The 265,054-nt window shown below is 36.0% G+C and overlaps 28 protein-coding genes, 1 long non-coding RNA gene, 1 other non-coding gene and 3 pseudogenes across 46 annotated transcripts; 21 read left to right on the top strand and 12 right to left on the bottom strand.

Annotated features, from left to right (window-relative positions):
* The first annotated feature begins 18,851 nt into the window (after nt 1-18,851).
* LOC147564680 (uncharacterized) lies at nt 18,852-19,722 on the top strand. The gene is made up of 2 exons (XM_086666088.1): nt 18,852-19,442; nt 19,530-19,722. The coding sequence occupies exons 1-2, from the start codon at nt 18,863-18,865 to the stop codon at nt 19,544-19,546; spliced, it is 597 nt and encodes a 198-aa protein (XP_086522214.1). The 5' UTR covers nt 18,852-18,862; the 3' UTR covers nt 19,547-19,722.
* A 6,004-nt stretch (nt 19,723-25,726) lies between these two features.
* LOC147564679 (uncharacterized) lies at nt 25,727-26,825 on the top strand. The gene is made up of 2 exons (XM_086666078.1): nt 25,727-26,545; nt 26,633-26,825. Exons 1-2 carry the CDS (start codon nt 25,729-25,731, stop codon nt 26,647-26,649), a joined length of 834 nt encoding a protein of 277 aa, XP_086522204.1. The 5' UTR covers nt 25,727-25,728; the 3' UTR covers nt 26,650-26,825.
* A 6,437-nt stretch (nt 26,826-33,262) lies between these two features.
* On the top strand, nt 33,263-36,181 carry LOC147564678 (uncharacterized). The gene is made up of 3 exons (XR_015227900.1): nt 33,263-35,169; nt 35,487-35,627; nt 35,769-36,181. It is a non-coding gene; the product is annotated as an uncharacterized LOC147564678 (long non-coding RNA).
* A 31-nt stretch (nt 36,182-36,212) lies between these two features.
* On the top strand, nt 36,213-40,465 carry LOC147564677 (splicing factor Cactin-like). The gene is made up of 6 exons (XM_086635935.1): nt 36,213-36,281; nt 38,722-38,860; nt 38,943-39,157; nt 39,555-39,758; nt 39,847-40,113; nt 40,204-40,465. The coding sequence occupies exons 1-6, from the start codon at nt 36,213-36,215 to the stop codon at nt 40,321-40,323; spliced, it is 1,014 nt and encodes a 337-aa protein (XP_086492061.1). The 3' UTR covers nt 40,324-40,465.
* LOC147564676 (protein argonaute MEL1-like) lies at nt 40,450-46,543 on the bottom strand. The gene is made up of 22 exons (XM_086649077.1): nt 45,762-46,543; nt 45,408-45,670; nt 44,908-45,057; nt 44,632-44,765; nt 44,426-44,535; nt 44,209-44,312; nt 43,940-44,078; nt 43,720-43,836; nt 43,521-43,631; nt 43,366-43,437; nt 42,999-43,118; nt 42,762-42,918; nt 42,543-42,664; nt 42,297-42,431; nt 42,066-42,208; nt 41,909-41,971; nt 41,764-41,827; nt 41,544-41,679; nt 41,340-41,413; nt 41,158-41,252; nt 41,041-41,072; nt 40,450-40,915 (listed from the first exon to the last, which is right to left on the bottom strand). Exons 1-22 carry the CDS (start codon nt 46,293-46,295, stop codon nt 40,737-40,739), a joined length of 3,054 nt encoding a protein of 1,017 aa, XP_086505203.1. The 5' UTR covers nt 46,296-46,543; the 3' UTR covers nt 40,450-40,736.
* A 25,877-nt stretch (nt 46,544-72,420) lies between these two features.
* On the top strand, nt 72,421-77,932 carry LOC147564675 (sulfite exporter TauE/SafE family protein 4-like). The gene is made up of 12 exons (XM_086648775.1): nt 72,421-73,461; nt 73,558-73,717; nt 74,069-74,269; nt 74,367-74,428; nt 74,527-74,560; nt 74,911-74,966; nt 75,058-75,144; nt 75,522-75,572; nt 75,655-75,894; nt 76,811-76,904; nt 77,222-77,362; nt 77,504-77,932. The coding sequence occupies exons 1-12, from the start codon at nt 73,252-73,254 to the stop codon at nt 77,581-77,583; spliced, it is 1,416 nt and encodes a 471-aa protein (XP_086504901.1). The 5' UTR covers nt 72,421-73,251; the 3' UTR covers nt 77,584-77,932.
* Nucleotides 77,933-77,993: 61 nt separating this feature from the next.
* TRNAR-UCU (transfer RNA arginine (anticodon UCU)) lies at nt 77,994-78,066 on the top strand. The gene has a single exon. It is a non-coding gene; the product is annotated as a tRNA-Arg (tRNA).
* Nucleotides 78,067-78,516: 450 nt separating this feature from the next.
* Nucleotides 78,517-82,169, bottom strand: LOC147564673 (UDP-D-apiose/UDP-D-xylose synthase 2-like). Its single transcript, XM_086648791.1, has 9 exons — nt 81,190-82,169; nt 81,011-81,103; nt 80,807-80,914; nt 80,163-80,277; nt 79,933-80,066; nt 79,739-79,840; nt 79,419-79,511; nt 79,196-79,331; nt 78,517-79,106 (listed from the first exon to the last, which is right to left on the bottom strand). The coding sequence occupies exons 1-9, from the start codon at nt 81,454-81,456 to the stop codon at nt 78,988-78,990; spliced, it is 1,167 nt and encodes a 388-aa protein (XP_086504917.1). The 5' UTR covers nt 81,457-82,169; the 3' UTR covers nt 78,517-78,987.
* Nucleotides 82,170-88,554: 6,385 nt separating this feature from the next.
* Nucleotides 88,555-93,825, top strand: LOC147564672 (Lecithin:cholesterol acyltransferase family protein). Of its 2 annotated transcripts, XM_086649058.1 has the most exons (7): nt 88,555-88,895; nt 88,950-90,456; nt 90,574-90,796; nt 91,132-91,415; nt 92,109-92,454; nt 92,651-92,916; nt 93,020-93,825. In XM_086649058.1, the coding sequence occupies exons 2-7, from the start codon at nt 89,993-89,995 to the stop codon at nt 93,498-93,500; spliced, it is 2,064 nt and encodes a 687-aa protein (XP_086505184.1). In that variant the 5' UTR covers nt 88,555-88,895; nt 88,950-89,992; the 3' UTR covers nt 93,501-93,825. The 2 variants fall into 2 exon arrangements, with proteins under 2 accessions (XP_086505184.1, XP_086505177.1); XM_086649051.1 differs by lacking the exon at nt 88,555-88,895 and having other exon boundaries at nt 88,929-90,456.
* An 832-nt stretch (nt 93,826-94,657) lies between these two features.
* LOC147564671 (uncharacterized) lies at nt 94,658-97,081 on the top strand. Its single transcript, XM_086649067.1, has 2 exons — nt 94,658-95,072; nt 96,808-97,081. The coding sequence occupies exons 1-2, from the start codon at nt 94,812-94,814 to the stop codon at nt 96,931-96,933; spliced, it is 387 nt and encodes a 128-aa protein (XP_086505193.1). The 5' UTR covers nt 94,658-94,811; the 3' UTR covers nt 96,934-97,081.
* Nucleotides 97,082-97,701: 620 nt separating this feature from the next.
* Nucleotides 97,702-101,369, top strand: LOC147564670 (aspartate/glutamate/uridylate kinase family protein). Its single transcript, XM_086649044.1, has 7 exons — nt 97,702-98,820; nt 99,263-99,407; nt 99,540-99,593; nt 99,712-99,803; nt 100,368-100,603; nt 100,711-100,884; nt 100,974-101,369. Exons 1-7 carry the CDS (start codon nt 98,030-98,032, stop codon nt 101,069-101,071), a joined length of 1,590 nt encoding a protein of 529 aa, XP_086505170.1. The 5' UTR covers nt 97,702-98,029; the 3' UTR covers nt 101,072-101,369.
* A 1,106-nt stretch (nt 101,370-102,475) lies between these two features.
* On the top strand, nt 102,476-111,677 carry LOC147564669 (serine/threonine-protein kinase CTR1-like). The gene is made up of 16 exons (XM_086649032.1): nt 102,476-103,460; nt 103,922-104,217; nt 104,321-104,465; nt 104,975-105,078; nt 105,704-105,912; nt 107,038-107,394; nt 107,551-107,591; nt 108,278-108,346; nt 108,531-108,631; nt 108,731-108,815; nt 108,943-109,041; nt 109,552-109,620; nt 109,742-109,873; nt 110,585-110,679; nt 110,807-111,013; nt 111,349-111,677. The coding sequence occupies exons 1-15, from the start codon at nt 102,867-102,869 to the stop codon at nt 110,913-110,915; spliced, it is 2,505 nt and encodes an 834-aa protein (XP_086505158.1). The 5' UTR covers nt 102,476-102,866; the 3' UTR covers nt 110,916-111,013; nt 111,349-111,677.
* A 986-nt stretch (nt 111,678-112,663) lies between these two features.
* LOC147564668 (polyadenylation and cleavage factor homolog 4-like) lies at nt 112,664-118,129 on the top strand. Its single transcript, XM_086648761.1, has 6 exons — nt 112,664-113,835; nt 114,809-114,910; nt 114,989-115,249; nt 115,365-115,718; nt 115,926-117,569; nt 117,675-118,129. The coding sequence occupies exons 1-6, from the start codon at nt 113,392-113,394 to the stop codon at nt 117,705-117,707; spliced, it is 2,838 nt and encodes a 945-aa protein (XP_086504887.1). The 5' UTR covers nt 112,664-113,391; the 3' UTR covers nt 117,708-118,129.
* A 4,608-nt stretch (nt 118,130-122,737) lies between these two features.
* LOC147564667 (arogenate dehydratase 3 pseudogene) lies at nt 122,738-124,640 on the bottom strand (annotated as a pseudogene). The gene has a single exon (XR_015227877.1). The product of XR_015227877.1 is annotated as an arogenate dehydratase 3 pseudogene (transcript).
* Nucleotides 124,641-129,638: 4,998 nt separating this feature from the next.
* Nucleotides 129,639-130,573, bottom strand: LOC147564666 (dehydration-responsive element-binding protein 1B pseudogene; annotated as a pseudogene). Its single transcript, XR_015227880.1, has one exon. The product of XR_015227880.1 is annotated as a dehydration-responsive element-binding protein 1B pseudogene (transcript).
* A 4,937-nt stretch (nt 130,574-135,510) lies between these two features.
* Nucleotides 135,511-136,245, top strand: LOC147564665 (uncharacterized). Its single transcript, XM_086635875.1, has one exon. It carries the CDS (start codon nt 135,511-135,513, stop codon nt 136,243-136,245), a length of 735 nt encoding a protein of 244 aa, XP_086492001.1.
* A 5,942-nt stretch (nt 136,246-142,187) lies between these two features.
* On the bottom strand, nt 142,188-145,982 carry LOC147564664 (transcriptional regulator ATRX). Its single transcript, XM_086649006.1, has 5 exons — nt 145,781-145,982; nt 144,938-145,057; nt 144,276-144,709; nt 143,512-143,845; nt 142,188-143,351 (listed from the first exon to the last, which is right to left on the bottom strand). Exons 1-5 carry the CDS (start codon nt 145,796-145,798, stop codon nt 142,332-142,334), a joined length of 1,926 nt encoding a protein of 641 aa, XP_086505132.1. The 5' UTR covers nt 145,799-145,982; the 3' UTR covers nt 142,188-142,331.
* An 8,553-nt stretch (nt 145,983-154,535) lies between these two features.
* LOC147564663 (uncharacterized) lies at nt 154,536-158,429 on the top strand. Its single transcript, XM_086648981.1, has 4 exons — nt 154,536-155,878; nt 155,994-157,292; nt 157,609-157,762; nt 157,964-158,429. The coding sequence occupies exons 1-4, from the start codon at nt 155,189-155,191 to the stop codon at nt 158,287-158,289; spliced, it is 2,469 nt and encodes an 822-aa protein (XP_086505107.1). The 5' UTR covers nt 154,536-155,188; the 3' UTR covers nt 158,290-158,429.
* LOC147564662 (large ribosomal subunit protein uL23-like) lies at nt 156,254-161,429 on the bottom strand. Of its 2 annotated transcripts, XR_015227868.1 has the most exons (6): nt 161,382-161,429; nt 161,202-161,258; nt 160,095-160,461; nt 159,674-159,791; nt 158,926-159,009; nt 156,254-158,836 (listed from the first exon to the last, which is right to left on the bottom strand). XR_015227868.1 is itself a non-coding variant. In XM_086648993.1 (5 exons), exons 2-4 carry the CDS (start codon nt 161,215-161,217, stop codon nt 159,707-159,709), a joined length of 468 nt encoding a protein of 155 aa, XP_086505119.1. In that variant the 5' UTR covers nt 161,218-161,258; nt 161,382-161,429; the 3' UTR covers nt 158,613-159,009; nt 159,674-159,706. The 2 variants fall into 2 exon arrangements, 1 of the variants encoding a protein (XP_086505119.1); XM_086648993.1 differs by having other exon boundaries at nt 158,613-159,009.
* Nucleotides 161,430-165,340: 3,911 nt separating this feature from the next.
* LOC147564661 (sulfate transporter 4.1, chloroplastic-like) lies at nt 165,341-171,053 on the top strand. 2 transcript variants are annotated; one of them, XM_086648960.1, is made up of 17 exons: nt 165,341-165,957; nt 166,331-166,379; nt 166,521-166,722; nt 166,867-167,035; nt 167,217-167,282; nt 167,394-167,501; nt 168,211-168,318; nt 168,412-168,477; nt 168,615-168,675; nt 168,862-168,989; nt 169,075-169,116; nt 169,347-169,463; nt 169,723-169,774; nt 169,877-170,015; nt 170,119-170,207; nt 170,379-170,455; nt 170,530-171,053. In XM_086648960.1, exons 1-17 carry the CDS (start codon nt 165,640-165,642, stop codon nt 170,788-170,790), a joined length of 2,052 nt encoding a protein of 683 aa, XP_086505086.1. In that variant the 5' UTR covers nt 165,341-165,639; the 3' UTR covers nt 170,791-171,053. The 2 variants fall into 2 exon arrangements, with proteins under 2 accessions (XP_086505086.1, XP_086505093.1); XM_086648967.1 differs by lacking the exons at nt 170,119-170,207; nt 170,379-170,455; nt 170,530-171,053 and having other exon boundaries at nt 169,877-170,019.
* Nucleotides 171,054-175,174: 4,121 nt separating this feature from the next.
* Nucleotides 175,175-175,639, top strand: LOC147564660 (histone H4). The gene has a single exon (XM_086666070.1). It carries the CDS (start codon nt 175,243-175,245, stop codon nt 175,552-175,554), a length of 312 nt encoding a protein of 103 aa, XP_086522196.1. The 5' UTR covers nt 175,175-175,242; the 3' UTR covers nt 175,555-175,639.
* A 593-nt stretch (nt 175,640-176,232) lies between these two features.
* Nucleotides 176,233-180,397, top strand: LOC147564659 (ankyrin repeat-containing protein ITN1-like). 2 transcript variants are annotated; one of them, XM_086648727.1, is made up of 4 exons: nt 176,233-176,740; nt 176,843-177,340; nt 178,364-178,773; nt 179,338-180,397. In XM_086648727.1, the coding sequence occupies exons 1-4, from the start codon at nt 176,713-176,715 to the stop codon at nt 180,166-180,168; spliced, it is 1,767 nt and encodes a 588-aa protein (XP_086504853.1). In that variant the 5' UTR covers nt 176,233-176,712; the 3' UTR covers nt 180,169-180,397. The 2 variants fall into 2 exon arrangements, with proteins under 2 accessions (XP_086504853.1, XP_086504862.1); XM_086648736.1 differs by having other exon boundaries at nt 176,255-176,740; nt 176,846-177,340.
* A 4,594-nt stretch (nt 180,398-184,991) lies between these two features.
* LOC147564658 (protein CANDIDATE G PROTEIN-COUPLED RECEPTOR 7-like) lies at nt 184,992-186,660 on the bottom strand. Its single transcript, XM_086648748.1, has one exon. The coding sequence runs from the start codon at nt 186,520-186,522 to the stop codon at nt 185,203-185,205; it is 1,320 nt and encodes a 439-aa protein (XP_086504874.1). The 5' UTR covers nt 186,523-186,660; the 3' UTR covers nt 184,992-185,202.
* A 3,390-nt stretch (nt 186,661-190,050) lies between these two features.
* LOC147564657 (uncharacterized) lies at nt 190,051-201,785 on the top strand. Of its 4 annotated transcripts, XM_086648716.1 has the most exons (19): nt 190,051-190,162; nt 192,356-192,825; nt 193,471-193,689; nt 194,292-194,387; nt 194,673-194,725; nt 195,037-195,133; nt 195,384-195,457; nt 196,186-196,291; nt 196,884-196,994; nt 197,751-197,827; nt 198,644-198,710; nt 198,968-199,033; nt 199,431-199,538; nt 199,669-199,799; nt 200,325-200,391; nt 200,497-200,567; nt 200,674-200,767; nt 200,987-201,057; nt 201,162-201,785. In XM_086648716.1, exons 2-19 carry the CDS (start codon nt 192,676-192,678, stop codon nt 201,553-201,555), a joined length of 2,052 nt encoding a protein of 683 aa, XP_086504842.1. In that variant the 5' UTR covers nt 190,051-190,162; nt 192,356-192,675; the 3' UTR covers nt 201,556-201,785. The 4 variants fall into 4 exon arrangements, with proteins under 4 accessions (XP_086504842.1, XP_086504828.1, XP_086504835.1 ...); XM_086648702.1 differs by lacking the exon at nt 190,051-190,162 and having other exon boundaries at nt 192,301-192,825; nt 200,671-200,767; XM_086648709.1 differs by lacking the exon at nt 190,051-190,162 and having other exon boundaries at nt 192,350-192,825; nt 201,159-201,785.
* Nucleotides 201,786-203,841: 2,056 nt separating this feature from the next.
* On the bottom strand, nt 203,842-211,474 carry LOC147564655 (ankyrin repeat-containing protein At5g02620-like). Of its 3 annotated transcripts, XR_015227809.1 has the most exons (6): nt 210,825-211,399; nt 210,066-210,567; nt 208,425-208,834; nt 207,328-208,203; nt 206,974-207,097; nt 203,842-204,472 (listed from the first exon to the last, which is right to left on the bottom strand). XR_015227809.1 is itself a non-coding variant. In XM_086648662.1 (5 exons), the coding sequence occupies exons 2-4, from the start codon at nt 210,397-210,399 to the stop codon at nt 207,328-207,330; spliced, it is 1,620 nt and encodes a 539-aa protein (XP_086504788.1). In that variant the 5' UTR covers nt 210,400-210,567; nt 210,825-211,395; the 3' UTR covers nt 203,842-204,472. The 3 variants fall into 3 exon arrangements, 2 of the variants coding, with proteins under 2 accessions (XP_086504788.1, XP_086504797.1); XM_086648662.1 differs by lacking the exon at nt 206,974-207,097 and having other exon boundaries at nt 210,825-211,395; XM_086648671.1 differs by lacking the exons at nt 203,842-204,472; nt 206,974-207,097 and having other exon boundaries at nt 207,199-208,203; nt 210,825-211,474.
* On the top strand, nt 204,073-205,400 carry LOC147564656 (putative membrane-associated kinase regulator 4 pseudogene; annotated as a pseudogene). Its single transcript, XR_015227811.1, has one exon. The product of XR_015227811.1 is annotated as a putative membrane-associated kinase regulator 4 pseudogene (transcript).
* A 564-nt stretch (nt 211,475-212,038) lies between the features above and the next one.
* LOC147564654 (putative NOT transcription complex subunit VIP2) lies at nt 212,039-218,513 on the bottom strand. 5 transcript variants are annotated; one of them, XM_086648626.1, is made up of 14 exons: nt 218,123-218,513; nt 217,606-217,738; nt 217,332-217,428; nt 217,124-217,248; nt 216,729-217,029; nt 215,549-215,758; nt 215,370-215,471; nt 213,926-214,014; nt 213,684-213,827; nt 213,179-213,580; nt 213,028-213,080; nt 212,897-212,938; nt 212,391-212,529; nt 212,039-212,289 (listed from the first exon to the last, which is right to left on the bottom strand). In XM_086648626.1, exons 2-14 carry the CDS (start codon nt 217,621-217,623, stop codon nt 212,236-212,238), a joined length of 1,776 nt encoding a protein of 591 aa, XP_086504752.1. In that variant the 5' UTR covers nt 217,624-217,738; nt 218,123-218,513; the 3' UTR covers nt 212,039-212,235. The 5 variants fall into 5 exon arrangements, with proteins under 5 accessions (XP_086504752.1, XP_086504760.1, XP_086504763.1 ...); XM_086648634.1 differs by having other exon boundaries at nt 218,134-218,255; XM_086648637.1 differs by lacking the exon at nt 217,606-217,738 and having other exon boundaries at nt 218,134-218,241.
* A 6,071-nt stretch (nt 218,514-224,584) lies between these two features.
* LOC147564653 (CEN-like protein 2) lies at nt 224,585-226,226 on the bottom strand. The gene is made up of 4 exons (XM_086666060.1): nt 225,913-226,226; nt 225,733-225,794; nt 225,193-225,233; nt 224,585-225,092 (listed from the first exon to the last, which is right to left on the bottom strand). Exons 1-4 carry the CDS (start codon nt 226,105-226,107, stop codon nt 224,875-224,877), a joined length of 516 nt encoding a protein of 171 aa, XP_086522186.1. The 5' UTR covers nt 226,108-226,226; the 3' UTR covers nt 224,585-224,874.
* Nucleotides 226,227-233,424: 7,198 nt separating this feature from the next.
* On the bottom strand, nt 233,425-234,617 carry LOC147564652 (Integral membrane Yip1 family protein). The gene has a single exon (XM_086666050.1). It carries the CDS (start codon nt 234,566-234,568, stop codon nt 233,813-233,815), a length of 756 nt encoding a protein of 251 aa, XP_086522176.1. The 5' UTR covers nt 234,569-234,617; the 3' UTR covers nt 233,425-233,812.
* Nucleotides 234,618-236,555: 1,938 nt separating this feature from the next.
* FACE2 (farnesylated protein-converting enzyme 2) lies at nt 236,556-241,114 on the top strand. Its single transcript, XM_086648616.1, has 8 exons — nt 236,556-237,101; nt 238,372-238,431; nt 238,660-238,866; nt 239,057-239,168; nt 239,803-239,874; nt 240,491-240,553; nt 240,693-240,770; nt 240,874-241,114. The coding sequence occupies exons 1-8, from the start codon at nt 236,829-236,831 to the stop codon at nt 241,005-241,007; spliced, it is 999 nt and encodes a 332-aa protein (XP_086504742.1). The 5' UTR covers nt 236,556-236,828; the 3' UTR covers nt 241,008-241,114.
* Nucleotides 241,115-242,733: 1,619 nt separating this feature from the next.
* LOC147564650 (Zn-dependent exopeptidases superfamily protein) lies at nt 242,734-249,293 on the top strand. Its single transcript, XM_086648605.1, has 10 exons — nt 242,734-243,153; nt 243,266-243,353; nt 244,272-244,407; nt 244,557-244,829; nt 244,915-245,047; nt 245,470-245,709; nt 246,286-246,418; nt 246,568-246,749; nt 247,022-247,134; nt 247,229-249,293. The coding sequence occupies exons 1-10, from the start codon at nt 242,959-242,961 to the stop codon at nt 247,332-247,334; spliced, it is 1,599 nt and encodes a 532-aa protein (XP_086504731.1). The 5' UTR covers nt 242,734-242,958; the 3' UTR covers nt 247,335-249,293.
* Nucleotides 247,381-250,438, bottom strand: LOC147564649 (putative pentatricopeptide repeat-containing protein At5g52630). Its single transcript, XM_086648590.1, has one exon. The coding sequence runs from the start codon at nt 250,436-250,438 to the stop codon at nt 247,532-247,534; it is 2,907 nt and encodes a 968-aa protein (XP_086504716.1). The 3' UTR covers nt 247,381-247,531.
* A 2,945-nt stretch (nt 250,439-253,383) lies between these two features.
* On the top strand, nt 253,384-264,219 carry LOC147564648 (ABC transporter B family member 20-like). The gene is made up of 11 exons (XM_086648578.1): nt 253,384-254,240; nt 257,403-257,457; nt 257,547-257,722; nt 257,867-258,067; nt 258,689-258,948; nt 259,036-259,346; nt 259,446-259,669; nt 259,761-260,101; nt 260,315-261,105; nt 261,210-261,451; nt 262,361-264,219. The coding sequence occupies exons 1-11, from the start codon at nt 253,863-253,865 to the stop codon at nt 263,585-263,587; spliced, it is 4,206 nt and encodes a 1,401-aa protein (XP_086504704.1). The 5' UTR covers nt 253,384-253,862; the 3' UTR covers nt 263,588-264,219.
* The last annotated feature ends 835 nt before the right edge of the window (nt 264,220-265,054 follow it).

The following is a 265,054-nucleotide window of genomic DNA, read 5'->3' as shown; positions in this document are numbered from 1 at the left end:
TAAAGATATTTATGATTTTCATTATAATCGATTTCATCTATGTATCATCTTTTAAAACATTCATCATTATTCATGATTTTTTCTCTCTAAAATCTTCATAACCGATTTATGATGTTAATGTTAAATCCTTATTTACCAATTCATTATCTTTAATTATGTTATGTTTTTATTCATCTATTATTTTATTTTTCATTAGATTTAGGTTACAGATCTTGATGTTTATAACATTCTTGATATCTGATCCGGTAACGATACCATTTATGATCCAGAGAAGATTTTGTACGCTTTTTTGTAACAGAACGTAAACGATATATTTATACGAAATTGTGTGTACTTTATTGAACGTGACACATTTAACCACAGAACATTCCGTACAATGTTATTGTAACAGAATGTAAACGATGCATAATTTTACATGAAAGTATGTGCTTTTATTGAACATCACACATTTGAACCACTAAAGATTCTGTACAATGTTACTGGAACAAAATGTAAACAATGTGTATTGTACAAAAATTATAGATAATTTATTGCACGTATACATTTGATAAATTACGTTGTATACATGACAAATGATGGTTTTCTCGTCATAAATAACACATAATTTACGAATTTATTTTATAATTTGTATTCGATGTATGGTTATGTATGAGTAAATACGAAAACAAATGTTGTTGTAATGTTCCCCAAAAAATATACTTTTTCCATGTCTGAAAGTTAAGTGAGAGAAAGTGATATATACGTTTGTATATTAACCCCCAAATCACGCTAAATTGATTTCAGAAAATATACTCTTTCCATATCTGAAAGTTGAGTGAGAGAAAGTGATATATATGTTTTGTATAGTAACCCCAATCACGCTAAGTGATCCGAGAAAAGATACTTTTTCCAAATCTGAAAGTTAAGTGAGAGAAAATGATATATATGTTTTGTATATTGACCCCGAAATCACGCTAAATTGATCCCAGAAAAATTTAGTTCTTGATCTGATTCAGAAAGAGGGAGATTCGATTTGGTTTCCAAATCTGAAAGGATGGGAGAGAAATTCTGTTTTAGAAAATATCTGTTTTTCCTATTGAATTCTCCAAAATCACGCTAAAATATTGTTGTTCCAAATTTGATTCGGTCCCAATTTTAAATTAGCGGGAAATCTGTTGGGCACATGGACGGAAATGTTTATTATATAGTAGGGGTTTTCGGGTCCAAAGTGCAAAAGGACTAAAAACCTATTTTCTTGGGAAGATTGGATCCTAAACCCTTTTTTTAACATTATTTTGGGCCTTATACCCATAGACTCAATGAAGTATAACCTTCCTAATTAGTAGCAAAAATGATTAATGACAAGTCTTTGAGAGACCCCAGACGAATACCCGCACTTTTTATAGGTTCTGGATCCTTATATCAAAGAAACGGAACCAAAACTGCTAAGAACCGAAACTGTAATTTTTAATAGGTTCCGGTTCCAGGTAGTGAGATACTCGAACCGGAACCAACCCATTGACACCCTTACATAGTACACATGATCTTTCAAATACTCTAAAACACTACACTGAAGATCGCAAGTTAGATTTTTATAAGAAGTGGAATCTATTTTTTTATGGGTTATTCCCAAAATAGGCTCCAACTTTGTGACCGGTTTCCTGCCTAACCCCCTACTTTATCAAAAACACCCAGACGACCCCCTTTTTAAGATTCCGTTATAACACCGTTAACTAGTCATCATTTCTCTCTCCTCCATCCCATCACCTCTCTCTGCCACCTCATCGTCTTCTCCGGCAAAAGTCATCGGCCGACCGGCGACCTCAAACTTTTTAAAAAAAATTAATACTTTTTCTCTCTCCTCTATCTCTCTCAAAAAAAAAGTTTTTTTTTTCTATTCTCTCTCTAGAACAAATCTAGAGAGAGGATCTACTGAAGGTCCCGAACAGACCTTCAGCAGATCCTCTCTTTCTCTACCTGGCCTTCCACTTAAACAGAAAGATCAGTTCCCTCCCATCAACAAAGAATGAATCCCCCCTCCACCAAACATGATTAAATGCAATTTGATGTGTCTTTCGTAAAGACAAATGACGATGCAACAACAAGAATTGTGTTTTATGATTCGTTATCTAATTGTATTGCAGGAAAGGCATCCATCATCAGGTGCAGAACAGTTAGGGCTGGGAAAACGGTCCGGGACCCCGGGATCCGGCCCGGACCGTTAGAGACCGCTACCCGTAGCCAACCCGAGCCGGGCTTACCCGGCCCGATGGCTCGGGCTTATAGGGCCGGGCTCGGACAGGGACTCCAATCCGAGTCCCGGCCCGATAAGTCCGCCCGATACCCGAGCCCGATTACGCCCGCTACCCGAGCCCGCGTGTAATAGTAACCCTAAGATCTAAACCTAATATAAAAGCAATCACAACCAGAAACCTACCCTAAACTCTTCCGCCTCTTTCTCTCTAACTCGCCTCTTTCTCTCTAACCCAAACACCAACCTGGAATCAACCATGAACTAACCTTAAATGATGATGATGATGTATATTTTTTATTTTGTTATAGTAGTGTTGTAATCTTTTGCTCACTGTAATCTTGTGTTTATTTCTTTGATTTATTATGAAGATTTAGGAACTAAATCAGTCGGGTAGGTGATAATCTAGGGTTTAATCTATTTTTGAATAGGGTTATTTCCCTAATGGCCCCCTACTTTGTGACCAGCTTCCCGCCTGGCCCCCCACTTTACCAAAAATACCCATATGGCCCCCTTCCGTTATAACACCGTTACTCTCTCTCTTCCATTTCTTTTCTCTCTCCTCCAACATGTTTTCTCTCTCTGCCACCTCGTTAAAACCAGCCAACTCATCATCTTCTCCGGGAAGGTCGCCGGCCGACCAATATTCCGGCCGGCGACCTTCAAACCTAAAAAAAAATAAATTTTTTTTTTATTTCTTCTCTCTCTTTAAAAAAAAAAAAACATTTTTTTTTTTTGACTTCCTCTCTCTCTCTCTAAACTCCGGCGAAGGGGGGTTACCCTTCGCCGGAGTTCGGGAGACCTTAAATGTCTGCCGGAGCAGACCTTCATGGTCTGCTCGAACAGACCATGAAGGTCTGTTCCGGCAGATCTGGAAGGTCTGCCGGAACAGACCTTCAAGGTCTGCTCGAGCAGACCTTTGAGATCTGCCCGAGCAGACCTTGAAGGTCTGTTCCGGCAGACCATCCAGATCTGCCGGAACAGACCTTCATGGTCTGTTCGAGCAGACCATGAAGGTCTGCTCGGGACCATGAAGGTCTGTTCCGGCAGACCTTTAAGGTCTCCCGAACTCCGGCGAAGGGTAACCCCCCTTCGCCGGAGTTTAGAGAGAGAGAGAGAGGAAGTCAAAAAAAAAAAAAATTTTTTTTTTTGAGAGAGAGAGGAGAGATGAAATAAAAAAATTATTTTTTTTTTTAGTTTGAAGGTCGCCGGCCGGAAATTTGGCCGGCCGGCGACCTCTGCCGGAGAAGGTGATGAGGTGGCTAACAGATGATGTGGCGTGACATGGCAGAGAGAGAAAAAGAGATGGAAGAGAGAGAGAGTAACGGTGTTATAACGGAAGGGGGCCATATGGGTATTTTTGGTAAAGTGGGGGGGCAGGCGGGAAGCTGGTCATAAAGTAGGGGGCCATTAGGGAAATAACCCTTTTGAATATTATTAATTTGTTGTTAGATTTGTTATTATGAAGATTTAGAGTTTAACAAATCAGATTTGTTTTCTTTTTTTTGTTAAGATGTAAATCAGATTTGTTTTCAATTTATCTTCTTAGGGCTTGATCAACAGTAAGTTTATTCATACACCATTTTGGAAGTATAACTTTAGGGTTTTATGTTTTATGTTTTTTGTTTTCTATCATCTCTGTTGTTTCTTTTTCGAAGTACTTTATCTTGTATCATCAGGGATAACCTTGATTTGTGATCATCTTGATTATTGAATACATTTATGGCTTTTGTTTTTTCAGGGGATGATGAATTTTTCACTATACAAATCTCATGGAGAAGAAGATAAGGAACTAATGAGAATAAACCATTGATTGATCTGATATTAGATATGGTGTAATTTATTCTTTCACTTATACTTTTTTTTTTTCTTAAAATTCTTTGAATTACTTGATGCAATATTGTTTTTGTGTATATTTTTGTAATTTTTGTTTATAAATGAAATTTCAATTTTTCTTTCCTGATAGAGTATATAATAGATGATGATGAAAATTTGTTTTTTTATATCTTTTTAAATCACAAAAACCCGAGCCCGTCCGGCCCGAGCCCGTTGGAACCCGCTCGGGCAGCCGGGCTCGGACGGGCTATGGGCTCTTATAGTTAGTGTTTGGTCCGGCCCGATCCGCCCGACTCTTTGTCGCGGGCTCGGCTTATCCAAGCCCGATCCGCCCGAGCCCGTCCGAACCCGCCCGATTCCCACCCCTAAGAACAGTAGATGAAGTTGAAGCTTTGGCTGTTTTTCAAGCTCTATCAATGGTCAAAGACTTAAATTTTGTGAACTTAATTCTGGAAGGAGACTCAAGCAACATAATAAGAGCAATTAACATCGAATATGGGGCTACTCGTTTGATATGCTAAAGTCTAATACACTCCATCAGAGCTCCCCGACCCTCTTCTGATACCTTTTCTTGTAATTATGTAAATAAGTTAGCTAATCGCGAAGTCGGCGAGCTCGCGAAGCAAACTAGAAGATCCAAATGCTCTCAAGATTGCCGAGTGAATAGCCCAAACTTGTTGATGAACTATTAATGCGTAATGGCTGGTTGAATGGAACAATTCTCTTTTTTAAAAAAATACTATTTTTGATCAAGGTATCATCTTTAGAGAAGAATTTAGGAAACCACTCAAGGTAGGACTTTCCTTTTTCCAAATTATATCAAATCAACTTCAATTATTGAACCAAATGACCCTACATATGTATGAGAGCCCACAAACTTGTTGGTCCATAACAAATAGAGGAGCTTTACTAATGGGTTTTAAAATAAAAGTTGTTGTAAAGAGAGAGGTTCATTTTTACGATAGAAAATAGCTGGGAAGGAGTTCTGATCTTACAAGCTAATTTATCTTATCTCTTTGTGAACTTAATTCTGGAAGGAGACTCAAGCAACATAATAAGAGCAATTAACACCGAATATGGGGCTACTCGCTCGATATGCTGAAGTCTAATACACTCCATCAGAGCTCCCCGACCCTCTTCTGATACCTTTTCTTGTAATTATGTAAATAGGTTAGCTAATCGCGAAGTCGGCGAGCTCGCGAAGCAAACTAGAAGATCCAAATGCTCTCAAGATTGTCGAGTGAATAGCCCAAACTTGTTGATGAACTGTTAATGTGTAATGGCTGGTTGAATGGAACAATTCTCTTTTTTTTAAAAAAATACTATTTTTGATCAAGGTATCATCTATAGAGAAGAATTTAGGAAACCACTCAAGGTAGGACTTTCCTTTTTCCAAATTATATCAAATCAAGTTCAATTATTGAACCAGATGACCCTACATATGTATGAGAGCCCACAAACTTGTTGCTCCATAACAAATAGAGGAGCTTTACTAATGGGTTTTAAAATAAAAGTTGTTGTAAAGAGAGAGGTTCATTTTTACGATAGAAAATAGCTGGGAAGGAGTTCTGATCTTACAAGCTAATTTATCTTATCTCTTTGCCTAAGAAAAAATTTGAAGTAGAGTTAGGTCATCCTGACAATGATTATTTCTTTTGTTGAAACAAAAAATGTCATATATATATTCACAAAATATTTGTTACAAAAATAATTTACTTCAATTTTTTTAATTTACGAATTTCTTGAAATTTATGTACTTCAGATATAACTTGGTATCTTTATGAAAAAAAATTGACTTTTTTTTACTACCAGTTTCATTACGTTCCACTTATATATCAATTTTGTTAGGAAGTATGTTTACTAGTGGTAGACAAATGTAATTAGACACAAAAGTCTTCAAACCAACTCAAGCCTATTTTGGGACAAAGAACTGTGACATTTCTTTTTTGTGGTCAATAAGTGGACAAATCAAGTTCTTACGTGGACAAATAATATTGGGTGTGCAAATAATCGATAAAGGGAAACAAATTTTTGTATGCGGACAAACAGATAAATGGACAAACGACTAATAAATCTCCTTAGGTTCTGATGTCAACATTTCTTTAGGTTTTAGAACCTTTTTCTTCTTCTTCGTCATCGTAGATGTATTTTCAATCGCCATTTCATGAAGATTAACTGGAGGAGTTGATTGGAGCTAAGATTCCATCTTCACCCCGAACAATGCACGCTGTAATGAATGGAACCAACGAGTGATGAAGATTTAGTAACAAATCTATTTGTCATTCTTTTTGCAAAGAAATCGGTTTGAAGGATGATGAGGATGCCATTGAAGCAATTGCTAAGGTTGACGCTATTGAAACACTTTCTCAAGCCTTCCTTGTATGTTTGTGCTTCTTTCAGCAAAATTATTTATTGTAACAAATCTATTTGTCATTCTTTCTTCTAAGAAATCGATTTGTGTGTATGTTAATAAGCTAAATCAAAATTCTTCCATCAGATTTACAAAATTATGAAGGAATTTTTAGGAGCCCCGAGACTTTTTTCAATTCCAACGTCGGGCTCCTAACAGGGGCTCCCAAATCTAAATTATGTACGTGTGTAATGTATGTGTGCGGACTTTTAATTTCAATTTTCAACTATAAATTATTAATTTTAAATATAAAATTTAATATTATGTTGGAGAGAGAGAAGGAATTTTGAAAAGATAAAAAAAATTAAAAAAAGAAAAAATTAGAGAAATGATTGGAAAAACAAATTTAAAAATAAAAAGAAGTGGGGTGGACCAAATATGGCCGTTGGGAGACCCCCAACGACCATATTTGGGGCTGGGAGCCCCCCAGCCCGGGCTCCCATTTGGGAACCAGGGAGCATGGGGCTCCCAGCCCCACCGGGAGCCCAGCCTCGGGGATCCCGGGTTGGACTCCGTGGGCTGGGGCTCCCAAATTTTGAATCTGGGAGCCCCAACCCCCCACATTGGAGTTGCTCTAAACGATCAAGCCGTGTTATTCGTTTGAGACATTTCAAATGTCCTGAAATGTCTGTGGTATTCGTTAGAGACACGAAATTAAGGACATTTCAAGACAAATTGGTTTTGGAGACATGTGAGGACATTTTAGTGTAAATTTGGAGAGCTTTTGGAGAGAAAATGTCTCTCAAAATATGGAAGACACTTGTGGACATTTCATTAAGAAATATAAAAATAATTATTATTATCAAATTAGATTAAATAATTTATAATAAATAATATATAAAAATATTAATTATTATAATACTTTATTATAGTAATAATGATATTATTGCCATTACTATATTATACTATTATTATATTATTATAATATTATCTTATTATTATATTATTATACTATATTATTATTATCTTATTATATGTTACTATATTATTGTATTATTATTATATTATATTATTACTATATTATATTATTATATTATAGTAATAATGATATTATTATCATATTACTATATTATATTATTATTATCATATTACTATATTATATTATTATTATCCTATTATTATTACATTATTTTCTTATATTACTATATTATTGTATTATTATTATTATATTATTATATTATTGTATTATTATTATTATATTTTATAATATTATCTTATTATATTACTATGTTATATTATTATTATCTTATTATATGTTACTATATTATTATATTATTATATTATATTATAGTAATAATGATATTATTATCATATTACTATATTATATTATTATTATATTATATATATATATATATATATATATATATATATATATATATATATATATATATATATATATTAGTATACTATATAAAATAATACATATTTACCAATTGTCCATTAATGTTAACAGATATCTACGGATGGCTACCAAAGTCGAAAAATATATTTTCGAAATAATGGTACAATTATTTTTATTTAATATGATTAAATGATAATGATAAAATTAAATAAATAAATGTCCACCAATTGTCCATAAATGTCCTCAGATATCCACAGACGTCCACAAAACTCGAAAAATATATTTTTAAAATATGAGTACAAATATATTATTTTGTATGGTTAGACAATAATGATAATACTAAAATAATAAATGCCTACCAATTGTCATCCATGATGAGATAATAATAATAATAATAATAATAATAATAATAATAATAATAATATAATAATAATAATAATAATAATATCCACTACACATTTTGTCCATGGATTCAATATGTTGAAATATCTCCAAAACATTTTGTCCATAAACCAAATGTCTTGAAATGTCCATAAAGACTTTTTGTCCATGAATCAAATGTCTTAAAATGTCTATAAAGACATTTTGTCCATGAATGTCCTCCTAAATCCCTATCCCCCCCTATTGTCTATACGAGACTTTTGTTTGTCCATAGGTCAATATATTTATTTTTTTTGTGTGTGATTCCTACTCTACCTTTTGGATGTTAGAGGTGGAACCGATGGGCCCAAATAGGTTTGGTTGTACTAGGTCGTCACGGTACCCAAGACCAGAGGACGTAATCGTCCGATGAAATTTTGGACTTTTAGCCTTGTGGGTCCATTTTGTTGACGGAATTTTTTACTTAGTAGAGAAGAAATGAGCGTCTACCTAAAGACTGAACTTGGTTCCCAAGGTATCACTACTTTTGTGAAAAGGAACTTTGGGTCCATTTTGTTGACGAAAATTTTTTACTTAGTAGAGAAGAAATGGGGTCTACCTAATGACTGAACTTTTTTTTTTTTTGTTGAACTACCTAATGACTGAACTTGGTTCCCAAGGTATCACTACTTTTGTGAAAAGGGACTTTGGGTCCCCCTCCCCTCATATCATATCACATGCCTTTATTTACAGTTTATAGTAGTAGTATTTCTTTTCACATTCCTAGCTAAAGTTATGATTTAGTTCAACAAAAAAAAAAAAAAAAAAAAAAAAAATTATGATTTGATTTTCCTGGTCCAAGGTCTCAACCGCGTTGATGAAGACATAAGAAGCTTCCTTCCTTCCCTAAAGCATTTTTTTTTTTTTTTGATGAAGGTTCCCTAAAGCATTTACTTCTCTACTTATTCCTTTTTTTTTCTTTAAACAATAAATCATTGTGATTTTACTCTTTACCCAAACATGGTGAATAAATCTTACAAAAAAATAGAAAACCATGATCAACAAAAACGAATTGCGGAGTTACATTATGATCGATGTTGGGTTGGTGAGATGTAGTACTGTTGTTTTATCTAATGTTACAGTCTCGACTTTCTTGTTCATCCAAACTACAATGACACTCTCTTGGAATGGCTTTTGACAAAACTAAAGTTCTTTGCAAAATTATAAGGGTTTCAATATTCAATTCCAAAATTGATTAGGAAGCCAAGCTACCAACTATTGTTTGGAGTCAGAGCAGGTCTCACTATGGGGGCCTTAGGTCCAAAATCAATTTTTTTTAATTATATTTAAATGAAATGACTTTACCTCAAAACTCAACACTACCCATGAAGGGTCTTGAGTTAAAAAAATTGTGCACGTGCGAAACAAGTGTAAGGTATTTCGTGGGCGTGCGAAGAATATGTGGGATCTTGTGCATATGCGAAAAACGTGTGTGAATTTTTTTTAATTTTTTTTGAAATTCGAATAAATGTTGTGGATTATGTATCCAACTGACAGATATGTTCCAGCATATGACCGTTGAGAGCAACATAAAATCGTTAGGGCTCCCAACGGTCATACGCAAAGTGGTCTAAAATGGGCTCAGTCGACTCTAAGAATAGAGTGGGTTGAGCTTCTCTTTGGGCACGAGCCTAAGCTCAACCCAAAGAGAAGTCGGTTGGATTAGAGCATCTCTAATGGGACACTCAATCTCTAACACTTAGAGTGCCACGTATGACTTTTTGGAGTTTTTGATAAAAAATCATCTCCAATGGAACACTTTGTTAGACACTCTAATATGAGGTAGACACATTTATTGTAGAGTGTCTAGAGAGAGAAACTCTGAAATGAGAGTGTCTACTTGAGACTCTTTTAAATGTTACTTTATAATTCCAACCAATAGAAAACCTTACTTTTCAACTATTTTTATCTATTAGATTGAAGAGAGACATGTGTATTAAGTATAGAGACTTTAGAGATCTCCATTGAAGACCAACAAAAATTAGAATGTGTCTGTATTGACATTTAGGAAAGAGAATCTCTATTGACCCTTGACAATTATGATTTATAGAGTGTGTTGTTAGAGTGTCTCATTAGAGATGCTCTACTATGTATTTTTAGGGTTTTGATAGGGATTTTGTAATCAAACCGAACCGGCTTCCTAAAATTTGCTTTTGTTTGGCTTCCAAACCAATGGACACTCCTTGTTTGTACCCTTTATGTCTCCGACTTCGAGAGGTTACCAAAGAAAATTGAAATTTTGTAGGCATTTCTTTTTTGGGTTATAGACATCTACAGGTGTTGTATCTTAATCCCAGTCTTAGCAATGTTAACTTGGATGCAGCCTGGACTCCATCCAATGAAGTGGGCACCCATCTCACTCGGATGTTGACGTGGGCCTAAGCGAAAGGAGGTTGGGGTGCCTTCAACCAAAGGGAAGTTTGATATGCACCCTGTGTTTTTCTTATTGGCACCGCAACAATATCTAACCTGATCAGTTTATCATGACCCCCACCACCTTCTACCCAGTTCTGTTCGAATTTTTGTCATCAGTAAAGCGCTCATTTTCACTGTCCTCTTCCCAAGACATGGATGGCTTTGTAAAACCGAGTAGGAATGTAGGATCGTACTAGTCCTGGTCATACAGTTGGGGTCAAGTCCGTTGGCAAAGTTTACAAACTTTGCGAGTTTCCGATGCACAATGAAGCCTCTCTAATTTTGTGCTTAAGGTAAACCGAGCAATTTGACCTGGGCCAATGGGGCGCTGGAGTGAAATAGTCGCCCGGTTCATGAAGCTCAGTCCAGATACACAATTTTTTTTTTTTTGAGAAATCGACTACGATCTACGTTAGTCGTTACAAGGCATTGCTACATCATGAAGATGTGATAAACACAATAACCGCCTAAGATAAGCCATTAATGAAAGAGGCGTAAAGCCCAACAACATGAAAGAGGCCTAAAGCTCGACAAATTTGTTACATTATTTATACCTTTAATAATCTAAGTTCAATAAACTATAGAATCCACCTCATCTGGAGCTGAACCTGGGACCTCTAGGTTTTTGGAGTTTATGTCAATACTTTCAACCACTTGAACAAGCAAGTGTGGACTCCAGACACACAATTTAATAGACGCAAATCAACAGGGTGCCTTTAACCAAACTGGGACGGTCTATATATTTTCCGTGTAGGTCGATATAAGCTTACTACGGTTCATCAAAAAAAAAATATAAGCTTACTACTCTACTTTTTTTTTTTTGTTGAAAGGGATTTTTTTTTTTTTGTTGAAAGGGATCTTACTACTCTACTTGCCAACACTACATGCATATATTTCATCAAAAAAAAAAAAACAATACATGCATATACATGCATATCCAACCCCTAATCTAGCACCCCAATTCTTGAATATGAAAACAAACTAACGGCAAACAGTGATCCGCTAAGCATGAAAACTCTACATTTTCTCCGTATACTTAAAAGGTTGTTTCGTGTACAATACAAACACGAAACAAAATCATAATTTGGACATCCAAATGTTGTAGCAAAACCTAAAAGTTTTAGTTTAAAAATACAGGTAACACAAGTTCAATAGACGATTAATCATACATTACAAATCAATTGGTTTGGATATATAATAAAAATGAAAGATAATTTAACAAAATTTTCGTACAGACACTCGTACACCCTAAAGATTATCGAAACTACTATAAAACCATAATTTAAATCTATAAATGATAGATTTTTATCTCCATCGAGTATCAGCCATATGACCTCTAATTTTTCGAGTGAATGTTGTAAAGCTGGAAGAAGACGTCGTAAACAAGAGGTGAAGAGGGAGAAATTTATAGACAGAGTGTGATGGTCCCACTGTTGGGATTTACACCCTTCTACTAGTGTTTATAGCGTAAATATGACATCTAATGTCTACACTAGTATTCCCAGGATCACATGCAAAACTAGTAATTAATCTAATGGAGATAGTAGATTACCTTAATCGCTTTTCCCTCGAACTAGTTGAATTGATTGAAGAAGACCAAGAGCTTCAAGTGTAGCTCCTCTACTTGGGACACGAGCAATCAATTTGATCTCCCACCTTGTTGTATAGCTAGCACACCAATGGTGGTTGGAAAAGAAGAACTCCTTTCTTCTTGACTAGATAGATAGTTAATGGGAATTAGCTCACTTTCTCCTCTCTACTTGATGTGGTAGAGTAAGAAAGCTTAGAGAGAAATTCCACACCTTATTCTCTGCCCTAAGAGTGTTTATATAGAACCCTAATAAGAATCCACCTCCTTTTAGGTTTCCTAAAACACCCTTTAGAATAAGATTTAGGGAAATAGTCGAAAATAGCAACTATTGGTATTTTCTCAATTCCCTAAGGAGGAGGTGCCCAAACACCACGAAAATTGGTAGATATAATGTTTATTATATCAGCAACTAACCCTCCAAAATTCAGCCCAATCCGAGTCCTAGAAGTACCCGAACCGGTCTAGGCCCAAAAACCCTGTTTTTGGCCTTTTTGTACTATCTTTGCCTAATTCCTTTTTAGGCCTATGAGATATGTTTATGGGACACTCCCATGATTATATCTCACTCCCACTAGTCATATCCTAGATCAATTTGTCACTCTTATGTGTAACCCGTTGTAGGATCCGATCGAAGTTAGCCGCGAATTACTCCGTAATTCGACGATCGTAGTTGGTCTCTAGCTACAACTCTACGATCCCTAAATCAATCGGACTTGATGATCTTCCACATCAATTATCCTATCCGACATATTGCTCGCATTGCCATCTTGGTCGAAGGACATCTCCTTCAACTCCTTCAGACTCCCACTTGGACTTAGAACAAGTGCAATGCCTCGATTCCCGTGTCAATTTAGTATCCCATCTGATACGTCACATCATTCAGACTTTCTTGATATCCGAGTACAACTGTAAAAGACAAACGATTAACTTTAATCCGTTTGAGCGCGACCACGCATTTTCAGTTGCTACTCATCAAGTGGCCTTGAGACACTTTGTACCTAATGTGATTAGGGTGACACAATCCATTCTTGCGCTCCCACTTAACTTCATGTCTATCCTGTCCTTCCCAGTATCCGTCTTTATAACCTCCTTTTACGGCGCGGCGTTTAACGGAACCAAAGTCGGGCATTCCTTACGTAAGATGAGTGGAGCACACATGTTTTGAGGAATCTCTCCAATTGTCTTTATGAGAAGTATTGACGTTCATCACGAGTGATGTACTTCTCATTTGAGGGTTATCCAGTGTATAAACCTTTTATACACCCACGTAGTCGAATAGAATATACTATTCATATAGCCCATGAAACTGCGCTATCCCATCGACTCCCGTGCTAGTCTTCGTGAGTCATTGTTGTCCATGCAATGACCTGGACCAGGGATTTTTGATAATAATTATTCCAAGTTCACATAATAGGGTTTCATTCATCAGATCACGTATCTGACAAACCTATTCGGAACGTTTTATTATCGATGGACTGTCGTTTAAACACTAAACCAAGTTTAGACGACTGGTGAAATAATTCTTATTATTTCTGATAACGAGAGTTGTAAATCTGAGCCTCTTCCGTAAAACTCCTTTTACCCACTCAGTTTTACTTGTCGAGGTTTAAAATTTATACCTCATGCCTTAGACTGTGTATGAATCTCATACTATGTCTTAGGTGACAGTTTAGTTTGACTACCGTGGTAGTCGGTTTTATACTTTGCTTATTATCAATTAATTTGAAGATTACTATCTTCAACCTTGATAATATCTAGTAATCTTTACTAGGGTTAAGGCCTTTAATTCTTTGTGTAGTATTTGCAACAGTTCCGGCTTAAAACACTTTTAGCCTACTTTCCTTCCATGTCTGGAAGTTTGCTACGATGACATGTTCAATTTTGTACTACTTCATCCTTTAGCCTTCTAGGATGTACTAAGTAGTGTTTCGGTTTTCCAATCCGAATTCGGATGTTTAAATGCTAATCATGTCCAACATGATTGACTTTATGTTTTCGAACATAAATGTCTCTCTCATGCGTGCTAGCTCATCGGTGTCTTTTAGACTCCGAGTTTTGCAACGCCCTCTGTCATGAGTTTTTGGGTCGAAATTCTTTTAGACTTTCCGAGTCTTAGATTTTCTGTTTCGGATCTCAAGCATCTCAGCGTACTGAGTCTCTCTAATCCTATCATCCTTTTGATCTATGCTTATAGATCTTCAGATGCCCAAAATGGCATTTTATCCTTTTGTGTGTGGTCCTTTATTGAGTCAGTTCGTTACTGTTATACAACACCTTATGTCGTACTCAATCTTTTGTATGTACTCTGCATACGGACCCGGAAGGTTTGTTTACTCCCACTTACCTTCTTGAAACTCGTGATTCAAGATTTTCTTCATTCTCCAGGAATCAAATTTCTCTGATTGCCTTTTGAATCGAAGATTCTAACTCTTGCGTGCTTTTAATCCATCGATAGATTTCTGAAGCATGCTTGTGGACATAACTTGATTGGAAGAATCTTTATTCTTCTTGTCTCGTTTCGGTAAACACGAATGTTTCCATCCTTCTCAGTTTTCTATTTTGGAAAACCAATTTAGGTCTTTTGTTGACTTAAATTATCAAGCTTCATGTCTTGACGAGATATGGATTCCACGATGATTTTGGCTTCTAGCCAAAATCTAGAGTCAGTTTCCGTTTCTGCGCAGGTCTTTTATCTCTTCAGAAATAACCTTTATTTTCTGTGTCTTTGAGATTTGACCTTTTAGGGCTTTTGAACAACAATTTGGAATTTTCTCAACTACTTTGAGATATTCCTTTAGAGACACTTTCACTTGTTTTGAGAGTTCTCCGGCAAATGACATTCGCTTTTGTGCGGTGGGTTTATTAGATCATGTCTTTAACCTTTCCTTTTCCGAGGAGCCGCAGTTTGTTGCTCTTGGTCGAATTTAATCGACTTGTACAAGTTTCATGATTGTTCTTCATGACCCTCCATGATTTTTCTCATGATCGAATTAAATCGACTTGTACTTTTCTCCCACTTATTCTTTTAATAATTAGTGTTTTCTCCCAGACTACTAGGTGTGCTAATTATTAGAAGAATACTATCATGAGCAACAAACACTTTGTTCTCTTGATTAGTTATGGAAGAAGCCCAAATTTCTTTTAAAAGAAATTGCGTCAGATATTAGCTAGTTTTGTAATGCTTTTACAAGCTTAGCTGTTAGACGGAATTTTGGTAGTTTTGTGAGAAGCTATGTCTAGACTAAATGGATTTTGGAGGATAGAGTTTGATTCGTGTTCTTCATCTTAATCTTTTTGGACACTCCAAATATGGATAGGTTAGAAGTACGTTTGAAGATCAATCTCTGTTTTTGACTCAAGGCTTTCTTTCTTGTCAGTTTGATTCATGTTTTGGTTGTAGTGGACTTGTTGTCCTCATCCCTTTCGATTGGGATGAACCTATCTTATAGGTTTTTGACCAAGTTTAGAATCTTTTGGTATAGTTTGTTAAACTTAGCACTTATTAACATCTCAATTTAGAAATAAAATTCTTTATTGATTCTCCATAATACTTAGTACAGAGATGATGTTAAAAAACTAGAAAAACGATTAATCTAGAATAGTGCCTAAAGTAGACTTCGATCCCTTTCAGCATCCTTAGCAGTCGAGGCTTCTGCTCCCTCTTGGATCTTGTCTTCCGTATCCAAATACTCAGTTCCCAACTGTGCCTGTACATTCACAATGAAAGGGCAATTTTAGGTATTACATACCATAATTTGGGAATTTTACAGTATTTGATAAGTTAACTGTTTATACCTGAATTGGAAGCTACTGTTCCATTCTTTTGTCCTCCAAGAACTTAGGGCAGTTTCTTTTCCAGTGGCCTATGCTACTGCAGTAGAAACATCTTGACGTAGATTGAATACCTTTGTTTTGAGGTTTAGCAATACGTTTGCCTTTTCCTTTTAACGCGGGTTTCTTCTTCTGCCTCTTGTTCTCTTGAGCCACAAGAATCTTATTCTTTGGCTCCAAGTCCATTGTTAGTCGTTCTGCTGCCTGAAGCATTGCATCAAGTTCCTCTAAAGGCATGTTCCATCCATTCATCGCATATTCCATCTTAAATAGATTGAACCCTTCATGAAGTGAATAGAGGATCATGTCATTAGCCGCCGATTGGCTAACAGGAGAACCCATCTCTTCTAGTTTAGCAAAGAGTTCTATCATTTGCCGAACATGAGGACCTACTGGTTTTCCTTTCTCGAGGCGCAGACGCAATAATTTACTGGTTGCATCAAACCTCTCCACTCTCGCTTTGCTTCGGATTGAATCCTCAGTTTTCGGAGTGATGGAGGGGACTTCCATGTTCAGAGGTTTCTCGTTAAGAGTAGCCTCCATGGCTGATAACAACCGAGAAGTCATTGATTCTGGTTCTGCCCTCTTTTGATCATCCTCTTGATGCTCTGTTTCTTTAGCAGTCAGAAAATCCAATTTTGAAAATGGATAGTCTGAGACATTTAGCTTGTTTTTAAACTCTCCATCCAATATTTGAAGTATTTCCCGATTCCTTCCTTCATGGATGTTTTCGTTTAACACCTTCCTTAGGTATGTTCCAAGGTCGAACTTGTTTCCTTGTGTCATCTTTAAAACTACATAAAGTAATGGCAAAGTTTTAAAACTCGTTATCGTTTTTGAAAAACATTAGTTTTCCCACATTATTCAATATAAAATCGTCCCCGATTGAATAAGTGATTCCAAGACCCCAGTTCTTCGAAGTAAAGCGGACGAAGGCCCTACCCTTTGACTCCGTCGTTCCGGGTGAGCGAACTACTTCACTGATCATACCTTATGACTCTTGGTTGATAGATTTCATTAATGAATGACTAATCTATCCTTTTGCCTCGAGTATCCAAGACTCTCTTGCTGATCTCGTTGAGTAGAACCATTTAGACGTGTAGGCCTCTTCTATAGACCTACCCGCATTGTCCCAAGGTAGAGGAGGTACTCTGCGAAGGCCGACCCACCTTCCTCGAACAAGGGCGCAACGAGTGTCTTAATCTGGATAGGCGATTACTCAAGATTACTTTTGGGGACTTTTACGCTAGTCTGGCGTTTGTTATAGTGAACTATTTAGCCTAAGTAACATCCACGACATAAAGCGTAAATAAGTAAGTAAATGCGCGAGAGAAAGTAAATCAAGCAGACATGGATCCTAGTATGGCCCCTAACCTAGAAGATCTAATCACCCTTGGTTTTCTTCTTGTTTCGCCTTTTGGTTCGTCTTAGATCGCCATCTTTGAACCTCCATTGATTTCTCCCACTCGCCTTTGGATTTCATCCTCGAGTTTCTTCAATGGACTCATAGACCCTAAACTCTAATTACAAGACTCTAACGATTCGCAGATCGTATAAACTTGAAATTAAAATTAATTACAAAGCATGCACCCATCCGTGCTTAAAACAAGAATAAAGAAATAAATCTATGGCCATACTAGTTTCCCGCATTCACATCACATGCAATCATATAATATATCAAGGCTAAGAATTATATATGCATGATTATCTTGGGAGATACTTTTGTTGACATCACATGTCACATTACGGACCTTAAGTCTAAATTCGAAGAATTCAAGTTTATACGATCTGCGAATCGTTAGAGTCTTGTAATTAGAGTTTAGGGTCTATGAGTCCATTGAAGAAACTCGAGGATGAAATCCATAGGCGAGTGGGAGAAATCAATGGAGGTTCAAAGATGGCGATCTAAGACGAACCAAAAGGCGAAACAAGAAGAAAACCAAGGGTGATTAGATCTTCTAGGTTAGGGGCCATACTAGGATCCATGTCTGCTTGATTTACTTTCTCGCGCGCATTTACTTACTTATTTACGCTTTATGTCGTGGATGTTAGTTAGGCTAAATAGTTCACTATAACAAACGCCAGACTAGCGTAAAAGTCCCCAAAAGTAATCTTGAGTAATCGCCTATCCAGATTAAGACACTCGTTGCGCCCTTGTTCGAGGAAGGTGGGTCGGCCTTCGCAGAGTACCTCCTCTACCCTGGGACAATGCGGGTAGGTCTATAGAAGAGGCCTACACGTCTAAATGGTTCTACTCAACGAGATCAGCAAGAGAGTCTTGGATACTCGAGGCAAAAGGATAGATTAGTCATTCATTAATGAAATCTATCAACCAAGAGTCATAAGGTATGATCAGTGAAGTAGTTCGCTCACCCGGAACGACGGAGTCAAAGGGTAGGGCCTTCGTCCGCTTTACTTCGAAGAACTGGGGTCTTGGAATCACTTATTCAATCGGGGACGATTTTATATTGAATAATGTGGGAAAACTAATGTTTTTCAAAAACGATAACGAGTTTTAAAACTTTGCCATTACTTTATGTAGTTTTAAAGATGACACAAGGAAACAAGTTCGACCTTGGAACATACCTAAGGAAGGTGTTAAACGAAAACATCCATGAAGGAAGGAATCGGGAGATACTTCAAATATTGGATGGAGAGTTTAAAAACAAGCTAAATGTCTCAGACTATCCATTTTTGGATTTTTTGACTGCTAAGGAAATAGAGCATCAAGAGGATGATCAAAAGAGGGCAGAACCAGAATCAATGACTTCTCGATTGTTATCAGCCATGGAGGCTACTCTTAACGAGAAACCTCTGAACATGGAAGTCCCCTCCATCACTCCGAAAACTGAGGATTCAATCCGAAGCAAAGCGAGAGTGGAGAGGTTTGATACAACCAGTAAATTATTGCGTCTGCGCCTCGAGAAAGGAAAACCAGTAGGTCCTCATGTTCGGCAAATGATAGAACTCTTTGCTAAACTAGAAGAGCTGGGTTCTCCTGTTAGCCAATCGGCGGCTAATGACATGATCCTCTATTCACTTCATGAAGGGTTCAATCTATTTAAGATGGAATATGCGATGAATGGATGGAACAAGCCTTTAGAGGAACTTGATGCAATGCTTCAGGCAGCAGAACGACTAACAATGGACTTGGAGCCAAAGAATAAGATTCTTGTGGCTCAAGAGAACAAGAGGCAGAAGAAGAAACCCGCGTTAAAAGGAAAAGGCAAACGTATTGCTAAACCTCAAAACAAAGGTATTCAATCTACGTCAAGATGTTTCTACTGCAGTGGCATAGGCCACTGGAAAAGAAACTGCCCTAAGTTCTTGGAGGACAAAAAGAATGGAACAGTGGCTTCCAATTCAGGTATAAACAGTTAACTTATCAAATACTGAAAATTCCCAAACCTTGGTATATGATACCTAAAATTGCCCTTTCATTGTGAATGTACAGGCGCAGCTGGGAACTGAGTATTTGGCTAAGGAAGACAAGATCCAAGAGGGAGCAGAAGCCTCGACTGCTAAGGATGCTGAAAGGGATCGAAGTCTACTTTAGGCACTATTCTAGATTAATCGTTTTTCTAGTTTTTTAACATCATCTCTGTACTAAGTATTATGGAGAATCAATAAAGAACTTTATTTCTAAATTGAGATGTTAATAAGTGCTAAATTTAACAAACTATACCAAAAGATTCTAAAATTGGTCAAAAACCTATAAGATAGGTTCATCCCAATCGGAAAGGGATGAGGACAACAAGTCCACTATAACCAAAACATGAATCAAACTGACAAGAAAGAAAGCCTTGAGTCAAAAACAGAGATTGATCTTCAAACGTACTTCTAACCTATCCATATTTGGAGTGTCCAAAAGGATTAAGATGAAGAACACGAATCAAACTCTATCCTCCAAAATCCATTTAGTCTAGACATAGCTTCTCACAAAACTACCAAAATTCCGTCTAACAGCTAAGCTTGTAAAAGCATTACAAAACTAGCTAATATCTGACGCAATTTCTTTTGAAAGAAATTTGGGCTTCTTCCACAACCAATCAAGAGAACAAAGTGTTTGTTGCTCATGATAGTATTCTTCTAATAATTAGCACACCTGGTCGTCTGGGAGAAAAACACTAATTATTACAAGAATAAGTGGGAGAAAAGTACAAGTCGATTTAATTCGATCATGAGAAAAATCATGGAGGGTCATGAAGAACAATCATGAAACTTGTACAAGACGATTAAAGTCGACCAAGAGCAACAAACTGCGGCTCCTCGGAAAAGGAAAGGTTAAAGACATGATCTTATAAACCCACCGCACAAAAGCGAATGTCATTCGCCGGAGAACTCTCAAAACAAGTGAAAGTGTCTCTAAAGGAATATCTTAAAGTAATTGAGAAAATTCCAAATTGTTGTTCAAAAGCCCTAAAAGGTCAAATCTCAAAGACACAGAAAATAAAGGTTATTTCTGAAGAGATAAAAGACCTGCGCAGAAACGGAAACTGACTCTAGATTTTGGCTAGAACCCAAAATCATCGTGGAATCCATATCTCGTCAAGACATGAAGCTTGATAATTTAAGTCAACAAAAGACCTAAATTGGTTTTCCAAAATAGAAAACTGAGAAGGATGGAAACATTCGTGTTTCCCGAAACGAGACAAGAAGAATAAAGATTCTTCCAATCAAGTTATGTCCACAAGCATGCTTCAGAAATCTATCGACGGATTAAAAGCACGCAAGAGTTAGAATCTTCGATTCAAAAGGCAATCAGAGAAATTTTGATTCCTGGAGAATGAAGAAAATCTTGAATCACGAGTTTCAAGAAGGTAAGTGGGAGTAAACAAACCTTCCGGGTCCGTATGCAGAGTACATACAAAAGATTGAGTACGACATAAGGTGTTGTATAACAGTAACGAACTGACTCAATAAAGGACCACACACAAAAGGATAAAATGCCATTTTGGGCATCTGAAGATCTATAAGCATAGATCAAAAGGATGATAGGATTAGAAAGACTCAGTACGCTGAGATGTTTGAGATCCGAAACAGAAAATCTAAGACTCGGAAAGTCTAAAAGAATTTCGACCCAAAAACTCATGACAGAGGGCGTTGCAAAACTCGGAGTCTAAAAGACACCGATGAGCTAGCACGCATGAGAGAGACATTTATGTTCGAAAACATAAAGTCAATCATGTTGGACATGATTAGCATTTAAACATCCGAATTCGGATTGGAAAACCGAAACACTACTTAGTACATCCTAGAAGGCTAAAGGATGAAGTAGTACAAAGTTGAACATGTCATCGTAGCAAACTTCCAGACATGGAAGGAAAGTAGGCTAAAAGTGTTTTAAGCCGGGAACTGTTGCAAATACTACACAAAGAATTAAAGGCCTTAACTCTAGTAAAGATTACTAGATATTATCAAGGTTGAAGATAGTAATCTTCAAATTAATTGATAATAAGCAAAGTTTAAAACCAACTACCACGGTAGTCAAACTAAACTGTCACCTAAGACATAGTATGAGATTCATACACAGTCTAAGGCATGAGGTATAAATTTTAAACCTCGACAAGTAAAACTGAGTGGGTAAAAGGAGTTTTACGGAAGAGGCTCAGATTTACAACTCTCGTTATCAGAAATAATAAGAATTATTTCACCAGTCGTCTAAACTTGGTTTAGTGTTTAAACGACAGTCCATCGATAATAAAACGTTCCGAATAGGTTTGTCAGATACGTGATCTGATGAATGAAACCCTATTAAGTGAACTTGGAATATATATTATCAAAAATCCCTGGTCCAGGTCATTGCATGGACAACAATGACTCACGAAGACTAGCACGGGAGTCGATGGGTTAGCGCAGTTTCATGGGCTATAGGAATAGTATATTCTATTCGACTACGTGGGTGTATAAAAGGTTTATACATTGGATAACCCTCAAATGAGAAGTACATCATTCGTGATGAACGTCAATACTTCTCATAAAGACAATTGGAGAGATTCCTCAAAACATGAGTGCTCCACTCATCTTATGTAAGGAATGCCCGACTTTGGTTCCGTTAAACGCCGCGCCGTAAAAGGAGGTTATAAAGACGGATACTGGGAAGGACAGGATAGACATGAAGTTAAGTGGGAGCGCAAGAATGGATTGTGTCACCCTAATCACATTAGGTACAAAGTGTCTCAAGGCCACTTGATGAGTAGCAACTGAAAATGCGTGGCCGCGCTCAAACGGATTAAAAGTTAATCATTTGTCTTTTACAGTTGTACTCGGATATCAAGAAAGTCTGAATGATGTGACGTATCAGATGGGATACTAAATTGACACGGGAATCGAGGCATTGCACTTGTTCTAAGTCCAAGTGGGAGTCTGAAGGAGTTGAAGGAGATGTCCTTCGACCAAGGTGACAATGCGAACAATTTGTCGGATAGGAGAATTGATGTGGAAGATCATCAAGTCCGATTGATTTAGGGATCGTAGAGTTGTAGCTAGAGACCAACTACGATCGTCGAATTACGAAGTAATTCGCGGCTAACTTCGATCGGATCCTACAACGGGTTACACATAAGAGTGACAAATTGATCTAGGATATGACTAGTGGGAGTGAGATATAATCATGGGAGTGTCCCATAAACATATCTCATAGGCCTAAAAAGGAATTAGGCAAAGATAGTACAAAAAGGCCAAAAACAGGGTTTTTGGGCCTAGACCGGTTCGGGTACTTCTAGGACTCGGATTGGGCTGATTTTTGGAGAGACGTTTCCTTATGTTATGAACATTAAATCTGCCAATTTTGGCTGGGTTTGGACGTCATATCCTTAGGGAATTGAGAAAATACCAATAGTTGCTATTTTCGACTATTTCCCTAAATCTTATTCTAAAGGGTGTTTTAGGAAACCTAAAAGGAGGTGGATTCTTATTAGGGTTCTATATAAATACTCTTAGGGCAGAGAATAAGGTGTGGAATTTCTCTCTAAGCTTTCTTACTCTACCACATCAAGTAGAGAGGAGAAAGTGAGCTAATTCCCATTAACTATCAATCTAGTCAAAGAAGAAGGTGTTCTTCTTTTCCAACCACCATTGGTGTGCTAGCTATACAACAAGGTGGGAGATCAAATTGATTGCTCGTGTCCCAAGTAGAGGAGCTACACTTGAAGCTCTTGGTCTTCTTCAATCAATTCAACTAGTTCGAGGGAAAAGCGATTAAGGTAATCTACTATCTCCATTAGATTAATTACTAGTTTTGCATGTGATCCTGGGAATACTAGTGTAGACGTTAGATGTCATATTTCCGCTATAAACACTAGTAGAAGGGTGTAAATCCCTACAGTGGCGTCAGAGCCTCTTGCTATTAACTAGTTTTTGCTAAGAATCGAACTAATTCATATGCTTGATAGTTTGAAAATTGAGTTTATAAAAGTATTTTAAAAGGTGTTTTAAAAGGTATTTTTAACTCATAATTTGATAGGATTCAATAAATTTTCAAATTGAGAATCACATTGATGATTAAAAGTGTTTTAAAAGTCTCAATTTGATTGAATTTCAAACTAATCCATGCTTGATTAAATTGATAGTTATGTTTAAAAAGATTTTAAAACATAAAATTTGATTAATTTTGAATTGGATTCAAAGATTTTTCAAAATTGATTTCAAAATTGTTCTTTGAAAAATTTCAAAAACCTAGATTTTGATCCAAAATTGGTTTGATTAAGAGTTGTTTTTAAGTTTTGGAAACTTTTGAAAAACAAAATTTTGGAATTTTAGAAGTGTTCTAAAAAGAGTAGTTTTGACTTTAGGAAGCTCTCAAAACAAATTTGGAAAAATTTAAAAGTTTCAAAAAGTTTTAAAATTTTTTTTAGAAGTGTTCTAAAAGGAATTTCAAAAATTTAAGAAAAGTTTTAAAATTGGAAAATAGCAACTTAGAGTTGCATAAGAAAATTTTTTTTTTTTTTTTTCTTTTTGGAAACTAGGGTTTTGAAAAACCCTAGTGTCCGGCCAGGAAGCTTCCTGGCCGGACCAGAAGCTTCTGGACGCGTCTTTGAGACGCGTCCAGAGCAGCTACTAAGGACGCGTCTAAGACGCGACCAGCAGCTGCGAAGGAGCTTCCTGGACGCGTCCAGAGCACTCGACCAGACGCGTCTTGGATACGCGTCTGGGAGGTTCTGGGTGTCTCGGACTAGTCCGAGACACCTAGTGCTGGTCCGGTCCAGTACCAGACACGTCTAGGACGCGTCTGGTACATGGACTAGCGTCCTGGCTCCTGCCAGGACGAGACCAGGCCTTGATAGGCCTCGGCCAGGACATGCCGGCCCTATGGGCCGTGCTATGTCCGGACCTTGTCCGAGCCCTTTTTGGGCTTGGGCCGGGACTTGTCTAGGACTTGTCCCGGGCTTTTTTCGAGGCTTTTCGGACCACGAAAAGGGACCATCATTCGAGTGGGAGTTTTTGCCAAAAATTTTTCCGATTCCAACCAAATAATTCCAAAATCAATCCGGGCCATCCAATAGCCCAAAACGGATTTCTCTTTAAATTGATTTATGAAATCATTAAGAATCGAACCAATATTTTTTCCGAAATTGACCCGGGCTTTCTCGAGCCCAAAACGGAGTTTTTCTTAAAGATGATTTTAAAAATCATAAAAGATAAAACCGGAAAGCACCACTAGTAGAATTCTTCGAATTTAGACTTAAGGTCCGTAATGTGACATGTGATGTCAACAAAAGTATCTCCCAAGATAATCATGCATATATAATTCTTAGCCTTGATATATTATATGATTGCATGTGATGTGAATGCGGGAAACTAGTATGGCCATAGATTTATTTCTTTATTCTTGTTTTAAGCACGGATGGGTGCATGCTTTGTAATTAATTTTAATTTCAAGTTTATACGATCTGCGAATCGTTAGAGTCTTGTAATTAGAGTTTAGGGTCTATGAGTCCATTGAAGAAACTCGAGGATGAAATCCAAAGGCGAGTGGGAGAAATCAATGGAGGATCAAAGATGGCGATCTAAGACGAACCAAAAGGCGAAACAAGAAGAAAACCAAGGGTGATTAGATCTTCTAGGTTAGGGGCCATACTAGGATCCATGTCTGCTTGATTTACTTTCTCGCGCGCATTTACTTACTTATTTACGCTTTATGTCGTGGATGTTAGTTAGGCTAAATAGTTCACTATAACAAACGCCAGACTAGCGTAAAAGTCCCCAAAAGTAATCTTGAGTAATCGCCTATCCAGATTAAGACACTCGTTGCGCCCTTGTTCGAGGAAGGTGGGTCGGCCTTCGCAGAGTACCTCCTCTACCTTGGGACAATGCGGGTAGGTCTATAGAAGAGGCCTACACGTCTAAATGGTTCTACTCAACGAGATCAGCAAGAGAGTCTTGGATACTCGAGGCAAAAGGATAGATTAGTCATTCATTAATGAAATCTATCAACCAAGAGTCATAAGGTATGATCAGTGAAGTAGTTCGCTCACCCGGAACGACGGAGTCAAAGGGTAGGGCCTTCGTCCGCTTTACTTCGAAGAACTGGGGTCTTGGAATCACTTATTCAATCGGGGACGATTTTATATTGAATAATGTGGGAAAACTAATGTTTTTCAAAAACGATAACGAGTTTTAAAACTTTGCCATTACTTTATGTAGTTTTAAAGATGACACAAGGAAACAAGTTCGACCTTGGAACATACCTAAGGAAGGTGTTAAACGAAAACATCCATGAAGGAAGGAATCGGGAGATACTTCAAATATTGGATGGAGAGTTTAAAAACAAGCTAAATGTCTCAGACTATCCATTTTTGGATTTTTTGACTGCTAAGGAAATAGAGCATCAAGAGGATGATCAAAAGAGGGCAGAACCAGAATCAATGACTTCTCGATTGTTATCAGCCATGGAGGCTACTCTTAACGAGAAACCTCTGAACATGGAAGTCCCCTCCATCACTCCGAAAACTGAGGATTCAATCCGAAGCAAAGCGAGAGTGGAGAGGTTTGATACAACCAGTAAATTATTGCGTCTGCGCCTCGAGAAAGAAAAACCAGTAGGTCCTCATGTTCGGCAAATGATAGAACTCTTTGCTAAACTAGAAGAGCTGGGTTCTCCTGTTAGCCAATCGGCGGCTAATGACATGATCCTCTATTCACTTCATGAAGGGTTCAATCTATTTAAGATGGAATATGCGATGAATGGATGGAACAAGCCTTTAGAGGAACTTGATGCAATGCTTCAGGCAGCAGAACGACTAACAATGGACTTGGAGCCAAAGAATAAGATTCTTGTGGCTCAAGAGAACAAGAGGCAGAAGAAGAAACCCGCGTTAAAAGGAAAAGGCAAACGTATTGCTAAACCTCAAAACAAAGGTATTCAATCTACGTCAAGATGTTTCTACTGCAGTGGCATAGGCCACTGGAAAAGAAACTGCCCTAAGTTCTTGGAGGACAAAAAGAATGGAACAGTGGCTTCCAATTCAGGTATAAACAGTTAACTTATCAAATACTGAAAATTCCCAAACCTTGGTATATGATACCTAAAATTGCCCTTTCATTGTGAATGTACAGGCGCAGCTGGGAACTGAGTATTTGGCTAAGGAAGACAAGATCCAAGAGGGAGCAGAAGCCTCGACTGCTAAGGATGCTGAAAGGGATCGAAGTCTACTTTAGGCACTATTCTAGATTAATCGTTTTTCTAGTTTTTTAACATCATCTCTGTACTAAGTATTATGGAGAATCAATAAAGAACTTTATTTCTAAATTGAGATGTTAATAAGTGCTAAATTTAACAAACTATACCAAAAGATTCTAAAATTGGTCAAAAACCTATAAGATAGGTTCATCCCAATCGGAAAGGGATGAGGACAACAAGTCCACTATAACCAAAACATGAATCAAACTGACAAGAAAGAAAGCCTTGAGTCAAAAACAGAGATTGATCTTCAAACGTACTTCTAACCTATCCATATTTGGAGTGTCCAAAAGGATTAAGATGAAGAACACGAATCAAACTCTATCCTCCAAAATCCATTTAGTCTAGACATAGCTTCTCACAAAACTACCAAAATTCCGTCTAACAGCTAAGCTTGTAAAAGCATTACAAAACTAGCTAATATCTGACGCAATTTCTTTTGAAAGAAATTTGGGCTTCTTCCACAACCAATCAAGAGAACAAAGTGTTTGTTGCTCATGATAGTATTCTTCTAATAATTAGCACACCTGGTCGTCTGGGAGAAAAACACTAATTATTACAAGAATAAGTGGGAGAAAAGTACAAGTCGATTTAATTCGATCATGAGAAAAATCATGGAGGGTCATGAAGAACAATCATGAAACTTGTACAAGACGATTAAAGTCGACCAAGAGCAACAAACTGCGGCTCCTCGGAAAAGGAAAGGTTAAAGACATGATCTTATAAACCCACCGCACAAAAGCGAATGTCATTCGCCGGAGAACTCTCAAAACAAGTGAAAGTGTCTCTAAAGGAATATCTTAAAGTAATTGAGAAAATTCCAAATTGTTGTTCAAAAGCCCTAAAAGGTCAAATCTCAAAGACACAGAAAATAAAGGTTATTTCTGAAGAGATAAAAGACCTGCGCAGAAACGGAAACTGACTCTAGATTTTGGCTAGAACCCAAAATCATCGTGGAATCCATATCTCGTCAAGACATGAAGCTTGATAATTTAAGTCAACAAAAGACCTAAATTGGTTTTCCAAAATAGAAAACTGAGAAGGATGGAAACATTCGTGTTTCCCGAAACGAGACAAGAAGAATAAAGATTCTTCCAATCAAGTTATGTCCACAAGCATGCTTCAGAAATCTATCGACGGATTAAAAGCACGCAAGAGTTAGAATCTTCGATTCAAAAGGCAATCAGAGAAATTTTGATTCCTGGAGAATGAAGAAAATCTTGAATCACGAGTTTCAAGAAGGTAAGTGGGAGTAAACAAACCTTCCGGGTCCGTATGCAGAGTACATACAAAAGATTGAGTACGACATAAGGTGTTGTATAACAGTAACGAACTGACTCAATAAAGGACCACACACAAAAGGATAAAATGCCATTTTGGGCATCTGAAGATCTATAAGCATAGATCAAAAGGATGATAGGATTAGAAAGACTCAGTACGCTGAGATGTTTGAGATCCGAAACAGAAAATCTAAGACTCGGAAAGTCTAAAAGAATTTCGACCCAAAAACTCATGACAGAGGGCGTTGCAAAACTCGGAGTCTAAAAGACACCGATGAGCTAGCACGCATGAGAGAGACATTTATGTTCGAAAACATAAAGTCAATCATGTTGGACATGATTAGCATTTAAACATCCGAATTCGGATTGGAAAACCGAAACACTACTTAGTACATCCTAGAAGGCTAAAGGATGAAGTAGTACAAAGTTGAACATGTCATCGTAGCAAACTTCCAGACATGGAAGGAAAGTAGGCTAAAAGTGTTTTAAGCCGGGAACTGTTGCAAATACTACACAAAGAATTAAAGGCCTTAACTCTAGTAAAGATTACTAGATATTATCAAGGTTGAAGATAGTAATCTTCAAATTAATTGATAATAAGCAAAGTTTAAAACCAACTACCACGGTAGTCAAACTAAACTGTCACCTAAGACATAGTATGAGATTCATACACAGTCTAAGGCATGAGGTATAAATTTTAAACCTCGACAAGTAAAACTGAGTGGGTAAAAGGAGTTTTACGGAAGAGGCTCAGATTTACAACTCTCGTTATCAGAAATAATAAGAATTATTTCACCAGTCGTCTAAACTTGGTTTAGTGTTTAAACGACAGTCCATCGATAATAAAACGTTCCGAATAGGTTTGTCAGATACGTGATCTGATGAATGAAACCCTATTAAGTGAACTTGGAATATTTATTATCAAAAATCCCTGGTCCAGGTCATTGCATGGACAACAATGACTCACGAAGACTAGCACGGGAGTCGATGGGTTAGCGCAGTTTCATGGGCTATAGGAATAGTATATTCTATTCGACTACGTGGGTGTATAAAAGGTTTATACACTGGATAACCCTCAAATGAGAAGTACATCATTCGTGATGAACGTCAATACTTCTCATAAAGACAATTGGAGAGATTCCTCAAAACATGAGTGCTCCACTCATCTTATGTAAGGAATGCCCGACTTTGGTTCCGTTAAACGCCGCGCCGTAAAAGGAGGTTATAAAGACGGATACTGGGAAGGACAGGATAGACATGAAGTTAAGTGGGAGCGCAAGAATGGATTGTGTCACCCTAATCACATTAGGTACAAAGTGTCTCAAGGCCACTTGATGAGTAGCAACTGAAAATGCGTGGCCGCGCTCAAACGGATTAAAAGTTAATCATTTGTCTTTTACAGTTGTACTCGGATATCAAGAAAGTCTGAATGATGTGACGTATCAGATGGGATACTAAATTGACACGGGAATCGAGGCATTGCACTTGTTCTAAGTCCAAGTGGGAGTCTGAAGGAGTTGAAGGAGATGTCCTTCGACCAAGGTGACAATGCGAACAATTTGTCAGATAGGACAATTGATGTGGAAGATCATCAAGTCCGATTGATTTAGGGATCGTAGAGTTGTAGCTAGAGACCAACTACGATCGTCGAATTACGAAGTAATTCGCGGCTAACTTCGATCGGATCCTACAACGGGTTACACATAAGAGTGACAAATTGATCTAGGATATGACTAGTGGGAGTGAGATATAATCATGGGAGTGTCCCATAAACATATCTCATAGGCCTAAAAAGGAATTAGGCAAAGATAGTACAAAAAGGCCAAAAACAGGGTTTTTGGGCCTAGACCGGTTCGGGTACTTCTAGGACTCGGATTGGGCTGATTTTTGGAGAGACGTTTCCTTATGTTATGAACATTAAATCTGCCAATTTTGGCTGGGTTTGGACGTCATCTCCTTAGGGAATTGAGAAAATACCAATAGTTGCTATTTTCGACTATTTCCCTAAATCTTATTCTAAAGGGTGTTTTAGGAAACCTAAAAGGAGGTGGATTCTTATTAGGGTTCTATATAAATACTCTTAGGGCAGAGAATAAGGTGTGGAATTTCTCTCTAAGCTTTCTTACTCTACCACATCAAGTAGAGAGGAGAAAGTGAGCTAATTCCCATTAACTATCAATCTAGTCAAAGAAGGTGTTCTTCTTTTCCAACCACCATTGGTGTGCTAGCTATACAACAAGGTGGGAGATCAAATTGATTGCTCGTGTCCCAAGTAGAGGAGCTACACTTGAAGCTCTTGGTCTTCTTCAATCAATTCAACTAGTTCGAGGGAAAAGCGATTAAGGTAATCTACTATCTCCATTAGATTAATTACTAGTTTTGCATGTGATCCTGGGAATACTAGTGTAGACGTTAGATGTCATATTTCCGCTATAAACACTAGTAGAAGGGTGTAAATCCCTACAATTCTCTGCCCTAAGAGTGTTTATATAGAACCCTAATAAGAATCCACCTCCTTTTAGGTTTCCTAAAACACCCTTTAGAATAAGATTTAGGGAAATAGTCGAAAATAGCAACTATTGGTATTTTCTCAATTCCCTAAGGAGGAGGTGCCCAAACACCACGAAAATTGGCAGATATAATGTTTATTATATCAGCAACTAACCCTCCAAAATTCAGCCCAATCCGAGTCCTAGAAGTACCCGAACCGGTCTAGGCCCAAAAACCCTGTTTTTGGCCTTTTTGTACTATCTTTGCCTAATTCCTTTTTAGGCCTATGAGATATGTTTATGGGACACTCCCATGATTATATCTCACTCCCACTAGTCATATCCTAGATCAATTTGTCACTCTTATGTGTAACCCGTTGTAGGATCCGATCGAAGTTAGCCGCGAATTACTCCGTAATTCGACGATCGTAGTTGGTCTCTAGCTACAACTCTACGATCCCTAAATCAATCGGACTTGATGATCTTCCACATCAATTATCTTATCCGACATATTGCTCGCATTGCCATCTTGGTCGAAGGACATCTCCTTCAACTCCTTCACCCACATCGCTCACGAGAGTGTCCGGAGCCTGAACTATAGGTGTATGTTCAAACTTGGTAAGTGCGGAGGCTTTTTGGAGGAGCTGGGAGTGCTCTCCCCAAGAACAAAATCTCATACCATCCGCGCGAGGGTGATGCAGAAAGGGAGGATAATATCGGTACCTGCTGGGCTTGGGACGTCACACAGAGTCCCGTAGACGAGAGATTAGAAAACAAGAGAAAACTTCCAAAAATGTCATAAAGGTAATACCCCTGGACTGCTAAAAGAGATTTGAGATCCATCATTTAACCTTTTTAATCTACATCCAGTGTATACCTCCACCAATTGATAAAATATGAAAAACTAGGAAACCACCTCTCCACCTTGTGTTTCTTATCATGTTTTTTGTTTCCTTTTCTGTCCATTGTCATTTATGTTTTCTAGTGATTTTTTAAGTCCCATCCCATTTTACCTTTATTTTCTTTTCTTTTTTTTGTCGAAATACCATTTTACCATTTTACCTTTACTTGTAAATCAACTTTTATATCTGTGCAATTATTAACCCTTTTGTGTAATTTGTCTATTTGTAGTTAAAGTGAAGCAACTTGCTCCCCTGCTGCATAATGATAAGGCATCAGCTATTAAATTGATGGGGACTAGACTACTAGTAGTGGAGGGGTGGGAATCGGGCGGGTTCGGTCGGGCTCGGACTTTAATTTCCCGGACTCGGGCGGATCGGGTTCAATAATCATGTGACCGATCGGGCTATCGGACACTTCGGGCCGGACAATTACAAATATATCAGTGCCTGCGGCCCGGTTCTGCCCGAGAACCCGCTCGGGCTCTAACGGGCTCGGACGGACGGGTCCCGGGCGTTTAGAGCAGAACCACGTGGGTGCAAATATACCCCACTAGCTGCGTCATCGCCCAAAGCACCAAGGTACTTGGACCAGAATTCCTAACTCCTATCTTATATCTCATTCTTCCTTGTTCCGCCTTCTCCTTCTTCAATGTGGGACTAAAAAATCACACAACCCTCTTATTTTTTTTTATACTTTCTAAAATCCTTGTAGTAGTAGTAAACAATCTAGAGAGAGAGAGGGAAAATGAGATCAATTTGACAATAGACTTCTTTTGTTCGTCTGAATTGTTAATTAAGATCAATTTGGACCAACATAGTGAACAAAACTAAAGATTTTGAGATTGGGTTTTGTGAAGAACTAGTTAGTTTTTGGGAGTTTGGAGGTTGTGGCTTGTGGGTAGTGATCCAAATTGGGTTGTTTTAATTTAGGGTTTAGAATGTGATGAATTTTTACTTCTTATTTCAATGGTGGGAGTTTTTTTTTTTTTTTTTTTTTTTTTTTTTTTTTTTTTTTATGGATTAATCATCAACCTTTTAATCATAAACCCTATACTTTTACCCCAATTTGTTTCTTGTTCAAAAGAAGAAGATTATTCTGTGATTCAGTATTCTGATTTTGAGTAGGAATTCATCAATCTATTCGGGTGGGTTCATTTTGAGTTTGATTCTGATTTTGATGAGGAAGTTTTATTATACTTCCTGGTGTTTTGATGAGACATGAAAATGTCCCATCTGAATCTCTTAACTCGGGTTAGGTAGTCCATTTCGAGCAGTTACTCTGATGAATTACTTGTTTTTCTTTCCCAAGGTGTCTTTACAGGGTTCAGTGTGAAAAACTGATGAAATCGGGAGAAATTGATGTTAGGGGCATTTTGGTCATTTGGTGACAAGGGTATCATGGTAATTTTGGATAATGTTGATGCTCGGATGAGAAGAGGGGTCCATGACGAGTCCGTAGGAGAAAACGGGAGTCAAATCGGAGTCCGGATGAGAGAATTATAGTGTGTCAAAGTTTGGGTCAAAACCAGTTGACCAAAGATCAACATTAATCTTCATGTGACAAGTGGCGCAAATCCAGAACCTTGATATAAAATTGTGGTACACTGGTGGGCGTGCGCGGGTTGGTGCTCGGGAATTGTTTTGAAGTCTGATTTGGTGCAACATAAGGTCGTTTACTACTGTGAGACGAACTAATCTAACGGAATAAACATAAAGATACAGATCCGACGGCTATTGTCACTCCGTAGCACTTTAACTCGGTATTTTCTGTTACACTAAATCTTCCGCCTTAACCAACTCAGCATATACGTGATTGATTCCCAAAATTTAGGGTTGTTTAATTAATTCCATCCCTATCTTTATCTCTTTAATATTAAAAGGGGAAGAAATATTAAAGAGATAAAGAACTGAAAGAGAAAGAAATCCAAAGACTAAATCCCATGGCTGCAGCTCACTGGGTGGATAGAAGATTCGAAAATCTAAAGAGAGAAAGAGGTGTTGAAGTTATATCAAATATATTGAAAGATATTTGATTCAAAGATATTGAAAGATATTTGATTCAAAGATATCTTGGAGAGAGGGAGTTTTTCTCTTTTCTTCTTCTATAAAAGCAGAGCAAACAGGAAGGTTGACACATCTCGGATTGGAAGGGGATCATCTCCTCTTTATGAGCTCAACCAAAACCGACTATATTAGAGAGAGAGAGAGTGATGTAAAGAGCTCTCGACTGGGGATGATGAAATAGAGTTAGAGAGAGACAACCGAGATCATCATCCACTCATCATCATCATCTATTTTTCTTCTTCTTCTTCTGTTTGTAATTCTTTTTAGTGAGAGAAAAGATTATTAAGAGAGAAAGAGAGATTGTAGAGAGAGAGAGACAGGAAGATTCGGTTTAGAAAAAAATAGAAAGTGATTTTAATTCTTTCATCCTTTTTGTGTATCTCTTTTAGTGAGAGAGGGAGATTAACAGAGAGTTAAAGAGAGAAAGAGGTTAAGAGAAAAGAAACAGAAAGTTAGAGAGAGAAAGAGAATCGGAGAAGGTGAGAAAATAATTTTCCCACAGGGACTCCGTTTCTGGGAAGACGAGAAAATCGTTTTCCCTGAGGGTGCGTTTGGCAGAATTTTGGGAAAAACAGAAGGAAATCATTTCCCTAAGGCCCTGTTTGGTTTGGAAATAGCGAAAAAGTTAAGTTTTCTTCCATTCTCCTTTATTATTCATATTTATTTAAATCTCGATCATGATTAGCTAAGACTCTCCATCTAGGGTTTTACGATGAAACCCATTTTTGATCTTTTAGAGATATAATTTTTATTGATTAACTCTTGATTAATGCTTCATAGTTTAATTCGTTTTAGTTTGATAAATAGATTTTCTTTTCACTATTTATACTTTTCGATTTGATGCATCGTGCTTATGTTAAATCATTTGACGGTTCATACTTATTAATTGATAAATAGTAGTTTAGAGATTTATTTATTTAAAATAAAATGATTACATTGTTATGTTTCATTCGGTTTTAACGAAAACATCTCCCGGAATTAGGATAGTTCATTATCCGAAATTCTGAGTTATAAAAAAAGAAGAGAATTAACCATTTTAAGTATTTGTTTCTAAAGGTGATTTTTTGTGGTGAATTTCTAAAATCCTAGGTCCTCTCCCCCATTTAAGTTCGTTGTATCATAATTTGTTTTATTAATTTGTTCGTTATTATTTTATCACCAAAACCAAAACCATTTTCACAACCGTCTTACTTCCAAGTCTTAGAATAGGTTTCACTTAGTCTCTGAGGAACGAACTGGTCTTACTGGAATTTTACAACTTGACACCCGTGCACTTGCGGGTGTAGACCTATTTAGGGTAACCTTTCTAGGCCCATCAAGTTTTTGGCGCCGCTGCCGGGGAACTAAGTTCAAAATTTGTTCTAATCTTGAAAAGTTTTTATTTTTGGTAAGTTTTGATTTTTGGCCACTTTGACTTGCTTCTCTATTTTTGGTGTGAAGGTGATTAAGGAGCGAAAGAGAAGGCGCAAACAAGGAGGAGGAGTCGAAAAGAAGAAATTTACAGTTTTATTTTTTTATTTTATTTTTTTTTGTGGGAGAGAGACTTTAGACTTTCTTAATTTTATTTTTTTGTATTGTGACCAGGTTGCTAGTGCCACAACAACATTTGTAATGTCATTTTCATCATCCATTTCTGTGGTAGAATTCTACTTCCTCAACAGATTTCCTATTCCTTATGGTATGTATAATTATGCCTTCCCCTTGTCATTTACTTTTAATGCCAATGCCTATACGTCTTTTTTCGTGTTGGTTTTAGTTAAAAGGACGTATCGATGTTTTCTTGTTAAATTTGAGTTCTTTCTGCAATCATATGGAACATATGTTTGTCTAGCAAAACGCGTGTGAGTTTGGACACTTTACTCGTACAAACGAATACCGACGTTTCACGAAAGAAAATTTAACCCGGGGAGTTTTTAGCCGATTTCCCTTTTATCATTTTTGTACACAAGAAAACACCCAAGTGACAAGATTGTAACTTTCTTCCTCACTATGCAGCTTTATATCTAATAGCAGTATCAATAGCAGCTGGATTCTGAGGCCAATGTCTTATCAGGAAGATAATTGCAATCCTTAAAAGAGCTTCCATTATAGTTTTTATTCTCTCAGCTGTCATTTTCGCTAGCGCACTAGTAATGGGTATACTTTTCCGAACTCAATTCAGATTTCAACAGTTTCATACTACAAAAACAAATATTGTTTTGATCTGAATTGCTTAACATTTGAATTCTTTCGTGAACTGAAGAAAATAAAATAAACTTCTTCAATCTTGTTTGACAGGTGTTGTAGGTATTGGGAAAAGCATTGACATGATTCATCGTCATGAATACATGGGGTTTCTGAACTTTTGTGACAATTAAAGACTTCGGTGACATGGATCGACGACCCTATATATATGTGAAGTTTGGATTTGGGTTTGGGTTGTGGAACGAGCAGTGCTAATTGGTAGGTGTTGGTCAATACCTCATTGACTAACCCTGTCACTTGTGCATTGCTTCAAAACAATAAAAATCTGTATTATCTATTTATTCGATCAGTCTCAGATATACATTTGTGATACGTCGTGTATTGTTTCACCGATTCAGTTCTCTTGGAACAAAAATGTTAACAGATCATGTATTTGATTGTTGAATGAACATATTTATGATGAATTGGTTAGATTTTACTAAATAAAGTTCAGCTTGTTTTGGTGAGCGAGTGTGTAATTTGTGAAACAATGAAATAATGAAAGAGATTATGATGTTGGATATTACTACTTACAATAACAACCATTATTTGTCTCCATTTATAAAGGTTGGTCGACGGAAGCTGGATCAATTATTGCCAGCCGTTGGTGGGATAAGGAGTCCCTTTGTTGTATAACCCACTCCAATCAGGTTCCTAGTCTAAATCAAAGTTTTGTATTTTTTTAGAAGATACCTTTCGTAGCTAAACCAACGAAAGTTTTGAATTAGGTCCATGTTAGTATTTTTTTTATAAATATACCTTTCTTCATCTTCAATTTTCTGCAAATATTTTCTGTTCATTTTGGCTACTATGTGAAAACAACTTCGCAGATTACAAACTGAAAGTTGGAGATTGGCTCTCGAGGGTAACAACCAAGAAGAAGGTGAAGGATTCTACTTTCGTTTTGAAGAAATAAAGAGCAAAAGAACGAGAAAATAAAGAGGACTAAAAGATTCAATTTACTTGTTATTAGAGTACAAGTGTCAAAATAAACATTGAGGGAATTATTTAGACCGGAAAAAAAAATTCTAACTTGTAAAACAATTCAGCTAGTTCTGATTCAACGACAACTAACTCAGATTTAGACACTAAAGAGAAAACAAAGGACACCGTTAATTAGAAACTTAAGGGTTACTTCTACATTCTTATGGAAATTTCTGTAGGCGCCCAACTACTACTAAATGCAACTACACACGCAGAATTTGTGGGTGCTTTATGTGAAAAATAGGCGCCTCTAGCCGTGATGTGGGCGCTATAGAGTTTCAAGAAATGCTAAATGCACTCACTTTTTTTGTTATATGCACTCATATCTAAGGTATTTTTTATTCGAGTCAAATCAGATAGAAGTGTGACAAGTAGAATGGTAAGTGTATATAACATTTCCTAGAGTTTCTCTCCCATCAATAGGTGAGCCTCAAACAAAGGTAAAGCCAGCTAAGTGGTCACCTAATGGAAGCTATAGGCGCCTAAAGTCCCCAGAATATCTGCACTAGGGGTGAGCAAAAACCGAACCAATCGACCAAACCAAACCAAGTCGAACCGCATCGATCGGTTGTTGAGCCGAACCAATCACCGTTCGACTTGGTTTAGTCGAAAAACCGAACAATCCAAATCGGTTTAGTTTGACCTCAGTTTAGGTTTCTAGAAACCGCCCAAACCGAACCACCAGAATTTTAAGGAAAAAAGAAATTATATTTTGTAAAGTCAATAACAATTGTAAATTTAGAAATTGTTAAACTAAAAAGGAAAAAAAATTAGAAAAATCCTAATTAAGTCTTCCAACTCTACTGTCCGTCCTCCTAAGAAAAAGGAAATAATAATTGTGTAAAGTTACAATAATTGTAAAGTTAGAAAGTGTTAAACTAAAAAGAAAAAAATTTAGAAAATCCTTATCAAGCCTTCCAAGTCTACTGTCCGTCCTCCTTCCTAGTTGGTGTTGTCGGCTTCATCACAACTTATTCAACTTGATTGAAAGGTTTTAGAGGTAAGTCTTCACTGATTTTCTATGTACCACAACCTATTTTTAACTTCAAATTTTAGATTTTGCATTTGCACTTCTCTCTTTTTTTGTGTTATGGTGGAAAAGTAAGATGGATTTTTTATTTTTATTTTCGGTATATGTAATGGTGGAAAAGTACGATGGGTTCTTAATTTTTATTTGGGTTATTTCCGTAATGGCCCCCAAATTTGTGACCAGCTTCCCGCCTAGCCCCCTACTTTACGAGAAATACCCATATGGCCCCCTTCCGTTATAACACTGTTACTCTCTTTCTTCCATTTCTTTTCTCTCTCCTCCAACATGTTTTCTCTCTCTGCCACCTCGATAAAACCAACCACATCATCGTCTTCACCGGCAGGGTCGCCGGCCGGCCAAATTTTTGGCCGGCGACCTTCAAACATAGGTTTGGAAAGCTTGAAACAAGTAATTTGATGAACGAGAAAAGAGCCAGGTAAAAAATTGAAAAATCTATCTAATTTTTAGTGAAGGAGTTTGAATCAAAACATAGGTTTGGAAAGCTTGAAACAAGTAATATCCTAGATGCAAATACATCTTAATATTTTGCACAATATTGACAAAAATTGGGTTATTTTAACAACATTTTGTATTATGTTGCAAGTGAAACTAATGTTGTATAATCGATAACAACAAAAATGGCCATGGTCGCCGTATAGTATAGCATATGCTTTCACTCGGTCAGACCTACTCTCTCCAATCTACACCGCGATCCCTCAACCCATTTATGCTTCCAACCAAGGCCATGATGCAAATAGATCTTAATATTACTTAAACTTTTTGTGTAATTTCTGGTGTGTATCCTCATTTTCACGTCATTCTCGCATTTTTATCTGACAATAATATTTTGCACAATATTGACAAAAATTGGGTTATTTTGACAACATTTTGTATTATGTTGTAAGTGAAACTAATGTTGTAAAATTGACAACAATGAAAATGGTGAAAAGACGTTAATTTCCTGCATTTACTTTTGTATTAAAATAATCACAGGCCTGCTTGAAGGAAATTCATGCCAGCCTCTTACGTAAGAATCTTCAGCGTTTGGAAAACCGCGCCGAGAGTGAAGAGAAATCAGAAGCAGACCATGACTTGGAGCCTCTACTGGAGGAAAGCAACTATGGTGTGGAAGGTATGGGTGATCTCGCGTTCACTTTTATGCTATCATGTTGGATATTTGCTTCCTTTTGCTAACATTTATATCCTCAAATTAGATCTCCAACCTTACTCTCCTGAACCTGTTAAACAAGAGGAAGTTGAGGAGCTAGAAGACGAGCCTGGTTCATTTTCTCCAGAATTGCTACATGGTGATGACAATGAAGAAGCAATCGACCCTGAAGACGACAGGGCTGAACTGGCAAGCTATCTTGTTGCTGTGGTGTTGTTCCTCATAGCAACCAATCACAATGAAACTTTGGTCTTAGCATGTGTATTTTAATTACTACCTAGAAGGACATATTTAAAATCAACATATGCTTATTGTTTCCCATTTCTCCATTAGGTGACCCATCTTTTATTATGATAAAAGACTCGTAAAGATTATTAAATGAACTTCTATGAATCTATGTCCAAATTCTCTAAGGTCTAGAATTATTTCTAAATCATGTGGCTAAAGTGTCTGGTAATCCATCTAGAAGTACAGATTACGGGTGAAAAGTAGCTTTTGTTTCTCCTCATATTCGGTCTGGCGAGTTTGGACCTGGGAAGAATGGAAACAAATGAGGGTTGTTTCCCTTCGCGAATTCCTGAATCCTGGTTCCTGAGCTAGTCGGAGAATGACCTCCAATCTCGTCTTGTAGCACTTACCATTGCTAAACTGTTGTCAGACTAATCGCTGTACTCTTACCAAACAGGAACTTAAGCGTATCGCTGTCAAAGAAGAACATCAAAGGCGTCTGAAGGAAGCAATGGCATCAAAACCGGCTCCTCCGGAAGATAATTTGGAGTTTAAGGCCATGAAATCCATGGGGGCTATGGAAGACGGAGATGCAGTATTTGGCTCTGGTGCTGAAGTAAACCTAGATTCACAGGTGGTTTATAACTCTGCGTTCACTTCTCATTATTTGCGTTCTTGTTAATAAATCTTCTGTCTTTCTAAATACTTTATGGTGGTTAAAGGTTTACTGGTGGCACGACAAATATCGTCCAAGAAAACCTAAATACTTCAATCGTGTTCATACTGGGTACGAGTGGAACAAGTATAACCAGACCCACTACGACCATGACAATCCACCCCCTAAAGTCGTTCAAGGTTACAAATTTAACATCTTTTATCCAGATCTAGTAGACAAAATCAAGGCTCCTACTTACACCATAGAAAAAGATGGCAGCAGTGGTGAGACATGTCTTATACGGTTCCACGCTGGACCTCCTTACGAGGACATAGTAAGTCTATCATTTTTCTTACCCATCCGAATGAGTTTTAAAACAATGGATCTTGAAATACTAAAATCTTTTCTTGTGCTGGAAATGCAGGCATTTAAGATTGTGAACAAAGAGTGGGAATACTCGCACAAGAAGGGTTTCAAATGTACCTTCGAACGAGGAATCTTGCACGTTTACTTCAACTTCAAGCGGTACAGTTACCGTAGATAGTTCAAGCTGCCTTGTCGACCTGATTTGGGTCCTAGAGGTCAGAAAATTACCAGTGGTTCACTACTGTTAAAACTGAGGGATTCACTACTGTTAAATTTGTACGTGGAGAATAATAGGATGCAGAAATCAGAGGAACATGGGATGAAATTACTTCAAACCAGATTTACAAAAAACATGTCATCCCGACATAGTAATTACAGAAGCGACATCACATATAGTTCGAGCCCAAAGCCCAAAACACTACTCTTATACGAACACCAAAAAAGTACAAACATCAAAATAGGCTCAAGCTTTTTAAGCCACAAAAAGTACCACCTAACTAAGCCAAAATCCCCAACTCCATTTAACAAAAACATACCACTGGTTTTTTCGGTCAATAAGACACATTCCTAAGCAAGCTGCATTAGAAAGTATTAACAGTAAAACATAACATCTTTAACCGAGTCCAGGATCTTGGGTAGAGGTCGTACAACTGAACTTCTCTCCCCCTTGCTCTTACTACCTCCTACAGATGATCCACTGTCCGATATATCACCCTCGATATAATGCCGAGCTCTGAATGCACCTAAATGTGCATAATACGCCGGAGGAACTGCAAATGTAGAAATTATCCCAATTACCAACTTGAACACATACACGCCAATAAGTGGTTCACAACTTAAATTTTGGCACTCAAAACAAGGTTTTGAACTAAAGTAGCAAAGGATAAGGATTTACCTATTGAGACAGATCTCGTGCATCTTGCATATCTGATTTCAAAATCAAAGCATTTGTTATCAATCAAAATCTAACAAAAGTCACAAACAAAAAACAAGAACAGGATCGATTACTTACGTATAGGTAAGATTGTTCGTAAGAGTTTGCAAGGCATCTGAAGAGAACTTGTTTTCATCCCAAAGAACATGATAGTGAGTTGGCCTACTAGTACCCTACATTGCAAGTTAGAAAACAAAATAAGAACGTAAAAAATTATATGTTTTATTTAGAGCAGGTTTAGGGTTCATAATGTGAATTACCTGAATGCCAGCATGGCTGCATAGATAGAAGTCAAACTCAGTTGGATGGCATATCATTGTATCCACTACCGTCCCTACGAACAAACCAAGAAATAAATTAAGAACTACAGAGAAAACATAAAACACCCACAACACATCGGAGGAAAACAAGAACGGGAATTCGGGTAAAAAAAAGTATTAAAAGTACGAGGTTTAATGTATAACCTGGTAAAATGTTTCCGCTTCTATCAGTAGAGTTTCTGTCATTGTGGTTATTAGGGAAGAGACGAGTATGGTGTCTCTTTTGCACAACGACAAAGGTAATGGGAGGTAGATATCCATCCTCCAAAGAAGCACATGCCTGAGAGTGAAAAAATGGTGATGAGGTAAGCTCGTGAAAACCTGTTTAAAAAGTTACTTTTAGCAACTTTAAATTGATTATTACCTTTCGAATTGCATCGATTTCATATAGTAAAACCTCAGAAAATTGACCTTCACTCACGCCGTCTCTGCAATATTTTAGATATAAGCATCAAGATAATAACAATTACGAAACTCGTCAAACTAAAAGTTCAGAGAATGTAGTTCACCTGTAGAATATGATCCTGTGAGGCTTGAACCCTGTTGATTTTCTAAATGCTATAAGGTGCTCACTGAATCACATATCAAATAATCATACCGTAAGTCAATGAAAACAAAAATTAAACAAGATTATGGTATTAATTTACTATATAGATTTCTGATTACCGGATCATGCCCCCATGGACTGGACCCCTTTGAGGATCGTTCTCAAGTTTATAAAGATCATCGATCATTTCTCTCCTTGATGGTTGCGCAGAAACTAGGCAACGGTATCTCGTAACTTCAGGCCAGTCCATTGATGCAACAACCTGTTACGTGATTTCAATTTTATACATGATATACGGTTATGAATTGTTAATATTTAACATGATATAATAGAGTAGAAGTATAACAAACCGCTGCGATGGAAGGAGAATCTTCCCTACGACCAGGGTGTGTTACATCAGCCCCAAATATAATAGTAGGTCGATCAGAGACGAGAGGAATTTTTCTCAACAAAGCATCTTCTAAAACAGTGTTTCTTCCACCGACCTGTTTGTTTCCGATCACCATACAAGGCACCATTCAGCACCAACTCCCAAACAAAACATATCTTTATGTATATAGATACATTGATATTATACCAAAAGTTAGTAGACAAACCTTAACATTGATTTTCAGAGAGACATTTTCTAGATACTGCTTATTAAGCTTGTAAGCCTGCTTGGGTTGACAGCACTGTGAAACGATGCCAAGCTCAGTCTCGCAGATCCGCTTAATTTTTCCTGTAGAAGGAAAATCTGAGTGAAATATCACAAGAATTTAAGCTAATTAGCTACAAAAGAATTAAAGCTATATCTACATTTTAAGATTTCAACTCACCATACGATCCAGAGTAATCAGGTAAAATAATAATGAGAAGCTGAAGTTGCTTCCCTTTTGAATTCACTGCAGCTTCCTTGTGAAGAGCTCGAAGAGAAGATTCAATTTGGTTTGGCCGGACCGAGCGAATTGGAATTATAGGGTTTGGACTGAAAACCTGATAACATAGACTATTTTCAAGTTAAAACCTAAACAAGGGAGTAAGCAAAAAAGAGAAAGTGTAAACAGCAACTTTACCATTCCTTTACTACAACACATGGCAACGAGTTCTTCGAAAAAACGTATGGCGCCGTCCGGCTTTAAGTTGGAAAAGTTTATGCATGCCCAAGTTTCAACCTTCCCACCGTTCACCATTTTCTGCACACATAAATGAAAGCCATCATTTTGATGTTATGCACATAGATTACCAAACTAACCAAAAGCAAACCAATGTACTAGTATAACGATCTTAAGTTTCCTAGTTAACCACCACGCAATTCTTTATTGTCATTATGTTTTTCAATCGAAGCAAAATGAAATTGAACCACACCACAAACTATAATAAATCTTACAAGGAGGATTTACACCACAAACATCTATAACGAGCCTTGGGGAGTTAACTTACTGCATTAATCATGTTCCATTGTCCAACTCGAGGTTGAACTTTTACCTCCCGACCAGAATCATGGTACTTCAGCTGAAGTAAGAAACAAGAAGAATTACAATAACAGAAGTCCATAATTACAAGTACAAACACTTCGATCCAATAGAGGTACTTACCATAGGCGCGGGCAAAACACGAGCATTGGGTATAGTTGTAAGCCGGTCAGTTATACTGATCCCAAATTCAGCTGCAAAATTATCTTGTTTGTAATTATTGTATGCAACCATCTGCAGCCACATTAGATTATACAGACTTTCAATTACCATACAGAGGCAGCAACTTATGTAACAAAATAGACGAACAATAGTACAACACCTCTCTAATACTTGCTTCCCTGTCAGGGGGGCGTTTGCAAGCAGCTTTTAAGAGTCCAGTAACTTGCTTTTCACTCAATTTCTCTGAATATCTTTGTCCTTCAACTATTCGGCAGACCTGCACTTAAAACGGTTCAAAATCCAGAACAAGGTAAAAGCAGCTACTGTTAAGCTAAAAAAATAAGAGCAATTGATATTAGGATCAATAGAGAAGAGATTACCTCCATTGGTAAATACACAGGTTTTGAATCACTGCCGTATTTAAGGCATGGCAAATGAGGATATTTCAGCACAACCCCATACTTCTGGTTAAAGTAATGCAACACGGACTCAGTCGCCCCCGTGTCATCATTAGGAAACCTATTTATGCATATAAAACAATAACGTTGTCATAATTGTTATGGAGAAGGTAATTTGTCTAGGAAATTATAACGTCTTCCAATCCCGAGTAATTATTCTGATTATTCACATCTTGATTCTATAAACTCACATCAATTGGCTAACAGGCTGAGAAGTTATTCCAGAAATTTTTTTGCGCACTATATTCTCCCTGTGTGTCAACTGAACCTTAACGTCTTTCAAAGCCCCCTCTATCTGATATGATAGAAAAGTAAGCAAATGAGAAAAGCAAAGATACACCAATTCTAGACAAAAACAACATATGCGAAAACAATTACAAGAATCAAAACAGAAAAATAATGGATAACCTTCACACGGTCAGTGTCAGATAGAGGCCTCGACAAATCTCTAATATTCAAAAAACTACAGACATATTCAGTTACAATCAGCGGTTCGTAGAACGACGTAAGGGACACATCTGCAAAAGTTAAGCATGATAATACGATATAAGAATAAAAATTCTAATCTAAAATACCATGTAAATATTTAAGTTTAAATCATGTCGAGCAAAAACCTATATTCAATGACAATCCCATCTGAGTTGCTCGAATACTCTGATAGTATCCGGTCCAATATTCTAACCCATCACCTATCCTGCCTGTCGGACCAAGATTAGGTGAGAAAAACGATCGGCCCACCACAGTATACCTAAAGCCATTAGTAAGCCAATTAGTATTTAATTCATGCACCATATTATACAATATCACTTGAATGTTCTTTACATTCATAAGAGTCATTCTCACCAATATATATATAATCCTTAAGCGCGACATATATACATATAACTTACATTCTTGTTGGTGATTCTCTCAAAACAATATCAAGGGCTTGAATAGTTTCATATGGTGCATCATTTTGCCTTCCACTTAAAAACTGACGCAGTTGATGAAGATCGGGTTGCGAAACAAGCTTAATCACCACATGAAATTTTCGTTCCCTCCTACACTCCAGAAACAAATTATTAATAAGGACGTATCTGTTTCTCCCTTGTCTGAATCATCTGTAAATCAAATGGATCTAAAACCACCACCCAGCATAAGTCATGCATCATAGTGTCTGAAAGATCAACAATCATATGGTTCCAGTCAGTTCAGAACTCTGAGTCAGATCTGACTCAGAGGTCTGACTTGACCCCACTCAAATTTCACCTGTTTGATTGTGTTCTAGTTAACATGAGTCAAAACAACCACTACAAAAGATCATTTTTTTTGATGAAATACAAAAAATCAATATCAAATAATAGAGAAAAAATAAAGTGAAATGGGTAAATGAGTAGATGAGAAACAAAACCTTTTTGATTTGCTCTGATCTTCCTTTTCATTTAAATCAATAACAAACTCTTCTGAGATAAATGGCAAAGGGCCGGCAGTGAATAAGCTTTTCCTTCCATCATAAACAGGTTGTCGATTCCCCAAATGTGACTTACTATACAGCTCTATTAGTTGACTCATAATCTTCCTGTTTACTCCTCTTGATGTCACCTCAGGCTTGATTAGTTGACTCATAATCACCCTGTTTACTCCTCTTGATGTCCCCTCAGGCTTGATTAAAACCTAAATAATCAAGTGAAGAAGATGAATATATTTGAAACAAATTCAAAGAACAAAACTAAGGAAGGGGGTGAATGAAGATTAAACTACTCACATCGTAGTGATGAATATTTTTATCAGCAACGCTAACAAGAAAGTGATTTGCTCTCACAACGCAAACTTTTCCGACAGTACCAGGTCCAGGACGCCTCGGAAGGTTCTGAGATTTTGAAGAAACTGGTGGAGGAAGAGCCGATCCAGAAGATATCTGAGAGGAAATAGCCGGTTGTTGTAATGTGAGAGACTGTTCCATCTTTTTGCCTAAATCGGTTGCAGTAGATGAAGAAGAAGCTCCGATCTCATGTACGGAGGGAGAAGAAGAAGATGGAGGTTGAGCAGTAGGGACTCCGATCACGTGACCTGAAGAAGCCGGAGGTTGAGCAGTAGGGACTCCGATCGCCTGACCTGAAGCAGCCGGAGGTGGAGCAATAGTCGAAATGTTTCCACGGCCACTACCACCACCACCACCAGAACGGCCGCCGCGACCGCGAGTACCTCTTCCTCCTCGAGGTGAAGGATCAGTGTCTGCTGAAACTCTACCTCTTCCCCTGCCACCGGGACCACCACCGCGACCACCACGATGAGACATTATTGGAATGAGAAGACTTAGAGAGAGAGAGAGAAACAAAAAAGAAAAAGACAGAAGAGAAGATAAGCGAATGAGAAGAGGATGACGAGATTTTTATAGTGGTGTGAGTACGGAAGAGAAAAAGGAGCGGGAACAGTTTTAGGATTAAAAGACGATAGTAGCCCTTACTGGATTAGATAGGAGATAACATTTATGGGGACGAAATTTATGCGGACGACATGGGGGTTGAAATTTAATGAAGACAGGTCAGTTGGGTTTTCGAAGGTGGCGGGTGATGATTGCGGTTTCCAAACGGGTGTAGTAGGTGGAGGAAGATTACTCCTACGAGGAGATCACATTTAGGGGGGGGAATGGCTCTGAACCCATTGACCCAAAACCCAAGTGGAACTGGAATTAGTGATGTCAGTTTTGGATCTTCATTTTCATACTCAGGTAATGATTTTATACCCGATGGATATTACCGACTGAACCTGACGGTATATTTGACACGGACCCAATGGACACTCGATACCCGACATTAATATGTGATTAATTGTTGTTTTTGAAAGGTTTAAGGTCTGAAATACTTATTATTTGATAATTATATACTCTCTCGCTGTCTCATTTTTGTTTAGTTGTTATTCCTTTTATAGATATCTCAAAAGGTTTGTTAACGTTCCTTTAATAACAATCATTTAATTATTAACATGATGAAACTTCCAAAACTACTTTTTAATTTGGACATCATTTAAAGGTTCTAATTGGTTCTACACTTCTATCAATATTGTATTTAATGAAATACTCTATATTAAATTAAAGTAGTTTTGGAAAAGTTCTTATATTTTTCAACAGTAAATGTCATTCCTTAATAAGTTGGATTCCCTAAACTATAAACAAAATGGGACAGAGGGAGTACTAATTTCGCCATTTGAATGTCCCACTGAATACAATATTCTTAATTGATGATCAAAATATATTGGGAAATTTTATAGCAACTTTCAAGCATTTAATAATAAAAAAGATTGTAAATTTTAATAATTTGATCATTTATGTCTTACTAAAGGAGTGCGTTTTAGTAACAATAATTAGAATCTTAAATGAAGTATAATTTTTGGGCTAATGATCCAAAAACCTACCCTTAAACGCCCATTTAGTCCTCTCTAATCTTACAATGGGTTTGTAAACCAAAATCTTAATGTAAATAGATATCTAGTCCATTTGTATTCATCTCGAGAGAAAACACAAACCCTATAATACATATTAAATCATAATACCTAAACTAACCTTCTTTATCTATAAAAATTGATTTTCCTTCAAAATTTTCAAATATCCGTTTCTATTTTTATCTAACACCTTATCTCTCCAATCACGATTCTATTAAAAGCAACCATTATCTTCATTCTTCTCCAAAACGGAAACCATTAATATTCTCTCACTAAAACCGAATCCTCGTTTCAACATCAATTATTGAGTCTCGAAATCTGCTTCATCTTCATTAGACCAGTTGAAAACTCCATTGTTTATTTCGATTTCCATAATCAAATATTCATGTTCGTACCTTTGTTAAGATTTACTGTTGCTTATGAGGTTAAAATAACAAGTTTAATCTTTCTTTGTAATGAATTTCATCATCATCTTTAAAGATATTTATGATTTTCATTATAATCGATTTCATCTATGTATCATCTTTTAAAACATTCATCATTATTCATGATTTTTTCTCTCTAAAATCTTCATAACCGATTTATGATGTTAATGTTAAATCCTTATTTACCAATTCATTATCTTTAATTATGTTATGTTTTTATTCATCTATTATTTTATTTTTTATTAGATTTAGGTTACAGATCTTGATGTTTATAACATTCTTGATATCTGATCCGGTAACGATACCATTTATGATCCAGAGAAGATTTTGTACGCTTTTTTGTAACAGAACGTAAATGATATATTTATACGAAATTGTGTGTACTTTATTGAACGTGACACATTTAACCACAGAACATTCAGTACAATGTTATTGTAACAGAATGTAAACGATGCATAATTTTACATGAAAGTATGTGCTTTTATTGAACATCACACATTTGAACCACTAAAGATTCTGTACAATGTTACTGGAACAGAATGTAAACAATTTGTATTGTGCAAAAATTATAGATAATTTATTGCACGTATACATTTGATAAATTACGTTGTATACATGACAAATGATGGTTTTCTCGTCATAAATAACACATAATTTAGGAATTTATTTTATAATTTGTATTCGATCTGTGGTTATGTATGAGTAAATACGAAAACAAATGTTGTTGTAATGTTCCCCATAAAATATACTTTTTCCATGTCTGAAAGTTAAGTGAGAGAAAGTGATATATACGTTTGTATATTAACCCCCAAATCACGCTAAATTGATTTCAGAAAATATACTCTTTCCATATCTGAAAGTTGAGTGAGAGAAAGTGATATATATGTTTTGTATAGTAACCCCAATCACGCTAAGTGATCCGAGAAAAGATACTCTTTCCAAATCTGAAAGTTAAGTGAGAGAAAATGATATATATGTTTTGTATATTGACCCCGAAATCACGCTAAATTGATCCCAGAAAAATTCAGTTCTTGATCTGATTCAGAAAGAGGGAGATTCGATTTGGTTTCCAAATCTGAAAGGATGAGAGAGAAATTCTGTTTTAGAAAATATTTGTTTTTCCTATTGAATTCTCCAAAATCACGCTAAAATATTGTTGTTCCAAATTTGGTTCGGTCCCAATTTTAAATAGTAGGGGTTTTCGGGTCCAAAGTGCAAAAGGACTAAAAACCTATTTTCTTGGGAAGATTTGATCCTAAACCCTTTTTTAACATTATTTTGGGCCTTATACCCATAGACTCAATGAAGTATAACCTTCCTAATTAGTAGCAAAAATGATTAATGACAAGTCTTTGAGAGACCCCAGACGAATACCCGCACTTTTTATAGGTTCTGGATCCTTATATCAAAGAAACGGAACCAAAACTGCTAAGAACCGAAACTGTAATTTTTAATAGGTTCCGGTTCCAGGTAGTGAGATACTCGAACCGGAACCAACCCATTGACACCCTTACATAGTACACATGATCTTTCAAATACTCTAAAACACTACACTGAAGATCGCAAGTTAGATTTTTATAAGAAGTGGAATCTATTTTTTTTATGGGTTATTCCCAAAATAGGCTCCAACTTTGTGACCGGTTTCCTGCCTAACCCCCTACTTTATCAAAAACACCCAGACGGCCCCCTTTTTAAGATTCCGTTATAACACCGTTAACTAGTCATCATTTCTCTCTCCTCCATCTCATCACCTCTCTCTGCCACCTCATCGTCTTCTCCGGCAAAAGTCATCGGCCGACCGGCGACCTCAAACTTTTTAAAAAAAATTAATACTTTTTCTCTCTCCTCTATCTCTCTCAAAAAAAAGTTTTTTTTTTCTATTCTCTCTCTAGAACAAATCTAGAGAGAGGATCTGCTGAAGGTCCCGAACAGACCTTCAGCAGATCCTCTCTTTCTCTACCTGGCCTTCCACTTAAACAGAAAGATCAGTTTCCTCCCATCAACAAAGAATGAATCCCCCCTACACCAAACATGATTAAATGCAATTTGATGTGTCTTTCGTAAAGACAGATGACGATGCAACAACAAGAATTGTGTTTTATGATTCGTTATCTAATTGTATTGCAGGAAAGGCATCCATCATCAGGTGCAGAACAGTTAGGGCTGGGAAAACGGTCCGGGACCCCGGGATCCGGCCCGTTCGGCCCGGACCATTAGAGACCGCTACCCGTAGGCAACCCGAGCCGGGCTTACCCGGCCCGATGGCTCAAGCTTATAGGGCCGGGCTCGGACAGGGACTCCAATCCGAGTCCCGACCCGATAAGTCCGCCCGATACCCGAGCCCGATTACGCCCGCTACCCGAGCCCGCGTGTAATAGTAACCCTAAGATCTAAACCTAATATAAAAGCAATCACAACCAGAAACCTACCCTAAACTCTTCCGCCTCTTTCTCTCTAACTCGCCTCTTTCTATCTAACCCAAACACCAACCTGGAATCAACCATGAACTAACCTTAAATGATGATGATGATGTATATTTTTTATTTTGTTATAGTAGTGTTGTAATCTTTTGCTCACTGTAATCTTGTGTTTATTTTTTTGATTTATTATGAAGATTTAGGAACTAAATCAGTCGGGTAGGTGATAATCTAGGGTTTAATCGATTTTTGAATATTATTAATTTGTTGTTAGATTTGTTATTATGAAGATTTAGGGTTTAACAAATCAGATTTGTTTTCTTTTTTTTTGTTAAGATGTAAATCAGATTTGTTTTCAATTTATCTTCTTAGGGCTTGATCAACAGTAAGTTTATTCATACACCATTTTGGAAGTATAACTTTAGGGTTTTATGTTTTTTGTTTTTTGTTTTCTATCATCTCTGTTGTTTCTTTTTCGAAGTACTTTATCTTGTATCATCAGGGATAACCTTGATTTGTGATCATCTTGATTATTGAATACATTTATGGCTTTTGTTTTTTCAGGGGATGATGAATTTTTCACTATACAGATCTCATGGAGAAGAAGATAAGGAACTAATGAGAATAAACCATTGATTGATCTGATATTAGATATGCCTTGTGTAATTTATTCTTTCACTTATACTTTTTTTTTTCTTAAAATTCTTTGAATTACTTGATGCAATATTGTTTTTGTGTATATTTTTGTAATTTTTGTTTATAAATGAAATTTCAATTTTTCTTTCCTGATAGAGTATATAATAGATGATGATGAAATTTTTTTTTTATATCTTTTTAAATCACAAAAACCCGAGCCCGTCCGGCCTGAGCCCGTTGGAACCCGCTCGGGCTATGGGCTCTTATAGTTAGTGTTTGGTCCGGCCCGATCCGCCCGACTCTTTGTCGCGGGCTCGGCTTATCCAAGCCCGATCCGCCCGAGCCCGACTCATATTTGCCCGAGCCCGTCCGAACCCGCCCGATTCCCACCCCTAAGAACAGTAGATGAAGTTGAAGCTTTGGCTGTTTTTCAAGCTCTATCAATGGTCAAAGACTTAAATTTTGTGAACTTAATTCTGGAAGGAGACTCGAGCAACATAATAAGAGCAATTAACACCGAATATGGGGCTACTCGTTTGATATGCTGAAGTCTAATACACTCCATCAGAGCTCCCTGACCCTCTTCTGATACCTTTTCTTGTAATTATGTAAATAGGTTAGCTAATCGCGAAGTCGGCGAGCTCGCGAAGCAAACTAGAAGATCCAAATGCTCTCAAGATTGCCGAGTGAATAGCCCAAACTTGTTGATGAACTGTTAATGTGTAATGGCTGGTTGAATGGAACAATTCTCTTTTTTTAAAAAATATTATTTTTGATCAAGGTATCATCTTTAGAGAAGAATTTAGGAAACCACTCAAGGTAGGACTTTCCTTTTTCCAAATTATATCAAATCAAGTTCAATTATTGAACCAGATGACCCTACATATGTATGAGAGCCCACAAACTTGTTGCTCCATAACAAATAGAGGAGCTTTACTAATGGGTTTTAAAATAAAAGTTGTTGTAAAGAGAGAGGTTCATTTTTACGATAGAAAATAGCTGGGAAGGAGTTCTGATCTTACAAGCTAATTTATCTTATCTCTTTGTGAACTTAATTCTGGAAGGAGACTCAAGCAACATAATAAGAGCAATTAACACCGAATATGGGGCTACTCGCTTGATATGCTGAAGTCTAATACACTCCATCAGAGCTCCCCGACCCTCTTCTGATACCTTTTCTTGTAATTATGTAAATAGGTTAGCTAATCGCGAAGTCGGCGAGCTCGCGAAGCAAACTAGAAGATCCAAATGCTCTCAAGATTGTCAAGTGAATAGCCCAAACTTGTTGATGAACTGTTAATGTGTAATGGCTGGTTGAATGGAACAATTCTCTTTTTTAAAAAAAATACTATTTTTGATCAAGGTATCATCTTTAGAGAAGAATTTAGGAAACCACTCAAGGTAGGACTTTCCTTTTTCCAAATTATATCAAATCAAGTTCAATTATTGAACCAGATGACCCTCCATATGTATGAGAGCCCACAAACTTGTTGCTCCATAACAAATAGAGGAGCTTTACTAATGGGTTTTAAAATAAAAGTTGTTGTAAAGAGAGAGGTTCATTTTTACGATAGAAAATAGCTGGGAAGGAGTTCTGATCTTACAAGCTAATTTATCTTATCTCTTTGCCTAAGAACAAATTTGAAGTAGAGTTAGGTCATCCTGACAATGATTATTTCTTTTGTTGAAACAAAAAATGTCATATATATATTCACAAAATATTTGTTACAAAAATAATTTACTTCAATTTTTTCAATTTACGAATTTCTTGAAATTTATGTACTTCAGATATAACTTGGTATCTTTATGAAAAAAAATTGACTTTTTTTTACTACCAGTTTCATTACGTTCCACTTATATATCAATTTTGTTAGGAAGTATGTTTACTAGTGGTAGACAAATGTAATTAGACACAAAAGTCTTCAAACCAACTCAAGCCTATTTCAGGACAAAGAACTGCGACATTTCTTTTTTGTGGTCAATAAGTGGACAAATCAAGTTCTTACGTGGACAAATAATATTGGGTGTGCAAATAATCGATAAAGGGAAACAAATTTTTGTATGCGGACAAACGACTAATAAATCTCCTTAGGTTCTGATGTCAACATTTCTTTAGGTTTTAGAACCTTTTTATTCTTCTTCGTCATCGTAGATGTATTTTCAATCGCCATTTCATGAAGATTAACTGGAGGAGTTGATTGGAACTAAGATTCCATCTTCACCCCGAACAATGCACGCTGTAATGAATGGAACCAACGAGTGATGAAGATTTAGTAACAAATCTATTTGTCATTCTTTTTGCAAAGAAATCGGTTTGAAGGATGATGAGGATGCCATTGAAGCAATTGCTAAGGTTGACGCTATTGAAACACTTTCTCAAGCCTTCCTTGTATGTTTGTGCTTCTTTCAGCAAAATTATTTATTGTAACAAATCTATTTGTCATTCTTTCTTCTAAGAAATCGATTTGTGTGTATGTTAATAAGCTAAATCAAAATTCTTCCATCAGATTTACAAAATCCTAATTTTCCATTTCACCTAATATCTCCCTGAAGTTTTACACTCTATTCTTAGGGCAAGTCCAATGTGGGGCTCGGGCTCCCAATTTTGGGAGCCCTTGATTTTTAGGAGCCCCAGGACTTTTTTCAATTCCAACGTCGGGCTCCTAACAGGGGCTCCCAAATCTAAATTATGTGCGTGTGTAATGTATGTGTGCGGACTTTTAATTTCAATTTTCAACTATAAATTATTAATTTTAAATATAAAATTTAATATTATGTTGGAGAGAGAGAAGGAATTTTGAAAAGATAAAGAAAATTAAAAAAAGAAAAAATTAGAGAAATGATTGGAAAAACAAATTTAAAACAATTTATATTTTTTGAAAAAAAAAAGGATCCACCCCAAATATGGCCGTTGGGAGACCCCCAACGGCCATATTTGGGGCTGGGAGCCCCCCAGCCCGGGCTCCCATTTGGGAGCCAGGGAGCATGGGGCTCCCAGCCCCACCGGGAGCCCAGCCCCGGGGATCCCGGGTTGGACTCCGTGGGCTGGGGCTCCCAAATTTTGAATCTGGGAGCCCCAACCCCCCACATTGGAGTTGCTCTAAACGATCAAGCCGTGTTATTCGTTTGAGACATTTCAAATGTCCTGAAATGTCTGTGGTATTCGTTAGAGACACGAAATTAAGGACATTTCAAGACAAATTGGTTTTCGAGACATGTGAGGTCATTTTAGTGTAAATTTGGAGAGCTTTTGGAGAGAAAATGTCTCTCAAAATATGGAAGACACTTGTGGACATTTCATTAAGAAATATAAAAATATTTATTATTATCAAATTAGATTAAATAATTTATAATAAATAATATATAAAAATATTAATTATTATAATACTTTATTATAGTAATAATGATATTATTGCCATTACTATATTATACTATTATTATATTATTATAATATTATCTTATTATTATATTATTATACTATATTATTATTATCTTATTATATGTTACTATATTATTGTATTATTATTATATTATATTATTACTATATTATATAATTATTATTATATTATAGTAATAATGATATTATTATCATATTACTATATTATATTATTATTATCCTATTATTATTACATTATTTTCTTATATTACTATATTATTGTATTATTATTATTATATTATTGTATTATTATTATTATATTTTATAATATTATCTTATTATATTACTATGTTATATTATTATTATCTTATTATATGTTACTATATTATTGTATTATTATATTATAGTAATAATGATATTATTATCATATTACTATATTATATTATTATTATATTATATATATATATATATATATATATATATATTAGTATACTATATAAAATAATACATATTTACCAATTGTCCATCAATGTTCACAGATATCTACGGATGGCTACCAAAGTCGAAAAATATATTTTCGAAATAATGGTACAATTATTTTTATTTCATATGATTAAACGATAATGATAAAATTAAATAAATAAATGTCCACCAATTGTCCATAAATGTCCTCAGATATCCACAGACGTCCACAAAACTCGAAAAATATATTTTTAAAATATGAGTACAAATATATTATTTTGTATGGTTAGACAATAATGATAATACTAAAATAATAAATGCCTACCAATTGTCATCCATGATGAGATAATAATAATAATAATAATAATAATAATATAATAATAATAATAATAATATAATAATAATAATAATAATATCCACTACACATTTTGTCCATGGATTCAATATGTTGAAATGTCTCCAAAACATTTTGTCTATAAACCAAATGTCTTGAAATGTCCATAAAGACTTTTTGTCTATAAATCAAATGTCTTAAAATGTCTATAAAGACATTTTGTCTCCCTATTGTCTATATGAGACTTTTGTTTGTCCATAGGTCAATATATTTATTTTTTTTGCGTGTGATTCCTACTCTACCTTTTGGATGTTAGAGGTGCAGAGGTGGAACCGATGGGCCCAAATAGGTTTGGTTGTACTAGGTCGTCACGGTACCCAAGACCAGAGGACGTAATCGTCCGATGAAATTTTGGAATAAAAGTGACGACCCGTCGCTTTTAGCCTTGTGGGTCCATTTTGTTGACGGAATTTTTTACTTAGTAGAGAAGAAATGAGCGTCTACCTAAAGACTGAAGTTCCCAAGGTATCAGAGCCATGATAGCTTAAATCCGAATTAGGGGAGAGTATGTAGATATAGACTAAATCCGAATTATGATAGTTAGAAATTTCCTTTTAGAAATTTGTACTTAAAAATAATTTATTATAATCCTTGAATTATGGTACGTCACCCAAGTCGCGTATGGGTTTAGATCCGTTGTTGCCGGGTAGGCGTTGAGGATCGTTTGATACCCTTTAAACCGTTGACAGACGTGTAATTTAATGATTATATATAAATATTTTTAAGAATATAATTTTAAAGGAAATCACTAAAAATCATAATCTGCTATTTATGCTATGTCTATATGATTTCCTCTAATTTAATTCAATGAATCAATTGGATTCTCGAGACTTAACTGAAAGTTCTATAAAGAACTCCGTAATTGAAGAGTTTGACCAAACTCAACAATTAAATCAATGGACCATACCCGCAATAAAATCAAATAAAATCTATAAAAAAGGATTTTTTGATTTCATTAGTCAAAATAATATCAAGACTCTTGAACAGTCAATCGGACTTGACCAAGAAGTCAAAACCCTTAGACTTTTGAGTCTTAAAGATATTGAAAAGTATTTAAAATCTAAATACAACTACCTGCACATTGGATGCATTCAAATAGCATTCAAACCTTTGACTTTGGCCGGATTAAATGCCAGTATCTTATCCTATTTGCGAGATGCTAGGTGTTTGGATTTCTTACCATCTTTAATGGGAATAATCCAAACTAGTTTATGCCATGGACCGGTTTATTTTAATGTTTACCCGAATTTGACCTTATCTTTGACAGATAGAAATCTGTTTGAGGCCGTGTCCCTGCATATTCAAACACAGGGATATAATTTTCTCCCTGGATCTGAGACAATATCAGTAATATATAGGATTCATTATAAGGTAATGAATACCTTGACTCCTAACGCAATACTGCGTAGTGAACCAGGCAAGACTATAGTAATAGATAGTAATTGCTTGACTACTAATATTGCAATTCCGAAGTTAATTAAATGGGAAGAAATTGACTTTCCACATGAATGGGTTGTACAGGATGCTGTACCACCTGTCAATATTATGAACAGGAATTTAAATCAAATAACCCAAACACCTGAGGGAGATGTTGAAATAACATTTGCCCCTAATAAAATCAGTAAACTAAGCTTAACTAGAAGCTCTTCCGCCAAAAGGATAGAAGACTATAAAGTCTCATATCCTAGTAGTTTATCTAGATACTCTGTATCAAATGATGAACTTAAAGAGCAGATCATCCGAGGATTAAAGATTTCTGATCAACAAATTCCACATGGAGTATATGTTGAACAGACAACTGAACAGGAGAAAGAACAAAGGACTTCTCCGACTCAATCTGAAATGAGTTTCCATTTATAAAATTTTATGGATTATAGTCCAGGATCAATACCTAGACAGTGGCTTAATCAGGAGCTCATGATGACAAAACATGAAGCTTTCCGAAATTGGTTTTTTGCAGCCTTTAATAGTAGGACTCTTGAAAATATTAAAAATATTTATTATCAAGAGTTAGAAAGGGATCAAAAAATGACAACCTTTACTATTTGGTTTCATAATTGGTACCCTAATCAGAAAACTATCCATGTTATAGAAGATTATACAAAAATGTGGACTAAGAGTGATGGAACTAAGATTAATTCTATTCATCCTCCACCTGAAGCCTTGACTCTTAAAAATGACAATGAAAGTAAAGCACTAGAAGCAGTTCCATATGCTATACCTAGTGAATCAGTAACTACCGTCATAAAACAGCACAATCATACCAATCTAAGTCTTCAGACTATTGGTAGTCAATTAATCAGAATTGAAAATACTATTCATAATCAATTGAGTAGTATTGAAGAAAAACTTAAGGATACACCTAAAGTTTTATCTACCAAGGTTGAATCCACTTCAAAAAATAAAGACAAAGAAATTGTTGAAGTAGATGTTAAACCTAGTCCAGAAATCAAAGACTTTAAACTGTCTGATAAACAGGATATAGACTTTGCTAATTTAATCATTGAAAGAATGAGAAATTTAAAGATTAATATTATTAGCCAAGATTCTAGTACTGAAAACTCTGATCTTGAGTCTGGACCAGATATCAGTAAAATTCAAACCATGTTATATAAACTTGGTAATGAACCTAATACAGGTTTTAAGACCTATTATAAAAGACCTACTCCTCAAGATCTCCTCTTTGAGGAAGACTTTTATCAAAATCAAAATTCTTATAATGGTCGTTCCATTTATGAATGGAATATTGATGGTCTTTCAGAATATCAAATTTATGAAGTTGTTCATAAAATGTTAATGTATGCCAGCATTTGCAAAGCTAGTGGTAACGATGATTCGGCTGTGGCTAAATTCATTGTTACTGGTTTTGTTGGTGCCTTAAAAGGATGGTGGGATAATGTTCTCACTGTTGCCCAGCAGACTGAAATTTTCACAGCTACAAAACCTGAACCAAATACTGCACAAGTTAAACCTGATGCAGTTTATACTTTACTTCAGACTATTCTTTTGCATTTTGTGGGGAGTCATCCTCAAAGGCAAGAGAAAAGTCGAGAACTTTTACAGAACCTTAGATGTCCATCTTTAACCCATTTTAGATGGTATAAAGATGTCTTTATCTGTAAAGTTATGCAACGCAATGATGCTAATTCTGAATATTGGAAGGCTAAGTTCATTGATGGACTTCCTCCTCTTTTTGCTGAAAAAGTTAGACAAAGACTAAGAGATCAAAATAATGAAAACATCATCTCTTATAGTTATCTAACTTATGGACATATAATTACTACTTGTGTTCAAACTGGATTAGAAATTTGTAATGATATGAAATTACAATACCAATTGAAAAAACAGAATTTGCATGGGAAAAAAGAAATTGGTGAATTCTGTAGTCAATTTGCATATGATATGAAAATTGATTATCCAAAATCTCATAAAAGGAATTCTAGAGATTCGAAAGAGTATTCTCGAAAATCTTATTATAAGAAAAGAAGAAAATACAAACAGAATAAAGAAATTTATTATCAGAAGCCTCGACATAAGAAAAGATTTAAAGGAAATTATATTCCTAATAAATCTGAAACAAAATCAGGACAAAAAACAAGTAATAGAACTTGTTTTAAATGCGGAAAAATAGGGCATTATGCTAATAAATGTTCTACCAAAAGAAAACTGAATGAATTAAAAATCGATGACAATCTAAAAGCTGAATTAAGCAAAGTTTTCCTGACCTCTAATACTGAAGAAGAATCTTCATCTTCTAGTGACTCTGAGGATGTCAATGAAATTGACTTTCTATCTTCTAGCCAATCAGAAGATATATCTGAAAAGGAACCTTGTTCAGGACAATGTTCTAAAAACCAAGACTATTGGAAAGCCATTGTAGAAATGAATGGCTTGAGTATTAATGTTTTAACGGATACTCAATCAGATATAATATCTATGATAGATAAAGTAACAGACCCTCTGCTAAAAAGTAAAATATTACAATTTTGCTTAGAACAGACAAAAAACTCTCCTAGTTCCTTTGAGAAACCGAATATTACTAAACATTACAGTATGAAAGAAGTACTTCAAAGACTTGAAGGAAAACCAGAAACTTCTTTAAAACCTTCTACTTCTCAAGATTTAAGAAGTGAGGTAAATATAGTTAAATCTGAAATAAAACTCATCAGAGAAGAGTTAGCTAACCAGAATATCAGACTTACTCAATTAGAAAGTCTAGCTGAAAAACATCAATCAAAAGAAAAATCGATTGCTATTCTAAACACAGAACCATCTAGTATTATAGATAATAATCTTATCTTTTTAAATACTATGCAGAAAATTACCTATCAAAAATGGTATATAAGTATTAATATTGTTATCAACAAAGAATATACCATTACTAATGCAGTAGCATTGGTGGATAGCGGAGCTGACATGAACTGTATTAGAGAAGGTTTAGTTCCGACTAAATACTTCGAAAAAACCGTACAATCTCTACATTCTGCAAGTGGAGATAGAATGCCAATTAATTATAAGCTACCTGAAGCTTATATTTGTAATAAAGGAATCTGTATTCCACAAACCTTTATTTTAATCCGAAATTTATCTCAAGAAGTTATTCTGGGAACTCCATTTATTAATTTATTTTTCCCTTATGACAAGATAGATGAAACAGGATTATATGCTAGTTTTCAGAATCATAAAATACATTTTGAATTTATTACTAGCCCTGAAACCAGAACTTTAAATGAGTTAGAATATTTAATTAATTCTAAAACTGCTCATTTAAACTTCTTACAAGAAGAAATACATAATTTGAATATTTCCGAGAAATTGAACTCCCCAGAAATAAAACTAAAAATCAAAGAAATTGAAAATCAATTTCTAACCGAAGTTTGTAGCAATATTCCCAATGCTTTTTGGGAAAGGAAAAAATATATTGTATCTTTACCTTATAAACCTGAATTTGATGAAAAAACTCAGATTCCGACTAAGGCTCGTCCTAGTCAAATGAATGCTGAATATCTTGAACTTTGTAAGAAAGAAATTCAAGATTTATTAGAAAAGAAGCTTATCAGAAAAAGTTATTCACCATGGAGTTGTACCGCTTTCTATGTGAATAAAGCAGCTGAAAAGGAAAGAGGTGTTCCAAGGCTTGTAGTAAATTACAAACCTTTGAATGATGCTCTGAAATGGATTAGATATCCTATTCCAAACAAAAAAGATCTTTTAGATAGATTGCATTCTGCAAAAATATTTTCTAAATTTGATCTTAAATCTGGATATTATCAGATTCAACTAACTGAAGAAGATAGATATAAAACGGCATTTACTGTACCCTTTGGGCATTATGAATGGAATGTTATGCCATTCGGTTTAAAAAATGCCCCTTCAGAATTTCAAAATATTATGAACGATATTTTTATTCCGTATTCAAATTTTACTATTGTCTATATAGATGATATATTAGTATTTTCATCTAATATAGATCAACATTTTAGACATCTTAGAATTACAAAAGATGTTATCAGAAAAAATGGTTTAGTCATATCTGCACCTAAAATGAAACTCTTTCAAACTGAAGTTAGATTTCTAGGACAGAATATTAGTCAAGGGACAATAATCCCTATTGACAGAAGCATTGAATTTGCCTCTAAATTTCCTGATGAAATTAGAGACAAAAATCAATTGCAAAGATTTTTAGGAAGTCTTAATTATATAGCAGACTACTACCAGAATATAGCAATGGATAGTGCTATTTTATATGATAGGCTTAAAAAGAATCCATTACCTTGGGATGATCAGCATACCCAAGCAGTCCGAAAAATCAAACTTAGAGTAAAACAATTACCATGTCTAGGGTTAGCAAACCCTCAATGGTTCAAAATTGTTGAAACGGATGCCTCTGATATTGGTTATGGAGGTATTCTAAAACAGAAAAACCCTTCTACTAATAAAGAAGAATTACTTAGATTCGCATCTGGAATGTGGAAGAATGCTCAGAAAAACTATTCCACCATCAAAAAAGAAATGTTATCAATAGTCAAATGCATTTCTAAATTTCAAGATGATTTATTAAATCAATCTTTTCTACTCCGTATTGACTGTAGTGCTGCAAAAGATATTTTGCAAAAGGATGTTAAAAATTTAGTTTCTAAACAAATTTTTGCAAGATGGCAATCTGAATTATCTGCATTCGATTTTAAAATTGAATATATTAAAGGAAATCAGAACTCTCTTCCTGATTTTTTAACCCGTGAATTTTTGCAGGATAAAGATGGAACCACCTGATAAAGGAGCAGGAGGATCTAGATATCCGAAGAAAGTAAATCAGAAAAAAGGGAAGTTTTATTCTCTATCAGAATTCCCTGTAGTAGGATCATCCTCTCAGGATAAACCCAATCCGAAACTAACTGCTAAAGATATCCTAAAAAAGGAAATCATTTATGCTAAAAAGTTAATAACTGAAAAAATTCTATCTGTATCCTTAGAAGATGTCCAGTGGAGACATGATCCATGGCACATCAAAGAACGGTACTTAGGAGTACAAAACTATCCTATCCAAGACGGCAAGCATAGATATATCTATGAAGCCATTCTGAATGAAACAGAATCTGTACAAATGGTACACCACCATCTCAATCTGAAAGACAGTAAGTCTCCTATAACACATTCTAAGTGTTATATAGTAAAAGTCTTACATATAACAGAATGGGCTCTTGACCCCTCAAGACCCAGAAGCCTGAAATTGAATGGTCAAAACTATAATTATTGGGATTATGTTTTGGCATGGTCATTCATGTTCTATTATCAGAATCCGATCAGGAAACACTCCTGGTTTATCAGTATTAACCCTGAAATTGTTAAAGGAAAAGGTTTCCCTCTCTGGTTTCTGCATTGGTGGGAGAAATTCGGTCCAGAATTGAGTTTCTTACCAGATACACTGAAAGATCCTTGGCTAAAATGGTATGAGTATCATCCAAAGCTCAAGGGAAAAACTGCAGAAAAAACCCCAAAAGGATTATCAGCACTCTGTTATATGGCAGAATTCAAAATACCATGGATATGGAGATGGGATCTAGAATTTCACTTTGATGATCTCTTAATTCCATGTATTAGCAGAACTTTTCATTACAAATGGTGGGATGGATTTCCTATTACAGATACCCATAAACTCATTTGTCAAACTGTAATTGAGTATGAAAATGCCTATAAGGCTACTCAAAAATCCGTATCTATTTCACCTTCTGATAATATTTTCCAATTTTTATTGGATGATATTCAGAAAAAATATCCGAACCTTTCATATGTAGATCAACAGATTAAAGCTATGGAAATAATTAAAAATCAATTCCTAGCTCATCATCAGAAGCAAGATATGGAGACTGAAATTTTAGATGGCTCATCATCTCAAGAAAATCAGTATGCGGTATTGGCTGGAGAAAGCCAAGATCCGAATGAGGATTTCGATGACTCAAAATCAGCAAAATCGGATACCTCAATGGCAGATTACTGGGATGCTATCATCGAAGTGCATTCTCAGAAGTTACTAAAATCTGCAAAAGGCAAACAAAAAGATCAGTAGTTTGCTACAGTTACTGTACAATTATACAGTAAATCCGTATTTCAGTATTATTCGACAGTATCAGCATCTAGAAGACACTATTCAAAATATTGATTGTCAGCTTAAATAGTAAAGGTCAAGACTGTTTCGACAGGAAGAGTCAAGAACTATTTTAACAGGAAGAGCCAAGGACTATTTCGACAGGAAGAGTCAAGAACTATTCTCAACAGTAGATGGCGGCTTACTGTGACAAATAGTAAAAGGCAAATAGTAAAAAAAGTCAATTTTACTATTCACTATTCATCAGAAGACGACGAAGTAGACCTGGAAACCGGAACTGTTCCGGTCATCTAAAAATTATTATAAATTCCGAATGTTGGTTCATTCTGAACCCAAGTTTCTCTCTTCTAAGTTATTTTCTTCTAAGTTTTTCCCTTTCAAGTTTTTTCTTCTCTCTGTAATAGTAGTCTGTAAAATAAGCTACATCTATAATAAAGACGAGGTTTCTGCTTTCCATCTTTGTAAGTTTTCTCTTGATCGGTATCTCTCCCATCTCTGTAAGTTTTCTCTTGATCGGTATCTCTCCCATCTTTGTAAGGAAATTATATCACTACTTTTGTGAAAAGGAACTTTGGGTCCATTTTGTTGACGAAAATTTTTTACTTAGTAGAGAAGAAATGGGGTCTACCTAATGACTGAACTTGGTTCCCAAGGTATCACTACTTTTGTGAAAAGGGACTTTTGGTCCCCCTCCCCTCATATCATATCACATGCCTTTATTTATAGTTTATAGTAGTAGTATTTCTTTTCACATTCCTAGCTAAAGTTATGATTCCTTCAACAAAAAAAAAAAAAAGCTAAAGTTATGATTTGATTTTCCTGGTCCAAGGTCTCAACCGCGTTGATGAAGACATAAGAAGCTTCCTTCCTTCCCTAAAGCATTTACTTCTCTACTTATTCCTTTTTTTTTCTTTAAACAATAAATCATTGTGATTTTACTCTTTACCCAAACATGATGAATAAATCTTACAAAAAAATAGAAAACCATGATCAACAAAAACGAATTGCGGAGTTACATTATGATCGATGTTGGGTTGGTGAGATGTAGTACTGTTGTTTTATCTAATGTTACAGTCTCGACTTTCTTTTCATCCAAACTACAATGACACTCTCTTGGAATGGCTTTTGACAAAACTAAAGTTCTTTGCAAAATTATAAGGGTTTCAATATTCAATTCCAAAATTGATCAGGAAGCCAAGCTAACAACTATTGATTGGAGTCAGAGCAGGTCTCACTATGGGGGCCTTAGGTCCAAAATCAATTTTTTTTAATTATATTTAAATGAAATGACTTTACCTCAAAACTCAACACTAACCATGAAGGGTCTTGAGTTAAAAAAATTGTGTACGTGCGAAACAAGTGTAAGGTATTTCGTGGGCGTGCGAAAAATATGTGGAATCTTGTGCATATGCGAAAAACGTGTGTGAATTTTTTTTAATTTTTTTTGAAATTCGGATAAATGTTGTGGATTATGTACCCAACTGACAGATATGTTCCAGCATATGACCGTTGAGAGCAACATAAAATCGTTAGGGCTCCCAACGGTCATACGCAAAGTGGTCTAAAATGGGCTCAGTCGACTCTAAGAATAGAGTGGGCTGAGCTTCTCTTTGGGCACGAGCCTAAGCTCAACCCAAAGAGAAGTCGGTTGGATTAGAGCATCTCTAATGGGACACTCAATCTCTAACACTTAGAGTGCCACGTATGACTTTTTGGAGTTTTTGATAAAAAATCATCTCCAATGGAACACTTTGTTAGACACTCTAATATGAGGTAGACACATTTATTGTAGAGTGTCTAGAGAGAGAAACTCTGAAATGAGAGTGTCTACTTGAGACTCTTTTAAATGTTACTTTATAATTCCAAACAATAGAAAACCTTACTTTTCAACTATTTTTATCTATTAGATTGAAGAGAGACATGTGTATTAAGTATAGAGACTTTAGAGATCTCCATTGGAGACCAACAAAAATTAGAATGTGTCTGTATTGACATTTTGGAAAGAGAATCTCTATTGACCCTTGACAATTATGATTTATAGAGTGTGTTGTTAGAGTGTCTCATTAGAGATGCTCTACTATGTATTTTTAGGGTTTTGATAGGGATTTTGTAATCAAACCGAACCGGCTTCCTAAAATTTGCTTTTGTTTGGCTTCCAAACCAATGGACACTCCTTGTTTGTACCCTTTATGTCTCCGACTTCGAGAGGTTACCAAAGAAATTGAAATTTTGTAGGCATTTCTTTTTTGGGTTATAGACATCTACAGGTGTTGTATCTTAATCCCAGTCTTAGCAATGTTAACTCGGATGCAGCGTGGACTCCATCCAATGAAGTGGGCGCCCATCTCACTCGGATGTTGACGTGGGCCTAAGCGAAAGGGGTTGGGGTGCCTTCAACCAAAGGGAAGTTTGATATGCACCCTGTGTTTTTCTTATTGGCACCGCAACAATATCTAACATGATTAGTTTATCATGACCCCCACCACCTTCTACCCAGTTCTGTTCGAATTTTTGTCATCAGTAAAGCGCTCATTTTCACTGTCCTCTTCCCAAGACATGGATGGCTTTGTAAAACCGAGTAGGAATGTAGGATCGTACTAGTCCTGGTCATACAGTTGGGGTCAAGTCCGTTGGCAAAGTTTACAAACTTTGCGAGTTTCCGATGCACAATGAAGCCTCTCTAATTTTGTGCTTAAGGTAAACCGAGCAATTTGACCTGGGCCAATGGGGCGCTGGAGTGAAATAGTCGCCCGGTACATGAAGCTCAGTCCAGATACACAATTTTTTTTTTTTGAGAAATCGACTACGATCTACGTTAGTCGTTACAAGGCATTGCTACATCATGAAGATGTGATAAACACAATAACCGCCTAAGATAAGCCATTAGTGAAAGAGGCGTAAAGCCCAACAACATGAAAGAGGCCTAAAGCTCGACAAATTTGTTATATTATTTATACCTTTAATAATCTAAGTTCAATAAACCATAGAATCCACCTCATCTGGAACTGAACCTGGGACCTCTAGGTTTTTGGAGTTTATGTCAATACTTTCAACCACTTGAACAAGCAAGTGTGGACTCCAGACACACAATTTAATAGACGCAAATCAACAGGGTGCCTTTAACCAAACTGGGACTGTCTATATATTTTCCGTGTAGGTCGATATAAGCTTACTACGGTTCATCAAAAAAAAAAAAAAATATAAGCTTACTACTCTACTTTTTTTTTTTGTTGAAAGGGATTTTTTTTTTTTTTGTTGAAAGGGATCTTACTACTCTACTTGCCAACACTACATGCATATATTTCATCAAAAAAAAAAAACAATACATGCATATACATGCATATCCAACCCCTAATCTAGCACCCCAATTCTTGAATATGAAAACAAACTAACGGCAAACAGTGATCCGCTAAGCATGAAAACTCTACATTTTCTCCGTATACTTAAAAGGTTGTTTCGTGTACAATACAAACACGAAACAAAATCATAATTTGGACATCCAAATGTTGTAGCAAAACCTAAAAGTTTTAGTTTAAAAATACAGGTAACACGAGTTCAATAGACGATTAATCATACATTACAAATCAATTGGTTTGGATATATAATAAAAATGAAAGATAATTTAACAAAATTTTCGTACAGACACTCGTACACCCTAAAGATTATATCGAAACTACTATAAAACCATAATTTAAATCTATAAATGATAGATTTTTATCTCCATCGAGTATCAGCCATATGACCTCTAATTTTTCGAGTGAATGTTGTAAAGCTGGAAGAAGACGTCGTAAACAAGAGGTGAAGAGGGAGAAATTTATAGACAGAGTGTGATGGTCCCACATCGCTCACGAGAGTGTCCGGAGCCTGAACTATAAGTGTATGTTCAAACTTGGTAAGTGCGGAGGCTTTTTGGAGGAGCTGGGAGTGCTCTCCCCAAAAACAAAATCTCATACCATCCGCGCGAGGGTGATGCAGAAAGAGAGGATAATATCGGTACCTGCTGGGCTTGGGACGTCACACAGAGTCCCGTACACGAGAGATTAGAAAACAAGAGAAAACTTCCAAAAATGTCAAAAAGGTAATACCCCTGGACTGCTAAAAGAGATTTGAGATCCATCATTTAACCTTTTTAATCTACATCCAGTGTATACCTCCACCAATTGATAAAATATGAAAAACTAGGAAACCACCTCTCCACCTTGTGTTTCTTATCATGTTTTTTGTTTCCTTTTCTGTCCATTATCATTTATGTTTTCTAGTGATTTTTTAAGGGTCCATGGGTATATAGACCAAAATAATGTTCATAAAAGGTATATGATCCAATCTTCCCAAAATATGGATATTTAGTCCTTTTACATTATGGACAGAAATAATACACACTTTATGAAATTATACCGTCCATGTCCCTCCCAAAAAAATCGCGGGATTTTTAATTTTCTGGGTGAATCCGGAAAGTTTCTAATGTGAGCGGGCATGATTTGGGGGATTTAAAGCTGGCAACGGTAGCAAGAGCAAAATTGATTTTTCTCTCTCTTCTAAACCGTTTTGGAAATCAAATATTTTCCCAAATCATAATTTCTCTCTCCTCTAAACAGATTTGGAAATCAAATTTTCTCTTTCCTATTATCTTTTTCTCTCACTTAACTTTCAGATTTGGAAAGAGTATATTTTCTTGGACCAATTTAGCGTGATTTGGGATTTAATATACAACGTATATATCACTTTCTCTCACTTAACTTTTAGATTTGAAAATATTATATTTTTCTGAGAACATTACAGCAGTATTTATTTCGTTTTTACTCATACATAAATACACATCGAATACAAATAATGAAACAAATACGTAAATTATGTGTTATTTATGACGAGAAAACCATCATTTGTCATGTATACAACGTAATTTATCAAATGTATGTGGGTCATGTTCAATAAGTTACACATAAATAAATTCTTTTACATTACACATCGTTTACATTCCGTTACAAAAAAACGTACAAAATCTTCTCTGATTCAAAAATGGTGCCCATCCATGTACTCTCCATTTGTAGTCTTGAGCAGGACAAACAACGGTTACACTATATTGTCGAAGAGCATATCTAAATGCTTTTGCACCACCAAGAAACAACTGACCAACTTCAGTAAATATTTTGTCTCAGCCATCAGAGTTTAGTTTCGTTGACTTACTTTGATTTGATGATTCTGTTTGAAATTCCATCTGTTATATCAAATCTACACACATAAATACACATACATTAAACAAAAAAATCATATATTGTATTATAAACTACATGTACAGTTCCGTAAATTATGTATAATGTTTGTCAAATTTTGACAATATTTGAAGGTTTTGAGTAATTTGTTAAGCTTAACAAGGCTACTGTTTTGGGTGAAAAGTACGCGTAATGGTAAATAAATAATACATAATTTATGTGCACTTATACGATGTTTTAGAATTTATTATAAATTATATATAATGTATAACAAATTACGCGTATTTTACATTCTCTTATAAAAACATGGTACGGAAGATGTTTGCGTAATGTACTAGAAAGTATGAAAATTTACAGTAAATTACCTATATTGTATATTCTATTATGATAAACGTACGGAATAACACCTGGTTCATAAAATTGTACGAAATCAAAGATCAGAGGTGAAGAAAATCAAGAAGCTTATACCTAAACCTAATGAAAAATGATATGATAATCTGATGAAAACAAAACATAATCGACTTGAAGGAATCAGTAAAGAAGGATTAAACATCAAGATCATAAACAATTATGAATATCTTAGAGAGAGAAAATAAACCTCACAAATACGAAGTTAATAAATTAGTAAACAAACATTTGAAAACAAAATCAAAATCTGATATGTTTAATGTTAGAGAGATAGAGAGAATATGATTCTTTAACCTGAGAAGCAATATTAGATCTTATCAATGGTTTGAACAAAGAGTTTCACAGTTTAAAACCTGATAAACAATGGAGGTTTTTACTGTTGTTGTAATGAAGATGAAACAATGGAGGTTTGTACTGCTGCTGGTGAGATTAATGGAGGTTTGTTGGAGCTTCCGTTTTTAGAGAGAGAGAGAGAATATTTCCAGATTTCAGTTACGGAAGATATTAAAGATAATGGTAACTTTGAATTTAAACGTGATTGAAGAGAGAATGTGGAGATAAAAATGGAAAAAAGATATTTGAGATTTTAGAATGTAAATCAGATTTTATATATAAAGAAGTTACGGAAGATATTAAAGATAATGGTAACTTTGAATTTAAACGTGATTGGAGAGAGAATGTGGAGATAAAAATGGAAAAAAGATATTTTAGATTTTGGAATGTAAATCAGATTTTATATATAAAGAAGGTTAGTATAGGTATTATAAATTAATATGTTTTCTAGGGATTTGTGTTTTCTCTCTAGATGAGACCAAATGGACTAGATATCCATTTATATTATTTTTTTGGTTTTGAATCCCTTTATAGGATTAGAGAGGATTATATCTGCTATTAGGACCCGTTTTTTGGACTATAAGCCCAAAAAATAATTTTTTAAGTCCCATCCCATTTTACCTTTATTTTTTTTTTTTTTGTTGAAATACCATTTTACTGTTCAACAAAAAAAAAGAAATACCATTTTACCTTTACTTGTAAATCAACTTTTATATCTGTGCAATTATTAACCCTTTTGTGTAATTTGTCTATTTGTAGTTAAAGGGAAGCAACTTGCTCCCCTGCTGCATAATGATAAGGCATTAGCTATTAAATTGATGGGGACTAGACTACTAGTAGTGGAGGGGTGGGAATCGGGCGGGTTCGGACGGGCTCGGACTTTAATTTCTCGGACTCGGGCAGATCGGGTTCAATAATCATGTGACCGATCGGGCTATCGGACACTTCGGGCCGGACAATTACAAATATATCAGTGCCTACGGCCCGGTTCTGCCCGAGAACCCGCTCGGGCTCTAACGGGCTCGGACGGACGGGTCCCGGGCGTTTAGAGCAGAACCACGTGGGTGCAAATATACCCCACTAGCTGCGTCATCGCCCAAAGCACCAAGGTACTTGGACCAGAATTCCTAACTCCTATCTTATATCTCATTCTTCCTTTTTCCGCCTTCTCCTTCTTCAATGTGGGACTAAAAAATCACACAACCCTCTTATTTTTTTTTATACTTTCTAAAATCCTTGTAGTAGTAGTAAACAATCTAGAGAGAGAGAGGGAAAATGAGATCAATTTGACAATAGACTTCTTTTGTTCGTCTGAATTGTTAATTAAGATCAATTTGGACCAACATAGTGAACAGAACTAAAGATTTCGAGATTGGGTTTTGTGAAGAACTAGTTAGTTTTTGGGAGTTTGGAGGTTGTGGCTTGTGGGTAGTGATCCAAATTGGGTTGTTTTAATTTAGGGTTTAGAATGTGATGAATTTTTGGGTTATAGACATCTACAGGTGTTGTATCTTAATCCCAGTCTTAGCAATGTTAACTTGGATGCAGCCTGGACTCCATCCAATGAAGTGGGCACCCATCTCACTCGGATGTTGACGTGGGCCTAAGCGAAAGGAGGTTGGGGTGCCTTCAACCAAAGGGAAGTTTGATATGCACCCTGTGTTTTTCTTATTGGCACCGCAACAATATCTAACCTGATCAGTTTATCATGACCCCCACCACCTTCTACCTAGTTCTGTTCGAACTTTGGTCATCAGTAAAGCGCTCATTTTCACTGTCCTCTTCCCAAGACATGGATGGCTTTGTAAAACCGAGTAGGAATGTAGGATCGTACTAGTCCGGGTCATACAGTTGGTGTCAAGTCCGTTGGCAAAGTCTACATACTTTGCGAGTTTCCCATGCACAATGAAGCCTCTCTAATTTTTTGCTTAAGGTAAACCGAGCAATTTGACCTGGGCCAATGGGGCACGGGAGTGAAATAGTTGCCCGGTTCATGAAGCTCAACCCAGATACACAATTTTTTTTTGAGAAATCGACTACGATCTACGTTAGTCGTTACAAGACATTGCTACATCATGAAGATGTGATAAACACAATAACCGCCTAAGATAAGCCATTAATGAAAGAGGCGTAAAGCCCAACAACATGAAAGAGGCCTAAAGCTCGACAAATTTGTTACATTATTTATACCTTTAATAACCCAAGTTCAATAAACCATAGAATCCACCTCATCTGGAACCGAACCTGGGACCTTTAGGGTTTTGAAGTTTATGTCAATACTTTCAACCACTTGAGCAAGCAAGTGTTGACTCCAGACACACAATTTAATAGACGCAAAATCACCAGCGGTGCCTTTAACCAAACTGGGACTGTCTATATATTTTCGGTGTAGGTCAATATAAGCTTACTACTGTTGATCAAAAAAAAAATATAAGCTTACTACTTTACCTTCTTTTTTTTTTGTTGAAAGAGATCTTACTATTCTACTTGCCAACAATATATGCATATACTTTAACAAAAAAAAAAACAATATATGCATATATTTCATCAAAAGAGAAAAACAATATATGTATATCCAACCCCTAATCTAGCATCTTTCATAAAAAAAAAACCCCTAATCTAGCACCCCAATTCTTGAATATGAAAACAAAGTAACGGTAAACAGTGATCCGCTAAGCATGAAAACTCTTTCTCCGTACACTTGAAAGGGTTGTTACGTATACAATACAGACACGAAACAAAATCATAATTTGGACATCCAAATGTTGTAGCAAAACCTAAAAGTTTTAGTTTAAAAATACAGGTAACACAAGTTCAGTAGACGATTAATCACACATTACAAATTAATTGGTTTGGATATATAATAAAAATGAAAGATAATTCAACAAAATTTTGTAGAGACACTCGTACACCCTAAAGATTATCGAAACTACTATAAAAACCATAATTTATACTCTTCGTAACACAAAATTTATAAATGATACATTTTTATCTCCATCGAGTATCGACCATATGACCTCTAAATTTTCGAGTGAATGTTGTAAAACTGGAAGAAGACGTCGTAAACAAGAGGTGAAGAGGGAGAAATTAATAGACAGAGTGTGATAGTCCCACATCGCTCCCGAGAGTGTCTGGAGTCTGGACTATAGGTGTATGCTCAAGCTTGGTAAGTGCTGAGGCCTTTTGTAGGAGCTGGGAGTGCTCTCGAACAAAACCTCCTACCATCCGTGTGAGGGTGATGCAGAAAGGGAGGACAATATCGGTAACTGCTGAGCTTGGGGTGTCAGACAAAGTCACATAGACGAGAGACTAGAAAAGAAGAAAAAACTTCCAAAAATGTCAAAAAGGTAATACCCCTGGACTGCTTAAAAGAGATTTGAGATCCATCATTTAACCTTTTTAATCTACATCCAGTGTATACCTCCACCAATTGATAAAATATGAAAAACTAGGAAACCACCTCTCCACCTTGTGTTTCTTATCATGTTTTTTGTTTCCTTTTCTGTCCATTGTCATTTGTGTTTTCTAGTGATTTTTTTAAGTCCCATCCCATTTTACCTTTATTTGTAAATCAACTTTTATATCTGTGCAATTATTAACCCTGTTGTGTAATTTGTCTATTTGTAGTTAAAGTGAAGCAACTTGCTCCCCTGCTGCATAATGATAAGGCATCAGCTATAAGCTATTAAATTGATGGGTACTAGACTACTAGTAGTGGTAGGTGGTGGTAGTTTTGTTCTTAAAGGAAATTAAAATGTGAAGCACGTTAATAAATCGTGTATATTTGAACTTTTATTCGAGAAAACTCCTCTCTCTGGCCTCTGGCCTCTCTCACTTCGTACTTACACCTTCTCTTCGCTTTTATTCCTCAACTTCGGTCATCATGAATCTTGTCTACCTCAACCCCCCCAGGAACGTGTTCCACGACCGCTCGTGTAGCCCAATCTTGTTTACATATCTGCCTGGCCGAGCCCTAATCTGTTTATGGGCACTACCAAATTGGGAAAGAAAATGGAGCTCCAATGAGCTTAATTGAAAGAATTGGGTAGTGAAACTCAATTGTGAATTTGTACAAGGAGGAACTAATAGCAGCAATAGGGTGACACATAAATTACAGAGAGAGAAAGTTACTAGAGTAGTTATGTTGTGAGGTGGGATAGGTTGAGTTGAACAAATGACGATTCAGATAATTTATGAGTCGGCAACCGAGTGATAATCTTGTGGCGACTTTAACTGCTGATTTTGACACCTTTTTAATAAAGTTTGCCAAATCGAATTCAAACTCTTCTCTCTCTCTCTCTCTGTCTGTCACGAGCTGAATATCCTGAAAACCTAAAGACATGTGGTTATTGGCAGATTGACAGTTTCATCCACACTCTCACTTAAGGTCCTTCCTCCTCCTTCTCTATAAACGACAATAAAACATTCACCTTCGCAGAAACCCTCATTTCTACTCCTATCTCTCTCTCTCTCTCTATCTCTGTGGGTTTTTGCAGTATAATTGTTCATTCCTGTGGTTTGAATTGAACAGAGCAGTGGAAGTAGCAATGGGAACCAAAGGGTTTGTTTTGTATCTTGTCTCTGGTTTCTCTGTTGCTATTCTATCATCAATTTTCTTCATCAATACTTCAAATTATCAACATAATCTTTCCAACCCACCTCTGTTTTCTTCATTAAATTCAAGTCTAACTTATACCCAAGATGAATTTAAGCCTACCCATACTGATTTGTTCATCCGTGATGTTAAAGTTTGGCCGGTAAACTTTCTCTCTCTCTTTCTCTGTTTTTTTTCTTCAATATTTTGACCACCATGCGAAAAGATTTGATTTGGTTTTTTTTTTTTTGTTTTACAGGAATTGAAGTTTAATTGGAGAAGTGTTTTGGCTGCTTTAATTGGATTTGTGGGCTCAGGTTTTGGTACTGTTGGTGGTGTTGGTGGTGGTGGGATCTTTGTTCCTATGTTGAATTTGATTGTTGGATTTGATACTAAATCTGCTGCTGCTCTTTCTAAATGTAAACCCAATATTACCCAAATCTAGCACAAGTGTCATTTTGTTTTTCTAAGTAAGATTTGAAATGTGACTCGAGTTCTAAATAGGCTCGAGTCACACTCTAAGATGTTTGTTTTTATCTAATTCAGGATGTCTAACTCGTCTGAATGACTATTTATGACCAACAAGTACGGATTTTGTTCATAGTGAAAGCTCTACGATCCCATAGAAAAGTCCGAGCTTAAAAAATACTTATGGACTATTCAGATTTAGACGAGTCAGGTTCACAAAATGAGAAAAAAATAAACACTCCCAGAGCTCTCTATACTACTCTCCCTAGAAATGATGACTAAGTTGTGTGTTGTTATTGCAGGTATGATCATGGGTGCATCAGCATCCTCAGTTTGGTACAATTTAGGAGTATCTCATCCATCAAAAGATGTGCCAATAATCGATTACGATCTAGCAATGGTGTTTCAACCCATGCTAATGCTTGGAATCACCATTGGTGTTTCTCTTAGTGTTGTATTTCCTTATTGGTTAATCACTATTCTCATAATCATTCTTTTCTTAGGTAAGCTTCTTGGTTTTCATTACCAAATCTACTTAGATACTCTCTTTTTTTTCCTCTCAAAAGTGAAAAGCCATAATTGTGTACAAATCTAAATTAGGAACATCTTCAAGATCATTTTTCAAAGGAATCCAGATGTGGAAGCAAGAAACCATTTTCAATGTATGATTTTTGAAACATTAAACTAATTTTGTTTAAGAGAACTAAATTGAAACCTTTGTTCTTCACTAACTTTTTTTACTATAAATAATTGTTTGCAGGCAGAAGAAGAAAACAAACAAAATTCGGGCTCAAGTAAGATTCTAATTTCTAGGTGGTTTTCGTGTATTTGTTTGAATCTAACTTGTTTTAGTTAGGTGTAATGATAGTTATTTCTGAATATAGAATTTTAATTCATACTTGTTTTACGTCTGAGTCAAAAGTCTCAAAATCAGCATGACTCGACAATTCATACAAGTCAAACACAATAGTCATAGAGAAAAAAATATACTAAAATCAATTTAAGTTAGACCATTCATGGGAATTAGGTCTAAATTAAAAAGAAAAACACCAACTAAGAGAGACATTTCTACTTTATTGTCCATTTGGGGTTCCCTAATAACCAATCGAAATTTTTCATAATTTATATGTGTTTGTGTTTGCAGTTTATATTGATGCAGAATATGAATCTTTGGTTCCTCAAGTAGAGAAAACAACACTAGTAAGTCGAAAAAAAGAAAAGAATTATTACTACATTCTCTCTCAAAATATAATATAGACCCATATTCTTCCTAAACTTGTTTAACTTGCAGGAAACATTTATGTTCAACATTAAATGGAAGAACACAATGGTACTTGTGGCTGTTTGGGTTTCTTTTCTTCTTCTTCAAACAATCAAGGCAAGTAATTTTTAACAAAATTAAAATGTTACCTTCCCCACAAAAATAATAATTTTAACAAAATTGATAATGATGGATCTAAGTTTTAAGGACTCCAAATTATATTAATTCTTTGTTTTATATGTAATCAAGAGTCATTACATGACTGAGTGACATGATACGTGATAAATATATTACATTATGAATTGATAAGCTCTAATAACTACTATCGTGAAGACATTTCCGGCTCTAAAAGCTATATAAAGACCTTCATCTTATGGGACCTGAACTACATCTACCTTATTTACACATCACTTAATAAGTATGAATTTACTATTTTGCCCCTTTAGGTCATTTTACACCATGGCTAATTCTTCCTATATTTTTTTTTTTGGCAGAATGATACAGTGGTTTGCAGTCCATGGTATTGGGTACTTAACATCCTACAAGTAAGTGATGAATGGTTGAGATTGATTTTAGTAGTTGTTTAAAGATGTGATTTTTGACAGAAATTTTGTTGTAAATTGAAAGTTACCAATAGCATTAGGGGTGTTTGGATATGGAGCAGTGAAGTTGTATAGAGAGAGTAAGAGGAGAAGAATGTGTGGAAATTATGAACCAGTTTGTGAAGCTACAATTCAGTGGAGCCCATTTCAGATTGCTTTTTGTGCTCTATGTGGAATACTTGGTGGGACAGTTGGTGGGCTCCTGGGCTCAGGTGGTGGATTCATATTGGGCCCACTTTTACTTGAACTTGGTGTCATCCCTCAGGTACTTAGATTCCTCAATAATTGATCAATTATTTACTATTATTTTTATTTATTTATTTTTATTAATCTATATCTTGTAAAGAAATAGTTATTGAATGTATAATACGACTCCTACAGAACATAATAGATCTCCGTAATAGTTAATATCAACCAGGTAAGAAATTAGAGGTAAAAACAATTGTAATCGTGTTTGGAATGTGTCTCCATGTTTCCTTCTGAACTAGGTTGTAAGTTGGTTTTTTGTTATTTAAGGTGCTTTTCAACTGAAAAAAAGGATAAGAAATAAGATTAAATGATAATAATAATAGTATAGCGAGTATCTCATGTACAACTGAAAATAAATGTTATGACGACATTTGAAAAAGATACTGTAACGAGATGAGGGTCGAGTCACATCCATATGTCAAACGTGAGGTGGATACGTATAACATTGTGCATGACAAAATCTTGTTTAATAGTGGAGGACGTTAGTGTTATTATTTGAGGTGGATTTTTTTAAAATAAATAGTTATTTTAAATAACGATGGAACACTGCAGTTATTTTAAAGCATAAAAGCGATGTAATAACATTTAAAAAAAAACGACGTCATAACTACTTGACAACTTTCAAAATGGTCATATTTGTAAATTTTCAAAAGGTCTACAATAATTACTTCAGATCATTGGTATGGTGGAACCTGTATTGATGAAATATTCCAAACAAAATTAGATAAAAAAAAAAGTTTAGAAATTATTCTCACGTACTTCAAATTAGAATTACAATCTACTTCAAAAAAAAATTTACATAATCATAATAAAATGTTTTATGTGGAATATTTGATTAATATATTGAATAATGGAAGTCTTGATATAGAATTGAAGTTTGGATGATGATAATTGGATGGAGATTTTAGTAATGGTGTTTGTATTGTGACCAGGTTGCTAGTGCCACAGCAACATTTGTAATGTCATTTTCATCATCCATTTCTGTGGTAGAATTCTACTTCCTCAACAGATTTCCTATTCCTTATGGTATGTATAATTATGCCTTCCCCTTGTCATTTACTTTTAATGCCAATGCCTATACGTCTTTTTTCGTGTTGGTTTTAGTTAAAAGGACGTATCGATGTTTTCTTGTTAAATTTGAGTTCTTTCTGCAATCATATGGAACATATGTTTGTCTAGCAAAACGCGTGTGAGTTTGGACACTTTACTCGTACAAACGAATACCGACGTTTCACGAAAGAAAATTTAACCCGGGGAGTTTTTAGCCGATTTCCCTTTTATCATTTTTGTACACAAGAAAACACCCAAGTGACAAGATTGTAACTTTCTTCCTCACTATGCAGCTTTATATCTAATAGCAGTATCAATAGCAGCTGGATTCTGGGGCCAATGTCTTATCAGGAAGATAATTGCAATCCTTAAAAGAGCTTCCATTATAGTTTTTATTCTCTCAGCTGTCATTTTCGCTAGCGCACTAGTAATGGGTATACTTTTCCGAACTCAATTCAGATTTCAACAGTTTCATACTACAAAAACAAATATTGTTTTGATCTGAATTGCTTAACATTTGAATTCTTTCGTGAACTGAAGAAAATAAAATAAACTTCTTCAATCTTGTTTGACAGGTGTTGTAGGTATTGGGAAAAGCATTGACATGATTCATCGTCATGAATACATGGGGTTTCTGAACTTTTGTGACAATTAAAGACTTCGGTGACATGGATCGACGACCCTATATATATGTGAAGTTTGGATTTGGGTTTGGGTTGTGGAAAGAGCAGTGCTAATTGGTAGGTGTTGGTCAATACCTCATTGACTAACCCTGTCACTTGTGCATTGCTTCAAAACAATAAAAATCTGTATTATCTAGGTGGGCCATTATCTATTTATTCGATCAGTCTCAGATATACATTTGTGATACGTCGTGTATTGTTTCACCGATTCAGTTCTCTTGGAACAAAAATGTTAACAGATCATGTATTTGATTGTTGAATGAACATATTTATGATGAATTGGTTAGATTTTACTAAATAAAGTTCAGCTTGTTTTGGTGAGCCAGTGTGTAATTTGTTCTCTTAGATTTATGTCTGAAACCATGAACATCTACAAACGGAAGCACCCGTGGCCTAATGGATAAGGCGTCTGACTTCTAATCAGGCGATTGTGGGTTCGAGTCCCACCGGGTGTGTTTCACTTTTAATTTTTACCACTTTTAATTTTTACCTTGCGACCTTTCTTCCTTTTCTCTTCAATATTTGATTTACCTGCTCGTGAACGGGGAACGAAGCTTCTCCCATGGCGTTGTTTTGTCTAAGTGAGATGTCCATAATCTTGATATCCTAATCTTCCTATGTGTGAAGTATGGTTGTATCGAAAGATTTAGTCCCTCATTTGATATTTGTCGTCTCACTATCTCCAGATACAGTGGCCTACTACTACAGCCCCACCACCAACCACCACTCTTTTTTAGTTTCACCGCCTAATGACCCTCAAGACCTCAACCCAACCCCCATTCCTTTATCTTAACATTGTTGTGAAGAAACATAAAATCGTTTGCCATCATAGCTATTAGCCAATTAATAGTCCGTTTCTACTCACCCAAAGTAACGAATAGTACAAAGTCATAAAAGAAAATTGATGGCTTACAAAAAATATTACTCTGTTAAGACCAAAAAAATTACAAAGACGTGATCTGAAAGTGTTTAATAGAAAAACAATAACCAGGAAAGAAGAGATACAACCCATCCCATATAACCTTCAGGGAGAGAATGAACAAATACAAAAAGAAGGAAAAGACTAGCAAACCGACCCTTCGAGAAGACAAGGAGAGAAGCTTCAGCTCCTGCAGTAGCAGTAATCATCACTAATAACTTCTAGTTGCAACAAATACCAGTAATACAATAGAGGATCATATCCCTTTCATATGAAGGAACTATAAAAGTTCCCGATATAATACTTACTACTAGTACTACTAGACCTATCTCCCCGTGGATTTGAAAAAAATAAACGAAAGAAAGATCTTACTAATATACGAAGCATTTAAATATACCCATGGTTTCCTTCAAAAGAATCGGTCACCCACACAAACATCACCAGATTGATTATTTGTTTAGCTGGATGAAACTGATGGTTTTGAAGTGACTTGTTTCACAGCTTCTGCGTATGTCCTGTGTTGGTATGTAAGGGTTGATTCGAGTAAATCCCATAATGACGTCTTGGGGTTCCAACCTGCAATTCAGCATTCATAGTCTCCTTAGCAAACATTCTTTTCTATCAACGGAGGGAGAGAGAGAGAGAGAGAATGGATAAATAAATACCAAGTTGTCTGTTGATTATGGTCATGTCTGGAATTCGCTTATCACTGTCATCGTATCCTTCACCGTAGAACTCTTTAGAGCTAATATCAATGGTGGGTACCTCTAGACTTGGTTCACCACTTACCCTAGAATATACCTGAAAACAAATATGAAAGGTAAGTTTAAGATTTCAAACCAATCGAAATGCAAAATCTTAATAAAACCATAGCATGTATATACGAACCTCTGACATCATCTCTGCAAGTTGCTTCACAGTAACTTCATTATGAGGGTTGCCCACATTAAAAATTTGGCCATTGGCTCTAGCAGGATTTTCCTGAAAAAGAACACTTTCTATCAGCTGGTTTGTTTTTACAACAAATAAACAGAACAGTTCATTTCTAGATTAGACCCTCTAGTCTGAGTTTGGTTACTTAGGTGCAACCACCATATGAAGCAATTAGGACTAAATCTGTGACTTAAGTAAAAGTGAATTGGCAAACTAACTGCAGCCACTCACAACCTAAATTGATACCAAAGAAGAGAGGGAGTATGTTCACATACAATCATCAAGTGAACAGCTTCAATGGCATCCTTTATGTAAATGAAGGTCCTTTGTGATTGACCGCCATCGACAAGCTTGAGTGGCTCACCGCGTAGGAGATTCTGGGGAAGAGAGAAAGATGTGGGGTTATTCGAAAGAAATACGAAACAAAATCTAATTAACTTGGTATTGATCTGGAAAAGTTAAATCTTACGTTACTGAAACATGCCAGAACCCGAGGTACACCCTCACTTGGACCATCAACACCGGGAATGAAGTCCATTCTCGGGCCTATCCAGTTGAAAGGTCTAACAATTGTGAAATCAAGGCCATTTTCTGCTCCCTCGGCTGTAATAAAATGTAATTACGTGTTAGGAGTAAGAATGAGTAAGAATCACAGACTGGGGTAGTCCTTAGCTTGCTAAGCAAATGCAATTAACTCACCATATATCAACCTCTCAACCAACTGTTTTGCACATGCATAAGACCATCTCTGCTTCTCAATAGGTCCAAAAATGCATGGGGATGCATCTTCTTTGAGGACATAGAATTCAGGATCCTGTGACATTTAGACAAATACCCATTACAAGGGAAAACAAATGCTTAAATAGGTTAAAATGTAAAGTAAATCTAACTTCAACGTCAAACCATGAAAAACTTGGCCTAAGAAATAAATAATCTCCCGTGAATACATGCCCAAATACCCCGACCTTCACATACAAGACAACCACTCTAACTCCCATAAAATCACAACAATATTCATTAATGGTCGCTACTCCTCAATGACTCTACGCTATTATCCCCAATTTCCTCGGGCAATCAGATCACAAATTGATCTGTGCTGGACTACCTGATAACTCGTGCTTTCTGATTTCAAGTAAAATGGTTATGGTCTGATCGATCCAAACTTGTACATTGCTTAGGACCTTTTAGGAAGACCATATAAGGAAATTGTGACCCACATACAACAAGGACTTGTACATCGCTTAGGATCCAAACTTGCCCAACACTAAAAGTACAGATGATAATTTAAAAAAACATGGGGAAATCGATCAATGTCAACATGAAAAGCAAGACCAAAAAGTTACCTCACGTAAAGGATGATCCTTTGGAAGAAAGCTTCCAATCGTTTTCCCATATATTTCACAAGTAGAGAAATGAATGAGACGCTTGTTGTTTTCTGAACAATACTTCACCTATAAATAAAACCCTCAAAATTTTCAAAATCCAAGAACAAAAATTATACTACTAGAAAAGGAATCAAAACTTAAAGATCATAAATCAAAACTTACCACAGGAAGAGCATCAATGAAATTGCTGTAAATTGTATCAAGAGGACGAGTATTGTAATCCGCCGGAGTACAGATCGCGGCAAGATTAATCGTCTACAAAAATTCAAACACAAACTACATTAACAAGACCTAAAATCAAGATCTATGAATTAAGAGAGCGAGAAAGAAAGAGGAATTACCAGATCTGCCATTTTGATGAGTCCTTCAAGTCTAGAATCGTGTTTAATATTAATCCGATGGAATTGAATTCTTCCAGACCAAGGTAAAGTATCAGGTTCAAGAAGATGTTTAATCTTGTCATTATAAACATCAACAGCCAAAACTGTATGAGAAGTTTCCGACATTAACTTCTCACATAGGTGAGAACCAATGAATCCTCCGGCACCGATCATACAGATCGTTATTGGCTTGATCGGATTTCCATCAAGATCTACTCTCGCCGTCATTTTCACAGTAAAGAAGAAATCACAGAAGGAAGATGAAGAAGAAGAAGAAGCAGAGAAATTGGGAAGAGAAAATTGTAAGGGTTATATTTAAAGAAATGAGCGGTTTGCGCGTTTGTTCACCGTCACTCGCCTCAGCCCCTCAACCTTTTCTTATATTTAGGGTAATTTAATTTTTGCCCTCAATTTGTGACTAACTAAAAAATTTAACCCTCATATTCGTTTAGAGGTCAAATTTGGCCCCATAATTTTCTAAGAACATCTTTTCACATCTTTCTTATTACTAACTAAATTTCTCTCTTACTATTCTCTCTACACACTATATCAAAACACTCATTGGAAGGAAGATGTTTATTGGAGTAAATGAATTTGTCTGATGGGAAAATCCCCCTACACATTATAGTCAAAATACTCATCGGACGGAAGAGGTTTATTAGATTAAATGAAGTTGTCGGATAGAGAAATCTCCCTACTCTGAAAAATAATATAAAATTAGAAGTTGAATGTATATGAACGTTTAGAAGAGATTGAAAGAAGATCCATGGATACAATTAAGGATTTAAGAAAAATAGGTTGAATTGATTTAACGTTAGTAGTGATTGTAAACATGATTTGAAGAAGAAGTTAACGAAGAAGGTTTTAGGAGGTTAAATTTAACCTCCGCATACATTTAGGAGCTAAACTTGCTAATTACTCACAAATTGGGAGTTAAAGTTGAATTAACCTTATATTTCTTTGTCTTCTTAAACATATGGTACTATTAATCTCTGATCGTCTAAATTGTTCCTCGAGATTTGGAACAGTTTCATGATCTAATTTTGTTGTGTTTTAGTGCATGTGAGTGAATTGATGGAATGAGCTGTGGACGTCCATGTCGTCACGTGGTTTATACCAGAAACATTTGTCTTAATAAGAATTTGACCTCGATGCTCTCATTTATTTACGTAGTATTGCCACAGGCCCAGTAGGGAAGAAGATGATATGAGTGTAACTTTTGTAATTATCTTATGAACCCATACTTCAAAGGCTTCCCAGCCATATAGGTCCCAAGTGGGTTGCCGTCTGATAGCATCTCTGATGCAAAACTCAAAAAAAAAAAAAAAATATTAGGAGGTGTTGCCAATTAAGATTTTGATTGATATCTGTATACTTTATGTCCATATACATTTTCATTGATAATGGAGAGCCCAGAGACTTTCATAGATTTTTGTTATTGGATTCTCATTGATAATTTTTATTGACAACGTATGGACTTTCACGGAATTCATGTCGATGAAAGTATAATATATTGTGATAGTTAGATTAATAACCAATATGACGATAATTATATATTATATAAAATAAATTAGTATAATAGTTTTTTTACCTTTTAACATTGACTACAAGAGTCATTACATTCAACATAGTTTGGATATATCACGAATAAATGCATTACATTTATTATAGTGTGGAATCCGAAAGTAAGGTTAGTCACCTTATGAACCCTGCAAGGGTATAACAAAAAAAAAATAAAACAAAAGAGAAAAAAATGGTTTCCTTACATTATTTGACTTTTTAGATCTCAGTCATATTTCCGGTCTACGCTGGGGCATGCGTATTATGGGGGATGATTTTGGGCCTTTGCCAAATTTTTGGTTATTTTCTTCAACACAAGTCAATAAATGGCAGATTCTATTTCCACCGTGAATCCAATTCGCGACCTCCAGATTTTTATGCTATGCGCAACCAACTGGCGAAAAAGTTGTTGGCATATCACTATAATATCAATAATATATTATTATATTACAATATAATAATACATATTATTGTTACAGTGATGGTGTAACTTGTGTCAACTGGATTCCATTGGCATAAACAAGACTGGTTAGAAAACATGTCATATATCTTTGAAATATCAAAATAGCGTTGAAATATCATAAAAAAATGTGTCATTCCAGGTGATAATTATCATTATTAGGCACCGTTATTGGCATTAACTATTAGTTAAAGTAGAATCTACCAAAAAGTCCATGAAAGTCATTCATTTTTTGGTTGACAAATTTGAATCTATTTTATTACACTAGAATCCATCAAAATGTCAATGAAAGTCAAAATCCACCAAAGTCCATAGTTTTGCGAATATCACCGACAATTGCGGACTTTGAAATGTATGTGATTGAATGTCGCAGACATTCGCGAATTTTAAAATGTCCATGATTGTATGTCTTTTTTATATGATCAAATTGAGTGTCTCTAATTCAAGTCATTCTCTAATGCAACACTCAAAAGAATCGCTCTGTAATAGTTATACTGAAGGGAATTATACCCTTATACTAGTGTTTATAGCGGATAACGACATCTAATGTCTAACACTAGTATCCCCAAGATCATCATGCAAAACTAGTAATTAACCAATAAGAAGATAGTAGATTACCTTAATCGCTATTTCCCTCGAACTAGTTGTATAGATTAAAGAATACCAAGAGTTTCAAACGTAGTTCCTCTACTTGGGACACCGAATAGTGTATTTAATCTCCCTCCTTGAAAGCTCGCTAGCACTCCAATGGTGGTTTGATAATAAGAAGGCCTTCTTCTTGCTTGACTAGAAGATAGCTTGGGAATTAGCTCACTTTCTCCTCTCTACTTGATGTGGTAGAGTAAGAAAGCTTAGAGAGAAATTCCACACCTTATTCTCTGTCCTAAGAGTGCTTATATAGAACCCTAGTAAGAATCCACCTCCTTTTAGGTTTCCTAAAACACCCTTTAGAATAAGATTTAGGGAAATAGTCGAAAATAGCAACTAGTTGATATTTTCTCAATTCCCTAAGGAGATTACGTCCAAACCCAGCCAAAATTGGCAGATTTAATGTTCATCACATAAGGAAACGTCCCTCAAAAAATCAGCCAAATCCGAGCCCTAAAAGTGAAACCCTTATTTCGGGTCTTTTTGCTATCTTTTGCCCAAATTCTATTTAGGCCCGTGAGATATGTTTATGGGACATTCTCAATGTTATATCACACTCTCACTAGTCATATCATCCGATTAAATACCCATTCTTATGTGTAACCCGATGTAGGATCCGATCGAAGTTAGCTGCGAATTACTTCGTAATTCGACGATCGTAGTTAGTTTCTAGCTAAACGCTACGACCCCTAAATCAATCGGACTTGATGATCTTCTTCATCAATTTTCCTAGCCGACATATTGCTCGCATTGCCATCTTGGTCGAAGGACATCTCCTTCAACTCCTTCAGACTCCCACTTGGACTTAGAACAAGTGCAATGCCTCGATTCCCGTGTCAATTTAGTATCCCATCTGATACGTCACGTCATTCAGACTTTCTTGATATCCGAGTCCAATTGTAAAATACAAACGATTAACTCCTAATCCGTTTGAGCGTGACCACGCATTTTCAGTTGCTACTCATCAAGTGGCCTTGAGACACTTTGTACCTAATGTGATTAGGTTGACACAATCCATTCTTGCGCTCCCACTTAACTTTATGTCTATCCTGTCCTTCCCAGTATCCGTCTTTATAACCTCCTTTTACGGCGCGGCGTTTGACGGAACCAAAGTCGGACATTCCTTTCATAAGATGAGTGGAGCACTCATGTTTTGAGGAATTTCTCCAATTGTCTTTATGAGAAGTATTGACGTTCATCATGAGTGATGTACTTCTCATTTGAGGGTTATCCAGTGTATAAACCTTTTACACACCCACGTAGTCGAATAGAATATACTATTCCTATAGCCCATGAAACTGCGCTATCCCATCGACTCCCGTGCTAGTCTTCGTGAGTCATTGTTGTCCATGCAATGACCTGGACCAGGGATTTGATAATAAATATTTCAAGTTCACTTAATAGGGTTTCATTTATCAGATCACGTATCTGACAAACCTATTCGGAATGTTTTATCATCAATGGACTGTCGTTTAAACACTAAACTAAATTTAGACGACTTGTGAAATAACTCTATTATTTCTGATAACGAGAGTTGTAAATCTGAGCCTCTTCCGTAAAACTCTTTTTACCCACTCAGTTTTACTTGTCGAGGTTTAAAACTATACCTCATGCCTTTAGACTCGTGTATGACTCTCATACTTTGTCTTAGGTGACAGTTTAGTTTGACTACGGATGTAATCCGTTTAAACTTTGCTAATTATCAATTAATTTGAAGACCGTTATCTTCAACCTTGATAATTTTTAGTAACTTTTACTAGAGTTAAGGCTTTTAATTCTTTATTTAGTATTTGCAACAGTTCCCTGCTTAAAACACTTTTAACCTACTTTCCTTCCATGTCTGGAAGTTTGCTACGATGACATGTTCAACTTTTGTATTACTTTATTCTTTAGCCTTTTAGGATGTTTCTAAGTAGTGTTTCGGTTTTCAAATCCGAATTTGGATATTCAAATGTTAATCATATCCAATATGATTGACTTTATGTATTCGAACATAAATCTCTCTCTCATGCTTGTTTGCTACATCGGTGTCTTTTCAAACTCCGATTTAGCAACGCTCTTAGTCATGAGTTTTGGGTAGAAATTCTTTTAGACTTTCCGAGTCTTAGATTTTCTGTTTCGGATCTCAAGCATCTCAACGTACTGAGTCTCTCCAATCCTATCATCCTTTTAATCTATGCTTATAGATCTTCAGATGCCCAAAATGGCATTTCATCCTTGTGTGTGGTCCTTTTATTGAGTCAGTGTGTTCACTGTTACACAACATCTTATATCGTACTCAATCTTTTGTATGTACTCAGCATACGGACCCGGAAGGTTTGTTTCTCCCACTTACCTTCTTGAAACTCGTGATTCAAGATTTTCTTCATTCATCATGAATCAAACTTCTTTGATTGCCTTTTTGAATCGAAGATTCTAACTCTTGCGTGCTTTTAATCCGTCGATAGATTTCTGAAGCATGCTTATGGACATAACTTGATTGGAAGAATCTTATTCTTCTTGTCTAGTTTCGGGAAACATGAATGTTTCCATCCTTCTCAGTTTTCTACTTTGGAAAACCAATTTAGGTCTTCTGTTGACTTAAATTATCAAGCTTCATGTCTTGACGAGATATGGATTCCACGATGATCTTGACTTCTAACCAAAATCTAGAGTCAGTTTCCGTTTCTGCGAAGGTCTTTTATCTCTTCAGAAATAACCTTTATTTTCCGAGTCTTTAAGATTTTATTTTGAACTTTCAGGGCTTTTGAACAACAATTTGGAATTTTCTCAACTACTTTGAGATATTCCTTTAGAGACACTTTCATTCGCTTTGAGAGTTCTCCTGCGAATGACATTCGCTTTTGTGCGGTGGGTTTACAAGATCATATCTTTAACCTTTCCTTTTCCGAGGAGCCGCAGTTTGTTGCTCTTGGTCGAATTTAATCGTCTTGTACAAGTTTCATGATTGTTCTTCATGACCCTCCATGATTTTTCTCATGATCGAATTAAATCGAATTCTACTTTTCTCCCACTTATTCTTGTAATAATTAGTACTTTTCTCCCAGACTACTAGGTGTGCTAATTACTAGAAGAATACTATCATGAGCAACAAACACTTTGTTCTCTTGATTGGTTGTGGAAGAAGCCCAAATTTCTTTCAAAAGAAATCGCGTCAGATATTATGTAGTTTTGTAACGCTTTTTACAAGTGTAACGCTGTTTACAAGTTCTAGCTTTAGACGGAATTTTGGTAGTTTTGTGGGAAGCTATGTCTAAACTTAATGGATTTTGGAGGATAAAGTTTGATTCGTGTTCTTCATCTTAATCCTTTTGGATACTCCAAATATGGATAGGTTAGAAGTACGTTTGACGATCAATCTCTGTTTCTGACTCAAGACTTTCTTTCTTGTCAGTTGATTCATGTTTTGGTTATTTGAACCTATCTTGTACGTGTTTAACCAAGTTTAGAATCCTTAGGTATAGTTTGTTTAATTTAGCACTTTTAATAACATCTCAATTTTAGAAATAAAGTTCTTTATTGATTCTCCATAATACCTAGTACAGAGATGATGTTAAAAACTAGAAAAACGTTTAATCTAGATTAGTGCCTAAAGTAGACTTCGATCCCTTTCAGCATCCTTAGCAGTCGAGGCTTCTGCTCCCTCTTGGATCTTGTCTTCCTTAGCCAAATACTCAGTTCCCAATTGCACCTGTCCATTCACAATGATAGGGCAATTTTAGGTATCACATACCAAAGTTTGGGAATTTTACAGTATTTGATGAGTTAACTGTTTATACCTGAATTGGAAGCCACTGTTCCATTCTTCTTGTCCTCCAAGAATTTAGGGCAGTTTCTGAAATTGACGAGTTGGATGTAACCAAAACCGGACTCCTTGAGGTTCTCAAGAGGAATCTCAAATATTAAATTTGTTATTGATACGTTAGAATTAAATGTTACGACATTATCTTAGGGCTAAAGTTGAATTTTCCATCAGACAAGGTTTTTTTTGAAAAGCTCAAGAATCTAAGGTGCCACTTAAGTTTTTCAATTTGAGTCTTGCACGTGAGATGTTCTAAGTTTAAAGTAGCTGGAGGGACGACTCTCTATCTCAAAAAATTTACGCCTCATTTTACGACCAGTTTACGATGACTATTCTTTGTTGTAATAAACTATATCCGATGGCTTATTCTATATTTCCGACGGAACTGTACCGTCAAATATAGTCTTCATTTTTGTGGTGCATTCACTAAAAGATTGTTGAATATATCTAATAGATCTTCAAATATCTTCAAAGAAAAAAATTATTGCCCCGATACTAAGTTATTCGATCCTCCATATAATCTTACCACTGTGGTATTTTATAGACATTCACTAGTAATGGATTTACCAACAAAATACAACATTTGTATACAAATTCCTAACACATGTTATGTCAATAATATTTTTTTTACTCGCTGGAAGTCTTCCTTAGGTCCAATCGTAAAAAATAATTGAACTAACACAAATTAGTTTATTTACTATCGTAACTGTAGTTCGTGTTTAGTCGACTTTATTAATCATATTGATTTATGTCATGTCAAAAAAAAAGTTAGATGTTTGATCCATGAAAGTGATGTCAACTACTATATACTAGTGTATGTCATTGTTGAACAATAACTAATTGCAATGAAGTAACAGAACCAGCTCCAACAACTTGATGCTATAGGCGGCTAAACTTTGATCCCACATAGTAGATTGTTTGGTTGCAAAATTCAAAGTCCAAATTGGCTCATGATAAATTACTATTTCTTTCCATTAGTAATAATAATGGTGTGGGGATTCAGCTGGTTCTAATACTTTTTTTAGAATTGGGTTATAAATGATTTCTTCCCATTTTTAACAAAATCAAAATTCAAATCACTTGGCTCATTATACCAATTATAAAGTTTCTTAATTAAAAGGTGAGAGAATCATTTTCAAATGGGCAGTTTCTCTTTATTCTATCATCTTTCCTCACTTAAGACAAACCTAAAACAGAGCAATTAAAGCAAAAAAGGTTCATCCAATTTATACAGACGAAACAAACTAAAAGAAGTAACGGATACTAATCAAAGTTTCAGAGACTTTGAAACCCCAATTTCTTCATCCCTCAAAGCCTCAAAGGTAATATCAAATTAACACAAATTGGGTGCTTGCAAGCCTGTTTTCTCTGGTTTTTTTTCATTGAACAGTATAGAACAATCAAAAAGACAAATTGGGTACATCATCAATTTGGATTTATTCAATCCCCAATCTCAAAAACTGTGCCAAAAAATCAACACCATTTTCTTATCAGAAATTTACCGGACACGGCGGAGGAAGAGGAAGAACTTGGGTATCTGTGATTCATAGAAATGTGTGATTTTTTTCCGATGATTGAGGGACACCCCACTCTCTGCAGAATTTCTAATCTTTTTATCTTCTGCTTCACTCTCTCTCTCTCTCTAAATTCTTGGGACTTAGAATTTTCAGATAAAAACACCAGAAAAGATTTTTGATACCCCACTACAAAACCCACTCTTCTTTCTCAGTCGTCTGTCTCTCTCTTGTTTTTGTCTCAAACAGAAAAAAGCCATAGTTTTAGAGAGAAAAGAGAGAAGGGTTTGGCCTTTTTTAGAGAGAGAAAGAACAGTTTTTTTCAGAAAAACTTTTGTGGGTTTTAGAGAGAGAAAGTAAAAAAGAAAAGGGTTTGCATGTAAATGGAAAGACAAGTGTAAAATTGGAGGTAATTTTTCAGGTTCAGCCCTTGGTTTCATTGCAATTTGGTTCTTTGTTACAGAGAAGTCATGATGGTGAAGGAGATAAGATGCTTTTTCTCTATGTACTGTACCTACCAACACATCCTCCTACAACCTCATCTTGTTCTTCACCACGTTTCCCTTTCAGTGTAACGTCTCTGTATCCCATCAAATAACACCTATAAGAATCCATCTTCTCTTCTCTTTCCATTCTCTCTCTACCCACCCACCCTCTCTTAACTTTCTCTCTCTCTCTCTCTCTCTCTCTCTCTCTCTCTAACTTTGATTTTTATTTAATGGGTTTTTATTTTTAATAGGGGGGGTTTCAGTTCAATTTCTAAACTAGGGTTGAGGGTTGATGATGGCTTCAATTCTTAGGTTTAGGAAACTTTGTTATGTTGAACCAGCTGTGGGTTATACCATTAAATCTCTTGATACTACTAGTTCAAAACCTCCTAGCAATGTTATTGTTCCTACCCAAACAACAACAAGAAATGATGAAAAATTTCCAGATAAGAGAAGGAGAAGATCAAAGAAGGAATCAAAAGAATGGAGGTGTTTAGATTGGTGTTGTTGGATGATTGGGTATTTATGTACTACTTGGTGGTTACTATTAGTTATTTATAATTCATTACCTAGATTTCAAGTTCAAGAATCACCAGGGACTAAATTGAAAAGAGAAGGTTTAATAGCTTTACATCCAGTTGTTTTAGTTCCTGGCATTGTTACTGGTGGATTAGAACTTTGGGAAGGAAAACCTTGTGCTGAAGGTCTATTTAGAAAGAGACTTTGGGGTGGTAGTTTTTCTGAACTATTTAAGAGGTCTGAAATTCTCATCCCCCATTCAACTTTAGATGATTACTCTATATTTCATTCATTTTGAACTGTTTATGGTTCAGTTTTTTTGATTCATTTATTGTGAATTTATTGATCATTTAGGCCTTTGTGTTGGTTGGAACATATGTCTTTGGATAATGAAACTGGGTTAGACCCACCTGGTATTCGGGTTCGAGCCGTACCCGGGTTAGTTGCCGCTGACTATTTTGCCCCTGGTTACTTTGTTTGGGCTGTTCTTATTGAGAATTTGGCTAAAATTGGGTATGAAGGGAAGAATTTGCATATGGCTGCTTATGACTGGAGACTATCTTTCCAAAATACTGAGGTAATACACCTGCATTGCCATTTTAGCTCAATTGCTCAACGTAGGTGGTGTTTGTTTTTTCTCATTGTCTGAATCCGAATAGTCTGTCGTCTCATGTACATTTACTCAACGTAGGTGGTGTTTGTTTCTTCGGATAGTCAAGACAAAAGAACCAAATCTTGAGTGAGATATCAGATCTGACTTAAAAAACAAACAAACACTACCTTAGTGCACCCCACTAGGGATAGTAGCTTGTTAGTTTTTTGTAGATTACCAAACTTGAATTGTTGTCTGAACTTTGATTTAGATGTTAATATGATCAATGAATTAAAACTTATTCCGGAATGATTGACCAGGTTCGAGACCAATCTTTGAGTAGATTAAAGAGTAAGATCGAACTTATGTATGTAAGCAATGGATATAAGAAGGTGGTAGTGGTGCCTCACTCAATGGGGGTTATCTACTTCTTGCATTTCATGAAATGGGTCGAAGCGCCTCCTCCTATGGGAGCTGGTGCTGGACCAGGCTGGTGCGCGAAACATATTAAAGCAGTCATGAACATTGGTCCAGCATTCCTCGGTGTTCCGAAGGCAGTTAGTAGCTTGTTTTCATCTGAAGGCAAAGATATTGCTTTTGCTAGGTTAGTGTTTTAATCTTTTCTCTGCATTTACCCAACACTATATAAATGAAAGAATAATGATATGAAATTGTAGTTAGTTACCAACTTCTGTACTATTTAATGGAAGATGCTTCTTTCACTCGGTAAGTAAGATTTACTTTCCAATCTACTATTTTGTGAGTCAGATTCAAATGCTCGAGATGTGGTATGAGAACGTGATCATTGAGCATGTGGCTTAGTGGAGTGTGATTTCATTGTGTCATCGACATACAAGGGGAAAGTAGCATTCCCAATTTTAATAGTCTAGTAGGATTTCCGCTTCGCGATTATGCTTAGAATGGCTATTTATGAAAATCACATTCTACAGCGGATCATGCTCTCTCACTAGGCATGTCATAAAAACGGGTTCATTGTAAAAACAAGATTTTGGGACTGTGGCATTTATAACCTAGTCAATAGTGCTAAATCAACTCCTATCTTGACTGCCACTTAACCTTCGTTTGTTTGGAGAGACAAATTAAATCTAATAAATGTTTTGATCAATTGAAATGAGTCCCGACGGTCGAGTAGAGAGTTATTATAAGTTCCGACAATGAGTTCCTGTAAAATGACGAGGAGGTTATGTGTTTTTTGTAACTATACATGCATCTTTAACTTCTCTGGGGTCTGCCTGGTTCACTAACTAATTAGTCAGCTTCCTACTCGTTTCTGCAGAGCAATGGATCCTGGCGTTTTAGATTCTGAGTTACTAGGTCTTCAAACACTAGAGCACATGTTGAGGGTATCTCGTACCTGGGACTCGGTCACATCCTTGATCCCGAAAGGAGGAGAGACGATTTGGGGTAACTTAGATTGGTCTCCGGAAGAAGGTTATATTTGTGATTCAACAAAGAAGAAATATGTGCAAACTACTCTAGTCGATCAATCAAAGAAAACCAACGAGACTGACGGAAAGCTAGGTTTCATGGTAGAGGATCCCGAACGATACGGAAGGATAATATCATTTGGTAAGGCAACCTCACAGGTTCCCTCTTCTGAGCTACCGGCATTTGATTCAAAGGTACAAAACTTTTATTCTATATGTATTCACATTTCACAGGCGGCCATTTGTGGGCTAGCCTGTCTAATGGTTTTCATTTAGAAGGGCTTGCGGGCTTCAAAATGTTTAGGGTTTTTAAGTTGCCTGAAGCTCATCCGCTGTCTAGGCCCGCCTGTAAAGTTACTCACTTGGCCACTGTACCTGCCTATATAAACAGGAATTATCTCGAGGTCGTGCACAGCAAAAACCAAACTCATCATGTGGAGATATTTGGACTGAATACGACGAGATGAGTAGGGAAAGCTTCCGGTCTCTTGCTGAAAATAAAGCTTACACAGCTAAAAGCCTAATTGATCTACTACGATTCGTAGCTCCAAAGTTGATGAATCGTGCTGAGGCTCACTTCTCGCATGGAATAGCAGATAATCTAGATGATCCTAAGTACTCACATTACAAGTACTGGTCTAATCCGCTCGAAACCAAGTACGAAATTATCTCACTCAAACAAATTAGACTTAAAGTAACCAGTCTTGATCAAACTAACCACTCAAAAGAAACTATATTATGTTTATGTGAATTTGAACAGGTTGCCCGATGCCCCAGACATGGAAATTCATTGTCTTTATGGGGTGGGTATCCCGACGGAAAGATCGTATGTTTACAAGCTTTCACCTACTGATAGATGCAAGAGTATTCCATTCAGGATCGATAGCTCTGCAGATGGTAGTGATAACGGGTGCTTAAGGAATGGTGTGTACTTCGTAGATGGCGACGAAAGTGTACCTGTTTTAAGTGCAGGATTTATGTGTGCAAAAGGTTGGCGAGGAAAGAACAGGTTTAACCCATCCGGTATTTCAACCTACATAAGAGAATATAAGCACAAACCACCGGCTTTACTTGAAGGGCGCGGTTTAGAGAGTGGTGGCCATGTCGACATCATGGGAAATTTTGGCTTAATTGAAGATGTAATGAGAGTTGCTGCAGGTGCTACTGGCAGTGAAATAGGCGGTGATCGGATTTATTCAGACATCTTGAAAATGTCGGAACGTATAAATCTTCGGCTTTGAAATCATAAACTTCAGTGTGATTTTCTTCTAGTGGAGAGTAATTCCCAATGGTGTTTCTTTGTTGCAACAAGGAAATAGGACATCAGAAAATGAAAGCAGGGAAAAGAAAAAGAAAAGTGAACTCAAGATGACTCAATTGAAGTGAAGTGAAATGAAATGTCAAATGTGGGTTGAGAGTTTAGAGAGAGAGAGATGAGTTGTTGTAAGGATGATGAAGATAAATCAGTTTGTTAGTGTGAAGGGGGGATGAGTGTAGATGAATGGGGGAGAGCAAGTTTAATAGGTTTCTGAAATATATATTAACTAACATGAGCTTAAATATGCATTCTCAAGTGTTAGTTACCCATACTCAGGGTATCAGGAGTTGCATGTGTCTATATGAAAACATGATAAACGAGCTCAATGCAATTTTAGTTACAAAAACATCACCTATTATAAAAATGAGAGAGAGAGAGATGTCAAATTCACTTATGTTGGAGTGTATAGCTCTGTTGAATCGACTAGAGTTTGAGCATTACTGTTTGAAAAGAGAGACATCTAAAGTTGTGAGTGTCCAAGCAAGGAATGACACTACCAACCTAAAGTTCTACTTTTCTTAGTGGTGTCTTCGAAGGCGCACCAACACGATCCAACGCCAACCACCACATAGCTAAGTCGAGACGGTCTTGAGCCAACTTGGGTTGGTCTGAAAAACGAAAGCCAAATTTGGCGAGACCTACTAGTTGTTGTAATGATGCAGTCATGACGAATTTCTCTTTTTGTAAGAGATATAACAATACCTCAACTCAAAATCAACTGTGATAGTCTGTCCGTCAGACATCAGAGCTCAAAATCAACCCTGATACTCTGTCCATCAGATATCGGAGCTCAAAATCAACTGTGATACTCTGTCCGTCAACTATCGGAGCTCAAAACCAACCCTGATACTCTGCCCGTCAGATGTCCGATCAGATATCCTAGGAAGTGTAGTCTGGATTTAGAGTTTTTTGTTCCACACCTCAAACGTGACGCATACTCCATACACTTAAAAAGAGTCGCCCAGTTGATAAACCCAATCCACGCCGTTGTTTATGGGAACTTTTCTACGTGTATTTTAAAAATCAACCGTCCAGATTAGTCTCAGTGATTTATAATGGTACCTTGAGTATTTTACAAGTATCTCTCTTCGATAAGAAAAAAGAAAGGAGATTCCTCTCCTCGAGATAAAACTTTCACTGTGAGGTTGTGGTCTTCGTCACTGCTCCAAGTAGAGAGAGAGAGAGAGAGAGAGAGAGAGAGAGAGAGAGTTGTTTAGAGAGAGAAAATCTGAAAATGGCAGAGAAGAGATTAGAATTAGTTGAAGTAAAAGAAGAAAAGAAAAATCATTTCCTTGAATTTTTTCAAAATCTTCAATCGAACATCTTTCAATTCTTTTTCAAGAGAGAGAGTAACGGAAGTGGTGTTGAAGGAAGTAAGCAAGAGAATTGTAAGTCAGTTGAAGTTTCAAATCCTCGTCAAGATTTCTCTTCTTTGAAACTGTCTGTGGATAATACTGGAGGAGAACAAGAGAAGAGCTCTACTCTCTTATGGCAGGTTATGTTTTTCTTTTTTAAACTTTAACCCTAATTAACTAGCCTAAGATTTTGATTTGAATTTTTTGTTATAGGTTATTGAATTTGATGAGAGAGTTGTAATTTAGAAGCACAAATGCTTAGTTTGAAACCCTAGAAAATGATTGTGTTTCTTTAGTAGTGTATATACTTCCCTTTTAAAGTGTTGAAAAAGTTCCTTTAGATTTTCTATTTATGGATGAAAAAGAAGTTATAAAGTAGAATGAAATTGTACTTCACATTATTGAGCACTTTATATCTTTTTGTAGATTTAACATATGGTGCTTGTTGTGATGTGATATGGATATGAAAGTGAGAGAGACGGAGAGTCTTGACAATTATTTCATGTTTGGTCGAATATTTGTCTCTAAATATACTATATGCCCTAGATATACCAATATGCTGATATCTCGTCGAGTATTTGTCATTTTTGAGGAACATGTCAATGCTCTAGAATACTATATGCCATGAGTTAAAGAGTTTGAGGTTAAGCTAATAAACTGTAGATTTTTGTGCTCGCTTTTTTATGTTAAGCTCTTCGTTTTTTTCACATAATAATAATATTGTAGAATGATCCACAACCATCTTTGCTACGTAAAAATCTACTGCTATGAGTTTGAGCTCGAGCTTAGCATATCATTTGTCGTTCATGTGCTTGTGATTGCTTTTTTATGTTAAGCTCTTCGCTTAAGCCCTTCTGTTCTTCACTTACTATGAGGGGGCAAAATCGTTGTAACGGTGTCCTATTCAGGTATGAGTATGAATGTGGGATTGCTTAACTCACTATAGATAATGGTGTCAATACTTGAGAATTATATATTTTCATGCATTTTACTTGTCAGTATTAGTAAAGTATGGGTAAGGAGCTACATTTTCTTTGTTTTACTTGAGGTTTGATGTTTGGGTTTACAAACACTTACTAGTCGAATCCAGAAATTATTTCGTCTACTTGTTCGTAATTAGAAGTGAGTAAACATGATGTGGTAATTCTTGCTTCTGCTGCTGCTGAAAGTTGCTCATAGCTAACTTGTTCAGACTGCGACCACAAATATATATATGGCCGATGGAAGAACTTAGAATGGTCAAGTGGGTTGGATTACTGATTCAGACTACGGTTTGAGTACTTCTTCTGCACTTTAGAAACTAGCCCAGAACATATCCAGGCTAGCCATCGTGATCACTCGTAGTGAAAAGAAAATTCACCAGTATGTTTTTTTCTCGTGTAGAGAGGACCAGCTAGCAAGAATTAGTTAGACCCTCAACGATCAACATACTAGTGATACAGTGATAAAATAGTAATGATGATAAAGAAGGAGCAAATCGAGTTGCTTCTTATATCTCCTAAAAGTTTCCAGAACTTGTTCTTTCTACTCTATATAGTTGTTTCTGTATTTATATATAGTTCTAGTCCTCCGGAGATTCTGGTATAACTGAATGATTGGTGAAATTACATCTTCTTTGGTTAATTGATCTATATGTTTGTTACTCTGGTACGGGAAAATCATCTATAATCGACTTGACATGAAGAAATACACTGTTCGATAAAATGGGTGTCATTTGACCAGGGTTCTAAATTCAAGTCGAATGAGGCAAAATTGATCCAGCTCCATAAAATTTTAGTCTATTGCCTCTCTGGCACTGTTCTTCTTTACAATATATATCTAGGTTGTGTTTAGAGCATTTATGTGACTTTTCTTTTTCTTATTTTTTTCTTGAAGGTGTATGCTCTTGGAGGCTTCATGATAGCTAGTTGGATGTGGGCTAGATGGAAGGAATCACAGGCGAACAACACCGATGATAAACCAGTGACTGGAGACGAGGAACCAACTCTCAAAGATGACTAGTAATTTAGTCATGAAGACATCAAAAGAAACAGATGATTATATGCTAAATATTTCTACTGTGAAGCCTAAACTAACATACTGAGCTCTATATTGTTATTGCTATTGTTCTTTTCTTTCATTAATCAAATAGAAGGTTATTTACCCCTTCCCTCATTTATCTCCCTCTCTACTTACCTTCGATCTGTCTAAATATACTGCAGTGAGCATGACTAGGGTCCCTAGGTACCCACTTTAGGTGGGCATGGCGGAGGCACTAGTCAGTTGAAGTTACTAATGGATTACTTGGCCGAGGACTTGCGCTAAGCAAATTTTATTTAAGATAGTTATACTATACATATTACTATTTCAAGTATAAAGAGTTCAAAAGATAGGTTTGTTTTGTTCACACTACATAAATAGTTGGTTCTTGTGCTGTGTTACAGTATGGGTATGTCACTGTGGGGTTAATGTTCGAGTTTAGTAATTGTTGAGCTCCCTTGAACGACTTGTGGAGCTTTCGTCAAGAGGAGTCTTTTATATTTGTTGGATTTGAACTTTGAGGGACAAAAGCTGATACAGTATTAGCGTCTGACTTTTGTAAGATTTTGGGACGTCTGACTCTAGTAAGATTTCGGAACAGAAAATGCTACTATGACTAGCTATGTCGATTTATGACTCAAAACTATGTGTTCCTAGTGACATACTTTTGTCACTTACTTTTCTAAAATCTCAGACTCACAAATTGAATTATAAATAGAGTGCCTGAATGACCTCCGAATTAGAAATTTTGTTTATATTCGCCTTGTACATCTAATTCAGTGAGTGACTTGATTTATAAGGATTTCGGTTACATTTGGATCAGATCTCAAACAATTCAGATTGGAGGAGTTGATTATGAAATGTGAATACAGGCACCTAATGATTAACGGTGCCGTCACGGCTCGTTACTTCACCCTCTACAGAATCTTAACTTCGCTTACGCACCGACGGCACCGTTAGTAATTTAATTAGATTTTCCTCCTCAATTCGTCTACCTTGTTTAACGTCGTTCTCTTCCCGTTCCGTCTCCTTCGTTTGGAAGCCCTAACTTTCACCAAAAACGCAAACTCTTCCTTCCATGGCCTCGTGTGACGATGATTTCTCACTCCTCAGTGACGAACCCCAAAACCCTAACCACCACCATCACCATCAAACCTTCAATCCTGTTAACAACCTCAGTGGTAGCGGAAGAAGCCCTAAGAAAGGTGGTGGCGCCACCGTAGTAGACGGTGAAGAAGAATTTAACAGTGAGAATCCCTTTCAGAATGTGAACTCATTTGGTGCAGATGGTGATGCGGATCCTTTTGTTGCTTCTGCTGCCGACGATGACGAAGATTCAGATCCTAATAAATCTAGGGCAAATTCTCAATCCGAAAAGAGAAAAGATCGTGAAGAACTCAGTGACGAAGGATTTTCTTATTACAAGAAATCTAGGTCAGATGGAACAACTTCAATTGATCGTATGCCTGTTGTAGGTTACTATAAAGTTGATTGCAGAAAGGATAGAGAAGAATGGAGTGATTCTGCCATTAATTGTTTATTAGATGTTTATACAGAAAAGTTTCTTCAATTAAATAGGGGAAATCTTAGGGGAAGAGATTGGGAAGAAGTTGCTTCAATTGTTAGTGAAAGGAGCGAGAAACAAAAATCAGGGAAAAGTGTAGAACAATGTAAGAACAAAGTTGACAACTTGAAGAAGAGATATAAAGTTGAATTACAGAGAATGAATAATAATGGAACTACTGTTACTCATTGGCCTTGGTTTACAAAAATGGAACAGATTGTTGTTAATTCAAACTCTTTAAAGACTGTTTCTGATGAAGATAAAATTGTAGATCATCCTGTAAATATGATTAGACAGTCAAAGAGGTATTCTTTTTCTTGAATTTCTTCTCTCTTACCTGAATTTTGTTTGTTTTATCACTACCCATTGTTTCAATCTTAAACATGATTTTGTTTTCTGGTAGCTTGATTAGAATAGAGAATCATAGATGTTTTGGTATGTTCTTTGGAGAACAATATTGGGGATGTTACTATTTTATGAGTCTATGATGAACATTAATGGTGACATTATCTACGACGTGGATGATAAGTTAGCCATCATATTTTGCTTGTTTTTGTTCTTCATTTTTGATATTTTTCGGTTATAGGTAGAAAGATGGTGTATGTACCATGATACATCATTTTGTATTATGTATATCATTGGTTTGTAGTTTATATCTGTAAGTTCTAGTTAATCTTTTGTACGATGAGAATGACGAATTAAAGTTTGCATGGATTTTAGAATAATAAATTGATTTTGTATATGCAGATACTCAATCTCCAGTCCTGTTACTGGTGGCTTCGTACCTATTAAGCCGAAAGTATCATTGCCAAACCCTAGATGGCGAAGAGTTGTTTTCAAAATTAGTGGTGCTTCACTAGTTGGACCAAGCCCTCTGAGAATTGATCCCAAGGTACTTTTCGAGAAAATATATTAATTGACATTTTCATAGGTTCAACTTGCCTCTGTACGAGAATGTTTATTGGATTGCCACTTATTCAATTCATTTTGTGAGTATATGTTGATTTCCTGCTCTTAATTTTAGGTCACTACGCTGATTGCCAGAGAAGTTGCAATGGCTTGCCGACTGGGTGTAGAGGTATGCCCAAGATGTCCTATGAACTCAAGCAGGAGGACTAGTGCCTGTTACTTTATGCAACTTCATTGTTTTTTCTTAATCTAACGTGGCTTTTTTTACTTCGATTTTCCCTGTGCAGGTGGCAATTGTTGTTGGAGGTCGTAATTTCTTTTGTGGAGATACATTGGTAGATGCAAGTGACCTTGATAGATCAACAGCATACCAAATTGGGTAATGTGGTTTTCCTTCAATAACTCCTGGAACTATATTCTTGCTCTTGTTTGTCTTGGTTTTCCTTTCCCCAGCCTTCATCTTTGAAGTTTAGATAGAATGGTTGAATAATAATATGAGTAGGGGCTTGGATTGCTGTACTTAGTTTAGTAACTTCGTGTAGCCTGTAAGAAAGGACCTGAAAAGAGAGAATATGGGATGTCATGTAATTGTAATCTTGACATGAGTTCCTCTCTTGGTTGAATTATTATGGTTTACTCGCTGCATTATTATGTTCAACACATATCGAGCATCTAAACCAATCTGTATCCAACTTATCTGAGTCGTTAATACAAAAAAAACTTATCTGAGTCGATCCCAATCCACTGTTACGATTCATAATGGCTGACAATGTGGTGTTATAGAGTGTGAGATGACTCTAGGCAGACTTTTATCCTCCCGAAACAACCCTGCTCTCTGTAGTGGAGAGATACCCATGTCACCGCCCAACCAAGTTGGGCTCTCCGCAATTAGACTTGTTTTCAGCAGATAGTAACCTAGTGTATTGCATCTCTAATATACCAGGATGATGGCAACAGCAATGAATTCTACACTGCTTCAATCTGCATTAGAAAAGCTGAATGTTCAGGCACGTGTACAATCGGCATTTCCTACTCAAGATATCTCTGAGCCATACAGCAGAAAACGGGCTATCCGACATCTTGAGAAAGGAAGAGTCGTCATATTCGGTGGCATAGGTGCTGGCTCGGGAAATCCACTCTTCACCACCGATACTTCAGCAGCTCTCAGAGCCTCAGAGAGTATGCCGCCTCGCTCCCTTACATTTATTTCATTGTTTGTATCATCATTTTGGACTCTTTATTTTTCCATTACTGGAAGTTAGTTTTGATCGTATTAATCGCACCAGTAAAAGCTGAAGTTGTGCTGAAGGGCACAAATGCTGAAGGTGTCTATGATTGTCAAGGCGGAAACAATAATAATTTGGCATTCGAACACATCTCCTACAGGGAGTTGAGCTCGAGAGGCGTGACCTCCGTGGATATGATGGCAATAACATTCTGTGAAGAGAACAGAATTCCTGGTTGGTTTTATTTCTCATTTTCGGTTTAGTTTTTCCATAACCATATCGATAGTACGTATGCTGAATTACATGTATTTCTGCTCTTCTAGTTGTGGTTTTCAATCTTCTCGAGCCTGGAAACATCTCACGAGCATTATGTGGTGACCAAGTTGGTACTTTGATAGATCAAACAGGAAGGATTAGCTGATTTCGAACATCTTCAATGTTCAGGTTAAAAGTCTGAGAAAGGCTGATCTCTAGGATAGTCAAATACATGAATTGTAGTATAATTATGTATTGTGAAATCGGATAGATGAACCCCTTAAGGGAATATGATCATATTTTAGGTTAGCTCTAGTTAGGAGAGCCAATGGCAGTAAAAGGTTGTGAATCTTCTCTTCCTAGAGTTTCTAGTTTGTAATTTTACTTTGTTATTGTAAATTATGGAGTACAATATTACAAATCATTTATTAAATAAAAATTCATGGCTTTCAACAAAAAAAAAATCATGGTAGTCTGTTCCAAGCTCTAGATTTGTGCGTTTTTTTGGGGGACTTCACATTTTTGTTGTTGTTGAAGAGGGGACTACAGCAATAGGCTAATAAAATTCTGATAGGGCATAAAAAGCTCCTACAATTTCAAAAAGATGAAAATGTCATTAGGGGTAAAATTACCAGAGATCCTTGGAATTTGATGAATTCAATTGTTTGTGTTTGGTATGGCAAGAGAAATTACGAGGAGAATTTCTACCCACACCTGACCAATTATCGTAGGCGTCCCCACTACAATACGTACGGGTGCCTGCACGTCCTCAAATATGACTCTCCCTAAATCCACCGGCATTATCTCTCTAGTCCTTCCAATTAGGGTTTCTTGATAGTTTGAGTTTCCCTGACAAATCTTCGTAGGATCCCTTGCTAGATCATTTTCCTTTTATATATACCTTTAATTTGTTGTCATCTAATGTAAGTCATAAATAATGAATTTCTAGTTTCACGGAGAATAAAATCTGTAGCCTTCAGATTTTCAAATAGACCAATTACCGTCAGGCCAAGACCCTAAGTGCAACATACATCCTTATTTGTATGTGCTACTACTCCATCTATTTCTATAGACAAGCCATTGCCTTCGTTACTTATTTGCACATTCTTTTCTCTCATTACTAACTTTTTTTTCTAAGTTCAACAAAAAAAAAACTTATTTTTCTTCAATTCGTAAACAAGTGAAATTATGAATTCAATAGTATATCATCTGGGTAGCTTGTGTTTCTTGTTGATGCAAAGTAGCCTCTACCCAATACAAGACATTTTATCTTTGTGAATAGTGTCCTCAACACAATTAAGAGAGTTGTCTCTATGTTGTCTCTATGCAGTTAGTTACGTACATTATGGTTGAATGAGACTTTCGCTATGTTATGTCCGAATGCTTAGTCTTGGGGCATGTAATTGTTGTTATTCTCGATTATTGACCAAATAAAATTAGAGCTCTGACTTTTATTTCTTATTGTAAACAATGGTAACCAACAAATTCTTTTTGATAAAAATCAGAAGATTACAAATATTATCAAAGTGAATTATAATCAAAATGAATTCACTTAACGAATGATGAATTTGAAGAAGACGAAGAAAAAGAATGGGGCAGAGAGAAGAGAGAGAAAAGTAGCGGTGATCGGAAGTTGTGGAGGTGAAATGAAAATTAAGATTAGGTGCAAAGTTCAATCAAGTAAATTATTGGACTAAAGAATAAATGTTGTACGACTTAGACCACCGTAGTCCGCGAACTGTTGACAGTATAAAGTTGATGAGTATTTCACACTTTCAACTTTCCCTTACTTCAGTTGAGTCAAGAACTAAAACTGACGAAATTCAACAACTGATAAACAAATCCGAAATCTTCGTCACTGTAAACAATCGAAACCCTAATCTTGTTAATAGACTGAAGAAGAAGAAGGTCGTCTTCTAGGGTTTCCAATTCGTCTTTCAAATTTCATTTGAGGGGTTTTGATGGAAATACCTACGAGACGATCAAATTATACTTTAGTAAGTCAATTTCCTCAAGAACAACAAGACCTTGAGCAAAATTTCTCTGGTGGTGTAGATCAAGTGTCATCTCCTTTTTACGAGTCTGTTTCCGTTGAGATGAATAAAGGGAAGAATCTTGATTGGGATAGAGGTGATCTTCGAGTTCAACAACAACAACAACAACAACAACAAGGGGGAAGGATGGGAAGTTTGTTTCCATCCTTGGTAAAGGGACAATCTAGTGGGAGTAGTTTTGGGGGAAGTTCTTTATCAGGAGAATATTATCTTCCAACTATATCAATGGCCGCAAATGATCAAGAGATATATGGTCATTTACAGGAAGATGGGTTTAATGGTGGTATTGGTGATACAAGAGTGGAGAAATCTGAATCTTCTTCTTTTAAGACTTGGGCTCAACAAACAGAAGAGAGTTATCAATTGCAGTTAGCTTTGGCTTTAAGGCTTTCTTCTGAAGCTACTTGTGCTGATGATCCAAATTTCTTAGAACCAGTGGCTGATGAATCTGTAATTAGGTCTTCTACTTCTTCTGCCGAGGCTATGTCTCATCGATTTTGGGTAACTTTTCGATATCTTTCTCCTGTTCAATCTGTTTTAGGGTTAGGGTTTTATGTTTCTCATAAGATTATTTACAAGAACTGTAAATGACTGATTCACTTCAGATGTTCCATACTGAACTCTAGGTAAATATTACTCCCCCTCTATTCTTGGGGTTGTTTGGTAGATTAAGGTTTTTCTTCTGTTTTGAGATGATTTGAAACTGTGGTTACATGATAAGTCATAAATTATTTTTCTTCTTAATTTTGAAATCCTGGAATGGATAGAATAAGTAAGGAGAGTTAAGTTTGACTTGTTAAAAATGGAAACAGTTCATTGCTAATGATAGAAGGATCCTTTAACTAAAACTGAATGCGATTCTTTCATCTGTGATTACCTAAATAAACCAAATTGACGAGAGTCAATGTTGGTCTTTTAACAGTTCATACGTTTAATGCTTACATAATATATCCTACGTCTAGGTGAATGGCTGTTTATCTTATTTCGACAAGATTCCAGACGGGTTTTATCTGATCAGCGGGGTGGACCCATACATATGGGCAATGTCCACTGATATACAAGAACATGGTAGGGTTCCGTCGCTTGAATCACTGAAGGCCCTTGACAATGATTCCCCTATAGAGGTTGTTTTGATTGACAAAAGTAGCGATCCCAGTTTAATAGAGCTACAAAACAGAGTGATCGACCTTTCTCCTAGCTCTATTACCTCACAAGAGATAGTTGTTCAGCTTGCGAAACTCGTTTGCATGCATTTGGGGTGAGTTATCTCTAACTATCTTCTTACTACTTGGCGACTAGTAAATTCGATGTTCTTCTGTTATGCTTCAAGTAACTTAGTTTTCCCCACCTGCTATCACAAGGGATGCAGCTACTACTGGAGAAGATATTTTGGTTTCTCGATGGAAGGAGTATAGTCAACTTTTGAAAGATTGCTTGGGCTGTGCGGTTATCCCTATGGGAAGCCTACCAGTTGGTGTCTGCCGACATCGCGCTCTACTATTTAAAGTAAATTATGTACTTCCTCTCTTTCTTATTGAGTATACACTTTTATAATCTCAAAAGAGTGATCCATTGTTAGTTGTTACAAGCAACATTTATAATCTTGAACCGAGTCAATGCTTTGTTTAGTTATGTTTTCGAACAAAATGTTTTGCTGAGTTGAACGACACCTGAGACATTCCGAAGGAAACATCTTATATCTTGCTTCATTTACTGAAACATACTTAGTTGATTAGCTCTCTCTCTCTCTCTCTCTCTCTCTCTCTCATGAAAACACCTTCTGATACTGATAAGCATCCAGATGAAACCAGACCAGCTGATTTTCTGAACCAGGGTTTCTGACAATATTTCGCTGGATGAAAGTAGTTCTTGTTCAATTGCAATAAATCCTTCTTCTCTTCATGTTAAACAACAAAATTTCTTGTGCAAATATTATTTGTAGCATTGATATCTATTTTGAGTTTAGTAACTCTAGTTCAAGAGATGGGCCCCTAATTTTGTTATACACATTTCAGATTTTAGCAGATGCAATTGATTTACCTTGCCGAATCGCTAAGGGCTGCAAGCATTGTAGGAGAGACGATGCTGCCTCCTGTCTAGTGCGCTTTAGTCTTGACCGGTATGCTGCTATCAATTATCCTTGGACTTCTACTAGACGAACTGTTTCAATCAAAATCCATTATCTATAGGTCAAAAGTAAATTCCTTAGAATTGCCGTTATATCGTTTTGGATGCATTTCCTGGCAATTCTGTTCATTAACAAAGATTTTTGACCTATATATTTTCACTCAACTATTTCTTCCCATTCTCCTCTCACCACTGTGAGAAGTGCAAACTCCAAGAGACGAGGGCTGGAAGTCGTCCAGCTTGATTTATTGTGAATTATGGATTTACGTATTCACTGGAGTTTGACTTTTGCAATAGATAATTGAACCAACAGCCGGAGTTTGTGAATCACAGGATAGCTGAAATTCCTGCCGTATCTAACTGTATAGCTGATCCTTAATGCTATTGATTGATGTGGTAGTTTTCCTCAAGATTCATGTCTTTGCTCATTGTATCCTTATCATACCTCTATTTTCCAATCAAATGAATTTTAATGCATCTGTTTTTGTAGGTTTCTCTTTATTACTTTACTTACTGCAGATTTGCAGTTGCTGTAATAGAATAATAAGTTCTAGTCTTTGCACTATCCGTAAATTCTTGTGTTGTGCAATTCTTTTTGATACACTTTGTGATGACAGGGAATATTTAGTTGATCTGATCGGTGAGCCAGGATCATTATTGGAACCTGATTCTTTATTCAATGGTCCATCTACCATTTCAATACCTTCACCTTTGCGTCTTCCAAAATTTAAACCAATTACAACAACAGAGCGTGTTGGGTCATTGGCCAAACAGTATTTCCAGGACTGTGAATCACTTAATCTAATTTTCAACGATGCTCATACAGGTAATTCCCTTGCTTCCTTATGCAACATTGTTGAAGGTAGATTTTACATGTTCTTTATTTGAATGATCTGCTTTACTTAAAACTAAATCCAGTTGTTATATATGGAGTTTCATTTGTTGAACAAATGACTAGTTGAAGTCGATTTATTGCAATTGAATGAATAAATATATTGATAAAAGAATCATAGTTTACAAGCTAGAGGAACACGAGACTATGATGAAAATGACCAAGCGCAAGGAAATCAAGAAAAGTTGAACTTTTTTACAACGATAGAGTCATAGCTTCCCTGTTGTAGGTGAAACCCAAGAGGGAGAAATCTTTGTACCACGCTTTTCCCTGGCTCAAAATAGTGAAGGAACAGGAAAAGCCCAATGAGTGATGTTGCAACACTGGTTGTTCATTGTGCTGTACTTTGTTTATGTTTATCATGGTGTTCTGACTTTTGAGAAATACTCCTTATGTTTCTCTTTGGCCTTTTACTCTATTTCTCTTTGTGGTGAGTTCAACCTTACTCCTCGATGAAGTCATAGGACTGGACACACGGACTCTACTCCTCAAGTCCTCAGGTGCAAGGGGAACTCAAATGTCACTGTAAAATTGAGGCATAACTTGATTTGTAGTCCCGGTTCTGCAAGTATTCTTGTTTGCCCAAGCTCTATATAAAGGACCATCATAGGGCTACATTCTAATTGACATAATATTTGGGAGTTTCGGAGTAGAAACTTCATGAAGTCCTTTCAACCATGATAGCCACTTAGGTCTGTTCTTTTTGTTGATTGTCCTGTTACTCTTCAGCTCCTCTTCATGTAATAACCAGATCAAACCTAAAACACACCAGGGTGGCGGTCCAGGCAATGGTTTTTTGACACGTCTACTTGTACTCCATGGGCAATATATAATTTTTTTCTACTAATTACAACCTAGCACATATTATGTTCAATCCTTGTTTGTAGTTCGCTGTCCTTGTTTTGGGTCTGGTCTGGTATTTGGGGTTCAATTGTGAAGGCAATTGTGCCCATCATATAGGTAGTCTTTAAGTCAACCCTCTGACCTACTCAGACTGGTATATATAGTGTTCGCTGTTTTTGTAAATAAGTGACCTGGCAAAATTCATCTATGTTTCAGGTGAAAATGGTGAAATTCCGTCGCTGCCTCTGCCTCTGCCTGAAGATTCTGCTCAACCTAGTGATCTTGATAGAGATTCCTTGAAACCAATTTCATGTGATCCTACTCAGACTGCTGTAAGCCCGTTAGCCTTGGCCAGAGATCGTATTGAATTAAACCATATCCCACCAAATGGGCACACCGACGTTCAAGCAATTGTACCTGTCTCTAATCCGTGGCCCGAGAATACTAGAGATCTAAGGTTCATTCAGGGAAGTCAACTTGTTCCAAATAGACCCAGTAATGAATTTTCTTTTGATGTGGAAGATCTCGACATTCCATGGAGTCATCTTGTTATAAAGGAGAAAATTGGGGCAGGTATGGTCTACGGCTAGAAACATTATTATAGATTTGAAGGATGGCTGTAAATGTTATTTTTTGTTAGTTACGCATCCACTTGTTATCCCAAAATGCAAACTGTGTTGTGATGATTTACTTGGATTTTGAACTAACTAAATGGCTAAATGCATTCAGGCTCTTTTGGAACTGTCCATCGTGCCGATTGGAACGACTCTGTAAGCAAAATTATCATTTTAATTTTTACTGTTCAAGTGCTAAGATGAAGTATAACATAGCAATAGAATTGTGTAAGGGCAATGTGGAAATTAATGCATGTTCTGAATTAAACTGAGGCGACAAACAGACTGTGTTTAGTTGGTTCAGCAGTAACTGTCTGGCCCCTGCCCTCTTCTTCTTTTGAGAATATCCGTTTCATAACATGTTTTTTTAATTTAAGTTAATTTAAATTTGAAACTAGTAGACAATGGAGTAGTAAAAGATCTGGTGCAGCACAAAGAATTGAGTCACTTAACGTGAACATTTTCATTTCACTGCTACTCATTGGCAATCTTGGACTTCTATATGACAAATTTGACCTAATTTGACAGAAGACTTGTAGGTTTCATGTCACTGTTACTCATTTGCAATCTTGTGTAGATGCTAGCTACTGCCCCACGCAAGTTACATTATAAGATGATATAGCAGTAGGCGTATTAGGCTGATGACACTAGGTGAGATTATTTCTCAAAATAAAAACTTAGGTGAGATTAGCTCTGCCATAGTTGAAATGTCAGCTTAGGGCTAAAGTGCATCTACATTACTCCTATAAACTATATGGCAGAACCCTGTGGTTAGCCAATCATGAGATTAGCTTGGTCATTTCAGTTTATTTGATCTTAATTATGAGAAATGTGACTGCCAGGACGTTGCTGTGAAAATTCTAATGGAGCAAGACTTTCAAGCAGAGCGCTTTAAGGAATTTTTAAGAGAGGTATAATCTAGACAAAACTTTCTGTTATATGTGAAAAGGATCATGGTTCATATATAGATGATGGTTAGATCTACTTGAAAACTAAAAGATGTTGGTTGGTCTTAGTCCGCGTTTCAGGTGCAGATTTGTCCTCTTTTGGAATGATGCTCTCTTAGTTGCTATCTCACAGTTTTTTTTTATTTAGGTTGCGATAATGAAAAGATTACGACATCCAAATATTGTGCTATTTATGGGTGCTGTTACCCGGCCTCCACATTTATCCATTGTCACAGAATATTTATCAAGGTTTCTCTCTCTCTCTCTCTCTCTGTATATATATAGTGACATAAAATCTGTACGAATCTAGTTCATCTAAATAATTACACATTTGCCGTTGAGTTGCAGAGGAAGCTTATATAGGCTTTTGCATAAATCGGCCGCTAGGGAAGCATTAGATGAAAAACGTAGGTTAAGCATGGCTTACGACGTGGTAAACAATCAAAACACCTTACGGTTTATGCTATTTTTTTCATGTTATTCTTGTTTCATAATATTTTGTGTGAAGGAGTAATAATAGTAATGATAATATAAATCTCTACTCCGATTGTTTTATGAAGGCGAAGGGAATGAATTATCTTCACAGACACAATCCTCCCATTGTTCATCGTGATTTGAAATCTCCAAATCTTTTGGTGGACACTAAATACACAGTGAAGGTAATTTTTATGAACATCAGAACAAATTTTTAGATTAACATTAGCTTAGTGAGTTGTTAAGTTGATAGAACTGAAGTTACTGGGTAATTGAATTGCAGGGTAATCATTTTTGCTTATCAAACATAAGAATTCACTAGGGATTTAGTTATGGGAACTTATATTGTACGCAGAATAGCCTTAAATTTCATTGTCTCACTCAGAGCGGAATAAATTTCTGGGAATGAAGATATGAGTTGTATATCTACAATTAATTACAAGAATTGATCTCAAACACCCTAAAGAAATGATCTTTGAGATTTTTAACATCTCTATGCTCCAGAGTTTTCTTATTCTTCCTTGTATATCTTTCTTTATTCTTTATTAGTAATATTCTTGTTCAAGAAAAAGTTCTTCTATTCGTGATCTTGTAGTAACCTCCAACTGTTTCAAGGTTTTCTATTTTTCTTCCAATAATTGTAATTGTACCAACCCGTTTCATTTGTTTCTGTACAATTGTAATTGTTCATCCAGGTTTGCGACTTTGGCCTTTCTCGCTTCAAGGCCAATACATTTCTTTCATCTAAGTCAGTGGCAGGCACGGTAAGTTTCGTTAGTCCAAGGATACAATCTTTCTCTTGATGATTTTATTACAAGACCACGGTAAATTGCCATTGGTTTTAGTCTCAGATCTTTTTTCTTGCTTTTGCTTTTATGTCATTAGCCTGAGTGGATGGCACCAGAAGTTCTCCGCGATGAACCATCAAATGAAAAGTCCGATGTTTATAGTTTTGGCGTTATCTTATGGGAGCTTGTTACTCTACAACCACCTTGGGTTAATCTAAACGCAGCTCAGGTTTGTTCAAGAGTGAATACATGGAATATACTTCATCTTTTCATTTGATAAAAACAATTTAGCCTTGCCAGGTGACATCTGTAATTATCTTTATTTGAGAAATCAATAGTGGTAATAGAAAGAGTAAATAGCCGAAAGAAAATTCATAAATCAGTAGTATGGAACAACTACTTCAGATAAAACAAATAGCCTTGCCAGGTGACATCTGTAATTATCTTCACTTGAGAAATGACTGGGTAACAGAAAAAGTAAATAGCCGAAAGATAATTCATAAATCAGTAAATGAAGCAACTGCTTCAGATAAAGAAAAAAAAGAGAAGCATATTTTGGTTGATGCATCCTATTATACAAATATTTCTCAAACTACCTCTCTTCTTGCAAGAGATTCTGCTTCCTTTCTGGCACTCGAATGATCAACCTTAAGTTCCTAACAACTAGCTTCTTCTGAGAATAATCCTTGTTTCTACACAAATCAGTTCTTTTATGCTAAATTTTCTAAACACTAGCTTGTCGGTAACGTGAATAGTATATTAATTAGATATGAGCTCCCTCAACGGATGCCATATTTTGTTATAGTTTTTCTTTTGGGACTTCAACTTGAAACTACAAGCTGTCGGGTGATCGAGTGAACATTTTGGTCGTAAATCATCATTCATTTGTAACATGTTAATTTGTTCCTTGATATTGCTTTAAATATCTCTCTTCTTGCAGGTGGTAGCTGCTGTTGGTTTTAAACACAGAAGGCTTGATATTCCACCCGAGGTGAATCCTGAGGTGGCTACACTAATTGAGGCTTGTTGGGCACAGTGAGTAGATTTTACCTCTATCTTTTTGTGGGAGGATCCTTCGTCTTATGGGTTTCTTGCATTTCCCTTCTCTTTCAAATTTGGATTTGTTTCATATTTACTAACGATAAACTTGATTAAACTGCAGTGAGCCATGGAAGCGTCCTTCCTTTTCAAGTATCATGGACACCTTGAGGGAAATGCTCAAACCTCTAACACCTGGATCAGTTCGTAGAGATGTTCTTCGGCTTAACTGAAGGCTGGAAATGATCTATTAAGATTTTTTTTGCTTACTCATTTGACTGTCTTTTGATTATGTCAAGTCGAAGGACCTCCATTGCTTAGAACACACCAGGTACGCCGTTTTTCTGTCATACACACAAGTAACAACAACCTAGAAATATTTTACCCTTATAGTATCATCAGATTTAACGTACCAGACAATATCTTGGTTAGACACCCCAAGCGAGCCTAGGAGTACGACCAATCTTCCCTCAACAGAACCTATCGCGGAAGGAATTGGATAGAGGTCGCAATCGAACCCAGACCTCAGATAGCCACTTAACTTCGTCGAGTGGGATATAGCCACTTGACTAGACAACTGTTGTTCTCTAATCGACATCTGCTTAAGAGTAAGCATTTAGGACTATGTTCAATATAATAACCTAAGTTATATTTGATTGGTTGCAGGTGAAAATGTGTATATATTACCTTCTGTTGCCAGTCACATAAATATCGATGAATGTTACAATTCCATGGTTCCCACCACAATAAGACATGAATGTCCAAATTTGCTGTCTTCTGTAAGGAGAAATTTCTGCTGTTTGTACAAATGGTTTCTATGTAGTATTTGTTGTGCAAGTAAAACAAGTAAGCTGAAAGGAAGACATAAATAATCAGCAACTGAGCTTTGCTAACCCGAAACTGGGTTCTGTTTGTAGCAGTTTCTGGCTGGTAATGGTTATGTCATAGTGCTTTGGTTCCTAATATATGCATAAATGATGAGTTAGTTGGGGTCATATTAGTAGTTCTAGTATACAATCTTGGTTTTTTTTGGTAGTTAGGCTGCTATTATAAATTATTAACTCGATCTTCAGTGTTAAGAGGGTGGATATATTCTGAAGCTTTCTACTGGGGAAGTCTTCTCCAAAATCTCCAAAAACAGAGTTGCTATTCTGGCGTATGTGTACTTGTAATCATTTTCTTTTTGTCGCATCGATAGTGCAGAGTGAACTCCGATGCAGATCAGGTTTGTGAAGGGGAAAGGGTTTGTATCACACTAACAAGTTGCCACATGGTTTTGTGGGTAACTGCCGTGATGCTTTTTTTAGGGACCTGATTTTAACTTCCTCCACAGTATCTATCAGTCTTTTCGGCTTTGGGGTTTGCTTTTAAGCTGGTACCAAAAAAGCTAAGGGGAAGTATATTTGGAACTGCATCAAAATATTGTCAAATGTGTAAATGGTTTACCAAAGGCATGCGTGCAAACATATAACATAGAAATAAAGAAAAGTCAAGAGTGCACTTGTAGGTGTAAAATTTAGTAAGTGTTGCAGTGAGTACGCGGATGTAGCCAAAACCATGTGATGTTGGGAAAGTACAAATGAAGTGTGCTTGTCAAATGTGAGCGCGAGATGTAGAAAACTTTCCACAGAGAAGTGTCACTGTATCAAAAAGGTGTTTTCATCCATATAGTAACTGACAAAAGTTCCCATAGAGTTCAGGCAAATAGACGTGAACTGTTGCGAAAAGCGTGTAATAAAACGTTACAAGAATACAAGTGAAGCTGTGGACACTAAATTGTCGTCAATAGTTTTGCCAAAATTGTGGGCAGAAAGCATAAGCATGAAGACATACTAGTCATTGAGAAAAAATGCACAACAAAATGTTGCCCAAGGGATCGCATAAAATTGTTGTGAATGGTGTTGTCAAAAGTGTTTTTTGTTTTTAGTAAAATCATGAAATCGATCACATTATTACATGGTATGAGAATTCTTATTCCTCTGAAAACTACATGAGAGTTATAACGTAAAGTCCTACACAGAACCTTCGAATGTAAAGTGTCTCCTCAAGAAAAAAGAATTAAACGAGATACAGACTTAAAGAAAAGACCCTAAAGGTCGAAAAAAAAAGATTCACAAGATCGAGAATGAAAAGACCCTAAAGGCCGGTGTTGTCAAAAGTGTTGTCACAAAGCTTAGCCCAGAATACATACGGGTCAATGGGTCGCTAAGAAAAATTTGCAGTGTATCGTGGCAAAAGGTCGTGTTAGACTGTTACGAAAAATACACGCAAAACCGTCGCGGGTAGTTCAATTTTCCTAGAACGCCCTCAGAATACTATTCTAAGGGCGCCTTCTTCCCTGGTTACTTATTGCCTCGTGATCTTCTCCTATTCCAAGATCGCATGGACACCGAGCCGCTCTCTCTCTCTCTAGATTTCTCTCTTTCGCTCTCTCCAAATCCAATTAGCAGAGAGTTCTTCTCTCTTACTGAATACTCACTCCTGTTTGAAACCCCCGCAAAAGCAATCTCTTTTATCGAAACAACTAAGTTTATTACTAAAGAAGTGATATTTAGCGATTATTCCTTTGTTCTTCTCTTTTCTAGGGTTTTTGATTCTCGCTCTATTTTACTTTAGGTTTTTTTTTTTACAATTTTGAATTTTGTAACGTATAAATTAAAATTAGGGTTAGTTCTTCATTCTTCCTTTTTTTTCTGTTTTGGGATTAGAATGGAAATGGAGAGTTCTCGTAGATCCATAGCTAGATCAAAAGAACCTGGTTTAAAAAAACCTAAATTGATTGATGAATTAGAACGAGATCGGAGTTCAAACGGACTTAATGATCATCGTGTTCGATCTTTTCCTCAGCGAGTTTCTGCTGTTGCTACACCTCCATCATCTACTCCCCCTCTTCTTTCTAGGGTTAGAGCTAACGAAAGGGATAAAGAAGCTGAAAAGAACGATTCTTCTCATGGAAATGGCAACATCCGTCACCAACAACAACAGCAGCTGCTTCAACATAGTAGTCAAGAAATCGTTAGTGAGTATAAAACTGCTTTGGGAGAGTTAATCTTGAATTCGAAGCCGATTATCACTAACTTGACTATAATCGCCGGTGAGAATCTTCAAGCAGCTAAATGGATTGCTGCCATTATTTGTGCAAATATCCTTGAGGTGAATTCGGTTTACGACATTTCTCTTTCTTACTACTACTGTATAAATTGTATTCTCTTTTAGGTGACAGCATTTTTTTTTCCTGTGTTTATTCAAGTTTCCAAGTTGTAATTGAAAAGAGGGAAGAAGATAAGAAAATAAAAGAAGCATCTTTTTTTCGGTTTTGGATGTCTTGAATCAAGCTTCATATTTTCTTGAAGTAATTTTTGTTTGTTGGTTCTAATTTGAACTTTTTATTGGCTAACCAACAGTAATCCTAAGTAGTTGATCTACCTAAAATGAGAACGATCGGATTTTATGGTGAAATGCTTTGTTTTTATAAGTTCCAGTTCAACACAAGTAACATCAACTGTAAAGTATAAACGGGGTAAACCTTGGGGTTTGGCTCAAGTCCTAGCCATGTTAGAAAATATGACTTCCCCTTTCTCTTAAAATTTGTTCTTTTTAGTTCGATCATTATGAGTTGAATTGCAGTCCAAGGTCTTGGGGAATCATCATAGAGGTTTTGTTGTCTTTGCGGAGAGATATTCAAGAGACTCTGTTACTATGAGCCAGATGGGTTACTATACCTTCCCCTTTCCATGGTTCTTGTAGCTTTATGCTTGTAGTATAAGATACTAAAATTTTGCTTGCTGGCTTGCTCGCTCGCTTGCTCAAGTTCCATTCTCATGGTTGTTGTAGTTTTAACTTAGGCTTGTATCATCAATGTCTTTTGACTCGGCATTGTTCCATTTCTTAACGTCTTCAGTAGCATTTGCAAGTAATCATCCAAAATAAATAGTATTTGTACCTCTTATCAGTTTTAGTTATGGAGAGTTTCAAATAATTCTTCTGTGAAGAAGCACCGCAACTCTTAGAACATCCGATAGAAACGCTAACTTCTTTCTTCTGCAATGGACCTCCAGTCGTTTTTATTTGAATCTTAGTTTGCCCATAGAAATTCATGTGTTTTTAATTGTGAATTGTTTTTCAGGTTCCAAGTGATCGAAAGCTGCCATCTCTTTATCTTTTGGATAGTATCGTAAAGAATATTGGGAAAGATTATGTCAGATATTTCGCAGCCAAACTGCCTGAGGTTTGGTTTCTTTGGTCAAGTATAACCGTTATGACAGATAAATTGGTATTACATATATTAATTAGAATTATTTTACAGGTATTCATCAAAACATATAGACAGGTTGACTCTTCGATGCGTAACAGTATGCAACATCTCTTTGCGACATGGAAAAAGGTATTCCCTCCTGCCGCTCTTCAGATGATTGAGAAGGAGCTTGGTTTTTCACCTGCTATTAGCGTTCCATCTTCTGGAGCCCCAACATCTAAACCTGAGTCTAAATCACAACCCGTATCACATGCCATTCATGTAAATCCCAAGTATTTAGAGGCAAGGCAGCGGAATCAACAGTCAGGCAGGGTAAGTTCCTGCTACAGAAAACTATCAAAATTGGATAACCTCTTATTTAGATTTTCTCAAATACTTGTTTTCCTTGCTTTTCTCTCACTGCCTATTTGTGATTTCAATTATGCAGGAAATGAGTAATCCTGTTCATAAGGAATATGGTGGTTCTGGTCGTTTGAGGAACTCTGATGCAGAGTTTGGAAGAGCTGATGAAATGGTTATAGAACGAGATGCACCTGTTAGTCAAAGGAATAATCATAGTAGAGAGCATGGATTTGGAGAGCACCAAATGCCCAAAACTTTACAACCCGTTGCTCATCTACAACCAACACAGAGTAAAAGCAACGGAGGGGCGCCTAGGGATTGGAAATATATTGAGGAAGAGGAGTACACGTGGGATGAGATGAACTCCAAGGTGGATGATCATGGAGTACCTGATAGTTCAAGGAAAGATGGCTGGGCTCCTGATAATGCTAGAACGCTGGTAAGTGTTTATACAAAAAATTTAATTCTTGAATGAAGTAGTTCTGGAAATGGGAGAAATCCTAAAAGGCTTACACTTGGGTAGTGTCTCACTTATGACTCATCTATTGGGTTTGCAAGCAAGGTTGTTTACTCCTTCATCCATTTTTTATTTAATATACATGAAAATTCTGGCTTTTCTCACTTTCCTTTTTTTGGGGGTATGCAGGTATTGGAGGGCAAACTCTCTCACCTTCATGGTGAACATAATATTGGATCAAGAAGGAAAAGAGAAACTGCGACTGATTCATTATTCATGGAACATAAAAGGCAAGCTGGGTCTCTGCAAGACCCTCGCAGAGTAAATGGCTTTGGCCAGAAGGCGGTATCTGCAAGTCCCTCGGTACCTTCAGTTGGTGCAGCATCTACCTTTGTGTCGTTGGAGAATGCAGTATCAGGATTTGTTGGGTTTCTTGAACAGCACAAACATCTGCCTCGGCAACCTCCATCACCATCTGGGCAGTCATCCTTGCACCAGCATCCATACTTAACTTCTTTACCTTCGGTACTTAATCAACCACAAAATATGCACAATTCATCTCCTCCAATCCCCTTTCCTCAGGTGAACAAGCATAGTCCCTTTCCGCAGACGTTGCATCGAGAGCTAACAGGGTCTGAAACATCTGGTGGTCAAACCCAGAAGCTATTGCCTCGTACTTCAGTTTTTGGAACTCATGGTGGAACAAGACCTTCTTCTTTGGCCCATTCAAATAATACTTCTGGAGATGCAGGAAAGTTGACAGGAGGTTTGTTGGCTGCAAAATTGAAGAGCAGGGTACTCGACAAACCAGTATCTGTTCAGGGGTCTAATACAATCACACATCTACCTCTTCCAAGTGATCCTCCTACCCTATCTACATCCATAGTCCCACCAGTTTCTACAGTAGATATTGTTTCTCATGGTAGCATAGTGTCTCCATCTCTCACCACAAACCCTAACTTACCTCCTCCACTGCCATTTGGCCCTCCGCCTGCTTCTTCCATTGTTGACAGTACACCAACAGAAACATCAAAGCCGGCTCCTGCTGTTCCAAATCCACTTTCAAGTCTTTTAAATACCTTAGTCGGGAAAGGGTTGATATCAGCTCCAGCCAAAGAGTCTGCTGCCGAGGTGCCAAGTCAGCTTCAGAATCAGAGCTCTGACATCGTTACCGTTGATTCTGTGCGAGTTTCATCTGGCCTTTTGTCTAACATCCCGTCGTCATCCTCAGGCAAGGAATTGACTTCTGGATCTGCAGCTAAGAGCATCACTACCTTGTCTACAGCGAAGGTGGCGAAGATTAAGGACCTCATAGGTTTTGAGTTTAAGCCAGAAATTCTTCGAGAATTACATCCGTCAGTTATAAATGACCTTTTTGATGACCTTCCTCATACTTGCAGCATATGTGGTCTTCGGCTTAAACTTCAAGAACAACTTGAAAAGCACTTGGAGTGGCACACCTCAAAGATGCATGAACCTATCAGTCATAAAAATGTTTCTAGTAGGTGGTATATGAGTTCGTATGAGTGGGTCTCAGGAATGCCAGGACCGACGGCTGAACCCAAGTCAGTGAAGACAATGGAGTGTAGTCACCCCGCTGTCCCAGCAGATGAAAATCAGAGTATATGCTTGTTATGTGGAGACCTTTTTGAAGATTTTTACAGTTTTGAAAAAGATACGTGGATGTTCAAAGGAGCAGTATATATGCGAATTCCCTCTTCTAAAGCTATAGTAATTACCCATGAAAGTTCTGCTGAGGGTCCAATTGTGCACGCGAGCTGCTTAACTCCATCTTCAGTTTATGATTTGGGACTAGCCAAGAATACTGAACTGGTAAGAAACTTGTGGATTGGTGGCAGAGTTAGAAAATGCTTAAACTTAAACATGCTATCTAAATGAAGTTCATCTGGGTTCTTTCTTTTTCTTCTTTTTTTGCAGGATCAGACAGGGTTACCCGCAAACGCATTGTAACGGAAGCAAGTACGGCTAAAAGTCGATTGTCATTCTGCTCGCTCGTACCATATAATGGTGCATATCAAGATGGTATTCTTGGGTTTTGCCTGAAGATGGAGCTGGTGGTAACTGAGCCTTTCTGTTGATTCTGATTTCAGCTTTTCACATCCGGAAGAAGCAGATGCTTATCCATGTAAACATTAGATCTTCACCTATAATCTTTACTCATCGGTTTGAAAAAAAAAATTATGACTTTTTTGTTCAGTGATTCGGACTTGGACATCAGAAAAAACAATAAAGACAGCGCCTCTGAAGTCCCACCCTAGACGAACCTTGGGTATATATAATATCTTGAATAGGAAAGCATACCATTGTATTACATTAAAAAGAAAGTTGTTATGTTGTGTTAATTACCATTAATTTGAACAGGATTTACTATCTTTCTTTTTTCTTCCCCATCTGCATCATTTTTGGTTTCTTTGCTGACGTAAGAAGGTTTTGATAATAGTTCAAGATGTATTAATAGAATCGGCAAGATGCATAATAGAATTGGCAAGATGGGTCGTGATAGTTGGGGTGTACTGGTGTAGGTTAGGGTTTCAAAAGTGCCTGGAGAGAGAGAGATTAAACATGTATAAATGGGCGAGATGGGTGATAGTTCAAGTGGTCATTTACTCTGTTCTTGGTTTGTTTGTTTTTTTTGTAGTGCTATAACGACAAAATCTTTGACTTAATGAATCATTTTCACTAAAGACAGTTTTTTCATTTGTCAAAAATATTGTGTACACTTAGTATTTGCCTATTCTTTTCTTTTTGTTCTGTTGAATGGTAAATCGGCCTTTTCAACAAAAAAAAAAAAAAAAAAAGAATGGTAAATGGGTAATTAATGATAGACAATACAGGAGAAAAAAGGAAATCACATTGCCTATGGGTTATATAACCAGTGAGAGAGTACACAAGTAAAATTTCCACATTCAAAATGGGCTTTGTAAATCCAATAAATGGTGTTAAAAGGAAAAGATAAACCCTAAAATGCATTTTGGTGGTGGTGGTGGTGGTGGTGGTGGTGGTGGGTTGGGGTTAATAGGAATTTTTGTTAAAAAAAACAACAAAATATCAACATGGTTATAGTAAATAATAATCTAGGGTTCATGGTGTTGGGTGTAAATGTAATCCAAGTGAGCCTCTGATATCATCCTCCTCTTTAAACACTCTTCATCTCCATTGACACATTCTTTCCCACCCATCAACTGTAAATTTAAACAAAATTAATGATCAAAAGAATGAAGAGAATATTAAAATGAACTTAGAGACAGAGAGAGAGAGAGTCAGACCTTCCATGATTCTCCTTCTAACTCTGATAATACTGAACTATTTTGATCATGAGACCCATTAAGCTTCAGCTTCACTTCACCTGAAAACAAAGAAAGACAAAAGCTGATCATAAAGAAGGAATAAGACGAAGAAATAAACAAGTTACAAGAAGAAGAAATTGTTGTAACCTTGTTTAAGGAATAAGGGGCGACCTTCAGTAGTTGAAAAGAAACAATGTGAGAAAATTAAAAGGAGAAGAAGTCCATGAAAATGAAGGGTTTGCTTCATTTCTTCTTCTTCAATTTCTAATGAACAACTGATAGATAGATAGATAGATAGATAGATAGATAGATAATGTTTAAAGAACAAAACAAGAGAGAGAAAGGAAACAGAGTTAAAAAAAGTAGTCCTAGCTAGTGTTGAAGTGTGATGATCAGGGGAAGCTGTTTTTTATCTAATACAGATAAATACAAGTGTTGAAGCAGTAACAAGTTCAAATCTATGAAAACGCCAAACTTTCTGGTAGGACCACTTCACTTTGATTCTCCCCATGAATATGTTGTATCTGCACTCTATTTTATATACTGTATATATATAGAGAGAGAGAGAGAGGGTTTTAGTCTTTTAGAGGGTCGTCTGCTAGTTCAACCTGTGGCCAGCCAATCTTCTCAAAATGGGTCGTCTGTTGTATCAAAATGGGTTGGTTAAAATATGGACTCAAAGATTAGATTGCAAAGTTAAGTTGAGAGTTGTTTTTGCAGTAACTAAACACCCAGATCTAACGGCTTCGATCAAACTCAAACGAAACAATTCTAAGGGTCTCTTGTTTTTTTTTTATCTTCGGGACACTTTGGAGCATACGCTAGGATCCTATGGATCACGTTGTTCCTTGTCGTTTGCTTTTTGATCCAACAGTCAGAGATTATCCATCTTCCGAATACTTTCGGGATCACCTCTAGGTCCAACGAATCATGTTCATTATGCTAGTTTTCTGCATATCTATCTGTCCTAATTGCTTCTGCCACTTGCTCTGCCCAATAGCCAACAAATGCACCTTATTATTTTATACCTATTCAAAACCTATAAATAAGACCAAAATGAACTTCAAATCTTATTAGGTTTTCTCCTGTGCATTTAGCACTAAGAGTGATATAGTTTGTGTTCAAGGAATATCAACCTCTACGGAGAGGATCAAGAGCGTTCTAGTTTGTCTAGAATAGCACCTCAGTGGTAATGTTAGAAAGATTTCATTCAGTCTCTCATTCTTTTTCATAATATGATAAACATTCCATATGTTTCTGGAATATAAGCCTTAATTAAGAAGATAGAATCAAGAGTATCGAATGTCTAGGATACGGATTCAAGGGCATTCAAGTGTATCAAAAATCTAGAATCAAGAGCTTCTAGTATATCTAGAATCAAGAGTCTCTAGTATATCTAGAATCAACAGCATTCTATTGAATCTATAACTTGGAGTCCGGAGTATCCTATTTGGCCTATAAAACAAATCATAGTCAGGATTAATCTCGAAACAAAATTTGAAGTCAGGAGTTATGTAAAAATCAAATCAGAAGTTAAGAAAGTCAAGACAGAAGAAGTTTAAGAGTTCATATTGCTTACGAAAGTTCGACCGCTTTCAGAACTGTAAAGGAAGTAGTTGAATTCCGAGAGCATACCCCCAACCGTTGATATTGTTATGTGGGTGCAAAATGTTAAGGAAAAATAATCACTCACCTCCACTTAACCCACTTTAGGTATACCTCAGTTCTGCCTTATTGTTAGGTAGCAAATCTCTCCAAAAAGGATATTCTTGTCTGAGTACTATGAGAAACTCTATTTTCATTTGAAGAAATAGATAGGGTGACAACTCAACATATAACTAGAGCTAAGAACAAAAACTTGGTTTTCATTAATATTCAAGAAAGAGTATGAACTCGAATCAAACCATGGAAACAATACATACCACATATGTGTTGTGAACTCGAAACACTGGCCTTTAACGTCTAACCTCTATGATCCGACTGATTGATACCAGATGTATCAACAATCTAAATACTTGGAAAATTCTCATATATATGAAGAATTACCCAAATTGAAACCAATTCAATTACCACTAATTGTTATAGTCAAACCATATTAAAGAAACCAATTCATTACAAAATGGAAAGAGAAAATGTAGAAGTAATTAACTGTTAAAATTCCATGAAAGTGGAGACACAAATGGTTTCCAACACAGGATTTCATATCTATCTAATTTAAAAAGTACTGCACTTATATAATCAAACACCCAAACAAGGATTGGATTAATTATTAATGAAGATATTGTTTTATAGGAAAAAAGAATCAAGGTTTGATTAATAATGTTTTGTCCCCTTTCTTGATGCTTGAATTATAAGTTACTCTTGTTGCAAAAATGTGATCAATTTTTGGGGATCTGTTTATTTATTTAAAGACATTCATTCGTCCCACAAACTTTGTTATGAGAAACAAAATTCTTGAGAAGTGGGATTTAAATACATACAAAACTATGTCTGCCTATCCTAGACAGATCTCTATTAAAATGATTAGGGATTAAAGCTTAGTTAAGTAGCATTTCATCCATTTAGTTCCATGTTTATGTATGATCTAAGCTAGTCAATTTGTTTAGATCATGTTCCTTATCACTTTGGCTTTCTTTTTTCCTATCTTTCTTTTAGTACCTATTTACTAGACTATAATGTGATTATGATTGTTCCAACTTGTTTTGCTTAAAGGTGTCCCATTTAATTGTCTCATCTAAGTATAAAAAAAAGTTTAATAGAATATATAAAGTTTAAAAACTCCTTTATGTCCATTCTACATAACATTTTCATTAAACAATTGAAGTGATTGCAATAAGATGTATATTTCTGTCAGAATTGTGAAACAAATAAGCCCGTTGTATCATTTTTATTCCATAGTTTGTTAGTGGAGAAAGATTAGTGTTGTTCCAGCCCTCCACTAAAAAAAATGTATCTTCATTTTTGCTCGATTGAAGTAAATTTCTATGTGCAACTCTAAAGGATTATGCTGCTCGATAACCAAGTCTTAAATAAGTTAGTAAATTAAAATGGGTAGGAAGAAAACACAAAAAGCTGTGGAAGTAGAAGAAACTCGCTCTCCTTAAATAGAAGGAAGTATTAAGGGATCTCGTTTTTGTTAGAGGCGCCACTTTTCTTCGTGACCCTCCCCTACAATTACCTTGAAGAAGGTGTCCTTAATACTTCGAGGAGATGTAACACTGTCCTTAGATAAATTGAAGTTAAGAAGCCCATTAGTTGCATGGTTAGTGAGCGTTGATAATGATACTCAATACACAAGTTGGGTCTTGCTACTCCTCCCTTTCAATTGATACGGCAACTCACATCTCCTTCTCCATATATCTCCAAATGCTGAGGCTCATGTGACATGAGACTTAGGAAAACGTTAAGAGAACATTGTATCGAAGAAGATACAACTACATGACAATATCGTCTGCGTCCAAACATAACCCTAAATATGTACATTCTGTAATCCATTATGAGTACAACGTGATAATGGTTGTCGTAAGAATGTCCTTCAATAACCGACAGATGACAATGAAACAAATAATATCGTTAATAACTTAGAATAATGTTGAGATATATCAAAAACAAACAAAACAATATTAAATTTTATTGCATGCGATGAGCATACAATCAGATACAAAGGAGAACAAATAATATCATTAGCAATTCGGAAAGATAATCGGGCATAATCATATAACAATCTTGAACATACTTTTACTTATTGAACATACAAGAATCTTAATGCCACAAATCCACAACAATCAAAATTCAATGATACAAAATTTAACAAACTCTCTCTCTTCTCTTTCCTTTCTGATTCTCTTTCAACCACCAAGCAAACCAAACCCTCTCTTCTTACTCCCCTATCAAATTGCTTTTAGAAACCTAAACTTTCCATCCAACCAATCAATGGTGAAGTCTTCTTCACCCACATTTAATTCCCCACATTTATTCTTTCAGATACTAATTTCATTTCTTTAAGAAATTCAATGAATTATAACAAGTAAAAAAGGTGAACTACTTTCTTTCTTTTCTTCTTTTGCTGAATTTCGTTTTTTTGATCTCAAATATCTGAAATTGAAGGCGTAAATGGAGTCATGTCCATCGGGTAACTTCCTAAAACCCTAAGAAACGAAGTAAATTCTTGAACTTCAGAAAGAGCATTTTGAGCTTTTTGATCCGCCATTGAAGCTTCAAAATCAACATAAAACATATACTCAAAATGTTTTGCCGTTCCAACATTCGGGTCACCTACAACCCGAATCGGCCGATTCCTGTACGGTCTCGACTCAATTTTTGTCAAACTTATATTCCTAAATGCAAATGCTGATAATACTTTAAACAAAACTGACGTCCCTTTATCATGAGCAAAAACTATACTAGTTTTAAACGGCCGATCCGTTCTTGGAATAATCGGTTCACGAGCTAACATCACAAACCGAGTCACATTACTTAAATCGTCTTGAATTCCGTCGGCTAAAATCTGTAATCCGTAAAGCTCCGCCGCTCGTGAGCTAGCAATCGCCGCCGTGTCACGGAGGTTATTGACGGCGATGAAATTAGCAGCACCGGCTGTATCATCAACCGATTCACGAATAACATTCAAACCGAGTTTGGTAAGAGTTAACTCACATTGAGAAAGAGCTTGAGGATGACTTAAAACCCTAGTTAATTGAACTTTTCGAACACCAGGTAAAGCTAGAAGACAATGATGAACTGGTAATTGAACTTCACCAACAATATGAAGATGATGACGAAGAAGAAGATCATAATTTCGATGAATACTTCCTCCTAATGAATTTTCAACTGGTAAAACAGCTCGATCGGCTAACCAGAGTTCAACAGCTTGAAAAGCAACTTCAAATTGATCACAAGGAATCGCTTCACAGTTTGGATAAGCTTTACCGGCGGCGGCTTCACTATAAGCACCGGGAACACCTTGATAAGCAACACGAAGTTGAGATCCATGCATTGGAGCTGGAGATAGATCTGAGATTGATAATGGTTTACGAAGATGATTAAGAGGGACTAGATCTAGGGTTTTATGATGACCGTTAATGGGGATTATATCTGTGTTTTCTGTTTTCTCGGTGGATTGTTGGGAGACAACATTACTAGCTAAAATTGCACAAGAACTTTGCCAGTCAGATCGACTATGGCTAACTACGCCGGAATTAAGATTTCGAGAGTCACCGGCGTATATGGAGTTAATGAAACGGGTTGAGGAACGATGAGGATTGATTAATATGGTCCGGAGTAATAATGATGAAGTATCTGAAATTGGGGATTTTAGGGTTTTGGTTGGGGTTGATAGAGGGTGCATAATTGATTGGGCCATTCTTGTAGAATGTTAATCCAATAGAGGTAGAGCCTTTTAGGCTTGTGGTTCTGTCGAGAGTTCTCTAGCTGAGACTGAGAGAAGAGGAAAGGTGGATTGGGGTTTTATATTGGAGAATTTTTGGGAGAGTTGGTTGATTCTCAACCACACCAAGTCACCAACCCTCCCTCTCTCTCTCTCTCTCTCTCTCTCTCTCTCTCTCTCTAAAGAGAACCACCATGAGACGTATACCATTTCTCTAAAGAATTGGTACTCTATGGGATTAATGGTCCAACTACATCAAAGAAACATAAATTAATGGTAAAGTGTGTCAAAGATAATTGATAATGTAAATCATTGCTTTGAAACCAAGAGTCCAACCCGATTAAAAATATAAGAAAATCTAATGACAGGTTCTCGACAGAGAGAACGTCGTCTTAAAACAATATAATTCCATACTTTGCACATTGACCATTCAACCAAAAGATATTTATAGAATGATCTATTAGTTTTGTCTTTATAATAACAAGGTTTAATCATCTCTAATATCATTTACCGGAAGAGTTATTATGAATTTGAAATCTCCAAAGAAAAAATAATTATTTATTTTTTGAGTTTGAACATACATCATATTGTTTGCATGTTGTCTATCTGTAACTTCAATTAGTAGTAAAAGCAATATCTGTAAGCTCCTATTAATGTATCGTTTCATGACAACTTATTTTTAAATTTTGATTCGTTCTTGGGCTTTTATTATAAGCCCATTTGGGAAACAATCCAAGTGGTTATTGTCAAAAAGAGTAAGCTAAGGACATCCAATGCACAAAAGGGAGATAGTGCCATCTCAACACACATTTATTGTGTGTGTTATTTCTTTTTTGTATGGCACTTTATAACACTAAAGGGGTTGTTATTGATACTTGTCATGTCTTGGTCCATCAAGTGGACATGCCAACTAGTCACTTTACACCATCTTTGCTTTCTTGATGGTCCCTTGCCTCTTTTTGGATTTGGCTACTTATCATGGACTTTATCTTTTTCTTTAATATATTCTTAAGTTGGAAATAAACTTGTGCATCTTATTTTAGAGATTGGTTGTAATCTTTGTTTTAGTGGTTCTACAATTGGATTCAAATTAAAAAGACATAATATTATATGTTCATAAAGTTGCAATATACTTAAACACGGCCAAAACGTTTTAATATTCAGATATATTGATCAATACCGAAGAGTTTTGGTCAAGTGATCTTAACCAACCCGATTTGGAAGGATTATGAACATTATGATCTCCACATAACTTTTGAAATGTAGAAAAATCCATTGTCACAAAATAATTTGACTAAATAATGTGATCCAATTAGTAGCTTAACTTAACCAAACAATCCATTGATATTTTAGTTCTTAGCTTAGACCTAATTGTCTCTTTCTATAGTATAATAAATGAAAAAGAAATAGGTTTCATATGCGGCTCAAGTTTGTCCATCACTTTCACAATACGTGGACTAACATTTTCCTCATCTTCCCACCAACAACATATTGAACTTTTTACAAATAAAAATAAAATATTATAATTGCAGCCTTAGAATTACGTTTTCTAAGAGCATCTCCAATGGGACACTCTAATAAACACTCTAAAAATCTAATTGTCAAGTGTCAAATAAAGATTCTCTTTCCTAGTGTCAATATAGAGACACTCTACATTTGTTTGGTCTCCAATGGAGATCTCTAAAATCTCTTACTTAATACACATGTCCCTCTTCAATTCAATAGATAAAAAGTAGTTGAAAAGCAAAGTTTTCTATTGATTGAAATAATAAAGTAACACTTAGAGAGTCTCAAGTAGACACTCTCATTTTAGAGATTCTCTCTCTAGACACGCTATAATAAATGTGTCCAACTCATAATAGAGTGTGTAACAAAGTGTTCCATTGGAGATGATTTTTTAACAAAAACTCCAAAGAGTCATATGTGACACTCTAAGTGTTAGAGATTGAGTGTCCCATTGGAGATGCTCTAACTCCAGACCAAACTCAATTTGAATCTGCTTTAAATTGACACTAAGAAATTTCTATTCATTCTAACATTATATCGAGACCCACGTAAGTCATAACTATCTATGGGACCCACATAACTATCTATGGGAGTAAGTGATACATAAATACCACTTTCGTTTCACTTTTTTGTGAATGTGAATGTTATCATTCTTACCGAAAATCAAATCATTCTCAATTCGATAAACCTGTCATTCAGAAGTGTTATCTTTAACAATCTTGGATTCTCAGTGAAACAGGATTCAGAGTAAAGTGATTGATGATCTAACAAACAACATTGATGGGAAGAAGACCAGGAAGGAGGAGAAGGAAGTATAGGGCTTATAATGCACTTTACAGGAAAAAGCTGGTGAAAGTCGAAAGTACCACATCGATGTCCTATCAGAGATTAAAGATGTAAATATATAACGAAAAACTTATCTATTTCGCTAACTAAGAACTAAAGAATGAGCTTGCAGCCAAATATTCCTCCCAACACCCTTAGTATAAGGAGACAAGTTTAACACCAACTTAAAGTCCCTGCAATGAAAATCCTTCATTTTCGTTCTACTGTTCACAGGATTACCAAGCTCTTTAGAGAAACTAAAGGTAGACTTCACTCCATTTATCGGGTAAAGTCCCTGCAGCGAAAATCCTTCATTTATCCTGTCTTAGAAACGAGTAAGCAACTATTATCGGGAAGGAAGAAAGCCTTAGAAGGGAATAAGTTTGTGTATGAACTATGAACTGTGAAGCCACAACGAGAGTGATATCTTAGCGTAAGTCTAGTGTTAGAGACAGTGGCAACTTAACACCGGAAACTAGCATTTTGCATGAAAGAACGAAAGGTTGAGAATGAAAGTCACGGTCCTAATTTCTCGATATACACACGCGCTTTTAAAGTAGTTACTAAGATGTTATCATAATCAAAAGCCCTCAGAGTTAATTTCTTTGAGTTTCCACAACATAATAAAGGGTTGCTGTAAGTCAAACTCTTGTTAGATCAAGAGACCCTGATTACATTTATCGTATCCTATCTCTCTAACTATTTGAGTTTTTAGAGTCAAGTTGTTCACAACACTTCACAACTCTCATAATGTTGTTCTTCGAACTATTATAACATGATCTAGCACCCGTCTCTATATTATCTTAATTTAGGCACCACCCAGACCCATTGTCGTAGTTCCACATGGTACAAGGTCTTTCCTTGGCATGGGGCCTGCCCTAGACCACCACTAGCTTCTCGGCGTAACAAATCAAGGCGTCAAAGTGTCAAACCACCGAAAATGCCTAGCCGGACACGCAAGACAACTATTATCTATACCCAGAGTCAGGGATGTCTTCCTAAAGCAATGTGGGAGTGGGACTAAGTGCCTTTCCATTCTTACAAACTATAATAACAAAAGTCCTCAAATTTTACAATCATTCAAGTTTGATGATAAAAACTAGTTACAAGATCAGAATTTGGTACCAAAAAGATATGAGATTTCACAGACAATACAAATGAACACATTTACAAAGTGATCAAACAAGTATTGATCTATCAGATATTGGAAAAACAATATGCAAATTGTATAGAATAAGAATCAAATCAAAGAAGGGTAATGAGTATAAAAATAAGAAGAGCAGCTATAAATGAGTACTTGAGAGCAGCTACAAGGATTGCAATTGATATAAGAAGAAGTTGCCACAGAACTTGAACACTTGCCCAAGTTAGAAGCCCGGTTAATCCAACTGCTACGAAGTTTTCCGGATCTGGGGTGAGCACATTTTTCCATTTCAAGTTGAAGAATGCCCGTTTATCACTTTTGGGGGGGCTACCATTTTCTCTTCTCTCCTTTGAGTTTTTATTATTGTTCACGCCATTGTTGGCGAAAACCACAATTCTTCTTCGATTTCTAGGGTTTTGATTGGGGATTCCTCGGATGAAGATAGAAGGAGGAATTTGAGAATTACTCAAAGGTCTTGGAATTGAGGGGACTGGTTTAGGGTATACCGTAGCAAAACCTATCATGTTCATTTCCCAATCCAGAATTGGGATTTTTAGAGAGAGAGAGAGAGAAGAAAAGAGAAACCAGATCATAGGCCAGGCCACTAGACAATAGAAAAAAGGATACGTGCTTTTTCATAGAGATAAAGCCCATTAAAATAGGCCCAATGTGTATGCAGAGGGAGTTTTATAGGCAGCACCAAAATTGCTTTCTTAAAATTGGTTCTCGTCTTGGCAATTGGCATCTCTCATTCTTTTTATTATTTTTAGAAATTCTCTAATATTTAATTACTAATATCACACATTTTCAATTTTTTACGGCTATTTTTTTAATTTGATTTCCAAACAATTTGAAAAATTATAAATAACTTAGAATAAACGCAAAAAAGAAAACGTAAATTATCTTGATTAACAAATAAATATAGCAAATTTTTCAACAAAAAGAAAATATATCAGAAATGTCAAATTACTTATTTTAATCGGAATATTAACTTCTCAAAACAATTGTAATGAATTGATGAAAAGAAATGGCTAGAAGGAGGGTGAACTCTGATGTAGATTGCTCAATTTCACCTACTTTGTTACTTTTGCAAAATAAGGTAGCAAAATCAAGCTGCCACTTACACAATTTGGCCTGATCTCGACCCCTTTCTTGCTAGTTCCTTCAACATAAATCCTTTTTTTTGTTTAAAAAAAAATGCCTCAAGAATTAAGATCTTGGGGAGATGATGCTCTTTTTTTTTTTTTTTTTTTGTTGAAAGGGGAGATGATGCTCTTAGGTATCTTTATGAACTAGGGGAATCCGCGAGTTGTACACGGGTAAAGAAAGAGGCACGTGTAGAATAGGTATTTCTTTATTAAGTAATAATGCTATTTTTGGCAGTTTTATAGATTTGAGTGGAAATCATTAGAAATTGGAAGTTGCTGGTCCCATTTTTGTCTTAAAAATTCCCCACACCAAATGGTGTAAAAGCTAAATGTATTTCACATCTCACATTTAATTTATGACTTAATGATTTATCCAGTTAAAAGAACGGTCTAGATCGCAGACAAATTTTGAATCTTTTTGTCTTTTAATAAAGGTGAGTTATCAAGTCATAAATTAATACTCCTGTATATCATTTTGATTGCATCTCTTTTTTTATTATTCCTGATTAAATGAAAACAAGGGTAAGGACGGTAAGGTGAACTTAGATTGTTATCACTTCTATTTTGATCTCGCCGGTAGAACTAGCAAAAATAAACACGTTTCCACTTAATTTATTTATTTGTTAAAAAATTAATTTGATAAATAAAATCGACTTTAATTTACTATCCTATTACAAAGACAGATACAAATATTCTATTTCATCAAAACTCTAACCCATATGTCCCTTGATTTTTAGTGTTTGATATGAGATAGTTGAGAACAATTTAGTCATTCCAAAGATTCAAGTCAACATTGTACTCCATGTCATTGTCTGTTTGCATATATGGTGGTTCAATGAGCATCCCTTCTGCCATGTTGGCAAGTAAAGTTGGCATATTAAATATCGCCTCTTCGTCAAAAAACGGCGTATTAGAAGGTTCCAGAGACGGCCCTCCGTGTCTCTGGCTTGTCCATTCAAAAGCAGAAGTCGCTGATGTGGCAGAGTATGAGCCATTGGACGATGACGAAGATGATGACTCGGCAGCCTCAAGAGCTGCCATTTGTATATCTTTAACGGAAGATGACTTGGCACGAGGTAAGACCCACAAAGAATCCTGAAAATTAAGTGGAGCAGAGTTTCCTCTAAGAGCAATAGCTGCAACATCATGAGCCCTAGCTGCCATTTCAGGAGTTTTATAAGTTCCAAGCCAAATTCTTGTTTTTTTATTATTAGGAACCCTAACTTCACAAACCCATTTCCCATTTGATCTTTGTCTAACGCCTCTGTAAATGGGGTGTCTTGTTTCTTTGAATTTCTTTCTACCTGCCCTTTTCTTGTGTGAGACTAATTCTGATGGTAATGGAGGACTACTCACATTTTCGGAAGATGATGATGAGGAAGAAGGTGACAATGAAACTGAATACTCTGTTGATTTCAAGTCCATTCTTAGTGAACAGAGTAGAGATTAGAAAGAGGGAAGGTAGATATTAAGGAGAGAAAGTGTAGATTAGAGAGAGAGAGAGAGAGAGAAGTTCAGTGTGGTTTGAGGAGAAGAATGGGGGTTTTAAAAGAGGGGAGAAGGAAATCAGTCGGCCGGGAATTGTACGGCGCTGCACACAATAAACACACGGATAGGGCAGAAAAGAACACAACTTGAACACCTTATACTTTATTAAGTTTTTGGCACGTTTGGAATTGCCACGTGAATTTGGGAGGAACCTGAGGATGGGAATATTGGGTCCCACCTTGGTCTCCCAAACGGAAGTCGAAATAGATGACGACTTTTTTTTTTTGTTGAAAGGTAAATAGATGACGACTTTAAAAAAAAAAAAGGGAGACTTTGATAATGGACCCCCACTTTTATATCAATATTAGGGCTACAACTCATTTTTTTGAAAAGTTTTGATTTACACCCCCACATGGACGGAAACTGTCAAGTCAAAGTTAAGTTTCAAGTGTGCCAGTTGTACGTGTGGATCAAGACCGAATTACCCTTATTTACATTTCAATTTCCAACTCAAGACCATCTTCTTCTTTCTTCACCATTAATCACCTTCTTCGACTACACCGTCAACCATGCTACCTTCATCGAGAACCATCACCACTATCTTCATCCTCTCCCACCATCAAAGCCACCACTACCACCGTCTTCATCTCCCATCACCACAACCATCATCACCACCATCTTCGTCCCCATCACGACCAAACTTTATATTGGTTGTTATCCTAAATGAAACCAAATTCAGCAACTTCAATCAAATGGTGATTTTCATCGGTCATTTCCCTCTGGACTCTCTCTCTCTCTCTCACTCAGTTATCTCTGATGGAGAATTGCTATTTATATGATATGCGCCCAATTCCTAGGTCTAAAGCTCCTGCCGTCAAATGGTTCAAAGAATGGTGAGTGCCAAAATTAACAACAGTCTTTCTTCTTCATTACATGCTTTGGAATTTTTAGGGTTTCTATCTTTTTTGTTTAATACTGTATACCGTTATTCAATTTGACTATTCCCCAAACCCTAATTTTTATCCATGTGAACATCAAATTCACAAGTTTATATGTCCTTTTTTTTCCTCCAAGATGGAATCAGGAAAGCATTATATCACCAGTCATCAGTGGCGTCAAGAAAAGTTCTTATTGTTCAACAATTTGAATTTCTTTTTTAGGGATTTAATATGGATGTGGTGTTGGAGATTGAAATTGATTCAGCTTCTCATCCTTTTTTTAAGCTTCTCACGTGTCTTCATTATCCTCTTAAACCAACTATGTAATGATTTTATTGAAGTTGTTGAGTTTGGTTTCATTTAAGATAATACACAAATTATAAAGTTCGGTGGTGATGGGAAGGAAGATGGTGGTGATGATGGTTGTGGTGGTGGGATATGAAGGTGGTGGTGGTGGGAGATGAAGGTGGTGGTGGTGGTGGCCTTGGTGGTCGGAGAAGATGAAGATGGTGGTGGTTCTCGGTGAAGGTGGCTTGGTTGCCTTTGTAGTCGAAGGTGATTAATGGTGAAGAAAGAAGAAGATGGTATAAGGTTTGAAATTGAAATGTAAAGAAGGGTGATTTGGTCTTGATCCACATGTGCAACTGGCACACTTGAAACTTAACTTTGAGTTGACGGTTTCCGTTCACATGGGGGTATAAATCAAAATTTTTAAAAAAACAGGGATATAGTCCTAATATTGATATCAAACTGGGGGTCAATGTCAAAATCTCCCAAAAAAATGATTGGCAAGTTAAATTTGTCTCTCCAAAATTTGCCAAAATATAAACGAAAAATGATCGGTGGACGTGTACTCCGACACATACTCCATGGATTTTTTTTCGAGAAATTGACTACGATTTATGTTAGTGGTTACAAGACATTGATACATCATGAATATGTGATAAGCACGATAATTGTCTAAGTTCAACTATTAATGAAAGCGGCGTAAAGTCCGACAACATAAAAGAGGCCTAAACCCTGACAAATTTATTATATTATTTACACCTTTAATAACCCAAGTTCGTCTGCCCCCTGTGGCGTAGACGTGTAGTGGTAGGACATCCCTTTTAAGCCCATGAGATCTTGGGACCGAATCTCGGTGGAAACAATTTATCACCAAGATTTCGTGTAATTTAGTTACACTAAAATAAAGTAGATGTTGTCGGGCTTAAGAGGGATATCCTACCACTACACGTCTACACCAAAGGGGGTAGACGAACTTGGGTTATTAAAGGTGTAAATAATATAATAAATTTATCGGGGTTTAGACCTCATTCATGTTGTTGGACTTTACACCGCTTTCATTAATAATTGAACTTAAACAATTATCATGCTTATCACATCTTAATGATGTATCAATAGCTTGCAACGACTAACGTAGATCGTAGTTGATTTCTCAAAAAAAATTACTCAAGTTCAATGAACCATGGATCCCACCCTCTCTAGAAATGGAATGTGAACTTTTAGGATTTTGGACATGTCACCACTTTCAACCACTTGGCAAACAAGTGTTGACCGCATACTCCATAGTTGAGGTGGCAAGTCGACAAGAGATATTTTAGTCTTTCCCCACTAACAAAAGTTGGAAAGACCCCCCAAAATGCCCCTGACCTTATTAGGGGAGTACATGAGAGATTGTGCCAAGGGGTCCTCGTATGAGCGTTGAAATCTATATCACAACAATTTTAAGGGTACAGTCTAACTTTTATTTGATCTCGTTATCACATTGATTTTGTTTATTGTTTAATATAAATTTAGAAAATGATAGGAAAAGTTATAAAAGTAGACTTTTTTCATACCTAAACAAAATTCAATCGTCAATGGAGAGTTAAAAAATCTATCAAGAGAGAGAAAAATGAATCGGAAACGAAGACCATTAATTTCGTATAAGTCTGAAATAGAGTTTGATTTATAATCCCTTTTAACATTGATCACACATTTACGGATATAAATTTTAGAAAATGACTTATTAGGTAGTAAATAATTTCAAAATAACTAAAAAAGCCCCAATCATTAACTATTAGTTATTTGCTATCAAAATATTAAGGCTAACTAGAGATTAGGTTTAAAATAATTTCATTAATTGTTATTCAGGTCAAAATTTTATAAGAATTTTTCAAATATTCCATTAATACCCTTTTAGTTCTATTTTGCTCTCTCTCTCTACCTTATGTCTGTTCGACCGGAAAAGTGGAGAAACTAGGGCATCGATTTTTCGATTTCGGTGGAGAGAAGACGAAGAGAAGACGATGATGAAGTTCTCTTGCTTAACCTAGTTTCATCACTGATTCATCTTCTCTTTAGTTTTCTTTTAACACAAATAATTAGGGTTTTTCCATCTCTGCGGGAGGTTTATATTCGCCTTGATTTGTTGATCAACTATTCACATTCGTTTTCATCAGTTCATCTTCTTCATCTTCTTTACTGAAGTTAGTTTTCTTCATCCTAAACCTAGTTTTATTTATATAATAGTTTGTTATTTATCTTTTTGATTTGTTTCTTTATTTATATTCCTCTACTTGATGAATCTGGGAGATAGTATATATGAATTTTGTGTTTTATGTATTATAGATTATGTATTATAGATTGCTTTATGTTTTAGTGTTTTGATTTTTTCATACATGGTTTGTTGGTTCTGATGATTTTACACATCTATTTTTCTGATGAATTTTGTTCTGCAAATTGTGTTTGCACAATTTTGGTAGAACTGCATATCGTGCTTGCACAATTGAGTATAACTTAGCTTTTTGTATTTGCAGCATTGTTAATAGATTTGTTTTGATGTTCAGGAAATGGATTTAGTTGAGTCATCGAGTGCTTCATCTTGTTTTAGTCAAGCTGGTTCATCGAAGTTGTTCCAACATCCTCTCAGGTCTGAATCTTGGGGATCTGTGTTTACTGAAGTTGGTCAGAAGTTTGAAGGAGGTGCCGATCAATTTAGGTTTGCATTGAATAGGTATTCAATCAAATTTGGTTTTGGGTATAGAATGAAGAGGAACCATGCTCATCGGGTAGTAGCAGTATGTCCGGTTGAGGGTTGTGGGTGGAAGGTTCATGGTTGTTCAAGGTTTGGTATTTCATCGTTATTTTATTTGAAGAAATATGTTCCTGAGCACACTTGCGGTGGTGGTTTTACTGATATAAACAAGCTAGCAGTTCATTCTAGAGTTGTATCTAATTTGATAGAAAGTGAAGTAAAGGTTGATCCGAAAAAGAAAAACAAAGCTATTATTACTACTTTTCAATCAGATTATGGTGTTAAAATCCCTTACTATATTGCTTACAATGCTAAGAAAAAAGCACTTGATTCTGCATTTGGTGATGAGGAATCTGGATATGCTAAACTTGATTGGTATACGAAGTCCATTATGAAGTGGAATCCTGGTAGTTATGTGCAGCTACAACTTGATATGGACACTTATCAGTTTGAAAGGGTTTTCATAGCATACGAGGCTTGTATTCATGGCTTTAAGTACTGCAGGCCTGTTATTTGGATTGATGGGACGCATCTTAAATCCAAATATAAGGGGACTTTGCTAACAGCTTGTGCAAAGAATGGCAATGAAGGTATGATTTCTAAGTTAATGATTTCTAAGTTAATGAATTCATTAGTTGCAGATAAAGAACTGCAACTAATTGTTGCAATTTATTTATTTAACTACGTTTTTTTTTCAGGATTTTTTACTATTGCTTTAGCTGTTGTTAGTGTTGAAAACAATTCAAATTGGAATTGGTTTTTGGAGAATTTGGCTCGTGTTGTTGATAGAAGTCGTACATATACTTTTTTGTCTGACCGTCACCCGAGTATTATCAAAGGAGTTGGTGATCTTTTTCCAAATGCACACCATAGTTATTGTGTGTGGCACATTAGAAACAACTTAGTTAATGCAATTGGTTATGGTTCTCAAAGAGCAGATTACATAGAGTCTTTGTTATATCGGGCTGCTCGAGCGTTGACTAAGGATGAATTTATCATTCATTTTAAAGAGATGGAGTTAGTAGGTGGTAGACGTTTGACGGATTTCTTTAAGAATTGCCCATTTGAAAAATGGGCAAACGCTTATTTTGTCGGTAAAAGATATGGTGAGGTATGTTCATCCTTGTGCGAAAGTTATAATTCATGGATAAGGGAGGAAAGGGGCATGTCGGTAGTTCTCATGTTAGAAACCATTCGTATACGAATGATGGAAATGATGCAAACAAGACTTGAATTAGCTGAAAAATGGACTAGTTTGTTGTGTCCGGAGATATATAAAATCATAAGACAAAGGCGTAAGTTCGGTTCTGTATGGAAAGTTGTAAAATCATCGAAATTTGTATATGAAATCTTTTCAACACCAAGTCAATTAGTTGATTTGAGTTCGTTCTATTGTTCGTGTTTGAAATGGCAAGTTGAATGCATTTCATGTGAGCATGCTATTACAGCTATCAAGTATGATGGACGACCAATGGATACATTTGTTGAACAATATTTTACGACTGAGAGCTTCAAGAAAACTTATGAACATGCCATTATACCTATTCCAAACAGTGATGAACCAAAGGTGTTTGCAGCAAATGAGACGATAATCAATCCACCATCAAATAAGAGAGCACCTGGTAGACCAAGGAGTGTGAGAATTGAGAGTGCTGGAGCAGCCAAGTTTAAGAAGAAGAGAAAATGTGGACGTTGTGGCAAGTTAGCGCATCATAACAAGAGAACATGTGCAGCAATATTGAATTAAGATTAATTTTGACATTCATTAAATGTATGCAAAGATAATTTGAATATGAAGTGTTATTCATTGTTACTCGATAAAGGATTATTTGAAATTTGAATATGAAGTTTTATTCTGGCTAAATGTATGCAAAGATAATTGCTTTAAACTGTTGCAGGTATACTTTTTTAGGTTTTGTATGCAGACAACTGATTGGAAGTGTGTTATGCAAACAACTATTTGAAGTATGATATGCAAACGTGTAGTACGCAAACATCTATTTGCATATTCAAACTTTGCAAACGTGTTTGCATATTCAACCACTGCAAACTTGGTTGCACATTACACCTCTGCAACCTTGTTTGCACATTACACCTCTGCAAACTTGTTTGCACATTACACACTATGCAAACTTGTTTGCAGTTTGTATGTTGCAAATTTGTGAACGAGTTTTTGTTTCCAACTAACTTATATGAAGCTTTCTGTCTAAAAAAATATTGATGGTTTTTTTGTTGCCCTCGAATTGTTAAATATTTTTACGGGGGTTCGGGGGCGTAGCCCCCGTTTTGTTTTAGAAAAAATTTCAGTGTCTGCTCTTCTTCTGTCCGAAGAAATGATTCATCAAAATAATGAGAACAATTTTTATAAAAATTATATTGATTGGAGTGAGTTGCCCAATTTTAAAAGTAAATAGTTGAATTTTTTTTTACGGGGGTTCGGGGGCGTAGCCCCCGATTTTTTTGAAATTAAATTGTCATGGAAACAAAAAGAAACAAAAAGGACAACTAAACTCCAGCAACAAAGACTAGAACCAAAACAAAGACCCTAATCACTAAAAAATTAACAACACATAAGATAACACACATAAAAAATAACTGCAGAAAAACAACCAAGTGTTTGCATTCTGTTTCAACTAGTCTGCAAACAAAAATAATGCAAACATTGTTTACTGAATACAAACACTTGGTTGCATATTTCTGCATACTTGATGAAAACAAAACATGATTATGTAAACATCCATCAGTTTTTTCATTCAGAATTTAAGATCAAAATAAGTATCATTTTTTGTTGTCACTTGTTCTATTTCTTCACATACAAGAAGTTAAAACATCACTTAGTATTTTCATCATCACTAACTGTTCCTTCAACCCAAGGTTTGTTTGTCGAATCATCCAAAATTGCAGCTGCAACTTCAGCTCTTTTCCTTGAAGCCTTTTCTGACATTCCTTCCGGCCAGTTTGCCTTAAACAAAGGACTATCTTCATTTCTGATTACATCAGCATACAGAAGCACATACAGACCACAATCAATCCTACAATACATTATAAACTAATTAGTACTCTTCATTTTATATGCCAAAACAATGAAATCAAAATAGATTTTATACTTACGAGTTTGTTTGTTTTGGGCAGTCAACTTTGGTTAGCTTTGGATTTGATTTGAGTTGTTTTTTAGTTAGTCCAGCTGCATTAATTATGTTCACCAATGAGACTGCAAACCTCTTTGCTTCCTTTGCACTTCTTATACTTATTTTTGGAGTTTTCTTCAAGGAATCATAATGAAACCAACTGTCATCAATTCTATCAAATGCAATAAGATGCCAATGGCAACCTTCGTGACTTTTTTCCTCAACACTTGTGTTTAATGGGAATATGAACCAGTTACACTTCTTCTTATAAGCTTCTCTGAGTTTCTTTATTAGCATTGCAGACATGTTCTTTTCCGAAGCATCAAATTTCATTAAAGTCTACATGTAAATTAATGTTAATCTAATTAGATAAATAATATGAAACTTAATACAAAATATAGTTGTTTGAAAGATCTTACCCATATGGTTGAGCTAAAAACAGCCATATTCTTGTATCGTCCCACGTTGTTTTCTAGATACCAATCAATAATTTGACTATCAACAAATTCGTTCATAATCAAACCCTCGATTTGATCTCCAGTGATGATCAAGCTTTTGTTTTTATCCCAAGCAATTGAACTACAAAAAATTTCAACATAATCAACATTTTTGCAACCACACTTGTAGACACTATTTTGCAACCCTATGTTTGCAGTCATTCAGTTGCAACCAACTGTTTGCATATACAGAGTTGCAACCAACTGTTTGCAGTCATTCAGTTGCAACCAACTGTTTGCATATAAAGAGTTGCAACCAACTGTTTGCAGATAAAGAACTGCAACTAATTGTTTGCAAATAATAGTTGGTTTGCAATTCACTTGTAAAACTTTTTAAAGTAGACATGTACTTACTTCCTGTTTGCCAATGCATAGAATCCTTTAATTGTTCTCAGTTCCTCTTCAGTGAATAGATTCCGTATTTCAGAACTTTCCCATTTTTTGAATTCTTCACTGTTCTGACTAGGTTCAATTTCCTTGCTAGTTTCACTTCCCATCTTACTAACTTCACCTGCTTTCTTACTATCTGCACTTCCTTTCTTACTATCTTTTGTTTCCTTACCATTTTCTGTTTCCTTCTTACTCTCTTCACTTGCTTTCTTTTCTGTACTTCCCTTACTTTGAACACTAACTTTTTCAATTGATGAACCTCTTGTTTTGCTGTTCATAACTTTTAACTTCTTTGTCTTGACTTGTTTCTCTGGTGTGACAAAGTCAGAAGTTTCGCCAACCTTTCTTTTTTGATACTTAGACATATCAACCTCTTCAAAATTTGTTTTTTTAGTCATTTCAGGACTAACAGTAACATTTTTCTCACTCATCTTGATTCTATTTGTTTTTGAAGCCACTTTTTTTTCAGGGCTCTTCTTCATTTTTGAGGTGTTCTCCTCAATCTCCTCACCGAACTTATCTAATATTGCTGTTTTTAGTTCTTCATTGTCTTTCATTAGAATCATGTTTGATTCTCTTACACATTGTATTTCTTCCTTCAACTTCTCCATTTCTACATTTTTCATACTCAATTCCTTCTTCAACTTCTCGATTTCTTCATTTTCCATACTCAATTCTTTCTTTTGATCTTCACATTGAATTTCCAACTTTTTGACTTGATCTTCAAGATGTTTCAAATAAGAAACATCAATTTCATTACCCACAGTCAATATCCCACCAGAAATTAGATTTTCCTCACTTTCCGAAAGTGGCACAAAAAAATCTTCAGACAGCTGAAAGTCAAACAATGTATTTTCAAATTACAGAATGCATTCAACAGTTTTGCAAAACAATCTTTGAAAATTACAGTTCATAACCCTAGTATACAAGTTAATGATTTGCAAAAATTAAATATATTATACCTGGTTACTTGCCACGTCTTCTAGAGCTTCAAGAAAATCCAACTTCATATGGTCAAGACTCCATCTAATTATGCGAGGACATTTGTCTTTTTTATCATGTAATCTTCTATAAAGATTTGAGTGCTCACAAAACCAGAACTGCATATATTGAACCCAAACATATTAGAAGGATCAAACCATGCAAACATCCTCATGAAAACAAATAATGCAAATAACATTTGCAAAAACAGAAAATGCAAACTATGTAAACTACACAATTGAATCATGATTAAAAATTATTTTACCGGTAAAAGAAGAAGACATCCTGATGCTTTTGCTGGTCTGTCGACATTTTCTTCAATCGACCTCATCATGTAATTATGAATTACAGTAGGCCATGAAATTGAGTTAATCTTCTCCATTGATCTCAACAAATTTGTGAACGACGTTTGTATAGTCGTTCCAGCTTGTGTTGCAAACAGGAAAGAAGAAGAAATATGCATTATCATTAACTTCACAAAATCTTCTGTTTTGTCATTATCCTCTACTAAAAACCTCTCGACTGTTGATTCTATGGTTGCTGTAGAAATCTTATACGACTTCCCAAAATATGTAGCAACAAATTCCTCATCTTTTTTCCCTTCGAAGGGTGAAACCAGCACACCTTCTTTTGGCATTCCAAGCAGAATTGCCACATCATCTACTTTGAATTCTAAATCTATCTCACCAAACTCAAATTTTCCTTTCTCTCTACTGTATCTTTTCACCAACTCAAAGATTATTGCTATTGGCCTTTCAAGATTTGTTGTTACTATCTCATCATTATAGAAAGCTTTGAAAATTGATCCGAATGGTGTTTCTGATAGTGCCATACAATGTTCAAGTTTCATCCTTGCACTTATTTTTTTCATGAACATCGCTGTATTCTTCATCGTACTCCTGTAGTTGTACGTTTCATATTCCTTCTTTACTTTTTTATTATCTTTTCTTATCTCCTTTGCACCTTCAGAAATCACCATGTCAGTGCTTTCAGATCTAGCACCATCAGTACTATCTGAGGGTACTAGTTGTTTTTCCCCTCTTTTTGCTTTCACCATTTTCTGCATAAATAATCAAGTGCATTTAATAGCAAACAGTTTGTTTAACTTTTGCTAATACATTTGAAAAACCTATTTGCAGAAGCACTAAACAACAAAATTGTTTTCAAAACCATTTGCAGTTTTTTATTACTGCAAATAGTGTTTGCAAATAGTGTTTGCAGTTATATTACAGCAAATAGTGTTTGCAAAATCCATTTAGAAAAGCACAAAACAGTTAAGGGTATGGAATCCCCATTTGCAGATCTTATACTGCAAATAAGGCTTGCATACCCTGCATGAACAACTTGTAAAACTCAATATATTCCCAAAATCATTATCAAAAAAGGTTTTGAAAACTCTAGTTGCAGTTGTAGATCTGCCATTCGAAAACCACGAACAAATCTAGTAGGTTTTGAAGACAAATTATTTGCAGATCTACAAACTAGGGTTTGCAAAGCCAAAGATTAACAAAAATAGTAGATTTTAACGACATATTTGGTAAATCTGATTCTACAAAACTTGTTTGCAACGCCATTAATAAACCCAAAAACAAAAAAAATAGGGTTTACAAACCCTATTTTCGCTAGAGACAGAAAGTTTGAAAAAAAATCTAAAGAAACTTAAATATTCAGTTAAGATATGCTTACTTGTTGTTTGTGTAGTAGATTTCTGCGAAATTGAGAGATAGAAACCCTAAATCTCGTCGAAGAAGAAGAAGATGAACGGACAGTCGGGGGAAGAAAGGTAACTGTTCTCGCGCGAGGGAAATAGAAATTTGACTTTTTTATGACTTAAAACTGTTTATATACTACAGGATACGCGCGTCATTTTTAATTTGTTAAGGGTAATCCCGAAAATTCGCAATTTCGGGATACTTCCGGGATCTTTATGACCTCTTTAATAATTTCGAAATTTTTTATGTCTTTCCAACTATTTCCAATATTTTTTTGACCTTTATAGTAATTATTTGTTGTACCTATATTATTATTATTGGAAAGTATAATTGAGATAAGATGCCTCATTTGAGGGCAGCAACTTAAGATTAGGCAGATACTTTTTGGGATAAAGGAAGAATAACGAACTAATTGTCTTTTGGAGTAGTAGAAAGTCACTAGGGAATGGGATGGGACCTAGGTTTATCCTATAGCAACAATTGGGAGATAGAGGCGCAAACTACTGTTCAAATTCAGTCTGTTGTCTTTATAAATTCCCACACGTGCTTTGATAACATGTCAATTACTTAATCATTAACAGCAACTAAGTCGACTAGATAGTGACATTTCTTTTGAACATGTCAATTACCTATGTTCAAATTCAGTCTGTTCTAAAATATGTTACTTTATTTTTGTCTATATGGTATACAGCCCCGCTCTGGTATAAAACATAATATCCTATGTTTTTGTGTCAATTACTTACAATTTTGACCCGTCTAACCCATCAATCTAGCTCTCTTAAAATAATGTTGAATGTGGAAACCCTCTAAGTTCCTCAAAAATATTATACCACACCCTAGTAGTCTAAGATGGCAACGAGTCACCTTCATTATCTTGATAGGAAAGTTAGAATCAAAATCAATAGATACTAAATTTTTTAGAACCAAAATCTCTCTCTCTCTCTCTCTCTCTCTCTCTCTCTCTCTCATAGATGGTACAAGTTTTCGATACATAACAATCTAAAATGCCTTGGACAATAACCAAATACAGAGAAGAACCAAAAATATACAAAAACTCCTCTCTTTTAGTTCAAATGACAATAAAACAATAGGAACCACAACGTAGACTATGAACTAAGGAACAACCTAGTATGGTACATTGTGAAGTTTTGGTCTCATATCGTACCTGTAAATCGAAGAATATTCTGCGGAAGGCATCTCGGAACCTATAGCAGTGGAATAAGGTCTAGAAAATATATCTTGGTAAGGCAAATTATGTATTACACTTGCATATGAAGGATAAGAAAATGTACTCGAAAATGGTGGAGGAATACCCGAATTCAAGGAAAGGTCAATAGGAGACGATGTTCGAGTAGAATTTCTGGATCCAAATTCCACTGGAGGGCGGGTGAGGTACCTGCTACTAGCAACAACTTCAGTTCCCTGTTCGAAATAATTCTTCTCCAAATTTAATCTTGAACCTGAGTACAGATCCTGGACGCCGGCTCGAGGGATATTTGCTTCTAACTGGAAATCAGTCGGTACTCTAAATAGTCCTGCACATCCAAGGGGAATGTCCATGACATCTCGGGCCTTCATGGGTGGAAGAGAAGTTCCTGCCCATCTCTGCAAGGATGGAGCTTGGTTTGGAGAAGGTGAATCACCAAATTCACGCCTCAGTGATAACTTCGCTTTCTGAAGTGCGTCTAAAACACACCCCAATTCATTTGGTGTTTTCTGTTGCATTTTTTCACCAACCCTATTTCTGCTTCTTGATTTTCTTAAATCATGAAGCTCCTCGCCATTATGGAACGAAGAAAATTTCTGCTCTGAATGATGCTCAATGGACAAACATGGAGATGTCCCCAAATTTTCTTGCTTCTGTTTTCCTTTTGCTTTAGGTTCGGAATTATCTGTCTGAGGTAACGAATATTCGGGAAGACAAATCAGTGCTTTACTGTTCTTCCTATCAAGCTGGGGAGAAGGCATGGAGCTGTTCAGAACAGTTTCCGTGACTGAAATCCTACTAAGAGAAATGGGAGCTTCTTCGGCCGGAGAGTTTGCTGCTTCTCCATCAGAAATAATTGTGCGGGAACAACCTGTAGCCTTCCTTAGTTCATCCGTTTCTTCAGTGATGTCTGATTGGTTTCCGTGTTCCCAAGAATCCTATTAGTTGGGCAATGAAGAAATCAATGTATTTGATAGCAAATGGAAAGTGCAACCTAAAGGATGATTGAAGTTATAGATATGCAGCGCTAAATTTATTGACAGCATAATTAGATTTGGTATGGATTGAAATGTTCAAATTGAAAATGATGTAGCATACCGGAGTACAGCTACCATCTTCCCTGAACTTATCTTCCCATTCTCTCTGAGCAATTTCCTCTGCTTCATATCGACCTATGAGCTGCGCCTGATTTTCTATTGCGCTTTTCATGTTCGCACCACTTTGATTTCCATTGTCATAAATACCATTAAAGGTTTCTCTTCCTTGATCTTGGAAGCAATATGGAACTAAACCTTCCAGAAACACATTAGCTTCATTATTTTCAGAACCTTGTTTTTCAACACTAATAGAAAACTTTCCTCTCTCAGTAGTTACTGCATTTTCCCCGGCATCAAACAGCAGAGACTCATCTTGCATATCTTCCGTAGCTGATCTGAAATCAGAAACACCTGAAGTATGAAAACTCCCGTCTACTCTATATCTGTTGAGCAACAACTAAAGGAGCGGTGGAGAACTCATAAAGAGAGGACTGAGAAAGCTCATACCACCATCTCAGATACCCATCTTAGGGCATCTTTAGTGTCTAAAATTGGCCAAAAAAGATGATAATTACATACATTCTGTATCATTTCTATTTTGCACATAATTCCGTAACTTCACATTCCATTTGTACATGATACTGCAGATGGATAAGTTGATCAGATTATATGGGTTTGGAAACCTACACAAGACTGGACCCAAGCATAAACACCGTTTGTTTTGAAATGGTATGTGAAGATTGCAGTGTCAAACGAATGAATGTAAGATCTCATCAATGGACAAACAAAAGAGGCAATTATAGAGAAGGGATTAAGAAATATCACCTCATATCCATTCGCTTTATCTGGCGACATGATTTCCCCAAACGTGGTTTTGTAGAAGACTTGCTAGTAGAGACATAACTACTCTGCCTCCTCCGAGCTTCACTTATGTGCTTCTTGACAGAATCTGATCTACGAGAGCAACTATTCCAAGATAGCGACCTTCCAACTAACCGGAATCCATCAACTTCGGAACTTGGCAACTCTGATTCGGTTTCCCTTGACCTCGATGTTACAGAATCTTCCACTTCTCCTTTTAAAAAGTTATCTTCAGTAGATTCTTGGTGAAGTTCCTCCTGGTTAGTACTCGAACCTAATTCCTCTGAGCAGTCACTAATTCCACTCTTATCCAAAATTTGGAGAACCTCGATAGTTGTCTTCTCCACTTGCTTTCTTTCAAACGTCACATCTTTTAGTTGTTTTTCCAGTTCTGCCACCTATTTAGTTTCAAAATGACATAAAGGACTAAGCAAAAAGTTATCGATGCAACACAGTTACGCGAATAGTAAGGAAAACAGCTACAGTTTCACATTTTCAAAGTACTCCGAAAAAATAAATATGAACAAAGCAAGAAAAAGAGGACGAAACCATTTAAAGTAATTGAACTGAGAATAATAAAATCTCCACAAAAAAATCAATAAAATGCATATCAAGTATCAACTTACTCTTTTTGAGAGTTCGTCTGCTCTTTGCTTTGCACTTCTCGAGACAGATCTTTCAGAAAGTAATCGAGCACGAAGAAACTCGATAGTCATAATAGTCGAGTCCCCCATAGGTTCATCCTCCTGAAATGTGAGCAAACAACTCAATTCTCATATTAGATGCAAAATTGTAAACAATATAAAGTAGATCAAACTTCAAAAATAAAAATAATGTAGACGAATTTAAGAAAACCCTAATCCGGATTCCGGAGAGCTGCTAAACTCAAGCATCTCCTCCCTAAAACTAAAATTACAATTACAATTTAAGCTCCATTTTGCTACAAGAACAACACATGAAATAGTTGTACATTAACTTTCCGAAAAGCTAATTTCAGAACCTCAAGTCCTTAAAATCAAAATGCAGATAACAATAAGATCTCCATTCCTCCATTAACAAGTAGTCAGTCAACCAAACCAATTATGCATCAACACTAACAAAACCCTAATCCCCACATATCTACACCACACAAACTTAAATCTTGATACATATAACAAAAACTAACAACCTAATAACTCAAATCCTCACATTTCATCTTACTTAAGTTGATCTTCCTTCAAAACATTCAGCATTATCAAAAGAAAATTCAAACAAATCCCACAAAAAAAACCCCTAATTTATTCAAAACTACATAAAAGAACACATCAACTTCAGCATTCCAGAAACCAATCAAACTCGAGCCAACATAAACAGATAAAAGTAAAACAAATTGAAAGATTCACAGAAAAATGAAGTCATACATACAAAATAGATCAAAGAAATTAAATGGAAGCCCTAAAACGAAGTTTTTCTTTCTCTCTATTATTTACCTTCACTTTCTCTGTCATCAATGTAGTTTGAAAGTAGAGTGAAGTTTTTTTTATTTCCTGGAACAAAGATCTCGAGAACTTTGGTTTTTATGTCTCTCTGAGATTCTCTTGTTTCCATCTTAATTTAATAGTAATATATAACTGAATAGTAATTTACTATGATATCCTTGTTAATCACGAAGATTAGTGAGACATTTTTGTCATTTGGCTCCTAGAATAAATAATGAATTTAAAGGTAAAGGACAATACTGTCGTGACCCGTGACCCACCATTGTTCATTGTTTGGTTGGTACTTGGTAGTAACTAATGATACATATAACACGTGGATACCGTACATGAGATATACATATAGATAGAGGTGTCACCGAGATCGGACTATCTGAAATTGATACTCACTTCGGGTGAATAAATTCATCTGATCAACGAGTCTCTACATGACCCGCTTCTTAAGACTTTAACTTGCTAACATTCACCTAGGAGACAGAAATACGAAATATTTTCACTTGAAAGCGATTCACAGAAGCAGGAAACACCAAATCATGATGATAAAAAAGGAAGATAGCTCTTGGACCAACGATCATAATGAGATAGCTAAACTGTTCCAATCAAACCTAAGCACAATCTCCACCACAAATGGTCACACTGTGAACAACAACTTTCTGAATCTTTTCCCTACTCAGATCACTGATGCTCAGAATATTAAGATCACAACAACGCCAAACAATGAGGAGATCAAAAATGTGGTGTTCTCTCTTAAATCAGATGCAGCTCCGGGTCCTGACGGCTATCCACCATATTTCTATCAAGCCAATTGGAATACAGTCTGTACTGACATGGAACAAGTGGTCAAAAATTTCTTCCATCATGGCTTCCTTCCGGCTATGTCCAATCATACTCACATTTGCCTGATTTCCAAAACCAAGACTCCGCAATCCACCTCGGACTACAAACCTATTAGTTTGCTGAATACCACATACAAAACTATTGCTAAAATCCTAGCCAACCGTCTCAAAGGCACCCTTCCTACTCTGATCTCCCCTTTTCAAGCTGCTTATGTTCCGGGAAGGCAGATTACAGATAATATCATCATCAGTCAGGAACTTTCGCATTCTTTTAAAAAGACTCGAGGGTCTAAAAGCTATTTTGGTCTCAAGCTGGATATGTCGAAAGCTTTTGACCGGGTAGAATGGTCCTATCTTGAACTAATTATGGCGAGGCTGGGGTTCGCTGATCAGTGGATTAGTATGATCCACTCTTGTATAGCCACCTCTTCTATGGCTGTTCTCATCAACGGGAGACCTGGTCCCTCTTTCAATGTTACCCGTGGCATCAGACAAGGGGACCCCCTATTCCCCTTTCTTTTCACTCTGGCAATGGAAGGTCTCAATAGACTACTTGAAGGTTGTAACACCGAATTCATTGGCTTCCCTATTCCCAACTCCAACCTCACCATTAAACACCTGTTGTTCGCTGATGATTGCATTATTTTTTATCGAAATTCTCTTGACAATATCAATAACTTAATGAACATCCTCGATATTTTTGGTACCAATTCGGGTCAAATGATCAATTACTCCAAGTCTACTATCTTTTTCTCCAAAAATACTCACTCGAAGTTTAAACGGATGATCATTCGCAATCTCAAAGTTCATCAATCCTCCAATCTTGACAAATACTTAGGCACACATCTCTTTATCGGCGCCAACAAAAAACAAGTCTTCTCTTCTTTGATCACTCAAATCCAGAATAAGCTCTTTAAGTGGCATACGAACCTCCTCTCCCAAGTTGGCCGCTCAATTGTGGTTTCCACCATAGCAGCGCCGTTCCCCGATACCAAATGCAATGCTTTGCCATTCCAAAGGGCATAAGCAACCGCATTGAGATCTTACAAAGGCCTTTTTGTGGGAAAATCTAACTCCATTCACATTATAAAATGGTCTCAGATATGCCAACCCAGGAAAGAAGGTGGTCTGGCCTTCAGACTACCTACAATCGATAACCAGGCTTTCCTCAATAAATTAGTGTGGAGAATTCTAAAAAATCCAGAGGCACCTTGGGCTAGGATACTGAAGTATAAATACTTTTCTAAAGAGACTAAACCCAGAGCCGCTAAACAAACTCATTCTTGGCTTTGGAAATCTATTTTCAAACATTATGATCAGGTATCAAAGTTAATCTTTTGGGTGGTTAAAAAAGGTACCAAGGTGAACATATGGAATGACTTATGGATTCCTAATCACCCCCCGCCCATCAGCGAGCTAGAGATGGTATCCCAACTTATTGTCAACAATACGTGGAACGAGAATGTTATCTCACAAATATTTGACCCTAATATATGTAATGCCATTCTTAGTATTAATTTACAGGAAGCGCATGAGGATACGATGCGATGGACATTGACAAAATCAGGTAACTTTTCCATACGATCAATGTACCAATTTTTACGACAAAACAACAAGATGATGAACCGATCAAATGGAGTTTCATATGGGAACTCAAAACCATCCCTAGAATTAAGCTATTCTTATGGAAATGTTGTATCAATAGCCTACCAGTGAGAGAGAGAATTGAGAAATACATAGGCAATATCACTAATTGTACTTATTGTGACAGTATAGAAACAACTTCTCATGTACTACTTAAGTGTCCTTATGCTAGGCAAATCTGGTTTCATTTTCACGTACATTCAGATAATATTGATAATCTCAGTGAATGGATTACTCACTGGAAAGACATGGAGGAAGAACAGGTAATATTATTCTAAAAAATTCTCTATCTCATTTGGAAGGCGAGATGTGAAAAAAATTTTGCAGGCAAGGATCAATCTCCGATGCAGGTTATAGCTTTAATAAAGAACACAATAGCAACGGTTACGGCTATCTCGAATACTCAACACAAAACCAGGGATCAGTCTGAACCCGCACTGGAAAGCAACTATATGACAGTTAAGGTGGATGCGTCGTTCACTAAGGTACAGGATCCAGCAGGTTATGGATGTTACATGATCGATGAACACTCCAATTTTGTTATGGCATTAGCAGACACTATACGGGGCCAGAACTCGGAGGAATGTGAATGTTTAGCTATTCTCAAAGCACTTCAATGGGTCAGGAACCTACAAATCAAACGGATACTCATAGAAAGTGACAATCAAAACATCATCAACAACCTTAATAGCACAAGTTCCATGATCCACTGGCAGTCAGAGAAGCATCTTCAGGAGATAGGAAAGATCAGGAGTAAATTCGACTACATCTTTTTCAGGCACATTTCGAGAAGCAACAATAAAGAAGCAGACAAGTCAGGAAAATGGGGAAGGAGGAATATGAAAAGATCCACATGGTCATCACTTCATTCACTGCCTGCTGCTAAGCCGTAGTTTCGTTTTTCTTGTTTTCTAAAAAAAAAAAAGACTTTAACTTGAACCGTCTGTGAGAGAAAGAAAGATCTCTCTCCTCTCACATGTTCAGTTACGTGGAGAGATAAATCTTTACTTCTCACTTATGCGGTTCGAGTAGGAGTCTCAGGCAGCGGGTTAAGTATACATTTTGTTAATTGATCTAACAACCATCTTTAACTGCAGTTGTTGAAGTTTAGAGAGTTTCTGAGTGTATGCTTTAGATCATACGCTGACGTAATAAATTTATGGTGTGTTTGGATGACGGAATCATAATCATGAATCCGCGGATTCATGACTCCTTGGGATTCATGATTCCACGGATTCATGAATCCAAGTAATATTTTTTGGCTTGTTTGGTAACTAATAAGAATCCTATGATTTATTATTATTTGAGTATTTTTGAACGCTTCTTTAGAATCTTATGGTTTGTTTTTTCAAATATCATTTCATTCGAGGAAATATCTAGATTTTGGGAAAAAAACGATTTTTGGAGAAAAACGATTTTTTGAAAAAAAAAATGAATTTCGGTCTAATACAAAATCCAAAACAAATCCAAAATTCAAAAGTGAATTATCGATTTTTTGAAATTTTGATAAATTAATCCAAAATCCTAACAAATCCTAGGGGGTAGGGTGGGATTTTGGTCTAATGCAAATTTTGGAATTAGGGATCCTTAAGATTCAAGAGTCTTAGGATTCTTGGTAGCCAAACAGACCAAAGATACGGTTGAGGTGGATGAAGAATTAGGTTAATGGACATTGGTGATGAAATGGTTTATGGAGGTGGAACCAACTCGTCTCAATCTCTCTAATATAAATGGATTTAACAAATTCTAATACATAATATACCAACACTAGGAATAATTTGAATGAAGGACAGCTTAGTGAAAGAACATAGGTGGTTGCTTTTACAAACGACTACACCTACTGCTAAAAGGGGAGCAATGTCTTAATAATTTAGTTACTCAATTAGTAGTAACTTGGAATGACTCTAGTATAGTGGGGTTCATTAGCTTACAAGTAAAGATAATATTTTTGTTTCATCAATTAATCATAATTGACAGTCAACGTGTAGTGTTAAAACTTATCAAGGTACCCATACATGTAAAGTAGTTTATTTTCTTTATTAAGAACATTTTTTTTCTTTTTTGAAAAATTGACTACGATCTACGATAGTCATTACATTGACATTGATACATCAAAAATGTCATAAGCAAGAAATTGTCGAATTCAAACTTTTAGGCAGAACGGGCCTATAGCCCAATTAAACTATGACTTAAAGTCCAACAACATATACCTTAATAACCCAAGTTCAATAAATCATGGAAACCACCTTCTCTGGAAAGCGAACTTCGGACCTTCAGAATTTTAGAATTCATGTCAACACATTGGACCACTTGGACAACCAATTGTTGACTATTAAGAATGCTTTTAGAACACATAAATCAAACAAATTAAGATATTTGAAATAATATTCAAAATAGGTAAAAAAACACAATCAATAAACATTGCATAAGTCCACCACCCTTTGGTGTAACGGTTGGACACCCCTCTTAAGACCATGAGGTCGTGGGATCGAGTCTTGCTGGAAGCAGTTGCCATCAAGATTTATCCCATGTAATTTAGGCTATGAATAATGTAATAATTTGTCGGCCTTTAGGCCTCTTCGTTGTCGGGATTTAGGCCTCTTTCATTTTCAGTTTAAATTAGGCGGTTATCGTGCTCATTACATCTCCATGATGCATCAATGCCTTGTAACTACTAACGTAGATCGTAGTTGAATTCTAAAAAAAATAATAATAAAAAAAAATAAATAAACATTGCATAATTACTATTCCAATTAGCATAATAATAAAGTAAACTACCTCTTTGGGTAACTTATTCCTTCATAATTTTATTTTAGATATTTAAAATATATAACTTTTTAATTAGAAGTAGGATTCCAATAAAGTTTTTTTTTTTGTTGAACTTCCAATAAAAGTAATATGTTTAGAAAGAATCCTTCATTATCTTTCTTACAACTTCCACTTTCAAGAAGTTTCTTTTGAAAAATTCCTTCATTTTCGATCATATTCTGGAGTTGAGTTGCATACCTTTTTCGGACCTGACCTCCCTGTTGACTTGACACGGGTTGACTCATTCGACTTTTAATCTTTTCTTGGCTGTAGTCAACTAATGATTATTTTTTTTTATCTTCATCATTGTTTTGATCTATAGATTTGGGCCAAATAAATTGTTAAATCGAAAGAAAAAAAAAATGACGATGAATAAGTAAAACAAGTAGAAGATGAAAAGTAAAAAAAACAAAAATGCCTTCGATAGACCTTGCTGACGACAGGGGCGGCCCGGACACAAAGCAGCCAAAGCGACCGATTTGGGTCCGACAATAATAACATTCTAAACTATGTTAGAACATATCATGAGTTGTAGCTCAATGGCTAAGGATTGAGATTATACTTAGGAAGTCAAGGGTTCGATTCCACCCATAAGTACTTTTTTACGAAATCTTTTTTAAGCATATAGGGGCCACAATTTTTAACGCCGCTTGGGGCCTCCAAAATGTTTGGGTCGGCCCTGGCTGACGAAACTATGTCTCCAAAATCCCTTGGAAAATTATGGCTGACAAAATAAAGTATCTTTCGTCTGGCAGAGAGTTTCCGCAAGATATGTTATGTGTTTGGTTAATTCATAAAGTGTTTACCACTGCCAATCTCTCTCTATATATATATCAGGATTCACAAGAAATCCTTGATGATAGAGGGTTTTTGAACTAGAAACCCTTCGCCCTCAGGTTAAACAAGGTGTAATATTTCAAGGGGTGTGTGGATAGTAAAAAATGGTCCACCACTTTGTGTAGTGGTTGGACTTCCACTCTGCAACACAGAGGTCTCAAATTTGATCCAATGGAAGTGCAAATCTAAGATTTGTTAAATTTGGGTATAAATAAAGTATAGGTAGATTAAATGGGCTTTAGAGCTCAAATCATAGGGTTGTAGTGCTTATTCAATTCATGAATCTTGATGTATTTTTGTATCATATTAGGTTTCCACCGCGTCCTACGGACGCGACATATTCTTGAAATCCTTGATGATAGTCCACCACTTTTTCGTGTAGTGGTTGGACTTCCACTCCGCAACACAGAGGACCCAAATTTGATCCAATGGGAGTGCAAATCTAAGATTTGTTAAACTCGAGTATAAATAAAGTATAGGTAAATTAAATGTGCTTTAGAGCTCAAATCATATGGTTATAGTGCTTATTCAATTCATGAATCTTGATGTATTTTTGTATCATACTAGGTTTACGCCGCGTCCTACGGACGCGACATATCCCAGAAATCCTTGATGATAGAGGGTTTTTGAACTAGAAACCCTTCGCCCTCAGGTTGGACAAGATGTAATATTTTAAGGGGTGTGTGAATAGTAAAAATGGTCCACCACCTCTTCCTGTAGTGGTTGGACTTCCACTTCGCAACAGAGAGGTCCCAAAGTTGATCCAATGGAAGTGCAAATTTTGTTAAACTTGGGTATAAATGAAGTATAGGTAGATTAAATGGGCTTTAGAGCTCAAATCATATGGTTATAGTGCTTATTCAATTCATGAATCTTGATGTATTTTTGTATCATACTAGGTTTCCGCCGCGTCCCACGAACGAGACATATCCTTATTAGCTTCGCCGGTAAATCCCATTCTATGTGAAGGAAGAACATATAAAAAATCACTAACAGAAAAGATTTGATAAAAAGAATTGGGAGATCGATTTGTTTAGGGAGATTTCTTTTGTTGTTTTTTTAATAAGAAAGAATTTGGAGAGGAAATGAGAGAATTTCAATTTTAAGTCAAATAGTCAAGGGGTTTAGAAAGAAATTAGGAAGATATGGGATAGTGGGTTAGTTATTTCGATATCTCCTAGGATTTTCTACTTTAAAGTGGAGAAAATTGGTAATTTCATGTAATCCGAGAAAAAAATAGGGAGAGAAATGTGGGTAGTGGTTATTCTAACCAATTTTGGTTGATTTACATAGATACCCTTCTTTTTAGACTATTTACATAAAGAGATTTTATATTATCCGTGGGACGTGTTCCCAACTAAATCTCTAGAATAAAATGGACGGTCAGACATATCACCTGGATAACTGGCTGAGTCGTTTTTTTTAAACCATTTTCATTCATAAGTGATTAAATCACAGTTACACTGATATAATTCTCATTTCTCTCAAAACTTCGAATGTAAAGTGCCTCATGAAGTGAGAGAAATTGACTAGACACTGACGAAAAGAAGAAAGATGAAAAGATCCTATAGATCAAAGATGAAAGGATCCTAAAGGTCAACAAAATAACTGATAATACAAATAAATAAAGAAAATACTAATTTACATTCCGCTCGACTGCCATTGTTGTAGTAGATTGATCATCCTTGATAAAGCCGCATATCATAATATTATTCATGTACGAATCAGAACCAAATTCCATCTTCTCTCCACGGATCACAACAGTGAATAATTCGACTATGAACAACTAAATTATACCCATCCATTGTAGATTGTTTCTTATAATTCTTCAGATCTTCCGATGAAGAGATTATTTAGTCGATACCTTTCAAAGACCATCTTTTCTCCGCGATTCACAACGGTGAAAAGGCGACTTTGTATAACGAATTCATACCCCTCCATTGTAGGTAGTTTCTTATAAGTTTTCAAGATCTGAATGTTGCAATCAATGGGAGAACAGTTATCAAAACTCCAGCCCCATACGGATTCAAACCTGCTATCCGATCGTCTCGCTGGCTTCTAACCTCTCTAGATAACATGTACAAACCCTAATTGGGTTCAAACCCTCGAAGAATCTATAAACCCTAGAAAGAATCAAACATTCGTCCAAATCCTCACCGGATCTAAAAACGTTCTGCCAAAGGTTATTCAAAATCCAAGAAAAGGAAGAACTCTAAAGATTCTTGAGAGTCTGGAGAGGAAAAGAATGAGAAGAAGGGTGATAATGATGGAGAAGAAGAATCAGATGAGAACAAAGAATCCTAAACGGAAAGAACTGTTGGAAAGTGCCCTGGAAACCGTCAAGAACTGCTAATTTCTTCGACGGTAACCGCCACCCAGAGTCGGCGCCACCAGGGAGGGAAATCGCTCCGTCCGACTCTCTTTCTCTCTCTCTTAGCTGTTTTAATATAATAGATTATGTATCAATGGCTTCTAATGATAATTCTTCTTGTCCGTTTTTAAGAAAAAAAAAAAAAAAAAAAGTGGAAATGGGCTTGGGCCATGATTATGGTACGTCTGTATAAAGTTTTCCTCCCCCCACTTGTACTAAGGTATAAAAACCCCCTCCAGACCTACCTAATTCCATAGATATCCCAAGGATAATATTGTCTTTTGTCAAATAAAAATCTTCTCCCGCTCAAAATTGGAATTCCGATTTTGGAGCCATTAGACTACTTCAATTAATCTAGACCGTTCATCTTCATCCAACGGTTAAACTAAGTCGGTGAAATTTAACTTCAACCTGAAGTCTTTTTCAAACCCTAAAAGGATGTTACGTGGTGGCGGACTAATCTTTGGGTTTTCCCTCTCAATCTCTCTCTCCAACTTTCCTGCAACTTCTTCAAATCTCTCAAACTTCCTTCTCTTCACTCTTTTCTAGAGAGAGAGAGAAACTTAGATTCGATTTCACAGTCGATCTTCCAGTGACCGGCGACTCCGAACAAGAAAATTGTGATTCCGGTGACTTATACTGTATTATCTTTCTAGAATGTTTTAATTTAATGGCGGATTCTTTTATGTAATTTATTTATCCGGTGATAATATCGATGATCTGTTTTAATTCTGTGTTTTTTGTTGGAAGATGAAAGGTTTTGATTGAAGTTGGCCGATTCATTAAAGTTTTTGATCCTCAAATCGCTGTAAACCGATTCGGTAAAGAATATTTAAGGAAGTTATACCGTTTCGATATTCTCTTTTTTTTTTTTTTTGAAAAAAGGTTTTTCAGAACGTTATAATTATGCCATCGGTTGGAATGATACGTTCAACTAGAGTATTTGTGCCAAAATCGAAAGATTTTGGTTCAAATTCTCTTGAAAATAAAACTCAAAGGAATCGGTGTGTTCAACTCATTGAAGATACTGATCAGAAAGAAGATGAACTGTGTTGTAGAAATAAGAACTTAATTTCTCATGATTTTGTTCAAGAGAGTTCAGAGAAGAATGATGAGTCTATGATGGATTTGGATGAAGAGACTGAATCTTCACTGAATTCAGTGAACGACTCGGTGGTAACTGATGGAAACATTGATGATAAGAGATATGGAATTGTATATAGTGTAAAGAGAAGGAAACTGGAAGGACAAAATTTTGAGTGTTCTTCTGAGTCAGAAAATGGGATTACTGATAGAATGTATGGAATTACATATTACCGGAAACGTAAACAAAGAAAAGAATCAGATAGATGGGTTTTAACATCTGCAGTTAATAGGGGAGAACAAGAGTTAGAGAGAGAGGTTTCGGTCGATGAAACTGTGATTTCTTTCACTGTTGAATCTTCGGGTGGTGATGCTTGCTGGTTTACTGGCATTTTATCTTCGCTTCTGAGATTTATGAGGAGCTCCACTATAAGCTTGTCATTACTGGCTGCTTTCATGTGTTCTGAACCTATTTTAGGGGTTTTTGCTCTGCGTGGAATTCGTTGTCTTCGGGTAAGTGGATGATCTTTGATTGGACAATTTTGAATTTCTGCTTTTAAATTTGCTCAATTACTTTTTGATGTTACTGTTTTCGTTCTTCTAAGACGTTGGTTCTTGTTTTGTGCAGGATCCTGTCTCCAAGATTTCCTCTGGAAGTTGCAAAATTTTGGGCACAAACAAGTTCGTACCTATGTTTCTTGTTGATTTCTTAGCAGTTCCTCTTTCTTTCATGGGTTTACACTCTGGTATTGCTCTTGGATCTCTATATTTGCCTCAATGCCTCACAAGATATTTGAAACGTCTCTTAACACAAACCCATGGAGATGATCACAGAACAAGTGGACTTTCGTCGAGTTTGGATGTTTCTGTGTACAGGAGTAACTTGAATTTTGTTAGAGAGATTGGTGAATCGTGTGGAAGAAATGGGTTTCTTTTAGAAGGTAGGATCTTACCTAGTTTGAAGAGGAAAAGAAATTCTATTAGATCAGCTAGAACTAATCCTTTGTCTTTTGATTCATATACTGTTAAGTTAGAGCCAGATGCTCGCCCCTTTACTGTGAAGGACTGTTACAGTTTACTCTGTGCTCCTAAACCCAAACAAAAACGCAGTAAGTTGTCGAGGAATAATGGTCATAACACACAAGAACTGAAAGCGTTGGTGGTAGAACTGAGACAGAACATGGATTCTGCCTGCAGTGTTGCGAATATACTGGTTACTGAATCAGATAGATGCTTTAGGGAAGAAGGTGCAAAAGTTCAGTTGGATTATTCATCTAAAAAGGAATGGGTACTCGTGATAAAGAGGCAAGGCTTTAAAAGATACATCTATAAAGCATATGAATGGATGAAACCTGGCTTTACTAATAGATTTACCCGTGCTATGATATGGGCTGGTGGTGAAAATGATTGGAAGTTAGAGTTCCCTGATAGACGAGATTGGGTAACTTTTAAAGAGTTACACAGGGAGTGTGTCGAGAGGAATTTACAGCAACGAGTACCTCCTCCGCCTGTTGCTTGTACTATTCATGTGCCTAAAGTAGTTGAAGTACTGGATTATGAAAGCAGCAACTATGTGCCATTTGTTCATCCCGATGAATATATTACAGTGCATCTTGATGAGGTAACAAGATTATCGACGCGTGAGAATGCAAATTATGATGTCGATTCAGGGGATGAGGAGTGGCTTCGAAAACTTAATAATGAATTCACGGGAGAAAATGTGGGTCTTGGGGTTTTATCTGTCGAGAGGTTTGAGAAAATGATCGATATATTAGAGAAGGCTGCATATTATAGTCCAAATGATGCTTTTGATGAGATCAAAGCTTCGAGTCTCTGCCCAGGGTCAGACTTGATATTTAAACAAGTATATCAGTACTGGTTGCGGAAACGGAAGGAGAAGGGTTCCCCATTGCTCCGAGTTTTCCAGGTAACTTTTTTGTTGTTTTCATAGTGACATATTTACATGTTTTCCCAATCTTTTCGCTTGATCGAAAAAAGAACTTCGTTTCTTTTAGCTTACATTAAAGGTAAAATGGATCCTCTTCTGATCTGGATTACCTGTTTAAGTTCATGTGTGCAAATATGTGAATTTTTTTTGGACTGATAAGTTTTTATGGTCAACTGTGATTTTTCACAATTTTGGTAGCTTCTGCAATTTTGAACTGTAACTGAGTGCCTTGTTATTCACTCAAGGAGCTAGGACTTTTTATGTTTACTAAACTTTGATCAACATCTGTTTGCAGGTGCAACCCTTAAGAAAACCTAAAAATCGAGTTTTTAATAAGCCTGTTCTGCGTAGAAGACGTTCAACCAACCGGCAAAGCCAAACCAACCGGCAAAGCCAAACCAACCGTCAAAGTCAAACTCCGAGGGCCAATCAACAATGTAGCTTGCAAGGTGTGTTACTTTTATCTTTACCATCGCAATCACAAATTCCGAACATGTGTTTAAATATATTTAGGCTGAGAAGTTAGGATGGACATTCAAACATCATAAGAGTAGACAGTTCTGTTAAAAAAGCCAAATAGTAAAACCATTCAATTTTTACAATTGGGTATTGTATATTTCTGTGTACTCATAATGTATTGTTGCGGACAGCCTTGAATGCAGAAGGGAAAGTAGACGACATCGACATGTTAGAAGAAGAAGAAGTTGATGAAGATATGAGAAGGGTTGAAGAAGCAAATAAGAAGAGAATAGAGGAAGCCAAAAAAACAGCAAGGATGTTGACAGAGATAGCTATAGCAAAGAGAAAACGTGCCCAGATTCTTATGGAGAATGCTGACTTAGCTTCATACCGAGCAACATTGGCAATGAGGATTGCTGAAGAAGCTCAAGTAGCAAAGGCAGCAGAGGTGCCAACTTCGCACTTTCTTGATGAGGTAGAGTCCATTGATGAGAAAGAGATCATGCTTCCTGATTAATTTAATTCAGGTCCAAGCTATTTATGTACTTTTTTTTTTGTATATTTGGGATATGGGAGGCAATGTATATATTTTGATCATGCAGAAAAAGAAAAAAGAATATTTAGGAGCACAGAAATATGCAATGGTATTTTGTTGTCTTTCTTTTGCAAGGTGATTAGTGGTTCCATAACTGATTTATTGAGATTACTATTGTACAACCCACAAAGGATTGTGACGGGCTTTTCTCGACTGAGTGAAACAGTCGCTTGGTTACCAAACTAATGTAACCATAAACTTACAGTGTAAACTTATCTTAAGAAAAGCTAAGGAGAGAGGTGATGTGATATGAGAAGCAATCAATACTATTCTGCTCTATGTCTGAGTGTCTGCGACCTAAAATAAGTCCTACCCCTTGCTAGAACAGGTTAGACTTGGATTATTCACATTTAGTCTAAGGCAAATTATAGCAACACATTAAGAAAACCAAACGCCAAGTAAGGCGAGTAGTTGGGGAAACCATTTCATGGAAGTGGACTTGTAGACTTAAGAGTATACCTTTACCAAAGTCAATTCCTTTCTTGGATGAAAGATGATCCCTAACAAAATTGATAAACCTTTACCGAAAGAATAACGTCGTAGATAACTTCCTCCAATCTTATATGATACCGATCTTGTTTGCCACATCTAATGCATCATAATCTGGACAACCTCACATATGCCTTCTTCGTTCCATCAGGCCTAAGATCACCAAAAAAGAGCCCAAAAGGCAATTTAACATAATTTATAATGTTTTCAAATAATGACCTTTCAGGTGTGTTCTATGGTCATTAGGTTGTACGAGTGCCCGTAGGACTGTTTCATGGTAGTCATAAGCATTCCATCGTTATGGTCTATCCAAGTCAACTGAGCATTCCATCCTTATGGTGTACGTTGTACCCAAGTTAGCAGATGCATGATGTTCTATACAGTGGTATTTTGATCATGCAGGAAACAAAAAAAGAATATTTAGGGGCATAGAAATATACAGTAGTATTTTGTTGTCTTTCTTTTGTAAGATGATCAGTAGTTCCATAACTGATTTACTGAGATTACTATTGTACAACCCACAAAGGATTGGTGATGGACTTTTCTCGACTGAGTGAAACGGGCGCTTGGGTACCGAACTAATGTGATATGGGGAGCAACCAATACTCCTCTGCTCTATGTCTGAATGTCTGACCCGAGCTGATTACAAGTCTGCTATAGTTGGACCTAAGGCAAACTAAAGCAACGCATTAAGAAAACCAAACGCCAAGTAAGGCGAGTAGTTGGGGAAACCATTTCATGGAAGCGGACTTGTAAACTTAAGAGTATACCATACCATTACCAAATGCAATCCCTAATAAAATTGATAAACATTTACCGAAATAATAACGTTGCAGATAACTTCCTCCAATTATATGATACCGATCTTGTTTGCCACATCTAAAGCATCATAATCTGGAGTCAACCTCACATACGCCTTTTTCGTTCCATCAGGCCTAAAATCACCAAAAACAGAGCCGAAAAAGCAATTTAACATAATTTCTAATGTATTAAAGAAATTAATAATGACCTTTCGGATATGTTCTATGGCCATTAGGGTGAATGAGTGTCCGTAGCACTGTTTCATGGTAGTCATATGCATTCCATCTTATGGTCTATCCAAGTCAACTGAGCATTTCGTCCTTATGGTGTACCCAAGTTATTTAATGTATGATGCATGCTGTTCTATTTCGTGATCATATAAGCTTGTTTAAGAAAAATAAATAACCGAAATGATTTATGAACTTGAAGTACAATACCTGATAAGTGTATTCACTTTCTTGGTCTGAATATCATACATCTTCTTGACTGCATCTTTGATCTTCTTCTTATCGGCTCGAATATCAACAATGAAAACTAGGGTATTGTTGTCTTCGATCTTCTTCATTGCAGATTCAGTTGTGAGTGGGTATTTGAGAATCTGATAGTGATCGAGCTTGTTCCTAGGTGGAGCACTAATACGTGGGTACTTAGGGTTCCTATCCAACTTTAGTGTCTTTGGCCTATGGAACGTGACTGATGTTCGAATCTTCTTAACTTTCTTCTTGATTGTCGATGCACCTGATTTTACTGCTTTAGCTGCCTTCAGTGCTCGGGCCTTTGGGTCTGTTTTCTTTGTGGGGGCAACTGCATATAACAAAAGCAACATTAAGAGATATTTGAGATCATAGGAAAGAATACAAAGGTTTGTTAGGTACACGAATAGCTTCCGTAATTACTTCTCAAAGATTACGATGATTTTAATGTCGAGTGTCGTATATCAGATTCTATATGAAGGAAGCTACGTAAAATGTCTTCAAATATTCAAACATTATGAATCTAAAATAGAAAAGTTATTTATGAAGTAATAACTAATTTAAATTTAAGCATGCAAAAGGGAAGGACTTCTTTAGCAAGACGGGGATACTATCAGCTAGGGTAACGTTCAATTCTCATTTCCTGAATCTGACTCTGCCGAGTCTGAATCATCCGAATTTGTTTTCTCTTACTCGGGTACAATAGTCGATTAGTCATTTTAGGTTATTTTGGACTCTTGATTCGGACTTTATTTATGTCTTACCCAAATGCACCCAATATCAGTCATTCATTCAGATGAGTTACGACACCTCGATTCAGATAAAACAAACATTCTAAAATATCACTATGAGTTAATTTTCAAATCTTAACACAACCTAGGTCAGAATTCAAATTCAGCAGATTATGGAATTGCCCCATATAGTTACTAGTCTAAAAATTCATCAAATGTTTTCAACAACAAACACGACCACTATAACTTGATTAACTAACAAAATCACGGTAACCCTAAAGATAATTCTTTGATAGATGAAGGAAAAATCAAAAAAAGGAAACGTTGAAGAAGGATATACCTTTAACAGGAGCCATTGCTTTCTAAAAGAAACTCTAGGGTTTAAAATTGATCAAACCTGTAATTGAACCAAATAGGAAAACGGAGAGTAACCATTAAACTGACCTTAAACAAATATTACTTCGTAAGTTATATCACATTTAGCTGAAAATCCAGAGAGAGAAAGGGATTAGTAAAGTACCTGTCGAGTGGACAGGGTGTCGCGTCGGATTAGGGTTCTTGCAATGGTAGGAATGTAGGATCGGAACCGTATTTATACTTTGAATTATCACCTACGGGTTCGCCAGTCACGGGTCACGGGTCACGGGTCAGGACTAATCGAATCACGGAAGTGTTAGGGCCGGGTTACCGAGGAGAAATTAAATCACTGGTACAAAGTTACCGAGTAGAAATTAAATAAGCGGTTCGACAATAGCAGTGAGTTCACTGGAGCATCGTTCTAGTGAAGATTCTAGCAGGCTAATATGTTCTATATAGCTCAATAGGAATCAATAGTCTATACAATGTGAAAATATTTATCAGAGAGAGAGGAAAAATTATCTCGAAAATAGAGACCGTTGATTTCGTGAAGATCTTTAAGTAATTTTGACTTGTAATCCATTGTAACTTTGTGAAAGGCAGATAATGCAGAGTTGTTGTCAATCACTTTAATTTGTGAATATAATATAGATATGATATGCAAGGGCAAAAAATGCCTATTGCTTGCTTGTAGCGATTGTGTGCCCGTTGACTTTCTTGCTTGGTTTGCTTGTGTACTACAACTCAAGTGGTTTCTTATGCGGCTTTACATTGCTTGTGCCTTTGGTTTGGTTGCCTATTCCAGAATGTCCACATTCTTGTTGCCACTACTTAAGGAAGGCCACTAAGACATTGTAGAATGAACCTCCCTATATGCCGTCCACATTAGTCTCATTCTTCCCAACACATTTTACCTTCATTAAAATGACAAATATATATCTCAACAAAAAAAATGACAAATATATTCCTGACTCATCATTCCCTCTTTAAGCCATCTCCGTTGACGAATTCAAAATTTGACTTTTTCTTTTTATCAGCGTGTCTCGAACTTTTGAGCTCTAAGAAGGAAAACTAAACCTCTTAAAACTCCAATCAAAAGTTGTTGTTTGATTTCTCTCCTACTTTTTGTGATTTTCTCCCTCCCAAATTCCTCACCGTCGATTTCACCTAGCTAGTACACCTATCTCGATCCAACGTGTCTCATCATTTCACGAAATTCCACGTGAGAAATACCACATTAAATTGTAATTCCGTAAATATCGGGATAGATAGAGATTGCCATCATTTTCATTTTAAAAGGAGTGGACCAAATTGGAGTTTGAAAGAAGGGATTCCGGAGGATTAGACTCAGTAAGCGAGCGAGCGAGCAATTGAGTTGATGAGTAGTGCGTATGGACATGACATATCCACACGCATCACCAAGTTTTCGTGATCTTGTGCCAATGATTCTTCATTTTCATCGATGATGACAATGCCCGGCAAGTGAAGATAATCCCTTACAACATCCTTCAAATTCACTATATATCTTAGTCTCCGTTATTTCCACCTCGGTCAGAAAAACTAGAATAGAAGACTAAAACTATGACGTGGTTAGAATGGATCGAATCATGTGTTTCCTTGTATGAGATGAATACGAAGTTATAGTTTGAAAGGGTTCAAATTGATCTTACAAATCATGCTAAAATCACTCAAATCAACAAAAAAGTTGTTAATAAACATTTTTCAAAGCCTTAATTGTTTCAAATACTAGATTAAGAAATTAAATCAAACAAAAAATTGAAGTTTTTCAAATCGATTTTTAATTAGAAAAGATCGTTTAAACTCTTTCTTTAGTCTCTTTCTGTAATGAACAAACTACAAATGATACCTTTAAAAAATTAGATGAAATTTATAGGTTTCGGTTAGTATTATGAAAAAAAAAAAGTGAAATTATCAATCAAACTACGATAGAGACAATTGTAGAATCATTGAAAGTAATTAAGAATAAAAAACATAAAAAGAAAAGAAATCAAAACATGATCAAGACGCTTTCAAGCAAAATGAGTAAAAAAAGCACTCAGATACAAAACTTACCCAATTTCAAAGGAGTCAAAGTAGCTAATTTGCTATGACATATTTGTTAGGGCTCATATTTTGTGTTTTACATATCCTAAGTGGCTAAGTGAAATAATTGAATCTCAAACATAAACTCTATTTTCAGCCCCCAAAATGCTTGGCTTTCCCAAACTAAACACTCTATTCTTAGGGCAAGTCCAATGTGGGGCTCGGGCTCCCAATTTTGGGAGTCCTTGATTTTTAGGAGCCCCGGGACTTTTTTCAATTCCAAGGTCGGGTTCCTAACAGGGGCTCCCAAATCTAAATTATGTACGTGTGTAATGTATGTGTGCGGACTTTCACAGACTTTCATAGACAAAATGTCCCGTAGACATTTCAAGACATTTCGGATGAGTTATATTATAGACAACATGTGTTCATAGACATTTTGAAGACATTGAGAGTTTGTAGACAAAATGTCTTTATAGACATTTCAAGACATTTGATCCATAGACAAAATGTCCTGGGGACATTTTAAGATCTTGAGTCCATTGACAAAATGTGTAATGCATATTATATTTGTGCTAATCAAAAATATATTTTTCGACTTTCGTAAACATCTGTGAATATTTGTGGACATTGATGGACATTTGGTAGACATTTATTATTTTAATATTATTATTATTATTTAATCACATGAAATAATATATTAATACTAACATTTCAAAAATATATTTTTCGACTTTCGTAAACATCTGTGAATATTTGTGGACATTGATGGACATTTGGTAGACATTTATTATTTTAATATTATTATTATTATTTAATCACATGAAATAATATATTAATACTAACATTTCAAAAATATATTTTTCGACTTTCGTAAACATCTGTGAATATTTGTGGACATTGATGGACATTTGGTAGACATTTATTATTTTAATATTATTATTATTATTTAATCACATGAAATAATATATTAATACTAACATTTCAAAAATATATTTTTCGACTTTCGTAAACATCTGTGAATATTTGTGGACATTGATGGACATTTGGTAGATATTTATTATTTTAATATTATTATTATTGTTTAATCACATGAAATAATATATTTATACTAACATTTCAAAAATATATTTTTCGACTTTCGTAAACATCTGTGAATATTTGTGGACATTGATGGACATTTGGTAGACATTTATTATTTTAATATTATTATTATTATTTAATCACATGAAATAATATATTAATACTAACATTTCAAAAATATATTTTTCGACTTTCGTAAACATCTGTGAATATTTGTGGACATTGATGGACATTTGGTAGATATTTATTATTTTAATATTATTATTATTGTTTAATCACATGAAATAATATATTTATACTAACATTTCAAAAATATATTTTTCGACTTTCGTAAACATCTGTGAATATTTGTGGACATTGATGGACATTTGGTAGACATTTATTATTTTAATATTATTATTGTTGTTTGATCACATGATGGACTTCAAATGTCTCTTGTTTTTTGAAAGACATTTTGGCTTCCAAATTTGTCCCAAATCCTTCACAAATTCATCAAACTATGAAGTCTACCAAAGTCTGGGACATATTTTGTCTACAATCGAATGCCTCGGACTTTCATAGACTCTCAAATGTCTGGATTTGAATGCCTCAGACTTTCGTGGACTCTCAAATGTCTGGATTTGAATGCCTCAGACTTTCGTGGACTCTCAAATGTCTGGATTTGAATGCCTCAGACTTTCGCGGACTCTTGAGAGTCCGCGAAAGTCTTGCTCCACTACCCCCCCCCCCCCCCCCCCCCCCCTAAAATTAGATTAAAAGAAAGACAAATAAGTACTGTTTTTGCCTTGTTGGGTATGAAGATCTCAAAATGGATATTATTTGTGAATAGATTATTATTCCCACAAATAATGAAGGCTGACATCACATGTTAGAATGAACCTCACCCATATTACCGACCACATAAACCTCATTTTTTTCCTTGTACATCAAATGACAAATATGCCCCTGACCCATCATTACCTCTTTAAGGCATCTCCTTTAACAAATTCAAGATTTGACTTCTCCGGTCATTATGTCATCTTCTCTTTCCTGGATTCTCCACCGTAGATGTCACCTTGTTGGCCCACTTAACTCTAATCCAACGATCCACGTACTCATAAAAAATATAGGACCCACAAACAGTATATATAAATAATATAAGGGTATTTTCGTAATTATAGAGATAGATTCAGATTGCCATCATTTTCATTTTAAAAGGAATAGACGAATTTGGAGGAGTTTGAAGAGGGAAATTGGGAGGGATTCGAATCGATTCAACTCAGTAAGCGAGCTGAGTTGATGAGTAGTTTGTATGTATGGAGATAACTTACGCATCACCAAGCTCTCGTGATCTTGCTTCAATGTCATCATCTTCATCATCATCGATGACGACGTTGAACCGGCAAGTGAAGATAATTCCGATACAACATCCTTCAAATTCATCATCATCTTCTTCGTCGTCAGTTCCACCTCTTTTAGAGAAATTGAAATCAAAGACTAAAAGTATGACGTGGTTAGAATGGATTGAATTTTGTTTACCTTGTATTAGATGGATAAGAAATTATAATTTGAAAGAGTATCTTCAAATTGATCTTATGGCTGGTATTACTGTTGGTGTTATGCTTGTTCCTCAGGTACTTCTTCTTTCTCTCTCTCTCTCTCTAGATTGATTTTTCATCTTTTCAATTTATGAAGAATTTCTTAGTGATTTTGACTTAAATTAGTTATGGTAGATAGTCTATGGATAGTTATGATGGATAGTCCCTCATTGGAAATTGATAGTCTATTAACCAATAATACGATGTCTAGGTGAACTCATTGTCAATTGGGTTTGAGTTAGATAAGACCATAAACTTAACATCTGTGGAGATATTATTGTCAGAAGTTATTTTAGGATTAGTTTAACTAGTCAAACTGATGGGACATCTTTATGGTTGAATGTTGGTTGAGTTTTTTTTTTTTTTTTTTTTTTTTTTAATTTTGATTTGTTGTTTTGAACTTAATCAGGCAATGTCTTATGCAAAGTTGGCTGGGCTTCATCCAATTTATGGACTTTGTAAGTTGGTTAAAGCTTATTGCTTTTATTTCTAAGTAAACAAATTGGGGTAATGGGAAATTTTGTAACCATTATTGGGTGTCTATTTCTTGATTAATATCTGAGTTTTCGGGTACTGATTTTAGTTTTGATCATAAACAGATTCTGGTTTTGTCCCTATATTTGTTTATGCAATATTCGGGTCATCTCGGCAGCTTGCAATTGGTCCTGTAGCATTGGTTTCTCTCTTGGTGTCTAATGTTTTGGGTGGCATTGCTGAAACTGGTGGAGAGACGTACACAGAGCTTGCGATATTGTTGGCGCTTATGGTTGGCATATTGGAATGTGTAATGGGCCTCTTGAGGTATCTTGTCCAATCGTCTCTTTCTTTCACTCAGTCACCGATTCACGGTGTATCTATATTTAAGAACACGAGTTTTTATCACATTATCGGCTTTCTCTTGGAAAACCTATCTATTAAAATCGTGCCATCTGTTATTATCTCTAGGCTGGGATGGCTCATTAATTTCATCAGTCACTCTGTGATTTCTGGCTTTACAACGTCTTCTGCCATCATTATCGCCTTGTCTCAAGCCAAATATTTCTTGGGATACAGCATCGTGCGAAGCAGCAAAATTGTTCCGCTTATCAAAAGTATCATTGCTGGAGCCAATAAGGTGTGCTTTTACATACATCGAAGTAAATGCTCTACTAATTCTAAATATACGTCTTAGAACCTATTTGAGTTTGATATAATATAATCTGTATCCAATTTGCACAATAAGAGGTAGTATTGCGTTGTTTTTTGTTATATTATCGTTTTCTGATGACTGATCTTCTTTGTTCTTTTTCGTGTAGTTTTCTTGGCCACCTTTTGTAATGGGATCTATCATCCTTATGATTCTTCTAGTAATGAAGCACTTGGTAGGGGTTGATTGTTAGCATTACGGTGATTCCAAATCTAGTTTCATCTATATATTACTGTTTTCACAATCCAATCTTTTCTTAGTGGCTCTTCATGTCTTTAACGTTCAGGGGAAGACAAAAAAGTACTTGCGGATTTTACGTGCAGCTGGTCCTCTTACAGGAGTCGTTGTGGGTACTGTTTTTGTGAAGATATTCCAGCCTCCTTCCATTTCTTTGGTGAGGATTAAATCAAATTGTATAATTAAAGTCTCAGTTGTTGAGTGATTTATCCAACAATGTGATCTTGCCCACGGAAATCTCTGAGTTACTTTGTGCTTCATAATCTATCAGTAAAGTGATATAACATCACTTGCTATCTTCTTGCTTGTTTGACTGTAAACCATAAGACGCTTTGAGTAGGTGAAATAATTATATATGAACAACTGTAGTGGCAAAAAAATAGGTAAAACACAATGTAGTTGGATTAAAATGGTGTCAAAAGCTCAATAGTGACTTTGTAGATGGTTTTCAGTTTGCATTTCCCTTGTCATATGCATAATAGAGTTTGATTAAATAGTCTTCTGTAGTCGTTTGAGTCTAACACTAGTTGATGATTAAATTAGATGAAAACTGGGAGGATGAGTACAGCTGGTGGAGTCAGCCCACTGGCTAGCCAAGGACTTCAATAGCAAAGCCAATAGCACATGTATGTGAGATGAATATTAAACTATTAACTAAAAGATAACAAAAGTTCACTTTTCATTAACGCAACATGAATTGTATAGTAACGGAATTAAAAGTAAAGTACACTAATTAATAGAAGTCCTCTACGTTCTTTCATATCAGTAGTAGATTAACGTGTTTGAAAGTTCTATGCGCTTGACAAATTATGGTGCTTTTACAATGTTATTATTATCGATTATATCCAAGTGAATTTATCTTTTAGGTGGGAGAAATACCCGAAGGCCTTCCTAAATTTTCAGTTCCCAAAAGGTTTGATCAGGCAAAGTCTTTGATTCCCACAGCTTTTCTCATCACAGGTGTGGCTATACTGGTAAGCCTGACACGTTTAGTTAATTTCCCTTGGCATGCTCCATGTTTTCTTATTGAAGCCTCACTAAATGGTAGAATTAAATTTCCATACCAGGAGTCTGTGGGGATTGCTAAAGCTTTGGCAGCAAAGAATGGTTATGAGTTAGACTCCAATCAGGAGGTATTCTCTGAAATAATGAATAAGCCAATTCCTCTTTATACTGATTCCAAGAATCGTAACCAATCGGTTCAGAGGATCGAGCCGAATAGTGACGTTAATTTAGTACAATCTGACACTTTCTTCTGTTTTCCACTCAGTTATTTGGTCTTGGTGTGGCAAACATATGTGGTTCGTTCTTCTCCGCTTATCCAACAACAGGTCAGATGCTTATAGCTTTCGTAACCTTAGAGGCTTAGATATGGCAAGAGCTGGTTGCTGCCATTTAACACTAGTAGCAACCGCTGTTCACATTTGTTTACTTCCTGTGACCACGTAAGGCAGACCAGTGGAGTCATCTCATATTCAGAATGTGGCTGAAGCATAACATTGTGGTAATGCATGCAGGATCATTTTCTAGGTCAGCTGTGAATCACGAAAGTGGAGCGAAAACTGGTTTATCTGGAATTATTATGGGGATCATAATGGGAAGCGCTCTTTTATTCATGACACCATTATTTAAAGAAATTCCTCAAGTATGACATTAGCCCTGATAATCCATCATCAAATCTAATTGATAATTCGATTGCTTTCAATAACAATGCTTTTTATTTTTTTTAGTGTGCCCTGGCTGCCATTGTGATCTCAGCTGTAATGGGTCTGGTGAGTGTAACAAAATCATCTGAAGAGCTTGAGTAGTTAATGTAATTAATTCACATTAGTGTCCGAAAGTAAAAAAGATTTCATCAAACAAAAGATGCTTCAGTTAAAAGGATTACTTTTTAAGCCAATCATCAATGGTGCTACAGTACCAAGATTAAGTTCACTGTATATGTTGCTTAACTTTAAGCATCTAATGGTCCGTTTTCCTTTTCTCGCCTCAATTACTTCAGGTGGACTACGACCAAGCTATCTTCTTATGGCGTGTTGACAAGAAAGATTTTCTTCTCTGGGTTATTACTAGTGTTACAACATTGTTCCTTGGTATTGAGATTGGGGTCCTTATTGGGGTAAGGCTTCATAATTTGTTTATGTGGCTATGTCCAATCCTGGAACAGATCTTTTCATTATATCCCTTCGATATGCTAAAAGGACGTTTTTACTCTTTTCTTGCACTATATATCCTAGGCTATGGTTTGGTTTGATATTGTTGTGGATTCCTAAAGATACTACAAACTTCAGTTTAACACAACTTTTACAAACATCCTTGAGATGCTTCTGGTAGCATTAGTTAAGTCTTTAAAACTAAATGTAGGTCTGAAATTGTAGGTTGGTGTCTCCCTTGCATTCGTCATCCATGAATCAGCAAATCCGCACATTGGTGAGTGAACTTCTTGCCTAACGATTTATGAACTTTACAATTATTTTGGCTATTTAAATTTTCTTCCTTTTTCGTGTATTTGATGAAACGGTTTCGTTGTAGCTGTATTGGGACGTCTTCCTGGGACAACTGTGTACAGAAACACTCAACAGTACCCAGAAGCATATACATATAATGGAATTGTGATTGTTCGTATTGATGCACCAATTTATTTTGCAAATACGAGTTATATAAAAGACAGGTGAAGAATTTTATCTCCTTTTACACGATTCCTCTGTTCAAGAGATTCACTGGAACAATGGAAATAAATGATGAACTCATTTATCCGATATTCTATTTACCAGGTTACGGGAATATGAAATTTGCACCGATGGGTCAACAAAACGTGGACCAGATGTTGAAAGAGTTCATTTTGTTATTCTAGAGATGGCACGTAAGTTCATCGATTCACTTGAATTATCTGATCATGTGTATGCACGCACACACACACAGTCTCTCGAGCTATTCTTCATTGCGCGACATTCTTGTGTCTCCCTTGAAGTACTCGAAATCTATATTATCTATTCCAATCATAATAAAAATGATTTTCTTATTTTTGGTGCAGCTGTTACATATATCGACTCTAGTGCAGTTCAAACTCTAAGAGACCTGCACCAGGAGTACAAATCACGGGATATCCAGGTACCTAAAAATAGTCCGTTTCATTAAATTACTTTTCCGAAATAGACAGATTCATAAGTTTACGTTTCGTGCAGATAGCTATTTCCAACCCGAACCGAGAAGTATTAAAAGCTCTGGCCAAATCTGGTGTATTTGAAGAGATTGGGAAAGAGTGGTTTTTTGTAAGGGTTCATGATGCAGTTCAGGTCTGCTTACAACATGTACAGAGCCTAAAAGAAACTTCAAAAGTGTCGGAGAAGACGAAGACACCCGAGAGGCAATCGGGTTTCCTTGGTAAATGGAGAATCAGCGAAAATGAGACGAATCCTCAAACAGAGCCGTTATTGCCCAAGTAGAGTTACAATTTTCAGGCTTCCATCTCCTTTGTTCACTTGGCGATTCTTTCTAGTGTTTGTTTGGTTTGTTTTCTTACATGTTTGATTATTTTTTAGATATAGTGTCTTCATTCACGAAAAGCTTATTGTATGATGGAATGGTATCCATCGGTTAAGCTTGTCCGATCATTGTGTTATTCGTTTTAGAAGGTTGCTTCTAGTTGTAACATTCTTGATGTATAATGATAATTATTCTTGTAACAATGAAATATCATATATTCCTATTTTTGGTATGTTTTATTAACACCATAACTCAAACCAACTTTACTTGTTTAGGTGCAACAACTAAGGTCGAGCTTTAAAGTTTCTCTGTGAACATCCTATCTATGAACCTCCCCTTAAATTTCTTTTCCCAATCAATGAGAGAAAATTTGAAGAGGTTTTGAAAGAAGGCCTAGACCAGACAAAGTCTAAAAATTTCTTCATTTTAGTTAAGGCTATTTTCCGATTGGCCCCCTAAAGTATGACTAGCTTCCTGCGTTGTCCCTTAAGAGCATCTCCAGTGGGATACTCAAACTCCAACACTTTAGAGTGTCACATATGGTTTTTTGGAGTGTCACTCTAAAATTCTAACCAATAAAAACTCTTGCTTTTTGACTACTTTTTATATATTGAATTGAAGAGTAACATATGTATTGAGTAGAGGTATTTTAGAGATCTCCATTGGAGACAAAAAAAAACTCCAAAATCACAATATGGGACACTCTAAGTGTTGGAGTTTGAGTATCCCATTGAAAATGCACTTAGGGCACTAGGCAGGAAGCTAGTCATCTTTTAGGAGGCTAATCGTGAAAATAACCCATTTATGGTAATTTTGGTTCAGTAAGTTTTAACTTGCAATCTTATTAAATACAGTATTTGTAAATTGATAGTTATATAGTCCTTATTTTGTATTTTCTTAGATTTCAGAATACTTTTCCTAATTTTTATAGTAGAATTGATGATTAATATTTTCTTAATATATATTTAATCTTCTCCATATACAGGGCAATACTAACTCTCAGTAGAAGGATGTTCTCTCGTACTGGTTGAATAATAAATTGCTCACATATGTTGAGAATGATTCATTTATTTCGATAATCGATGATGAATTTATAATGCACTGTTTCTCTTTCTCTAAAAATGTGTATTGATACTACTGATAAAGGTCTTTGAATTGTTGAAAGACATGTAATTGATACTTTGATAGGGAGAATGATGTATTTGATATCATTGATACTATTTTTAATAAAATGCCTTATCTTTTATCAAGGAGATTTTAACTATCGTGATCAGATATAATATCCTGTAATTCAACAAAAAAAAAATATAGTATTCTGGTTCTAATCTAATTGAAGTTAGAGATGGTATGAAGTTGGTTATCATTGATTAGTCGGCAGAACAATTTTCTTATATCCAGTTCAGATTCTAAATCGATATCTAGGCTAAAACAACTATAGATTTTCCTAATAAACATGAAGAACCAGCTAAACATGAAGGTAATCTTTTGTCTCATCTCCGCCAAAACATGTTATATATGGTGTAGTAGGAAATAAAAGAGCAAGATTCTGCGGGAGATTCAAGTAATCATGGTGTGAGGTGATTCAAGCAAGAGGAAAAGGAGAGAAGGTAGAGGCATGTTGGGAAAAAGGGATGAAAAGATATCTAGAAATTCTAGTAATTCTCTTATATGAAACGATGGGAATGGTAGTTGAGTTTTAATGTAATATAATTTTGGATAAGACAAAGGCCCAACTTTAAACTTAATTCAAACTACTTGTTTGGATGATAAATAATAAAATCATTTATAGAGTTTATAAGCTTGTTTTGATGTTTGATTTGTTGGTACTTGGTAAAACATGTATTTGATACGGTTTATAAAGATGCATTTGATATTATTAAATACTTGTATTCTTTTCTTTTTTGTTAAAGAAAATATATTTTTTTTTTATGAGAAGTTAAAGAAAATACTTGATACTCATATAACTCTAGAATAGTACCTTATACTCACAAAACTTATCTATTCACTTATCATGTTTAAATTGTAAAATTAACCCACCGTGCAAACAAAGAAAATGCATTAGAAATATTATCTTGATACTCATAAAACTTATTTATTCACTTATCGTGTTTGAATCATAAAATTAACCCACTTTGTAAACAACTTTTTTCTTGCGAACATGTAGAAATTGTTGAAAACACAAACTAAAACAAATTAAAAAACCGAACTTAGATTATTTTTGGTTGTATGGGAAGACAATCATCAATCAAACACGTTTTCCTATATTTTGATTTCAAGGAAGTGAGGCTAAGCCCGTTTGATCTAACCCACTAAATAACTACCAAGATTTGGGTAGGTTGGCCATATAAGCCCAAATGACATTATTTAATTTTGTTTAATTAAATATATTTTTCTATATTTTGGTTCAAGAGGGTTGGGCTGAGCTTCTTCGACCCAACCCTGGGCTAAACTACTTCAACCCAACCCGCCAAATAACAGGCAGTTTGGGTCTGTTTGGGCCAACATGTTGGGCATGGAAGCCCAGTAACCCTATCCAATTAGGCCAACATGTTGGGCATTCTCGGACCCTGTTTCAATACAAAAAGGAAGCAAAAAGTTTTGGACTTCCCATCTAGATTGGTTTTAGGATAAACAAATCATAGCTATTGCCCTTTTACTCAATGATATTAGACCATGCTTATCGGCCGTATATACGAATACATTAATAATGGCTCTATAAGTGTACCAATAAAAAAGGCTTTTGGTATAGGAAGAACACTATTTAGTAAAGACAGTGCGTTAGAAAGGTCAATTTATGTATTTGCTCTTCCTTTACCAAATTAGTTTAAAGAGGGTTTTATAAGGATCACTTAATAAATAGTGCCAAAATAGAAGGACTTAGATCAAAATTAATAATAAATCTAGTATTTATTCACTTGTAGTTTCTCTCACATAAACAACCAAACCCCTAATATCGCCACTACTATCAACATCACCATTAGTATTAAAAAACTTGCAAAGTTTACCATCACTATATTCTTAGTTTCGAGCTTTTAATGATGCCTCAGGATCTCATGGATGAGGAACCACCGTTAATGAAGGAGGCAACCTACATCAATAAAGAAGATTCCTTCGACTTAAACGAACCTAACGACTTAAACGAAACCATCGACTTAAAGAAGGACATCGACTTAAACGAAGTTATCGACTTAAACAAATACATTTATAATGAAGATAATATGTCTCAGGTAAAGAAATATCATTTTCTTGTCTTCCTCTATGATTGAACATACGTTTTAGGGTTTTCGGTCGTTTTTTTCGTAAATAATTTTCGGTTGGATCGACTGAAAAAGACAACAAATTTCAGTAGGTTCGGTTGAAAAAGAGAACAAATTTCGGTAGTAACAACTGAAAAAGATGACAAATTTCGGTTGGGTCGATTGAAAAAGATAACAAATTTCGGCCGGTCCCGCTGAAAATAGTAATAAATTTCGGCTGAGATGGCTGAAATTAGTTTGTTTTTTCAACCACTTTGGCCGAATTTTTTTAAAATTTTCAGTTGGTGTTAATGAATTTTATTTATGCTAAGCGAAATTTCTTTTATGTAAATGTCAGTTATATATTTTTCGAGTTACATCCTTGTTTGTATTCTTCATTGCAATATTGATACTTGAAATCTTCAAAAGTTACTTTAATTAGTGTTAAAATCCTAAAAATCTATGAGGAAATCAAGCAATAACATGAATTACAAACTCTCTAGAGAAAGGAGTGTTGTGTTAGTCATCTAAGGTTTAGGTTTCTATCTCTATATCTACCTTTTAGATAGAATCAAACAGATTTAGGACTTTTCTCCTTTTCAAGATGTTTATCTCTCTTCTCTCTCTTTGATTTGATCGAAGGTTTTAGGTCGGACAAGATTCTCTCTTCTCTCTCGAAAGTTTTTAGTCGAACAGGAGGATACTCTCTTCTCTCTCTTTTGGTCCAAAATAGTTTGATGGGAGGGACCAAAGTATAAATTTGGGATATTTAAAAAAAAATATTTATCCCTCCCTATTCTAAAAAGAGTGTTCTCCATATTTAGGGTGCTTCTAAAGGCACCTGACCAAACAGCTGTTAGCATCCATCTCTGTTGGCACCACGCCCAACCGCTCTATTCTCTGTTGGCACCACTCAAGTATGTAGGCACCGGTCCATTATTTGTTGACCCTCACAAAATTCATCCAAAATTGGGGATTTTAAACTTTTTCTCTCTCTAAGCTCTTACAAAATCCTTGATGCGAAATCTGCGCGCCAAAATGAAAAAAAAACTCAAAACCTAATCCCCCTTATAAAAAGCCTTCATCTTCTTCTTCATCAAATCAGTCATCATCATCATCAGAAACCTAAAAAAAACTCCATTTTTCATTTTGGGTAAGTAAGAATCTGTTTGAAGAATGTCAGGAAGAGGAAAGGGTGGAAAGGGTTTAGGGAAAGGAGGAGCAAAGAGACACAGGAAAGTATTGAGAGATAATATTCAGGGTATTACTAAACCAGCAATCAGGAGATTAGCTCGTAGAGGAGGTGTGAAACGTATAAGTGGTTTGATCTATGAAGAAACCAGAGGTGTTTTGAAGATCTTTCTTGAAAATGTCATCCGTGATGCTGTTACTTATACTGAACATGCTCGGAGAAAGACTGTTACTGCCATGGATGTCGTTTATGCTCTCAAGAGACAGGGAAGAACCCTATATGGGTTTGGCGGTTGATCTTTCATCTCTCTAAAAAATCTCTCTCTCTCTCTCTAAAACCTTTTCTCTCTTTATATTTCTTATGTTCTTTCTGCTAGTTTTTGTTATTGGCCGTTGCCGGAGAATGTGAACGTCACCCACATTAAAAATTGGTGCTTATAGAGACCTCGAGTCAAAAATCATTGACTTGAGTCAACAATATTTTTGGATGCTAACAGCTGTTTGGTCAGGTGCCTTTAGAAGCACCCCCATATTTAATGCCTTTACTAAAAAAATGCTCTTCCTATACCAAAACCCATAAAAAAACAAAGCATTACTTATATATTAGATAAAAGATTCTCTTTTCCAATAACACATGGTTTGTTCTTTTAAATTTTATTTATTTGAATTTAGTCCCATTATGATATGAAGTTTCTTTGAGTCTTTGAGTCTTGTCCATTGCATAGATTGGAGTAGAAGTAAGAGATGTATATTATATGTAAATAAATGTCAAAATAACATTAGTTAAATAAGTTTTGCACAACAACTCAACAATTTCCTTTGCAAAAACAACTCAACAATTTTCTCTATTGATTGGTTTGCATTAAGCACACTAATTTGTTCTTCATAATTTCAACACAAGCTTATCCTTTATTTACCTATATTTATTTATGTAAGTAACAATCTTGGACTAATATAAGAGTAAATAAGTCAAGCAAACTAAAGAAAACATTAATAAGATTAGTCAACAAAACCGTCATTCATCCATTAAATTTTATTTATACATCAATTATTCTCTGTCAATAGTTTCCTACAATTGTATCAATATCGAAAAAACAATGCTAGAAGAGACTATAAGTGACAGACTAATCCTATATCTTGTATTACTTTTTTCATCAAGAAATATGGATGATACATACATATATGGTAATATGGATAATGGATTCACAATAAGCCCCATGTCCTAAATCCTAATAGCCACTGTTTTATTTTCTTCCTCAAGTTTACTTGATAAAAAGCAAGAAAACGACACACAGAAATTCTAACCTTTTTCTCAAGCACCTTCCTTCCTCTTTCCTTCCACCTTTTTTAACAATCATAAAAGGAACTATCCAAACCCTAAAATTTCTCATAAAACTCACTCAAACTCAATGATTTCTACTGATTTTGATTCTTAAAGATAAGAACTGAAAGAATATGACGGCTTCAGAAATCATAATGGAAGGTAATCTTTTTCTCTTTCATTTAGAATCACTTGATGATCCTTGTTTAATTTCTGTTAAATTTGAACTTAATTTTGATGATATTTTTTTTTCTGTTGATTTAGCAGAAAAAGGTTTAAATTCACTGAATCAGAAATTAAATCCTTTCATTGAAATATCAATATCATCACCATCATCATCATCAAATTCAACAGCTCCAGCTTTAGTTTTATCAAATTCTGGTAAGAGAATAGATCAATCAGGAAATAAGAAGAAGAAATATGTAAAACAAGTAACAGGTAGACATAATGATACAGAACTTCATTTAGCTGCTCAACGTGGAGATCTAACTGGAGTTAAACAGATTTTAAATGATATTGATGAACAAATGATCATTGGTACATTGACTGGAACTGAATTTGATCTTGAAGTTGCTGAAATTAGGTCATCTATTATGAATGAAGTTAATGAATTAGGAGAAACTCCACTTTTTACTGCTTCTGATAAAGGTCATTTAGATGTTGTTAAGGAATTGTTGAAGTATAGTACTAAAGAGACTCTTTTGAAGAAGAATCGATCTGGTTTTGATGCTTTACATATAGCTGCTAGTCAAGGCCATCAAGGTGATTCAATTTTTTTTTATTGCTTCGAATTGAAATTATGAGCTTGCTTTTCAGTTTACTAAATTTGATAACTTGTTTGTGATAGTTGACAATGTTTAAGGTAGATTAGATTAGATTAGATGGGGTTTTGAGAGGAGAAGGAGCTAATTTTTTAGGTTAGTAGTTCTTACCTGTTTAGTAGATTTGATCATTAGCAGTAACTGATTTCTTTTTCTAAGTTAGGCAAGTTAGGATTGAAAATAGAGGTTCTAGAATTACCATTACTAGTAATGACGTAGCACATCGGAAAAACTTCATAGTAATAACTAAAGCTGGGTGTTATTTGATTGAATGAATTTAAAATAAGAAGAAGATGGGCCTTATATAGATTAGTGCCATTGGGACGACCCTAGGTTTTAGAAATCATATTCCTACTCTAATTTTGTTTCCTAATTTGATAAACTATAAATAGAAATTACCTACCTAGATATCTAAATTCTAGTGTATTTCGGTTGCTACTAATCATTAGTTGCCAGGACTCTAATATGGGTACCCATAGGGGACAGAATGGGGGCACAACAATGGATTAGATCAAGTACTCATTCAGCTATTCAGTATATCCTGCATCTTTTTGTGCCTTTTTCATTTAGTACTTAGTTGCGGCTCGCTAGTCCGCTCGTACTCGGACTTGGGGGCAGCCTCAGTCTGGTCCGAGTTTGGCACCGGAGTCCGACCTCAGTTTGAGACTTTGGGTTAGCTTCCTCCTTTTATCTTTGTTTTTCTTATATATTCTATGAAACTTTGAAACAATAATAGTGAGCTAGGAATACTCGTAGAATTTGTATGTAACGTTGGTTATGAAATACACTAGTTATATATCAGAGTCATTGCTAGCTCAGGCTAGGGATTGAGACAGGCTCACAGTGCCTAAGGCCGAGCTCAACGAGCCAACATCATCCTTTAGTTCCTCACATGTTATTTGAGTTTTTGTTTTTTTTCCTTGCCGTCTTGGTTTTCACACTTGTACTAACTATATCTATACAGCCATTGTTCAGGTTCTGTTAGACCATGATCCCGGATTAAGCAAAACAGTTAGTCCGTCAAATGCAACTCCCCTAATCTCTGCAGCTACAAGGGGGCATACAGCAGTAGTTCATGAATTGCTATCCAAAGATTCAACCTTGCTAGAAATTGCTCGATCAAATGGAAAAAATGCATTACATTTTGCTGCCCGTCAAGGGCATGTAGACATCGTAAAAGCATTACTAGACAGAGATCCACAGTTGGCACGAAGGACTGATAAGAAAGGACAGACTTCATTGCATATGGCTGTCAAAGGACAGAGCTGTGAAGCTGTAAAGTTGCTTCTCGGTGCAGATGCAGCTATAGTGATGCTCCCTGACAAGTTTGGCAACACCGCTTTACACATTGCCACCAGGAAAAAGCGGGCGGAGGTATTGATGAAACTTTTCATGCTCTAGAGTCTAGATATCATGCATTTCCTGATGGTCTTGATTAAAAGGGCATGTTAGTATTTCGTTAGGCTTGGGCTCCCTGTGAAAAAACTGTATAAATACATAGGGAGGTGAAGTCTAAAAAAAATTGACTATTTTTTGCCAATATAAAATTTGACCGGAGTTTTGGTCATTTTTCCTTCTGTAATTTTGGAAAGGCTAACCAGCCATCTGAAGTTGAGATAGGCATCTATGATGAAAGAGCACTTTTATACTTAGAGAATGCACATACATTTAAGGAAAATTACGATACCTATATTGGTAATTGTGATTGATTTAGACTTCTTTCATTGCCACCCTATTTGACAAAATTTCAGTTTCAACTATTTTGGAAGTGAATGCAAATATAAAATATGACTAGAGTTGCAAATTTTGTTCTTCTTTAAAAATGGCTTTCTGATGTTATTGTTTCCTAATTTTGGAAATCTAGTAATTTCTAAAAATCTAGTTTAGGCATCTTATGTGTGGAAGTGTTTCTTAATGGGTTACCTCTAATTCTTGCAGATTGTGAATGAGCTCTTACTCCTCCCAGACAGCAATGTCAATGCATTGAATAGAGATCACAAAACAGCACTAGATATAGCCGAAGGACTCCCTCACTCAGAAGATTCGTTGGAGATAAGAGAGTGTTTGGCTCGTTATGGTGCAGTCAAAGCAAACGAACTAAATCAACCAAGAGACGAACTCAGAAAAACCGTCACACAAATCAAGAATGACGTCCACACACAACTGGAACAGACGAGAAAAACTAACAAAAACGTCCATGGAATTGCCAAGGAACTCAGAAAGCTTCATAGAGAAGGAATCAACAATGCCACTAACTCTGTAACTGTGGTAGCCGTTCTATTTGCCACAGTTGCTTTTGCTGCTATCTTCACTGTTCCTGGCGGAGATGATGATAACGGAATGGCAGTAACAGTAGGGAAAATTTCGTTCAAGATCTTCTTCATTTTTAACGCAATTGCTCTCTTCACGTCATTAGCCGTCGTGGTGGTTCAAATTACACTAGTTAGAGGAGAAACAAAATCCGAAAGACGGGTCGTGGAAGTGATCAATAAGTTAATGTGGCTTGCATCGGTTTGCACATCAGTGGCATTCATTGCTTCGTCATATATTGTAGTTGGTCGAAGACACAGGTGGGCAGCTATCTTGGTTACTGTTGTGGGAGGAGTTATAATGGCAGGCGTTCTTGGTACCATGACTTATTATGTAGTTAAATCAAAACGAACCCGATCTATTAGAAAGAGAGAGAAATATTCGAAGAGGAGTGGATCTAACTCGTGGTATCATTCCGAGTTTTCCGAATCAGAAGTCAATCCAATCTATGCTATTTAATGGGTGATTCCTTTGTATTCGACCCAGTGGTTTCTTTCTGCTGGCTTTTTCAATTAGGTTTTGTAAATGATTTATGGATGTCAGATCAGAAACATAGGTATGTATGTGGGGACTCTTTGGGAAATGAGCAGTAATCTGACAGCTGATATCTCTGGGTCAGTTGAACTTGTACTGTTTAGGGTATGTGTAGTTACCATTTGATTGATCAATGGAGGGATAGATTGGAAAATTTGTTGATTGGATTAGATCCAGACCCCCATTTTGTTGCCACTTTTTCCTGGTTTCTCTTGACGAGTTAACTGATTGACTAATAGTAGATTTTAGAACACTTCTGTGGCCCGTCTAACATGGTTGCCCCCCTAATTTGAGGCAAAAATGAGCCATAGGTCCAAAAACACACTCCCTATTCCCATTTTACTCCTCTGCTAAATAAAATTTTACAGCAGGCCCTAAAGTCAGAGTTAAATTATGAGGCAGGTCCAAATGACAGCTTTTGTAAGATTGAAAGACTAAAAAGCTGTTTTGTTTGCTGTGCCTATTTTTTTCTTCTTCTTTTACCCTTATCAAGTTTCTCTCTCTACTTTCAACAAAAAAAAAAAAAGTTTCTCTCTAATAAATGCCGCTTTATCCCCCTCTCTTTTACATTTCTCTCTCTTGGGTTCTCTCTCTAAAATCTCTCTCAGCTTTATATTGAGGAGGAAACCCCTTTTGATCTTCTAATTCTTGTTCCATGGGTGCCATAAATTGAGGGTTTCAATTAATAATGGATGTAGATTTCTCACTTATTTCTCTCAGATCACAATCATTACCAGCACTAGAAGACATGAATCTAGCAAATATTGTTTCAGCTTATGGACTTGAATGAGGAGGAGGTATAAAAGTATCACGTCATTCACCTTCATCATCATCACCATCAATGAGATTAACAAATAAAGAACTGGAGCAGATCGATACCTCATTAACCCAGAGTTTAATTGTTGCTGATTTTGGCACTTGTTGATTTTGTTGACGCATATGAAAAAGATTAACATCCATGGAAACTTCTCCACCTCCTCTGTTATTATTGTTTCTCTGAAAATCTCCTCCTTCTGATGGATTTTTTAAAGTTGATGACTGAAAGATTCATGTCTTTGATGAAGTTTGAGAACCACTATACATCACCCCCCCACTTGAAAAAACTTAGGGATCTTCACTTTTACTCACTATTTTCTTTCTATCTTTTTACCCAAATCGAATCAAATCCTATCTAAAAAAGCTTAATAAAAAGTAAAACAGAACAAAACCCTAGATCCCCATCCAAATGTTAACATCAACCCACAAACTATTTCTTCATTTCTAACTCAAATTTGATTTTATCTTTCTCTTCTTCACCACCATTGAGATCTAGCTACACCCAGTTCAAAATCACTTTCTATCTCTTCAAAGTTCAAAATCTAGCTACACCGAGAGATATAATAGACAATCAAGAAAGTTATCTTCAGCTTCTCTCTCTTACCTCTTGAAAACCCACTTTTAAGAGATAAGGTCAGGAATAAACAAAGACAAAATAGTTTTCCAGTTTAAAATCGAGTATGTTATGCACCCGTGAGAAAAAAATAGTAAAATTTAGGAAAGTGTCTAGTACATATCCAAATGACCAGTACATAAAATAATTCCCGGTACATAACAAAATTCTCGGTACATAACAAAATTCCCGGTACATATCCAAATGACCAGTACATAACAAAATTCCCAGTACAAAAGTGTCTGATACATAGCCAAATGGCAAGTACATAAAACAATTCCCGGTACATAACAAAATTCTCAGTACAAAAGTGCTAGTGCATAACCTGGCTAGTACATAAAACAATTCTCGGTACACAAGAAAATTCTCAATACAAAAGTGCCTAGCACATAACAAAGTGGCTAGTACATAAAACAATTCCCAGTACACAAGAAAATTCTCAGTACAAAAGTGTCTAGTACATAACCAAATGACTACTACATAAAACAATTCTCGGTACACAAGAAAATTCTCAATATAAAAGTGCCTAGCACATAACATAAAACAATTCTCGGTACACAAGAAAATTCTTACTACAAAAATGCGTAGCACATAACAAAATGGCTAGTACATAAAAACATTTCCAGTACACAAGAAAATTCTCAGTACAAAAGTGTCTAGCACATAACAAAATGGCTAGTACATAAAACAATTCCCAGTACACAAGAAAATTCTCAGTACAAAAGTGTCTAGTACATAACCAAATGACTAGTACATAAAACAATTCTCAGTACACAAGAAAATTCTCAATACAAAAGTACTTAGCACATAACAAAATGGCTATTACATAAAACAATTCCCAGTACACAAGAAAATTCTCGGTACAAAAGTGTCTAGTACATAACCAAATGATTAGTACATAAAATAGTTCTCGGTAAACAAGAAAATTCTCAGTACAAAATGACTAGTACATAAAACAATTCTCGGTACACAAGAAAATTCTCAATACAAAAGTGCCTAGCACATAACAAAATGGCTAGTACATAAAACAATCCACGGTACACAAGAAAATACCAAGTACAAAAGTGTCTAGTACGTAACCAAATGGCTAGTACATAAAACAATCCCCGGTACACAAGAAAATACCCAGTACAAAAGTGCCTAGTACATAACCAAATGGCTAGTACATAAAATAATTCCAGGTACACAAGAAAAATCCCTGTACAAAAGTGCCTAGCCCATAACTAAATGACTATTACATAAAAAATTCCCGGCACACAAGTAAATTCCCAGTACAAAAGTATCTAGTATATAACCAAATGGCTAGTACATAAGAAAATTCCGGTACACAAGAAAATTCTCAGTACAAAAGTAGCTAGTACATAACCAAATGGCTAGTACATAAAGCAATTCCCGGTATACAAGAAAATACCCAGTACAAAAGTGTCTAGTACATAACCAAATGGCTGGTACATAAAATAATATCTGGTACACAAGAAAATTCCCTGTACAAAAGTGCCTAGCACATAACTAAATGACTATTACATTAAAAAATTCCCGGCACACAAGTAAATTCCCAATACAAAAGTATCTAATACATAACCAAATGGCTAGTACATAAAAAAAAATCTGGTACACAAGAAAATTCTCAGTACAAAAATAGCTAGTACATAACCAAATGGCTAGTACATAAAGGAATTCCCGGTATACAAAAAATACCCAGTACAAAAGTGCCTAGTACATAAAATAATTTCCGGTACACAAGAAAATTTCCTGTACAAAAGTGCCTAGCACATAACTAAATGACTATTACATAAAAAATTTCCGGCACAAAAGAAAATTCCCAGGATGAAAGTACCTAGTACATAACCAAATGACACATAAAAAAATTCCGGTACACAAGAAAATTCCCAATACAAAACTGACTATGACACAAGAAAATTCTCAGTATATTCGTAAATGTCTAATAAATATCATATATATTCCCGCATTTAGATGATTATGTAAAAGAAAAAAATTATATTATTTATGGTACATTCACAAATGTCCAGTACACTTCAAAATTCTTGTACATGTTAAAAAGGCAAGGCAAAAAAAATATATATTATACACCGTAAAATGTCCAGCAAATACTATATTGTGGACCTGTACATACGAATGTATAGGAAATTACTTTATATGAAAAGAAACTATATTATGGACCGGTACACACACGAATGGAGGAAATGCTTGTAAACGTACAACAAAATATCTCTATAACTACTTTCCTATTAACTAGTTTTTTTTTTTTTTGTTGAAAGTATTAACTAGTTATTAGAGAGAGAGTAGTTTAACAAAAAAAAATAGTTATAGAGAGAGAGTTTGTGGGAGATAATTCAGGTGAGGAAGAATGAGTTTATGAGAGATAACTTAGGTGAGAGAAAATTTATGAGATATAAAGTACTGAGAGAATTTATGAGAGAGAAATTGAGGAGTGAGGAAAAGACGTGAAAAAGTGAAAAGCACAGAAAAGTTTGAGAGAGAAAGTGCACGTGTCGTGCTAGAAAGGAGAAAACGTGGGGTAGGTAGGGTTTTCACGGAGGGGCATTTTTCCGTAATTTTACAAGAAACAATGCCCAAAGTCGTAATTTAACACCCTTCTGACTCCTTGGACCTGTCCTTTAATTTGGGCCTGACGCGGACTGTCTCCTTATAAAAGTTGTGATTTCGGACGTTTGGCCCAATCTCTCTAATTTGAGCCATCCAAGCTAAATGAGCCGCTAAGGAATGCTTTGTCCCCTAATCCACGCCATTTGAGTTAAGGGGCCACAAAGGATGGATCCTGCATATAACTGTCAGTACAACTAAGTAAAAGAACAGTGCTGTTTAGGCCGAAAAGGGGAGCGACCACAGCCTGATGCTGGTGAGGCATGCGGCCTGCCTCATTAGGCTCTCTCTCTCTCTCCTCCCTAAGTTGTACTCACATGTAGAAAAGCAAACTACATGTCATCTTAGAGTTCTAGGAGTGATTCAAACATCGACGCCACTTCTATGGATTACCAAGTCTTGGCAAAAAAATTGTGTAAATGAAACGCTGAACTGCTGCACACTGATTACGATATAGGCAAACAAGTACTAGAGATGGTCCAACGAACAATAAGTCATGCAGACAAGTGATATAACCAAAGCATCATTTGAATTCTCAAAATCATATAGAAAGAACATCAATATAATTGACAATCGGTGTACTTAAATTTACCCCGATTTTAATGAAGAATGCGAATTAATTCATAATTGTGATTACGAAGAGTACAGACATTCACTTCTTAAAAGAACGATTAGTACAGTTAATCATTCACCACTGCCCAAACTAGAAACTTAGAAATAAAACTTTCGATCTCAATACAGTAAAAAGGAACATTAAATTACTAACAAGAAAAATAGATGTAAACGGGAGCAGCACTTTAACATACCCAGAAACTCATTCTTGAATAGCTCAACGTTCTTGTCTGAAATTGTTACCGTGAGAGCTCTGACAGATCCAAATTTCAATATCTACCCACAGAAACTGATCATAGTTCGAAATCTTCTTCCTGAAGAACCAATTGTGCAGCTTCTTCTTCCTCTTCGTCGACAACAAAATACTCATTCTTCTCAATGGGTCGAAACATATAAAACATAACCAAGTAGAAAGCCAAACTTGCAATTTCTTCAGAAGCATTACTAACCCAAAAATACTTATAAGCAGCAATTGTTCTTAAAGCATATACAACAATTCTAGTGAAATATAAATACCCAATCACAACAATATAGAATTGTCGAAAAAGAGTTAACTTTGCTAAATTTCTAGCTGCTTTTCCATCAGTTTTCGATGTTTCTCTTAAAGATCGAATGGACCAAACAATTGGGAATATAATTGCACAACAACAAACAATATCAACTAATAAGAAAACTTGATTCCAAGTTACCCAATCTCTAATAAAAGGTCCTGTTTCCCCAATTACTACAGAAGCTAAATTAGCAATAACTTGAAGTGGAATCACAATCATCAAAACATTCTTTTCTCTTTCTTGTAAAAAGGGTTTCAAGAATGACCATCCAGTACCAATTAAGATAATCACAGTGAAAAGCAAAACAACCCTAAGAAATTGTAAGATGTAAAATAGAACATCCCATCCATGGGGGGTACCTGTACTTTTGATATAATGTTTATCTTCAGCAGCACTAATAAGATTTAAAGCCTTAATTAGTAATAACCCAGCCATTAATAGATGGATCCTATGAACTGAGTGTTTGTTCATTACACAAGTATAGATCCAAAACCCTAGAAATGTCAAATAAGCCAATGAAAACAAGAAATAAAGCATGGGGAGTTGAGTTTGACCTGCCGGAAGAAAATCTTTGATTCCACCAAGATCTAAATTGTAGATCTCGGTGTGTACGGTCATGGTAACTTGAGATTCAGGTGCGCAATTAGCAAAGAAGAGACTGTATTCATTAGGGTTAGTAACTGGATACGATCGATTAAAGGAAGTTTTTTGAGGTGGAATTAGATCTTTGAAAGAGAAAAGTAAAAGAATGAAATGACTATCGAGAACACAGAAATTAGGGGTTTGTTCCATTTCAAGTAATACTTGAATTAGGGATTCTTCTGATAAGAGGAAGAAACCGAGACGAGAAGGTTCAGGTTGAGCTAGAGTTGAACTGAAAGTAACATCGCTGACTGAAATGTTAACATGACCTGAATGAGTAAATCCGAATTTTTCAAAGAGAATCATTGGGCGGGAATCAGATGAGATTTTTAGGTTTTTAATCTCGGCTGAAGATTGGAGAAGAAGAAGAGAGAGAATATATGTGAAGAAAACGACGTGGAGATAGGTTTTCTTCATCATTGTGGATGGAGTTTTAGAGAGAGAGAGAGAGTTTTAGAGAGAGAGAAGTGGGTTTTGGAGCTTCTCTGGTAGGTTACCCTTCAGGTCCAGTTGCAGAGAGAGAGAGAGAGAGAGAGAGGCTGATCGGGCGAGAGTGAAGGAGTGAAGACGATGAAGTTGGAAACTGGAAAGAGTTTTCTCAGATGGACGTTTTATAAAAATGGTTCGAAAATGCCCTTGTTTTCGATTTTAATTTCATTCTCCATATCCCAAATGAAATGCCCTTGTTTTCGATTTTAATTTCATTCTCCATATCCCAAATGAAATGCCCTTGTTTTCGATTTTAATTTCATTCTCCGTATCCCATGAAACGCTCAACCTTAAAATCTTTACTAGTACTTCACGGGGTGTTTGGTTACAGGATTCCTAAGTAGGATTCCTATCAAAAGTAGGAATCATGAATTTTTGGTCTATTTGACTACCAAGAATCCTAGGACTCTTTGAATCTTAAGGATTCCTAATTCCAAAATTTGTATTGGACCAAAACCCAACCTTACCACCTAGGATTTTAGATTAATGAACCTAAATTTCAAACTTAAAATCAACAAAAAAAAATATTTCCTTCTACAAAATCATTATTTTTTTTCAAAATCATTATTTTTTCCAAAAATCATATTTTTTCTGAAGACGTTTAAAAATACTCAAATAATAATAAATCATAGAAATCTTAGTTGCCAAACGATCTAAAAAATATTACTAGGATTCATGAATCCGTGGAATCATGAATTCCAAGGACTCATGAATCCGCGGATTCATGATTCCGCATCCAAACACACCATAAAGTTTTTTTTATAAAAAAACATCTTCAGATAAAAAAAAAATACAATTGAAATCTTAAGATGACGTAGAAGCATTTAATTTTGAGATGTCTCAATTACAAGCTCTATTTTTGGAACCTCCTTTGAGAGTCGTAAGTGTCTTAATCATCAAATTTAATTTTCGAACCAATAGAAAGTCTTTCTTTCTCAACCAATTTTTCCTATTAAATGTATTTGTGACATATGTAACTATCAGAGTTTTTTTTAGTGTTGCATTGGAGAAGGTCTTAAGAGCATCTCCAATGGGACACTCAATCTCTAATATTTATAGAGTGTCACATATGACTTTTTGGAGTTTTTGTTAAAAAACCATCTCCAATGGAACACTTTGTTAGACTCTCTATTATGAGGTGGACACATTTATTATATAGTTTCTAGAGAGAGAAACTCTAAAACTAGAGTGTCTCTTTGAGACTCTCTAAGTGTCACTTTAAAATTTGAACAAATAGAAACATTTTCTTTTCAACTATTTTTTCCTTATTCAATTTAAAAGTGACGTGTGTATTAAGAAGAGATTTTAGAGATCTCCATTGGAGACCAAACAAATTTAGAGGAGTGTCTCTATATTGACACTACGAAAGAGAATCTTTATTTGACACTTGACAACTAGACTTTTAGAGTGTTTATTAGAGTGTCCCATTGGAGATGCTCTAAGTAGAGAGATTTTAGAGAGTTCCATTGCAGACCAAATTTTTTTTTTTATAGTGTCTCTATATTGACAGTTTTTGTTAGAGTGTCCCATTGGAGATGCTCTAAATTAGAGACACTCAATTTAGCCATATAAGAAAGAGAATCTAAATTGGGGCTTGACACATAAGAGCATCTCCAATGCAACACTCAATCTAAGAAACTCTGAGGGTCACATATGATTTTTAAAGTTTTTTCTTAAAAATTATCTCCTATGCAACACTCTATTTGGTTCTCTAAGATGACGTGTCGATGGTGGAATAATGATATCTCAAGAGGTTACTCTAGAAATAGAGTGTCCTCTTGAGATGTCTTTAATTGTCCAACTCATCAATATTTGTTTTCAACCAATAGAAATCGAGTCTTCTATATTTTCTAAATAATTAATTATTTACTTACCAAAATAACTACACCACATAAGCAAATAAGACAACTTTAGAATTTTGCACTGGAGACAAAAAAATGAGGATCTCTATTTTCGCCACCTAGAAGTGAGAATCTCAATTGGAGCTTGACACGTAAGATAAATAAAGATTTTTTGAGTTTTGCATGGGAGGTGCTCTTAGTACGACTACGATCATTAATCACAGATATTTCTGGTTGACCCCCAAGGTGTGACCAACTCGCTGGTTTGGTTCCCAAAGGCAACTCGGCTTTCCACAAACGTCAAAAATTATTTTCTAACAGGTGATTATTGGTTCAAAATTTTTATTAGATCTTTGATATCCACCGTTATTGGTTCAATACTTCTTTTAAGAATTTTAGAGTTCAACGTCATTGGTTTATGTTGAACCACGTATTAGTCACCTTTCACCAACTCAAAAAGTTAAAAGATTGGCCACAGAATACACGAGGCAACAATCGCCAAAGTCATCAGGGGTCGGATCTGACGGAGACCTGCCACCTGAGACTTGACATGGGAAGACCACACGAATTTCCATGGGCCCTCGACCCTTGTTTTGGCTTCGTGAGAAACCAACCATGGCAAAAAGCTCTAATCTGGATCTGAGAACATCAGGGGAGGTCTGCGAAGATCAACTTAACACCTTGAGGTATGTCTTGTCTCGAATCACGAGAAGGTGGATCCGAACACAGATTTACCCCCATCCCGAGGCCTGCCCTGATCTGAGGTGTGGAGGAGAGATAGATTTATCAAATGAGTATGATCTGCTCGAACTCCGAGAAAAGCTTAAAATATGGTCAAATGACGTGGAAGGTTAAAGTACGTCAAAAATCCACTTTTTATACACGAACCATTAACTATGAAGAGATATGTCGGTGTTACAAGATACCAAATCATCAGATATTATCCTCTCGACAGACATCACCATGTGGCTCCCATCTAAGCCGGTCCCTTACCAGCATCACCCCAGCCAAACATCACGACAGATCATCTAAATCCACAAATTTGGTCAATCAAGATTGACTTAAGGGTCATTCGTCTTTTTAGTCCAAGAATTTAGTTCATTGAGTTTTGCCCCTTAATCTTCGCCTCACCTCCACCACCACGATTTCCGACCACAACCACAACTTTTTATAACCCACTCACGGCAGATGTTTTTCTCTTTATTTTTATCTTCTTCTTCTCTCGTTCTCTTCCTCTCTCACTCTCATTCTCTTCACCCCCCTCTATTGCTCTGTAAAACCCAATAAATCTCGGATCTGATATCTGTTGGGATGATGAAGATGAAGGGGTACATCTTCATCGCCGCAACAGAGCTGTAATGTTGTTAACGCGAAGAGATTTTCCCCTTCATCTTCTTTTATTTCTTCAGCTCAACAACTTTGTTGCAGAAGAAGATGGGGAAGCCATTTCGTTTTACCAGTTGAGTAACAGTAGTGCTACCTTGTTGCAACTCTTTGTCATATCAACAGATACGATACTTAAGATCTATTAGATTTCTTAAATAGAGAAATAGAGGGAGAGGAAAATAAAGAAATAAGAAAAAAGATAAGAAGGAAAAGATAGAGAGAAAAGTAAATTGGTGGTGAGTGGTGGTCGGAAATGGTGGGGATAGAGGTGAGGTGACGATGAAAATTAGGGGGAAAACTCAATCAAGTAAACTTTTTAGATAAAAAAAAATTGTCCCCTAAGGGTCCGTTTGATACGTGTGAAAACCATTTTTTTCTGATGGGAAAGAAAATCATTTTTTTTTCTGATGGGAAAGAAAACCATATTTTCATATGAATTGAGTTTTTTAAGCGTTTGATTGGGTCGTGAGAAAATAGTGCGTGCCTTTAAAATATCATATGAATTGAGTTTTTTAAGCCTTTGATTTTGATGTGAAATTCAGGTCGCACCTCAAACTTTCCTGCAGTTTGTAGAACAACACCAGAAAATGGAAAGCATCAAAGAAGAGAAAAGATTAGCTTCTTCCAGTGGATTTAATAAATGGGCTTAAAATTTGTATCAAATTCTAAGATATAGATGTGAGTACATGACTAGTGCCAACATTTGTTGAATGAAAAAGTGTACAAATGAAGATCTCTGATGATCTCTTGTGATTCATTTCTTCAGACCTCTAAGAACTAATAAGATTAATTGGTACCCCGTAAACTATCGAACAAATACACAGTTTAGACACTACTAAAGGAACCAACGTCAGATATCTCGTGGCACATCATACTTTCGAGAATTCCGCAACTTTGGCAGCTAATTGCTGCTGCTCGAAGTTACTCTGGTTTCCATGCCATTTAACCATTGAAGACATTGCAAGAGGAAACAGTCATTAGAGTTCAAAGATGCCCCCACCTAGATGGATAAAACAAATTTCATTAATAAGTCTGAGAAGAAAAAAAGGAGCTTTTCAACTATAAGAATGGCTTCCTTCCAAGAACTTTCTATAGCCTGAGCTGATACCACCCTAAACAGTTTTGCAAAATATGAAGTCCATACATAACTCATAACCCCAATCAACCATATTTAGTTTTTACTAACAAAGTCAACAAGTCAACTTTCTTATCATATGGGATGAGTACCTTGAGAACATTGATTACCTGTGTCTAACAAGTTAAAGTTTGTAATATGGATGACAATATGGTTACCTGTGTCCAACATTGGTCCTTTACTTACGACTTTTACTATATGATCAATCATCATTACATTAATGGTACAGAGCAACCATTGATGCAAATGAGCTCATACTGATGAATAACGAAGACATTCCGCTCAGTCTTGATGGTTGTTCGCTTAGTCTTTATGGTTGCTACAACTGCGTTTACGTCCGTTGGAACAACATCACCTCGGTACATCAGACAACAAAATTCTTAGTATAACAAAATTCATAGTATAACATACATCACCAAGGGAGAATAGGTTTAAGGAATGAAACAAAGCATCACTACAACAATACCCAACCAAGAAAGCTAGGCAAGGATGTATCAAACTCACTATTGTCAGTCTATGGTGTTAAATTTAGTAGATTGATATATATCAAATTTTATGTGTTAACACAAATCAAATGACCATCTATCCAAGAAACAAGTAATGCAATAAAATTCTCACTTGGAGCAAAAAACGAACATAATGTGAACATCCCCAAAAATATCCACTCACCAATCAACACATAAGAGAAAGTTTTTTCAATTGGACAATTTTACAAACACAATATGGACAGGAAAAATTGAAAATATAAATCACACACAAAACAATCCTGCCAGTAATTTATCAAATTAAGGATGTAAAAAGAAAGTGAAGGAGATATGAAGTTGGAAGGAGAACAAGTTGAAGATCAAACATAATACCTTTAAAGCTTGTTGTAATCCTTCCCATCCTACTTGATATTACCCATTTCTCTACACAATATTTCAGATTTTAATCATCAAACAACTCCATAAGATGAACTTAAATTTTCAGATCTTAATTGTCGAATCGAGAAACTCTTTCTTCTTTTCAACCGTCACAGCGAACTCCCAAAATTGAACAACTAATTCTTCAATCGTTAATTGAATGGGAAGGCATGCGTCTCTCTCAATCTTGAAGATGGGTTGATAACAAGTTAGTTTTTTATTCTTCAACTGCAATCAGAGATTGAAGAGATCAGATTTTGGGAAGAGAAATTGAGTTAGAGAGACAAAACACGGGAGGAGAGAGAGCGTGTTTTCTGAGCGTGGGAAAACCACTTTCCCATGTTTTTAGTGGAAAAATTTGGGGCCTCTTTTCTAACCTTTTTTTACCATGGGAATTCGACTTTCTCACTCTATTAGCCTTATCAAACAGCGGAAATTCCACTTTCCTACGAAAACGAATTTCTCACCCCTATTTTCCCACGTAACAAACATACCCTAAGTCAATCTTGATTGACTAAGTCTGTATGCCCGGCATTAAGTCAATAGCAATATGATAACTCCAACGGCTTAAGGTTTTGACAAATGAATTTGTGGGTCTTCTTACTCACGTTACTTTGGGTTAACAAAATTGGGGAAACAATCCAAAGACCAGACTGACTCTCTTCGCCATTTTTCATTTTTACTGACAAGTTAGCGGCATCTCTCTTCTCTCCTTCCCCTCATCAAACGATCATCTCTCTCTCTCTAACCTGTTCCACCATTGTTGTTGATCTAAGTCTTTAGCAGTGTTATTTTCGTTTATTTTTGCCCTAATTTGGTGATGTCGTGGTTGAGAACAGCGGTGAACAAAGCCGTTGAGGTAGGTAACAAGAACAATCTCACTCGTACCGTTCGTAACTATGCTGATACAGTCGTTCATCATGCCGGTCAAGCTGTTGCTGAAGGCGCCAAGATTCTTCAAGATCGCATTGTAATTTCACTTCTTCCTTCAATTTTCATTACTTCTTTTCACCTAATTATTCAAATTCAAATCATGCAACTTGTTATCTTACACTACAAAAATTTGATTGATTTTGTGCATGTTCATGCTTAGAATCAATACTTGAATTGTCTGGGTACTTGCTTTTTTGGGGATTTTTGTTAGGTTTCTTCTGGATTTTAGCTTTTATTTGAAGTTTACTCATTTTCTTTATTTCATGTTATTTGCATTTGATTCTACCATTTTAGTGGGTTTTACAGTTTAATGTTCAGTATCTTTGGGGAATAAATGCCCCATAAAAGACATGCTTACTGTATAGGAAAGAAAACCAGTAGTATAATTTTTTCCCCCTTTTGGTTTGCTTGTCTTCCTACAATTTAAAGAGAAAGTAGAGGAAAAGTGGTGCTAAAATGGGAAGTCCTATATTCGTATTAGTATGAATACCAGAAAAACCGAGTCAAACTCACATTTTGTGTAGTCTGTCGGGTGTCAAATTTACGAAAAGAAATGCAAAGGGCAAAGAACCCTGGTAATAGACATCGTCATAGAGTGTGTTAGATGTTAAGATGACCATATCTAGTATTAAGTTTTTTTTTTCGATATGTCATTAGTCTGATCAGACTTGCTTGATTTCAGGTGCCACGGAATTTTAAAAGCTTCAAGAATACAATTAAGAGATTAGAAGAAGCTGCTGTTTCTTGCAGGGGACAGGAAAGAGTCGAACTGCTGAAAAGATGGTTGATTGCTTTGAATGAATGTGAAAGGTTGTCTGATAGTTCTCCTCAAAAAGATGGCGAACAACCTCTAACTTCCGATGAACGTAAGGGTTCTCCTAAGAGACCACCACCAGCGGCGGTGAGTAGTTCCCACTTCCCAGCTAATTTCTCTTTAATAATCATCTAATTTATCAGGTCTGGTTGACGCTGAAATAGGTTCTAGACTTAAGACTGGTAGGAAACTAGTTCCGCTTGTGTCATCTCAAGATGGAACTGAGGCTAGTTGAATAACAATAAAGTCATTGTTAAAGATTAAGTTCCAACTCCCAACGGCACCGAGAGTGTCAACTAACATTTTCTCATTTTGCTCGCAGTAACTGTTGATAACTTGATTATATCATCCAAATCGAAGTTGATAAACACTAGATAACATATTGTCTTAGAAAAGCTTATCAGTTGTCTAATTGTTTGCATTTGTATCAATTTGTTTGCTAGATATCAATGTTCCTCTCCTACTGATCCGTTTTTTTAGTTTTGTATTATTAAGTTGGAGCGTTGGTTTTTTTTTTTTTTTATTTCATACTCAACGTCTATGACATTTTATCTGTTATATATACATGTATATGCATGTGGTTGATACTAATGCTACTTCTTTTGTTGGTTATCCTGTTTCTTGCTAGATCTCTTATGCTTTTATATGTTTATTATTTTTATAATTTTTTGCTTTTTCCTTATGAACAGGTTTTATATTACGACCCTGATTTGGGGGGCGAACCAATGAACTTTCATGATGTGTTTCTTCACAGTCAAGCTCTTGAAGGGTTGACTGTGTCCATGGTGAGTTAAATTAATGCAGATGCTTCGGTTGGTATCTTAGAGCTTATTGATTAATTTGTCCTTCATGTCAATATTAAAGAAGTGTTATCAGAAGCATTAATAGTAATCTACAAATATTGCGGAGACTTAAAAAGGGAAAAAATGATATCCATAAGCCAACTCCTTATTGATAGTTTAGGTACTCCAAAAGTGTAAAGCAACAATAGAGTCACAGTTTAGTATTTAAAGAGTCAACTCCTACGCTGGAGGGTTGGATATGTGCTAATCTCAACCTTTTCTACTCAGATTCTTGAGGCACCAAACGAAGAAGAAGTTTCCCTACTTCTGGTGATATTCAGGTGAATGTTTTTGAGCATTTTGTTTTCTAGGTCTACCTGATAATGTGGATTTTGTTCGTGTTATGTAATTTAAGTTTCACATCTTCTCTGCATGCCATGTGAAATTTCACTTTGGGAGGGATCCGAAGTTGTATTGTTTCTATGATACAGTGCACATTAATACAGTACCATACGTCCATACCTAACATTCTTTGCGGCATTTGTATTTGTTTTGGACATCAAGCAAACAACGGTGACGGGAATAGATAGGAGGTTTCTGCAGCTGGGCTCAACTAGAATTCAAACTGAACTTTTACTTGGTTTGCTCGCAGTCTCTGTCTAACAGGAGGAAAGGAAGTTCATAATGCAATCGTGAGCAGTATACAGGATTTGGCAAAAGCTTTCTCGAGTTACCAAGATGAAGTATTGGTAAGACACATGTGACTCAATATTTAGGCGTCCTCAGTATTTTATGGATACCATGTATAATATTTACCATATAAGTGTTAAATAATGGTGGCACATATGGATATACTTATACTATCTCTGTGAATACACTCCAAATATATTTATGTGCCCATGCGATATTGGTTTTGACAAGTCAACAACAATCGCGTACACTTTCACTTACGACAAGAAGAGGAATCATGACATTCTAATAAATGTGGTGTATATTCAGGTAAAGAAAGATGAATTGCTCCAATTTGCACAGAGTTCAATTTCTGGGCTGAAGAAAAATGCCGATATCTCAAGGTGATTTAAATGCATTTGTTTGTAGAGATTTTGCATTACTGGTCAATTACAATAAAAAGTACCACATCAAATTGCATGTGTGATTGACATTTGACTGTTGTCATAACTTTTATTTCCAGTCTGTAGTCTGTACAAGATTAATGTTTTACTAGAGTTCTATATGTTATTTTTTTCATCAAAAGTTCAAAGAAAATTTGTTTAGTTTTTCATATGATTTGTAGAACTTCATTGTTTTCGATGTTAAATTTAACTTCGAAGTTAAGGTTCGTTAAATTTCTTTCTGTTTGTAAGTTAAGACATACCTAGAAAAATCAACATTGTCGTAACAGTCGTAAGGTTGATGTGTTATGGGAAGTAAAGAGAAATAAGTTGAGAAGTAAATCCTAGCAAATCTGTTAAGCTGTAGAGGGTAGTTGAATAGGGCTTCTTCTTTTCTTCTTTTGAGAAATTTGAAAATAATGTTGAATAAGGTCCGAATGGACAAAATATACATTGAGGTGTTTGCTACTTGCTAATGAGTTATTCCCAGAAACATTGGTTTTCCGAGAAGTTGGTTATATTTTGCTCTCCTTTTGTTTCTTCTCATTTATAGTTTGAATCTGAGTTTTATACTTGTCCCCTGCAAGTTGCTTGATTTGTTAATGGTTACTGGGAAGCGGCAAAACTGAAATTTTGTTCTTCATGGTATCTTTTTTTCTTTGCTCTTGTGATGTGCTACCTCGTCACAGAATAGATGCTGAGGTCTCAGCTTTACGGCAGAAACTTGATGGAATGAAAGGCTCTCCGGTTTCGTCAGGTGAAAATGATAAAGAGACATCAGAGGCAATGACAGAGGCAAGTCTATTTCTAATATTTACACAAGTGTTTATGTCAATAAATTATCATATGCCTCGTGCAGTTTCGCTAGTGATAACCAATTCTTTATTCAATTAACATTGTCTAGTATTAAGTACTGGTGTAAGGACAACTTCCTTTCTATTATTTGTTTTGCATGTGTGACTCAACACTATGCTATGTAAGAACTATTATATTTATGTTGCTTACCGGTGTAAGAATTTTAGTCTAAGATGCTAGTGACACTTTTTAAGGATTTTTCACTCGAATGAGGTTTGAATTGTCATACTAGTAGCTTTGTGGTTCTCTGTTTATATTTTTTCGCCTCCGTATTTTTCACCTTTGCATAGTTTCTATTTTTATAATATTATTCATTTCCTTTTCAATTTTTTATACTAGTACAGTAGTACTTATGTTTCACACTCATAACCCTAGTATTCTAGATTTGGGGTGTTCGATTCAAGTTTGTGTCTAGTGGTATGCTGAATGTTAAACTTTTTTGTTGCATTAAGTGACATTTCTCTTTGTTATTGTATATGTCGATTATACTTCTTACCTATGCTTCACAATAACTCTGTGTTTTCTTTTATAGGCTTTAAAAGGAACACTTTCAGAAGTTCGGCTGTGTTCGAAGTTGGAGGCCCTTTTACTACAGAAGAAATTGCTTAATAATGGGGACTCACCTGATGTTCATTCTCACAAGGCAAACTTTTTTTTGCTTTACTTCCGCTGTAACTCTTTTTATTGTTCATTTTCTTCCATTGGGTTCGGAGAAGCATTATGAGAAAGATTTAAATAAAAAAATTCCCTATGGTAACAACAAGCTATTATGCTGGAAAATGATATAAGGACGAAAAGCAGAAATAGTATGACAAAGATCCTTGTGCAAATTATAGGGCTCAAATGTGATATGGTAGTTTTGAAATGCCATCAGTCGTAATTAAGCTGAAATTCCTCATGTAATGATCATTTTTGCATGTTGGTGCTAGCGTCCTTTTACTTGTTGGTGATATTTCACCATTCCTTTTTTGTAACTTTGTAATTTTTATTACAGTGTTTCTTCTTGGAAGCATTCAGGTATGTGGTACGGGTGCCTATACCTATGCATATTACAAACTACAAAGAGCTAGTTAGATTGGACGAGTCATGAATAACACCTGTAAAATGAATTGACTAGGTTTTCTGTACTTAGATCTTCCGTGATGCTACTTTTGTGGTTCACATATTCTTAGGTTATCAACTGCTACAGGCCCTACTGCCCTAAAAGGTTAGAACTAAGCTTAATCTATTGGGTCCTACCACCCAGGCATTTGGGGTTGAAGTAACTTCTTAATGTAAAGTATAAACTATCTTCTGATGTTCTTCCATCAAAGTTCTAAGAAATGTAAATCAATTGCATTTCTTACTTCATGTGGTTTACTAGTTCTTTTTTTTTTCTATTTGTTGAACTATTATGCAGGTCGAGAAGTTGAAGGTTTTATCCGAATCTCTTGCTAGCTCCACAACAAAAGCAGAAAAACGTATTTCAGAGCACAGGTCTGGGTGGTACCTTGGCGCATGTTTTGTGCTTTTCAATTCTCACATTTATTTTCATCCATTATGGCCAATGCCTTAGCAGCTACCTCTAAGAACACCCTATCCATTTATTTTCTCTGAATGTACTGCCCCAGTAGGCCAGTATTGGAGGCTTGTGCTTTATTCTTTGCAATGGGTAAATTTAATGATTAATAATTTTATGTCTACTATTATTGCTATTAAGTTATAAGTCAGTGTGATAAATATGCTTTCATAGTTTAGGTTCTGAATCTTCCCTGAAAACATCAGCAGACATGTAGTAGGGGAGAGAATCTAGATACTAAGCTCATTTTTACTTGCACTATCATATTCACTATCGTCGAGTTTGTACAAAGAGAAATCTTTTTTGTTCTTGCAAGCAAAAGCATTTGGAATCAGATCCAACCATTGATTCAGACTTAAATAAGACATAATGGTGCAAGGCCACATTCACATTTTAGATCATGTAACAACAGAATTTTATTTTTGTCTGGATAGACATTTTTCCGTTTGCTGTGCAACTCTATATGTCTGATTTGAATTCATTAAGCGGGATCATCCAGAATCTTGAGATTTATATTAACACATTAAGATTTAAGGCAAAACAATTTGTGAAGGTAGTTTGGCTTTTTGTTCTTGATGATTCAAAATAGAGGAGGTTGAAATAGCAGGGCCTGCCCTTGGAAAGTGACATATGTAGTTTCTACTATGCTGTTTCAGAAAGCTGATCTATCTTCCTTCGTGTGGATCTATACTCCTTGTGTAATAAATTCGTTTTTGCTACATAATTCTGAACAGGAATCATAAGGAAGAAGCTCTTAATTTTCGTGCGGTGAAAGCCACTGAAGTTAGTGAAATTGAGAAGGTACGCTGCTATTTTACACCTTCACAGTTATACTTTTGGTAAAACCGTTTTGGTATCAGATAGGGAGGTTATGTCCAGACTTAGAGCTGCCCATGTGCATAAAGAACCACTAATTTAGTGAATAAACGATTAGAGGCATCTTTATCGTTTATGAATTGAGAATTTTTGTGTTCATATCTACACATATCATTATTAACCAAAAGGAAACGTCTTCCATTTACATATTTTTAGCCTTACATTTTAATGCCCTTTTGCAGGAGCTGGGAGCTGAGATTTCAGCACTAGAGAAGCAGAGAGATGAACTTGAAGCTGAACTGAAAAAGGTACATTTCATTGCACACATGAAGTCTAACACGATAATTATCACTTTTCTTCTCAGCCGCCGTTCTTGCTTAGCAGTCTGATTCGAATATCTATCTGTTCATGTGGATTTATTTCTTGACCTTATCTATCAAATGGTTATATGTAGTAGAGTCAGATCTTTAAAGAAGTTACCGGGGAGGGAATTGAAGCTAAACCTTAGATAGTCATTTTTCCTAGTGGGTTGACTTGACTAAGTAAGAGATAAAGTCATTTAAATAACTCTTGTCAACAAATAAAGAGTAAGTACACATGGATAAACAAGTATAGCTTATTGTTAGATTGGGTATTGTGTTGCTGGGTTGGACGCTGTGTCGTTTTGCATTTCAATAAATCTATAGACTGTAAAACTGTATTCAGGTCAATACATCTTTGTCTGCTGTCCTTGCACGGCTGCGAAATACCAGGGAAGAAAGAGATCAGTTTGATGCAGCAAGTGACCAAATTGTTGCACACTTGAAAACAAAGGTATGTTGTTTGCTTTTGCCTCAATAAAAAAACTAAGTATAATATTTGATAGCGAAATGGAGCTCTTTTTTCATGATACAAATGTGTTACTGTTCCCTGTATTTTGGATTAACCTCTGACTAAATTTTAGGAAGATGAGCTGTCAAAATCCATCTCTTCATGTAGAACTGAAGCCGAGGTTGTTCATACATGGATCAATTTCCTAGAGGATACTTGGGTTCTCCAATCCTCATTCTTGGAGCAGAAAGAAAATCAGTCGAAGTATGTCTTTTGCTCACACTTACAAATCCAATTATTCAGATATGTGCTAGTCTAGTGGTGATGCTTTGAAAAAAAAAAAAAGAGTATAATAATTCTCAGTTTGACTTCCACTTTTTGTGCTTCCGACGTTCTAATTTTGGTGCCAAGAAGAGTTGAGTGACCCAAAATCCCTTGATCAGCAAACTTGAGAGTATAACTTTTTGGGTGACTTCAATCTTTTAGTCACTATAACCCTCTTCAGCGGTAGTAACTATGCTATGTATATAATCTTTATAAAAATATGATTCCCTGAAAGTGGTTTGCCAGGTGGCTTGAGGTCATCAAGACTTCAACTATTCACCCACAGCCTTTTCCTCAGTTAGGAACTTAGTCTGACAGCTAAAATTTATAGCCTTTCCTTAGTACGGAAAAGATCTAATCGAGGTTGGTTCGCTGGACGTTTTAGCTTTGGTGGATCTGGCCTACTTGAAGTCTCGTGGCTGCGTAGAAATTAGAATACATAACGTGTTTTTTCTCTATGTCCAGTGACGAGTTGGAGAAACATGGAGACTATTTCCTGAACTTAGTCATTGGCCGCCTCTCCGCTTACAAGGTGTTAATCTAATCTTAAATCTACAGATTTGCTTTGCACGTGACTTATTATTCACCTTCATTTTCAGAGCTGTTTTTCATGTGTACAACCCTGTTACTTATGTAGGAGGAGTTGGGGCCTTCTATTGTTCGTATCGGGAAGTTTGTCGAGAATCTGAAAAGTTTAAATGATGAAGGGTAAAATACCTTTTCTTGGTGGAAATTTATGGCATGGTTGCTTGTGACGTTTGTTTTAGTAGGGTAATAATTGCTTAGCCTATGTCCTCCGTCTGTGCTTTAGCAGGTCGGAGATTCTATCCAGTTTGGCTAGCAAGGACACAAAAGTAACAAACCCACGGAAAATTCTTGAAGAGGAATATCTTGAATATGAAACAAAGGTTTGATATATTCTGATAACCCTCTCCCCCCCTCTCTCTCTTTCTGCAAACTTATCTTGGTTATCTTTGTCATTTCATTCCTTCCAAGTCCCCCCATGCTTTCTTCTTTTAGTTTTATCGGAATTTAATTTGAAATTTTCATTTGCACTATGCTCATGATTTTACACTGCGTGTTGTTACCGGAGGACCTTACTTTATCCCTGCATGAATTATTTTCAGATTGTGACCACCTTTAGTGTAGTGGAGAACATAAAAGAGCACTTTTACAGCCCAAAGGAGAAAATTTCTCGGTATGATTCTCCGATCCGGTTTATGCTAACTCTTCCATTTTCATGAATGATTCATTCTCATGCACCTGATCTCCATAATAAATAGCTTAACCTTGTTGAAGCAGAAAAGATAATCCAAGGGTGAAAGAGTTATTTGATTCAATCGAACAAATAAGAGCAGAATTTGAATCCATTGAGAGACCAACTCTTGAATCAGAAACTCGAGAGGCAATATCTGAAATTTCATCTGGTGAAGCAAATGCCACTCCATCCTCGACACAGATCATCGAGACACTTCAGTCCAAGATAGAAGAAAGTTCAGAGTCACCCTTGGGTGAGGCTGAAGAGCCCATGGATCCTGCAGCGGAACTGGCAAAGCTGGAATCAGAATTTGGGCAGATTAGTAAAGACTACTCTAAAGAAGAAGAGATCGGGGATTGGGAATTTGATGAGCTCGAAAGGGAACTAAGATCCGGGGATTCAGCAGCACCACCACAAACACCACCACCAAGCACATAGAACCAACCTGCATTCTCCTAGAAGGTAATGTCCCCAAAACCTTTATTTACATGCACATGGTGTACTGAATGTAAATTTATTGTTCCAAAAGTAGCTATATTTTGTGGGGATTGTTCTTTGGTATATGAATCTAGATCAGCCGGATTCATCATAATGTGTAAATCTTTCCAACTTAAATACAATATATATTGTTGGGATTGTTCTTTGGTTAATGAATCTTGTTCTTGTTACTTGGGTGATTTTGCAGTATATGTCATAGAGCTCACCCACCATGATCAAATTGTTTGTTAACAGAGATGCCACTTTCCCTCCACATGTGACTCGATCAATGACTAAGAAGTTGTTGTACCACAATACGAACCTTTGATTTTAAATCATTGGGATTTTCAAAAAAGAGTCGATGAAGTAGGTGGACAAAAACATAGTCACATCATATCTTAGTCATTTGATGGAGTCACTTGTCTAGGAAACTAAAAGTTTTCATTTGTGAAAGGAAGATAATTGTTTTTCTCTCTAGATTGTTAAATGTTTGAACTTCTTTAGGAAAAAATAGAGTTAAAGGAGGAGATAAAAACAAATCTTTTGAACTTTCTTCTACTTTTTCTTTCTAGTTGAAAGTGAGGTCATGAAACCTCATTGTTTAACTTTAGCATATAAAGATAGCACTGAAAAAGAGAGATTGATATTTGATGCTTATGAATCCACCTCTCAATATGAATATCAATTTGACCAAGTCAAATTGAATTAGGAATTTCATTGAAGAACATTAACAACAATTTAAAACAGTTGTTGATTCTCAAAAGAAAAACAGAAAACAACTAAAACCCAGGAATCCAGTTAAAGTAACAAAGCATATAGCAAGTGACTCAGTGGTCCTTTAGCTCCTCCACACAACATTTTCTTTTGGTAGTTTTCATGGCTGAGGGATTGTGAATTATTCTCTAGGTATAATTATGACCTTCATCTCACTGTCACTCTCTCTCTCTCTCACTGGAAATACATGAGGGCACAAGATTAGGGTCTGGAAATACATGAGGGCACAAGATGAGGGTTTGGAAGTCTTGAACTTTTATATCTAGTGACTTATTTTAAGACCGATATGAATTTTGACTTGAAGTTTAAATGGATTTGACTCAAGTTTTAAGTATTTGTATCAGTTTAAATGGATTTGACTCAAGTTTTAAGTATTTGTATCAGTTTAAATGGATTTGACTCAAGTTTTAAGTATTTGTATCAATTAACTCTGTAGGGTGTCTCATCTAAATGGATGATGAAGCGTGTCAATAGATATCCGAATATTCGACATCTGATCCGTATTCGAATTTTTAAAATTTATCTGAAATTTCGGATATGGATTCAGATATTCCTTATCGGATATCTGTTTATCGGATATTGGGTACGGATACACTAATATTCGATCCGATAAATATCCGTATCCGATAAGTAATATGAAATAATAATAAAAATTTAGTCATAATATTATATAAAACGTATGGTTGAGATTTATTATTTAGATCTAATAGTTAAAAAATTCAAAGGAAAAAAATTGAAATTTTGTTAAAGTTTCGGATATCGGATATTATCCGATATCCGTTAATACTATCGGATTCGGATATTAATTTATAATATCTGTTGAATAATTATCGGATACGGATATTCAGATAGCTACCGTTTACAGGCCTATTGAGGGTTGGTTTTGGTTTTGTTTCAGTCAAAGATATTCCCTATATCTAAAGTAAATAGGATAGTCCAATTACTAATTCTTTATGAATCCGAAATTCTAAACATTCTAAACAAGAGAGAGTTTTTGGTACTGATGGAACAGAAATTCCAAAACTAGGATTAAGAATAAGAAGGCTTTTAAGACTGGTTGGCCTAATAAAAAAAATAGGTACAATGGATTGTTCAAGAAAACTATTCAAATTCAGACAAGTCAGATTCAAGTAATGAAGAAAACAAGTCCACCCCACGAAAGTACTGGATTTTGCAAAAAAAAGAACAGAAAAAAAACAACAAACAGTATCTGCTGTCCATTGGATCAACAAATAACTAAAGAAATATTTCTTTCTACGTATTCAAATTATTAAAATATGATGCCATAAAACATTGATTATCTAGTCAATTGACACCTTATTATGTCAATCTTCCATGTTTTCTCACTATCCCTTTAATCAAATTGCCAAATATCCCTAACCATTGGATTTCAATTTTCTTTTATTTTGGGTCAATCCATGATAATAAAACATTATTTTCCTAAAGTCTCTTTATTTATTTAAACAAAACATACATAATTATATATTAATTATAGAAAAATAAAGTAATTGAAAATAAAAAAAAAAAATTCAAAAGGAAGGCAAGTACTAGCCAGAGAAAAACTCCTTTAAAGGATGCTCTGTTCTTCCTTTTCCCTTCAGACTTCAGTTCAAAAAACTGGCATTCCCACAACCACAAGCATTTTCTAGAGAGAGAGAGAGAGAGAGAGGTAGAAACTAGAGAGAGAGAGAAAGGGTCTAGATCATGTTTTTTGAGATGGCAAGAGGTTCCCCATCAAGTGAAATTGCAGATGAAGAAGACTACATAGACATGGAAGTTAGTTCTTCAACTTTCTTCTGCTACTCCTCTGTTAATCCTTCTCCACACCCAACAAGAGAATTTGAGTTCCAAATGTCTTCAAAATCTTTAGATAGAGAAACAACCACAAGTTCTCCAGCTGATGAACTCTTCTACAAAGGCAAACTCCTCCCTCTTCATCTTCCTCCAAGATTAGAAATGGTTGAAAAACTCCTCCAAACCTCTTCTAATACCAGTGCAAATTTTGAGATGAAATCTGAATCATTTGGAGAAAATTTCAAATACCCATTATTAACAGAAACAACCACCACCACCATAACTCCATTTGATTCCTGCAATATCTCACCTGCACAATCTTGTCAAGTTAGTAGAGAAATAAACCCAGATGAATACTTCTTTGATTGCTCAACTGAAATAAGTTGTTCAATTAATGAACACAAAAAGAAATCTTGGTCTAAGAAACTCAAATTGATTAAACAATCTTCAATGGGTTTTTTGAAACTTAAAGCTTCAAGGGCTTATCTCAAATCTCTGTTTAGAAAATCTGGGTTTTCATCAGATCAAAAATCTTGTAAAGAAGCATCAGAAACAGCAGAAAATGGAAATAAAAATGTCATTTTTTCAAAACCCAGAGAATGTTTTAACAAGTATGTTAAATTGGGAGGAAAGATAAATCCAGTAGGGCAGATTCTTCAAAAACAGAGTAAGGATCAACAAATAAGAGGAAATGAAAAAGAAAAGATGATTGAAGATAATAATGGTGGTGTTTCTCATAGAAGATCATTTTCAGGTTCTACTAAAAGACAGTCAGCAACTAAATCTTCATCTTCTTTTTCTTCATTATCATCTGGGTCTTCTTCTTCTTCTTCATTGAGTTCAAGTTCTAATGGGTTTTATGAAGTAAATTTTCTGAAGAGAAGTAACAGTTTGAATTCAGAGTTTGAGTCATCAATTGAAGGAGCCATTGCTCATTGTAAACAGTCTCATCAGCAGAAGAACTTTAGGTCTACAAAGACTGAAACTGATCTTTGTTCATTAACTGCATAAAAGACTGTAACTTGTGATGATCAAGGAATCCAATTACTGAAAAAAAGTGGGAAAAGAAAAGAACAAAGGATTTAGTACAAGAATAATGGGTTTTTGTTTGTTTCTACCTTTCTTTTCTATACTTTAATCTTTGATTCAGTGCAAAATTTCTGATTCTGTGAATGATTTGACTGTAGATCAGTCAGACCTCATGTTCTATATAGTTTCAGTGTCTGAAATTACCCATACCTATTAGTTTTCTTTCTCATTTTCTTTTATTATCATGATTCATGATACAAAATTCACCTGTTTGAAAGATATACGGGTAAAGTGGATACCAAAAGATGGAGAAAAAGGGTATCTAGGAAAGTTTACTGATGCCAAACTTTTCAGTGGAAATTACTACCACTATCACCTCCTCAAGTGTCATGGGTGCCAAGAGCATCACTCTCTCTAGGGGTGTACTCGAGTCGAGCTTTTAACGAGCTGCTCGAGTTTGACTCGACTATTGCTGGTGCTCAACTCGAAGATTAACGAGTTCGAGCTTAACACGAGTCCAAAATCATGCTCGTTTATGTAAACGAGCAGAGCTTGATCATTCTTTAGTGTATCCCGAGCTACTCGTGAACAACTCGTTTAAATATTATCTAGAATAGTGTAGTACATAATTATGTATTAGTGCTGAAACTTGTACATGGAATATCAACCATTAAAAGATTATTGGAATATGAATGATTAGTCATTATTGTTGTATGTGACAAATGATCATTGAAGTATTTTGATAATTTAGGAATTTGTTTAATTTGAAGTATTTGATAAACGAACTTAAAACAATGCGAGCTCGAGCTCTTTCAAACATATACGAGTCGAGCTCGAGAAAGTGGACAATTACTCAACCGAACTCGAGTTCAAGCTCGAGCTCGAGCAAACAGTCAAAGACACTAGCCGAGCTTGAACATCTTACTACTCGCATCGGCTCAGCTCGAATACACCCCTAAGTTCTCTCTCTCATTTAAGGGAAGCTAAAGTGATGAGACAAAAGCTTAGGACCCACATAAACATGCTGATCTTTAAAGAGTAATTCTATTGATACAACAATAGTATAACAATTCTACTAACATATTCATTTTGTGTGTCCTTAACAAAAAAAATATTCATTTTGTGTGATTCAGATAAAAAAAAGTGATCCTCTGTTCTACCATTATCCGAGCGGAATCCTGATCAGAGTCTATGGTCAGACAAGATTTAGAGAGATAAAGTGAAAGCACCTTCTCTTTCTAAATCCTGCCCGTCAGCATACTCTAGCTCGGATTTCACAACGACAGTGGTTAGTATCACTGTTGTTCAAATTATTTCCCAAACATGTTTGAATGGTGTTTTTGTTCTTTAAATATATGCATAATAAGTTATATGCTAACCTAACCTGATCAATAATTCTTTAAGAGACAGGTTGATTAACCACTACAAGTACAAGTCCATGTCACAACTAGTATTAATTAAGAATATTAGAGGTCAATATGCATTAGTGGTGACTGTGATCACAAAGCTGGCTTATATAATTCTAAAGAAATTCTGCAGAAAACCTGGGATTACATCTTAATCATTTTCATACAAACCCATTTTAAGATTTTGATAATAGAAGCAAGTCAAGACTTGAGAGAAACAATCAAATTAAATCCTCAGATTGGTAAGTGGGGGTACTAAAACCATAAACTAAGTGAACTTGTTACCCATTACTTTAACAAGATTAATACTCAAGTAAGAATAAACAAAATGAATTAGGGTTAGAGTAAACATACAACAACCAATCTCATTTCTTACCAAACTCTCCTTTGGCTACCACAAGGAGAAAGTTGTCTCTGTGTTATCTTTTCAAAAAGCCTCTTAAGTTTAACCTTTTCTACTATTACATCACTTTGTCTTATTTTACTCTTAGATAATGGCCCTGAAAAAATTGAGCAAAAAGGAGAAAAAGTTCACCTTTCCAAGACATATCTCACCAAGAATGCAAAAGAATAGTTTATCTTTGGTTTTAAATGCTTTAACTAATGAAACAAATTTCCTAAATTTTCATACTCTTTGGGAAGTAAGAAACTGTCATTACATGTAAATTCATACATTTCAAAGGACATGATAAAAAAAGGAAAGAGAAGTAGAAAGGGAACAAGAAGATACCTAAATTGCATACATCTTCTTATAGTCATTGATCTCTGTATCTGAGAGAGCAGACATTGATGAAGATCTTGACCGGCTTCCCATTGACAATCTACGAATGTTCTTCAAGTTCGATGCTTCAATCCGATGCATAATAACCCAATAACACATAGTACCCAAAGTCGTTACCATGATTATGGTCCCTACAATTGTAACAAAAATTGCTAACCATTTTTCTTGTTTTCCCACCACTACAAATGCCAGAGCTAAGAAAGCAACTGATATAAGAACACAAGCCAACCACATTAACTTGTTTATCACTGCCATCATCTGCTTCTTTGCCTTCCTTTCTATAATCACAACCGAGGTTTGAACCACCACAACAGCCAGAGATATGAACAGCGCAACCGAATCAAATATGAAAAATATCATGAAGGGGATATTAGGAGCGATATTAGCTTCCCCGAGGGACATACCAGGGGGAATGTCTTCTGGGTCATCAACAAATTGACCAGGAACTTGAAAAATGGCAGCGAAAGCAACTGAGGCAATTAGTACTGCAACTACAGTTGTGGAATTGATTGCATTGTTGAGACCTTCTAGATGCATTTTATTAATCTGTTTTGCTATGCCTTGTACTCGTCTTCTTGTCTGACGGGTGTGTTCTAGCTGGGAGTGGACTTCGTGCTTTATATTGCTCACCGTTTGTTTCAGCTCGCGGGCTGTTGTTGCTTGTTGTGGAGCCTTGATATTGTTGGCACTTTGTACACCATATTCATGTAGAATATCCACAATGTCAGAATTCCCAGTTATTTCAGCAGTATCTAGAGCAGTTTCCCTTGATCTGTTAACAGCTCTGATATCAGTTCCTCTATGCTCTAGTATCTTCCTCACAATCTGCATGAACATGAAACTTATGGTTTCTTATGTGATATAAAGCTATAGTATAAGTTGTTAAGAATCGAAATGGAGACCACTTTGATGAATCTAACCATAATTCATAATAGAAATATAAAAGTGCAAATACGTTAATATAAGCATGGCCATCAGTTTGCATTATCCTGCCAATTTTAACTTGATACTAAAAAATACGTAAAACTGTATAAAGAGATGCTAACCTGAGGTCTACCCTTCCGACTTGCTATATGCAATGCTGTATTTCCCTTGGAATCCACCATGTTGATCAATCTTGGATCCAACCTGATTAGCTCTTCCACTAGCTCAAGATTCTTACCCTTTACAGCCATGTGAAGTGCAGTTTGACCTTTCTTATCTGTCCGGGTTGAAATCTCGGGTTCTTTAGTCAAAAGTGCTCTCACAACTTCCACATGACCATTTCTTGCTGCAGAATGTAAAGCAGTTTTTTCATTGCTTTTTGCGATTTTTGCTACACTTCCATCTTGCTCCAATAGGAAATATACCACTTCAATATGGCCTTGCGCTGCTGCAGTGTGTAAAGCCGTCGCATTTGAAAGATCAACAGTCATAGAAAGCCCAGGAAGAGCCTTCAAGAGAATTTTCACCACTTCTGCAGAATTAAAATCCAAAAATTCCAATTTTTTCTTATTTTGCAATACAAAGTGTTAGAACTAAAAGTCGCGGAAGCTATCGAACCTACCTAGAAATTGATCCGACTATGAAGATTAATCGAAAAGCTAAGCCAAAATCTAAATATGCAAACAGAAATTAACGAGGTTCGGCTTTAAAGCCTACGTCCTCGGGCGAACAAGAAATCTTTATTGAAGGATAGATGAAGACGACTCACACAACCCGCAAGTTCGTCCCAAGATGGTACCGTATAGAAATTAACCTTCTATACTAAATCTTCGACGACCGAGAAATTTAACACCACTAAAAAACTATGAACAAAATTTCTCTCTCACTTGCTCTCTCTCTCTAGCTCTCTCTCTCTAGCTCTCTAAAGAAGAGTTGTTGTTGCTTGTGTTGTGTTGATGATGTTATTACAAAGCATTCAACCCCTATTTATATATAATATAAGCCGGTTAACTTAGTGTCAATTTAGAAACCAACCAATTTGAAACTTGCCAAATTGAAAAACCGCCATTCTCAGTTTGGATTTCACAAACCGCCTCATCTTGATTTCCAAACCGCCTACAGCCATGTTAAACCGCCTCCCACACAAAGTGTATTCACCATTTCAAAGGAATATAGAACTTCATATAACATTTTGTTTTTTTCATTAGCTCCAACCAAGCGTGGTTGAGATTCCGGGGTCTAGTGCTAAATTCCAAACGGGCCAGCAGCAAGTACCTCACGGACCAGAGAAAAAAAGTATAGTAACTAAAATTGTTCTTAGGTTAAGAGCCAAGCGATTGGGCTCAGGCCGAGTCCTACGAACAACAGAGTGCATTTGGACCCACGTGACTACAAACTCGGTTGACCACAACGAAGAACCTTCAGACCACAGGAAGAAAGAAGCAGACTGTAACCAAGATTGATTACTTGGTTAGGAGCTAAGCAGTTGGGCTAGCCACGCGAGTGCCTCGGAAGCCACTCAGCTAAAAACTCGACCAAGTTGTTTTTTCTTATGGTTCCCCAGTCTTTGTCTAGGAGGTCACTCGTCCATGTCAATTTGTGCGCTATTGGAATTTTCTTACTTCTTTTTCTACATTGACCTAACTACTTAGACTCGTTCCGTTATTCTTCAATGGGTACAACAAAAATGTATCATTCAACGAGATGAAACTCAAAACCTTAGCAAATGGCAAGAAGAAAGAATGATTTGTTTATAAACTTACCCAAGTCGCCTTGCTTAGCAGCAATATGAAATGCATCATAACCATTCCTCGCTCTAACGCCGGCAGATGAAATATCATAATGCTTGATCATCTCCTCTACCACATCAACATAACCATATTCAGTAGCTACATAAAGAGCAGTTTCTCCAGATTGGTTTGGTTTCTCTAATAACTCCTTCATATCTTCTTCTCTTGTGTCAGAGAAGATTATCTTTATCTCTTCTAGGTTTCCTGCCCGTGCAGCAGAATGCAAGGGTGTGTCTCCTCGTTTTCCTGTCAACTGTTTCGTCATCTTTTTCCGATTAGAGTTCTTTTGGCTCGTCGGAGCAACCATCTCTTACCTAGTTGCAGGAAAACTTGACTCCCTCTGCCAATTTCAGCTATTTAGACCTAAATCTCTTCTTCCATGAACAACCCAGATCACCAAACTCAAACCTCTCACATGATAAATCAGGGATTTTGCAATTCCTAAATCTCATAATTGTTCACCTCTATTAGTTACCTGCTAACAACCCATTTTGATCATCATCTTAAATATGAAAATAAGATTAAAATGTGAATGAAAAAAAAATTCCCAACATATAATATTATAAAGTAAAATCTTCTCAACCAAACCAAAAAATTTGAAAAAGAAGTAAATGGGTTTTGTTTCTTGGATTGAAATCCACAAACAAAATCAGAAAAATGGTAATCCATGGAATTATAATCCATCAAGAAAACTGAAAGGGGAAAAAACAGAAAAGAAAGAGATTTGCTTACCTGGGTTGAAAAGAAAATAGCTAATCTTCATCTCTTCTCCATCTTAAAACAACAAATAACAAAATTAACCATTAAGCTATTAATCGAAACTAAAAACAACTATGTCTTCAGAAAACCCAGATTGGGCTCTTGAAGAACTCATGGAAAATCGAGGATCTTGTTAAATTTTTAAAATTAAGAGAAGAAGAAGAAAGAATTTCCAGAGATTGGCAGACGGTTTTAACGTTTGAGTGGTTCATAAACTAATTTGATTAGTCTAATCAGATGAATATTAGCCGTACGATTGATTAGATCATTATTAGTTAGGAATTTTCAGTTACACGACACAAATCTCCGTAAATGAATCTTCAATGGAAATTCTATAGACCTGTCCGTGTCTTTTATTTGGTTGGACAAATTTTGGGTGCCCAAAATTCCTATGAAAGACTTCCCCTCGTCAAACCTTATCTCTCTCACTCTCAGTTTCTTTTTTTTTTTGTTGAAGAAAAGTATTTTCCTTAGCCAAAAACCCCCTTCGTCGTCTGAGACGATGAGTGTTTTCCATCAACGTGAAAGAAGAATGCCACAGTACATCCAAGATTTTCTTATCCAGATGTCCTAAAGACTTATTAGGGTGCCTCAAAGCCTTTTCCATTTCCTATCTGTAGTCTATATTTTAATCAAACCCACCTATACTTCATACGTCTTTGATATTTTCTTTTCAACACAAAAAAGAGAGAAAGGAACGCACCAAAGGCCTCACAAAAACTAATAATATGAACATTATATGTGTTGTCGTGTCTTCGGCAAAAGAATAGTCTGAATTTTAAAAAAAATAAATAAATAATTTCATAGTAAACTTCACTAGATAAGTAAAGAGATCAAAAAACCCAAATAATACAAATGAATCACACATAAACATAGCTCAGATCAGATCTGTAAGGGAAAAAACCCCAAGACAACTTTTCTATTGACACTTCGATAGGTCTTATCGTATAGTTTAGACAAGATAATAAACCTGCAAGTGCCCAAGACCAAATCTTACCTACTCGCCATAGAACTTTTCATGTATAAATTCTGTTGATACCAATAATCTAAAGAATCAATGGTAACCTGCAACTAAGGGAAAACAGTCTCAGTTTTCCCCGAGTCGTTCGAAGTCTTATGTTAATCCATGAATGCAGTCAAATAATAAAACTATTTCCTTGAAAGAAACTTTGAGCAGGGTAATCAAGTACTACTAAATGACTCCTTTATAAAGGGCATGTTACCCAGAACCCAATTACTTTGGGAGATTTACATGTATACACAACAAAAATGCGAGAAAAGTTTAAAAGGTAGCAGAATGCAATTGACATGGGTATTAATCAGTCGAAAACAAGAGAAGGTATCAAAACAGGAACCAGCAAATGAAATATTAGATCGGGATCGTTCATGACAACGTCGGCCTTTTCTCGAGAGATTCATAATCCAGAACAAAGTTTTCCTGTAATGGCAATTACAAGAAGCACAAGTTAGACCAATTAGATACTACAATAACTGAAAAGAAACAAAGACGGGGATAAACAAGAACACAGATACGAAGACCTTAGTGTCGATTTTCCAATGAATTGGATCAAAACAGTCACAAGAACATCTCTCGTATTTGCTAGTCTGCACTAATGGTTGCCCGTTCTTCTTGTACCATAACAAGTTATCTTTGTGGTAAAACCACCCTCTGTTATGCCTGCGAAATATAACAGATTATATCACTCCTATTATTACTCTCTATGAAAGACTACGACCCCGTGGTAGAGTCACAAATTCTAAAAACCAGCATAAAAGTCATTTAAATGGGAGAAGAAAAAAAGGAACACCAAACCAAACCAGGGTAGTGATTGTTTTCTTTTACAAGTCACATTTGAAATTGTCTCGGGGTCTGAATTGGGAGTCAGATTTCAGAAATGTCTGTTTGCTAGACTCATCTGAATGGCTGATTTGGGTTGATTTTGGGTCCATTTGAGACAAAGGAGACAGATTCAAACAATAAGAAAAAAACACCCATATCAGAAAATAATTTATCTGTTATAATAAATCACAGGAAGAAAGCGTACAATTCATTTGCTGCATACAACTGCGCTTCTTCTCTTGGCATACTGTAGAAAAACCCAAAAATTTAGGATATTTTGAGATCATAAGGAATCAGGAAATCGATAATTTATATGATAAAAAGGTAGAAGGTTACCTGTAAAAGATATAAAACAAAGTCTCCAACTTGATCTTTGAATAAAGCGTTTGCTGCATTGACCAATGAAAAAAGTTAAGAAAGACAAAGAAAGAACATGTTTAGGAGCAAAATAAACTGCAAAAATTTAGAGGATCAGAGGATAGCTCACATTGAGTACAGGTGGTTCTCGTGCATTATAACAGTTAGGTACAGAGTACTCTGATTCTCCCTTTGCAGGTTTGTCAGACCATGGGGAAGCAAATCTTTTGTGCAAATCGTCTGTTGAACTCAAATCCAACCCAAGTTTTGTCAAATCCATTCCGTAATTTAAGGCAGGATTACTCGCTCGTGAAACACCTAACAACCCAAGCAACCCAAATCGATCAGAAGAAGCTTGTAAGGGTTTCGTCTTGTTTTCTCTATATGATTGGTTTGCAGCTGATATCTGCTGAAGGCGAAATTGAGGTTGGGTTTGTTGGAAATACAGACTATGCGAGTCAGATGACCCTAAACCAATCACTGAATTAGAAGAGTTTAATTGTCTTTGTCCCATGCTAGGTAATCCACTGGTCTGAACCAAAGAGAATAAGGAAAGAGTAAGAGCTAGTTCAACAAAACTTCCATAAAAGAAAAACACAGATTTTACTAAAGCAAGGATCAAATCACCGAGCAACCTGGGAGTTAAATGATGGGTATGGATTAGATCCATGAGTAAGTGCAAAAGAAACCCCACTACTACTGACTGATGGAGCATTTTGCTGTGTTCGGTGAGACGGATATGATCCTGTATAACTGTAACCACCAGCAGACATCCCCATCTATTTGCAGCAAAAAAAAATCATTGAAAAGGAAAATACACAGTGGTTTTGTACAAGTAAGGATTAAATTGACTTGTATTATGGATGCAAGGACTCACCGAGAATTGCTGAGATTGCATCATTGACGCGGCATTATCGTTATATTGTTCTTTTTGGTCCCAGCCCCTTGCATAATCAGTGCTGCCACCTACATAAGAATCTGGAAATCTCAATATATTGAAACTAATATAAATAACTCAGGAACCACTTCAACAAAAAAGTTAGATGATAATGGCACCGAACTTAACTTACAATCTCAATCTAGTATTGGTCAATACTAACAAGTTTTTTGTTGGGACAACGAATGTGCGAAAAGTAGTGCTAGTATAGTTTACCCTACAAAAGCTATATCTTACCATCATATGAGATCCCTAAACTACAAATCCTAGGTAGGAACATACTACATATTCTGGAATAGATGCTCTCAGCATACTCTTAAGACAAACAGCAAGCTCAATATCTTCTGCATCTAAGGAGTTTGCATTCTTCATCTGAGATCAACAGTTATGTAAGTTCATCACCTGAGAGGCTGACACATGCCACATGACAATGTGCAACTTTTTTAGGTCGAAAAGTAGAGATTGAATAAAGAGGGGGTGATTATAAGAATGACTGAACAACATAGCAACAACGCGGGTGACTAGATAATCAAGCATTCATTTATATACATTTACCAAGATTTTGTATAATGTCTTTAACAATCTCAAAGCCTCAACTAAAGTATTTCATAACGGAAACAGTTTACAACAAAGCTCGAAAACTAGGACTGTCACCGGTGGACATTCACGTCTGGCAGTTCATTATTTAATAGTATCATTGTTTTAGAATTCAGTAGATGTGTACGCCTCGGGGCGAGCCTCAAAGCGACGCGGTCCGTTTTCGCCTCAAGGCGTACGCACCTCAGAAAAGAACAAAACTTACAAGCATCTTTAAGTTTATGCAGCATAAGAAGTAACAACATTAATATTTCTTGTTTCTTTGACATTTAAGTCTTTAACATTATTGTAGAAAAAGGACTATATTATCTTATCTTTGTACATAACTGTGGTATCATTTATTTTTGTAAAATAATCAGTGTACGCCTTTTACGCATCAAAGCATACGCCTCGAGGCTATGCTTTGCTTTTTCTGAGAGAACCTCCTTGAGGCAAGAAAACGTTTTTGTAAAACATTGAATAGTATATTTCAGTTAAAACTCAAATTACATCCCAGTTTTGGAACAATTTAATCTAATTGCACAAATTAAATTGATCCAAAGTTGTCAATATACAAAAAACAGCTCTAAATCATGCTTGTTGCATTAAGGGAAAAAACTACACGGAATACGTAAACCAGACTCCAAAAGAAAGAAAAAAAGAACTAATGCTTATAGGAAGGTAGACAGGCAAATGCAGCATATAGAAAGATTTCAGCGCAAACAACAAAATGAAATTTAGTGAGATATCAGCATATTAGTAAATATTCCATGGCGTCGAGCCTAGGACAGAAGAGAGATTAAAACACCTTTACATCCAGGTAATGCTGGGAAATCTTCATTTTGAAAGTTGAACTCTTGATTTCGTTGGACAATAGAACTAACACCACCACCTGACCTTCGCAATGGACCTGCAAGTCTGTGGATTAACTAACATCCTAGAATTAAGAGTAAGAATCACTGATAAAAACCTAAAAAGTACAGATACCTAGTTGTCCTTGAGGCCCTCCTGGAGAAGTAGGGCGTCCACTCAACTGAGGAAAATCATTTACACTGAATGGAGAATTTCCACCAGAATTCCTATCATTCAACATTCCCACTGCACTCAGATTGTTTCCTGCTTGGACTTGATTTTGAGATAGTTGTCCACCAGCAGTAGGATAAGAATTTCTGATCGAGGATATCACCTGCGGTGTTGCTGAAACACAAACATGTTAATTATATTGCAGTGTGCTGCATATACCATTAACCACAAAACCGAACCTCCCCTTGCTAGCTTAAAACCATACATCCAGCAAGTTTTACGAAGGCCTGACAATATAATCAAGAGGCACAAAGACTGCCCAGATAACTGAACTAAAGGAAATAAAACAGTCTAAGAGATGCAGCAAGAAGATGATTGTGTATAACTCAAATCGAGTGGAGTGTAAGGTTCAAGGTTACCAGATACTCTCCTCTACCCTACGTACTGCGTACCCGATTCACCGTACCCGAATTTCGTACCCTTTTTGAGTGGGTTCGCGATCCAGTACCCCAGAATTAGTGTATCTGAATTTTTAGTCTTAATTAACCTAAAATCTTTGTAGAAAACTATAAATTCGACTAATTGGGTAGTTAAACCACAAGAACTTTTTTAATTGGCTTGTTAGATTGTAAGTTTGATGGAGAAATGATGTCTAAGAGTAGGTGTATCTATTGTAAATGCATCATAGAGAGTATTTATTGTCTATGAAAAATAGTCCAAAACGTACTGAACTCGAAAATGGCGTACCGGAGAAGTATACCCCTAGCGTACCCGATACTCACATGGTAGCGTTCGCGTACCGGTACCCGTACCACGTACCAGAGCGATCCGCGTACCAGGTAACCTTGGTAAGGTTGCCGCACCCCATAAAAGGACTTAGGAAGTCAGTGATCAGCATTAGACACAAAAGACGGCACTGGCATGAAAAGAAAGGAAGAAAATAATGAAGTATGTATTTGTCATTAACATCGTCATGTTTCTGTCAGTACTCAATAGATCAGCTCTTAAAGTAGTTCATAATACTGAATACGAGTTGTGGTGTAAGGCACTGGTTCCAATGCCAGAGCCAACAAAGAGTATCTACTTTGTACAAAGCATAAGCACGTGGTTAATCATTCAGAACTTGTGAAGTTTAGTGTAATACCTTGTTGAAGCCCCCCACCCATTAATCTGTTGGGGCTTTGTGTAGCGAAATTTCCTGATACGATGTTTGCAGTCAAATTTAAACCAGGAAAGGCTAACGCTCCACCAGAACCCGTACTCTGTCCAATATTGGCTCCGCCAATTATGTTTCCCGAAACTGGAGATACAAACCCCGGAGCAGCACCTCGGTTACCAAACCCTGTAGAAGTTTGGATCCCAGGAATAGAGCCAGCAACACCACTCATGTTACCATTAAAAGGATTTCCGACAAAGCTTATACCCCCTCTATTTGGTAGATATCCCTGTAAACCACCAAGAAATATCTGCTTACTGAGGGCTAACAATTTAAAGCATGAGTTGAGAGCTCAATTCTATTACATATGACAAGAAAAGTACCTGAGAGAGAGCAAGGGGAATATTGTTTGATCCATATCGCCCACTAGGTTGTTGGCCATCATTTGTAGGAACACTCCCACCCATGGTAAAATTCCCATTAATGTTTTGCATCCCTTGCATGAATCCTAAACAAGATCCTTTAAAATCAGATAAATTACCATAAAAGCAACACAAGAACAAACTAACAATCTTGTAAGAATTCCCTCACCGGAATGGTGATACAAGGGGGTAGACTCAGCAGACTGGGCAGCAAAAGGTCTTGGTACAGATTTAGGAAGGTCTGAATCTGATCCACTGATAGATGACTACAGCAAAAGATTTCATGTATTTTACACAACAAGAAACTATACATGCACCAAAAAGATAAGATTGTTCCTTATAAACCTTAGTTAAAAAATGATTTGAAATATAAAAAAAACACAAGCACGAATCGTTATCACTGTCATTGATTACTCTAGAGACAAATAAAGAAGAGAAAATACATTAGGTATCCTCGTCATTGCGAAGAACAATCAAGAACCCTTTGAAGCCTTGCCAAGAAATATAACCTTCCTGGATAGTTAAATGCGAAAAATGTTTTGGTTTCTGAATTTTCTCCTATCAATTACAATTGGTCTGTCATTTAGGAAAACAAGATGAGATCATGATTAGAAACTAAATTGCAAATCAAATTGAATCATGCATTATCAAGAAACTAATCGTCACAACAACAACAAAAAAGAAATCCTTCAATCATCTACTAAAACTATCGCTATAGTAACTATTATCTTACAATTATAAACCCTAAAAGCTTATCAGTTCATAAGATCAGAAAAAACTTAAACAATTCTTGAAGTAAACAATCTTTAAAACCTCCGAAAAACCCTAAGCTTCAGAACAAAATAATTAATTCTTCAAAAGAAAACTAGATATATGAAGAGGTAGTAGGTATACGATGTCTAGAGAGGTAAGATTCAAGAATCAGATGAAAATTGAAAGATTTTAGAGAGAGAAAATTACTTAATACTCACAAATCGTCGAGAGAGTGAGGTTTCAGACAGAGTAGAGAGAGAAAATGAATGACTTCGGGTTTTTGACAACGAAGGAGAGATGAACGAAGGAACTTATATAGGTTTGAGATTTTGCGGGCGGTAAAATCCAAGAAAGAAATGATACGGTGTTTTACTGTCTTGTGTTTATTGAGTACGGCTGAGTTTAGGCGCCGTTAGAATTCCCGGTGAGCGGCTGAAATTGAATAGTGAAATTTTAAGCACAGACATTCTTTTTGTTGTTCAGAGAGACAGAGACATACGTTTACTTCACTTGGTCAACTTACTATGACCAAGTCAAGTTTTACTTACACACCAAGTTACTAGTTACTACCACCACCTTGTTTTTCATGGGAGGGGCTAAAAGCACCCATTTTTCATTGGGTACGACTATAAGCACACGAAACTTTGTGCCATGAGCAAGCGGTTTAATAACTTGATTGAGATCTTAAACACTAAGAAAATAATCACCAAGAGTTATTTCCAACCGTTTTTAAGACCACCAAAAATATCTAATGAGGTATATAAACATTATCTAATCCATTATTTGATGTTTAAATTAATAAAAGTACTTGTAATATTACGCACATCTCCGACTAGTTGACTTGAACAAAAAAAAAAATTTAACAAAAAAAAAGTGTTTGCCTTTAAATTTCGATAATCATAGGAAAATAAAAAAAATCACCGGCCCCAGGAATTTGAAATGCCATTCCTAGTCATATTTGTTGGAAGGTCTACTCCACTCGGCTAAACCGAGTGGATTAGGTCCACGGTTAGGATAAGGATTCCTAAGTTAATTAGGTTTCCTAGTATGATTAGGATTGTTGTATTAGATAGAGTTAATTAGAGTTTCATATTTCTAAAACTTCTCCTATGTAAACCTATATAAAGAGATCCATACATAATGTAATATACAAGTTGTAAGTGTTAATAAACAAGGTATTTACCTATCTCTCTCTCTCACACGATCAACTCTTCATCATCATCGTTTCTCCCACTCGGTTATAACCGAGAAGCACCACCATCATCAACTCTCGGCCATAACCCGAGAGCTTCAAGCTGTCAACCTCGGCTGTAGCCGAGAGCCTATCATCATCATCTTCCTCGGGTTCAACCGAGAGCTAATCAAGCCACTTCATCTCTCTCTCGGTTTTCACCCGAGTACCTCCTCCATATCTCGGATTCATCCGAGTTTATCACACAAAGGTATTTATCTCTTCACAATATTTAGTTTTCTTTTTGTTGTTCAGGGAAGGGGAACAAACTAAAAAAAAATACAGAGATGACCTAAGAATTGTTATGGCCTTAGTCCTCCTTCCTTACATAATTCTCAAAAACACCCTTACATAAAGTTGTGTTTTTTCCAAATATAAATAAATTAGAACGATTTTGAGATGTTTTTCCAAATGGAGAATCGGTGATTTTTTGGCGAATTAAGTGGGTCTGAATATGACAACATCTAGCTCTAAGAAATTGGGCCATAGCGAGTTATTAAGTGGGTCTAAAGTATGACAACATCTAGCTTTAAGAAATTGGGCCCATAGCGAGTTATTCTTGGTTTTTAGACGTCAGGCTAACTTACCGAGAAAAGCTTGACTCTCGTCGAAAGTATTCTGCAACCTACCTCCCTTGGATTTCGGCACACATGAATTTCCATTTTTTCTGTGTAATATATTAGAGTTTCACCACCAAAAGGACCGATGAGTGGTCTCGATGCTTTTGTAGATTCTTTTAGGGATTTCACATTGCATCTGGTATCGATGGACGACCGTTATGATTATCGAGATGATTACCGATCGACCTATTTGAGACAGAAATTTATTCTGTCAGGCTGAGAGTTTATTATTGATGGAATCAATGAATTGGGAAAACGCATGGATTTTTTTCGTAACAATGTGAAGTTGAACTCCTAAATATTTATCAATAAGAGAGTGAATATTAATATTAAGGATGTGAGTGATCATTCTCCTGAATTTAAAGTGCATTGTGAGAGAAAAAATATTTGATTTGCTGAAATCGATCATTTGACTCGAAGAGCTACAGTATGTGTTGAGAATGATTTTCAAAATGTGGATTTTCTGTAAAGAATTTTAACAAAAAATAATACAATCATCCGCAAAGAAGAGATGATGAATAGTATGATATGGATTATTGGCAAGAAACCCCCCAAAGATTTAGTTGAATAAGCGGATGAAAATAGCATGTTGAGACCTTCCATAACAAAAGAGATGGTACAAGTGATCTCCCTGCTTGAGCCCTCTAGAAGGATAGAAGGTAGGGCTGGTCTACCATTAATAAGAATGTCTGAGGAAGAAGTGATGCAAGTTTCAATGAACTTACACCGACGAGGAGAAAAGTTGACTCTCTTGAAAAATGAAAATAGTCAGGAGTAAGGACAATCAACTCGGTCAAAAACTTTAGACATGTCTAGTTTGAGACGGAATAAACTCTAAGTGGAAAATTTATTTTTGGTCACTGGACACTTTTATAGCGACAAACTAACTTTGTCAACAAAAATAATTTTCGAGACAATTGTCTCGAAAATTATTTTTGTTGACAAAGTTAGTTTGTCGCTATAAAAACAAAAAAGTTTGAAACAAAATGTTTTGCCACAGAAAAATTCTTTAGAGACTAGAACTTTTGTCACTTGAAATACTTTTAGAGGCAAATATTTTGGTAGTTGAAAATAATTTCAACAACAATTGATTTTTGTCGTTGAAAATATTTTCTATGACTAAATAATTTTTGTCACTGAAAAGTATTTTTCGCGGGAAACTTTTATTTGACCACTAAATGCATTTCTTGACGGCGCTACTACGACCAAGTAATGACATTTATTTTCATTGATAAAAATTATTTGCAACAAAAATCTATTGTTCAGCGACAATTTTTTGTCGCTAGACCCCCATTTTCTTGTAGTATCGGGCTCTATCTCTCTCCTAATGTTATTAAAATTAATAATATTCTTAATTCTTTGGTCTTTATGATACTAGTTTCCAGGACAACCCTTATACTTTTTTCTTTTTTTTTGAAACTGCAACCCTTATACTTTTTTTTTTTGGCCGGTAATTATAAGGCCCAAAATGGGGAAGTTAAAGAGAATCAGGCCCAATACTAAATAATAATGAGGAAAAAACCCAGTAGGTAAAAATACAATTTTACCCTCCAAAATGAAATTTTCCGTCCAAATCAACGTCAAAAACAATTTTGAACATTTCTGAACAATTTTTGGTTTGCTCTCGAAAATTTTGTAAATTTCTGAACAAATCTTAGTTTGTCTCACCAATTTGTAAATTTTTGAACAAATTCGTTTTTGCTTAGACATTGCTTTGCCAAAATATTTCGCATTTTTTTCTTTTGCATTTTACATAGACAAACTAACACAAACATTTTGGCTACAACATTTTTCGATTTGTCTTGTGAAAAAATAAATGGTTTCCGCATTTTTTGTTTTGCTTTCGACATAAATATAAAGACTAAAGCATTTTTTTATTTGTCCTTTACAAAAATTAAAATGTTATACATATTATCCTTTGTATTTAACAAATCCGTTAACGAACAAATAATAGTTTGACTAATACATTATATATGTTGTTAAGAACATAATTATACATGACAACAACATTTTATAATAAGTCGGGACATTATTATAGATATTGTCAACATTTTATAACAACAAAATGATATATGTTGTCAACATATAAGGGTAAAAATGGAATTATGAAAAAAATATGTTGTCTTGTTAACAACATAATTACATATGTTGTGAACATTTTGAAAAGTGTTCAAAAAATGGGTCTTTTTGACATTATTATTTTTGAGTGGGTTTTTTTCCTATTAGGGTCTAGATTTTTGGGTTTTTCACTCTTTTTTTTTTTTTTTTTTTTTTTGATGAAGGGCAACCCTTATACTTGATCCTGGTGAAATTTATTATATTTCTTCTTCATTTCTAAGTTGTAAATTGTAATTTTTGTTACGTGATAATGAAGATAAAATCTTTTTCTTGTAATATTTGATATAGAAGCCATACCACTACTCTAGGAAGGTCTGGAAGAGACCGTCCGGTTCCCGACCGGGCCGATAACATTGGCAGGCTTGGACGGACAATGACCAAAGACTCCTTGAAGGCGACTGCCTGACTAAACTGGTTGTGACCAACCTAAGATGTCCTAGCCGACGGAACCTATGAAGTCAAAAGCCCGGTCCGGTCCAACCCATACACATTCCCACCACTAACCCATGCCCTCTTTGAGTAATGTCTGACATCAGGTCTAGTTTTCTTTTAGTTGATTAAGATATCCGTTATTCCTGGAGTTGCAGGTGCATCCAACCATCTTAGACTTTTAGTACACAATGACTGGAATTGGAGCTCTTTAGTGAGAGAGAGAGAGAGAGATAGAAACTACAACTGAAACGAAAGCTAGAGAGAGAGAGAGAGAGGTCTAAAGTGTTAGATGTAGTGTCTAGAAGAAATAGTACAATTGAGATGATGAAAATGAAGACATTCAAGAGCTGGCTGGGCTGGGCTGGCCCCCTTCTATTAAAACTTAAATGGTAGGAAGCAATGAAGCATGATAGGTCGACAACACTTGATTCAGTGGGTAGTCAGTCGGCCCCCCTTCTATTAAAATGAAGAAAGTGTACTAATTTTTACTTTTGATTAGCAACCATTACAATTTATAACTCAGAGAATATATTGTACTGCACGTATATTTGAAATTGAAATGTTATTTGAGTATTTGACTCAAAAATTGGGGTACCACATGCCACAGGACAGGATGATGTAGCTAGCTATCATTGGGCAGGGCATTTCTGTGTCACATGACCACACAAATGAGAGCCAGCCACATTAGCTTTCGACTTGTGGTCGGTCCCCAAAATCTGGCAGCTTTCGGTTTGTGGTCGGTCCCCAAAATCTGGCCAAATAGCATTTCTGTATTGAAAATCACTTAATATATGTTCTGTTATTTCAGTCGATATATCGAAGGGGTTGGGCAAACCTTTTAGAAAATCATGGGTTTAATAAGAGGTGGGTCAAAGTTCAAAAATCAGTTAGAGACAGGCCTAAAGTCATATTTGGTTTGGCAAAAAAGAAGCCATGTATCAGTGTACATTTGCATGTTCCATGTTCAAAAATCAATTGGAGACAGGTCTAAATTCAGATTGGCAAAAATAAAAATCATGTGTCTATAAAAGTTTGCCGTGTCAATGCGAAAATCCAATTGCATGTAACAAAAATTCCCATTTTTGTACCATATTTAGATGCTACGCATTTCAGACGGTATACGATCCAGTTGTTCACTAGGTGAAATGTAATTGAATTTTTGTTGGTTAAAATCTGGCGTTTATACGTAAAAGTTGCTGTACATACCAAAAATATCATTTTATCAAACAAAAATATCGTTGTATATTGTGTATCTCAAAATGTGTCTAGTCTCTCTCATAAAAATGTGTCTAGTCATTTGATATTGTGCAACTAGCATAGATTACATGTGTCTGACATTAATAACACATTAACACCATGACATGTTTTACCTTTTGGTCCCAAAATGTGACATTTTCACACCCTAAACTGGCTTTACCTCAACTTGGTTTTCTTGGTTCCCAACTTGGTTTTTTTGGACTGCTTTCAACAAAAAAAAAAACTCACTTTTTGGACTGATTTATAATGCCAATAGCAATATTTTTGTTTTTTGTGTTTTTTTTTTTTTATCAAAATCATACTTTCATTCATCACTGAACATCACAAAGTACATGGTAGAATTCTTATTCCTCTCTTCTGAAAACTTGAGAGTTACATACATTCAAATGTAAAGTGTCTCATTTAGGGAGAAGAATTGACTAGACACAGACACAAAGATCTTATAGATCGAGAATTAAAGACCCTAAAGGTCGACAAAAAGATCCTATAGATCGAGAATTAAAGACCCTAAAGGTCGACAAAAAGATCCTATAGATCGAGAATTAAAGACCCTAAAGGTCGACAAAAAGATCCTATAGATCGAGAATTAAAGACCCTAAAGATCGACAAAAAGAAAATTACAACAATAATATTAAACTAATATAAGTGAAATCTTGATAGTTGTATTTACTAAAATCATTTATATTTGTTATGAAACAAGCATGGTTGACCTCCTTTTTGCATGATTTGCATGTAGACCTAGTCAAAAGAGAGTTGATATAAAGTGTTTGATATTGGTGGGAAGAGTTTAGTGTTAGATGTTCAGTTTTTGAAATGTATAAAATGAAAATTGTCAAGCCAAGATCTAGTAGGACCTAGGTAGTGTTTTTTCATTGTCTGAATCTGATTCGTTTAAATTAATCTGAAACCTATTAATCATCTAGACTAAAAAACAATTTAAGTACTCATTAAGGTGATCCAACTATCACGAGTAAGACAAAAACAAATGTGCTGCGAACGGACTCGAATCACTTGGAGACTGGAATGTAATTGATTGCCCAATAAAAACTTACAAGGTACACATAGGTTAAAACACTTCTAGAGAGAGACTCTTCCTGTACATTATTTATCTAGTTAGTTAGCATGTGGGTATCTTCTCTTTTATATCTTAGTAAACCGCCCACTAATTATTTAAGCAAACTTGATAATGACCTTAAACATATTGAAGTACATGATGCTGATGATACATACATATATATATATAACATATGATGGTTTAACTCGAAGGAATTTAACGTCTTCTAGCAGTAACTCGAAGGAATTTAACGTCTTCTAGCAGCGGTTTCCCTTTGGGCATTGAAGAAAACAGCAGCAACAGGAAGTCCAAGTTCATTCTGTTCAGCGAATTTTCGAGTATTGAATTTATCTCTTGATGAAGGTGGATTTACTGATTGTCTTCTTTTCTGCTTGAACAATGCAAATACAAACCTGTGTATCCCTATGTTTGGTTTTGGGATCTCATAGCTCACTACTTCTGTACCTGCAGTTTCATTCCAACAAAAAATATTAGACCCACATCTCACTCTTTCTAATTTCTCTTCCTCTATTCTTGTAGATGAGAAGAGTCAAGGGGTACCTACCAAATGTAGCATCTGTTGTGCCTGGAATATCTGTCACTATCCTGTCATGGTGCAATTCAAATAAAAACTAGTAATTAAGTTTCTCTAATGGTGTTTTTTTAAACGATAAGATTTGAACTCTGGTCACTTCAGTGGTGATAAATACATCATTTCGGCAAAAATTTTGTCAAACTTTTTTGTGAACTACAATATCAAAGTCTAGATGGTTCGAGAATTTTGCTAGAGCATGGTACGAGCGATGACGTGACATGTCTGGGGTGGAAAATGGGCACGCCACACTATCACTATAGGGCGACATTTTCGGGGCTGAATTGCAAGTCCTATGTTGAAAACATGAATCAATATACCCAAGTGTAGAGATCCATTAGAAAAAGATTAAGAGAGATAAAGTAAAAAATTAAGTACAACAACAGTTTGTAGCTAGGTATGTGAAACTGCAACAACTTGATCATAGAAATATGCATTTACATGTGAAGTCTTGGAAGCATGTTTATCTTTTTGTAGTGGGGGGGGCAAGCCATGTTTAAAGTTAGGGTTTACCAGTGAAGATGTTCTCTCAGATATGGATCACTAGGGCCAGGAACATCTGGGTCTGTCATAATCTGCAATTTTAGAAAATGGGTAGCCATCAAAACTTAAGAAAAGTGAAAAACAAAGTATTTGTGAGGATTTATGATGAGAAAATAACTAAATAGATGAAGAATTAATATATGTTTATACCAGTGTGAAGAAAGATCTCATATCACCACCATGAACCTCAACTTTAGGTTTAGAGGTGACAGTGGAAGGATAGAATTCATGACCATTACAAACTTGTTTATTATAAGTAACAGTCATTTTGACTGTTGGGGAGAAAGAATCAAGAACATCACCAATTACTCTTCCAACTGAGAGTGGTTCTGACATTCTTGCCATGATGATGTAAAAAGAGGATTTGATGATAATTAAGTTGAGAGAGAAATAGAGAGAGGATTCAAAAGGAAACTGAAAGAGATATTGAGAGATAAAGAGAGAGATTGTGTGTTGGTCTCTTATTGGATATGAGAAGTAGAAGTCTCCTTGTATTTATAGTGCAAAGAAAAATTTTGCTTTTTCAAGTTACTTTATGATCTAGGGTTAAGATGGTTGGTAGCTATAAAGAAGTTATGATGAAATAAACTACTATAAAAAGTGGCATATCATGAAAAAAAAATATATTCTTTATAGCTACAAATAGAATTCATATATAGCTTACTACCAAAATTTAGTCTAGCCAACAATAATTTGATTTAGGAAAAATGATACAAACCCCCCTTGATTCCCTTGGTGACTTCCTCGCTTGCGTGACGAATAAGACAAGGGGTAATTTGGTATTTTCACAGTGTGAAAAAGACTAAAATATCACTTCTCTAATTAGAGAGTGTCACCGAAAGGAGTCATCGAGCAGGTGTTTGTATAGGTTTTGTTGTTTCAGCGATCTAAACAAACTAGATATAAATCATTTTATATTTTCTCACCACATCTTTTGATGTAGAGGAATTGGCCGAGAAATACATGGATGAAATAGAAGCGGCTAAATTCAAAGGTGACAGACTAAAACGGCCAAAACCGAAGCTACGGGTGTCGGAATTAGACGAAATTTTGAGGGATGGTGCGAAATAGCGTTCCGGTCATTCGTTGTGGCTTTGCCACATCGGACCCACTTTGAGGGGCAAATTCCATCGTTTAGGGCCTCAAAACGAACTTTTACTAGTTTTTTTCTATTTTTTTGAATTGTTATCAGTTTAGGATTACTACTATTCTAGTATTTTATTTTATTAGGAGTTGCTATTGGAGTTTGACCAAGATTAGGAAACCCTAGGTCTATATAAAGAGGGCTTAGAAGTTGTTTCAGTCATTCATTCAATCAATAAAATTCAGTATTTTAGTATTCTTGTTATCAATTTCGGTTCTATAGTCTTTAGACGAAGATCTAAGACTCTTTTATTAGTTTTCCGCTGCGTCATCTTTATTATTAAACAATACGAATCTATATGAATTTTAAGATTGTATTTTATTGCGCCTAAAATACCATTAACAATTTACATTTCTTAGATTTGGAAATTAACAAGAGTCCATAAATATGACAAGTATTTTGTGTTTGACGTAATTTCACATAATACATTTCTTTCACGTCTAAAGAATATACTCTAATAGAATTAATAAAAAACATATGAATTTACTTCAAACAATGGAAACATTCTTTTATATCTATTTCTTCTGAAAAGATGAAAATGCAATCTTTAATTAACTCTTATAAAAAATTAAACTAAATAAACTAAAAAAAAGGAAAACTCTACATGTCCTAGCAAAATAACTTATTTCATGAGTTGTTGATTGACCGTTTTGTCTTTTCTTAAACTTTTAAACTAAATTTCTTAGTAGTATTGGGGCCTTGGCGAATCATTATAATTGATCATCTACTAATTCTCTACAAGAATAGTTCAAATGCTTTATTAATTTCTCTAAACTATAAGAGCTATTAGAAGTTAGAACATTCTCAAAAGTTAGAGGGAACCTTCTCAAAAGTTAGGTGACACTTGATCTTTTTCAGATAAGGTAAAAGAGAAGTTCTTATGAACTTAAAGAGAACCTTCAAATAAATGGATTTTTGAGGGAGAGGCCCAAAAAATGGAGGGTAAATAAGCATTACCCCCAGCCCAAAAAAAAAATTAGAACCCAGTCCAAATTGTCAGGACAGCTCACAGTTTCCTGGTTTTTATTTTATTTATTCCTCTTTTACCCCTCCACGGGAAATTTCTGTGTTTTCTGACAATCTGACGGACGACAGCGAATCAATTAATTCCCCGTACATGACGTCATGTCAGAGAAACATTCAGATTTTCTGAAAATTCAAAAATGGCGCCATTTTTTGACGAAATTTCAGCCAATTTTTTTGGATCCCTCCCATTATATTTTGTTTCAACTCCTTCTTTCTTCTTATTTATACATCCAAAAATCTTCTTTTCATCATTCTTATTTTGTTTTTCACATTTTATCTTCTTCATCTCTTTCAATCTCTAAAAACATAAATTTTCTTTTCTTTCTCTCTCTAAAAGTTTTATTTTCTTATTTTTGGATGTCCATCATTCTTTTTTGTTTCACATTTTATTTTCTTCATCTCTTTCAATCTCTAAAAACATCAATTTTCTGTTCTTACTCTCTCTAAAAGTTTTATGTTCTCATTTTTGGGTGTTCATCATTCTTATTTTGTTTCACATTTTATCTTCTTCATCTCTTTCAATCTCTATAAACATCAAAGTTTTCTGTCTCTCTCTCTAAAAGTTTTATGTTCTTATTTTTCTTCTTCATCACTCTTATTTGTTTCACATTTTATCTTCTTCATCTCTAAAAACATCAAAGTACATAACCAAATGTCCAGTGCACAGAACCATTTCCGGTACAGGAGAAAATTCCCAGTTCAAAAGTGTCCAGTACTAAACCAAATGACCAGTACATAGAACAATTCCCGGTGCACAAGATAATTCCCCAGTACAAAAATGTCTAGTGCATAACCAAATGACGAGTACACAGAACAATTCCCGGTACACAAGAAAATTCCCACTACAAAAATTTCTAGTACATAACCAAATGGCTTGTACACAGAACAATTCCCGGTACACAAGAAAATTCCCAGTACAAAAATGTGTAGTACATATCTAAAAAATGACCAGTACACTAAATAGTTCCCGGTACACAAGAAAATTTCTTTATACAAATCAATGAAATACTACCAAAAATGAAGAAATTTGTTGAGATTGGAAAAAGATCAGAAATAAATCTGGAAAAAAAGAACGAAATTTGTTGAGATTGGAGAGAGAAATATGTGTGGGAGAAAATAAAAAAGAAATAAGAAATAAATCTGGAAAAAAGAACGAAAATGGCAAGTTGGTAAATTTTGTAATGGCAATTCTGTAAATTCATGGAAAGTACAAGGTTTAATGTCAGGTGCGTCAGACTATTTTCCAAAAAAATTCGAATTTCCCGGGAATTTTTCGATGGCAATTTTGTGAATTTATGGAAAGTACACAGTCTGATGGGAGGCGTGTCAGATTACTTGTCAGAAATTTTCGAGTTTCCCGGGAATTTTTCGATGGTCGTTTCGTAAATTTCAAAAAGAAGAAGGGTGTTTCGGAAATTCCACCCCTAGCCTGACTTTTTTGGACCTGCCCCTCATTCTTTATCTGCAGTGGGCCTGATACATATTGTTGGGCTGATTTTGGGCCTTTTGCTCAACCCCTCAAATAAATAGATGTGTTTGAATAGTCACTACAAACTTCAAAAAGATTAATTTTATATTAAGTAGTTCTAAAATTGTTAAAGGTGTGTTTGTTTACATTTCTATAAATGGAAGACAGATTCCCTTTTCTCTTCATATGTATTTTTCTATGTTGCTCTATTCACGCTACAAAGTAAGAAAGCACACTACCCGTGTTTCTAGTTTCCCCCTTTTTTTTCCCTATATTTTATTTTTTATTTCCGCCCCTTATTCTTTTTCACAATTAATTAGTCTTTTTCTATTATGATCATCCCTCACCAATGTATCTTAACCTAACTCATTATTTAAATTTTTGATTATCTTTTTCTTTTTTGTGTGATGGGACATCTTCCATTGATATGCATGGTACATAGATCAACTACTTTGGAAAGTACTAATTATAATTGAGTTAATTTCTTCACGACTAATCAATAAAAAAATGTGAGTGAGTTTGAGAAAGAGGATTTCGAGTAGGACAAATGTTAAACGAAGCTGCATAATTGCTTCATAAAGCTATTTGCTAAATAACCATTTACTTTTTTATTGAATTGCTAAACAACACCAAAGATCGATTTATTGGTTTTATCTAGCAAATAATTTTTTGAATCTTAGATTGCTAAATACAACTATGTTTTAACTTCCCTAAATTATTTACTAGACACAATTTTTTCTTTTATTAACTTATTAAACAAAAATAAAACTGGTTGTATTAGTGTTATTTAATATTTAAAAAAAGAATACTTAAACGTGTTATAGGTTTTAAAAAAATATACATTATTTTTATGTAGTATGATTTTATGTAATATGATTTTATGAAATATACATTATTAAGGTTTAAACTAAGCTTAAAAATATACATAGTGATTTTATGTAGTATGATTTTTACAGCATGGAATGCTCTGATTGGAATATAATATTTTTTAGTTATTTGTTTATATTTGGTTAACTTTTTAGTTTAATGTTCGAATAAATTTTATTTATGAATAATTAATTATGGTAATAGAAATTTGAACCCAAGATTTTTTGAGAAAAAATTCGGTTATATTTGTTTTTTTTCTTTGGATTTTACCTCATATTACAGCATGGAATGCTCTGATTTGAATATAATATTTTTTTGTTATTTGATAATATTTGGTTAACTTTTTAGTTTAATGTTCGAATAAATTTTATTTATGAATAACTAATTATGGTAATAGAAATTTGAATTTTGAAAAAAAATTCGATTATATATTTTTTTTCTTTTAGTGTTGGATTTAGCAACTTAAGACAAAATTCAATTAATTTTATTTAGTTATTTTGTGTAATAATTTTTTTAGAGTTGTGTATAGAATGGAGGAGAGATTCGGTTATACTTGATTTTTGGTGTTGGTGTTGGTTAGCAATTTAGGACACAATTTTAGTTAGTTTTATTTAGTTATTTTTGTCTAATAGTTGTCCTTAGCAAAATTGCAGTTGCATATAGTAGCATCCTCGAGTAGTGGGAGATAAATTGGTGAAACAAAGGGTAGATTGTATACATTATACATATAGGATTTCCAATTAAAATTCAAAATCTAGATTTAAATAGATATAAATTCTATACTCTTGTAATAGTATACGAACAAACAGATATACTCTTAGGCCCAATGATAACCGGATTACAACCCAAAAAATTTTGAACCAAATAACATTTCTCACGGAAGAAATGAACGGAAGAGTCACTCAAAAATAGGAATCGTGACGAATGTGGAATGTGTCTCTGTACATGTAAGCAATTGCATGTTTTTGATAAAGATTGTTCCCTTACCAATCTTCTTTTTATATCAAACACTTAAAATATTAAGTAATCATAATTTCAAGGCTAAAAGTGAATTAAGGAATCTCTCTATCTCTATAGCTCTATATATCTAGGTAAGCAGGTTCGAGTACAAAGTATAAGTTAGTTTTTTCTCACTCTTATTTCTAACCATTAAAATGGTATCAATATTTAAGAAGTTTTACCAATTAAAGAGAAGACTTGACAACTTCTCCAATTGTTGTTTCCCAATTTTAAACCATTTAATAGTTAATTAACTTAATCCTTCATATGTAGTGATTAATGAATCATTACCCCTTCGAAATCATATTATTCTTGTATTTTTGTGGATAATGCCTCTCCATATCTTGTATGGGCACTTAGTTGACAACACCATTCAATTACCGGATGACACTCTTCTTATAACATATCTTATTTTGACATTGAAAAAAAAGAAGAGGTGATGAAATGGAGGAGAGAAGCTGAGGTGGAGTTTGTGTTTTTAACTTTTTTTTCGATTAATTATATTTTGGCCACTAAGAGTGGTTTTGAAAAAAGTTGATATCTTTTTGGTTCTTGGGAGTCAAATCGAACTGTCAGCCACTTGGAAGACCAAAACGGTGAGTTAGTCACAAATTAGGGGCCAAAATTGAATTAACCTAACTTTTTTTTTTTATTAAAACTAGAATTACATTCATAACTGAATTGATCCACATCATTACATGGTATTCGATTGTTAATTTCTCTGAGAACTACATGAGAGTTATATAAGTAAAGTTCTACGCAGAAATTTCGAACGTAAAGTGCTTCATGAAGGGAAAGGAATAAGAAGACACAACTAAAAAGAAAAAAAACCCTAAAGGTCGAACAAATAAAGAGATCCTCAAGATCGAGAATGAAAAGACCCTAAAAGTCGACAAAATTATCGTACTAAGATTAAAGGTGCCCCCAGCTGAGAGAACCACTGCCGCTATTAACGAGAAAGCGTCGCCGCCATTGAAAAGCCGTCGCCGCCATTGAAAAGCCATCGCCTTACGAAGAAAACCATCGTCACTATCAGAAACCACCATGATCCATACCACAAAATCACCACCATATCATACCACAAAACCACTGGAAAACCACCAAGAACTCTAACTCAAGCCACCACCATTTCTTTTATTCAATGCCACCACCACCACCAAACACAACAACTCAAACAACCACCATCACTTTCGTTCAATCCCCGCTACCACCATACAACGCCAATCAGACCACCATCACTTCCGTTCAAACCCTTCGCCACCACCATAAACCATAAATGTAACCACCACAATACACCACAACCACCACCTCATCAAGAACACCACGGCTACCACTCTGATCTGGGACCCTACAAATTATTTAGGGTTAATTCCGTTTTGGCCCCCGATTTGTGATCAACTGGCCGTTTTAGCCCCCATAAGTGTCCGGCAGTTCATTTTGGCCTCAAAAATTTCCTAATTGGCCCCAAATTTTTTCCAACCTCTCAATTCTACCCCTATGGCATTTCTGTAATTTATTTTTTTTTCTTTTTCTTTGTCCACCTCATATAACAATTATTACATCACCTCTGTCCACCTCACTCTTCTTCTCCGGCAGAAGGTTACCGGCCGGCGACCTTCAAACCTTTTTTTTTTCTCTCTCTCTAAATAAAAAAAAAATTTTTTTTTAGATTCTCTCCTCTCTCTCTAAACTCCGGCGAAGGGGGTTTCCCTTCGCCGGAGTGGGTCGAAATTGACCTTGAACAGATCTGTTCAAGGTCAGTTCGCGACCTTGAACAGATCTGTTCAAGGTCGACCTTCGCCGGAGTTTAGAGAGAGAGAGGAGAGAATCTAAAAAAAAAAAAAAAATTGGCCGGTCGGCGACCCTGTCGGTGAAGACGATGATGTGGCTTGTTTTAACGAGGTGGCAGAGAGAGAAAACATACTGGAGGAGAGAGAAAACATGCTGGAGGAGAGAGAAAAGATTATGAAGAGAGAGAGTAACGGTGTTATAACGGAAGGGGGCCATATGGGTATTTCTTGTAAAGTAGGGGGGTCAGGCAGGAACCTGGTCACAAAGTTGGGGGCCATTAGAGAAATAACCCATTATATATTCATCATAATCTCATATTATGAAATAAATGTAACGACCTTGGAGTCGCAGGTTAAACGAATAAAAGTGAAAGTAAAACAAAATGAAATCTCAATTTATTTAGAACTTTACAAAGATAACAATGATTCAAAACGAAACCTTTGAACTCTCTATTCCAAAACAAATCGATAAACTAAAAAGAATCAAAGAATCTCCGTAAAACAAAAATTACATCTGAAATCATCATTTTACGACCGGTATCTCCCTAAGTATCAACTTACTACCTGATATAATATTACCAGACGATGGAAATCAACTGATCTTTTATACATTTCCACACCTTTATTCCTCTTTGTCTCAGCTTTCCCCTCCTCATTCCATTAGAAAGGCCACAAATATTTTCCCATATCAACTTGTATAAAAAGTAACAACTTTTATGTCTTCTTTTTTTTTCACCACAAAACCCACTCACAAGATCAAAATATGACAAGGAGAGAGAATAACATATAAATAAGAAAACAAGCATAAGCAATCAAACCCTTGTGTTCATCACCACAAGAAGCAAGTTCAACAAGAAGACGAGTAGAAACCCTAGTTGACCAAATCACAAAAACTCCTGTCATGACAAAAATACTCATACCACCTTGTGGTATAAACAATGATAATGCTGATAAAATCACCATTGGTAACATACAATAACCTAATAAACTAACACATCTATAAAGATCTAAATTCCCATTTTTACCAGCTAACATATTAAAAACAACATATAAAAACAGAGCAGCTACTGATACCCAACCTAACAAAATCCCAAAATGTAGTTTACCAGCTAATAATTGAAACAACCCAAATGCCATTATGAATAAAAATGGACCTGATAAATCTGAATCTTCATAAATATTTGAGTTTACCCTAAATGGGTTCATTATTGAGATTGTTTTACGCCAGATTTGACGAGTATTTATACCTAATTCTTCAAGAAGGGGGAGTTCTTCTTCAAATCCAGTACCATTGATAATGAAATTGTTATTGTTATTGTTATTGAAGATTGGAGCTGAAAATGATGTTGATGATGCAGATCCAACGTCGAATGACATAAATGGGATATTATTAGGGTTTGTTGATTTTGGTGATTGGAATGGTGCTGTTGGGTGACGTCTTTGTTGTAAACCTGTTCCTGGGTTTCCACCTGATGGAAATACAACTGGTGGGACACCAAATTCTTTCGCCATTAATGGAAGTTTGAGATGAGTTGGATTTTTTCAGATTCAATTTTTAGGGTTTCATTTGATCAATTTGAGAGTGCTCTGTTTCTTCTTTAAATTTGTTTTATTTTGAGGATGGACGAAGCTAACTTGCGCCGTATAGGTGGCGGCAAATTATGAATTTTCTGCGGTTGATTCGGTTTATGTATCTCCACGTTGACAGTTAACATAGTCACTCAATTCGGGAATTCGGGTATCCGGATATATGGGTGCACCAGATATTTCTTATATACCCATTTTTTTTTTTTTGGAGATCCGAGAGAGAGAAATTTAGATCTTGTTATTTTCGGAGGAAGATTTCTTCCTCCGGATCTTCCTCTTTTTTAGTTTGTTTCTTCCTCTTTTATATGTCCATATTACTCAAGAAATGAAGATTTGGAGGTTACCCTTTTGTTTTGGTTTGATCTTTCTCTTCTCTCTGTGTCAAAAATCCACTTATGCTGAGACAAAGTCTTATGTTGTGTATATGGGTGGATTATCACATGGACCGGATGTTACTTCGGTTGATCTTGAAAGAGTGACAGAGTCTCAATATCAATTCTTAGGTTCATTCTTAGGAAACGATGAGAAGGCCAGAGAAGCAATGTTTTACTCGTATCCGTGATCGATTAATGGGTTTGCTGCAAACCTTGATGAGGAAGAAGCAAAACAAATTTCAAGGATCCAAAGGAAGGGGGTGGTGCGGTGGTGGTGGTGGTGCGGCGGTGGTGGTGGTGATGGTGGTGGTGGGGTGGCGATAGCGGCGGTTTTCCGGCGACGCGGCGGTTATCCGGTAACAGCGACGGTTCTCCGGCAACAAGGCGATGGTTTTTAGTTTTTTTCAGTTATTTTTGTCGGATCTTTAGGATCCTTTTGTCAGATCTATAGGGTCTCTTTTCTCGGATCTTTAGGATCCCAATAGTGTCTGTGTCTAGTCCAATTTCTCCCCCTTTAGGAGGGTTTTGCATTTACAGGTATGTAAGTAGCTTGACGCACCTCCGACAGAGAGAAATAACTTTTATAATCCTTGTATCATTGTGATTTTATCACTATTAATGGATATGTATCCCTTGGATTCAAAAAAAAAACAATTGTTTTTTGAATAACAAACGTTATAAACTTATAATGGTCAGTTCAACAAATAAAAAAACTTATAATGGTCCAATGGACATTTTATGGGCATGATCAATGTTAGGTTAAGTTCCAGATCTCGACTGGGCCTGGCCGTCTGGGTATGTTGGCGCTTAAAGTTTAGAGATAAAAAAAACTAGTTTTATTATAATTTTGCTTGGGTACATACCCCACCCTTTGTTCAACCGAACATAAGATCATTCGTTTTTAGGTGTAGATTTTGGACTAAGAACTCAAAAATTATTCTTCTTTATTGCTACTAAGAGGATGTAGGATAGTCCACGTAATCTAGTTGATAAGAGTGCATCTCTTAAGAGAAAATAGACGGTAATGATCACCAGAGATATATTTTTCCGTAGGCATTCGAATAAATGCAAGGTTTTTTTTCCTACTTAAACAAGCCTAAAACTTACCTTACATATTCATCCATAGGTCAAACTAGATATGTAATTGTTATAATAATAATAATTGTTGGAGACGCATATGATGGATATTGAAACACGACAATTTATATGTTGTGTTTATATCCGCGTGATTCTAATATCAGAGAAAACAGTAAGGAATAACTAGGGATGTACAACAGTTAGGTTATCTACTTTTTAGCCCTGTCATAAACCAACCCAAAAGGTTTGGTTGCTAGAATAATTCAATCTGAGCCAATCCGTTCGCGGTTTGGTAACCGAACGAAACTATACCTGAATGGTGTGATTCGGTTGGATAACCAGTAGAAAATTCACATCAACAAAAGATAAGGTCCTAAACTGAAGCTTGTCATAACCTACTGGACCAAACAGGAATTTTCTCAAACATTATTTGTTTTTTTGAATCGTTCAGCGTGTGCCTCGAAACCTTGACCTCTAAGGTGGAAGATTATACCTCTTACCACTCCAAACTAGGGTTGTTGGCTCAAACATTATTGGTTGTGTTTCAGACTTTCAATCGCTGATAGAGTTATAAACCGTTAAAATTCCGGTTACTTCATAAAAGCAGACAGTCAACGATGAGAAAGACTATTAACCCAGCAAAATGGGATGAGGTCTGAAGATTGTGAGTTTTCAGCACACCCGATCTTCAAACCCCTTATACAGAAACCCCATCTGATTTCTCGTTCTTGATTATGGAGACACAGAAGATAAGTGATGATGCCCTAGGGTTTCGAATTCCGTCAATGAAAACAGAGGAGGAAGAAGAAGTTTTTCTCTCTAAAATAGTAGTTATGATCGCCTGTACATCAATGTCATTCTTCTACGTCGCTATTCTCTACTCTCCAACACTCATACTTCGACTTCCTCAACCTACTTCTTTGAATTCTTACATGATTCGAAGGTTCATTTGCGCCGGAGTTTCTTCCGTCGTTTCGATCTTCGTTTGCTCACTTCTTCTCCTCCCAGTAAGTTCTTACTTCCTACTATAACATATCCCTTTTGATTTTGTGAGTTTCAATCTACCTTGGGTTGTGCTTAAAAAACAGAAATTTTTGATTAAATCTCAATTTTAGCGATTACTTCATTTTTGATCAATGATTTCTCAAGTATTCATGAGTTAGAGGGTATTTTAGTAATCCAGCCTACTTACCTTTGCGACTGTGAATATGTGATCCCCATTTCCTGATATGAAACAAGTTACAATATTTCATATTAGCTAATGTTGTCTTCTGATGTGCCCAAGAAGAACAAAATGTGTTAGATCATGGTTCTTTATGCTGATAGTATTTAGCCCCACTTTGGTTGTGGGAAGGGGTGGTGGTTAAGTGTGAGGGGAAACCTCACCTCTTGAGCTACCTATCGAGGTGAGATAGTCCTAAGACCTCTTTGAGGCAAGTAAGGCCCATTGACTACGCTCATAAATGGTATCAGAACCTAGGTGTGCTCAAGTCTTTTAGGTTCATTGTAGAGGGGAAGGTAGTCTTCTGGGTCCAATATGTGAAGAGAAAGGTAGTTGGTGTTTAGTCCCGCATTGGTTGTGGGAGGGTGTGGTGGTCACGCCGTAAGTATGAGGGAAAAGCCGCACCTTTTGAGCTAGCTTTTGGAGTGAGATAAGCCGAATACCACTTTGGGACAAGTAAGGTCCATGGATCACAACAACAAAATTCAATATCTGGTCCTACTTCTTAGCCTCTCTCAAAATTCAATGGTGTATGCCTGACTCGGTGCCCCGTTTGTTTGAGCAGTGGGAAGGCATCTCAAAGCCAAAGAATAGGAAAGATATTTGGGACTTAATCCCGGCAGCGATAGTCTGGAGCATTTGGAAGGACCGCAACAACAAAATTTTCAAAGATGCTAATGCTAACACTAGCCTAGATGTGGACGATGTAAAAGATGTATTCTATGGGTGGACTAGATGCCTACCCAAGTACAATCAATCTTCTTTCATAGATATAGTTAGAAATTGGGAGGCGTGGATGTCGCGAGAGATCCGTTAGTCGCCCCCCGCCGCTTGTATAGTTCTTTTTCTCAATATTAATTCAAAGTTTCAAAAAAAAAAGGTCCATGGAGGCATGGACCACACTCACATATTCTACCCACGTGAACTGATGCATCCTGTGGTTTACTTAAGTGGCTCGATGTATGTTGTGACACACAGCTTTCGAGTTCTTAGTTAACTCGTAGACTGTCATATTTTGGAGGATTGACTCTTTGCTTTATGGTGATGTTTTGTAGGTAGGAAAATGGGAACTTTCATCCTTCGCCGGCCTTTATGGTATCAGAGCAGATCATATGGTAATATATCTGCATAAACACATTTTCTTTAGAAAGATTTGGCGAATAAATACTTGAATTCGAGATCCGTCTTTGTTTGTAGATGTTTTCTTCTCCACATAATAAAGTGGTAGCTTGATCTTAGGAAAGATCCAAGTGTTGAGTAAATGATGATTGTTTTATCATATCTTCTCGCAATATGCAGATTGGAAAAGGGTGAACTGAAATGCAATTTTATGTCTGATACAGTGGAATGCTGTGGTCTATCCGCTTTCTTTGACTTCGCTCTTGTACATTGGATCTTTCTTAGCAAAGTTCCTGAGTATGAGGAAATCATGTAAGGAAGATACAACTTGTAGTGATTCATTTTGGTGTTTGAAAAATGTCATTCGAAGGTTTATTGAGCAGATGACTGATGTTGCTTCTAATGTCTTGGCTTGGCGTAATTACGTGGTGGTACGTATATTTCTTTGTCCGAGTGCACAAATGATTATTTCTTTTTGGTTCCTTGAAGGTCTATTTATATGAAACATGATTAATGTTCATTCCTCATCAGGTGTCATTCTCACATGACTCTAGAGCATAAATGGATATATTAGTTCGTGAAGGTAGACAAGTTTTTGACAATGTTTCCTTTTTGTGACAGGCACCTCTTACAGAAGAGTTGGTATTCAGGGCATGTATGATACCGTTGCTTCTTTGCGGAGGATTCAAACATTATAGCATCATATTTTTCAGCCCCATTTTCTTCAGCTTGGGTAACTTCTTCTTTTCTTTTTAATTTCTTTTAATTGTTCATTGATTCAGCTTTATTGAGCTAAATGGCCTCTATAAACAATAAGGGATTGTGTTGGAAATTTGATTCATATGTTACCCAATTTCGTATGTTAATATAAATCCTGTTTCACTACTATCCATATTGTCCTTGACTTGGGCACCTCTCTGGACTCTGGGCCATTAGCTAGTTGCCTAGTTCCACATGGTACCAGGGTTTTCCTTGGTAATTGTCTGCTGTGGACCTTGTGAGTCTGAACAATCTATGCACCTAACCCACCCAATTGATCTAGCCAAAGCTTTTTTTTGGTAACCAGGTTTATAAGTTCTTCCGAAGCAACATGAGATAAGTACCTTGCGCGTAAAACTTCTGTTTCACAACAATGTAAAATCTAGCTTTCTTAAGCTGAATGAGTAATAATGTGGCATTGAATGTCAATTGAGCAGATACCAAGATTCATAGGGTGCAATTGCTAGTAACTTACGAATAAAGCATACAAATCAGAGAGAATAAATTTTGAACGCAAACCTGTGTTACTTATAGCTTTCCAAGTCATGGGAATTCAGCTAAAGTTGAGTTTTCAGCTATTCTCAAATGTGTTGTCCTTTCTTTTGCAGCACACTTAAATCATTTTTTGGAGCTCTATTGTCAGCAAAATTATAGCTTTGGCAAGGCTGCCATGATAGTAGGTAAGCCACCTTCATTTTGTCTCTTCATTTTATTAAATTACCAGTGACAGTTTTGTGTTGGCACAGTTTGATTTCCTTAATTTTCATCTCAGGGTTGGATTTGCACTCGTTTACTCTTTTTCTTTTTTACTTCAAAATTATTGTTTATTGTCTTGTCTTACATCTGCCCATCTCTATGCCGTTGCTGGCAAGTTGACATTCAAATTTCAATCCTTGCATATTTTCTTATACCAGATAGTACCTTGTAACACATTTCAGTACATACCCTCTTTCTGATAAGACATAGTAACTTGTAAGTAGTAACACATTCTTTTTGTTAATATATATATAGCTCATATAATACCGGTGCCCTAATTTTTTTTTGAAGGTGAGTATGTACTTCTCAAGCGAATTGCTATTTCTTTTGCTTACAACTAAATACATATTCGATTAGTAGACCAAAAAGTAAATAGGGACCCCTTAATAGTGTTTGTCTCTCACGAACCGATCATACAGTACTTCTGTTTTCTTCAGTAACAATTTCCATGTATATAGTAGACTGAGTATTTCCTAGTCTGAGTAAAGACTCGTTCCACCAGAAGCTTCCATGACTTATGTGGTTATAATCATTTCACAGGGCTTCAGCTTGGTTATACTGTAATCTTCGGATCATATGCGTGTTTTCTCTTCATTCGAACAGGTTTGTATTTGCTTAAGCATATCCAACTAATACCACAACAATTTAAAAAGTCTTCTTCCCACTAAACTTCAGTGACATTTCATTTAGTACAAATTAATCTCTTCCTGTCAAATTTACTTTTGGATCTATATATATACAGGACATCTCATTGCCCCGGTGGTCGCTCATGTACTTTGTAATATAATGGGATTGCCTGTGCTTTCTTCACAAAGAAAAGGTACCTAGAATAATTTTGCTTTCGACTTTCTGTTTTATTTTCTTTGGCCAGAACCAGATAGCGTTTCTTTTTGGCGGGTTTGAACTTACTTTTCTTGTTTCAGGATTGACAATTGCCGCAACATTGGTTGGGTTTGTGGGATTTGTGTGGTTTTTGTTTCCAGCAACAAACCCTGATTTGTATAATGAGAGGACCGATAATTGCGTATGTTGGCATGGATATTGTAGTTGGAGTTAAATGTCTGTAACTTGCAAAAGAAAATGTACTATTTTTCACAGTATGTACTTCATTTACTCTGATATTTATTTTAATGGAAAGTGTTTAGTCCGTTAGTTTGAAGGAAACTTCCTGCAATTTCTATCATTTCATTTTTCTCAAATTTTTGAATTTGTTGAAACGCTCTAGTTTGTTTATATACGTTACAAAATATTTGATAAGAGATTACAAAAATGAAGAAATACATAAAAAAATCTTCGAATCATGATACATTCTGCATCCTGCAATGTGCGAATTTTACAGGCATCTTAAGATTGAAATAACGACATCTTCAATTTTACATGTAGATTCGGATGTCTGTTTCCATCCTGACTGTCAAGAGTTGATTGCTAATTGGCTGGAACACTAGGCCTCGGCTAGCCCTTAGTTTTACTGACCCACCTGCACGAAAACGTACCGCATTGTCTTGTCTAAACAAATGAACCCAAAATACTCCTCAGAATCAAATGAACCCCCCTTCTAAACATAAATTTGCATTCTTCTTCTCTCCTCCAACCCTCTGCTCCAACTTTCTCTCTCTATCTCTTATAACCGTCGTCAGATCTGCTTTGTTCTTCCGGCGAAGGGCCCTCCTTTCGCCGGATCCCCTTTCCTCTTTCCCTTGTAGTAGTTAGTATCCCTCCGTTATAGTTTCTAGGGTCTAATCGTATCTTCTTGCACGGTTACTGGAGAAAGAGTAAGAAATTTTATTTCTCTACTTAGATTCATGGAGGATACGAAGAAGACAACCATTAATTCCCTCCAGGCTATCTTTTTCGCCCATCATAAAAACAACTCGAAGATCGTACAATCCATGGAAGCGATTGATGAACTAGTTAGTATTTCGGAATCGATGATTCAGATCTGCGATGGTGAAGATTTAGATGAATTCTCATCGAAGTATTCTATCAAGGGTATCAATTCAATTGGGATGTCAATTTTAACGATTTCGAGAGTTGAACAGACAAGATTATGAACCATGGTAGGCAGTGAAATCCAACTATTCAAGAGTTGATGACGGCGATTTTTTTCTATGGTGGTGACGTTTTTTCGGTGATGATGGCGGTTTTCCGACGACGGTTTCCGGCAACAATGGCGGTTTTTCGGCGAAAGCGACGGAGATTTAAATTAGTTTTTCTTTATTCTGTATTATTTTATGTTTTGTTGACCTTTAGGGTCCTTTGTATTAGTATTACTTTTTGTCGACCTTTAGGGTCTTTTCATTCACGACTTTTAGAGTCTTCTCATTCACGACCTTTAGGGTCATTTTATTGAGTCTGTGTCTAGTCCAATTTCTTTCTCTTCATGAGGCACTTTGCATTTAAACTTATGTAACTCTCATGAAGTTTTCATAGGAGAGAAATAAGAAGGATGTATCTTCCATGTAAACAATGTGATTTTATCACTTATTAATAGAAATGGTTCCCTTGGTTTCAAAAAAAAAAATCAAATGAACCCTTCTCAACAAAAAATTAAATAAATCAAATTAGGTGATCCCAAGAGTCTGGAAATAACCAAACTTTCTGAAATCTGACTCAAGTGGACTTTGAGTCAGATTCCAGATCTGACATGAGAACCTCAGGGCAGATGGGTAGTTGTGTGTGGACATGGGTCATTTAGGTGACCCATGAATCTAATACTATCATCATACTCTAAACATTTAATGATTCACATTTATTATGGACGAGTATTACGAACGGGTAACCGAACAACTTAAACAGACGGACTCGGGCTGTACACCGGTTAGGCCCCTTTGTCCGCGTCTGTCCACTAAACGTCTATCGGTCGGGCGGGTTTTGACCGTCTCGGTCATCGGGCGTCCACGGACCCTTTGGGACGCGAGCAGGTACCCGCAAGTAGCAACCGGCCAAAATCCCGCCCCTACACCTTGAGCTCCCTTCCATCTCTCTCTCTCTCTATGTTTGGATGAATCATGGCAGCGATGCATCACCATCTGCAACTTCTAAGAAATTCATCTCAGATTGTTAGTACCAATTATTCTCTACTACCAAGATGTCCCAACTACCACTTTCCACTCTCTCGTATTCCCAGCTGCCTCTATGGGAGACCTCATCGTAAATTCTCTTCCACTTCTCTCCTCTCCTCCAAATCTGACCAATTCCTCCAGGTTCTCCCTCTGTCTGTCTCTGTTATTTTCTATAATTTAGTCACAGAAAGGTTTTGAAATCTGACGTTTCTCTTTCTCTCTCTCTCTCTCTCTCTCTCTCTTACTAAACTAGAACACAGGGGTTGTGGTAGGAAATAAATCAATAGTTGGGGATCTGCTGGATTATCTGAACGAATCATGGACTCAATTTCATGCCACAGGTAACTAACTACATACCCAATTCTTCAAATTTCAAAGGAGTTGAGATATTACCAGCCAGTATTTTCCAGTTGATGCATTTTCCCTTAGTTATATAGTTTTTAGTGTTGAATTTGTTGCAATAAAAATGAATAAACTAGTAAAACCCATTATTAGAATGTTTATACTTCAATATTACATTAGTCTTTTATTCACCAATAAATGGTTTTCTTCCTGTTGGATGGTGATCAATGGGTAATGGTCATCAATGGGTAGTTATAGATCAAAGCCTTAGTTTTAAATCTCACAGTATCAAGTAACATGTTCGGTTTTGGTCTTGCATTTGTTCACTATGGGGAGTAGTTTTGATACCAGGACTGAAAGATAGTTTTTTTTATTGTTCATATCGGTCACAAGTAGACTTGGTACTGTGGGTTTTTCATTTCTACAATTTTAACAAAAATCTAAAGTTACGTAAAAGTGCCTTCAGTGTTTAAAAAGGCGTTTTTCTGCATTGATGAGGTTAGTTTTGACAATGGGAAGTGGTGCCTCGAGGAGGTAAAGTGCTGTGGCTTTAATTGACTGATACCTACTTTATCAGCACAAATGATGGTCTGCAACGAAACAGGGTGAAGTGCCTTATGTGGCTCCTATAAGTAAAGTTACAATTGTTATTATTATTACCGAAGGGTCTCTCTCAGAAGTACAATGGTGAAATTTTGCTTTCTAATATCCCTTTGGTTCTTTATGTGCAACTTCTTAAATTGGAAGTATACCTCAAACGAACATGGTGGGTGGGTTCTGCTTTTTCAGTAACGGTATCTGCAATCTTTAATGAGAGACATCTTGATGTATGTCCTTATTTTTCTAAAAGTTCTTGTCGAATTTCAGGCTTGGGAGAGATCCATTTCTGTTGTTTCGTAATCTCTGTGCTTTTGCAGCTGAAGCCAAAAAGCAGCTGATAAATGCCGGATTCCGTTTGCTAAATGAGAGCGAAGAGTGGGACCTAGAGCCTGGTGGGCGTTATTTCTTTACACGGAATATGTCGTGTTTAGTTGCCTTTGCTGTTGGGGAGAAGTGAGTAGGGAACCCATGTCTTACTTTTCACTAAAAGAATGTCATTCCTGTCAAATCCTACAATTTATCAATACTTAGAGTGCTCACTTACAATTTCTGTTCCTTTGTCTTGCTTTTCACTCTAGATGTCACTTTTTTACTTTTTTCAGGTACTCTGTTGGTAATGGCTTCCATGCAATTGCCGCTCACACAGATAGCCCGTGTCTAAAACTAAAACCCAAGTCTGCATCATCAAAATCTGGCTATCTTATGGTCAATGTAGAGACATATGGAGGTGGCTTATGGCACACATGGTTTGATAGGGATTTAAGTGTGGCAGGAAGGGTTATTATCAAAGCTGGCGATGGGTCCTTTGCTCAGAAGCTTGTCAAAGTAAAGAGACCTCTCTTAAGAGTACCAACACTGGCTATTCATCTTGACAGGTATTTAGTGTAGTACTTGTTAACTGATACCTTTGATTGGAAATCTATATGCTGACCCATATCAGTTTGTCTTTTCTTTTTATAGAACAGTGAACAAAGATGGCTTTAAACCAAACCTAGAGACTCACCTCATTCCACTACTTGCAACAAAAGCTGAGGAGCCGTCAACAGATTCCAAAGATAAATCAAAAGTTCATCACCATCAACTACTTATGCAGGTGTCTCCTTTGGGTCACTAAAATTAACTATTTGGAAAACTCGATCGCTTTATCTTGTAGACCTTTATGATGACTTACTAATGGCATAGCCTGAGCATGTACATGCACACAAGTGATACCTCTTGTAAAAAATGATCCAAAGTGGGAGATGCCAAAAAGCTTGTCCAAATTCATCCTTTGCAATTCTACTATAGACCCACATATATCTTTGGTCATGTTCGGTTGTTGCTCTTGAACTCTGATGGTTAAAAACAAAAAGGCGAATGCTTATTCTTTTTAACTAGCCATCTTTTTTAGGAATAAAACAACATTTCGGTTGCATGTGTGTCACATAACTCCAATGCTGCTATCAACTTCAATACTTCATGACTTGTTTTTTTAGTGCATGAGAAGCTCTTAATTTTTCATTATCCGATTTTCAGATCTTGTCAGATGAGCTAGGATGTGGAGTTGATGATATTGTGAGTATGGAACTTAACGTCTGTGATACCCAACCTAGCTGCCTTGGAGGTGGAAATGATGAATTTATTTTTTCTGGAAGACTAGACAATCTTGCTTCAAGTTTTTGTGCATTAAGAGCTCTTATCGATTCCTCTGATTCATCTGGAGCTTTGTCAAATGAAAGTGCTATTCGGATGGTTGCTTTATTTGATAATGAAGAGGTAATTGTTCATCCTACTCCTCCTATTGCAAACATTTTCTCCTCTCCCTTTTTATTCTTTAATTATGCCCTCAATCTACACGGGTCGTCCTATTATTTGCAACACTTTCTCGTGTTTGGAATCCGTTACCCTTGTGTGGCGCCTTAGTTTTTCTTGTCAACATCAAAATTACTTTTTTGTTGTTCTTCGTTTGTTAAAAACTATCCCCATAGCAAAAGCTTAGGATATATCATTGTATATCGTGACTATCATTTAGGCTAACCTCAAAAATGAAGTATCTTGACTGTCATGTTGGGATAATCCCACATTGGTTGTGGAAGGGGCAGAGGGTGAGTTTATAAGTGTGGGAAAAGCCTTGCCTCATGAGCTAGCTTTTGGGGTGAGAGTGGCCCAAGACCACCCAAAAAGTCCTAGTGTGTTTTCCTAGATAATTTTTGTATATTTCATACATATCTAATATATTCTTCAATAATCTTAGTGAATATCCTCGTGTTATTGACACATTATATATGGTGATAAGAATCATGTTGAGTTTTGACTGTCTTGTAATGGTTAGTTCCATCTCTTATTGTAAAGGTGGGATCAAGTTCGGCACAGGGAGCAGGTGCTCCAACCATGTTTCAGGCCATGAGACGTGTAGTTGGTTGCTTATCTAACGACTATGCCGGTGAGGGTGTTTTCGAGCGAGCTCTCCATCAATCCTTTCTCGGTAAACTTATAACAATATTTGTTTTACTTATCTCAACATCTTCTTATACTTCTTACAACCCGGCGATTTCCAGTCTCCACTTTGAGGTTCAAGACATCATAGACATTCTTATACATGTTTTTTTTTTCTTTCTCTTTTGATCTCTACAGTTTCTGCTGACATGGCCCATGGGGTTCATCCAAATTTTAGCGATAAACATGAAGAACATCACCGTCCGCAACTGCACCAGGGGCTCGTAATCAAATACAATGCGAACCAACGTTATGCCACTAGTGGAGTAACATCTTTTCTTTTCAAAGAAGTAGCGAAGGCTCATGACCTTCCAACTCAGGTTTACAATCTAAATTTATGGAAATAAATACTTCATAGTCTCCCTGGTTCTAATTTGCCCCTGTCGGAGTAATTTGATACAGTATATGGTGTATGACTTGTATCTGTGTAGTAAAGGCAACCCTATATGACCTATGAACAGGGAGACATACTAAGTGTCGGATACAACAAGTAGCTAAGACAGGGAGACACAGACGCATACAGACACGACAAGCTATTAATCATTCTTATTTCTAAAATGGATTTGGTAACTCATTGACTTTCACTCTGTAGGAATTTGTTGTGAGGAATGATATGGGATGTGGGTCGACTATCGGTCCTATACTTGCTTCAGGGGTCGGTATCCGAACTGTAGATTGTGGTATTCCTCAGCTGTCTATGCACAGGTAGATATCTTCCCTCTTAGACTCTTACCATATTCATCAGTTGAACACTTGGATACATTTCATACTGAAGTCTCTCTCTCTCTCTCTATTGCAGTGTGAGAGAGGTGTGCGGAAAGGAAGACGTTGATATTGCTTATAAACATTTTAAAGCATTCTATGAGACATTCTCAAGCATCGACAAGAAGCTAAATGTGGATTAATGGTGTCTTGTTGTGCATTTCAAAATCCAAAAGGAGAGAACGAAGATAAAAGAACGTTAATTTATGACTTCACATTCATTCTGTGTTCACTGACATATTTTGTACTTCATGACTAAATCTAATTCCCTAATTACAATTTTCTATACATACTTTTACATTAGAGAAGATAAATTACACAAGTTATACACTGAAACTCATTACCATGAATCTCTGCAACTGCACTTGCCATTTTTGAAGTTATGATACTTACAAGAATCTTTGACAACCAATTCTCTGTCTAAGAAGGTCGACATGAACTTGAAAGCCGAATGACAATCTCCGCACATCCGAATGCTCTTCAGTATACGTATTGCCACACCAGGGGATAACGAGATGAGGCCAAAGGCCAACGCTTTCATTTCGGTATGATAAAGTCCGCTTGCTGCATATTCTTCCTCTTCTAAACTGTGTAACAAATGGTGTTTGTCAGGTACATAACCCAATTCTTCCATAACTCTTTCTATTTCTGCTAATTTACTTGACATGATTTCTGTTGGAATCTGATCTGAAATAAAATCATAGATCTTGTTTTTTATTTCAATCGAACTAGAACTTGTTCTTTTTAAATCATTATTGATCTTTATCTTAGAAGCATCATCCCAGTTCCCTTCAGATAGAAGAACATGTTTTAACAATAGATTTGCAGAAATGTTTGTTGGTTCAAGTTCTAAAAGCTTCTCGGCCACAAACTTCGCAACTTTCATATTGTTGTGGATTCGACAGGCTGAAAGAAGAGTTTTCCAAACTAGAGGCACTGGTTCAAATCGAAACACAACTTTGATGAATTCCTGTGCTTCTTCAAACATACCAGCACGACTCAGTGCTTCAACAATGGAGGTATAATGTTCTGTTGCTGATTCCATCCTGTAAGTTTCCTCCATTATCATAAGTAACCGGAAAGCTTCATCAACCAGACCCATTTCAGCATAAGCTTTCAAAACAGTAGTGAATGTCGTTAAGTTCGGTACATTCTTCTTCCAGCGCATCTGGTCAAACAGTTGGATAGCAAAAGAAGAGTACCCGTGATCTAAATTCGCTGAAATTGACAATGTCCATGAATCCGAATTCTTCTCAAGCATCGAATTGAAAGCTAACATGGCATCACTGATTTTGCCACATCTTGAGTACATTTTGATTAGAGAGTTTCCAGTGAAAGGATCAGAAAGAAGTCCCCACTTAATTACATAAGCATGTACTTGTGTCCCAACATTCAAAAGAACGGGATTTGCACAAGAACTAATAATATAACTTGCAGATATGGAGTCAAGTTTCCCCTGAGATTCTTGAATCCTCTGAAAGATTTGAAATATCGTTTCATGGTCTTCAAATTGCATACAAGATTGTATCAAGAAGCCCCATGAAATATCTTCGTCGGGAATTGAAGAACAGAGTTTCATAGCTTGTTGATTACTATAAAGCTCTGAGTAAAGGGTAATGAGTATGTTCATGACAGATATATTACATTCAAAACCAGTTCTGATTAACTTACAGTGAAGTTCTTTACCCGTTCTTAAATCGCTATTCGCCAAAGAAGCTAGAATTACGGAAGTATAGATGAATTCGTTAGCTTCAACTCCATCAAACTGCATTCTTCGAAAAAGTCTCAAAGCTTCCTCGAATCGCTCATTCCAACAATTACCTGCAATTATAGCCGACCATGGGACTAAACTTTTTTCTTCAACACTTTCGAAAATTCTTCGAGCTGCAACCAAGAGCTCACACTTGGAGTACATGTCGATCAATGAGCTGATCAGGTACAGGTCAAACTGCAGATCTTGTTTTATGATTATTGAATGAATTGCTTTTCCTGTTTCGAGATCGAATTGCAGAGAACACCATTTTAAAATGCTAGCCATGATAAACTCATCATACTCTGTTCGATTCAATCGGTTAAAGATTTTTAATGGAACTTCCATTTGATAATGAGAGCTAGCACAATCCACGCATTCAATGTACATATCAATGAGAGAACTGATCACATACACATTTGATTCAAAACCAGCTCTGATTATATATCCATGAACCTCTCTGCCATGACCTAGAGCTCCCACACTAGTTATTGCTTGAAGAACACTTGGTAATGTGAAATCATCGCAGTATCGAAATTCACTCATCAAATCACGGAATAGACTTAAAGCTTCGCAATTTCGATGATTTTGAGCAAAACCCTTGATTATAGTGTTCCAAGAAACCAAATTTGTCTCGGATAACTCGTCAAAAACCTTCTCCAATGAACCTAAATCCCCACATTTGGCATAAAAATCCATTAAACTATTCTCTAAAAACAAGCAAGAACAAAAACCCATCTTAATTATACAACAATGGATCTGAATTCCGAAATCTAAGATACCCAAATTAGACGAAGCACTAATAACCATCGAGAGAGCAAAAGCGTCTGGTTTAATTCCAGATTGAACCATGGCAATATATAATTTCAACCCATGTTCTATGAACCCATTCTGCAAATATCCATTCAACAAAGAACTCCAAGCTACCAAATCAGGTTGTAAAATACTATCGAAAACACGAGCACAGTCCTCTACAGAACCACATTTTGAATACATCATAACAAGTGCATTCTCAACAAAAGAATCCATAACACCATTACACTTCAAAACCCTTGAATGAATTTCGCGTCCGAACTCCAAATTCTTAAGAATTGAACAAGCACGTAAAACAATTCCGTAAACGAAAGAATCGGGTTGGATAGATACATTACCATGATCATAAACCATCTTTTGAAAGATCAATAATGTTTCATTAGCTGGTCCATGACGAGTATAACCAGACATGAGGATTGTCCATGAGACAAGAGTTCTCTCAGGCATTTCATGGAAGAGGTCTTGTGCTTTATCCATTAGACCATTATTGACATAGAATTGGAGGTATAGATTGAAAAGCATGGGAGATTGTTTAGCTGTGATTGAATGTTGATGGAATTTTTTGAATTTTTGAGGGTAGTGAGTGGAAATAATGTGATTGTTCTTTTGAAGAAGGTGGTTGTGTGATGGGTGGATGGAGTGAGAGAGTGAAGGTGGGAAAGACTGTGTGGCGCACATTAGCATGGTGGAGTTCCACACCGGAAACCGACCCACAACTAATACTAGTCGTCGGAGGAGGAGGCAGCCAAGCACTCCATCCCTTTGAGCTTGTGGTGGTTCTAACAAACTCGGATGAAGATACTGGATTTTCCGACGGTTTTCCCAACCCTGAACCTGTGGCCATTATCTTGTATGGATAAGATTCTTCTATCACACTGTAAGCAAAGAAATGGGGCGAGTGATCCTAGTTGGGAAAGAAATAGAACAAAATTCTAAATGGTTTTTTTTTTTTGGAATATAAAATTGTAAATGGTTGAAATGATGCTTTTTTCCCTTTAAACATTATTTTTCGAAAAACATGATGTCATGAGAAATAACATATGATGAATAAATATTAGGTAGTATGGTAGTTTGTAATGTGTTAATTTTAAAGAGAAAAGGAAATACCTAAAAAAGAATATGGCAGTCTCAATTAGGAGATAAACAAAATTCTATTAAAATATATCGAACGAATCTTCCAAAGACTGGCAATGTAATAATATAAATGACAAATAAATTCGTCAAAGGAAAAATAAAATTAGATTATTTGGATTTGCTATATGGAACAAATAAGGTTCTAGAAAGAAAAACTACAAATGAAGAATGTGATAATGATATATTATAATTTCTTGATTTGATATACCTCTCGCTTCAAATGACCTTAATGATGGACCAAGGATTAAATCTTAACCTTTACTAATAGATAATCAAAACACACAAAGATGGTCAGAACAAAATAGAATTTTGTCATAATGCATTATGACGGCTCATAATGTATTGGGAACAATCACTATATATTTGGAGGATTCACAAGATTTCACAAGCAGATGAGTAATTTGGTCAGAGGAAAAGTCAATTTTGAACTTCCCATCAATTATAATTTTTCTTCGGAATAATTTGGCCTAAAACTAAGATTAGTTTAAAATTAGGAACATCGATCATAATACATATGGAGAATTCACGAGATTTCACAAGCAAATAGGTTATTTGGTACGAGAAAATGTCAAATTTAGACTTCCCGTCAATTATAATTTTCTTTCACAATAATTTGGTATTAGTTAAAAAAAAATAGTTAGAGTAATCACCTATTTTTGACTAAATCAGGATTAATTGCGGATTTCGTGATATATAATGGATTTTAAGACCCTTATCCTTTTAGTATTTATAATAAACGAATAAAAAACCTATTATTGTTCAAGAGTGATAAACTATAAAATTATAAATGAAATATTTGATAATAATATACTATTTATCTTTCTCGATTCAATCTCTCTCTCTCGATGGAAATGACGTTAATGATGAATTAAGTATACAAATCTTACTTTTAATGGATAAATTAAAGGGCATAAAGCTTGTCAAATGAAAATGGTGGAAGATGGAATTATATTGATACATAAATTGAACTTATTTTCTGCTTATAACGTATTATGAATAATTATATTATGTTGTTCATGTTAACTACCATTTATGTTCATAACGCATTATGACGATAAACAAAAAATTAGTTTAGAAAGAAAAATATTTTTGTATTCGAATTGAAGAAAAAATGAGATTTTGTCTCAACACAAAAAACAAAGAGATTTTATCATAATCTATTATTTTTTTTTTGTTGAACAATCATAATCTATTACGATAGCACTAGGAGAATTTAAGGGGTTTCACAAGCAAACGGGTAATTTGGTAATAAAAAACGTGAATTTTAGACTTCCTTCAACTATCTATTTCACAATAGTTTTGCTTAATAGTATATAAATTGGACCGATGGCTTATTTTTTATCCAATTAAGACTAATTACCGAGATTTCTCGATATATAATGGATTTTAAGACCTTTATCTTTTTAGAAGTTATAAAAAAAAAACCGTCATTCATTCTTTCTCTTGGAATCCAAATCTCTCTTGGGTTTCTTTTTGTTGTTGAGAATTATCAAAATTTATTTGTCAATCGAAGAAGAAGAAGATGTTTAGTATTATTAGATTGAGGAAGTTAAAGGAAACAGTGATTAGAACATCAAATTTTGTAACTTTATCAGAAATTAGGTCATCATCTGATTCTTATATCAGAATCTTAAATAGATCGTTTTTTATACTCGATTTGATAGTGTTTATCGTCGGCGTGAATCTTTGATTGGATTATTACAACAAGAACGTTATAAATGGGATGGAGGTAGTGGTGGTGGTGGTAAATCTATTTATCAAGATGTGAATCTCTGCGACACGGTTATCCTCTTAGGTCTGAATTGGGGATCATCTTTGAGAAGAACTTAGGGTTGGATTAAGAAGTGGTGGTAATTCTCGTCTGAAGAAGAACTTAGGGTTGGATTAAGCAGTGGAATTATTCTTTGTAGTGTTCTTAATAAAGTTCTTCCTGCATTGACGGCGGTTCCTTTGTGGTGGTGGTGGTTCTCCGGTGATGGCGGCGGTTCTCCGACGATGAAAGACGGTTTTCCGGTGATGAAAACAGTTTTTTTTACGGTGACGACGACGGTTCTCTGGTGAAGACTACTATGGTTATTTTCGTTTTTGTATTAGTATTATTTTTGTCGACCTTTAGGGTCTTTTCATTCTCGACCTTTAGGGTCTTTTCATTCGCGACCTTTAGGGTCATTTTATCGAGTCGGTGTCTAGTCCCATTTCTGTCCCTTCATGAGGCACTTTATATTCGAAAGTTCTATGAACTTTACTTATATAACTCTCATGTAGTTGAGGAGAGAAATAACAATTATCATCCTTGTATCATTGTGATGTTTATCACTTATTAATGGATATGTTTCCCTTGGATTCAAAAAAAAAAAAAAAAAAAAACAAAACCGTCGGTAAAATATGGCAACATCTAAAAATCGTCGTTGTACTAGACAATTGTCGCGAATAATTACAAGTCTCTAGTAAAAAAGCGTTGCCATAAATCTCATTTTTTGTGGTACGAATTACCTACTCGAAGCGAGGGCAAAAAGTTAAAGTTAACGCTCATTTGTGCTTGAATGTTTAACGAGGACGGCGGTAAAACGAAGTTTAGAGAGAGAAAGCGAGTGACTGAATCTAGAGAGAGAAACTGTTAGAGAGAGAAACTGTTAGAGAGTAGGTCAGTTCGAGTGACAAACGAAGAAGAAGAAGAAGAAGAAGAAGAAGCTTCATCTGTTTCAACAACTGCTCATTCTCGATCTACTACCTTTTTCTGTTTGAATTCATTTTCACCTGCTTCTACTATCCCGCCAACTTTGACCGAGTCGTTGATTTAGTACTGAAAAAAATTTGGTTAACTAAATCAAAAGATTTTCTTTCAACAATCTTCTCTTTCATTTTTTTGACCATATACATCTATTCCACTTTCAGCTACCTCTTGTTGCTTCAAAATTCAACATTTTAGGTATTTATTTTTTTGATGAATTAGGGTTACCAAAGTTTAGTAAAGATGATGGTCTCAAGAGGACTATTCGGTTGGTCTCCATCTAACATACAACCATTAACACCTGTTTCGGAGGTTTCTGAACCACCGGAATCTCCTTCTCCTTACTTCGAATCAAATACAGAACAAGTTCAGTTGGAAGATGATGGTATCATTGAAGAGGAAGAAGAGATCGAACCACCACCTGCTGCTGTTCCATTTTCTAGGTTATTTGCTTATGCTGATAGCTTCGATTGGTTTCTTATGGTTGTTGGTTCAGTAGCAGCAGCTGCTCATGGAACGGCTCTTGTTGTTTATTTGCATTATTTTGGAAAGATTATTCAGTTGATGAGTTTCAAAGATCCATCTAAAGGGTCTGAAGTGCTTTTTCAAATGTTTCTCAAGGTTAGATTTGAAAAGCTTTAAACTTTCATCTCAAGCTTTAAACTTGTTTGCAATCTGATTACCATATTCAATTTGTTCATGATTGAAAGCTTTAACCTAAATGCACTATAGGTTGTGAAGCACATGTGCTCAGTAGAAATTGAGATGTACCCAGAGAACAATTTGCCTGATTGACCATAGTTATGTACTTCTGTCTTAGAGTTGCCACTTTCCTAAGATTGTCGGATTAATTGCACTTTGATTTTACTCAAGTTTTTGTTCAAATTTCATGACTAGCCTAATAGAGTTCGTGCTTGAGGCCAGCTTTCTGAAATTTCCACTATCCTAGTTGTTTTCTTGCTGATTTTATTTTTAAGGTTTGTTTGCAGATACTAGAAAAACTTATCATTGGACATTCTTCGTCGAAGTAGTCTTTTTTTCTGCGACATTCTATGGATAGTATAGGACTAAGAACGAGCTAATTCTGGATATATTTTGAAATTGCCTCACGCAGTCATTCTATTACTCCTTTTTAGGTACATAGTCAAAGAAAAATAATGTGAATCTGCTGAACCATTTTATGGATGGTTTTTAGATGGGAAAGAGAGTCAGCCTTAGGTGCTGCCTCTATTGCCATTTTGTCTGGAACAGGATGTATTTGTTAATCCTGTTGTTTCATATTGATAGGGTGATATTGTCACATCTTGTTCAAAGGATTTTCCACTGGAAGTCGATGCTTTACTATATAATGGCTATGCCGTCCATTAAGGACATGAGGGGGCGAGTGCCCCCTCCCCAATGCTCTCTATCCAAGAAAATCTGTAGATGCATATAAATTTATATACTCGGACTCACGTATAGACACTATTAAAAAATAACTTAGAACTATCGGACGGTTACTATGTTGTAGGTCACTGTTTCAACTTCTTTCCCTTGCGTCAGGAGTTGTGTTCAGACCCCCTTAAGTGCACCTTCTTTTTCCCCTTCTACTACATTTTGATAGTAGAGATTATCTACATGTACATACATAACCACCATGCAGTCCATCGGTTACATTTTTTGCTTGGGTGCTGGAGGTCAGAGGATCAGTTCCTCCCCTTTTAACTATTTTCTCCCTTTTAGTTATTTTCTGATGTTTTTTCTTTCTTTGATCATCTACATTCTAAAAGTTGTTACCAAGAGTCTTACAAATACTAGAGATTTCTTTTGTTTATCATCCACGGATATGGAAAGATATTTTAAAAGAAAATCACTTTACACGGCTAACGGCTTCGACATTGCATTGGCCTCACCAGAAAGTACTACTCCTAGTTTTTTATGGAACTTGATCTGGCAAATCTACCATTGTCCAGGGGCTTACACCACCAATTTCACGTTATCATCCAAAGAATCCGGGACAATGTTCGTTGACACTATTTGGAAAATCGTAGAGGTCAATTGAGTTTGCAATGCTTAATATATTCATATTATGAACGAATATTAGTATTTTGTTTCTTAGTGTGTTTGAATTTTTTTTAGTTGTTTTGATATATAATCCTGCCCTTGAATGAATGAAATCTTGGATCCTTCCCTGGCTACACTATTTACACTTGTAGTTGACGTGTATGTCTTTTTTTTTTTTTTTATCGTACGTGTTTCGATGCATCTTTTGCTGAAGAGGCAGATTTTTTTCTTTCTCTAACAATTCAAATTACTATTGACTAAAAGGAGAAATATACAAGGTCCTAAAGTGAAGCTTCTACAGGTCAAAGCAGATTAGGCATCTGCTGGCCGAAAAAACAAAAGCTACAGTGTTACTATTAAGGCATCCCAAGATAAAGTAAAATCTAAGAAAGACTGTAAGAGGCAGCCATTATGTGCTTCTTCTGTGAATTGTTAGCCACCAATATGTCTCTTACAAGCCTATAGGTATAGGTCACTCAGCTGATAGTCTGATACTTATAAGAATGCTTCTTACCTAGTAGGTTTGTAGCAATAAGCTTATCAACTTATTGCTGCAGTGATAAGTTCATGGATTTTGTGCCCCTATTCTGAAAATGGGTTACACTGCTTGAATGGAGTTGGAAGTACGCATTTTTTTGAGACCCCACATTGTATGAAGTTTTCTCCTTAGTTCCTTAGTCGTACGACTATCCAGAAGTCGAGGATAAGAGTGCCTCAATAAATGAGTATGAGAATCATATCAGCAAAAATAGGTGAAAGGGCTCTATTAAGTGGACGTTAATGATTATATGCCCATAATAGGGACTGAAAGTTACATAATTAGGTATTACTGTATCAGGACAAAAGTGAAGTTTTGTCCTATGGGCTGCAACCTTGGGGAAATTGCCAACCTTGGATATCTTGCAGAGGCGCGGTATGAGTCTAACCAATTGGTGCGCGAGATGCAAATCGAGTGGAGAGTCTATTAATCACCTGTTTATTCACTGTGAGGAGGCTAGAAGGATTTGGGTTTTCTTTATCCAGGCAGCGGGAGTACAGTGGTGCTCTCCTTCTTCGCTACCTAAACTGCTAATCCAATGGAGGAAAATACCACACAAGAAGCCTAGGAGGGAGATGTGGGTGATGATCCCTGTAGCAATATGTTGGTCCATTTGGCTGGCTAGGAACTTAGGCATTTTCAATGATTCTCCTAGGAGTCTAGTGGTCGAAGTGGAGGACGTCCTTGGTCTTCTCTTCCATTGGAGTAGAAACATGAGTTGGGCGAAGTGTCTGTCATACTTAGACTTTATTTCTAATTGGGAGGCTATCATGAAGTAACACCTTCGCATGTGATACAACCAATTCTTTTGTACATTCTTTTCCCCATCAATATTAATTCAAACTTTTCAAAAAAAAAACAAAAGTGAAGAACTCGAATTTATGACAAAATAGTTCAATATAGAGATCAATGTAGTATAGCTCAATCAGCAAGTTTAAACACTTCGCCATGATCCATATGTTGACTATTTCTGTTAAGACCTAAGAGGGGTGCAAGATCCTTCGGAAATATTAAGAAGCACACACGGACACAATAACTTTATGGGAACTCCTTTACCGCTTATATCTGTTCTCTTAGCAGTACAAACATTCTTATTTCCTTACATAGTTCAGCAGTTGTTGCGACCTACATGATTTCTCTTTTTCTTATGCTTGTTCGGGAGGCAGATCCATTATGTTTAACAATATCCTTCTCAAGTGCAGAACATTTTACAAATAGTTTACATAGCTGCGGGTGTTTTTGCTGCTGGTTGGATCGGTACGTTCAAAATTACACTGTTATCAGTAATCAAACTCTTATGTAGAGATTACAAGGAACTCCCGCGTCTAATTTGTTCTGTTTACCAGAGGTCTCGTGCTGGATTATTACTGGAGAAAGGCAAACTGCAGTCATCAGGTCAAAGTATGTTCATGTATTGCTCAACCAGGACATGAGTTTTTTCGACACATACGGAAACAATGGAGATATTGTAAGCCAAGTACTAAGTGACGTGTTGCTCATTCAGTCAGCTCTAAGTGAGAAAGTATGTTGCGAAGTGCAAACTTAACAATATTAATATATGCCATGTCTTTCTTCCATATTAAGCTGTTTCAGTAAAGTGTTTTTTCATCAGCAGATGACTAACGTATCAGAAGTTGCCTCGCCTACTGGGGCTTTAATGTAACAGGTTGGTAACTATATTCATAACATGGCGACATTTTTTGGTGGCTTGGTCATTGGATTGATCAACTGTTGGCAAATTGCACTCATAACACTTGCTACTGGTCCCTTTATTGTTGCCGCTGGAGGAATATCTAACATATTCCTTCACAGGCTTGCTGAAAATATTCAAGATGCATATGCTGAAGCAGCAAGTGTCGCCGAACAGGTTGATCTCCATTCCTTAATGTATTACTGTTATTAGTAGTCCTCTGAAGCATTGGGATGAATACTGTGGCCTTTTGATTCTGGCTCGTGGTTGACAGATTTCTACTTCTCGTGACTTCTTCTTCTTAGACCTCCATCACTTGTCATATGCACGATTTTTAGCAGATATCAGTGCATTTGCCCAAATATCATATTGATTAGCTTCTTTTTAGAATTGTATATGTTTCGTTTAGTTGCTTCTGGTTGTGAAGTAAATTGGTTCTATTGTTAAACTCTTCTCAGCTGGCTTTTACATTAACCCCACATTTGGTTGGAAACACTAGAGTGTTTTTTTTGAAACTTTGAATTAATATTAAAAAATGGGGAATTGTCCCAAATGGGAGGGAACAAGATACAAACACAGAATACAAGGGCACTACTGCATTAGTATCTAGACTATATGTTACATCATAATAGTCTCCCAGTTAGCAGTGTCTTACATCATAATAGACTATATGGGAGGAAACACTAGAGTTATTTAAGTCATATATACAATCATTAAAATTAATTATTAGTTGTCTTCTCTGTCAATCAAATTCATCAAAGTTGTCAGTAACATTACACAATTTTCTTGCTTGTGCAGGCAGTGTCTTACATCAGGACCTTATATGCTTTCACAAATGAAACGTTGGCTAAGTATTCTTATGCAACTTCACTCCAAGCAACACTGAGATATGGTATATTGATAAGTCTTGTTCAAGGACTTGGTCTTGGATTTACATATGGACTTGCAATATTTTCATGTGCTTTGCAACTTTGGGTTGGAAGGTTTCTGGTTTCACAGCGAAAAGCTCATGGTGGTGAAATCGTAGCAGCTCTTTTTGCTGTCATCTTGAGTGGCCTGTATGCTTTCTCACTTAACACCTGTGTCTATTGATCCCCTTCATTTTTATAAAAATCTTTTTCACGTGTAGTACTTATCTTTTGTAGCGGGCTGAATCAAGCAGCAACGAACTTCTACTCATTTGAGCAAGGGCGAATTGCTGCATATAGACTGTTTGAGATGATCAGCAGATCAACTTCTTCTGTTAATCAGGATGGAAATACCTTAGCTTCTGTGCAAGGGAACATTGAGTTTCGCAACGTGTACTTCAGCTACCTATCTCGCCCTGAAATCCCCATCTTAAGTGGATTTTATCTGACTGTACCTGCTAGAAAAACAGTTGCACTTGTTGGCAGGAATGGCTCTGGAAAAAGCAGTATAATTCCTCTAATGGAGAGGTTTTATGATCCTACATTAGGTATTACGAACACACATGTGCCATGATCTAGTTTCCCTCTCTTTACATGATAGCGTTATGATACTCAAACATCCATTGCTCTTTCTATCTGTGCTGCAGGAGAAGTCCTGTTGGATGGTGAGAACATTAAAAGCTTGAAGCTAGAGTGGCTAAGAAGCAAAATTGGACTGGTTACTCAAGAACCTGCCTTGCTAAGTTTAAGTATTCGAGATAACATTGCTTATGGGCGCTCAAATGCTACCACCGATCAGATTGAAGAAGCTGCTAAAATAGCGCATGCTCATACATTTATTAGCTCACTTGAGAAAGGATACGAAACACAGGTAGATTACTAGGAAAAATCATCAACGGAAACTCATCCCATGTAACGGACGAGGAGTTTATATTCTTACTTTTCTGGTATGTATTTTTCAGGTGGGTAGCGCCGGTTTGGAACTGAATGAAGAACAGAAAATAAAAATTTCTGTTGCTAGGGCTGTACTTTCAAATCCATCCATTCTTTTGCTGGATGAGGTTACTGGTGGTCTTGACTTCGAAGCAGAAAGGGCTGTTCAAGAGGCTCTGGATATCCTCATGTTGGGAAGGTCAACTATAATTATAGCTCGAAGGCTTAGCCTCATAAGAAATGCTGATTATATAGCTGTGATGGAGGAGGGCCAACTTGTTGAAATGGGTACGCATGACGAATTGTTAACCGTGGATGGTCTTTACGCAGAGCTTCTCAGGTGTGAAGAAGCAGCAAAGCTTCCTAAGAGGTATGTATGGATATTGAAATAGATACGAAGTACTAGGGGAATATTAGTTTTGTCAAAATCATTTTTAATTGATATGATTATGTGGTGTCTAATTTAGTAGTTTATAGCATTAACTGGAAAATGATTTATGTTCTCTTCTTATGCTAACGTATATCTTAAGCTGGATGATGAAAAATTACAGTAATTTACTATGTGGTCTCTGTCATTTTCCAGGACACCAATAAGGAACTATAGGGAGACAGCAACATTTCAAATTGAAAAGGATGCCTCAGCAAGCGAGACTGTCCAGGAATCATCGTCTCCTAAGATGATTAAGTCACCCTCTCTTCAGAGGACTCATGGTTACCATGCATTTCAGCAATCAGATGAGACCTTTAACTCCCACGAATCATCAAAAGTTCAGAGCCCACCTTCAGAACAAATGAGGGAAAATGGAACACTTGTGGACGTAGCAGACCAGACACCGTCTATGAAAAGACAAGATAGTTTTGAAATGAGATTACCCGAGCTGCCCAAAATTGATGTCCATGCAGGACCTAGACAGACGACAAATGCTTCAGATCCCGAGTCTCCTATTTCGCCTCTTTTGACATCTGATCCTAAAAATGAGCGCTCTCACTCAAAGACTTTTAGTCGTCCTTTGAGTCAACTTGTTGATATGCCTGTAAGACGAAAAAAGTCAAAGGACACACCAAATCAGAAACCTCCATCTCTCTGGAGGCTTCTCGAGCTTAGCTTCGCAGAGTGGCTTTATGCTCTATTGGGTAGTATTGGTGCAGCAATATTTGGTTCTTTTAATCCTCTTCTCGCCTACGTTATTGCACTTGTAGTAGCTGCGTACTATACAGAAACCGGTCATCACTTACGCCATGAAGTGGAGAAGTTTTGCTTGATCATTGCTGGCATGGGTATAGTAACAATAGTTGCTAATTTTTTGCAGCACTTTTATTTTGGTATAATGGGGGAGAAAATGACTGAGCGAGTTAGGAGAATGATGTTTTCAGGTAATTGACATATTTCTCGATAATTTAGGTTTAGCTGAGCTACTCTTGTGCCACTAGAGTATATGTCCTTTATTTTGTGCTGATTCATGCTTATTTTTATTTAGCGATGTTGCGTAGTGAAGTTGGGTGGTTTGATGAAGAGGACAACAGTGCTGATACCTTATCGATGCGCTTGGCTAATGATGCTACATTTGTTCGTGCTACTTTCAGCAACCGCCTTTCAATATTTATCCAGGACACAGCAGCTGTTCTAGTAGCTCTTCTCATTGGGGCATCGCTGGAGTGGAGATTGGCACTTGTAGCTTTGGGGACTCTTCCCATTCTTACAATTTCTGCTATTGCACAGGTCTTATTCAAGACCCTATGCTTATTTGAACTTTGAAGAAGGCTTTTAATATGCATATGACTGTTTCTTATTGTGACCAACTTAACATGTGTTAGTTAGTACTCATGGTTCCAGCACCAGTCACTGCATAAATCTCCCTTTCAACATACGCCAAATGCCAATAATATTTGTAGACCGAGTGCTCATAATCTACCATTTGATAATGAACTGGTGGACTATGCAATTGTCCATTTTCTTCATGAATGGCAGATCATGCTTCGACCTGTAAGAAGTTTCTTAGAGCTCTTTTTAATTTTCTTGACGGTCTCTATGGATTAAGAGTAAGTGAGAAATCCGATGCTCGTCAATTAGTTGCTCAATTTGTCAGTGAAGGATTAAGAACAACGTTATTAGGTCTCATCATGTTTCCCCTCTAAAAAATGTCTAGAGGCCAACCATCAGTGTTCTTGTACATAGGTAATCCACACTCTTTTTAATCGTTTGAAGTCCAAATCTTGTTTAACCAATTGGCTGCATCAATTAGTCACATGGTAATTTGATAGTTGACCATACGTCATACCTAGCCATAAGCTTCTCCCTCGAGGACAATGATGTTTTTCATGAAGTTGGCAAACAATATAATCAGTCTGACTTGTATAGGATGTTCACTTAAGTCTTTAGGTTTCTTGGCCGACTGTTCAACGTTTCCTCCATCTCTTTGGACTTATAGGAAACAAACTCCTCCTGCGGTGATTTTTCTATTTATGCTTGTGCTCTTGCCTCTCTCTCTCTCTCTCTCTCTCTCTCTCTCTCTCTCTCTCTCTCTGTCTCTCTCTCTCTGTCTCTCTCTCCTATCTACTAAAAATCACAAAAATATTGTGTTTTGTTCTTGAATACGCTCAGCTGTTTACATATTTTCGCATTTTTCAGAAACTCTGGCTAGCGGGTTTCTCAAGAGGTATTCAGGAGATGCACAGAAAGGCATCTTTAGTCCTTGAAGATGCAGTCAGAAACATCTACACAGTTGTGGCATTTTGTGCCGGTAACAAGGTAATGGAGCTATACAGATTGCAGCTAATCAAAATTTTCAAGAAGAGCTTCCTCCACGGAGTGGCAATTGGGTTTGCCTTCGGATTTTCACAGTTTCTTCTTTTTGCTTGTAATGCATTTCTCCTCTGGTATGCGGCTATCTCTATAAAAAATGGCCGCCTCGATCTGCACACAGCTCTGAAGGAGTTCATGGTCTTCTCATTTGCAACGTTTGCATTGGTAGAGCCTTTTGGTCTGGCTCCCTACATTCTTAAGCGACGAAAATCTCTCACTTCCGTATTTGAAATCATAGATCGTGTTCCAAAGATTGACCCAGATGATAACTCTGGATTAAAACCTCCTAATGTTTATGGAAGCATCGAGCTGAAGAACATTGATTTCTGTTATTCAACTCGTCCAGAGTTAATGGTATTAAAAAATTTCAATCTCAAAATCAACGGAGGACACACTGTAGCAGTTGTTGGAGTTTCAGGGTCTGGGAAAAGCACTATAATTTCTTTGATCGAAAGATTCTATGATCCAGTTTCTGGCCAAGTTTTATTAGACGGGCGAGATTTGAAGCTTTTTAATGTCAGATGGTTGAGGAGTCACCTGGGTCTTGTGCAACAAGAACCAATTATCTTTTCAACCACCATAAGGGAGAATATCATATATGCTAGGCACAATGCTACCGAAGCTGAGATGAAAGAAGCGGCAAGAATAGCAAATGCTCACCACTTTATCAGTAGCTTGCCACATGGTTACGACACACATGTGGGAATGAGAGGTGTAGATTTAACACCTGGTCAGAAACAGAGAATCGCCATAGCTCGGGTAGTTTTAAAAAATGCACCTATTTTATTACTGGACGAGGCTAGCTCCGCAATCGAGTCAGAATCAAGTCGAGTTGTTCAGGAAGCTCTTGATACATTGATAATGGGAAATAAAACAACAGTTCTTATAGCTCATAGAGCAGCAATGATGAGACATGTTGACAATATTGTAGTTCTTAATGGTGGTCGAATCGTCGAGCAAGGAACCCATGATGCTTTAGTCTCGAAGAATGGTTTGTATGTACAATTGATGCAACCACATTTTGGGAAGCTTCGACAACGAAGATATGTTTAAATCTGCATCTCTGGATTGTTGTATTTTACGCAGAGCTATTTTCTCATCATCACCAGAGCTTTCATACTCTAACTCCAACCCATCATTTACGACGATATTTATTCTGTTCCCAACTATAGAATGGGTGAAGATTGACAAGTGATGAGTTTGCAACATTATCCGTTTGGGTTGTTAGTGATGACGGTGATGGTTGTGATTAACAATTTTCGAGTTTGGGTAGGTTGGGGTTCTCAGATATCCCTCGATGACATAAACTCGAAGCAATTTCAGGCTAAATATTCTTTCGGAGATCGAAGTTTACCACAGTACATCGGGTTTGTTCTTCTTTCTCCATGTTATATTAATTTGTTGATTTCATCAAAAGCGGGTTTCATATTTGTCTAACAATCTTTCTCCCACGTTTATGGTTTGCGTCTATATATATATATAATATGATTCTGTTGTTTCATAATTTTGGCTTTGTTGCTGGTTTTGATTGCTTAGTGGGGCATCTCGTGTTTATGTCAGAGAGGGAAATAGAGAACTGCCATATACTAAGGGTGAAGTAAATTTTGGCTTGTTATATCTTAATAATTTTTCTGCATTATACAGTTTTTTTATAGAAATTTAATCAGTTGATTTAGTTTTATTCACTGTTTGATATCTGATAAGAACTACATGAAACTTATTTTATTTGTGTAATTTGTTTCTAGAATTTGAGTTTTTGTAGGTATTTACTTCTCTGATGTTAAAACAAGTAGTTTCAAATTTAGGCTTGTTTTTTGGGTTAATTCCATTTTGGCCCCCTAAAGATGACCAATTCACCAAAATGGCCCCCTAAAGATGATCAATTTACCAAAATGGCCCCCTAAAGATGACCAGCTTTCAATATGGCCTCCTTTTGAACTTTTTCGTTAGTCAAATTCAGTCAACTTTAACAGATGACTATTTTTTTCCCTCTTTACCCCTCTTTTAAAATATTATATCATATTTATATTTTCTTTCCCTGCCTTCTGACACCAAGGATTAACTTTTTTTCCTTCCTTCACCTTCCTCCCTCACCACCCGAAATTGTCACAATCTCAAAGATGGGAAAAACATAATTGTATTATCTTGGTAGTCATATTTCCAAAATCCCTAAATTATCTTAGTTTATCTCTCTTTAATCCCTAAATTATTTCAGTTTCTCTCTCTTCAAACCCTAAATTATCTTAGTTTCTCTCTCTTCAATTCCTAAATTATCTCAATTTCTCTCTCTTCAATCCCTAAATTATCTCAGTTTCTCTCTCTTCACTTCCTAAATTATCTCAATTTCTCTAAATCAAGCTTATCAAATCCCGAATTATCAATAATTTCATTTCTGTGTTTTGATTTTTGATTTGCTCCATTCAGTTGAATAAAGTTTTTTCTTCTCCTTTAGCCATCATCACCGTGAGTACCACCACCACCACCATGAGTGAGGTTTGTTCATCAGAAAACTGCCTGATA

Source organism: Eschscholzia californica, unplaced genomic scaffold, assembly GCF_041429995.1.
Source record: "Eschscholzia californica isolate CP2 unplaced genomic scaffold, dmEscCali1.0.p SCAF_1, whole genome shotgun sequence".
NCBI lineage: Eukaryota > Viridiplantae > Streptophyta > Magnoliopsida > Ranunculales > Papaveraceae > Eschscholzia > Eschscholzia californica.
This window is presented reverse-complemented; position numbering and strand designations above follow the sequence as displayed.

Bases quoted from the DNA above. Each gene is read 5' to 3' on its own strand.
- LOC147564661 (XM_086648960.1), top strand. From the start codon at position 165,640: ATGGAGATAACTTACGCATCACCAAGCTCTCGTGATCTTGCTTCAATG. The intron at 165,958-166,330 runs GTACTTCTTCTT...GAACTTAATCAG, and splicing joins GTGTTATGCTTGTTCCTCAG to GCAATGTCTTATGCAAAGTT. The intron at 169,464-169,722 runs GTAAGGCTTCAT...CTGAAATTGTAG, and splicing joins AGATTGGGGTCCTTATTGGG to GTTGGTGTCTCCCTTGCATT.
- LOC147564653 (XM_086666060.1), bottom strand. From the start codon at position 226,107: ATGGCAAGAATGTCAGAACCACTCTCAGTTGGAAGAGTAATTGGTGAT. The intron at 225,234-225,732 runs GTAAACCCTAAC...GCACCATGACAG, and splicing joins CTGAGAGAACATCTTCACTG to GATAGTGACAGATATTCCAG. The intron at 225,093-225,192 runs GTAGGTACCCCT...ATGAAACTGCAG, and splicing joins CACAACAGATGCTACATTTG to GTACAGAAGTAGTGAGCTAT.
- LOC147564659 (XM_086648727.1), top strand. From the start codon at position 176,713: ATGACGGCTTCAGAAATCATAATGGAAG. The intron at 176,741-176,842 runs GTAATCTTTTTC...CTGTTGATTTAG, and splicing joins TTCAGAAATCATAATGGAAG to CAGAAAAAGGTTTAAATTCA. The intron at 178,774-179,337 runs GTATTGATGAAA...TAATTCTTGCAG, and splicing joins CCAGGAAAAAGCGGGCGGAG to ATTGTGAATGAGCTCTTACT.
- LOC147564673 (XM_086648791.1), bottom strand. From the start codon at position 81,456: ATGACGGCGAGAGTAGATCTTGATGGAAATCCGATCAAGCCAATAACG. The intron at 79,841-79,932 runs GTAAGATTTAAC...TCTCTTCCCCAG, and splicing joins TTCTGGCATGTTTCAGTAAC to AATCTCCTACGCGGTGAGCC. The intron at 79,512-79,738 runs GTATGTGAACAT...GTTCTTTTTCAG, and splicing joins AAGCTGTTCACTTGATGATT to GAAAATCCTGCTAGAGCCAA.
- LOC147564662 (XM_086648993.1), bottom strand. The intron at 159,792-160,094 runs GTATTGTACTTC...TGGTGATTTTAG, and splicing joins AAAGTGAATACACTTATCAG to GCCTGATGGAACGAAAAAGG.
- LOC147564669 (XM_086649032.1), top strand. From the start codon at position 102,867: ATGGAAATACCTACGAGACGATCAAATTATACTTTAGTAAGTCAATTT. The intron at 105,079-105,703 runs GTATGCTGCTAT...TTGTGATGACAG, and splicing joins GTGCGCTTTAGTCTTGACCG to GGAATATTTAGTTGATCTGA. The intron at 108,816-108,942 runs GTAAACAATCAA...TGTTTTATGAAG, and splicing joins TAAGCATGGCTTACGACGTG to GCGAAGGGAATGAATTATCT.
- LOC147564671 (XM_086649067.1), top strand. From the start codon at position 94,812: ATGGCAGAGAAGAGATTAGAATTAGTTGAAGTAAAAGAAGAAAAGAAA. The intron at 95,073-96,807 runs GTTATGTTTTTC...TTTTTCTTGAAG, and splicing joins GCTCTACTCTCTTATGGCAG to GTGTATGCTCTTGGAGGCTT.
- LOC147564665 (XM_086635875.1), top strand. From the start codon at position 135,511: ATGGAGTTAGTAGGTGGTAGACGTTTGACGGATTTCTTTAAGAATTGC.
- LOC147564660 (XM_086666070.1), top strand. From the start codon at position 175,243: ATGTCAGGAAGAGGAAAGGGTGGAAAGGGTTTAGGGAAAGGAGGAGCA.
- LOC147564679 (XM_086666078.1), top strand. From the start codon at position 25,729: ATGACACAAGGAAACAAGTTCGACCTTGGAACATACCTAAGGAAGGTG.
- LOC147564664 (XM_086649006.1), bottom strand. The intron at 143,846-144,275 runs GTGATATTTCTT...TTCTGATTTCAG, and splicing joins ATAAAGCGAATGGATATGAG to ATCAGCTACGGAAGATATGC. The intron at 143,352-143,511 runs GTATGCTACATC...CCCAACTAATAG, and splicing joins AAGATGGTAGCTGTACTCCG to GATTCTTGGGAACACGGAAA.
- LOC147564655 (XM_086648671.1), bottom strand. From the start codon at position 210,399: ATGGTTGCTCCGACGAGCCAAAAGAACTCTAATCGGAAAAAGATGACG. The intron at 208,835-210,065 runs GTAAGTTTATAA...TTAATTCTGCAG, and splicing joins TGCTAAGCAAGGCGACTTGG to AAGTGGTGAAAATTCTCTTG. The intron at 208,204-208,424 runs GTTAGCATCTCT...ATGTTCATGCAG, and splicing joins GTCGGAAGGGTAGACCTCAG to ATTGTGAGGAAGATACTAGA.
- LOC147564658 (XM_086648748.1), bottom strand. From the start codon at position 186,522: ATGATGAAGAAAACCTATCTCCACGTCGTTTTCTTCACATATATTCTC.
- LOC147564652 (XM_086666050.1), bottom strand. From the start codon at position 234,568: ATGGCGAAAGAATTTGGTGTCCCACCAGTTGTATTTCCATCAGGTGGA.
- FACE2 (XM_086648616.1), top strand. From the start codon at position 236,829: ATGGAGACACAGAAGATAAGTGATGATGCCCTAGGGTTTCGAATTCCG. The intron at 238,867-239,056 runs GTACGTATATTT...TTTTTGTGACAG, and splicing joins CTTGGCGTAATTACGTGGTG to GCACCTCTTACAGAAGAGTT. The intron at 239,875-240,490 runs GTAAGCCACCTT...ATCATTTCACAG, and splicing joins CAAGGCTGCCATGATAGTAG to GGCTTCAGCTTGGTTATACT.
- LOC147564676 (XM_086649077.1), bottom strand. From the start codon at position 46,295: ATGTCTCATCGTGGTGGTCGCGGTGGTGGTCCCGGTGGCAGGGGAAGA. The intron at 41,680-41,763 runs GTAATAATCAAT...TTTCACTCTCAG, and splicing joins AAATCGATGCAATTCGAAAG to GCATGTGCTTCTTTGGAGGA. The intron at 41,073-41,157 runs GTAAGTAATCGA...TTTTGAAATCAG, and splicing joins ACGAACAATCTTACCTATAC to ATATGCAAGATGCACGAGAT.
- LOC147564648 (XM_086648578.1), top strand. From the start codon at position 253,863: ATGATGGTCTCAAGAGGACTATTCGGTTGGTCTCCATCTAACATACAA. The intron at 257,458-257,546 runs GTACGTTCAAAA...TCTGTTTACCAG, and splicing joins TTTTGCTGCTGGTTGGATCG to AGGTCTCGTGCTGGATTATT. The intron at 261,452-262,360 runs GTCTTATTCAAG...CGCATTTTTCAG, and splicing joins CAATTTCTGCTATTGCACAG to AAACTCTGGCTAGCGGGTTT.
- LOC147564675 (XM_086648775.1), top strand. From the start codon at position 73,252: ATGGGAACCAAAGGGTTTGTTTTGTATCTTGTCTCTGGTTTCTCTGTT. The intron at 73,718-74,068 runs GTAAACCCAATA...TTGTTATTGCAG, and splicing joins TGCTGCTGCTCTTTCTAAAT to GTATGATCATGGGTGCATCA. The intron at 75,895-76,810 runs GTACTTAGATTC...TATTGTGACCAG, and splicing joins AACTTGGTGTCATCCCTCAG to GTTGCTAGTGCCACAGCAAC.
- LOC147564672 (XM_086649058.1), top strand. From the start codon at position 89,993: ATGATGGCTTCAATTCTTAGGTTTAGGAAACTTTGTTATGTTGAACCA. The intron at 90,457-90,573 runs GTCTGAAATTCT...TTGATCATTTAG, and splicing joins TTTTCTGAACTATTTAAGAG to GCCTTTGTGTTGGTTGGAAC. The intron at 91,416-92,108 runs GTTAGTGTTTTA...TCGTTTCTGCAG, and splicing joins AAAGATATTGCTTTTGCTAG to AGCAATGGATCCTGGCGTTT.
- LOC147564649 (XM_086648590.1), bottom strand. From the start codon at position 250,438: ATGCTAATGTGCGCCACACAGTCTTTCCCACCTTCACTCTCTCACTCC.
- LOC147564670 (XM_086649044.1), top strand. From the start codon at position 98,030: ATGGCCTCGTGTGACGATGATTTCTCACTCCTCAGTGACGAACCCCAA. The intron at 99,594-99,711 runs GTATGCCCAAGA...TTCCCTGTGCAG, and splicing joins CTTGCCGACTGGGTGTAGAG to GTGGCAATTGTTGTTGGAGG. The intron at 99,804-100,367 runs GTAATGTGGTTT...CTAATATACCAG, and splicing joins TCAACAGCATACCAAATTGG to GATGATGGCAACAGCAATGA.
- LOC147564677 (XM_086635935.1), top strand. From the start codon at position 36,213: ATGAAAGAGATTATGATGTTGGATATTACTACTTACAATAACAACCAT. The intron at 39,158-39,554 runs GTATTTTAATTA...AACTGTTGTCAG, and splicing joins AAACTTTGGTCTTAGCATGT to ACTAATCGCTGTACTCTTAC. The intron at 39,759-39,846 runs GTGGTTTATAAC...TGGTGGTTAAAG, and splicing joins AAGTAAACCTAGATTCACAG to GTTTACTGGTGGCACGACAA.
- LOC147564663 (XM_086648981.1), top strand. From the start codon at position 155,189: ATGCCATCGGTTGGAATGATACGTTCAACTAGAGTATTTGTGCCAAAA. The intron at 157,293-157,608 runs GTAACTTTTTTG...ATCTGTTTGCAG, and splicing joins CATTGCTCCGAGTTTTCCAG to GTGCAACCCTTAAGAAAACC. The intron at 157,763-157,963 runs GTGTGTTACTTT...TGTTGCGGACAG, and splicing joins TCAACAATGTAGCTTGCAAG to CCTTGAATGCAGAAGGGAAA.
- LOC147564657 (XM_086648694.1), top strand. From the start codon at position 192,676: ATGTCGTGGTTGAGAACAGCGGTGAACAAAGCCGTTGAGGTAGGTAAC. The intron at 196,995-197,750 runs GCAAACTTTTTT...ACTATTATGCAG, and splicing joins CTGATGTTCATTCTCACAAG to GTCGAGAAGTTGAAGGTTTT. The intron at 197,828-198,643 runs GTCTGGGTGGTA...AATTCTGAACAG, and splicing joins AAACGTATTTCAGAGCACAG to GAATCATAAGGAAGAAGCTC.
- LOC147564654 (XM_086648626.1), bottom strand. The intron at 215,759-216,728 runs GTATTACACTAA...TTTGTGTTTCAG, and splicing joins GGGTGGGGGGCTTCAACAAG to CAACACCGCAGGTGATATCC. The intron at 213,081-213,178 runs GTGAGCTATCCT...TGGTCAATGCAG, and splicing joins GAGAACCACCTGTACTCAAT to CAAACGCTTTATTCAAAGAT.
- LOC147564650 (XM_086648605.1), top strand. From the start codon at position 242,959: ATGGCAGCGATGCATCACCATCTGCAACTTCTAAGAAATTCATCTCAG. The intron at 245,048-245,469 runs GTGTCTCCTTTG...TCCGATTTTCAG, and splicing joins ACCATCAACTACTTATGCAG to ATCTTGTCAGATGAGCTAGG. The intron at 245,710-246,285 runs GTAATTGTTCAT...CTTATTGTAAAG, and splicing joins CTTTATTTGATAATGAAGAG to GTGGGATCAAGTTCGGCACA.
- LOC147564668 (XM_086648761.1), top strand. From the start codon at position 113,392: ATGGAAATGGAGAGTTCTCGTAGATCCATAGCTAGATCAAAAGAACCT. The intron at 115,719-115,925 runs GTAAGTGTTTAT...GGGGGTATGCAG, and splicing joins CTGATAATGCTAGAACGCTG to GTATTGGAGGGCAAACTCTC. The intron at 117,570-117,674 runs GTAAGAAACTTG...CTTTTTTTGCAG, and splicing joins TAGCCAAGAATACTGAACTG to GATCAGACAGGGTTACCCGC.
- LOC147564680 (XM_086666088.1), top strand. From the start codon at position 18,863: ATGGAGGCTACTCTTAACGAGAAACCTCTGAACATGGAAGTCCCCTCC.